Source organism: Callithrix jacchus, chromosome 5 (genome assembly GCF_049354715.1).
Source record: "Callithrix jacchus isolate 240 chromosome 5, calJac240_pri, whole genome shotgun sequence".
Lineage (NCBI taxonomy): Eukaryota > Metazoa > Chordata > Mammalia > Primates > Cebidae > Callithrix > Callithrix jacchus.
This window is the reverse complement of record NC_133506.1, coordinates 9789360-10034016: the sequence shown is the minus strand read 5'-3', so window position 1 is coordinate 10034016 and position 244657 is coordinate 9789360. Positions and strand designations below refer to the sequence as shown.

General features: G+C 45.1%; 2 protein-coding genes and 2 long non-coding RNA genes across 22 annotated transcripts; all 4 read right to left on the bottom strand.

Annotated features, from left to right (window-relative positions):
* Positions 1 to 23798: 23798 nt before the first annotated feature.
* On the bottom strand, positions 23799 to 58663 carry TGM6 (transglutaminase 6). The gene is made up of 13 exons (XM_078370942.1): positions 58645 to 58663; positions 58416 to 58589; positions 57619 to 57861; positions 56763 to 56881; positions 55359 to 55487; positions 53674 to 53851; positions 52975 to 53113; positions 50308 to 50411; positions 49985 to 50227; positions 42229 to 42570; positions 29382 to 29536; positions 28958 to 29091; positions 23799 to 27531 (listed from the first exon to the last, which is right to left on the bottom strand). Exons 1-13 carry the CDS (start codon positions 58661 to 58663, stop codon positions 27378 to 27380), a joined length of 2133 nt encoding a protein of 710 aa, XP_078227068.1. The 3' UTR covers positions 23799 to 27377.
* Positions 58664 to 67835: 9172 nt separating this feature from the next.
* On the bottom strand, positions 67836 to 68815 carry LOC144582828 (uncharacterized). The gene is made up of 3 exons (XR_013536272.1): positions 68581 to 68815; positions 68330 to 68398; positions 67836 to 68009 (listed from the first exon to the last, which is right to left on the bottom strand). It is a non-coding gene; the product is annotated as an uncharacterized LOC144582828 (long non-coding RNA).
* A 43265-nt stretch (positions 68816 to 112080) lies between these two features.
* Positions 112081 to 243766, bottom strand: TGM3 (transglutaminase 3). Of its 19 annotated transcripts, XM_017971902.4 has the most exons (13): positions 158748 to 158817; positions 145222 to 145395; positions 144636 to 144872; positions 143919 to 144037; positions 142015 to 142143; positions 137644 to 137821; positions 137404 to 137539; positions 127057 to 127160; positions 124698 to 124943; positions 120778 to 121086; positions 117556 to 117713; positions 113189 to 113322; positions 112081 to 112725 (listed from the first exon to the last, which is right to left on the bottom strand). In XM_017971902.4, the coding sequence occupies exons 1-13, from the start codon at positions 158752 to 158754 to the stop codon at positions 112578 to 112580; spliced, it is 2079 nt and encodes a 692-aa protein (XP_017827391.2). In that variant the 5' UTR covers positions 158755 to 158817; the 3' UTR covers positions 112081 to 112577. The 19 variants fall into 19 exon arrangements, 1 of the variants encoding a protein (XP_017827391.2); XR_013535070.1 differs by lacking the exons at positions 112081 to 112725; positions 113189 to 113322; positions 117556 to 117713; ... (8 more) ...; positions 145222 to 145395; positions 158748 to 158817 and adding exons at positions 189670 to 191652; positions 194516 to 194629; positions 198319 to 198447; ... (3 more) ...; positions 213821 to 214079; positions 243598 to 243766; XR_013535073.1 differs by lacking the exons at positions 112081 to 112725; positions 113189 to 113322; positions 117556 to 117713; ... (8 more) ...; positions 145222 to 145395; positions 158748 to 158817 and adding exons at positions 189670 to 191652; positions 205070 to 205160; positions 211575 to 211595; ... (2 more) ...; positions 213821 to 214079; positions 243598 to 243766.
* Positions 169189 to 174587, bottom strand: LOC144582827 (uncharacterized). Its single transcript, XR_013536271.1, has 2 exons — positions 173809 to 174587; positions 169189 to 173424 (listed from the first exon to the last, which is right to left on the bottom strand). It is a non-coding gene; the product is annotated as an uncharacterized LOC144582827 (long non-coding RNA).
* Positions 243767 to 244657: the final 891 nt, after the last annotated feature.

Genomic DNA, 244657 nt, shown 5'->3' with positions numbered 1-244657 from the left:
AAAAACAAAACAAAAAACCAGAGGCTCTAAAGGAAAACATGTATTCATGAATGGGGCGTTGCAATGTGAGTCCATGTGCTATAGTAAACTGTGTATTCAGAGAGGTAAAAGAAGACAGATAAAAGGAAAAACAAGGCTTATGTAATTGTCTTGGGATAACCATCTTTAACTCCAAGGATTGATAATAAGTCCGGGTGGCACCAGTCTGAGGTTGAACAAGTAGCTGCTGGGCGAATGTCCCTGCAGAAACATTTTTGTAAGGCTGCAATGGCCTTTGTGCAAGGCTGTGTTCTTACAATCCTTTGTAATAGTTTTTGTTATCATTTATGCAGGAGAATCCTCCGTTCATGGCCTTTTTGGGCTTTGTCAGGGTTTTAAAAAAAACATACAAGTGACTCCCTTTTGGTTCTGACAACTTTCACAATACATATAATGGAGTATTATATAGCCATGAAAGGAATGAAATATTGATACATGCTACCATGTAGATAAACCTTGAAAACACTGTGTTATGTGAAAAAAGCCAGATACAAAGAGCACTATTATATAATTGCTTCTTATGGCTATTTGCCACCCATAATAGGCCAATCTGTAGAGACAGAAAGCAGATTGGAGGTTTCCGGGGTGGGAGCCTCAGGGAAATGGATTGCCTACCTAATGGGAATAGGGTGGGAGCTAGTGGTTGCACAACATTGTGATTACACTGAAGTTGTTGAGTTGTAATTGTTAAAATGCTCAATCGTTGCCATGTGAATTTCATCTAAAAAAAAAAAGTTTCTTAACAGGAAAAGTTTGCTAAGGCTCTTTGTTGTGGAAAGGGTATTTCCAGCAGAGGAAAAGGCTGAACAGAGACGAAGTTTTGCTTCATCTTTTGGTCCAGGTTTAATAGAGTAAGAACATGAAGGAGGTGAGTTTGGTGGCAGCTTTTGGTAGAAGAGCCAATGGTTGGCTCAGTGTCACAGGAACCCCCAAGCAGCATGAACTGCAAAGCTAGCTAGCCTCGCCCTTCCCTGCCAGGTGTGATCCAAAAGGGTTTTATACTCCCAGCCTGTGCTAAAAGGCAGTACTCTTTTTTTTTTCTTTTTCTTTTTTGTTCGAGATGGAGTCTCTCTCTGCTGCGCAGGCTGGAATGCAGTGGCGTGATCTCAGCTCACTGCAAACTCCACCTCCTGGGCACAAGCGATTCTCCTGCCTCAGCCTCCCGAGTAGCTGGGATTACAGGCATGCTCTGCCACACCCACTAATTTTTGTATTTTTAATACAGATGGGGTTTCACCATGTTGGCCAGGCTGGCTTCGAACTCCTGATCTCAGGGGGGTCCGCCTGCCTTGGCCTCCCAAATTGCAATTGCAGGTGTGAGTCACCATGCCCTGCCAGTACTCTTATTTTTATTATGCTAATAATAAGTATAATCATGCAAAAGAAAAAAAAAAAAGCAGTCTCACATTGCCTAATGGTTAGCAAAGCAAAAATCCTGAAAACTATTCTTGAAAATCTACTCAAACTCTCTTGAAGTACAGCATATATGGTTCTGTGTATATGACCTTTCACAGAAAGATCGTAAGGCACGCTGGCTTTTGAGAATCACTGACAAAGAGAAAAAACAAAAGGAAAAGTCTGTAATCAGACATCTGGGTAGTCTGATCATTGTATCGTTAAGGTAACTCCCAAGTCTCTGGTGGTGAAAGAAGTTTGGATGGAGAATTGAATGTGCTCTCACCTATACAAACTCAATTCCAGTTTTCATAGTAAGCGTCTATAATCTTAGTTCATGTCAGTAAATTGGTAGGTATGTGGCTGCGAGGACTAAGTAATAGAGTAAAGGCACTAGGTTTGCTGTCGAATTTAAATTTGTATTCTGTCCAGGAACAGTGGCCATGCCTGTAATCCCAGCACTTTGGGAAGCCGAGGAGGGTGGATCACTTGAGTCCAGGAGTTCGAGACCAGCCTGGCCAACATGGTGAAAGCCAGTCTCTACTGAAAATACAAAAATTAGCTGGGCATGGTGGCACATACCTGTAATCCTAGCTACTTGGGAGGCTGAGGCACAAGAATCGCTTGAACCTGGGAGGGGGAGGTTGCAGTGAGCTGAGATTGTGTCAGTGCACTCCAGCCTGGGCTACAGAGCAAGACTGTTATTTGTTTATTTTTTTTAAAGAATTGTATTCTGCTTGGTCAGGCCCACATGAACTATTCCCTAGTTCACGTATTCTGCTTGTTTCTTTTAAAAACATAAACATGCTCATTAAAGAATGATGTGAAAAAAAAAAAAGAATGACGTGACCCAGCCCTCCAAATACTCAGTGGTAGCTTTTTGTCTACCTGGTGGGTTTCATCATCTTACTCTATGCTCAATTACCTATTTCTCTTAATATTAAAACATTACAACTATACTTTTCACAACATGCCTCAGAATTAATGATTCTCATTAAGAAACACATCTTTCTAGTTTGACAGCTGAAAAATGGTACATCATTGTTATATTGTTACGTTCTTTTTATTTTTAAGGAATAGTTTTACTTTTAATTTCATTTATTTTCCTCCTCCTCCTTCTTCTTCTCTTCCTCTTTCTTCTTCCTCCTCCTCCTCCTTCTCCTCCTTCCTCCTTCCTCTTTCCTCCTCCTCCTCCTCTTCCTCCTCCTCCTTTCCTCTTCCGGGGTTTCACTCTGTTACCCAGGCTGGAGTGCAGCAGTGCAATCTTAGCTCATTGCAGCCTTGAACTCCTAGGCTTCAGCGATTTTCCCACCTCAGCCTCCGGAGTAGCTAGGACTACAGGTGCACCCCACCAATGCCCAGTGAATCCTTCCTCCTTCCCTCCATCCTTCCTTCCTTCCATCCATCCTTCCTTCCTTCCTTTCCCCTCTCCTCTCCTCTCCTCCCCTCCCCTTTCCTCCCCTCCTTTTCTCTTTTCTCTCCTCTCCTTTTTTCCTTCCCTTTCCTTTCTTTTCTCTTTTTTTTGGTAGAGACAGGGTCTCACTTTGTTGCCCAGGACTTGTTTTTACTTTTAAACTAGCTATATCTTCTTTTATATATTGCCTCAAAAAAAAAAAAAACAAAAACCTTGTGATTTTTCCATGTCACTACACAAGTCTTTGGAATGATTACTAGTGGGTGTAATCTAACTTGGGCATTGCTGTTATTTTGGGAATTCAGATTATTTCCGATTTTTCATAATTGTAAATCAGACAATGCTGGATAATTTGTGTAAAAGTATTTTTTATTTGTAGTTTCTGAGTTTTTAGGAGCAACAATCATGATTCAAAGGCAGGGGCTGGAAAGACGGAAACTGTCATTTACTGAACCGAGGCGTGTGCATGACCTATCTCTGGGAGTCTGTATATAAGGAATTGGACAATTTGGTTGCCTGTGGAGAAAGGAACCAGATTTGAGAGGAGTAGAAAAGGAAGAGAGACTTTTCACTGAATACCATTTAGAACCATTTAAATATTGAACAATTAAGTGCTTAACCTAGTTAAAAAAAATTGCATTAAAAAAATTAAAACTATGATATTATGTGTACTTAAAAACCCCCCATCAAATCCACAAGGGGGCAGCATTGCTCTGCAGGGAGGAAGGGAGCCGCAAGCGCATGGGCTCAGCCTTAGCATGGTTGCTGGGATCGTGACTTAGATTTTTTTTCCTCCTCATTTTCTGTATTGTCCCTATTTTCTACTAAGGCCTATATAGAAATAAAGTACATCTTATTTAAAGAGAGAAGGAAGTGTCAAGCCCTGTCTTTCTTTAGTCGTGTAGCCATACCTCTGTATCTAAATTCCTAAATGGTACATAAAATGTTACATCATTGTTATATTGTTACATTCTTTTTATTTTTAAGGAAATAGTTTTTACTTTTCTTTCTTTTTTTTTTTTTGAGACGGAGTTTCGCTGTTGTCACCCAGGCTGGAGTGCAATGGCACGATCTTGGCTCACCGCAACCTCCGCCTCCTGGGTTCAAGCAATTCTCCTGCCTCAGCCACCCGAGTAGCTGGGACTACAGGCACGCACCACCATGCCCAGCTAATTTTTGTATTTTTAGTAGAGACGGGGTTTCACCTTGTTGACCAGGATGGTCTCGATCTCTTGACCTCGTGATCCACCTGCCACGGCCTCCCAAAGTGCTGGGATTATAGGCGTGAGCCACCGCGCCCGGCTACTTTTCTTTTTTTTTAAGAGACAGAGTCTCTGTCACTCAGGCTGGAGTGCAGTGGGGGTGGGGTGGGTCACATCTGTAATCCCAGCACTTTGGGAGACTGAGGCGGGTGGATCACTTGAGGTCAGGAGTTTGAGACCAGGCTGGCCAAAATGGCAAAACCCCATCTGTACTAAAAACACAAAAATTAGCCGGGCATGGTGGCACATGCCTGTAATCCCAGCTACTCAGGAGGCTGAGGCAGGAGAATCACCTGAACTCAGGAAGTGGAGGTTGCAGGGAGCTGAGATTGTGCACTCCAACCTGGGTGACAGAGCAGAGCAAGACTCCATCTCAAAAATAAAAAATAAAGTAAAAAATAAAATAAATATTGGTAGCGATGCTGAACAGCTAGCCCTCCAGTTGCATTATTCTAAGCTATTAATAACTGTATACTGATCCCTGTTCCCAACATCCTTGCCAATACAGTGTATTGTTACTTTGCTAGCTCTTGTTCACTCTGATAAAAAGTATCTCCTTGTTTTAACTTGTGTATAGTTAGTTATAAGGGAGGCTAAGTATGTTTTTATGCAGTAAACAAGCGGTATTTTTCTGTGAACCACTTCTCCCACTGTAACGAGGGCAGGGAATTTGTCAATGTTGTTCCCATTGCTCTGTGTCCACAATACATATTGACTGAATGAGTGATAAACAACTTTTCTGAGCTCCAGTTTCTTCAGCTATGAAATGGGGATGCGTCTTGTAGTTGCCTCATGGGAGGGTGGCATTGACTTTACTCCTCCATCCAAATGTGGCTTGGTCATTTGCCACTGAGGACTCTACACATGTACCAAGCGGTATGAAAAGATTGACGTCATGAGAATTTCCAGGGAGAGCAGGGCAGGCTCCCTAGCAGGTCCAAAATGGTTTGAGGGAGTGAGGCCTGGTATTGAAGGCTACACACAATGCTTCATGTAGGTTATGTCAGCAAATACTAGTTGACATGAAGGAAAGATTGCATCCCTGGGAGAAGGATTGATTGGTAAAGCTGAACATAAGCATATCCTGTGATCCAGCAATCCCATTCCTAGATACACATCCAACAGAAATACTGACATGAGTTCACAAAAAGACAGGTATGAGAATATGCATAGCAACTCGATTCATAATAGCTCCAAACTGGGAACTACCCAAATAGCACTGTATAATGGACAAATTATAGTGTTTCCAACAATGGAATATTACACCTCGAAGCGATAACACAGCGATGTGCATGAATATACTGCACAAAATGTCAAGTGACAGAAGCCAAAGGCCAAACACAAAAGCACACATACCATGCAATTCCACTCAGGTAAAGCACAAAAACTCATCTTTGCTTCTACAATTTAGGATAATGGTTACCTGGAAGGAGCACAAAGGGAGCTTCCAGGATGCTGATAATGTTCTATTTCTTCATCTGAGGGCTGGTTCCCTGGGTGGGTTTAGTTTGTGAAAAAATTCAGTGAGCTGCATATTTTGGATATACATACATTTCAATGTATATGTTAAGCCTCTATAAGAAATAAAAAGCAGAAGAAAGCAACAATGGACTAGTCTGAAGGTAGTGAGTTATCTCCCTTGATGGTTCACAGTCAAAGATTGAATTCCCTGGTCTACTTTTCCCCACTTCTCACTACTGCACTTGACCAGTCTTAATAAAAAAAGCTAAATTCCTCAATGGAGAAGAACCTAAAGGAAAAGTTGCCATCATGTTAACTGTGGTAGTGTTTAGGTGATGAGACTAAGGCTTGTGTTTTCCCTTCTCTTCCTGTAGGCTCTCATTAACCCACGGCATATTTAAATGCCTGCTATGTGCTAGGTACTGTTCTGTTCAACTCTCCTGGGTATAAGAGTGAAGAAAACAGAAGAGTTCCCTGTACCTGATAGTTCACATTCTAGAAAGGGAAAATGGACATAAATGATAAACATGTAAATAAACGACATCAACTGGTAATAATCGCTATGGAGAAAAGTAAACGGGGAGGGAGATGGAAAGTATGGTGAACTTGGATCTGTTTCACTAGGGTGGTCAGGAAAGGCTCTAGTGATAAAGAGCAGCTTGAGCAGAAACCTGTAGGAAATAAGGGAAAAGCTGTGCAGATATGGTTGGGAATTAAGAAAAATAATTCCAGGTAGAGGGTAGAGCAACGGCAAAGGAATTGAGGTGGGAGCTAGCTTTATTTTTCAGAGAACGTCAAGAAGGTCACAATGCCGGTTATCAATGTATTGCATCTCAGCTCCAAACCCATCCTTCAGCACCTGCTCTGTAGATCGGATAGTCTCAAAATAGTTTTTGTCAGCTGGCGCGATGTTGAGGTTGGCCAGTAGAGGGTGCTGGAGAGACACTGCAGAAAGACAGGCTTGCTTTCCTGGTTCTGGAGTGCTGTCTTCCTAGTTCTGCAGCCTGCCCTGCCTCCCCAGGGCCTGGCTCACAGCCTCAGTGATTTCTCCAGCACCAGGCTTCTGTAAGGAAGGCGGCTTTTGCAATGCACGGTGGCCATCCGCACCCAGCAACCAGCAGCTGCTTTTGGCACCTTCTGGGATGATTTTGTAACAGTACCTCTGGGGAGATGGCTCACCATGAGTGGCTTTCCCTGCTATGCCACAGGGCAGATTTCCAGCAGGTTACACCAGTGAGGCACCACAGTGGCTTCTTCGAGATCCACTGAACCACAGCATGCCCTGTCCGACGAAGCCTAGCCCTCAACCTTGTTGGCGTGAGGGGGAGCGTGCTCTTCCTTGCGCACTCTTGGGTTAGTAGATGCTCCTTAATTCTGCAATTCCTACATTCTCCGGCATTCTCTTCATTTCTTACTAGCTCACCCCTGGGAACATTGATTTATACAAATTGAGGCCATTCTTGTCACATCCAACTAAATCAGAGTTGAGGGGACAGAAGGAAAAATCACACTGGGCACATAGCACCTGCTCCAAGAATTACGTTTTCCACACACCCAGCTGCTAAATGTCTTGCTGTAACCCTAAGACCAGTGCTATCTGGTAGCTGCTAAAACAACCTGCCATACCTCTAAGACTGGTTTCACCTACAGCCGCCACTCGCCAATCAGAGCTTGCCAGCCCTCCAAAGCTCCTCTAATGCCAGTGAACTTTCTCAATACGTAACATTACTTTTTCCAATTCAACTCCCAACCTTCTCTGGGCTCTTTGAACATACTGAAGACTCTGGTCTGTATGTGTGCCCTGAGTTGCAATTCTTGTTTTCCCAACAGAACCTTTTAAATGTAGGGATTCGTCTCTGCATTTTTATTTTGACCTCAGCACCTTCCAATTCCTCCAACCCCTGTTACAGTAAATAATTCTGTATATTAAACCCCCGCCCCCACACACAAATGACTGCATGGTTTCTATCTTAGGAGTAGACCCTGACTGATACAGTCACTCTAGCTTTAAAGGCATAAGAGAATAAAGGGTAGCAGATGACGTCAGAGAGGAACTAGGGTTCCTGGAGGACATTTGGTTTCATTGAGTGAGAGGGGTCATCCATGGAGGAGATTTAAACGAAGGAATGATATGATGTGACTTAGGTTTTTTGAGAAGCTCCCTGTGGCTGCCTAGAAGGAGGAGAGGGAATAGAAAGGGAGGTAGGAGCAGAGCGATGAGACCAGTGAGGAGGCTATGGGTATATTATAAATGACAGATGATGGGGGCTTGGATCAGGGTGGGTTGGTGGTGGTGTTGAGAGACACATGGATTCTGGGTACCTGTTGAAGATCAAACTGGCAGGATTTGAAGTTGGATTTAATGAGATGAGGGAGAAAAATAGGGATAAAGAATAATTCAGTGGTTTTGACCCAGAAACATAAAATGATCGAGTTTTCATTGCCAGTAAGAGGGGACAAGAATCAGGAATACATTCCATTTTGGATGTATTAAATTACACATAACAAATTGAGGAACATTAATTTAAGAAAATCTACCAAAGGATGGAGCTTATTTGCTCAAGGTGCTTAAGCACAACCTCTGACTATGTTCACCGAAGGTGACTTCTAGGAAGTCAGACTTAATAATAAAAAGAATTAAAGAAAAGAGAGAGACACAGAGACATCAGCACTCACCAAGTGCTAGGGAAATAGTTTCCACAGAATTAATCCAGCCAAATCCAGGAAACAAAAAAACCAAATAACAGCGATAACAACCACCCCTCCTGGGGGAATCAGAATTCAGAGTTGCAATGTATTATGTAACATGTCCAGGTTTCCACAAAAAAGTAAGAGGCATGCAATTCTCTCTCTCCTATCTCTCTTCTCTCTTCTCTCTCTCTCTCTCTCTCACACACACACACACATATACACACGCACACCAGGAAAGTATGACTCAGATACAGAAAAGAGCAGTCAATACACAAATTCTTTGAGGGGATCCAGATGTTAGTCTTAGCAGACACAAGATTCAAAGCAGCTATTATAAAGACGTTGGCTTAACAAATCTACAGACATCCCCAACTCCCAGCAACAGCAGAATATACTCTTCGCAAGCATCCAGTGAACATTCTCAAGAATGGACAAGCTAGGCAACACAACACATCTCAATTAGTTTTTTTATATTTATATTTTTCAATCAGCTGCCTCAAGTTGAAAATTTTTTTTGTAGGGGGTGGTCTTGCTATGTTGATCATGCTAGTCTTGAACTTCTGAGCTCAAGTGATCCTCCTGTCTTGGCCTCCCAAAATGTTGGGATTGTAGGTGTGAGCCACTGCACCTGGCCTGTAATTTTTTAAATTAAATCTTTTATTTTAGATAACTATCAATTCACATCTTTGTAAGAAACAATAGAGGGATATACTTACATATTACCCAATTTATCCCAATGGTAACATCTTGCAAAACTATAGTAAATTGACACAACCAGGTTATATCCCAGCCGGGATACTGACATTGATACAGTCAAGATACAGAACATTTGCATCATAACAAGGATCTTTGTGTGGCTGTGCTGTCCTTTTATAACTGGGATCACTCACTCTCACTCCCACACCCTCCTTAACCTCGGGCAACCACTAATCTGTTCTCGAGGTCTATAATTTTGTTGTTTCTAGAATGTTACAGAAATGGAATCATACAGTATGTAACCTTTTAGGATTGACTTTTTTCACTCAGCATACTTGTACTGAAGTTCCTATCACTTTTTATTCTGCGGCATGGATGTACCACAGGTTAACTACTCACGGGTTGAATGACATCCAGGTTGCTTCATTTATTAAGCCACTATGAACATTCATGTACAGGTTTTTGTGGGAACACAAATTTCATTCCCCTGGGATGAATGAACAGGAGTGCAATTGCTGGGTTATATGTTAGCTGAGGGTTTAGTTGTTTTAAGAAAATGCCAAACTATTTTCAGAGTGGCTATAACATTTCACATTTACATCAGCAATAGATGAGTAATCAAGTTTCTCTGCATCCTTGCCAGGAAGGAAGGTGTTGTCACAATTTCTTTTCTCTTCTTTTTTTTTTAGTCATTCTGTTTTTATATGACGATATTTTATTCGTGGTTTTAATTTGCATTTTCCTAATGCCTAATAATATTGAACATTTTTTTCATGTGCTTATTTGCCATCTGCACATTCTATTCAATGAACAGTTTATGTCTTTGGCCATTTTCTTTTTCTTTTTTGAGACGGAGTCTCACTCTGTTGTCCAGGCTGAAGTGCAGTAGTGCGATCTCTGCTCATTGCAACCTCTGCCTCTTGGGTTCAAGTGATTTCTGGCTAATTTTTAGTAGAGACAGGGTTTCACCATGTTAGCCAGGCTGGTCTTGAACTCCTGACCTCAAGCGATCTGCTTGCCTCGGCCTCCCAAAGTGCTAGGATTGTAGGTGTGAGCCAACAGGCCTATTTTCTTAATTAGATTTTTTTTTTTTAACTGTCGTCTCTTGCTCTGAGCGTCTTTCGATGTGTTAATGGAATATTGGAACCTTTATTCATTGCTTTACCCTCAGCTTTTATTCCTTCATTTTGTTAAAAACTTTTGCATATTTTTATCAATAAGGGTTATTGGTTTATGGTTTTCTTTTTTGTGCTCTCTTTGACTATATTTAATATAAGGGTAATATTAACTTCATAAAATGAGATGGGAATGCCATCTCCCTCTCTTTTTCTGGAGGGGATTGTGTAGAATTGGTGTTAATTCTTCTTTAACATTTGTTAGAATTCTCTAGTGAAATATTCTAGGCCTGGAAGGTTTTTTTTGAAAGTTTAAAAATTAAAATTAAAACCTTAATAATAATAGGGCTATTTTAAATATCTATTTAATATTGAGTGACTTGCAGTAGCATATTTTTCAAGAAATTGATCCAGTTCTTCAAAGTTGTAGAATTTTCTCTTAATATTATTTTGATGTCTTTAGGGTCTGCAGTGCTATGCCCTGTTTCATTCCTGATATTGGTAATTTATATATTCTCTCAATTTTGGGGGGTCAGTCTTGCTAGAAGTTTATGAAAAAATTAACTCTTTGTTTTATTAATTTTCTCTATTGTTTTCCTCCCTCCCTTCCTCCCTCCTTTCTTTCTTTCTTTCTTTCTTTTGTTTTCTCTCTCTCTCTCTCTTTCTTTCTTTTTATCACTTACTCTGCCACTGGGCTGGAGTGCAGTGGTGTGATCTCCGCTCACTGCAACCTCCGCCTTCTGGGGGATTCAAGTAATTCTTCGTCCTTAGCCTCCCAAGTAGCTGGGATTACAGGCGCCCACCACCATGTCTGGCTAATTTTTGTACTTTTTGTGGAGATATGGTTTCACCATGTTGGCCAGTCTGGTCTTGAACTCTTGACTTCAAATGATCTGCTCTTCTCAGCCTCCCAAAGTGCTGGGATTACAGGCATGAGCCACTGCACTTGGCCTGCTTTTCTCTTTCTTATTTTATTGATTTTGAACGTTATTTCCTTTCTTATGCTTCCTTTGAGTTTTATTTGCCCTTCTTTATCTAGGTTCTGAATAAGATAGAAGTTTAGATTGTTGATTTGAGGCTTTTCATTTTTTCTGATGTAAATATTCAGTACTATGAATTTTCCTCTCAGTACTGTTTTAGTTGGGTTACACAAATTTTGATACGTGGTATCTTCCTTTTAATTCAATTCAATGCATCTTTTAATTTCCCTCGAGCCTATCTTTTTGATCCATGAATTACTTGGAAGTGTGTTGTTCAGTTTCCAACTGACTAATGTAAATGGTATTTTTTTCATTAAAAAACATATATATATTATTATTTTATATAATTATATATATTATTTTATATAATAAATATATATTATTATTTTATATAATAATATAGATATTATTTTATATAATAATATAGATATTATTATTTTATATAATAAATATATATATATATATATTTGGATATGGAATCTCACTCACTCTATCATCCAGGCTGGAGTGCAGTGGCATGATCTAGGCTCACTGTAACCTCCACCTCCTGGGTTCAGGCGATTCTCCTGCTTCAGCCTCCTGAACAGCTGGGATTACAGGTGTGCCCCACCATGCCCAGCTAATTTTTGTAGTTTTAGTATTTTCACCATTTTGGCCAGGCTGGTCTTGAACTCCTGACCTCATGTGATCTGCCCACCTTGGCCTCCAAAAGTGCTGGGATTACAAGTGTGAGCTGCTGTACCTGGCAATAAAATATAATTAAGATAAGAGTTTTTTTCCAAATCATATTTAGAGAGTTTGGCCATTATATTTTCAAAATTCTTTTTCTGACAAAAGTCATAAATATTTATTATTTATAGCATGTTGTTTTGCAATCAAGTAGGTTTTATTATCCTTTATTTCTACCTATGAGACTGCCATTGTATGTATGTCAGTATTCCTAATGTTCCACAGGTTTCTGAGGCTTTAATCACTTTATTCTTTTTCTCTCGGTTTCAAAGACTGGATAATTGCAATTTGATGCAGCACAGGAAGGCCTCAAAATTGGGGCTTAGCCTTGGAGGTTTCTTGGCTTCACCTAGGAAGGAATTCAAGAGCAAGCCAGTGGTGTTAGAGGGCAATCTTTTTTTTTTTTTAAAGACAGAGTCTCACTGTGGAGTGCAATGGTGTGATCTTGGCTCACTGCAACCTCCATTTCCCAGGTTCAAGTGATTCTCTGGCTTCAGGCTCTTAAGTAGCTGGGATTACCGGCACCTGTCATTGGACCTGGCTAATTATTTTTGAATTTTTGTAAGGACAGGGTTTCACCATGTTGGCCAGGCTGGTCTCAAACTCCTGACCTCAGGTGATCTGCCTGCCTCAGCCTCCCAACGTACTGGGATTACAGGCATGAGCAACTGTGCCTGGCCAGTTGGCAATCTCTTATTGAATGGTGCTGCTCCTTGAGGAGGAGGGCTAACTCATAGGCAGTGCACCCAGAGTCAGCAAGGTGTGGGACTGCATTTTACCTACTTAAAAACTACAGATTAAGGGCAGATTGATGCAAATTGAGGTGGTGGGCTACTTAGAACTTTGTAGGAAAGGGGTAGTAACTGCTGCATTGTTGCCATGGAATTTGTAAAGTGTCCTGACACTGGTGGAAGGGATTTATGCTAATGAGCAACGAGGGCAGCTAAGGATTCCTTTTGTCACCATCTGCTGGTTTCAGCCTCTTTCTTTACTTCATCCTGTCTGGACCAGATCCTATTTTGTTCAGCAGGGTTGTGACCTGCTGGTCTCTAACCTCAAATTAATCTGTTTTCAAGTTTGCTTATTCTTTCTTCTGTCAGCTCGAATCTGTTTTTGAGTCCTTCTATTAAAATTTTTATTTTACTTATTATACTTTTCAACTCCAGAAGTTCTGTTTAGTTCTTTCGTATGGTTTCTATCCATTTCTATCCATTATTGACATGCGTTATTTGGTGAGCCTTTTTCTCATACTTAAGAAAGTTTTTCTACACATAGCTTTTTAAAAAAATTTTAGTTCTTGGAACATATTTAAAACAGCTGATTTAAACTGTCTAGTAAATCCAATATCTGGACTTCCTCAGGAGCAGTTATTACTGAGTTCTTTTATTTTCTTGGGTATAAGCTATATTTTCTTATTCATTGTATATCTTGTATATTTTTTGAAAATTGGACATTGAAAATAATGTGGCAACTCTGGAAGCCAAAGTTCACTGTTCTCTGTTATTTCTGTTGTTTATTTAGTGACTTTCTTGTATTAATTCTTTAAGTATCGCCACTGGAGTCTCTGCTCAATTAGCTTGGTAGTCAGCTAATTATTGAACAGAGATTCTCTTAGATGTTTTGAACCAATAAGCTCCCCAGCCTTTATTGAGAAGCTCTTTGTATATGTTGGGGCATACCTTCCATTTTCAGGCGGGAAGTTTACAACTATTCCTTATTCTCCACTTCCTCCTTGTGTAGCACCTATGGTCAGCTAGAGGTGAAAATTTAGGGCTTCTTAAGTTATTCCTAGGCAGGTGTACAGGAATAACATAGGAAGCCATGGGCTGGTGCACAGTCCTGTGCATGCAAATGGCCTCCTAGATTTCCAAATGAATGTTGGAGTTTTTCAAAGTCCCCTATGGACATCTCATTTCTCATCTTTTTCTGTTAATAATTTTGGTCAGTTTTTTGTTTATTTGCCCCAACTTTAGGTAGTTTTAATGTTAAAAAATTTTTTTCTGCTGCTCGTTTTCAACAAACTCCTAGGGGAAAGAGTGTTTTTACCAAGCAAGCTCTGAGTCAGCTCAAAACAACAACAACAAAAAAACGCCCTAAAGTGAAAATTTTAGGGAACTACCAGACAGGTAACATAATAATAATTCACTGGGAATGATGTTTTGGAGGAGCTGAAAACCTGTTCAGCCCTTTCCAGTGTCTGCCGCGCTACTGATTTTCACCATAATTGCAGGGATGTTGGTTTCCAAGACAACCAAGGAAATAGGAAGTTAAAACACTCCAAATAGGCCGAGCAGGGAGGGTCATGCTGGTAATCCCAGCACACTGGGAGGCTGAGGCAGGTGGATCTCTTGAGTCTAGGAGTTTGGGACCAGCCTGGGCAACATGGTGGTACACAGTCTTTACAAAAAGTACAAAAGTTAGCTGGGCATGGTGGCATGTGCCTGTAGTACCAGCTGCTTAGAAGGCTGAGGTGGGAGGACCTCTTGAGCCAGGAAGGTGGAGGTTGCAGTGAGCTGAGTTTGGGCCACTGCGCTTTAGCCTGGGTGAGAGTGAGATCCCCCCCTCTCAGAAAACAAACAAACAAACAACAAAAAACCCACTACAAAGCTCTTACTATTCTAACTAATATTCATTTTTAAAAAATTGAATAAGCACTCCACAGATTGTTGCAAACCTTTGGTTAATTTACAGAGTTCGTTTTTGACAATTTTTGTCAATGTTTTTATTGCTTTAATGGAGGAGTGGAATTTGGAGGTTAGTACTCTGACATTCCTGATGACATCCTGGGAATGTGGACATTTTCATACCCCCCTTGCTCCTTCTTTTCCGGGCACAGTGGCAGGTGCCTGTAATCTCAGCTATTAGGGAGGCTGAGGCAGGAGAATTGCTTGAACCTGGGTGGCAGAGGTTGCAGTGAGAAGAGATTGTGAAACTCTGTCTCTAAATGAATGAATGAATGAATGAATAAAAGAGCTAAGCAGCCATTTGCTGACTAGAGGTTATACATGTACTCTGCACTCCCAGAATGCCCAACCTTTTAAACTTTGGAACACGCAGATCTCACCTGAACCAACCTATCAGAGGTCACCTGCCTTGACCAATCAGGGCTCAACTGTATTGACCAATGAAAACAAGGCAAGTTTGAATCCTTCATTTCCATAAATGGACCTAATTGGGAACCGGGGTGGGAACTTTTGCTATAACACCTGAGCCTTCTCTTTGTTCTCTGGAAAACATTTTCATTTTACATGAAGGGTGTGTCTTCCCAGTTTGCAAACTATTCACTGGAATAAAGTATCTTGCCTCCAAATTTATTTTCTAAGACATTTTGTTCACGTCATTTTTAAGTATTTAACCCATTTTGAGTTATCTGTCTGTTCTTTATTGATTTGTAGACATCTGTTGGATTTAAACTTTCATCCATTTTCTGTGTCACATATATTTTCTTTCATTTTATAGTTTTCCCTTTTACTTTCTTAGTGGTGTTTTTTTGATTAATGCAAGGTCTTAAATTTTAATGTAGTTCTGTTTACTAACATTTTCGTTTATGGTTAATGCTTTTTTGAGAGCACCATTTAATAAATCTTTCCTATTCTAAGGTAACAGTTTTTTTTTCTATGTTATCTTTACTGTCTTACCCTTCACAGTTAGATTTGCCATCCAGGTGGAATTTATTTTTGTGAATGCTGTGGGGTAGTGTTTCACAAAAGGACCTGATAGGTAAAGTGACCCCTGATTGTTCTGTGAAAGGACTGTACATGCAAAGTGACCCACAAATGCAGAATGAGCCAATAAACCAAAAAATGAGGCAGACAAATCTAGTTGGTGAGTAGGGGATGGTTTATGAGGGAACTTACGTACAGAAGCCTAGTCTTGGATAGCAGTGAGGCCGGTAGATTTCCCCACTGTTACTCCCTAAAATCAAAGCTTATATAACATAGGGAAAGAATGTATTGTTCTATAAAGGCAATGCAAAGCAACCCTGCAGAACAGGCAAGAATGCTGTGTGTGTCATAGCCTATGATTTGTGTGCTAACATCAAGGTTGCTTTGATTTAAAGGCAGAATTTATAGTGAGTACATGTTCTCACACTAAGAACAGTAAATAGGGTAGGAATCAGGAGGTATTCATGAGACTGGGGTTAATCAGAAATCAACAAGGTGGATTAGAATCCAAGATGGAGTCACGTTTGTCTCCACAGGTCAGGTCTGGATTTTAACTTTTTCCTTCCTTCCTTCCTTCCTTCCTTCCTTCCTTCCTTCCTTCCTTCCTTCCTTCCTTCCTTCCTTCCCTCCCTCCCTCCTTCCTTCCTACCTCTCTTTTTCTTTCTTTTTTGAGACAGTCTCATTCTGTCACCCAGGCTGGAGTGCAATAGCATGATCTCGGCTCGCTGCAACCTCTGCCTCCGGGGTTCAAGTGATTCTTCTATGTCAGCCTCCACAGAAGCTAGGATTACAGGTGCACACCACCACACCTGACTAATTTTTTTGTATTTTTGTAGAGACAGGGTTTCATCATGTTGGCTAGGCTGGTCTTGAACTCCTGACCTCAGGTGATTTGTCCACCTCGGCCTCCCAAAGTGCCGGGACTACAGGTGAGAGCCAATGTGCCCGGCCGGGTTTTAATTCTTTTCTATGGATATTCAACGGACTCAAGATCAATCATTTAAAAAACTGTCATTATATCTTTATTATAAATCAAATATCCATCCATGGGTCTATTTCTGGCCTCTATTTTGTTCCATTGGTCTTATCTTCCTCCTGTCATACCTCATCATATTAATCAACATAGCTTTATAATTAATCTTGATATGTAATAGGGAAAGTCTTCTCATTTTGTTCTTCTTTATAATACTCATCTATGTTTGGATTTTTGCATTTCCATATACATTTTAGGATAGACAGTGATTTTTATTGCAACTGCACTGCACCCATAGAGCAATCTGTAGTCTTCCAATTCATGAACCTGATATATTTCTTTAACCATATAGATCTTTCATTTTTCTCAGTAATATTCTATAGTTTTCTGGGTCGAGGCCTTACACATCTTTTGTTATATTCTTTTTTCCAAGTATTTCATGACTTTTGGTGCTATTGTAATGGTATCTTCTAACATTTATTTTAAAAAATTTCTTGCTGGTATCTAGAAATATGACTACTCTTTTCTACTAACCTTCTATCCAGTGATTTTACTAAATTCACTTATTAATCCTACTAACTCTCCTTAGATACTTTTGGATTTTTCTATAATTGTACACAATCATGTTGACTGTGAATAAAGACAATTTTAGTTCTTCTTTTCCAGTCCTTACGTTTTTAATTTCTGTCTCTTTATTGCACTGGAAGCTCCAGTACCTTGCCAGGTGGAAGTCATCATAATAATGAACATCTTTCCCTCATTCCCAGTCATCACTCCCACTTCCTGCCTTTGGGTACTCAAGAAATGTAAATCCTGGCTGGGCACAGTGCCTCATGCCCGTAATCCCAGCACTTTGAGAGGCTGAGGCGGGCAGATCACTTGAGGTCATGAGTTTGAGACTAGCCTGGCCAACATGGTGAAACCTCTTCTCTACCAAAAAATTAAAAAATTAGCTGGGCGTGGTGGCGTACGCCTGTAGTCCCAGTTACTCGGGAGGCTGAGGTGGGATAATCATTTGAACCCAGGAGGTGGCAGTTGCAGTGAGCTGAGATCGCATGCCTGCATCCTGTCTCAAAAAAAAAAAGAAGAGGAAGAACTGTAAATTCAGGTGCATTGCCATACCAACCTCTCATCTCTCCAGGCCAGTATAGCGCATGATCCCGCCACATGGCCTGGGGCCTAGAAATGGAGTTCAGCCCTTGCCTGGAGATTAAAAAGGCCTCAGTCTCCCCTAAGCATAACCTCCCTGGGTTCACACAGCTCAGGAGCTCAACCCATTCCCTGTGGGCACCTTGGCTGACAACTTCTCTGGAGAGAAGGGGGAGTAAAGGGCTGGTTTCTAGGCTGGGCTGTGTCATTTGACCTGGACTAGTGAGACAGGAATCTCATCCAGTCCTGGGGGCATCCTAAAACTTGAGGGATTATTGGGACTTCCTGTAATCCAGATAGGTTTCCTTGCTAATACTTTAAATTCCGCCAAGAGAGTCACTCCTGTGATCTGGATTAAGTATTTCCTTCTCCAGATAATGCCAATGCCTTTGAAAGAGGGAAGAAATGAAGTCAGTGTCACATAGTATGCAAGTGTCAAACAGGTGCTATAATACCAGCAACACACATGCACATACGTGCATAAACACACCCTGAATGGGTGTTCACCCTGCCTTAGTGACCGGGGAACTGCCCTTTTCTCATTCCAGAAAGACACTGGGAAAATCTCCCAGGCAAAGAAAAAAGAAACGTACGTTTTGGTGGTTGTGCACATGGGCTCTGGAGCTAGACTGCCTGAATTCACTGTCTGCTTTGCCATTACTAACTTATTAACCTACTCAACATTGCAGAGACTCAGCTTCCTCCTCTGTAGAATAGAGATAACAATACTGCCTATCTATATGGCACATGATGAGCTAGATAGATAGACAGGATTCTAGAACCTCACCCAGTTCTGGAGGCATCCTAAAATTTGAGGGATTATTGGGAAGTCCTATAATTCTGAAATCCTCATTAAATATTGTTATTAGACAATATTAACTCCCTGCCCCCCATGCCTATGTTTGATGCAAACCAATTTTACAAACAGCAATAGCCAACCTAGACTGCCACTGCTTTCCAGGATCTGTTCAATAGCCGACTTCAGCATGGCGATGGTTAATTTTAATGTGCCAATTTGACTGAGCCATGGGGTGCCCAGGCATTTGGTCAAACATTATTCTGGACACTTCTATGAGGGGTTCTTGGATGAGATGAAGATTTAAATTGCTAGACTTGAGTAAAGCAGATTGCCCTCTCTATGTGGGTGGGCCTAATCCAATCAATTGAAGGCCCGAAAGGGATAACAGGGTGACTTTCCTCTGTAAGAGGGAATTCCTCCTGCCTGACTGCCTTCCAACTCGGCGTTCCCCTGCCTTTGGGCTTGAAGTGAAACACTGGCTCTTCTTTGATCTCAAGTCTGCTGGCCTTTAGACTAAAACTACACCGTAGATTCTCCTGGTTCTTAGGGTTTCAGACTCAGATTGAGACTATGCCACCGACTCTCCTGGGTCTCCATCTTGCCAACTGCAGAGCTTGGGACTTATTAGCCTTCATAATGCCGTGAGCGAGTTCCTGGTAATCAGTCTCTTCTGTCTATATACACATCCTGTTAGTTTCGTTTCTCTGGAGAATCTAACACAAGAACCACCATCACTCACACCCCTCCTGTCCCTTGCTTGTTTCAACTTAAGAAACAGTCATAACCTCCTCTGCCTGGCCAATGAATAGGAGGCCAGAGATTTTCCTGAAGGGCATCCTTTTAGACCTGAAGAAACTAAGATGATGTGAATGAGAAGCTGTTGGAGGGGTCAGAGTCAAGGTACTGGCCTCTAAATCTCCTTCTTTGGTTACCATCTAGGCTTTGAAGGTCAGGGCAACTGACTGGCATCAAGAAGAGGATAATAAGCTGCAGGACACTGTGGGCACACTGGCTTCACTCTGTTCCTTAGATGCATCCGGCCCATCTCTACTTCAGTGCCTGTATGGGTCAGGGTTCTTTGTCACAGGCAAAAGAAACTGACTCTTGCTGGCTTAAGCAAAAGGGGATGAAGTGGAAATGAAGCACACATTGGAGAGGATGCTAAGAGACAGACAGAGCTAGGGAATACTGAAACCCATGAATTTCCAGAGGGTCAAGAGCAGGCAGCAAGAAACAGCATGGCAGATTGTATATTTCCAAAAATAGCTACAGCAATATTTCCGGTCCCATAAGCTCTTCTAGAATCTTTCCACTCCTTATGATGAGCTGGAGTCTATCTCCCTTCTCCTTGGAACTGGGAGGAACTGCCTTGATAAGTAGAATGTGGCAGGAGTAACACTAGGTGACTTTCAACACAAGGCCGTAAAGTCGAGATGGCTTTCTTCTGGTGCTCTTTCTCTCCAGATGTGCTTGGCCTCGCAACCCAGCTACCATGTTGTGATAGCTCAGGCCACGTGGAGGGATCATAGGTAGGTGTTCTAGCTGACAGCCACTGCTTAGGGCTCAGCCAACAGCCAGCATGAATCCCCAGCAAGGTGAGTTAATGAGCTTTCAGATGATTCCAGTCTCCAGTCTTTGAGCCACGCCAGCTGTTGCTGAGTTGACCAGAGATGAGCTGTCCCCACCAAGCCCCACCCAAATTGCAGATTCAAGAACAAAATAACTGTCGGTATTTTAAGCCTTCAGTTATCATTAACTTGTTACGCAGCCATTGGTAACTGGAACAGCAACCACATCAGCAGAAATCACCTGCCTGGAACACAGCCTAGGGCTGTACCACCACCACCACCTTCAGTGCCTTCTGAAGCTTCTCTCCATTCTGATCTCTTAAGATCCAAGTCCCAGGAGGGAGCATATGCACTGTCTGAGTCAAGGCGCCTGCTGTGGGCTGTGTCAAGGGCAGGCTGCAGAAGGATCTGTCTTCCTCAGCCCGAGGAAAAGAAAGGGGTGGTGGGAGATGGAAGCTAAGGGTCACCTCCACGCAAGACTGCGTGGGAAAGGTGATTCCCCATAAGTGTTACTGGAAGGGCCTCAAACTGATGCAGGTGACCTCTGCCTGGAAAACATGCAACCTCTGGGTCTTTGCACAGCGGGCTCTTCACATGCAATAGAGCATAGCAGCTGAGAGTGCAGTCTCTGCCGGCCTGAGTTCAAACATCAGGTCTGCATCTTACATGCTGTGCAATTGCATATAAAGTGGCTTCATTTCTCTCTGCCTCAGTTTCTTCATTTGGAAAGAGGAAAGAATAATAGCACCTACTTCCTTAAATTATTACGAAAATTAAATAAATATGTGTATGGCATTTGAAACAGTTCCTGGCAGGTAGGAAGCACATTCATTAAGTTAAATTTTAATCATTATTTGTATTGTAACTACTAACATTTCAACTCAAACATCTCTTCCTCAGAGAATATTTCTCTGGTACCTCCATCCAAAGTAGGACTATGTTGGCCAGAGGCAGTGGCTTATAACGGTAATCCCAGCAGTTTGGGAGGCCAAGACAGGCAGATCACTTGTGGACGGGAGTTCCAGACCAGCCTGGCCAATGTGGTGAAACCCTGTCTCTACTAAAAAGAAACAAAACAAAACAAAACAAAAATTAGCCAGGCATGGTGGCATCTGCCTGTGATCTTAGCTACTCAGGAGGCTGAGGCAGGAGAATTGCTTGAACCCGGGAGGTGGAGGTTACAGTGAAACAAGATCGCATCACTGCACTCCAGCCTGGGCAACAGAGCAAGATTCTGCCTAAAATAAATAAATAAAAATAAACAAACAAACAAACAAATAAATAAATGATAACGTAAGGCAACAGGGCTATCTGAACTCCACCGCTCACGGAGAGGTGGCTATTGCTTTTATTTTCTTTTTGGTACTTATTCACTACATTTAATTAGCTTATTTATTCATGAATTTGTGTACTTGTCTAGTTTTATTTCTCATTGTACTTTTCCTATCTTTTAAAATGTGATTGAACACCTGTCTCCAGCAGCTAGAGGATAATCCCTGTGAGTACAAGCCCAGGGGACATGTCACGTCACTGCTCTGTTTTTTGGGTTGGACAGAATGCAGGTGGGGGACACAGAGACACACGACTTAGACGCCCCTTAATGGAGGGCTTGTTCCCCGAATTACTGTGAGTGCCTCACACAGATGACCCTTAGCTGTAGTTGCTTCAGGGCTGGCCCCTGCTGTAGAGAGCTGTTTTGCACAAAGTCATGCCCCTTCCTGGGTGAATCGCTAGCAAAGGCAGGCATAGGAAGGCTCAGCGATCTTGGCCCAAACTGGACAACTCAGTTAGGCCATTCTAGCTCCAGAGCTGCCTGGGGTCAGGACAGGAAGTCCCTGGGCCTGTACCATGGCTCGATTCCTCTCTCTGCCCACTCATGCTCCCCATACCCTTGCGTGGGTATTGAACCTAGGTCACTCTTTGATCAACATCCTGCATCCTAAACTCCATCTCACAATCAGCTTCCTAGGAAACTCAGCCTGCAACAGATGAGCTTGAGGCATGTAGACAGCTGGCATCCACTGGAAGAATGAGGGGTCTGGAGCCACCGCAAGGGGAAATGGATCTGACACACATGGAGCCTCCCTGCGGGAAGGAGCGTCCTTATACGTGGAGTGGCAGATGGCCTCCTGTTCCAGGGAAGATGCTTACACGGTTCCTTTCACTTGTGGGAGATGCATAAGAGGAGAAAGGAACCTGCATGATGAGAGGAGGGGACCTTGGTCAGATGCTCCTTGACGATTGGGCCATGACTGTATATTCTCACTGTGTGACAGAGCTAAAGGATCCAGGGGTTCACCACGTTTCTCAAATATTCCTGCCCAAGTATCTCAAAGGGAAAGGAAGTTGCATGCAGAACCCTGGCTCAGGAACAGGCTGTCTTCATCCAGTGACCAGGGATATGGGGCACTCAGATCAGGCTGGAAATCCAAAGCTAAGGCCAGACCCCAGCTGGATCTGAGTGCCTGCCACTTAGTCCATTCCTAAAGAACGGAGGGTCCTGGGGATTTAACTCTGTCAGTCTTGGGTCAGAACTTTGTTTGAGGTTATAGCTTAGTCTGGGTCAGGGTTCACTTAGGATTGGAGCTCAGTCTGGGGTCAGGACTTAATCTGAAGTTGGGATGAGAGTTCAGTCTGGGGTCAGGACTGTCTGGGACTGGACCAGGGCTCTGCGTAGAGCCAGAGTCAAGACAGGATTTAGCTACGGTAGGATCCAGGGCTTAGTGTGAGGCCAAGGTTTAGGGTTCGTCTAGCATCAGGGTCATGACCTAGTCAGCCTCTGAGTCACGGCTGTCTCTGGGGTCACAAACACAAGCCGGGGCCTCATCTGAGTTTCAGTCTGGGGCTTGTTCAGGGCTTGGCCTTGGTTCATATTTGGGCTTGATCCTTGGCCAGGGTGTAACCTAGTGTCAGAGCTCAGTCCTGGAGCAAGATTTGAGGCAATGCATTATTCCACAGCAAGGTCAGCCAACTACGGCCTGTGAGCCAAGCTTGGCCTGCCACCTTTTATTCTGCCACAGAATAAAAACTTTATTCTGTAAAGTTTTTTTTTAATTTCTTTTACTTGCAGTGTTCTATCATGAGTAAATAAAGTTTTATTGCAACACATCCATGCTCATTTGTTTATGCACTATGTCTGGCAGTTTTCATGCTATAGCAGCAGAGTTGAGTAGTTGTAACAGAGACTCTATGGCCTGCAAAGTCTGAAATATTTACTACCTAGTCATTGACAGAAAGTTTGCCAACCGCTGTTATAAAGATTTGGAGGCCCCTCTGGTGTGTGAAAGCCCAGATCCCTGACCTAACTTGGTGTCAAGGGCCTCCGTGAAGTTTCAGATGGTGTTTAAGAGACAAGGGGGACTCAATGGAGGCAACGGTCCTGAGTCTCAGCAAAGGCCTGTTGCTGGTGTCCTTCTGAGTGCCCCATGGGCAGCCAGCTCTAAGGCTTTTCCCAGTCCTGAACTACATGTTCTGTCCTTCCTCTGTTGAGGGCATGGTCAGGGTATTGTCCTACCAGCTGAAAGGTATTCCCTACCTGCACGTTTTTCTTTGTAGTTTCCAAAACCACATTCCCTCTTACACTCTCCCTTGGACTTCTAAGCTGTCTTCTGTCAATTTCTCCCCCTCTCCCACCCACAAACAGAGCTTTCTCATTGGCTGTTGAGGCAGCTTCTGCTTTCCACTGGGGCTGGAATAATCAGTGAGGCCAGTTTTATCCCATTAAAGTGCTACTGAAAGGCGCCAAGGGCAAAAGCATTGTACTGTAAACAGGGTTACCTGGCAGGTGACCTCACCACCTTCAGCTACGTTCCCTCCCTAAACACCCACAAGGGGACTTCAAAAAGTTAATGGAAAATTAACATTAAAATATAAACATAAAAAACAAACTTTATTTCTCAACATGAGCTCTGTCAAGTTCAAGACATTTTTGTAAACAATAATACCTGCCGTTGAGTCCATCCCTAAAGAACTGAGGGTCTTGGGGATTTAACTGTGTCATCACAGTCTTTTCTCTTTTTTAACACAATTAACTGAAGTTAAATGGGCACCTTTTAAAGATTTTGTTTTTTAAGATTAGGAAATAGGCTGGGCACAGTGGCTCATGCCTGTAATCCCAGAACTTTGGGAGGCCGAGGCGGGAGGATCACTTGAGGTCAGGAGTTTGAGACCAGTCTGACCGACATGGTGAAACCCTGTCTCTACTTAAAATGCAAAAATTAGCTGGGTGTAGTGGCATACGCCTGTAATCCCAGCTACTCGGGAAGCTGAGGCAGGAGGATCACTTGAACCTGGCAGGCAGAAGTTGCAGTGAGCTGAGATGGCACCACTGCACTCCAGCCTGGGCAACAAAGCAAGACTCTATCAAAAAAAAAAAAAAAAAGAAAGAAAAAGAAAAAAGGTTAGGAAGCAAAAAAGAAGTCAGATGGAGCCAAATCAGGGCTGTGTGATAGATGCTTAATGAATTCCCATCAACACTCTCACAAAATTCCCTTTATTTGGTGAGAGGAATGAGCAGGAGCATTATTGTGGCAGAAAAGGACTCTCTGGTGAAGCTTTTCTGGGGCTTTTTCTGAAAGTTTCAGCTCACTTTATCAAAACTCTCACAATAGGTAGGTGTTGTTGCTCTGTGGTTCTCCACACGGCCAACAAGCAAAATGCCTTGAGCATCCCAAAAAACAGTTTCCATTATCTTTGTGCTTGACTGGTCCACATTTTTTTTTTTTTTTTTTTGACAGTCTCGCTCTGTTGCCCAAGCTGGAGTGCAGTGGTGCAATTTCGGTTCACTGCAAACTTCGCCTTCCGGGTTCAAGTGATTCTCCTGCCTTAGGCTTTGGAGCCGCTGGGATTACAGGTGCACACCACCACACCTGGCTAATTTTTGTATTTTTAGTAGAGACAGGGTTTCACCATGTTGGTCAGGCAGGTCTCGATCTCCTGACCTCAGGTGATCCACCTGCTTTGACCTCCCAAAGTGCTGGGATTACAGGCATGAGCCACCATGCCTGGCCGGCTGGTCCCCCGTGGCTTTGGCTGAACCACTTCCCCTTCTTGGTAGCCATGCTTTGATTGTGCTTTGTCTTCAGGACTGTATTGGTAAAGCATGTTCCAGCTCCTGTTACAATTCTTTAAAGAAATGGCTCAGGATCTTGATCCTCTGTTTACCATTTCCACCGAAAGCTCTGCTCTTGTCCGCAGCTCATCTGGGGGCAACAGTTTTGGCACCCATTGAATGAAACGTTTTCTCAACTTTAATTGTTCAGTCAGAATTGTGTAAGCTGAGCAAAGTGAGGTGCTGACTGTGGTTTGTGCTGTTAGTCACTTGCCTCTTCAATTAGGGCAATTTTCCTCACAAATCAATGTGGATGGTCTGCTGCTGAGTGCTTCATCCTCAACATGATCTCAAAATAACTTATCCATTTGTAAATTGCTGATTTCTTTGAGGCACCATCCCCATGAATGTTCTGTGAAGCCTCAGTGATTTCACCATTCTTCCATGCAAGCATCATCATCAGTGACACTGCTGATGTCTGTTTTTGCTTTAATTTTAGCAGAATTCGTGTTGCTCTGATAGGGACTTTTTAAATTGATGTCTTATCATTCTCAGGTGCTAAACTAGATGCTGCTCAGACATTCTATAACAAGGTAGTTTGAGTTTATTTTGGTGCAATAAACTTTTAAGATCCATGCATAGATTTTTCATAATACATATTTTCCAGGAACTTTTTGAAGACCCCTTATGCTTAGTCTGACAGGCCATTCTAGCTCCAGAGCTGCCTGGAGTCAAGACCTGGGCCTGCATGGTGGTTTGATTCCTCCCTCTTCCCACTCTGCTTCCCTCACTCCCTTCCATGGGTGTTGATCTCCAGCTCACTCCTTAATCAATATCCTGCACTCTAAACTCCATCTCAGAATCTTAAGGAAGACAGGCAGTTGGCATTCGCTGGAATGATGAGGTGTTTGAAGCCACCACAAGGGGAGACCCATCTTGGCTGACACATAGACCTTCCCTGCTGGAAGAAGCGTCCTTATCCTAGGAGTAATATTTTGTCTTCTGTTGTGTTTAGTCCCCAGTGCCCCTTTCCTGCTGCATAATCCTGTGGAAATGGGTTTGTGCCCAACTTCCCCTTTTATACGAGATCAGCATCAAAATCCTGGGGTTGAAAAGGCAGTCTGACAGCTGAGGCAGCCCACAGGCCTTACTCATTAAATGCCTCCATTCATCTGCTTCTCCAAATCCCATCCCCATGTGTTGAACCATCAGAGAAATGCCTTCACTGAGGGATGGCCAGGATCATCCATCAAACACTGTCCGTGTGTTTACCTGACCTTGTTTTTTGCAAAGACTCACTACATATTGTTCTCACTTAAATTCATCTTCAAGAGCCGTCTCATTGCAGATAAGCCTGTTTTATTGTTTTTGTTCAGATTACCTAAATTATGTGATGAATTATAATTCCTTTAGCTGACTAGAAGATTTCAGAGTTGAATTCCATGTCTCGTGCAGTTATCTTCAGGGCCTGGTGGTATCTACTGTGGTCCTTGTCCCAGGAGTCTGTGTCCTGCTTTGACTCAAAGTCTGTGATTTGCATAGTGTAAACTGCTGGGGATATTTTGCAAAGTCGGCAGTATTTTAAAGAACGAAGTCCACACTGGGGTAGCTAGGTTGCTTTGTGAGCTACTTAATGACCGTAACTAGGTCAGATTTGGGGCTACAGATTTTAGGGAATGCAATCCAGTTTGGACCCCTCCTTTATCTTCTTAGCTTCTCCCAGGTATCAGTTGCCCCTTAGATCCTCAGCCTGTGTCTTCATTGAGGGAAAATCTCTCTTTGCTTAAAATCTAATGCTTTTTAGGATCAGGACTTAGGAAGTGTAAATGGCACACACGTGGGCCTCAACTCTGCCTGTAGCTCACCGTGTGGCCTCAGCAAGTTTCCTTCTTCTCTGTAATGGCAGTGTTGAGGGATGGTTAGGTTCCAGCTCTGATACTTTTGGGTTCTCTGTCAGGACTATGAGGAGGATCCTTGGCTCTTGATGTGGCCAGGGTATTTGAGGAGCAAGGAGAGCCCAAGGGCCAGCCAGGGTGTTGGTGAGCTGAAAGAATGGAAGATGGCAGAGCTGAATGGGCCAGGGTTACTGTGATGCTTGGGTCTGTCAGCCTCCCAGCTCTGGAGATGATGAGATGAAGGTTGGAGACGCTCCCTAGGTTCTTACATCATCTATGCTTGTCCAAAAGTTTAAGGATTACTGAGTGCAACACCTCACTTTAGAGAAGAGTAAACTGAGGCCCAGAATGAGAAGGAATTTGCCTAAGTTTACAAAGTAGCACATAGGTTGAAGCAGGACTAACGGAGGACCCCTAGCTCCCATGTGGAAGAGACAAAGAATGGGCAGGAGGAGGACAAGGGCCCAAACCTCCCCTCTCAGACCATCATGATTCATCACTTTGTAGTGGCCACATGGATAATCACAAAGCCCTTAACGTCTGGGAAGTGAGGGCTTACAAGGTCCACCTGCAGCTGCCTTGCGCCACTCTTGGAGGGGGTGATGTCAAACTGGACTGAAGTTCTTTCCTGGGGCTCCAGGGTGGGCACGCTGAAGGAAAAGGAGGGGAGAAAGGCAGACCGTCAGTCCTCTTGCCATTCTGAGTCTGGCCTGCCAGTCCATGGCTCCCAGACTCCTCAGGATCAAGTTTACCTTGTGGCTTGACTTTCAAGCCTTACCAACATGTTTCCAGGTCAGGTGCATTAGCTCACTCCTGTAATTCCAAAATGTTAGGAGGCTGAGGCGGGTGAATCACCTGAGGTCAGGAGTTTGAGACCAGCCTGGCCAACATGTTGAAACCCGATCCCTACTAAAATACAAAAATTAGCCAGGTGTGGTGGTACACACCTGTAATCCCAGCTATTCAGGAAGCTGAGGCAGGAGAATTGCTTGAACCTAGGAGAAGGAGGTTGCAGTGAGCCGAGATCATGCCACTGCACTTCAGCCTGGGCAACAGAGTCTCACTCAAAAAAAAGAAAAAACAAAACAAAACAAACAAACAAAACCACGAATAACACGTTTCCGATTTAATTTTCTTTTCTACTACCCACACTCTTCCCACCAGCCGGGCTAGTTTTCTCTCTGTGCCCTAAACTTCCCTCCTCTAGGCTTTCATCTGCTTTGTTCCTCCCACCTAGGATGACTTCCTTATTCCAATTCACCCAAGGCCCAGATCAAGTTCTCTTCTTCCAGGAGACCTTCCCTGATGACACCAGCCTTTGAGACCTCTACTTGGCAAACTGTCCTTCCTCTTTGACACCTGAAAAATCTGTTTATTGTTTAAGGCTCAGCTCAAACATCAGCTCCACTGGGACTTCTTCCGGGCCCCATCCCACCCTCACTTAAGGGCTGCTTTTGCTCCCCCAGATCTTGGACAAGGTCTTTTCCACAAATCATTGTCCTCATGTGAAGGGCCATCTGTATCTGAGAGCCTTTCTCCAGGCAAAACTCCTCCTGTCCATCTTAGTGTTTCTAACAATTACACGTGGCCCAGAGCACAGGTCAGTATAATCAAGGACCATATGAGTAGCAAGTGAATGAATGATTGACAATGAATAAGTAAATAAAGGAATCCATGAATGAATGGGAACATGTGTGAATGAATGAGTGAAGGATACAGGTATGAATAAATGAATGAAAAATGAGCAAATGAGTGAATAAATGAGAAGCAAATTCAAGAATGAATGAATGAGAGATCAAATGAATGAGAGTGAATAAATAAATGGATAAATAAATGAAAATATGAATGAATGATATGAGTGAATGACTGAGTGAATGAGTTGTATGATTGAGTAAATGAATGATTAAATGAATGAAGAAATAAATAAGTGAATGAAGGCTGATGTGTATAGGCTGTGGGCTGGTCCCTGGGAGGTCCAGAATCTCTCCTGCACCGCCCATCCTTGGTAACTTCTCTCTAGCTCATCCATAAGGAAGGCAGCCCCATTCCCTGCCAAACCCCCAGGCTGGCACTTACTTGATGCTGAGCTGTCCCTGGAGAAGGCCGCTGCCCTCCACCATCAGCGCACAGTCCTTTACTCTCTCTAAGATCGGATTGACTACAGTCACTTCCACTGTAACCGCCACTCCCACCACGGCTGGGCCCAGAACCTGAAGGGACACACTCATGAGTCATCCCGCCTACCCCTCCTCCCTCCAGGAAACCAATGGTCCTGCCCGAGTTAGAGGATGCACCATTAGTCCTGTTCACCCCCACCTCCATATACCCCATTACCGAGTGCCACCATTGCACCCATCCCCTTATGTCCAATCCACTCCTCCCACCCTTTAGAGCTAAAGCTGGAGTTAAAGGCACAAAACCCCCAGCTTCTGACACCCTCTCCCAGCTCTGGGGTGGGGGTGCTGCTAGGAACAGCATGGTAGAAGCAGACTGAGGTCACCTTGATGGTGATGAAGTCCTCTAGAGTAATGTCCTTCTCTACCAGAAGCTTCTCTCCTTTGGTGACAAGGCACATGGCAGCCAACAGGATCTTCTTGTCCTCTGTTAGGTCTTCTTTATACTTAGAGTAAGATATTGCAATTGGGATTCTCTTCTCTGGAAGGGAAAGCAGAGGTGGGAATTAGGGCTTGATGTCTTTCTTCAATGGCACTGGGAAGAAGGAAGAGAATGCCCAACTAATAACTCCGTTCTCTGTGGTCCTTGTAAGAAACAAAGTGAAGAAATCAAGAAACCATTCTGAGACAGGCTTTATTCTCCTCAGTTCTCAGATGAAGAAACCTAATGCTCAGAGAGGGTATTTTCTTGTCCAAACTCATATAGGAAGTAAATCAAGAAATTAAGATGAGGTGGGATTTAGATTGAGGCCAGGGAGCTACCACAATACCAGATTATTTCTCCATGAGCTCCTGGAGAAGTTTCCAAACTTCCCCTAATTATTCAAGATGGAAGTCTCTCAACCCATCAGCCATTCATCCCACACATCACTGTTTATTAAGCACCTACTATGTGCTAGGTGCAGAGAACAGGAAGACCAAAGGCCTGCCTCAATCTTCCAATCCTGTGAGGCCAATTTCCCTCCACGGAGGCTCAGTCCTGGTCAACCCCACCAACTGTGAGAAGTCTTTACTGATACTTCCACCCAGTGCTCTCACACTCTCTGAACTCCTGTGGTCTTGGCCATCTCTATCTCCCTCACAAACACCCTGCCTATGTGCTTTTTTCTTGTAAGCATGGATTACCACAGGCCTCAGTCATATTTGTTTTTTTTTCTACTATGTATTCTTTCTTTTAGGTTCAATGTGCTCTTTCTGGTTTGCTCCCAGGCCCTCTTGTTCCCTGTTGTTCTACTGCCACTGCTTCCTTTATTTCGTTCTCTTCCTGACTCTGAAGGCATCTGAGTTTTTAACTAAAGGAAAAAGTCCTTAAAAGGCTCAACTTGGCTCATGTGCTCTGCTACCCCAGGGCATTGCATATCGTAGATTCTCCTGAATGCCAGTACGTTGACTTCTGTGTTCAAGTATGATTTTGTTTTATGGGCTCCCTTCGTTCAGTAGGTCAATACTATAAGAACCTTTACTACAATAAAAGTGATAAATAATAATTATAGACTGGGCGTGGTGGTTCATACCTGTAATCCCAACACTTCGGGAGGCCAAGGTGGATGGATCACCTGAGGTCAGGAGTTTGAGACCAACCTGACCAACATGGTGAAACCCTGTCTCTACTTAAAAAAAAAAATACAGCCGGGCGCGGTGGCTCACGCCTGTAATCCCTGCACTTTGGGAGGCCGAGGCGGGTGAATCACGAGGTCAAGAGATCGAGACCATCCTGGTCAACATGGTGAAACCCCGTCTCTACTAAAAATACAAAAAAATTAGCTGGGCACGGTGGCGCGTGCCTGTAGTCCCAGCTACTCAGGAGGCTGAGGCAGGAGAAATGCCTGAACCCAGGAGGCGGAGGTTGCGGTGAGCCGAGATCGCGCCATTGCACTCCAGCCAGGGTAACAAGAGCGAAACCCCGTCTCAAGAAAAAACAAAACAAAAAGAACCCCAGCTGGGCGTGGTGGTATGCACCTGTAATCTCAGCTACTCAGGAGGCTGAGGCAGGAGAATTGCTTGAACCCAGGAGGCAGAGGTTGTAGTGAGCCGAGATTGCACCACTGCACTCCGGTCTGGGTGACAGAGTGAGACTCTGTCTCAGAATAACAGCGATGATAACAACAGCAGTAATAATGATAAAAGCTAACGTTTACTAAGGAATTAAAGTGTGCTGCACTTGAAATTGCTTCCAAGGATTGACTCCTTTAATCCTTACAACAATTCCATGAGCAGGTATTATTATTTTTATTTATTTTTGAGATGGAGTCTTGCTCTGTTGCCCAGGCTGGAGTGCAGTGGTGCGATCTCGGCTCACTGCAACCTCTGCCTCCCAGGTTCAAGAGATTCTCCTGCCTCAGCCTCCCGAGTAGCTGGGACTACAGGCGTGTGCCACCATGCCCAGCTAAGTTTTGTATTTTTAGTAGAGATGGGGTTTCACCATGTTGGTCAGGCTGGTCTCGAACCCTCCTGACATCATGGTCTGCCTGCCTCGGCCTCCCAAAGTGCTGGGATTACAGGTGTGAGCCACTGCACCTGGGCTCAGGTATTATTATTTTTACCTGCAACTTTTGATAATAATATAAAAAAACACTGATAAAGACAGTGCCCAATACTTTACATACATTAAATCATGTATCATTTGCTCCTTGCATGGTGATAGACTACAGTTCTCCAGGTGTGGTCCTGGGAACAGTGGCATCAGTGTCACCTGGGAACTTGTTAGAAATGTAAATTCTCAGTCTCCAGGCTGAAGAACCACCATATGCCACCATATGATACTCATGAGCAGAGTTCTGGGCATCAGTTCAGACCCTGGGACAAAGGAGGAGAAAAGTAGACCATTAAAATGTTCAGATCAGGGCTTCTTGAAGTCTTCTGGCTCACAGACTCCACCAACAATCTAATAAAAGCTGGGACTCCTTTCCCTAGAACAATGGTTCTCAACAGCACCATCACTCAACTAGACATAACTGACATCTGTAGAAGATTGCATCCAACAACAGCAGGATACACATTCTTCTCAGTCTCACATGAAGCAGTCACCAAAATGGATCAAATTCTGTGGCACAAATGACACTTAACAAGCTTAAAGTAATAGAAATTATGCAACGTATGCCCCCAGAACACAATGAAATTAAACTGGAAATCAGTGACAGAAAGAGAGCTGAAAAATCTAAAAAACCTAGAGATTAAACAATACACTTCTAGAAGAGCACATGGGACAAAGAAGTCTCAAGAGAAATTTAAAAGCATTTTGAAGTAAATGAAAATGAACATATAACTTATCAAAATTTGTGGGCACATGCCTGCAGTCCCAGCTACTTGGGAGGATGAGGAGGGAGAATCACCTCAGCCCAGGAAGTTGAGGCTGCAATGAGCCATGATCATGCTACTGTACTCCAGCCTGAGTGACAGAATGAGACTCTGTGTAAAAAGCAAAGCAAACACCCCAACACACAAATTTGTAGGATGCAGCAAAAGTAGTGCATAGAGAAGTCTATGATATTCAATACATATGGTAGAAAAGAATAAAGATCTAAAACCAATAATCTAAGCTTCTGTTTCAGGAAACTATAAAAAGGAGAACTCCTGATAAGCAGAAGAAAAGAAATAATAAAACTTGAAGCAGAAATCAATTGAAAATCAGAGATCAATAGAGAAAATCAGCAAAACCAAAAGCTGGTTCTTTGAAAAGATCAATAAAGTCAATAAGCCTCTAGCAAGGCTAACTGAGAAAAAAGAGAGAAGGCACAAATTACTAACACGATAAATGCTAGAGAGGGCGTCTCTACAGAGCCCGTGGACATTAAGAAGATAGTAAAGGTAACAAGTTTGGGGAGTTAGGAAAAAAACAGATGGTGAGGGAATATTATGAAAAACTTTACACCTACAGATTTGATAACCTAGACGAAAGGGACCAGCTTCTGAAAGACAAAAATCAGCTAAAACTCACATAAGAAGAAACAGACAATCTGAAGAGGCCTACATCTATTAAAAAATGGAATCAGTACTTAATAACCTTCCAAACCAGAATGCATTAAGGCCAGATGGGTTCATTGGTGAATTATACCAAGCATTTAAGAAAAAAAAATTACAGCAATTCTCTACAATCTTTTCCAGAAAATAGAAGCAGAGACATACTTCTTAATTCATTCTGTGAGGCCAGCATTACCGCATTAGCTTAATGCCAGAATCAGCCAAAGACATTGCAAGAAAAGAAACTACAGATCAATATGAACATAAATATAAAAATTCTCAACAAAATACTGGTAAATTGAATCAACAATGTATAAAAAATTACATGCCATGATCAAGTGAGATTTATTCTAGGCATGTAAGGCTGGCTCAATATTAAAATCAATTATTATAGTCCATCAAATCAACAGGAAAAAAATAACATGATCATATCAATAGGCACAGAAAAAGAATTTGATAAAATCCAACACCCATTCCTGATAAAGCTCTCAGCAAACTAGGAATAGAGGAGAAATTTACTCAACTTGATAAAGAACATCTACAAAAACCCTACGGCAAATATTGTACTTCATGGTGAAAAGCCGGAAGCTTTTCCATGAAGAACAGGAACAAGGCAAGGATGTCCCGTTTTGCCATTCTTTTTCAACATCCTGTTGGAAGTCCTAGCTAGTGCAATAAGACAAAACAAGGAGATAAAATGTACACAGATAGGGAAGGAAGGAATGAAACGGTCTTTGTTCACAAATGATATAATTGCCTATGTAGAAGATCCAAAAGAATCATTAACAACAGCAAACAAAACCCTGGAACTAATGAGTGGTGATAGCAAGGTTACAGGGGACACGATCACTAACGTACAGGAGTCAGTCACTTTCCTATATACCAGCAATGAACAATTGGAAATTAAAATTAAAAACATAATACCATTTATGTTAGTACCATCAAAAGTGGAATATTTAGGCATTAATCTAACAAAATATGTACAAGATCTACATGAGAAGAACTGTAAAGCTCTGATGAAAGAAATCAAAGAACTAAATAAATGGAGAGATATTCCATGTACATGGATAGAAAGGCTCAATATTTTTCCTTTGCTTAAAAAGGCTCAGCTTTTCCTAACTTGATCTATAGATTTAATGCAATCTGAAGAAGTTATTTTCTGGATATTGACAAACTGATTCCAAACTTTATGTGTGAATGGGCGGCAGGAATGAAGAGAAGTTGGATAATGGGGACAAGATAGTTAGAAAGGATAAGTACTAACATTTCATAATAAAGCAGGAAAATGATAGTTGACAGTGATTTATGGTATGTTTCTAAATAGCTAGAATAAACAAATCATAATGTTTCCAATACACAAACAAGATACAGATAAATGTTTAAGGCGATGGATACCCAGTTACCCTGATTTGATTGTTACACATTTTCTATACATGTATGAAAATATCATGTGTACCCACAAAATACGTACTACTATGATATATCAATTAAAATTTTTTTAAAGGGCCATGACATAAAAAAAAGTTTACATCAAGAGGCAAAAGACCCAGAACAGGCGATACAATATTGAAGGAGAGGAACCAAGTTGGAGGACTGGCATTACCTGACTTCAAGATTTACTGCAAAGGTACAGTAATCAAGACAGTGTGGTATTGGTGAAAGAATCGCCAAGGACAGACATACTTTATTTTATTGTGCTTCGTTTTATTGTACTTTGCAGATACCGCATTTTTTACAAATTGAAGGTTTATGGAAACCCTGAGTCAGGCAATCTATAGGAGCCATTTTTCCAACAGCATGTGTTTGCTTCATGTCTCTGTCACATGTTGGAAATTCTTGCAATATTTCAAACTGTTTCATTATTATTGTATCTGTCATGGTGATCTATGATCAATCATTTTTTTTTTCCCTTAAGACAAGGTCTTGCTTTGTTACCCAGGCTGTAGGTGCAGTGGTGTGATCATAGCTCACTGTAAATCTCCAACTCCGGGTTCCAGCAATCCTCCTGCCTCAGCCTCTAAGTAGCTAAGACTATAGGAGCAAGCCATCACATCCAGCAGATATTTTTATTTTAATTTTTGTAGAGATGGGGTTTTGCTGTGTTGCCCAAGCTGGCCTCAAACTCCTAGGTTCAAGCAATTCTCTCACTGTGGCCTCCCAAAGTGATTGGGATGGGGATTACATATATGAGCCACTGTGCCCAGCCCTTGATCAGTGGTCTTTGATGCTACTATTGTAACTGTTTTCTGGCACCACAATCCATGCCTATAAGATGTTGAACTTAATTGGTAAATGTTGTGTGAGTTCTGACTGCTCCACTGACTGGCCATTTCCCCATCTCTCCCCCTTTGCTTGGGCCTCCCTATTCTTGGATACACACAATATTGAAACGACGCCAGTGAATATACCCACAATGGCCTCTAGGTGTTCAAGTTAATGAGAGTCGCATGTCTGCACGTCTTTCGCTTTAAATCAAAAGCTAGAAATGATTAAGCATAGTGAGGAAGGCACATAGAAAACCAAGATGGGCCAAAAGCTGGGCCTCCGTGCCAAACAGCAAGGTTGTGAATGCAAAGGGAAAGTTGTTGAAGGAAATTAAAAGTGCTACTCCAGTGACACAGGAATGATAAGAAAGCAAAATTGCCTTATTGTTAATATGGAGAAAGTTTTAGTGATCTGCATATAAGATCACACCGGCCATAACATTCCGTTAAGCCAAAGCCTAATCCAGAGCAAGACCCTAATTCTCTTCAATTCTATAAAGATTGAGAGGTTAGGAAGCTACGGAAAAAAAAGTGTGAAGCTAGCACGGGTTGGTTCATAAAGTTAAGGAAAGAAGCCATCTCTCGAACATGAAAGTGCAAGGTGAAGCAACAAGTGCTGGTGGAGAAGCAGAGACTCTAGCCAAGATCGTTGGTGATGACGGGTACATAATATATCAGATTTTTGACTGGGCCTGGTGGCTCATGCCCGTAATCCAGCACTTTGGGAGGCTGAGGAGGGCGGATCATGAGGTCAGGAGTTCAAGACCAGCCTGGCCAATATGGTAAAACCCTGTCTCTACTAAAAATACAAAAATCAACCAGGCGTGGTGGTGTGTGCCTGTAATCCCAGCTACTTGGGCGGCTGAGGCAGGAAAATTGCCTGAACCCAGGAGGTGAAGGTTGCAGTGAGATGAGATCATGCCACTGCACTCCAGCCTGGGCAACAGAGCTAGCCTTCTCAAAACAAACGAACAACCAAAAAACCCCCCAAAATCTAGATTTTCAATGTAGAAAAAATACCTTTATATTGTAAGAAGATGCTATCTAGGACTTTCATAGCTAGATAGAAGTCAATGCCTGGCTTCGAAGCTTCAAAGGACAGGCTGACTCTGCATTAAGGAGCTAATGCAGCTGGTGACTTTAAGTTGAAGCCAGTGCTCATTTATCATTTCCAAATCCCAGGACCCTTAAGAACTATGATAAATATACTCTGCTTGTGCTCTGTAAATGGAACAACAGAGCCAGGATGATAGCACATCTGTTTATGGCATGGTATATTGAATACTTTAGGCCAACTGTTGAAACCTACTGATAAGAAAAAAGATTCTTGTGAAAATATTACTGCTCATTGACAAGGCACCTAGTCACTCAATAACTCTGATGGGTTGGGGGCAGTGGCTCATGCCTGTAATCCCAGCACTTTGGGAGGCTGAGGTGGGTGAATCACAAGGTCAGGAGATCGAGACCATCCTGGCTAACACAGTGAAACCCCATCTCTAGTAAGAATACAAACAATTAGCTGGGCGTGGTCGTGGGTGGCTGTAGTCCCAGCTACTTGGGAGGCTGAGGCAGGAGAATCACTTGAACCTGGGAGGTGGAGGTTGCAGTGAGCTGAGATCACGCCATTGCACTCCAGGCAGGGTGACAGAGAGAGACCCCATCTCAAAAAGAAACAAACAAATAAACAAAAACTCTGATGGAGGTGTACAATGAGATTAACGTTATTTTCATGCCCGTTAACACAACATCCATTCTGCAGACCACGAATCGAGAAGTAATTTTAACTTTCAAGTTTTTTTATTTATTTAAAAAAGCCATAGCTGCAATATAGTGATTCCTCTAATGGATCTGGGTAAAGTCAATTGAAAACTTTCTGGGAAAGATTCGTCATTCTAGACACCATTAGTTTATTTGTGATTCACGGGAGGAGGCAAAAATATCATCATTAATAGGAGTTGGAAAGAAGTTGATTCCAACTCTTGTGGATGACTTAGAGGGATTCAAGATTTCAGAGGAGGAAGTCACTGTAGATGTGGTGGTAACAGCAAGAGAATTAGAGTGGAGCCTAAAGATATGACTGAATTGCTGCATCTGATGGGGAAACTTGAACAGATGAAGAGTTGCTTCTTACATATGAGCAAAGAAAGTGTTTTTTGAAGATGGAATCTACTCTCTGTGAAGTTGCTGTAAACATTGCTGAAATGGCAACAAAAGATTTTGAATATTACATAAACTTAGTTGATAAATCACAGCGTTTGAGAGGATTGACTCCAAGTTTGAAAGAAGTTCTACTGTGAGTAAAATGCTATCAAACACCATCACATACTACAGAGAAATCCTTCGTGAAAGCAAGAGTCACTCAATGTGGCAAACTTCATTGTCGTCATATTTTAAGAAATTGCCACAACCACCCCAACCTTCAGCAACCACTACCCTGATCAGTCAGCAGCCATCAACATTGAGGCAAGACCTTCCACCAGCAAAAAGACTAGGACTCAGTGAAGTTCAGATTGTTAGCATTTTTTTTTTTTTTTTTTTTTGAGAGAGAGGTTCTCCCTTTGTTGCCTGGGCTGGAGTGCCGTGGCAGGATTTCAGTCCACTGCAGCCTTGACCTCCTGAGCTCAGGTGATCCTTCCACCTCACTTCTGAGTAGCTGAGACAACAGGTGCACACCACCATGCCTGGTTAATTTTTTTTTGTAAAGATGGGGTTTCACCATGTTGTCCAGGCTGGTCTTGAGCTCTTGAGCTCAAGTGATCCTTCTGCCTCAGCCTCCCAAAGTGCTGGGATTACAGGTATGCACCACCTGTGCCTGGCCCCGATTGTTAGCAACTTTTTTTTAGCAACAAAGTATTTGGAAATTAAAACCAATACTTATTTTTAAAAGAAATAATGCTGCTGCACATTCATAGGCTGCAGTATAATGTAAACATAACTTTTATATGCACTGGGGGACCAAAACATTTGTGACTTGCTTTATTGTAATATTCCCGTTATTGTGATGATCTGGATCCAAACCTGCAGTATCTCTGAGGTATGCCTACAGATCAATAGAATAGAAGAGTGTCTAGAAATAGGCCTACACAAATACAGTCAATTGATTTTTGACAAAGTAGCAAGGAAATACAATGAAGAAAAGATAGTCAACAAATGGTGCCGAAGCAGCTAGATATCCACATGGAAAAACATCTAGACACAGTCCTTACATTCCTTACGAAATTTACGGAACTGAATCACTGACCTAAAGGTAAAATGCAAAAACAACATAACTTGAAGATAACGTAGGAGAAAATCTAGATGACCTAAGATTGGTAATATACATGTATGTATTTTTGTGCTTATTTGAGACTGAGTCTTGCTCTATTGCCCAGGTTGGAGGCAGGGGTGTGATATCAGCTCACTGCAACCTCCGTCTCCCAGGTACAAGTGATTCTCATGCCTCAGCCTCCTAAGTAGCTGGGATTACAGGCACCCACTACCATGCCCAGCTAATTTTTGTATTTTTAGTAGAGATGGGGTTTCACCATATTGGCCAGGCTGGTCTTGAACTCCGGACGCCTCAGCCTCCCAAAGTGTTGGGATTACAGGCATGAGCCACCACACCCGGCCGGTAATAATTTTTTTTTTAATATAACACCAAAGGCATGATCCATGAAAGAAAAAAATTGATGTTAGACTTTATTAAAACTAAAAACTCTGCTCTGCAAAAAACACTGTGAAGAGACTGAGAAGAGAGGACACAGACTGGGAGAAAACACTTGCAAAAGGTATCCGATAAAAGACTGTTATCCAAAGTACACAAAGACCTTTTAAAAACCAGCAACAAGAAAATGAAGAAACCCATTAAAACATGGGCGAAAGATCTGGACATCTCACCAAAGAAGAGATACAGGTGTCAAATAACTACACAAAAAGATGCTCAACCTCCTATGTCATTAGTGAATAGTAAATTTGGATGTACTATTACAAGCCTATTACAATGTTAATAATCCAAAACACACACCACCACCTGCTGGATAGGAGAGGGAACAACAGGAATTCTCATACATTGCTGGTGGGAATGCGAAAGGGTACAGCCACTTTGGAAGACTGTCTGTCAGTTTCTTACCAAACTAAACATGCTCTTACCATAAGATCCAGCAAGTGTGCTCCTTGGTATTTATATAAAGAATTAAAAACTCAATTCCACACAAAAACCTGCATAAGGATGTTTATAGCAGCTTTATTCGTAATTGCCAAAAGGAATCAACCACGATGTCCTTCAGTAGGTGAATGGATAAACTGTGTACATCTATATAATGGAATACTATTTTGCAGTAATAAGAAATGACCTATCAAGACACATAAACATGAGGGATCCTTAAATACATATTGCTAAGTGAAAGAAGCCAATCTGAAGAAGCTTAATTATACTGTATGATGTCGACTAGATGACATTATGGAACAGGCAAAAGTATAGAGACAGTAAAAAGATCAATGGTTACTGGGGGTTCAGGCAAGGGAGGGAGGAATGAAGAGGTAGAGAACAGAGATATTGGGGGGGGTGAAACTATTCTGTATGATAGTGTGATGTTAGATACATGTCATTATACATTTGTCAGAAGCCATAAAATGCACAACACAGTGTGAACCCTGATGTAAACTATGCATTTTAGTTAATAATACTGTGTCAATATTGGCTCATTAATTGTAACAAATGTACCACACTAAAGCAAGATGTTAGTAACAGAAGAACAGGAGAGGTGGTGGGCGGGGATATGGGAACTCTCCGTACTTTCCACTCAAAGTTTTCTGCAAACCTAAAACTACTTAAAAACCTATTAATTTAAAAAGTTATATATATATTAATACATTATGTTTTAATAGCCTATCATTTGGCCAAAGAATTTCACTTTTGTGATATATTCTAACAGGAGTCCAAAATCTAGCAGGAAAAAAATGAAGATTTTTTTATGAATCAGAATGTTTACTTCCTTGCCTGACACTCTGAAGATAAATTAAACAGAAGTTTAGTGTCATTTTTAATAGCAATAAGCTGATAACTACACAAAAGAAGAGAAAAGATAAGTCACCATATATTTATTTAAAGATCTATTAAATTCTATTTATTTAAACATCTATTAAAATGATGTTTATGAGGAGCTTATAAAAATATTTAAAATATAATATAATATGGAAAGAGCAGGGCACTAATGACTATTTGCAATACTTAACTAGAACTGTTTTTCAAAAAGCACACAGGCATTAAAAATTTGGAAGTAAAATACATTAACAGTTTGTAGGTGGGTGGTAGGATCATAGGTGACTTTTCTCTTTTGCGTTCCAAATCTTTATGAATATGTATTACTTTTAATATAAAAAAACTGCTAAAAGCCAGAGGGAAGTGTATGTTAATTAAAATTTTATAATGAAGTGTTATTTTGTGATTTAGACTCTGTGAAAAATAAATGTCAAAAAAAGCTAAAAAACTGTGACACCTCCTTTAGACGTCTTCACACCCTGTGAAAATTCACAAGCTTCACTTACCAGAAACTGGCCCAGAGCAACAACTTCTTTGTTTAATTAACTCCTTAGAGTTCAGAAAGTACGTGAAAGGAGAGTGAAGCAAAGGAGAGATAAAGATACAGAGATAGAGAGACCGAGACACAGAAAGAGAGGATAGATAGAGAGAGAGAGACACACAAAATAGCCAAAGGGACAGAGACAAAGACAGAGGGAAGGAGTGACAGAGGGAGAGGGAGATACAGGCAAAATGACAGACAAACTAGGAAAAAAGTTCAGGAATAAATCAAAGAGAATACATTTAATAAATCATCCATGAAGTGCTATGTGGTGAGGTGTGGTGGCTCACGCCTGTAATCCCAGCACTTTTTGAGGTGGGTGGATCACCTGAGGTCAGGAGTTGGAGACCAGCCTGGCCAACATGACGAAACCCCGTGTCTACTGAAAAGACAAAAATTAGCTGGGCGTGGTGGCATACACCTGTAGTCCCAGCTACTCAGGAGGCTGAATCAGGAGAATCACTTGAATCCAGGAGGTGGAGGTTGCACTGAGCAAAGATTGTGCCACTGCACTTCAGCCTGGGTGACAGAGTGAGACTCCATCTCAATAAAATAAATAAATAAATAAATAAATAATCCATGAAGTGCTTTGTGTTCAAGAATCACAAAAACACCCTTGATATATTTTTTAAGAAGCAATTGGAGTAAGGTCAGTTAGAAAATACAAAACTGCCAGGCGCCATGGTTCACGCCTGCTGTTCCAGCACTTTGGGAGACCGAGGTGGGCAGATCACTTGAGACCAGCCTGGGCAACATCGCGAAACCCCTTCTCTACTAAAAATACAAAAATTGCTAGGTCTGGTGGTGCACGCCTATAGTCCCATTTACTCAGGAGGCTGAGGCAAGAGAATCCCTTGAACCCGGGAGGTGGAGGTTGCAGTGAGCCAAGATCACACCACTTCATTCCAGCCTGGGTGACAGAGCGAGACTCCATCTCAAAACATGAAAACAAACCAAAACAAAGAAAACCATCTCTTACTGGTCCAGCTGTCTTCCAGAGAATGCCTGGAGCCAAATGCGCTCCAGATTTTTCTTTTGATTTTAGAAAAGTAATGCATGGCATATTACATATATGCTGAAATACCCCAGCATGTATTTATTTGGTGGGTAAATATTCATTCTAATTAAAAAAAAAACTATAAATCACATCTTCATCTGGTGGCAACCAGATGCATGTAAACTTGTATTCCTATTGTTTTGCCCCACCAAATCTCACTTTTCTTATCTATAACGTGGGGACAAGAGGCAAGGCACTGAGTACAATGCTCAGGAATGTCCCCTTCCTTCCTGGGGATGAACGAAGATCCTGGGAAATCCCCCTGACCTCCACAACCCTCCTGAAAAAGGAGGTGGCTTGGCCTGATACCACCAACCCAGGGTGCACTTACCTTCTTTCGGCCCCAGCCTCACGGTGTGGGATTCGTGCAGGATCTCTGCCACCGGCTTGCGGGTGTAGAGGATGGTGGCACCGCTCAGGTTGACTCTCACCCACTGGGCCCGGGAGGTGAGGTTGGCCAAGCACAGGGCCAGTCTCAGGTCGTGGCCCAGCATGGGAGGCTCTAGCACCTTGAACTTGCCAGTGATGCTGGGCTTGGTGGCAGGCTCCAGGAGGTCGTCACGCCGGAGACAGCGCCCCCCAGCCCTGCGGATCTGGGTTCTCCTTCCAGAGGCTTCCACGCTGAACAGCCTCTTCACTGCCTTGCTATACACCTGCCTCTCTTTCCGGGACCCTGCAGGGCATCACACAGTGTCAGTGGCAGGCACCTCCTTGCTCCTTTAATTTACCATGGCTTGTGGAAGTCAAACTGGCAGCTCAAGAGCCATGTGCACACCGCAGCCACATGCCTTGTGTGTGATTGTGTAAATAAAATTTTACATCAGTTGCCAACAACTTCAGATCAGGAAATTTCACATAAAAATGCAAATTTCCAGCTTCTCTGACAGCTGGGTCAAAAGCCTCATATAATAATGATAGCTAGCACTTTTGCAGATTTGCTATGTGTCAGGCACTATAGCACTTGGTGCTTTTTTTTCCTCTAGGAGGTCCTGCAGAGGTATTATTAACACCCATTTTTAACAGATAAGGAAGCCGAGACACAGAAGTAAAGTAACTCCTCAATCACACAGACTATGTGGTAAGTGAGGGAGCTGGGACTTGAACCAGGCAATAATGCTCCAAATTCCACTTATGCTCCCTTACCACTCCCTACGTGGCAATAATGGCCTTGAGGCAGGAGGCAGAACTTGACTCCGGAGTTGGGGCTCAAACTCAGGACCAGATTAAAGATGAATGGAAACAGGGAGGAGGCAAAAGCACTTCTCTATGAGACAAGCCCACCAGCACATGGCAACACACAGACGTTACCACCCCTTTTCAAGGCAATCACCTTGAAGTTACTATGCTTTTCCTAAAATTTTCTGCATAATCTTCCCCTTAATTTGCATGTAATTAAAACTGAGTCCAAATATGATTACAAAACTGTAGGGTATAACAATTTCATTCTTTTGTATATGGATATGCAGTGGTCCCACCACCATTTGTTGAAAAGACTATTCTTATTCTTTCTCCATTGAGAAACTGTCAGAGTGTTTTGTCTTCCATGTTGTCCAGCTAGTCTTGAATTCCTGGCCTCAAATGATCCTCCTGACTTGGCCTCCTAAAGTGCTGGGATTACAGACATGACCCACCGTGCCTGGCTGTAGTAAGTTTTGAATTTGGGAAGTATGAGCCCTCCAAATTCTTTTTCAAGACTGTTTTGGCTATTTGGGATACCCTTGCATTTCCAAGTGAAATTTATGATCAACTTGCTAATTTTGGGGAAAAAACTCAGCTGTAATTTTGATAGAAATTTTGTTGAATCTGTAGATCAATTTTGAAAGTATTGAAATTTTAACAATATAAACCCTTTCAATCCATGAAAATGGGATACCCTTTCATTTATTCAGATCTTTAATTTCTTTCAACAATGTTTTGTAGTTACAGTGTATGAGTCTTGTACTTCTTTTGCTAAATTTATTCCTAAGTATTTTATTCTTTTTAATGCTACTGCAAATGAATTTCTTTTCTTAATTTCACTTTTGGATTATTCATTGCTAGTGTCTAGAATATGATTAATTTTTATATATTGATCTTGTGTTCTGCAAACTTGCTGAACTTGTTTATCATTTCTAATGACTTTTTAATGAATTCCTTAGGATTTTATACATATAAGATTATGTTGTGTGCAAATAGAGATCGTTTTTTTTCTTTCCAATTTGGAAATTTCTCTATTTCAATTTCTTCTTTCCCTCCCTCCCTCTCTCTGTACCTCCATTCTTTTCTCTTCTTTTTATTTTAAAAGTTGTGATAAAATACACATAACATAAAACTTACCCTCGGAATCATTTTAGAGTGTACACTTTGGTGTCATCGAGTACATTCACATGGTTGTGTAACCATCACTACCATCTAGCCAGAACTCTTTGCATCCTGCAAAACTCAAACTCTGTACCTATTAAATAATCATGCCCATTTCCCCCAAATCTTAGCCCCTGGCAACCACCATTCTACTTTCTGTCTCTATGAGTTTGACTACTCAAGGTACTTCATAGATATGAGCGGCATCACAGAATATTTGTTCTTTTATGTCTGGCTTATTTCTCTTAGCATAATGTCCTCAAGTATCATCTGTGTTCTGGCATTTATTAGTTTTTTTTCCTTGATTTTTAAGGCTAAATAATATCCCATTGTATGTATATACCGTTTTGTTTATTCATTCATTCAATGATGGACATTTGGGTTGCTTTCACCTTTTGGCCAGTCCAGTAGGAAGACAATAAAGATTCAAGCAAATATCAAGTTGTGATACGTGTTTAGAAGGAAATCAATAGGTGTTAAGACCCCTTGTCAGGCCAAAGTTTGGAGTGAAGCCAGCAGGTCCTTCCCAGGCAAAGAAAGCATCTTGTGCCAAGTCCTTTAGTTATAAAAGAGCTGCTGGTGACCTTTCCCTCTTGCCGCTACCCAGACAAGCACTGCCCTCCCTGCTGCTGTTCCCTGATCATTCTGCACCTCGGCAGCCTGACCTCATCACATTGCATTGGGGTTGTCTGCTTTCCTGCGCTTCCTGTCCACCCTGCCATCTGGTACTTGGGGGTACTCACTAAATGCAAGAAGGGAGGGAGAGAGAAAGGCATAGTACAAAGGCAGAGAGCAGAATGGTTGGAGACAGACAGAGAATGTGGAAGAAGAGTGTCCTGGGCTGGTCACAGGGACTCTGCATCAACCTCTCAGTGGCTGTGGCCCCACAGCTACTGCGCTCACTGTTTCCTGCCTGCTTGGCCAGCCAGGCCCTGGGCAGCAGGTGCTTGGTCTTCCCACACAGGCTGTAGTCTTGCACTTCTTTTGTTAAATTTATTCCTGTAGTGGATTGAACACCGTCCCCCTTAACAATATACCCAAGTCCTAACCCCTGGTTACTGTGAATAGGATCTTTAAAGATGTAATTCAAGATCTTGGAATAAGATCATCCTGGATTTAGGGTAGGCTCTAAATCCAGTGACTTTGGTCCTTGTAAGAGAAAGGAGGTGGGAATTTGAAACACATAGGAGGAAAGAAGGCCATGTGAAGATGGAGCAGAGATTGGAGTGATGTGACTTCAAGCCGAGGAATGCCTGAGCCACACCAGAAGTTAGAAGAGTCAGGGAAAGAATCTCCCCTAGAGCCTTTGGATGGAGCATGGCCCAGCCAACGTCTTGATTTTGGACTTCTGGCCTCTAGACTCTGTGTGAGAGAATACATTTCTGATATTTTAAGCCACCAAGTTTGTAGTAACTTATTACGTCAGGCCCAGTAAACTAACACAGGCCCAGAGGCTGATGGCTGGACAGGTGCACCAGCCTTGCTTCCCTGCTGGCTGCTCGTACCAGCCAGACCAGCCGAGATCTAGGCTTTGTATTTCCTTTGCTTGGAAGGCTTGTCCTCTCTCTGCTTAGTCTCCAAGGCTGTCTTAGGAGTATGGGCAAACCACATTGTACCCAGGGGATCTGAATCTTTGTGCTGTAGTGTGTGTCCTGGTTCCACAGACAGAGCAAGGGCTCATCACCCAGAGAGGCACAAGCCCCCATCATTTCACCTGTAGAATATTGCTCATGCAAGTCAAGGATGTCTTAGCTTGCATGAGCGGTATTGTACAGGATGAGTCTGGAATCAGGCTCGACCCTGTCTTCCTGGAATGCCTTCCCAACCCTTCATCTCCTGGTTAAATCTTACTCCCTTCAGTGTTTCCTCTCATAGACTGCTTTTCCTGATACCTTCTGCCCTGGCCTATTTAGAGACTCCTCCTCTCTGCTCCTTTAGCCTCTGGACACCCTGGTACAGTGCCAGTCATTCCAAATTGTTCTGTGCTGTTAGCTCACCATGTGATGAGTTCTCTGGGGACTTCTCTTTGTCCCCTTGCCTCTGACTCATACCTGGCATTCAGGAAGCTCTGTACTTTGAGAACACATGAAAAATCCTAGCATGGTGTGTGGCACACTGAAGCCACTCAGCGAAGAGGGGCAGTCTAGCATAGTGGGAATGGCAGAGGCCCTGAGATTAGACTGCCTCATTAGAATGCCAGCTCTTCTTGGTTTTGAAAGTTTAGGGAAGTTACTTAATGAAGTTAACCTCCCTGTGCCTCAGTTTGATTATCCACAAAATGAGTTTGTTTTATTTTGTTATTTGAGGCAGAATCTCTCTCTGTAGCCCAGGCTGGAGTGTAGAGGTGCAATCTCGACTCACTGAAACCTCCACCTCCTGAGATCAAGTGTTTCTCTTGCGTCAGCCTCCTGAGCAGCTGGGACTATAGGCACCTGCCACCACGCCCAGCTAACTTTTGCATTTTTAGTAGAGATGGGGTTTTGCCATGTTGGCCAGGCTAATCTTGAACTCCCGACCTTAGGTGATCTTCCCACCTCTGCCTCCCAAAGTGCTGGGATTACAGGTGTGAACCACCATGCTGGCTCATAAAATGATTTTAAAATAAATATTAAATGAAATAATGCATGGACACTGCTTACCACTGTGCTTGGCAAGTTCTAGATACTGTTATTGTTACTTTTGTTAACCTAGATGTGAAATCACATAGCCCACAGTAGGTGGTCAGTGTTAAACAATAGACAATATTATAATTAAATAGTGGCGGTGCGGTGCAGAGTGAGAAGCATGGGCTCTGGGTTCTGCCGGAGAGTTCTCCCTCGCTAGCTATGCTCCCTGGCTGGGTCAGCTTGCCTCTCTGTGCCTCTGCCTTCTCTGTAAAGTAAACATTGTACCAGTGTCTCACTTAAAAGCTCATTCTAAGAGCTTTGTAAACATATGTCAAATAAAATAGCTACATAACGTGAAAATGGCCACATCAGGTGCTTAATAGGAGTGACTGCCATCACTGTCATCATGTAATAGGATGCTAATTTCTCCTGTGGCCATGGTTCAACCTTGGGACAAAAGACCCACAGACCTCATGTTCTTTTTTTTTTTTTTTGAGACAGCATCTCACTGTGTTGCCCTGGCTGGAGTGGAGTGCAGTGGCACAATCTTGTCTCACTGCAACCTCTGCTTCCCAGGACCAAGCGATCCTCCCACCAGAGCCTCCTGAGTAGCTGGGACTACAGGCACATGCCACCACACCTGGCTAATTCTTTTGCCTTCTTTGTAGAGATGGGGTTTTGCCATGATGCCCAGGCTAGACCACATTCTAAGTTGCAGAAGCTCTCAGCAGAAGGGACCCAGCCATCGATCTGCAGGTCTTATCAGAGAGGTAGCAGCTCAGAGAGGTCTCACTATGTACCCCCCTCATCCATAGCCCACCCCTAAGATAGTAAGAAGATGTCTAAAGTGGAAGATATGTTTGAGAGTCAAGAAAGTGCCATGCTTCCGGAGATAGGAGCTCAGGTATGAGTTGGGCGTATATGCAGGTGTCTAAAAGAATCAGTGTTAAGTTGGGGGTGGCTTCAGCAAGAAAGGGCTGGCTGGTCAAGATGGGGTGTGCCTACAGAAAGGGAAGTTGGTATTTCCCTCCCTGTGGGAGGTCTCCTTATCTCATCTTACTTACTAAGCCGCGTACTACCTCAGCAGGGAGAAGAGAACTGGAGGGAGACAGCCAGTGAAGACTGCTTCTCCTACCCACAAGTGTCAGGTTTCAGTTCCCAGCCTTGGAGTGGGAGACAGTGGAGGTGAGGGTCAGGGGGCCACAGCCTTGTAAAACCTCTGCAGAACTTGGGGACAACAATCACCATGCATCAGAAAGAAGCTGTGTTGAAATGGGCCAAATAGCACAAGAAATCAGCAGTGTCTGGAGGAACAGCACAGGAATCGGTCTGAATGGCAGCAGGTTGTGATGGAGTCACCATCTGTCCTCAGCAAGCATAGATAGGAAACTAGGGCAGCAGCACCCGCCCACTGAGCCGACACTGAATCCTCACCCAGTTAAGACAAAGGCACCTGCTCTCTTCTCTCCTCTTCTTCCTCCCCGCCATCCCCTAACAGTGCTCTTAGCATTGGTTTCACACTAGAGACCACCTGGGAGCTTTAAAAAGTCCTGATGGCAGAATCACATTCCATAGAGACTATGATTCAATTAGTCAGGGGTGCAATCTGGCCGGCTGTGGTAGATTAAAAATGGCCATAATGCCTTGGAACCTCCTACCGCTTGAATCTCGATTGGGCTCATGAATTGCTTTGACCATTAGAATATGGCAGAAATGACATGGTGCAAAGTCTGAGCCAGGCCTCTAGAAACCTCACAGCTTCATCTTTCACCTTCTGGGAATGTTACTGCTATTCAGAAAAACAAGGGCTGGCTTATTGAGATATGAGAGACCAAGGGAGACAGCCATCTCAGTAGTCTCATGGGACAAACATATGTGAGATCCCAGCCAACACCACCTGGAGGAGGTGAACCAACCCAGCTGAGCACAACCTAAATTGCTGACCCACAGAATTGACCAAATAAGTAATTGTTGTTTAAGACATATAACTGAAGCAGCTCCTTGGGTAATTTAAATGTGCAACCAGGGGCTGGGCGCAGTGGCTTATACCTGTAATCCCAGCACTTTGGGAGACTGAGGTGGGCAGATCACCTGAGGTCAGAAGTTCAAGGCCAGCCTGGCCAACATGGTGAAGCCCTGTTTCTACTAAAACAAAAATTAGCTGGGTTTGGTGGTGGGCATCTGTAATGCTAGCTACTCGGGAGGGTGAGGCAGGAGAGTCACTTGAACCCAGGGGGCGGAGGTTGCAGTGAGCCGAGAGCTCATCATTGCACTCCAGCCTGGGCAACAACAGCAAGACTCCATCTCAAAAAACAAAACAAAACAACAAAAAGTGCAAGCAGAGCTTCAAACCATGATGCCCGAGAGCAGAACAGGGAAGCGAGGAGGGGTTCGGAGCAGATGTGTCTCCTCTTTAGCAACCTTCCAGCGTCACCGCTCTAGCTTGTGCTCAGGGGATGGGAGGAGACAGGGTCTAATTCAAGATTGAGCTTGAAGTCATAATTACTTGGTAACATGGTTTTAGCAAGCAGAAATGGTTGAAAACCTGTTAATCAGATCACAACATTGCTAAGGAGCCTGTTACCCAGTGGAAAAGGGGAACTTCCAAGTATATAGTTGGAAGCAGCTGTAAGGAAAAATACAACTGTTCTGTTGTTGTGGCCTAACAAGTTCGGGATTGTCAGTGAACCAGTGGCCGTAGCTGGTATCATGGCACAGGTCCTGGCAGATGCTCAGCGGGAGGTGCTATTATTACAGTCTGAACCGGGCCTGTGCCATGCGTTTGTTCTAGGTGTTCCATAAATAATAACTGCCGCTATCATCATTATTACTACTAGCAGTGATTATTACTGTATGTGAATATACGTAATGCAATGCCTGGTATACGGCAAGTATTCAAGGAAGTGTAGCTGTTATTACATAAGGGAAATCTTCCAAGGAAGAAGAGGTACTTAGCGGAGGAAGCTATTCATACAGCCTAAATAAAGGCACTTGGCTCAGGGCACAGGGACAATGCCAGTGGAAGCTGCTGTCAGCGTCATACACATGGGCGGGGCCTGACCCCAGGCCACCTGCAGTGCGCTCTCTGCAGCAGCTGGGCCATCCTGGGGAAGGTAATAAAGGCTGCCATGTGGCCCTTACCTTCTGGATACTTGTAGAGGCCAGTGATGTCCACGCGCGAGTCGCTGCCTACTGCCTTGGTGCTGATGCATCTCCCGATCTTCTTCGTGTCCGAATACACACGCTCCCGGCTCTCATCCTCATGCCACAGCCAGGTGATGTAGTCGGCGTTGACCTCCGCAAACACAAAGGGACCATCATGGGCCAGGTGTATGTCGCCCTCACGGATGGCGGCGACTGAGGCTGGGCCGCACCGGAACACACCTGGGCAGGAGAGGTGGGTGTGAGCTGCCTGGGTAAGGAAAAGCAGGGGTCTGGAACCTCCCCCACCCAGTTGAGTGTACCTTCACTCTCCTCCTGAGGGGTGGCATCCAGAACCTGCCAACCATTGTAAGAGGGGCCGAGGTCCTGCCGGGCAAACCAGCTCTCATTCCAGACATGGAAATTCCTGCCACAGAGAGAGGATGGTGAAGTGGCCTTGAGTGAGGGCAAAGGAAGGGAAAATCCTACTGAGAGGCAGGCCCTGGGCCCCCTAATCTTCGGGAGAACTGTGGTTGCATCTTGTGAATCATTCATTCAACCACACTAATGAGCACACAGCATTCATAGATTTTTGCATATATGTGTATGTATATATGTGTATATAGATGTGTGTGTGTGTATTTATCAAGAACTTGTTACTCAAGGTACTGCAACTAAGACAGAAGATCTTTACTCTATGCTGCTTACATTCTTAAAAAGGACAGATGCAAGCAGCAATAAATGCCATGAAGAAAAAGAGGGGCTGGAGCCAGAGAACAGCCCCTATAGACGTGCTCTCGGCAAATGACATTGAAGGTGAGCCTTAAACGAGAAGGAATAAACTACAGGAAAAGTGAATGCAACAATATTCCAGGCAGAAGGAACAGCATGTGCAAAGGTCCTGAGATAAGAAAAAGCCTGGTGTATCCAAGGAGCAGAAAGTGTATCAGTGTCTCTGGGATGTGGCCAGCAGAGGGGGTAGGTCTGGCTCCACTTGTGCAGAGCTCTGTAGGCCCTGGTAAGGAATTCCAGCCTTATTTTTGATTCCCTGTGTTGAAGCTGAGAATGTGAGCAGGAAATGTGACATCACATGCTCAGGGTCTTGCAGAGAGAAACCTGATTCCTGGTTTGCCTGACTTGGCATCTGTACAGCCTGCCTCAGAGCTCCTCCTTTGCAGCTAACTGTCTTTGCTGGAGAAAGTCTCTTCATTAGCATTTGGGGATTAAAGGTGGGACCCTGACAACCTGGGTGGTGACAGAGTCCCCAGCATCAAAATGAAGTCGCTGTGCTTTCTGCATGAAGAGAAGAGAAGAATGTGAGTATTTTGTGCTTCCAGGGTGAGGAAATGAAAAGAACTAAAAAAGAGGGGAGGCAAAGGGGAGCAGAGATGGTCTGAGCTGGAGGCGAGCTCAGGAAGGGCTACCGGCACACACCTCTGGGGAACGAGGATACAAGGCTATGTCTCTGAGTTGTGCTCTTATTACCATCTCTCCTAATCTTTATTTTTATCTATTTATTTTTTGAGACAGTCTTGCTCTGTCACTTAGGCTGGAGTGCAAAGATGCAGTCTTGGCTCACTGCGACCTCCACCACCCAGGTTCAGGAGATTCTCATGTCTCAGCCTCCCCAGTTGCTGGGATTATAGGCGTGCACCACCACACCTGGCTAATTTTTTTTTTTTTTTTTGTATTTTTAGTAGAGATGGGGTTTCATCATGTTGGCCAGGCTAGTCTTGAACTCCTGACCTCAAGCGACCTGCCAGCCTTGGCCTTCCAAGTAGCTGGGACCACAGATGAGTTCCACTACGCCTGGCTAATTTTTGTATTTTTAGTAGAGACGGGGTTTCACTATGTTGGCCAGGATGGTCTCGATCTCTTGACCTAGTGATCTGCCCACCTTGGCCTCCCAAAGTGCTGGGATTACAGGCGTGAGCCACCGCACCCGGCCCAAAAGTTCTGGTCTGCAGAGCGTCTCTCTGACAGGAGACGTAGGAGACAGTGATAGCGTTGCCTTCAGGAGGAGGCCGGGGAGGCTGGGGAACTGGGAAGGAGGGAGATGTCACTGCAACCCGTTTTGTACCTTTTGAATGTTAAGCCACATTAACATATTTCCTATTACAGAAAATTAAATTAGAATGTATTTATTTATTTATTTATTTATTTTGAGACGGAGTCTCACTCTGTCGCCCAGGCTGTAGTGCAGTGGCGTGATCTTGGCTCACAGCAATCTCTGCCTCCGAAGGGCAAGCAATTCTCCTGCCTCAGCCTCCTGAGTAGCTGGGATTACAGGCCCTCACCACCACGCCTGGCTAATTTTTGTATTTTTAGTAGGAACAGGGTTTCACTATGTTTACCAGGATGGAGTGCAATGGTGTGATTTCAGCTCACTGCAACCTCCACCTCCTGGGTTCAAGCAATTCTCCTGCCTCAGCCTCCCAAATAGCTGGGATTACAGGCATGTGCCACCACACCTGGCTAATTTTTGTATTTTTAGTAGAGATGGGGTTTTGCCATGTTGGCCAGGCTGGTCTCGAACTCCTGACATCAGGTGATTCACCCACCTTGACCTTCCAAAGTGCTGGGATTACAGGCCTGAGCCACCACACCCAGCCTAGAATGAATTTTCAAAAGCTTTATGTGATGAATTTTGTTTTAACTGAGGAAGGAGGCTGTTTCCCACCCGAGACACACAGCATAGAGAACCTCAGCTGATACAGAAGCAGGTGCCTGGAAATCCTCCCCACCTCAGGAAGCCACAGATTCCCAGAGAGAGTAGAATCAGGCGTTCAAGGCAATCAAATCTTGAGGCCCCTCCTGCCCTCTGAGTCTACATCTACTGACCTCAGACCCTACATCTCAAAAGAGGGACCACCCTATCCGCAGGGTGCCTCTCACTCCCTTCAGAGTCAGCTTAGACTCAGGAGGGCAGACACCTTGCTCCACCTGCTGGGCTTCAGGAGCCTGGGGTTTGGGCTGGGAGCGGGACCCACCACATGCTGTCTTCTGTCAGGTCCTCCAGGGTCCGCCCGAAGAAGTCCACGTATTTGTCCACACTCAGGTTCTGGTCTGTGTCGTGGGCTGAGTTGAAGTTGGACACGACCCGTGTGGCTATCCCCAAGCACCTGAGGACTGCAGAGCAGAGGCTGGGAGGCTAAGAGCAGGCAGGACCTCAGCCCCTGAGAGAGGGGCCTGGCTTCCACAGCAGGTGCCCTGGCTCGTTTGTGGCCAAAGCCCTCTGCTACCCCATCTTTGTCTGTCTGTCTACTTTGGCAGGTTGCGGGCTGAGACTCCCATCTCCACTCTCAGAAATGCCACTATCTCCTGCACATTGTCTCAAGGACTTCGGGAGACGCTGCTGCCACCCCATGTCAGTAGACAAGCTCTGAGGCTGGCAAGACCTTGGAAGCCACTTAATAGAGTCCACTCATCTTCCTGAGGGGACTGGAGGCCAAGGGGCCACAGGACTCGCCCGAGGCATTCAATGAATGAGACAGGGGTAGGACTCCTTTAAAATGAAAGATCAGATGTCATGGAAATACATTCTCTGGCTTCACTCTTCATTAGCCAGACTTGATCTCCCTGTCAATGAAGACGGATTGTAGCATATGCAAATATATGTAAATATATTTAGATATTTACATATCTAAATGTAAGGAGGGGAGGGGAGGGGCCCTTCTCTCCCAGGGTACCTGTGCACATGACTCCGGCGAAGACCCAGCACTGGCCGTACTTGACTGGCTTGTGCCTGCCCTTGAACCACTTCTGCAGAATGGCCACGCTGCCGCGCCAGTGCAGTGGGCTGGTGCCGCCGCCGTACCTGCCCTGCCACTGTCCTTGCACCACACCTTGGTCATTGTTGCTGTTCACCTGGGCAGAGGAGGGCACGGGTCCACCACCAGGCAGGGCTTCCCACTTCAGGAACCGCATCATGGTGAAATCCTCTCCAACTTTGGACCACCAGCTCAATCAGGGTCACTCTTGTTTTTTAACTGTCTGAAAATTGGGGGCATCTGTTGTCTTAAAATACCTACTTCTTGGTAGCACTTGTCATTTTCAATTATCTTCCACTTGGATACTGTGCCATAAAAATCATTACAACTTTACAGCATTTTCTACATTGAATGATCTGTTTTGGGGGACTGCTGGCGTAATAATTATAGGGATGGCTAGCATTTATTAAATGCTTATAGTGTGCCAGACACTATGCCAAGAATTTCATGCACAATCTTTTAACCTGTTGAAGTTGACAATATAGGTTTCATTATTCTCCCTTTTTTTCAGATGAGAAAACTGAGCTTCAGAAGCATTCAGTGATCTGCCCAAATCACACAGCAAGTTAGTCCAAATGGTGATCTGTGAGTCTAGGGCTTGGACTCAGGAGCATGGAGTTTAGGACTTTCAGTGTCCTCAGGGCTGTGATGCTCTGCTGTTTGGGATTGTCACTCATGTTAATTCTCTGTGCTCCAGCTGCTCTCTGAGGTCTTGAGGAATTGAGAGTATAAACAGGAGAAATATAGCTTTGTGCAATTTTGGAATCTCAAATACCCACCCACTGACCTTAACACCTCCATATGGTAGAGGGAGGTGGTGGGTCTTCCAGACACCTTTTGGGAGGAAGCACCATGGCCTGAGACCTGTGATAGCTTAAAAATGGTCATGCCTCCCAAGGAGAGGTTGGTTTATGTCCCCTCCTCTTGAGTCTGGGCTGGGCTCTGACTGCTTTGACCACTGACTATGATAATCTGATAATTTGAAGTGTTGCTGTGCCAGTTTCCAGGCCTAGGCCTTATAAGACGGGGAGCTTCCACTTCCTCTTTCTTGGAAGAATTGCTTGGGGCAGGGAGGTGGGGATACAGGAGCCACCGCTATGCATGAGACTGCCATATTGTGAGGAAGCCCAAGCTAGCCACATGGAAAGAGCGGAAAGAGTGGAAAGAGTGATAACCGGTGGATCTCAGCTGCTCCAGCCACCCCAGTCCAGGGCCTGACATGAGGGTGGGGAAGCCATTCTGGGCATTTCAGTTCCAGGAGACATGACATGGACCGGAACCTAGGAACTGCCAACCACCAGAACCAAAACCCCAGACAGAGGTCCTGTCAAACCATCCCAGACATATGCAGCCATTCAGACACCCCCAGGAGAAGCATCTTGGAGCAGAGACAAACCATTCTCATGGTGCCCTGCCCAAATTCCTAATCTAGAAAATGGTAAGTATAATAAAGGGTTGTTTTACACCACTGAGATTTGGGGTGGTTCGTTATACAACAACAGCAAATTAAAACCAGGGGTGATGGGAAGAATCACAGGGGTGGCCCTGGGGTTGGCTGGGGGGATCCTTGAGGAAGTACATGCAGGGGTGGAGGGGCTTCTCACCATGGCGCTGATGACCCTGGTGACATAGATGGGATCATGGCGGCAGGACACGTCAGTGGCTGGGTTGTCTTGGTGACTGGGGCTTCGATCCAGGATGGAGAGGCAGATGTTCAGGATGTCCTCCTCAAACTGCTCCCCAGAGATGCTGTGCTTAGAGTCACCCACATTCCAGGTCCACCCATAGCCCTCACCCAGTCAGTCACCCCATCTGTGCAGGGCAGTTTGCTTCCCCCTCCAACCACTAGGGACATCACAGAGCACCCCTAGTCTCAGAAACCCTTCCTCAAAGAGTCACCTGGGGAATCGGAAGCTCAATCTTAATCGCGTATTTCCCCTGCTCAGCAACCTCCCCTGGCTCCCGACCACCCACAGTAAAGTCTGGGCTAAAATTGGTGGTTCTTGAGCCACGTCTGCCTCACTGATACGCTCCTTTGGTCTACACGATGTTTTCAAACACATCTGAATTACTTAACAACATTTAAAAGCTGGGGGATTTTTGCATACACGTTTAGGTTTCTGGTCTCTGATAATTTGGAAGGTCTGGCAACGAAAAGTGGGTGCTGAGTAGTGGCTACCCCCTTAGATGGACTCTCAACTCTTCACTGCATCTTCCCTGCCCAGCACCCGAATCCCAAATGCTTTAAACCCCTGGCCTGCAGGGCAGTGTGCGACTCCTCAGCCTGACAGTCCAGTCTAATCTTCCATCTGGCAGGGCACCTGGAGCTGGGGCAGACAGAACTCCTCTAGCAGTCTCAGGACCCCCTACTTCCCACCTCCATGCGGCTCTGCTGCTCATGCCCCTGCCTGGGCAGATCCAGCCTCACTGTGGAGACCCAACCCCAATGTCATGCAAGCCTCCACAGCGGCTGAGGTAGAGGTTCCTTTCACCCTCTTCTGGACTCCCTTTGCTTCCATTCCCATCATTCTGACTTTTTCCTTCCTCTATTGCATCTGGCATGGGAACTACTTATCTAAGCCAGTGGCTCTCAAAGCGTGGTCCCAGGCCAGCAGCAGAATCATCTGGGAACTGGTTAGAAATGCACATTCTCAGACCTTGCCTGAGACCTACTCAGTCAGCAGCTCTGGGGGTGGGGTCCATCCCTCCTAGGATTCTGATGTATGTTCGAGTTTGAAAACCACCAGTCAGAGTTACTTATTTTTCCACAACAATACCAACCTGTTCTGTGTCCAAACTCTGTCCAAAGCACCTCCCCTTCCCCAGGACCCTGGGCAGCCCCTGGCCCATTGAATAGTACAGGAATGAATGAATGAGGGGATTTTTCTCTAAGAGTGAGCCCCCCCCCTTGTCCCTGCTGAGAAGAGTGCATAGACAAAAGGACTCCACTCCCACCGACCTCCCCATGCCCCAGCCCGTGTCCCTGTCTGGCCTGTGCCCCTGGAGACCTGCCCGTAGTTCCAGCCCTGGGCTCGGATGTGCTTCTCCACGCCTCGGAAGATTATGCCGCTGTCATTGAGCACGTACTCCTGTCTCTCCTCCTCTGAGGCCAGAAATACATCGTCCTCTGAAAAGCAGTCATCAGGCCCAGTGTGGGCTGGGGCTCTGGCCCTGCCCGCCTGGGGAAGGGGCTGCATCAGGGCTCAGCAGCAGGACAGTGCCCGGAGACTGACTGGGGCAGAAGAGGGCAAGAGGGGGCTGGCGAGCTCCTGTGTTGCCTCCCTGCCGAAACCCATCCCTCCCGGCAAGTCTTTCTCTAAACAGGGACCAATCCCAACACAGCCCAAGACTGAGGAATTTTGGGGGTCCTGACACTTTTCGGTGGTCCTCCTTGATGTTAATAGTAACCCCATATTTCTTAAATATTAATAAGAATACTGATCTTGCCACCCCTTACTAAGGTCTTACGATGTAGCTCCTATGTTACATGCGTTAGCTCTATGGATTTTCACCATAGTCCTAAGAGGTAGGCACTGTAATTTTGCTCATATCACAGATGAGGAAATTGGTAGAGGGAGCAGCTTAACAGAGCTGGGACTAAACCAAGGCAGTCTGATTCCCAAGTCCTGGCTCTTACCCACCCCTGGGCCTCTCCTGCCCGCTGGCTCCTCCAGCACAGGCTTTGAAGCACTTGCTTGTAGGTTTCTCTGACCGTTGCCTACCTCTGCCTCTGCCAAGTTCTTGCCCAGCTCTTGGCATTCAGCTTCCTGTCCTTAACCCAGCTCCCAGGCCCCCTCCAAGGGCAGGCCTGCCTCTAAGGATGTCTTTTGGAAAAATCTCTACCTTGGACTTAGCCACTCCTACCTGCGCACCATGGGTTGAAAAGGAGAATAAACTCCCCCAGCCTCCGGTTGCTGTGTTTGCGGTGAGAGGAAAGCCTGGTGCTCAGCAGGTAGCGGCCAATGACAGCATTGGGAGGGCTGGTGAGACTGACGGTCAGAGTGTTCTCCATCTGAGCCTCCTTTGCTGCTGTCCAGCCCTCACCCCCATCCAACTCCGATGTCTGGAACACAGCTTTGGTGTGGAGGGCCTCAGAAGCCCGGGGTCCTGGAGGAGAGAAGAGGGACTCAGGAGACCCCGCCCCTGGGACACCCAGCTTTAGAGAAGTGAAAAAAGCTGCAGGCCTGGAAGCCCGACCTTTACCCCCTGAACTGGGAGGCTTTGGGAGAGTGTCCTGACCAAGAGCAGGAAGACCAGTAGCAGAGTGGGGGCCCACCTCGGCTGTCCCGACACGCCAGCCACTTCCAGGCCAAGGAGAAAGTGACAGCATCCTTTGAAACCAAGTCGGCCTATGGCAGGCCAGGAAAGGAAAGAAAAGCTTGGGCTTCAAAGTGCTTGATGATTTTTCATACCCTTCCAGAACCCTGGGTGTCTGGTACACAGAGGATTCCAGAGAGGTCATCCCATCCATCCCACTGTCTGCTGGCAGCACCTCCCAACCACCCCCAGAAAGGCGCGACCAGAAGTCTCCAGGGTTCAAAGCTCAGTCTACCTACAGGAACTTGCTTCCCCCAGAGCCTGAGCAAGGTCTCAGGTTATTGGGTCATAAGACAGGGTCCTCCTGCTGCAGACCAGCAGGGGGCGCGGGCGAGCCCAGTTACCTGTCTCCACCGTGAAGATCAGGGTCTCCTCGCAGTCCGGGTCTCTGCTCAGCTCCAGTGTGAGGCTGAATGACTGGCCCCTGCGAATCACCAGCTCAGGGCAGGGGTACTCCTGGGTGTGGTGGGCAGCGCCATTCCTCAACCGCTGCCAGTCCACCTTGGTGACTCTGATCCCTGAGTGGGGAGAGGGACAGGGAGATGAGGCCACGGGTTCATTTTTCTCACTCACTCTGGGCTTGTCCTCGCATTCACTCCCTGCCAGTCATTTGTTCATCCAGCTGCTATTTATCATACACTGGCGATTATTTTTGTTCTGTCATTAAGTTCTTTTGTTTATTTATTATTTATTGAGACAGGGTCTTGCTATATTGCCCAGGCTGGAGTGCAGTGGTGAGATCTCGGCTCACAGCACCCTTTGCCTCCCGGGTTCAAGCAATTCTTGTGCCTCAGCCTCCCGAGTAGCTGGGACTACAGGAACCCACCACCATGCCTGGGTAATTTTTTTTTTGTATAGTTTTGGAGAGACGGGATTTCACCATGTTGGCAAGGCTAGTCTTGAACTCCTGACCTCAGGTGATCCGCCTGCCTTGGCCTTCCAGAGTGCTGGGATTACAGGTGTGAGGCACCACAGCCGTCCTCTTGGTCATTAAGTTCTGTAAAATCACTGCAAAGGTTGAATTAATCAGAACTGACCCATTGCTCTTAGGGAAAATAAATACAGGTTTAGGTTCCTGTGAACCTCTGGTCCCAACTTATTGATCAATTGGTCAGTATATAACCTTGTTATATGTGTGTTTCCGTTTAAAGATACATTATTTTTAATGGGTGGGCATGTGGCTCATGCCTATAATTCTAATACTTTGGGAGGCCGAGGCTGGCAGATTGCCCAAGCTCAGGAGTTTGAGACCATCACCATGGTGAAACTCCATCTCTACCAAAATATAAAAACTTAGCTGGGCGTGGTAATGTACACCTGTAATCCCAGCAACTCGGGAGGCTGAGGCAGGAGAATCACTTGAACCCAGGAGGCAGAAGTTGCAGTGAGCCAAGATTGCTCCAGCCTGCGCCATAGAGTGAGACTTTCTCTCAAAAAAAAAAAAAAAAAAAGAAAGAAAGAAAACAGAGATACATCAATATATATTGTTAATTCCTTAATATTAAACTTGTGGCCAGTATTGCTATAATTCATGCTGGCATGTTTACCTAACACGTAGTTTCCATGTAAGGCACATCACAGCCTTCCTGCTCCTGGGAGCACAAGGCAGCACTTCAGTACTATGCTCAGGGGCCATTTTAAACAGAGAAATCACCAAAAAAATTTAAAAAGCACAAAAATGCAATAAACCTAGTTTTGAATGGACAGGGAAAGGATATTCGTTCGTAGTATGAGAGCTGAAGTGAGAAGGCAGAACATTGCCTGCTCAGCTTCAGCTGGGAATGTGCATGCCAGATCAGGCAACACAATTTTTCTGTACTCTGTACACGTCTCTGAACGGCCAAGTATTTATTTGGACTTAAAAATAAATATTAGCAACGCACAAATACAGAATCCACAAGTGTTGAGGATTGACTGTGTATTCTCTATGCCAGGCTGGTGTCTGGTGCTGAGCATGTACTGGAGAACAAGATAGATGTGGGCTTGCCACAATGCATGGTGCGGTGCGACTGCATGGCTCGATGGTCAGGAGCAGGTCCTCTGGGGGAAGCTGACATGGGTTCAGATTCTGACTTGGTCATCTACTACTGGCTGAGCCACCTTCCTTTTTTTTTTTTTTTTGAGACAGAGTGTTGCTGGAGTGCAGTGGCACGATCTTGGCTCACTGCAACTTCTGCCCCCCAGGCTCAAGTGATCATCCTCCCATCTCAGCCTCCCAAATAGCTGGGACTACAGGCACATAGCACCATACCCAGCTAATTTTTTGTTATTTTTGGTAGATAAAGGGTTTCACCGTGTTGCCCAGGCTGGTCTCAAACTCCTGAGCTCAAGCAATTCACCCTGGCCTCCCAAAGTGCTGGAATTACAGGCGTGAGTTACCATTCCTGGCCCACCTTTTTTTTTGGGACCCCTGGTTTAGGGGATTTTTTTTTTTTTTTCGAGACGGAGTTTTGCTCTTGTTACCCAGGCTGGAGTGCAATGGCGCGATCTTGGCTCACCGCAACCTCCGCCTCCTGGGTTCAGGCAATTCTCCTGCCTCAGCCTCCTGAGTAGCTGGGATTACAGGCATGCGCCACCATGCCCAGCTAATTTTTTGTATTTTTAGTAGAGACGGGGTTTCACCATGTTGACCAGGATGGTCTCGATCTTTTGATCTCGTGATCCACCTGCCTCGGCCTCCCAAAGTGCTGGGATTACAGGCTTGAGCCACCGCGCCCTGCCCCTGGCCCAGCTTTTTGACCTCTCTGCATCTTAGTTCCCTGCTCTGCAGAATGGGAATAAAAATGGCTGTGGCATGATTGTTAGGATAATGGCCCGTCATTTAGAGTGCCCAGAACATGAGAGCTCAATGCGTGTTACTTATGATGTTCCAGGGGTGACACCTAAGTGGGTGAGTCCACATAACTAATTCTTGCTTTGATACATGCTGCCAGGGAGAAGGACAGGAGCTGAAAGAACAGTAACAGAAGGCTTGGCCTGGTCTGAAGGGTGACAAGCAAGCTTCCTCAAGAAGGCAGAATTGAAACTGAATCTTAAACTGGATGGGTGTCTCCAGGAGAGAGTTGAGCGATGGATCTAGTCTCAATCTAAGATCCTCTTCCTCTATTCCGGGTTCATTCATTCAAGTTCTGGGCATCATGCTGGGTGCTACAGACCCAACAGTCCATCAAATACCTACTGGCCCTGACATCAAGCAGTTGATAGCCCAGTGGGGAAGACTGGCATTAAGCAGATAGATCTCAAACATTTAGGGGCAAGCTTTGAGATGAACCCTAAGGGACAGGCATGGGGAGTCCCGAGAGCACAGAACACCTAAACTCAAGTAGTTAGATTAACAGAACTATTTGCCAGAGTACTGCAAGCAACAGCGTAAAACTCTAGGATGTGTGCACCCTTGAATTCTAGGCAGCACCTACGGCGCTTGGCAGAGAGACAGGAGGGAGCACAGTGACTTCTAAATTTGAGAGAAAGCAGATGTGAGGAGAAGGCAATGAGGCTGGAGGGGCTCATAGGGGGCAGACCACCAACAGTTGGAGTGGGATGAGGAGTCTGCCTTTGACCCAGAACCTGCAGGCAGGCTCCCTCTTCAGGGCCTTTGCACCTGCTGTTCCCACTATGTGGATTGCTCTCCCTTCAGATTCCTGCAGAACCTGCTCTTCTGCCTCCTTCTTCAAGTCTTTGCTCAAATGTCACCTTTTCAGTGGGAACTTCCCTGACCACCCCTTTGTAAATTGCAAATCATCCCTACTATTATCCCCTCCTTCTCCACGATCTTCCTCCACGGCACTTACTGACATCTTACAATGTCTTTTATTTCTTTATTTTAATTGCCTACCTTCCCTTTCAAGAATATCAACTTCGTAAGGGCAGGGAGATTTGTCTGTTTTGCTCACTGAAGAATCTTTAGTGCCTGATACTTGGAAGGTGCTCAACAAATATTTCTTAAATGTATAAATGAATGAATGGGGAAACTGAGGGCAAGAGAAGTGAAATAACTTGCCACAGGGCACACAAACAAGCAAGGGCAGGAGTGGAGTCCATGGGCATCCTGGCTTTCAGCTGTTGACCACTGGGCCAGTGGTTATACTATTTTTATTGTGATTGACATAGAAATATTTTTACACGTTCCATACTCCATATGCCTGCAAACAAATATACGTGCACAGATATAAACTGACACACAAGTTTTGTTACCATCTGCCCTCATTATGAATGATGAATACTGAGATTTGTTTTCTTTTCTGTCAAAGTTCTCTAGCCAAAGGCCACTAGGAACATACCGGCACAAGGAACAGGAAGGGCACATCGCTCATGGTAGTGAGAAAGAATGCTCAGCGCAAAGAACCACGGGGCATCTCAGGAAGAGGGTATTAGAGAGGACTTACAGGATTGCAGCTTGTGTGAGGTGGTTTTGGGGAGAGTTCAAAGAAGCAGGGCTTTGCTCCGTATTGGAGACTGCTCTTGGAATGAGGCAAGTCTGTGTCTGAGTATCTTCATAGTCCTCATGTAGAAGGTGGGAAGAATGAATCGAGGCTAGAGTCGTAAGTGGTAAAGAGGCAGCCATTATTCATCCTGGCCCAGCCATGGGGGTGTTTAGTCATTTTTGCGGCTCAGACAATGTCCATGTTTCTGTCTGTGTTCACTCAGGATACGGGGTGGCCTTGTCACTGCAGTCACAGGATGGTGTCTGATCACTTCATCATGTCTTCTGCTAACATTTCAATAAGCATTTATATACTCAAGTATGTTTAGCAAAAAATGGATTTCCTTTTATTTACTCTTTATATTATAGTTAGAATGCAATTTTAAAAAAAGTGGTGTATAGAAGTAGGTAAGTTGTGTCAATTCAATTTCAGGTTGGTGAAGAGATGCTATCAAATATTTGTTTTATTGAGAGGGTATTGGGGACAAAATAATTGATATTTTACTTATCTATTGCTTCTTAACCAATCTGTTTAACCCAGAGTTTAGCTTGGAAAAGTGACAATCATATGTTATCTTCCATGGTTTCTGTGGGTCAGGAATTTGGGCAGAGCTTTGCCGGCCAGCTCTTAATTGGAGTTTCTCATGCAGTTGCTATCATACGTCAGCTGGGATCATACTCATCTGAAGGCTTGACTAGGCAGGTATATCCACTTTAAAGGTGACTAACTTAGATGGTTGGCAAATTGATGCTGAATACAGGTTAGGGACCTTGGTTCCTTTCCGTGTGGATCTCTCCATGGGAATGCTTGATGCCTTCTGGCGTAATGCTTAGTTTCCCTTGAGCAAATGATCTCAGAGACCATAGTGGAAGATGCAATGCTTTTTTTTTTTTTTTGAGACAGAGTTTCGCTCTTGTTACCCAGGCTGGAGTGCAATGGCGCCATCTTGGCTCACCGCAACCTCCGCCTCCTGGGTTCAAGCAGTTCTCCTGCCTCAGCCTCCCGAGTAGCTGGGACGATAGGCATGCACCACCATCCCCAGCTAATTTTTCTATTTTTAATAGAGACGGGGTTTCACCATGTTGATCAGGATGGTCCCGATCTCTTGACCTTGTGATCCACCCGCCTCGGCCTCCCAAAGTGCTGGGATTACAGGTGTGAGCCACCACGCCCGGCCGATGCAATAGTTTTTATAATCTAACCTTAGAAGTTACACACTGTCACCTCCACCTTATTCTATGGGTCAAGGCAGTTACAAAGTTCTACCCAGGTTCAAAGAGAAGAAAGATGCCCCATCTCTTGCTGAAAATGTACCAATGTCCCATTGTAAAAAGAACATTGAGCTGAGATCTCTACTGATATGACTACACTGTGAAATATAATCTGCCACAGTTGAGAACCACTGAAGTTATATCACTAAGTACTCCCCACCCAAGGACACTTGTCATGCGACTCCTGGCTGTGTTTTATTTGATGCCAAGCATACAGGAAGTGTTCAGTAATTGCTGGCTAGGCCATTGTATAGGTTTTGTTTAATAAAACTTCCTATGAACCAAGCACTTTTCCAAATATTTCATAAATATTAGCTCATTTAATCTTAATAAACCATATGAGGGAGGTATTCAATATCACTGACGAGAAAACTGAGACACAGAGTCACACAGCTCCTTTGTTTTTAGAAAAAAAGTCAGATGGGGTCTTGCTATGTTGATCAGGCTGGTTTCAAACCTTGGCCTCAAGCAACCCTCCCATCTTGGCTTCACAAATTGATGGAATTACAGACATGAGCCACTGTACCTGACCCAAAGTTATACAGCCTTCTAAGTGCTGGAGCCGGCAATCTGCCTCCTGAGTCTGCGGCTTGTCTATCCCCAGGCTCTGGTACCTTTATCTTTGACCCCATAGGAGTCAGAGCCTAGAAGTCCCAGACTCTAAAATTCAACACGAACTTCACCAGAGGCATCAGAACACTGGTTTGTCTGGGCCAGTGTCTGGACAGGGCTGGTCAAATGTTTGACGTTTTAAAGATTGCAGCATCTTTGTGAAAGCTTTTGTTTAACAGCATGTGGTAGACTGTTTTCCAAAGATGGTCACAATAATATCTCCCGTCCCACATACTCTCCTTTCAATATGATGTTGATACTCCTCTCATTGAGAAGCAGGGTATGTATTCTCACCCCCTGGACCTGGAAGACTGTGGCTAAGACAGAGTGACACGTTATGACTTCTAAGACTTGATCATAAAAGTTAATACAGCTTCTTCCTGGTTCCCTGGGGTTGCTTGTTCTTAGAATCCAGCCACCATGCAATGAAGAAACCCAAATGGCCCATGGAAAAGCTCACCTGGAGAGGAACCAAGGCTTCCAACCCACAGCCCGCTGAGCTCCCAGCTGACAGACAGCACTACTTGGAAGCCATGGGACTAAGCCATCTGGCAAGTGGGTCCTCCAGCCCCCTAGGCAAGCGGCCCAGCTGATGCAGACACAAGTTGTCCCTGCTGAGCTCTGCCCAAATTGCAGGTTCTTAAGCAGGAGGATGGTTGTTGTCTGAAGCCAAGTGCTGAGGCGGTTCACTACACAGCAATTGATGACTGAAACATGGAGAGAGAGCCCAGATTCTTGTCTATATCCCAACAGCCCCCCGACTGCTCTCCACCTGTGAGCTGTCTGGGCTGGTGCTGTGGTCTCAATACTCAGGCTTGAGACTCATGGAAAAGACTAGTTTTAGCTTAGCCTAGGCCGGAAGCCCCTGCTGGCATCATGATATGGGGCTAGTGACTGAACATGTGGGTAGGAATTCACATAGCTGACACGTGTCCCAAGCTTGGGAGCCCCTACAGACCCGGCTGTGGTGAGTGAGCAAAGATTGTGCAGGACCAGTGTTCACTAGTGACCCCGTGTGGCGTGAGCTGGAACAGCAGTGCCAGGGGGCTTTCCTGTTGTTCTGCCAATTGTCTCAATGGAAAATAGAACCAAAGCTTTCACATCAAGTTAACCCCAGTCGTTTTAGGGCAGGCACAAACCTTTGAAACTCCAAAACTTTGAACTCAGATGACCTTGGTTTAGTCAGAAAACTTTGAACTCAGATGACCTTGGTTTAGTCAGAAAACTTTGAACTCAGATGACCTTGGTTTAGTCAGAAAACCCTCTCCCCCAACCAGATACCTTGGACATAGAATTGTTAAGTCTAATAGCAGAGCTGAAAGAGCCATTCGGAGCCCAGGTCTCCATTTACTGACATGGAAACTGAGACCCCGAAATAGGAGGACAGTGACTTTTTGCCTGAGGACACACTGGATTTGTAACCCGCAATTCATGTTGCTACTTCCTAAGCAATCTATGCAGGGAGACGCCAGAACAGGATGCTATTTTTTTAGTGGATGAGTCAGAAGCAGGGAGTGAGGTTGTTGGGTGGTGATTATCTCAGCCCTGGCATGCCCCTGGGCTGGATACAAAGGGAGTTAGGGATTGGATGAGGGCTGCTGGATCCTGGGTCATGAGTTCAAGCCCCATGGATCCTGCAGTTTTCCCCTTCCGTGCCACAGCCCAAAGCAGCTCCCATCGTCTGAGGCATCTGCATCCTTATCACAGATGGGCAACTGGAGGTGGGATGAGTCAGAACTGCCATTATCATCATTATCCTCAAATCTCAGAGACCATCTTCTCACAACTTCCTGCCAAGGTGCAAATTCCCTTGGCTGAATTCTTGGTGGATACTTGACCATGGTCTCAGCTTGCCATACCTCTGAGAGGTAGCTCACCTACCGCCCAATGTTAGAAAGTCCTTCCCTTTGCTGAGCCAAGCTCTTTCTTCTTTCAACTTCTCCCCATTTGTCCCGATTCTGCTCCCCATTACCCCCATAGTACACACTTCTTCCTTTGCTCCTTGATGGCTTTGCAGAAACATTACCTAGAAATCCCAACCTCCCCAGCTCCCGGCAGCTCCCCTCCCCAACTCTACACTTGCCTCATAACCCAGGCTGTCACTGTTCGAGTCCCTGTGGAATCTGTCCCTAGAGCTGCTGCTTTGGTGATCTAAGTCGTCCACACCCATCAGCATCTCACCTCCATGACCTGCCATTTGTGGGGTGATGGCCACAAATAATGGGGTCCAAGATTCTTCAGGGGGAGCTACTGGTGATTACAGCTAAGTTCTGTCCTAACCAGTGTCCTTCCCAGCCTTCGTGGGCACAGTGAGACTGACAGGCATAGGGAGAGGCTCCTTTGTATAGGGCAGCCCAAGGCGAGGTGATGTGTGTGAGATGGTTTCCAGGCCCCTTGTCAAAATAAACCCAGTATCACCCCTTCCATGTGCTCAACTCAAATTTTGCTAAGATGAAGGCTTCGGACCCTAGTCTGTGATCAGGGATGCTGTGTTTCAGTTGTTTGCTTACATATCTCTCTCCCCCCTGGACCGAGAGCTCCACGAAGGCAAGGCCTGAGTTTCCTCCTCTTTGGGTTGCTAGAGCCTGGCTCAGGGCCCAGGACATAGTAGGTGCTCAGTGAACGTTGGTTGAATGAATGAATAAATTAATGAATGTCTTTCCCCATCTCTTGACTGGGGTATGGAAAGGGGAACTGATGCTCTGCAGCGTCCTGGGCCTGCCCTCGAGGATCAGCACCACACCCTGTCAGCTGCCCACACCCCGACGGTCCACACCCCACAATCCCTCTCTCAAGCTGTCACATTCCAAAGCCTGCCTTTCCTTCTTAATTTCTTTCCTTCCACAGAGTGAGAAACAGGAGGGTGTGTGTGGCCTCTGACAGGGGCAGGCAGACAAGCCACTGACCACCCACCCCCACCCACTGCCTCTCTGAGTCTGTTTCCTTCTCTGTGAAATGACCCGGGACTCTGATGGTTTGGCTAGTTTGTGGTTTGCTGAAGCAAGTGCCTCTGATTACCCCCAAGGACTCCTGTCAGTTCTCCTCCCTACAAGACTACCTCCAGCCGCCAGAGTGTGTTGATGTGAGGACTGTCACACAGCCCCTGAGTGGGAACCAGGGAGGGGAGGGGAGAGGCAGCATCTGCTCTCGGACCCCTCCAGTTAACAGTGCACCCAAGGCCCTGAGGACAGAATGAGCAGCCTGTTGTCAGCCCTGGGGCCTTCACCCTTGGGATACGCAGGATGAGCTCCCAGCCCAGGACTGAAGGCTCACCAACTCCAGGGCTGAGGCTTTTCCCCTTGTTGGCTGTGTGGCAAGTGAGTGAACTCTGAAACTCAGTCTCCTGGTGATAATGAGGGTGATGATCGTATCCACCTCCTCATGCCGGGAGAATTAAGCAAAATAATTCACATAGAGTATTTAGACCAGTACTGGGCACATACTAGGTTCTCAGGAAATGTGAGTGTTATTATCATTATTTACACAGGACCTCCTGGCTGCCATCCCAGTGTTCTGCCGATTCATGCCACCGCGAAGCATCTACTTGGCTGCGTGGCCCTGTATCAGTTATTGAGCCTCTCTGAGGATCCGAGTTCCTTCTCTGGAACGTGGCAATAATAGTGTCTTCCTTCTAGGGTTTTGAGGAGGATTAGATGAGGTAGTAATTATAAATATGTTAATGATAAAATGCATCACTGAAACCAGGGAATTCTGAGAGTGAAAGGAGAAGCCATTAATACACACGCTAGGGCAATGGGCTTTCACCAGGAAGAATGTCTCCCTGTTCATCGGGTACGTAGCCTGATGCTGGGTCCACAGTGATGAGCTCTACAGACAGGGATTTTTACATCGTTACCTCCTTCCCCGCATCTCCCCCAATCCCTTCGGTCCTCCCCTCCCAGATTCCTACATACACGGGTTTCATGCTGTTCTCCCCTCTTTGCCTCTCACCTAAGTGACTGCATGGCCCCAACAGCCTCCAAGTGTTTTTCAGCTCATCCTGTTCAATCCCTCCCATCACTATGGAGAAACTGAGGTTCAGAGAGGGCAAGGAGCTTTTCTGAATGTCAGCATGTCATTTTCCCTGCTCAAGCATCACGGAATTTACAACCATCCTGTTGGCATTCATGGTCCTTGATAGTCTGGCCTCTCCCGTCACTCCTGGCCCTCCGACCTCCCCTTCTCCCAGCTCACTTGCTTACCAGCTGGCCTCAGAGCTCCACCTAAGAAAGAGGAGGGTCTATGTGCAGAACATTGCCTCCTGCCCACTCAGCTCTTCACCCTCCCACCCGCAGGGCCAGCTCATAGCTCATCCATCTTCCTCCTCCTGCCCTTGGGTGATACCAGAGAGCTGAGTGATACAATCCTCCTGAGTTCTTTGTCCCAGCCCAGTTGGGTTGAGCCCTGGAAGCTCTGCTGAAGCCAGTAGCATCTCTCAGACTCTGGACTGAGCCTAATTGGTTTCTAATGGGCCCCATTATGACCCGATGCTCAGTATGCATCATGGGCACCTGAGCTCCATGGCTAAATGATTAATTGGGGAGTTGCCTGGGGCTTTTCTGGGGCCACCGTCCCATCTCCCTTTCCTTCCTGGTCTTTTTGGAAGCTGCTGGCCTCTCTCTCACCAGGAGGCAGTGACCCATCGACTCCAACCCAACGTCCCAGCCAGAGCCAGCCTTATGCAGAGTATTCCACTCAATTCTTGGACTCTCTGACCTGAAAGATGATTGTAATTTAATCATGGCAAAAGGGTCTCATCTTCTTTGCCAACCCTGATCCACTGGTACTTGAAGAAATGCATTAAGCATTCCGGGGCCACATCCAGGCTCTGGAGGGAAGAGCTCTGGGGTCAATGAGGAATGTCCACCATGGATGGAGTGAGGGAAGGGGGATAGGAGGAGCTCCAGGAGGACGAATACACTTTCCATCTGATGTCTCAGTCATTGGAGCACAGATCACATAGTAGGCATGGCCTACTGCTCAGGATCCGGAAGACCCAGGGAACTGAATCCAATCCAAAACATAATCTGTTCACATAGGCGTGACAAGTCCAATGCTGACATTTCACAAAAGGAGAAACGGAGCTTCAGAGAGAGGAATGGTCACCCAGCAAGTTAGTTACAGATCTAACAATGGGCATCATCAACTTTTTCCCTTCCTCAGCAATTAACCTTGACACTGTTAAGTCTAAGTCTGATAGATTATCAAATGCCTAGGGAAGAGGGATCATCTAGGTGAGCCTTGAAAAGCAGATCTTGGAGGAACAAAGGCAGTCGATCTCCTCTGTATCCGGGCCATCAGGAAGGCAGCCCCAGCTGTGGAAACAGGCAGTCTGGGCTGTGACCTGGGGTTGGCAAGGCCTAGTCTTCAGAGCAGACCTATCCTAGGAGCCTGAAAGGCTGAGCGTGGTCAGTAATGCTATTAACCGCCAGGGGGAGATATGAAGAGGAAGCTAGATTATGATGAGGAAATTAAAATACCTGCCTTTGAAAGTTAAAAAAATATAGTTGACACACTGGGGTAGGTTGTGGGGTGGGGAGGCAGGGGAGGGATAGAGCGGGGCAGGGAGACTGAGGAGGGAAAACACTAGGAGAAATGCTTGACGTAGGCGATGGGAGGGACGGAGACTGCAAATCACCACGGCATGTGTGTACCTATGCAGCACCCCTGCGGGATGTGCGCATGTGCCCCAGAGCTTCAAGCACAATACAAACAAATAGTTGATTCATAAAACTCTCACATAATGATGAACAATTAAAACTGGCAGGCGTAGACTCAGAAACGCCCCTTGAACACCTGTGAGTGTAGGACCCCCGGTTCTGCTGGCTTGCTCGTTACTGGACCCCAGCATCTAACAAGTTCTTGTGGAGGGAATTTGCTGCTCACTATATTGAGGTTGTAGGAGATACATTTTCTTTCTTTATTTTTTTTTGAGACAGGGTATAGCTCTGTTGCCCAGGCTGGAGTGCAGTGGTGTGATCTTGGCTCACTGTATCCTCAACTTCCTAAGCTCAAGCTATCTTCCTACCTCAGCCTCCCAAATAGCTGGGACTTCAGGTGCCCACCACGCCCAGATAAGTTTTGTATTTTCTTTTGTAGAGACAGGGTTTTGCCATGTTGCCCAGGCTTGTCTCCAACTCCTGAGCTCAAGAAATCCACCCACCTCAGCCTCCCAAAGTGCTGGGATTAGAGGCGTGAGCCACCATGCCCGACTCACATTTTCTGTGGTTTACAAGTCCCCACTTGAGAAGTGTGGTGAGGAAACAACACACATGGTCTCACCAACTCCTCACAGCAGGACTGTGAGATAATTTGCATTATAATCCCCATTGCACAGATCAGAAAACAGAGGTACCAAGGGCAAATTTTCTTCCTCAAGGTCATACAGCTCTTTTCACCTCAGCCAGAGCTGCTCTTGCCTTCGAGTGCTTGGAGTGGGAATCAGGCGAGGATGTAGCCTGTGGGCGCTCTCACTTCTTCCCATCCAGGCCACAGTCCCCAGCTATGCCCGGAAATGTCTCTGGGTCCATGGAATGTGCATGGAATGCGAGAAGATTTTATTTCTTCTGCCCCTGCCTTCCTGTGCCTGCCTCCTTCCGTCCTGCGAGGCACAGGGGTGAGACCTGGCCCCATCCTAGGAGACAGTGCTTGAGCCAGCCTCTGCTATGGACTTGCTGGGTGGTCTAGGGCTGGCTTTTTTCATCCTGGGCCTCAGGAGCACACATTGAAGAGTTCATGTGTTCATGGGGGACTGTCCAGCTATAAAATCCTGGACACAGGATTTTACAATGAAGGATCACACATCATCCCACAGATCCCTGTTTCTTGAAGCCCCCCTCATGAATCCTGGTTCCCCAAAGCCCCAGGCTCTGCCCACTCACCTGCCATGCGATGGCCAGCTGGACTCCCTCTTCCTCCACACAGTGGTGTGTGCACCGTCAGGACGGTGTGGCGTGTCACAGCAGGCAGCCAGACCAATTTTAACAAGGAAAACCTTGGGACACTCCTAGGCAGGAAAGTCAGAATTCAAAAGAGGAGGCGTGGCCCTCCACCCCAGCAGTGACAGCCACGAGACACAGAATCACCAGGTAATTGCTCTGGCGTGCACCTAGAGGGGTTTACCGTGGGAGTGGCTCTGGCCAAGAGACCTTGGAAACGTGGAGTTGGGAGCAGGACTGTGGAGAAATTGAGGCTCAGAAAGATCACAAGTCTAGCAAGAAACAGAATGGGGAAGGAGAGGGAGAGTGGGAGGGAACTAGGATTTATGGTTGGCCATTTTTAGCCCTCACAACAGCCCTCAGATGAGAAAACGGAGGCTCAGTGTGAGGACCCCAAGGTACATGGTTATATCCTGCAGAGCTAGGTCAGTCTGGGGCTCCCTTTCCCCTCCTGGGTGAGACCAGGAGAATCCTGGGTGAACAGCTCCTCTCGTTCTGCAGGCATCTAAAGAGGCAGAGGTCCATAATCCTCCTTCAGGGCCGCTAGACTCCCCTAGTGGACACTAGACTCTTGAGAGGAGGTAGAGAAGAAAAAGAGGAGGGCTGACTCTGACTCACAGGCCAGACCCATCTGCCCTGACTTTGTGAGTGGCCTCCAGCCAGGAGCTTCGAGACCTGGTCGCCATGGGTGTCCCATGACCTTGGGCAAGACCTCTCCCCTCCTGGTACCTTGGTGTTTCTACTTATAAGCTAAAGGGACTGGACTCAATTATTCTTCAGGGCCATTCCAGCTCAAAGTCTACGATTCTGGGCTTGAAGATGCTGGAATTCGAGGCATCTAAAGTATTTTTGTGTAATGAAATGGGGGGATTTTATTTTCATGGGAGCTGGTGGGGTAGATTTTTTTTGTGGAGAAATGCTTTGATGGATGACTTGGGGCTATCGGAGGCTGGATGTGGCCTGGGCCAGTGAGGAATGGGAAGGGGAAGGGGGTAAAATTGAGGGAAAGATGACGAGGAGGGGCAAGGAGACGACTGTGCTGAGCCCAGTGTGATGACACCACGCCATGGGATCAACCCAGTGTTCAGAAAACTGCATAAAACCCCCAAAGTGTTTGATATGGGTGGATTTCTTACAGAAGGTGGCAAAGAGGCTGAGTTCTGCTTCCTGGTTTCACACAGATCAAGCATCTTTAATGGGCTGTCTGCAGGCCCACGTAGCCTTATAATTACTGACATCTGGCACCAGGCCAGGGCAGCTCCTTCCTCAACACCCTACAGACTGCGGCCCTGCAGACCCTGGGCCCTGCTGAAGCTGCTTTTCTGCCCGTGCAGGGTCAGGCTCCTCCCCACTAATGATGGTCTTATTTGGGGCCCTTTTATCTTTCATCCTGGGTTTGCCTGGATGGGAGCTCCCAGAACACAAGGCATCAAAATCACTGCCCTCTCCTCCCCAAGACCCCAAATAATGATTCATACTCCGTTTTTGTTGTCGTTTATTTTGTTTTTGAGACAGTCTCACTCTGTCACACAAGCTGGAGTGCAGGGGCACAATCTCAGCTCACTGCAACCTCTGCCTCCCGGGTTCAAGCTATTCTCCTGCCTCAGCCTCCCAAGTAGCTGGGACTACAGGCGTGCGTGCCACACCCAGCTAATATTTTTTGTATTTGAAGTAGAGACGGTGTTTCACCCTGTTGGCCAGGCTGGTCTCAAACTCCTGACCTCAGGTGATCTGCCTGCCTTGACCTCCCAAAGTGCTGAGATTACAAGTGTGAGCCACCGCACCCGGCCCATAATTGGTTTAGAGGTGAGCATCACAGCCTGGTATTAGAGTCCTGGGTTCTGTTATCTCTGGGCCAAACTAGCGGTGTGACCTTCAGCAGATCACTAACCTTCTCTGGGCCTTAATGCCTTCATCTGTAAAATAAGGGTGTGAACTAGGTGTTACCGGTCCCACCCGGAAACATTCTCTGATTCTGATGATCAGGCTAGAAATGACAGGAGCCAAAGCCTTGGGCAGTTCAGGGCACCCCAATGCCAGGCATACAGTAGGTGCTTCACAAATTAAAATCTGTGCCCGGGGAATAATCAGATGCTTTAAAAGCAGTTTAATTGCTCTTCTGGCTATAAAGACAATACAGGCTCAGGTACAAAATTCAAGCAATACAGGGAAAGAAGGAAGCATACATGCATGTCGCCATATACACGTGACAATACATTCACATGAATTGCATCATAGATAGCAACTGTTTGGTAACCTGTCCTTTTTACTTGACCAATTATGGTGCTCCCTCTTCAAATCACAGAATATACCTCTGCATTGTCATTATTAATGTCATCTCTTGTGTGAATTTACATAATTTTATGAACCGTTCTTAAATTGATAGGAATTCATTTCCAGTTTTTTGCCCTTATAAAGAAATGTAATTTTTTGCATGTATTTTTGTGTGCTTCTATGATGGGGCAATTTCTGCAAAGTGGAATTGTTGAGGCGAACCCACTCTTCATGGTGGCAATTCCACGTGCAGAAATTTGTCTGGCAAATGGATCCAGAAGTGTGGAAAGATTTAAGTACAAGGATATTTATTGCAACATTGGTTCTAACAGAAAGAGTGAAAACTCTCCTGTCTTTATTAGTGGGATAAATTATGATCTATCCATGTAATCAAATACTATATAGCTATTTAAAGAGAGGAGGCAGATTGATACATGTCGATATTAAACAGTCTCCTAGGTACACTGTTAAGTTAAAAACAAAAAGTAAGGTGAAAATAAAAAGAAGTGGTAGAAACGAGAAGTCAGGGAGAAACCTAATTTTCAAACTCTTAGAAATGTTTGACTGTGGGTATATGTTACCTTTCAAAAACATTATTATTATTGTTCAAATAGCAAGCCAGGTGTGGTGGTGCACACCTGTAGTCCCAGCTGCTTGGGAGGCTGAGGTGGGAAGATACGGTGAGCCCAGTTTGGGTCCAGCCTGGGCAACATAGCAAGACTCCGTCCCTAAAGACAAATAAACAAGCAAAATTATGGCCTATTTTGCCAAATTTCCCTCTAGACACATACATATTCTCAAAGCAGTATTTTCATTCTGTGGCATCCCTGGTTCCAAAGGCCTTGTGGCTTCTCACTCCCACAGAGGTCCGCGGTTCAAACTCTTTGTGGTGACCTTCAACACCTTTTGCAATACAATCTTTGTTTGTTTGTTTTTTTGAGATGGAGTTTCGCTCTTGATTCCAGGCTGGAGTACAATGGCATGATCTCGGCTCACTGCAACCTCCGCCTTCCTGATTCAAACAGTTCTCCTGCCTCAGACTCCCGAGTAGCTGGGATTACAGGCACGTGCCACCATGCCCAGCTAAATTTTGTATTTTTAGTAGCGATGTGGCTTCACCATGTTGGCCAGGCTGGTCTCCAACTCCTGACCTAAAATGATCCGCCTGCCTCGGCCTCCCAAAGTGCTGGGATTACAGGCTGAGCCACTGCACTCAGCCAGCAGTACAATCTTAATTTGTCCCGAGTCTCTTTGTTTCTTTGCATGAATACTTGGCCTCACACAGGCTCAGCAGCACCTGTCACATCCCCAACCCCACCATGGCATGAAGATGCTGAACAAGTTACTTCCAGAAATCATGTTTTCTATCCTATGTGCTCAAGTAGGAGACCACAGCCAACAGTCAGATGCATGAATCTAGAGTTCAGCGGGTACCCGGCATGTAGCAGATGCTCAATGTATGAATGTTTAGACGGGTTACCTGCATTTAGATGGTTGCCTAAGATCTTGGCTCCGGAGTCAAACTGCCTTGGTCAAATTTCAGCTTCATCACTTAGTTCCCTACTGGCAAATAAGTTAACCTATCTGGGGCTCAGTTTTCTTATGTGCAACGCAGGGATAAAAGTAGTGCCTTCCTCATAGGATTGTTGTAGACATTAAATGTGAGTATATGTAAAGCACTTGGAACACGGCTGGGCACACAGCCAGCAAGTATGAGTTGGAACTATTTTTACTTTCTCTATTGCTTTACTTTTCTATACAAACCTCTATTATCTTTAAAGTTAGGGGAAAAAAATAAGAATTTCTCATTCATTTTGCCCCTTTTTCCTGTCCTAAAAACTGAATTCCAGCTCCGTGCTCTTCCAGGAAGCCTGACTGTCATAGTCTCCAGGGGTCTTGCCTGCTTGGAGCTCCTGGACACATCCGTCATCCATCCACCTGTCTGTCTGTCCATCTGCGCACCGCACACCGCAGTGGCTTGTTTGCTTCCCACCTCAGCCTCCTTGATGAGGACGTCTTGAGGGATTCAGGTCTCTCTGTCCTCCCATATACTCCCCAGCACCAAGCCTTAAATCCAATGAAGAGGAGGTCATGCTAAAGCACCCTGTCCGTTGACAGGGTTTCAGAGAAATAAGGGCCTCTTGGTGGGGAGTGAGGATGGAAGCGAGGCCTTCTCCAGGAAGCCAAGCAGCAGAGGCCTGGGCAGGGCCCCTCCCCTTTGATCAAAGACGAGCTATTCACATGCTTAAGACACCAGTAAAGTGTGAGTACCAAACAATTTTCTTTTTTTGAGACATGGTCTTGTTCTGTCTCCCAGGCTGGAGTGCAGCGGTGCGATCTTGGCTCACTGCAACCTCTGTTTCCTGGGTTTGAGTGAGTTGATTCTCTCGCCTCAGCCTCCTGAGTAGCTGGGATTACGGGAGTGCACCACCACGTCCAGCTAATTTTTTGTATTTTCAGTAGAGACGGAGTTTCGCTATGTTGGCCAGGTTGGTCTCAAACTCCTGGCCTCAAGTGATCTGCCTGAAGTGCTGGGATGACAGGCTTGAGCCACTGTGCCTGGCTTACATTCTAAAACATATTTTAACATTTAAAAAAATCAAAAGACTCACCTTGGGAAAATAAGAATTGTGTGGCATTCACTTGATCTCTTTTGCTTTTGTTTTAATTACATGGATTGGGAGGTCACCATGATTCTTTTCAGGACTCAGAGCATCTCCCTAGCCCTGCCTCAGAGCGTGTCAGAGGCGGAGCTGCGAATCTGTGAGGGCGTGGTTCTCCGGCAGCAGCCTTGGCATCCCCAGGGAGCTGGACAGAAATGTGGACTCTGGAGCTGAATCTGCATTTTAACAGTTCCTTGGGTGCTCTATACAGTGGTCCCCGAAGGGCTATCCAGGGTCCCCAAGACTTAGGGAATTTTTATAAGACGACTCTTAAGGTTTGTTTGTTTGTTTTTTGCCTATTTCATTCTCATCTTCTCCTGAATGTACTGTGGAATTTTCCAGAGGCTTCAGGATATATAATGTCTAAGAAATTGAATGCAAAGCAGCTAAGAGGATCCAGCTGTTCTCTATGAAGCCTTCCATTGAGTTAAAGACATTTGCCAAAGAAAATGTTTAGATCTAAAACAATGCCACTAACGCTTCTTTTTTGTTCTTGGAAAGTGCAGTTATTGTAGTTTCTAAGTGAATGAATGCATACATTTCGGTAAGTTTCTCAATGTTAACTTCCAAATCAGTAAATTTCTATGGCTATAACCCACGTAAACAAGTGCTCTTTGGGATTTCAATGGTTTTTAAAAGTGTAAAGGGGTCTTGAGCCCCAGCAGATTGAGAACTACTGGTCTAGAGTGCACATCCCCTCTAGGATTCGAGGTCTGTCCCTTCCGAGAAAACTGCAGATGACCCAAACCACAGGGGAGGGGGCCCGAGGCTGTGGCCTCCAGTAAAGATGAGGCTGCGGGCCAGAAAAGTCCAGAGCAGCTGTGCTCTGTGGGTGGCACCCTCAGCCTCTCTGCTGCTTGGAACCCCCATTTCCAGAGCCCCATGGGTCCAGCAACTACACACCTGGTACTGCCCAGGGGCGAATTCCAAGGTCCAAACAGCCAGCTGGGCACAGGATCCCCTGTGCACTCCAGCTGGGAATCACCTGTGTTGTTTTGGGAATTCATCCTCACAAGACAATGATGAGTCAGAACAACCTATCATAACTAGACCTGGACTGGTCGGGCGGCAGGCTGTCCCTTCCCCTCTCTGGGCCTCTGTTTACCTGGCTATAAAATGGAAGATGATACTGTTCCCTCCCACCCTTGGGCGAAGTCACTGGGCAACTAATAAAAGACTGTGAAGCTCTAACTCATCTCTATATCACCTCCTTCTGACGGTCATGCCTGTGGCCGGTGACGTAGGTGGCAGGCAGCTGCCATTCAAGCTCTTGCAGGGAGGTGCTCACCCAGTTGGAAGATAAGATGCTCTAATACTATCAGCAGACCTTGCTCTTGCCCAACTTGTGCGGGCCAGAGCTGTGCGGCACACCTGGAGGTAAGAGGTGGCCTCATCCCTGTCACCTGTGTCCAGTTGTGGCCCCATCTATCTGTCTTTCCATACATCACACATTCAGAGCCACCTACAAGAGGCTCTGAAGCTGCAAACTCACAACTCTGAGCTCACTGTGTTAATGCTTTGGATGCTCAGGGATCACCTCACTTTTGATCCCCTCTTCATTCATCCATTCGGGAGTCATTCATTCCTGTCAAAACGTATTCAGCAAATACTTCTTCATGCCCACCAGAGGGAGAATACTGTGGCACCTATTGAGATGTCAGTGGTTATAACACTTTTTCTATCAACATCTCGGTGTCATCTGATTCTAGATCCTCCCCTTGGTTCAGTTCGGCTCACGCATTCTGTGATGGGGATAGTGTTTTTGAAATATTTTCAGCCATATTTCTGGTAAATAATGTTGTCCTGGGACTCCCCACCCACTGAAGCCAAGAGTCTCTGTGCTTCAGGGAGAGGGCAGAGGAGACCAATTACAGTGGGTCATCATCCAGCACTGACTGCCCAATCAGATTTTTTGGTTTCTGTTTTGTTTTGCTTAGTTCTTCATAAGACAATGTTGTTTTTAAATCTAGGCTTTGTGAAGAAAGGGTTTAGTGAACTCTAAGTTTCCATTAACTATCAGGATCCAGGCTTAATGAATCATAGCTCATTGCAGCCTGGATATCCTGGGCTCAAGTGATCCTCCCACCTCAGCCTCCTGAGTAGCTGGGAGTACAGGCGCGTGCCATGATGCCTGGCTAATTTTTATTAAATTAATTAGTTAATTAATTAATTTTATAGAGGCAGGATCTTGCACTGTGTTGCCCAGGAGGGTCTCAGACTCTTGGCCTCAAGCGGTCCTCCTGCCCTGGTCTCCCCAGTTGTTGGTATTACAGGCATCAACCACTGCACCTGACCTAGATACACCATTTCAGGAAAGTCCTTTCCACCAGGGCACTGATGGGAGCCCACCTCTGCTGAGTGTGGGGAAGAGAAGTGAGATCAAGGGAGGAGAAGCAGGCGGATTCTGTACCTGATTTCACTTTTCTGGGCCAAATTTCCATAGTTTCAGGGAAAAGCCAAAATTAAAGGGCTTTTGCCAACTAACCTACGGTAGGAAAAAATTCAGAACAGTGGTTGCCTTTGGGGGTGGTTTAGAGACAGAGATTGGAAAGGGGCACGAGGGGAGTTTCTGGAGTGATCATTTGTTCTACATCCTGATTGGAATCTTGGTTATACTTATTAAAATGCAGCAAATGTACACTTTAGATTTGTATATCTCATTATATGTGAATTCAACATCAAGAAAAAAATAAAGAAATTTCAAACTCTAGTTAACCGTAGGCATGATGAAGTGTTTAAAGGAAGTGTACCAACGTCTGCAATTGACTTTGAAATGTGCCAAAAATTCCGTGGTTGGATGGATGTGTGGTGGATGAATAGACGGATGGATGAGTGATAAAATGAGCCTAGTAAAATGTTAATGGTAGAATCCTAGGTGAGCGGCATACAGTGTTTACTATTAAATTCTTTTAACTTTGCTCTGGGTTTGAAAATTTTCATAATAAAATAATAAAAAGGTTTTTGCTTCATATGGCATCATGTTGTCTAGCTGCCCAGTCCTTTTTATTGTTATTTATTTATTTATTTATTTTTAGAAATAAGGCCTACGCTATGTTTCCTAGGCTGGACTCAAACTCCTGGGCTCAAGAGATCCTTGATGTCAGCTTCCTGAGTAGCTGGGATCACAGGTGTATACCACTGCACACAGTGCAGACCCTTTTGAATACCTTTGCTGTATTTTGCAAATTTCCAACCTCAATCGTTCCACCATCCAAAGCCAGAACACAGAAAACTCAAAGCCCAGTCTCCCTGGCAGGAAGAATACAGGCCTGCTACAGGCACTCATCAGATTAAGCCCAGGCAAGCAAGACTCCAGCTCAGAAGTGTGCAATTGGATGGCATGGACTCCTTGCTGGAGCCAGGTCTGTTGGCATGGGTGGTGGCAGAGACCAGCTTCCATGGGGGTTATGGTTTACTAGTAGTTGCCTGATGAGTTCCTGCCCCAGAGGAGCATTGGCAGAGCAGGGGCAGGAGCACTGGTAGCAGCTTCTATTTCCTCGTCAAGCCGGTTCTGAGGTTCTGGATCTTATTCCTGGAAGCTGAGGGATCCTGATGATTCTGCGGTCCACCTTTATCCTTTTAATAAATGCAGTTTTGCAGAGAGAGGAGCTTGAGAGGCAGGCCTGAAACAAGCCTCCTGTCCATGGCAGGCAGGGATCCAGAAGTTTCCATATGGTCAAGGGAGGGGAATGGAGATGCTGAAAGGAGTTGTTGACCTGCAATAGCCTGGAGTTCAGACCGAAGCCATGGAAAGTGAAGACTTCTCAGCTGGAGGCATAGGGCAGGGACCACAGCCTCCAGTGCTGGGAGCCGGCACCGCATGCAGAAGGCCAGATGTGATCAGACACACATCAACTATCACTATCAAGGACCAGGACAAACCAGATAAGTCTATAAACAGAAATCATGTGGATCCCAACCTCCCTCATATAAGCCCCCATTCCAGGATCCCTAGGTGCAATCCTGGAGGAGAACAGAAGGAGGAGTCTGAGAGACTGAGCACTCAAGTGGCAGGGGCTGGATCATAATTGCAAGACCACTTGGACTGGAAGAGTCTAAGGTGTGATTGACCCAAGTTTAAAATGTGTTTTTCCTGGAACCCAATAGGACCAGGGCTCATAAATATTAGATCAGTGATTAAAAAAAAAGTCATATTTTCATTACCCATTGGAGAACTGCAGTGCTACCATTTACTGTGCACTTTCTACGTGTCAGGAGGTGCTCTAATTTGCATTTTACTTACTTCAAGGCAGCAATCTTGTTCCCACTTTGCAGAAGGGAAAACTGAGGCTCAGAAAGAATATACATACTTCTCAAGTTCACAAAGTTGATAATGAATGGAGTCAAAACTTGAACCCAGAGAGTCTGAGTTTACTATCTACCTTCTTAATCATGGTGCTAGCACTACCACGGGCAAGATGGACATGGCAGAAACACAAGGAGGTTGCCATGCTCCGGCTTTGCGGCTCCGGTTATCGCTGTGTTCAAGATTCTGCACTTCAACTGACCAACCGCCAAGCCTGTATCAGTGTCTATGCGGGCAAAGCACTGTGGAAGAGTAAGGAGTTGGACCCGATCGTGCTACCAGGCGTTACCTTGCTCAGAATCTTTTAAATAACTGACTGATTGATTGATCAATTCATTCATTCATTCAAGATGATAATGGTAGGGAGGAGGGAAGGATTAAAAATGAATAAGACACAGTTCCTAGCCTTGAAGGAACTCACTATCTGTAAGAAAGAAAAACAAATACACACAAGTGACAGCCCATGGTAGAAGTGGATGATTCCTAAGAAATATATAAACAAAGAGCTGGTTTAGCTCAGAGCTGGGAGAGGACATTTCCAGGAAAACTTTCATAGGAAACAGAATGAATGTAATTTAATTCTTTGGGAGAATGATGTTCTTCTTGTAAATCTTAAGTGCTTTTTAAGGAAATCAGTTGGGGATGGGCGTGGTTGCTCACACCTGTAATCCCAGCACTTTGGGAGGCCAAAGTGGATGGATTACCTGGGGTTAAAAGTTCGAGATCAGCCTGGCCAACATGGTGAAAACCCATCTCTACCAAAAATACAAAAAATTAGTTGGGTGTTGTGGCAGGTGCCTGCAATGCCAGCTACTTGGGAGGCTGAGACAGGAGAATTGCTTGAACCCAGGAGGCAGAAGTTGCAGTGAGCAAGATCATGCCACTGCACTTCAGCCTAAGCAACAAGAGTGAAACTCTGTCTCAAAATTAAAAAAAAAAAAAAAAAAAGGAAATCAGTTAGAAAAAGTATTCTTACAATCGAATTCCCAGGCTTTCCTGTGCTTAAAGAATGTTTCAGACTCTCAAGGGAGATGAACAAGGAAGAAAAAGATGAAATGGTTAGGCATGAGAATCTTCCAGCTCTGACTGTGTCCCAGCCAGTACAGCATGGCTCTTCCTCAGGCCGGTCACTCCAGAAAGCCAGGCATAAATACCACCCCCTAAAATATAAAAATGCCTTACCAAGAGCTTTGCAGAACAGAGGAGTAAAAGGGGCTTCCAGGTATAGATATTGGTGTGAATACCTGCAGTCAGTTCCTGAAATCTCACCAATATGGTAAGAAAGACTTTGGGAGAATCAAAGAGAAGGTAACAGCAGCAAAACCTTGAAAGCTGAAAAGCAGAGGGAAGACAGGCAAATAATGAGCAGATCTGGGAAAAAAGAACCCAAACCTATTTCTCAGCTGGCAGTGAGAAATCCAGGCAGTTGTGAAACCAACCCAATCTTCCTTTGCAGAAGTCTGAAAAGCTCTGGAATTTGACAGATGCCTCTCCATACATGGAGGTTGGGGTGGACGGGCTTGTGTAAGAAAATAAGAATTGGTTGAAATTTAGGAAGTGGCAGATCCCAGGTCCCCTCCACACTCTGTGAGCGGAATCACTGCCAGTTCCCTGGCCCAACAAAAGTCTGTGGTGGGAGTAAAAGAAGGCCACATGTGATCAGACACACATCAACTGTCACCAATCAAGGACCAGGCCAAACCAGACAAGTCTATAAACAGAGAGCATGTTGGTCTCAACCTCCCTCATATAAGCCCCCATTTGAGGCTCCCTAGATGCCTTCAGTGGAAGTAAAAGAGAGGGTCTCTGGGCTGAAGCACAGCAAACTCAGCTGAGGTCTGGGGTCTACACTAAAAATAAGGTATTGAAGGGACATTTATCTATTGGATGCTGAGACATGGCCCATCCACATTCATCACGTTCATGGTGCTCCACCATGATGCTGACAGCCAGGAGGAATTAGCTCCCATGATTCCATCAGCTTCAAAGGAAAGACTTAAAGATACTGACATGAGAGTTTCCTCAGCTCCACAGCCCTGTGCAGTAACCCTACAGGGACACCCTCTAGCACACACTCAGAACTTCAGTTTTGTATTTGTCTATTTGCTTGTTGATGTTTGAGAAAAGGTCTTACTCTGTTGCCCAGGCTGGAGTGCAGTGGCATCATCTCAGCTCACTGTCACCTTTACCTTCCTGGGCTCAAGTGATCCTTCCACCTCAGCTTCCTGAAGAGCTGGGATCACAGACACACACCATCACACTTGACTAATTTTAAAATTTTTTTGTAAAGATTGGGTTTCACTATGTTGCCCAAGCTGGTCTTAAATTTGGCCTCAAGTGATCCTCCTACCTCAGCTTCCCAAAGCTTTGGAATTACAGGCGTGAGCCACCACACCCAGCTCCAATCAGTTTTTTATCCCTTACTTTTAAATATGAGCAGAAAAAAATTGCCAGACATCTAAAGAAAACTTCTAACATGAATGAGAAAGGAAAAAAAAACAAACATACTAAAATAAGATGCTCAGAGGAAACAGCCTATTTAAGGAGAAGAACATTCGGGAAAATAAACTATTCTTGATGTTTTCAGAGCTGTGAAAAATATTGCAACCATAAAACAAGAGCAGTGATAAAAAAAGAAACATCTAAACCCCAAAAAAGCTCTAGAAATTTACAAATATGATAGTAGAAATAAAAAAATCTCAAAGTATACAGATAGGAGAATAAAGTTGAAAACATTGCTCAGCAAGTTGTCTAAAAAGAAAACCAAGAATGTCTGAGAGAGAAAAAGACAATCAGAAGGCCAATCCACAAGGCAGATATTAGGGCAATAGGAATTTTAGAAAGGATGAGAGACAGAGACAGAATAAGAGCCAGCGAGTGATGGGGTTGCGGTGTGGGGTGGGTTGCGGGGGAGGAGGGGCAGTGTGTCAGCAGAAAGAGAAATATTATCAATAAAATATTTTAAGCCAAATTTTCAGAACCAAAGGACATGACTTTTCAAATAAGGGGGTCACTGAATGTCAAACAGAATGGAGGATGGACGAAAATGAGCACTTGTCAAATCCTGTGAAATTACAGTCTACTAGAGACACAGAGAAGATCCTCTGGGCTTCCAGAGGAAAACAATAGATCAGGTACAAACATCTGAGAATTGAAGTGACTTCGATTTTCCTAACAATAACACTAGAATGCAGAAAATTCCAAGGGAAAATCACTTCCATTTTAGGATTCTATACCCAGCTAAACTATAGGCCAGACGTGAAGATAAAAAATATTTTTAGAGATGCAAGGTCTAAAAAGACCTTCATTTAAGGGCTCTTTCTTGAGCAGTTGCTGGAGGATATCCTGCAACATAAAGGAGTAAGCTTGGTAAGAAGAAAATATGTTTGTTACATGAAACAACAGAACCAACTTAGAAGGATACAGATTCCAGGGTGATGCTAAAGGGAGACCCAGGATGACAGCTGACAACTGGAGGATATCCTGCAACACATGAAGAGTAAGCCAGATGAGAAGAAAATATATTTGCTATATGGAACAATAGATCCAGCTTAGAAGGAGACCGATTCCAGGGTGATGCTGAAGGGAGGCCCCAGAACATCAGCTGAGAATTGGTCATAAAAACCAACCAGTCCAGAGCACAAGAGATCAGAAGACTCAAGCAAAACTTTCGCAGGATGTTAAATCTGATAGAATACCTGGTGTGTCTAAATGTCTTGAGAGGCTATTTTAAAAACTGATGAGTGTTTGGGATTGAAATGGTAGTGGGTATGTAGAAAACCAAACCAATATAAAGCCTAGACTTTGAATCGTTAACTCCAGGGAAGGGAAAACAAAATGTTGTTGAGGAAAGGAAAAGCAAACATGATTTTACTACTTGGATCAACTGTGAATTTACAAAGCTTAATAAGGTAAGCACCTGATAGTAATCCAGCCAATGTTATGACAGAGCAGTGTCAGGAGGATGGGCAATGGGAAGGCTATACTTGGTGTGATAGTGATGCAAATATGAGAGGAGTCAGCTCTTGTTTACCATAGGGACAGTTGTCACTATATTTCTGGCAAATCAAGAAGTAGCAATTATCTTCCTCAGAGCATGTTATTTAGAGGTGTAAAGATAAACGTAAAAATAATTAGGAAAAAAAGTTGAGTTTATTGTGTAATTTTGTGTAGCAAATTCCCACAAAGTTAGCAGCTTAAAAGAACATCTATGAAAAAAAGTCATTGTTTCTCAAAAGTTAAACAGAATTATCATAAAACCCAGAAATTCCACTTGCAAATACACATTCAAAAAAAGTAAAAATTCAAATAAGCACATGTACATGCATGCTTATAGCAATGCTATTTTCAATAGCTGAAGAGCAGAAACAACCCAAATGCCCATCATCAGATAGATGAAGAAATTGCGACATCTTCATGGAGTATTAGCTGAGAAGTGAAATGAAGTACTGATACATCTTACAACATAGATAAGCCTTGAAAACAATTGTACCACACCTCAAAAACATTGTACTGAGTGAAAGAAGACAGACAAAAATCATATATTGTCTGATTCCTTTTATATGAGATACCTGGAATAGGTAAAACCATACGGAAAGCCAGTGGTTGCCAGGGGCTGGATTGGAGGTGGGGAATGAGGAGTAATTGCTCTGTGGGTATAAGGCGCCCATCTAGGGTGATGAACATGTTTTAAAACCGTGTAGAGGTCATCATTTGCACAACATTGTGAATGTCCTAAATGCCACTGAATTGTTCACTTAAAAGTGGTTAATTTTATGTTATGTGAATTTCACCTCGATTAAAAAAGCATATCATCTAATTGCACAGTATTATTCTGGGTTAGTGTGTGCAGCCCTCCACTAACCTGATTAAGATAACCTACCATGAAGTAGCATTATAACTTTATTTACTTTTATTTATTCAGGAAATTCTATTCTTTTTCTTCAATTTAATTCCATTCAAAAAAATAGAGTAGACCGGGCTTGGTAGCTTATGCCTGTAATCCCAGAACTTTGGGAGGCTGAGGCAGATGGATCACAAGGTCAGAGATTGAGACCATCCTGGCTAATATGTCAAAACCCCATCTTTACTAAAAATACAAAAAAAAAAAAAAATTAGCTGAGCATGGCAGTGCATACCTGTAGTCCCAGCTACTCAGGAGGCTGAGGCAGGAGAGTAGCTTGAACCTGGGAGGCAGAGTTTGCAGTGAGCCGAGATTGTGCCATTGCACTCCAGTCTGGGTGACAGTGCCAGACTCCGTTTCAAAAACAAAAGAGCAGTACGCTCCTCTTTAAAAATTTTTTTTGATGGCGTTTTACTCTTGTTGCTGGGACTGGAGTGCAGTGGTGTGATCTCAGCTCACTGTGACCTCCACTTCCCGGGTTCAAGTGATTCTCCTGCCTCAGTCTGCCACGTAGCTGGGATTACAGGCACCTGCCACCACGCCTGGCTAATTTTTTGTATTTTTAGTAGAGACAGGGTTTCACTATGTTGACCACGCTGGTCTCAAACTCCTGACCTCAGGTGATCCACCTCCCTCAGCCTCTCAAAGTGCTGGGATTACAGGCCTGAGCCACTGCACCTGGCTGTTCCTCTTTAAAATACAAGGAAACAAACAAACAAACAAACAAACAAAAATACCCTAAGAGTGGAGGAAAGGATGTGCTTATTGGTGTCTTTTGAAAGTGTTCTGAGCCCTTTTAACTCGAGTTATCAACTAAATAGGACAAGTCTGTATTCTGCAGCATGAGGAAGACTATCCAGAAATCATGACCTTGTCTATGTGAAATAAGACTCTGTTTCTGAAAAACAAAAACAAAAACAACCTATGCATTTACTATTCCACAATTTTGGAAGGTCTGGGCTCTGTTTAATTGGATTCTCTGCTGATGTTCTCACATGACTGAAACCAGGCTGTCAACCAGGGCCACTTCTCATCTGAGGCTCGGGGTCCTCTTCCAAGCTCATGGAGATTGCTGGGAGAAACTGGAACCTGTAGGACTGAGGTCCTTGTTTTCTTGCTAGGTGTCAGCTAAGGACTGCTCTCAGGTCCTAGAAGCCATCCACCGTTACTTGCCAAGTGGCTTGTACAGACTTTCTTCCAGGCCAGCTGAATCAGGTCTATCTGATTTTCTCTTCTGCCAGACAGAAAACTCTTTGCTTTCAAAGGACTCACTATATCTGGCCTACCTAGAATACTCTCCCTTTGGCCATATAATGTAACATAGTCGCAGGAGTGATATCATACTCAGTTTCTAGCTGTGCTCAAACGGGAGGGCATTTTATAAGAGCAAGGGTCATTGGTGGCTGTTTTAGGGTTCTTGAGAAAAACAGAGCCAGTTGGTTTTATTTATTTATTAAAAGGAATTGTCTCATGTGATGATGGAGGCTGATCGGTGCTAAGATATGCAGGGGGAGCCAGCAAGCTGGAGACCCGGGAGAGCCAATGGTGTAGTTCTGGTCTGAAGGCCAGCAGGCTCAAGGATCAGGAAGAGCTGATGTTACCATTTGAGTCTGAAGGCAGGAAAAAGCTGATGTCCCAATTAGAAGTCAGGCAAGCAGGAGGAATTTCCTCTTATTCAGGGGACAGTCACCTTTTTTGTCTTGTTCTGGACTTCAACTGATTGGATGAGGGTCACTTACATTAGAGAGGGCCATCTGCTTTATTCAGTCTACCAATTTAAATGTGAATCTCACCCAAAACACCCTCACCGAAATACCCAGAACAATGTTTGACCAAATGTCTGGGAACTCCATGGTCCACTCAAGTTGCCGCATAACATTAACCATCATGGTGAGCATCTTAGAATTCTGCCTTGCACAAAAAGGGAAAGGAGTAGCCACTGGAGAAGGGGCAATTGGAGGAAAAGAAAAGGGGAGTGAGTGATGTTTTCCATACAAACCTTGTAGAGATATTTGACTCGTACTTAGACCTGGGCCATACACCATATCCTTCCCCACAGGGTCAGAAGCCTGTGGGGCCAAGAGGCCATGTCCACATTGGAGCCTGTGACCCTATTTGCTATCTAGAACATGTCAGGGACCACTGAATACCCTAATAAAACAGCTCTGAGCCTGCATCTAAATTGCGAACAGGTCTCTTTCCCAGGCCAGTCTTTTTGTTGGGAACGCTGCTGTGTGTACCTCCGGATCTGATGAATGGACCAGGGCAGCTATTTGTGATGGGTGCAGATAGCATTTGAACATGTTGACTGAGGTGTCTTTTTAAAATTAAACTTTCAATTTTGGGGTAATTGTAGATTCACATGCAGTTGTGAGAAATAACACAAAAAGATCCCAGGTTACTGTTTACCCAGTTTCTTCCAATGCTAACACCTTGTAAAACCACAGTACAATATCACATTGATATTAACATTGATACAACCCATCAACCTTATGCACATTTCCCTAGTTTTTACTCCTACTGATGTGTGTGTGTGTTTATTTGTACGCAAATATTATCACGTGTAGGTTTGTGTATCTACTACCACAGCCAATAAATAGGACAACCACATCACTAAAAGTATCTCTTATGTTCTTTTATAACCATGAAACCACGTCAGCCTCATCAACTTCTGTCCCACACTCCCTCTGTCCTACTGGCAACCACTAGGCTGTTCTTCAGTTCTATAATTTTTGTCATTTCAAGAATGTTATATAAATAGAAACACAGTATGTAACTTCTTAGGGTTAACTTTCTTTTTCCTACACAATGTAACTCCCATGGGATTCTTCCAACTGTTGTATGTATTAACAGTTTGTTCCAAATGCCGGCCAAGATGCAGAGAACCTGGATCAGTCATGCATGTTGGGTGAGAATATAAAATAATACAGCGTCTCTGGAAACAGTTTGGCAGTTTCTTACAAAACTAAGCATTGCAATTTCTGTGTGACTCAGCCACTTTCCTCTTTGGCATTTGACCTAGAGAGATGCAAACTTATGTTCACACTAAAACCTGTACGTGAATGTCCACAGCAACTTTATTTTTAATACTCCAAAGCTGAAAACTGCTAGTCCTTCAGTGGACGAATTGGTAAACCATGGTACATCTACACTGTGTACACAGTTACAGAGGAACAAACTATTTATATGCACAAGTCAGAGGCCGGTATTACCCTGATACCAAGACCAGAGAAAGGCAGTCAAACAAACAAACAATAAAAACTGGGGTAGTGCTCTCTTATATTTCCTGCAAAAACCTGAGCCACCTTCAGTTGCTATACTGGGGCTGGGGCTGGGTAACCTTCATCTGTTGGGTGTGAGTTGTACGATGCTTGGCTGCTGTGTTGTTTTTTCACTGGGATCTCTAACCAGTTCATCTTCTTCTTACCACCTCTCAGGGTTCTCCTTTGGTTGCCTCTTGAGTTATTTCTGGGGCTTATTGTTGTATTCAGTGGGGACAAGCGGGGCGATCAAGTCTATGATATCAGTTTAAACTGGGAGTCCTGAGGTGTCCTTTTATACTCTGAAGGGTGGTACAGAGCCACAGGTGGGAAGGAAGATAGAGATGATCTAGAGCCAGGGGCAGGGGACTTTTTCTACACTATTATTTATGAAACAAAATTAAAGCTGTCTAAAATTTACACTGGGTCTTCTAGGTCACTCTGAATATCTATGTTTGTCAAGGCTGGAGTAGAGACTGCATATTTTTTAGCAGCTTATTAGCATGACTTATTACTTTTAAATATTTGCATGCCAAATTCATAAGCCTCCATTTCTACTCTTGCCCCAGCCTGACAATTGCTAAGGGCAGGCCTGATAAGTGTGTAAGTCATTAATAAAAAGTAAAAATAAAACTGCTTTTTTTAAAAGGGAGAAAAACATTTTCTTATTTCACTTTTTAGTAAGCTGATTAGAAAAAGTGAACTTTGGGTCTAGACATGGTGACTCACACCTATAATCCCAGCACTTTGGGAGGCTGAGGTGAGAAGATCACTCGAGGCCAGGAGGTCAAGCAATGTGCAGCATAGTGAGACCCCATCTCTAAAATAAACTTTTTTTTTTTTAATTACACAGGTGTGGTGTGAGTGCTTGTAGTCCAAACTACTTGGCAGGCAGAGGCAAGAGGACTGCTAGAGCCCAGGAGTTCAAGGTACAGTGAGCTATGATGGTGCTACTGTACTCCAGCCTGGGCAACAGAGTGAGATCCTGTTTCTAAAGAGAGAGAAAAAAAGAAAGAATAAAACAAGAAAAAAGAAAGAAAAAGTGAATTTTATTTTTATTTCATTTTTTTCTTTGCATGTTTTTGAAAGATTCATGAGGAATATGGTGGGTGGTCCACTTGGAGAATGAGGCCTGGTGTCAGTTCAGAGCTGAGTCTGGCTTTCCATAAAAGATAGATATTATTGCTTAGTATGATGCTAAGAAAAGGGGCAGTTGACTTAAAGAAATCCCAGCACTTTGGTAGGCTGAGGCGGGTGGATCACGAGGTCAAGAGATCGAGACCATCCTGGTCAATATGGTGAAACCCCATCTCTACTAAAAATACAAAAAATTAGCTGGGCACGGTGGCGCGTGCCTGTAATCCCAGCTACTCAGGAGGCTGAGGTAGGAGAATTGCCTGAACCCAGGAGGCAGAGGTTGTGGTGAGCCGAGATCACGCCATTGCACTCCGGCCTTGGAAACAAGAGTGAAACGCTGTCTCAAAAAAAGAAAAAAGAAAAAAGAAATACATTAAGTAACAAAACCAAGATTCTAGGGCCATGGCAGAATAAGGAGCACCAAGAATCTGTCTCCTCACCTAAGCAACAATGGAACTGCCAGACTCTGTCTAATATACCTATTTTGAAACTCTGGAGTCTACTAAAGGCTTGTAAATTCCAGGGGAAGGTTTGGATGATAAATTGCAATTAATTTTAGTAAATTTTAGCTTTTTGTGCAGCAGCAGCTGCCCATTCTCCATGGTGGGAAGCTTTGCATGCATTCTGGGAACTGCTTAAAAGAGCCAGAGTGGGCAAAAGGAACCCTGTCCTCCAAATATTAGGAACCTGTGCTCTGATTGCTGATTGCTGCTTCTAATCACAGAGGTGCAGCCAAAGAGATGGGCAGTCATTATTGTCAGACCGCCCCCCTCATTACTGCAAGCCCCTCTCCCTCCAGCTGAAGCAAATTCCAGAATACTTAAAAGGGTGGGACATCTGACTTTCCCTTTGTTTTTCTCTTTTTATGCTTTTGGGGACCAGACATTAGACACTAGGACATTTAAAAGCAACTGCATTTGTGGAGGAAATTTTAAAATTACTACACATGCCCCCAAAAGGGGCAGGCTCAGAAAAGACCTGATATTACCTTAAGTTTATACTTTAGACTAATTTTCAGTACAGAGACAGTCTATAAGAAAAAATCAAAAGCCATAAAAAAAAACAAGAAACTGCAAGGGGGGAACTGGGTTTCCAGAGTTACAACATTGTTAGATTCAAATGTCCAGTTTTCAACAAAAAATTACAAGGCATACAAAGAAACATGAAAGTATGGCCCATTTAAATGAAAAAATAAATTAACAGAAACTGTTTCCCAAAAAGACTTGATTTACTAGACAAAGACTTTAGAATAACTGTCTTAAAGATACTCAAAGAACTAAAGAAAAATGTAGTGAAAATAAAGAACAAATGTATAAATAAAATGGAAATATCAATAAAGGAGCTAAAAACCAAAAGAGAAATCAATAAGAAACTCTGGAACTGAAAAGTACAAGAAAGGAAATAAAAAAAACTTGATAGAGGGACTCAAAAGCATATTTGAACAGGCAGATGAAAGAATCAGCAAATTTGAAGTCAGGACAATGGAAATTATTGAGTATAAGATACAGGAAAAAAAAAAAAAAAGATTTAAGAAAAGTAAACGGAACCTAACAAACCTGTGGGACACCATTAAGTGGGCCAACATAAGCATTGTAAGAATCCCAAAAGGATGATAGTGAGCGAAAGGAGTGGAGACAATATTTGAAGAAATAATGGCTGAAAACTCTCTAAATTTGATGAAGATATAAATATAAACATCCAAGCTCAATAAACTCCAAGTAGAATGAACTCAAAGAGACCTACACTAAGACACATTAAAATCAAACAGTCAAAAGTCAAAGAGAAAATTTTAAGAGCAGCAGAAGACAAACAACTCATCACATATGAGGGAATCTCAGTAAGATTAAAAGCAAATTTCTCGTAAAAAACTTTAGAGGCCCAAAGGCAGTGAGCTGATACACTAAAAGGGCTAAAACAACATAACTATCAACTAAGAATCTTGTATCCAGCAAAACTGTCCTTTGAAAGTGAGAGAGAAATTAAGACATTCCCAGATAAACAAAAGCTGAAGGAGTGCGTGTCTGCTGAACCTGTTCTAGGTGAAATAAAAGGATACTAGACAATAACTTAAAGCTGTTCAAAGAAATAACAATCTCGGTAAAGGTAAATACTTGGGCAAGTATAAAAGCTTGTATTATTGTAACAGTAGTTCATAACTCAATTTTTTTTGTTTTATACGTGATTTAAGAGACTAATTTTGTGACATTGACAACTGAAAGGGTGAGGATGGAACTGTAAAGAAGCAGAGCTTTTGTGTGTTATTGAAGTTAAGGTGGTATACATTCAAATTAGAGTCCTATGACTTTAGTTAAATGTAACCCCTATGGTCACACAAAGAAAATAGCTACGGGGGGGGTTCAGTTATATAAAGTATTTAGAGTATTCAGTTATATAAGGTATTTTAGAGACAGAAATTAAATGCTAAATTTCAGGGGTTCAGGGAAAAGGGGACTGGAGAGTTACTGTTTAATGAGTATAGAATTTTATTTTTGCATGATGAAAACAGTTCTTGATATGGATGACGGTGATAATTGTACAACACTATGAATGTATTTAATATCACTAAACTTTACATTTAAAAATGGTTCAAATACATTTTATGCCATGCATATTTTACCACAACAAAAAATGGAAAAAATTAAAAAACATTCGATTTTAGAGAGGAGATGGAAATGTTCTGCATCTTGATTTGGGTGGTATTTACATGGTGTGCACAATTATCAAAACTCATCAAATGTAGGAAGAATCAATATTGTTAAAATGGCCATAGTGCTTAAAGCAGTGTACAGATTCAGTGCTATTTCTATCAAACTACTGATGCCATTTTTTTTTTACAGAATTAAAAAAACTATTCTAAAACTTATATGGAGCCCAAACAGAGCCTGAATAGCCATGGCAATCCTAAGCGAAAGGAACAAAGCCAGAGGCATCACATTACTCGACTTCACTCTGTACTACCAGGCTACCAGTAACCAAAATAGCATGGCAGTAGTAAAAAACAGACACATAGACCAATGTAACAGAATAGAGAACCCAGAAATAAAGTCACACACCTACAACCATCTGATGTTTGACAAAGTCAACAAAAGCAATGGAGGAAGGACTCCTTATTCAATAAATGGTGCTGAGATAACAGGCTAGCCATGTGCAGAAGATTGAAACTGGACCCCTTCCTTACACCATATACAAAAACCAACTCAAGATGGATTAAAGACATACATATAAAACCTGAAACTACAAAAACCCTAGAAGAAAATCTAGGAAATACCATTCAAGACAAGGGCCCTGGCAAGGATCTCACGACAAAGAAGACAAAAGTAATTGCAACAAAAACAAAAACTGACAAATGGGATCTAATTAAATTAAAGAGCTTTTGCACAGCAAAAGAATCAATAGAATAAACAGATAACCTACAGGACAGAATAAAACATTTGCAAACTATGCATCTGACAAAGGTCTAATATCCAGAATCTATAAGGAACTTAAACAAATTAATAAGCAAAGAACAAACAACCCCATTAAAAAGTGGGCAAAGGACATGAAAAGACATTTCAAAAGAGGACTTAAGATTTGCATTCTATTGTACATTAATTATATCTCAATAAAAATATAAAAACATTAAAATGTTAAGTAAAGACAGAATAGTTCTCAGAGAATGGTGAAAACTGTGAGGATGGTCACAACTCACAGAAGTTTGGAATTCATAGATAACCTTGAGCCCATCCTCTCTGAGATTTCATGAAGCCTTATGCTTGTGAAGAAGCCCTTGCTGGTGACAACAGTAGGGTAATAGTAACAACCCCCTTGTTCGTGTTTTCAGCACATTCTAATTTACACCAAAATTTCAAATATATAATCTCATATGACTTTGCTCAAAGAGGCTGAAAAATATGTGTAATTATTGATGCCTATCTTGGGGAACTGCCCTCCAAAACATTCCAAAGGGGCTTGGCAAATGTTGGGTGGTGACTCTGTAGAACAAATAAAGCTTTTGCCTCCCTTGAGCAAACCCCATGGAATGCAGTGTCTGAGGTGCTGGCCAGACTTGGTATAGCTAATGTCAAGAGGATAGAACAAACCTGCCCACTGAGTTGGCTCATGTGTTAGGAAGCTGGCCCCTCCTACAGGTGCTAAGAGGATGTCAGCAAAAGGTACAGCAGGTACAACATGGGAGGGTCTTTGTCACCAAGTCTTTCATTCTTTTCTCTCACCCTCCATTCCTGCAGATATGCATATATTTAACAACAATCAGAAGTGTATAAAGTGAAAATAAAAGTTCCTTCATTCCAATATCACTAAAAGCAACACTTCAGAAGTCACCATGGTTAAGTTTTAAAACAATGATTCTTAAATTCTTTTTCTGCTCAAAGCATTTATCTTGAGTGATCTCATCCATGCCCATGACTTTCAATATCACCTGTAATTTATGTCTTTCAAATCTCTTATCTTCTGAGTCTCAGAAATCAATAGCCAATGTCTACTGGAGAAACTCTACAAGGATGTCCCTCAACCACCAAAAACAATTGTCCCAAATGATCTTTTCATCTTCCCTTAACCTGCTTTTATGGTGTCAGTTCTTGTCGTCCAACTCCAGCTGGAAGCCTGTGGTCCTCTTCTACTCTTCCTGCCTCTCAGCTCCTGCCTCCAGTCACCATGTCCTGTTTATCTTGTTTCTCTCACACATAAAGAATTTAAAATATTGTGTGAAGTCAACTTTTTCCTGAGTCCAGAGGGTTTCTCGGAGGTGAGAAGGAAAAGGCTAAGATCAATGAGAAGTGCAGGGAAAGGGAGCTTAGGGCAGTGATTGCTACACACATTCCACAGAGGAGCCTTCAAGTGTCTTGGGAGACATGTTGGGGGCAGGGTGAGAGGTGTCTTAGTGTGGGTTCCCTTGGAAGCAAACCCTAAGATAATCATGGGTGCATATAATTGATCTGGGGGAGTGAGTCAAGGAAGCAGAAGTGAAGGAGCATTAGGAGTGATACAGAGAAGGGAGGAATGTCGGTCAAGTGTCTGTGAATGAGTAGATCACTGTGGGTAACTGGGTCTCAATCCCACTGGGGACTGTCTGAGAAGCTGTATAGAATATACCCTAAAACTGTCCCTCTAGAGCTTAAGGCTGATAGTGGTCTCCATTGGTCGTGGGTCACTTCCAGAGGTTAACACCCCCACACTTCTGGAATGCACAAAAAATGGTTGAGCAATCTTCTGAAGCTCCTCTGAAAGCAAAGCAGAGACGCCATGGCATGCACTTGATATGGGACCCTGCAGTGGTACATGGAGGAAGACATGGTGTATCACAAATGTTTACTACAAGGGGAGGTGGAGTGAGCCCAGCTTCTGGCCCCAACATCCACTTAATCAGAGAACTTCCCCGACTGTTTCATGTACGTTAAAGTTTCATTAGTAATTTGATTTGAAGAAAGCATTTTGCAGCTGGAATCATTTGAAAGACATTGCTCTTTACAGTCCGATTTTAGCCTAATGGGTAGCTTCACTGTGTGTGCCCCTGCTTGACATATATGACTGTATATCCCTGATTCCCTGGCAGACACTGAAATTCCAGCATTAAAATCTCAAGCACTCATTCTATTCACATGGAATCTCTGTTAAGATGCACGTACCCCTGACAGGACCCTCTCTGAGCTGCCATTTACATTTAATGTAATTACTGATAAAATAGGATTTACATCTGCCATTTTGCTATTTGTTTTCCTTCTTGAGCCTTTGTTCTTTTATTCCTCTGTCACTGACTTATTTTATGTTGAATATTTTCTAGTGTACCATTTTAATTTCCTTGTTATTTATTTCACTATAATTTTAAAGTCATTTTCTTAGTGGTTGCCTTGGAGTTACAATTAGCACCTCAACTTTAAAAATAATCTAGTTTAGATACTAACAATGTCAATTGCACACATAAACTTTGTTCCAACAACACTCAATTTCCTTGCCCTTCCATTGTATAATTACTGTCATACAAATTACATTTTTATACATTATTGACACACAAACATAGTTTTATAATTATTGCTTCATGCTGTTGCCTTTTTTTTTTTCTTTGAGACAGAGTCTTGCTCTGTAGGCCAGGCTGGAGTGCAATGGGGCTATCTCAGCTCACTGCAACCTCCGTTTCCTGGGCTCAAGCAATTCTCCTGCCTCAGCCTCCGGAGTAGTTGGGATTACAGGCGTGTGCCACTATGCCAGGCTAATTTTTGTGTTTTTAGTAGAGATGGGGTTTCACCATGTTGGCCAGGCTGGTCTTTTAAAAATAATCGATTTTTTAAAAATTGTGGCAAAATATACATGACGTAAAATTTACCGTTTTAGCAATTTTGAGTGAACACTTCAGTGGCGTTAAGCACATTCACATTGCTGTTCAACCATCATCACCATCCATCTCCAGGACTGTCTCATCCTGCAAAACTGAAGCTCTGTACTTATTAAACAACAACTCCTCATTTCCCCCTACCCCAAGCCTCTGACAACCATGATTCTAGTTTTTGTCTCAATGAATTTGACTACTTTAATAACTTATGTGAGTGAAATTATACAGTATTTGTCCTTTTGTGACTGGCTTCTTAGCATGGTGTCCTCAAGTTCATCCATGTTGTAGCATGTGTCAGAATTTCTTTTTCTTTTAAGCCTGAATAATATTCTACTGTATGCACATGTCACATTTTGCTTATTGAATTCATCCATTGATGAGAACTTGGGTAATTTTGCTTTTCGGCTGGTTTTAATAATGCTGATTAAACATGGGAGTGCAAATATCTCTTTGAAACCCTGCTTTCAATTCATCTGGGTACATATCCAGAAGTGGAATTGCTGGGTCACACGGTAATTCTCCATTTAACTTTTGGAGGAATTGTCATACAGTTTTTCATAGTGGCTGTACTGTCTTACATCTCCACTGAGATAACACAGGTGCACAAAGATTCCAATTCCTCTACATTTTTGCCAACACTAATTATTTTCTGTTTTTTTTTCAATAGTAGCCATCCCAGTGAATGTTATTTTCTTAATTATTAGTCATGCTGAGCATCTTTTTATGTGCTTATTGGCCATTTGTATATCTTCTTTGGAGAAATACCTATTAAGTCTTTTGGTCATTTAAACATTTTGGATTGTTTTTTGTTCTTTAGTTTCAAGGATTCTTCATACATTCTGCATATTAATCCCTTATCAGAAATGTGATTTGCAAATATTTCCTCTCATTCTTTGGGTTGCCTTTTTACTCTGTTGATAGTGTTTGCAAAGGTTTTAATTTTGAGAAGTCCAATTTGTCTATTTTTTCTTTTGTTGCTTGTGCTTTTGGTGACATTGCCAAATCCAATGCCATGAAACATTTGCCCTCTGTCTTCATCTAAGGATTTTATCATTTTAGCTCTTACATTTAGGTCGTTGGTCCATTTTGAATTAGTTTTTGTATATGCTATTAGGTAAGGGTCCAACTTCATTCTTTCACATTGGGATATCCAGTTTTCTCAGCACCAGTTGTTCAAAAGACTGTCGTTTCTCCCTCACTGAATGGTTTGGGCACCCTTGCTGAAGACCATTTGACCATATACTTGAAGATTTATTTCTGGGCTCTCTATTCTATTTCTTTGAGTCCATATGTCTGTTGTTAATGCCAGTACCACACTGTTATGGTTACTGTTGCTTTGTAGTAAGTTTCAAAAAATCAAATAGGATAAAAAGAAGAGTTACAAAAAATAATGCATTTGTACTGTCTTTTATATTTCTGCAGTTAACTTTACCAATAATTTGTGTTTCTTTGTAACTTCCTAGCGTCTTCTCATTTTAGTCTGCAGATTCTTTTTCATATTTCTTGTGGGGCAGGTTGGCTAGTGATAAATTCTGCTTTTGTTTATTTGGGAATGTCTTAATTTCTCCTTTAATTTTGAATTAAAGGAGAATTGATTTGGATACAGAATTTTTGGTCGACAGTTTTGCTCTTTCAGCATTTTGAATATGTCATCCCACTAATCTTTGGCCTCTATGGTTTCTAATGAGAAGTCACCTTTTAACCTTATTGAAGATCCGTTATGTACAATGAGTCATTTCTTTCTTGATTTCCAGATTCTTTCTGCCTTTGAACCATTTGATAATAATGTGTTTAAGTGTGAATTTCCTTGATTTTCTCCTCTGTGGAGTTAAGTTTCTTGCTTTTGTAATATTTTTCATCAAATTTGGAAAAATTTTATCCATAATTTCTTCAAATATTATTTCCATTTCTTTCTCTGTCATCTCCTCTGAGACTCTCACTATATGGTGTGCTTGATGATGTCATGCAGGCTCATTTTTCTTTATTCCTTTTTTCTTCTTGTTTCTCAGATTGGATAATGTCAATTAACTTGTCTTCAAGATAATGGATTCTTTCTTCTGCCATCTGAAATCTGTTGCTGCACCTCTCTAGTCAAAATTTCCTTTTACTTATTTTATGAAAAGTCACTGTGCTTTTCAATTCTGGAATTTCCATTTGGCTCTTGTTTATAATTTCTATGTCTTTATTAATATTGTCTGGTTAGGCATCATCCCCATACTTTCCTTTAATTCTTTAGACATGCTTTCTCTAAGTTCTTTGAATCATATTTATAAATATGATTTTAAAGTCTTTGCCTAGTAGGTACAATATCTGGTTCCCTTTGGAGACAGTTTTTATTAATACTTAATTTCTCAGCATGGACATATTTTCCTGTTTCATGTATGTCTCATAATTTGTGTTGAAAACTGGACATTCTATATAATGCAACCTAGCAACTCTGGAAATCAGATTTCCACAGTTTTTTGCTGTGCTGCTGTGTTGTCTCTGTTCAGCTGGCTTACAGTCAGCTAATGATTGGCCAGAGAGATTCCCTTAAATTCCTTGATCAATAAGTGTTTTTATCCTTTGCTAAGGGGCTCTGTGTGTGTGTTGGAGCACACGTGCATCACTTGGCAGCTTGAAAATTCTGCTTTAGGCTTTGCTTCCTGCTTGCATAAGACCTCAAGGCCAAATATACGTGAAGTATTGAAGCTTTCTCTAGGCTTTCTTGGGGTTTCACACAAGCCTGATCACACAACAGCCTTCTAGATCCTCAGGAATACGTCAGATCTTTTCCATGTGGATATTTCACTCCCCAAGTCTTTCAGTTTTTGTCCAGGCTCTTGTTTGAGTAAATTGGTATCACTGCTCCAGGCAGCTGTGGTGTTAAACAGGTGCTGCTGATTGTTTCTGAAAGTTTCTGAAAAACACTTTGGGGCTAGGAATTTTCATCCATGGCGAACTTTAAGTCAGATCCTATAAAAATGACACCTTTCCAGGGAGCTGCAAGATGAATCACATAGTGACAATGTTCTGGGGATGGGACTACATGAGGAGCTTCAAAACTGGTCTGCCCCATCTAGTGGCTGCAAGTTACTGGTTTTTAAAGATACGGGTGATTGTGAGGCTTCTGGGTTATGAGGCTACAGAGAAGGGGAAGGGGTAGGGAAACTGGTCAAATTACAAAGTCACATATCCTAGTGTTTTTATTGAAATTTTGAGATTTTTCTCTAATAAATGCTCCTCAGATTATTATAAATTTGGTTAATTTTGAGTTCTATAAAATTGATTTTGACTATTTTTGTCACCATTTTTATTGCTTTCACAGAGGTCCTTATTCCTGAATTTCCATCTCCAGAATATGCATTTTATATATGTATGTATGTATGTATGTATTTTTTTAACGGAAAATTTCAAATACATACACACATAAAGGGAATAGGATAGTAAAGTTCCATGTACCCATCAAGACAGGTTCAACAAATTTTAACATATGACTGGTTTTGTTTCATTTTGTTTTAGCCTGTATCCCAAGGAAGTAGAGCCTTGAGTGAAGCTGTAGAGACTTTATGAAGGAGAGCTTCCCTAGAGAAAGAGCCAATACTAGGGTGTTACTAAGCTAGCCACTGCTAAGAGTGCAACTGATTGTGTCACGCTTTTTTTTTTTTATGAGATGGATTCTCACTGTGTCACCCAGGCTGGAGTGCAGTGGTGCAGTCTCATCTCACATCAAGCTCTGCCTCCCAGGTTCAAGTGATTCTTCTGCCTCAGCCTCCTGAGTAGCTGGGACTACAGACATATACCACCATACCTGGCTATTTTTTTTTTTTAAGTAGAGATGGGGTTTCACTATGTCGGCCAGGCCAGTCTTAAGCTCCTGACCTCAAACAATCCCCTGTCTCGACCTCTCAAAGTGCTGAGATTACAGGCATGAGCTTTTGTGCCTAGCCTCCCAACTGATTGTCTTTCAGAAGTCATTACAGGCTGTTTTAGGGCTGTGCACCTCTGTGAGAAAGGTGGAAGAATGTATCCATTGACCCCAATCTCTTTGATGAAAGGATCATCAAGCAGGGTATTAACTCCTCTGTACTTTTTCCAGTTTCAAGTGTGTGGTTGCTCAGGTGGCTCCTTGGCATCAGAAGGAAAGGCACAGAGAGGGAACAAGAGTCCCAAGTGCAGGTGCAAAGGGAGATGCTGTCAGGTGCCAACGCCAGTTCCTGCAGCAGCGACTGGCACAAGTGACGGGAGAGGCCAAGAGATTGGAGGGCCTGATACACATCTGTATGTTACCCCAGCTCCCTGTCCCCACCTCCTTCCATGTTGGATTAGGACCTACATTTTTAACAAGCTTCCCAGCTACTTTCAGTGTACTCTGGAGGGTGCTTATCTCACTCTTGAGGCATGTTGAAATCACTGAGTCCCTGAGTCTGGCATTCACTAGCTGATAAATTCTGGAGGCTGGTTGTAGTACCTAGGGCTCTCTCTGCTGGTTATAATTAAGATTTCAGCAAGGCTGTCCCCAGCCCTAGCATCCTTGAGTCTTAACGTTCCAGCCACAGCTATCCATGCCTACCCCCGTTGTTCTCCAGAAAAGGGGGCCTCTGCTCCGCTCTAGGCAGATCCTTAGATCCCTCAATCTAGGGATCTCCCTGGTGCCACAGACTCAGCCCTGATTAGACCACTTCTGACTAAAGAGAAATCCAAATCTCACCTCTTTCAAAAGTCCTCTCAATTACCTCCAGTCAGAATGAATCGTACTCTTAAATCCTGGTGCTGTGGGGTGTCAGTACACAACCACTTCGACAGAGATGATGCATTAGCCAATGCCTAGCCCTGCCAGCAATAATTTGCTGAGTACTTACTATCTGCCAGGTGCTAGTCTAAGTGTTCAACATATATTAACTCACTCATCATCACGAGTCTGTGAGGTGGGCACCATTATTACCTGTGTCGTACAAATGAGGAAACTGAGGTGCAGAGAGTTTAAGTGATTTCCCCAAAGTCACATAGCCAGTTAAGGGGCAGAGCAAGGATCCCTAGGCAGTCTGGTGCCATAAATATTATTTTTATTATGACTGTGCCCACTGAGGCACTGTTAGGGCCTTGACATCCACGATCAGGTTTAGCTTTGCAGATGAGAACTTGGGACTTTGAGAGGAAGAGGAAGACGTTGCAGCAGACCCGGGTCTGCCTGTGCCCTTGCTCACCAAGTCAGCCCAGTGGGCCTCCTGCATCAGGCGCATCTGCATGCCATAAAAATGCGTATTCTTTGTGAGTCTCAGCCAGTGAGCTTGGGAATGGATTGTGAGAACCTGCATTTTAATAAGCACCCCCAGTTGATCCTGATTCACACAAAAGTTTGAGAAACCTTACCACTCTGCCCATCCCTGCCCATTAGAGCACATTCTATCAGTCACCTTAGATAATAACTACTCGAGGCCTGATGTGGTGGCTCATGCCTGTAATCCCAGCATTTTGGGAGATCAAGATGGGTGGATCACAACATCAAGAGTTCAAGATCAGATGGTCAAGATGCTGAAACCCTGTCTACTAAAAATACAAAAATTAGCTGGGCGTGGTAGCATGCACCTGTAATTCCAGCTACTCAGGAGGCTGAGGCAGGAGAATCGCTTGAACCAGAGAAGCAGCGGTTGAGGTGAGCTGAGATCGTGCCACTGCACTCCAGCCTGGGGGACAGGATTCCGTCAAAAAAAAAAAAAAAAAAGATATAATAACTACTAGAGCATGGATCTCTTTTTCTTTATAATGGTTAAAAATGCTTCCAAAAAGGCTTTCTGTCTGCAAGTAAAGAATTTTTGACAACAGTGGCTTAAAATCCTAAAGATCTTTATTTGTTGAGTTCATTAAAATGTCTAGTAGTTGGCAGTCTCAAGACTGGTATAGCAGCTCAGCTGTGGCCCAAGGTTGTTCCTCCAGCCGCTGTGTTTCACTCTCCTTGACTCTCGGCTGTTCTCTGTGCTTGCTTGTTGCTTCATGGCCACAAGGTGGCTGCTGCAGATCCAGGTGTCTTATCCAAATAGTTACTTCCCTAGACTTTGCTGCAGCAGGGCACAGTCATGTGACAGGCTCAGCCTAGAAGATGTTCTCGCCGGGAATTTTTACTTGGGAACTGGTGTCAAGAAGAAGAGGGCAGAGTGGGGACTCCCTTTTGGGGACAATGGTGATGGTCCTGGTGGCCAAAATGGATTCTCTGGCCACCTCATCCTTAGGTCAAGCAATGATGTGCTTACCTGATGGGTTTTGTGGTGCAGCTTTGGCCATGGTGCTCGGCTTCACGGTCACTCTTTGCGCCCGTGTGTCTTCTAAGCCCGATTCCCTAACATTTCCAGCTAGTCTGTGAGTTTCCTGATGTCCTTTCAATATTTTCTCCTCTCGTTGGTGCAGCCAGGGAATGTCCATGGCTACAGAAGGACTTACCAGGCTTGACTCCTTCAGGTCTCAGCTGAACCACAATTCCATGGAAACGTCCCTGGGGCTCAGAGGAAAGTGGCCTATTATTCCCGAAACAAAACCTGTGTCTTTCCTTCCTCACACTTATTACAGCCTGTCAGCATTTTGTCTGATTACTTGCGCTCTGGCTCCCCTCTAGGATAGAAGCTCCATGGAGCCACGGACCTCTGCCTTCTTGTGTGGATAGCACAGAGCCTGACACACAATAGGTGTTCAGAATGGTTGTGGCTGAATAGAGGAATGGATACACGAATGGTTGAAGAAGCCTTGTTTTAAGACGGGGCTGACCTGGGAGTCCCCAGATGAGCAGATAAGCCCCTTGCTTCAGGTCACATTCCTTCCTCTAGAGTCGTAATGAAGACTCCAGTTCTGTTCTTTTGCCGTCGTTGACCACAAGAAGGCATCATGAAGAGAAAAGCCTATTCTTAAGTAGGGTCACAAGGGTTGTGCCTGCCCTGGTGGGAGGGTGCCTGCCACCCCAACAAACACACCCTAGCCAAGCATAACAGCGAAGAACAGTAAAATAATAATTAGATAAAGACTGTAATTGGCTCTAACGCTCGTGCATAATGCCAGTTAGACACTGATAACCCTGGAAATAACAGAGGGGACATGAATGATACCAGGGAGTTCTTCACCAGGCTGACCTGTGTCGGGGCTTATTCCAGTTGCTGTTGTCGCATAGCAAACCATCCCTAAACATAGTGGTGAAGAATGTCCATTTATTATTCTTATGGGTGAGGATTTCCGACAGGGCACAGTGGGGGTGGCTTGCCTCTGCTCCACACTGTCTGGGTCTCAGCTTGAAGACTTGAGGGCTAGGATAGCTCAGTGTCTGGCACTGACATTACCCGAGGGCTTATTTACTCACATGATTGGTGGTTGATTAGCTGATTTGTTGGCTGAAGGCCCACATAAGGCATTTCCATGTGATCTGAACTTCCTTATAACATGGTGGCTAAGTTCAAGGGTGAGCACTGGTGGGGTGGAGTGGAAGAGACAGAGAGAAAGAGAGACGGGGGGGGGAGAGAGAGAGAGAGAGAGAGAGAGAGAGAGAGAGAGAGAGAGAGAGAGAGAGACTGGAAGGACAGAAGCCATATTGCTATAACTGATCAGACATCACATAGGATCACTGCCACTGAATTCTACGAGTCAAGGCAGTCTCAAAAGACAACCCATATTCCAAGGGAGAAATTAGACTCCACCTTTTGATTGAGACAGGAAGAGCATGTAGAATTAGCAATACTATTGTGGTCACTTTGGGAAAATATAATCGCTTACAGCCTGCTTCCCCACCCACCCCACACTGTTCTAACCCACTAAATTGGGATTAATTCCAGCCAGTCAAGGTCAGATTCTTCCCAGTCCCTTCCACCTGCCTCTCAGCCTCATGTCACTTTGGTTCATTAACATATCTTCCATTCTCCTGTTTCTCCCCCTGGCTGAATTTGAGGAAATCCCAACGTTCTTCAAGGTCAGCTCTTATGAGAAGTCCTCCCTGATGGCTCTGGCCTCGCAGCTGGGCCTTAGGGCTTGTTTTCCCTCTGAAACCTGCTTTTCCTTCCAGGGCTGGTGTGGAGCTCTGAGCACCTTGGACCTTGACCAAAGAAGACGCAGCTTTGGCTTTCTGGGCTGAGGCCAGGATCTCAGCACAGTGATTAGGGAGTCTGACACAGAGAAGTGGCTGAAGAGGGGCCAGAGCGAGGAGGGAAGGAGCTTCCCACATCACAAGTCCCCAGGGTCCACCTGTTGGAGGAGGAGCAACAGATCTGTGCCCCATGATACCTGGAATTGCTGAGTTGCTCAGGTGGAAAAGTGCTGGTGTCAGCTGCATGCTTCCTTCCTTCACAGCCCACACCCAATCTCTCATCACGTCTTCTGGGCTCTGCCTTCTCCACTTCCCACCCACCCATTGCTACCATCCTGCACCATGCCACCCTCATCTCTTACCTGGTGGTTTTAACAACCTCCATGGACTCCTTGCAGCAGCCAGAGGGTTTCTTTTAGAACACAAGTCATATCCTGTCACTTCTTTGCTCAAAACCTTCCTAAGCTTCCATCTCAATCACAATAGAAGCCCAAGGCCTTACAACAGCTTACCTGGCCCCACAGGATCGGTGTTACCCTTACCCTCACCTGTTCACTGCAGGACCATTGGCTCCCTTGTCTTCCACACACACGCCAGGGGTACTCCCAGCTGGCTTTATTCCCCTGCCCCAGAACCTGCTCCTTCAGATGTTCACATGGCTCTCACTCATCATTCATGTTAAATTTCCACCCAAAAACCTGTCAGAGAGCCTTCCCTGCCCTGCCCAATCCCATCCCCGAAATGCCCCATCCTGACTTTTATTCATCAGTGTACTAATCATTACTTGAATTTATATTTTTTATTTGATATCCATCTTATCATCTATTTCCTCCTACCTTCTTCCACTTCCATCCCACTACCCACCCTCCTACCTCCTTGATGATAAACTTTCAGAAAGTACAAATCATCTGCACTGGACCCCCAGAACCTGGTCACAGGAGGGACTCATTAATCACCTGTGATTCAGTGAAATCTTGGCCATATAATTTAATGGCCTGGTGCCCTTGGGAGGTCATATGTTGCAGAATCAGATGAGTTGGGTTGTCAGTGTCAAACACAAAATACCAAAACCTCTTTATAGAGTTATCCTCCCTTCTGCTACATGCATTTCATGATTAAACAGAAGGCTGGTCCTTCAGTCTGAAGCACTGGTCATACATAAATACCTGTAATTCCCCCATGTACCAGTAGGAGGTGCCCTACTCTCATTCCTAAGGGTTAAGAAGTATTGAGAAGGGCATACTTCATACTTACAACAGGCATGTCCTCTGGGGGAGGGAGTGAAAAAGGAGTGGGGAAGGGGAAACTGTCTATTTTTTCACTCTCTTACAGGCTTACATATTTAAGGAATTTCTAAAATGTGAATATGTTTGTATAAAAAGTTTAATGCATCCATACACTTATAAATTTTTTAATAGAGAGCAAATTTGTGACAGAATGACCAGAAAGTCTGACTATATAAGTAATATTACTTAATTTTGGTCCAGATTGAACCCCCTTGGTTACATCTTCTGAGGCATACTAATAGTCTTTGCTTATTCTGTGAAAGTCAGAGGCACAGATCATCCAAGGCAGTGTGGGAGAATGATGGAGTTGCTACATAATCCTCCACTTTCATTGTGGTTTTGCATAGCACAACCGATTATGCTCTGAGGAGGGACAACACATTGAACTTACATTAAGGTCACTGAACATATAATGTATTGTAATGTGACATCAATAAATCATCTCATGCATATTGACCTGTGTTTCCACCTGTAGACTGGCAACCACTGACACATCAACAAATGATTGCGACAAAGTATGGTAAGTGATGATAAAGATATGTGAAGACTAGCATGAGAGCAAGGAATGGAGAGAATTTGCTTTAAACATCAGTTCCCCCATTGGTACCAGTGTGTAATAACGGCCACCTTTGAAGGCTGCTGGGAAGAGAAAGGGCATAATGTCAGGGAGATCCCCTGGTACTAACATTCATTGTAATGGGACATGTCGGATTTAGCTCTGTGAGGCTGGCTTCCACAGGCAAGTGTGATCAAGGTCAGGAGGAGGAGGTCTAGAGCCAGAAGTAGGACGGGTGAAGAGGCTGCTTCTGGGAATAGGGATGCTCATCAGCATAGGAATGAGAAAGCCAGTAAACTAAGCAGTTGCAGGAAAGGGGTTGGGAGGAGGCATCCAAGAATGCCTCCCTAGGGCTGGGTACCACAGCACAGACACACTTCTTTGTTTCTGCTTCATTTTCTTCTGTGTCTCTTTGTAAGCCTGTGATGGCATTTATCACTGGATACCTGTTTAGAATTTGTGTAGGTAGAACTGCATAACATACAGATTAGGCATTAGAGCCAGTATACCCGGGTATGCATCCCAGCTCTGCCATTTACTATCTTATCATCTAAGTAACTCTCAAAATCTCTGCTTCCTAATTTGTAAAATGGGGATAATATCAGTACTTTCCTCAAAGGATTGTTGGAAGGATTAAGCAAATACTTGTAATAGCCTTAGAACAGTGACTAGCATATTGTACACTCTCAATGAATGTTAGATATTAAAATTCAATCAGTCACTTCATTCATTCATTTCCAATTTTGTTTACTTTTTGGCTCTTTTATGAATTCTTATCGGTGCTTAATGTACACCAGGCACTATGCTAAGTGTGGAGAATGTAGGGCTAGAGAAGACATGGCTTTTGCTCATGACAAGTTCATAGTCTAGGACAGGAGAGAGACGTAGGCCAGATGACTTTAAGCCAAAGTGGTCTAAAAAGACATGTGCCAAAGTGCTTCAAAAAGACAATGGAAGGGAAAGCATAGAGAAAGACAAGACCAAGTATGCTTGGATGCAGCCATGTGGGAGGGAGACGGAGAGGTTCTGCAGAAGAGGGAACACTGGCGTTGAGTGCTGGAGAGTGAATAAACAAATATGGGGATAATATAATAATAAATAATAACAGACCACATGAAACTATAGTGACAAAACAACAACCAGTTCTGTGGCTGGCAATTTGTGTTAGGCTCAGCTGGAGAGTTTTCTACTGAACTTCACCCCAAATGCAAATTTTAAAATAGATACGGAGAAACTCTGGATATCTGTTTCTTCCTCAATAGGTTTTGATAGTTTGTGTCTTTCAAGAAATTTGTTCATTTTATCTAAGTCGTCAATTTTTTTTTTTTTTTTTTTGAGACAGGGTCTGGCTCTGTTACCCAGGTTAGAGTGCAATGGCCCGGTCTCAGCTCACTGCAACTTCTGCCTCCTGGGCTCAAACCATTGTCTCACCTCAGCCTCCTGAGTAGATGGGATTACAGGTGTGAACCATCATACCCAGCTAATTTTTGTATTTTTAGTAGAGATGGGGTTTCATCATGTTGGTCATGCTGGTCTTGAACTTGTGACCTTGTGATCTGCCTGCCTCAGCCTCCCAAAGTGCTGGGATTACAGGTGTGAGCCACCGTGCCTGGACTTTGCCTTCTTTTTCTATTAATTGAGTATTCTTTACTATTACATGGTGTTTACTTTGTTGGTTTTTTACTGATAACTGGGTCTTCTTGTTTGTTTGTTTGTTTTTAGATGGAGTCTCATTCTGTTGTCCAGGCTGGAGTACAGTGGTATGACCTCAGCTCACCACAACCTTCACCTTTTGGGTTTGAGACATTCTTCTGCCTCAGCCTCCTGAGTAGCTGGGATTACAGGCATGCGCCACCAGGCTCAGCTAATTTTTGTATTTTTAGTAGAGACAGGGTTTTGCCATGTTGGCCAGGCTGGTCTCAAACTCCTGACCTCAGGTGATCCACCTGGTTCAGCCTCCCGAGGTGTTGGGATTACAGGTGTGAGCCGCCATGCCCAGCCTGTTTTCTTTTCTTTTTCTTTTTTGAGACAGGATCTCACTCTGTCACCCAGGCTGGAGTGCAGTGGCACCATCTTGGCTCGCTGCAACCTCTGCTTCCTGAGTTCAAGTGATTCCCCTGCCTCAGCCTCCTGAGTAGCTGGGACTACTACAGGCGTGCCACCATGTCTAGCTAATTTGTTTGTATTATTTGTTTTTTTAGGAGAGATGAGGTTTCAGCATTTTGGCCAGTCTGGTCTTCAACTTCTGATCTCAAGTGATCCACCCATCTCAGCCTCCCAAGGTGTTAGGAGGACAGGTATGAGCCACTGCGCTGGCCTTCTTTTCTTTTCCTAGTTTCTTTAGGTTTATAGTATATATCTTGAACTTGTCACAGTCTATGTTCAATTAATATTTTATTACTTCATGTAGTATATAAGAAATTTACATCAGTGTATTTTTATTTTCCCCTTCTGGCTTTTGTTATTATTTTCATACATTTGATTTCTACGATGATGCTATTATTTTTGCTTTAAATGTAGAGGATGAATTTCTTAGTGATGTTGGGGCGGGCTTACAAGGATGGGAGAAATGACTGTGGCCATCTTTGCAAACACTCTGCCACATACAGTATTTATTGAGCCTCTATTATGCACAAGGCATATTAAATCTTCATGAGAGAGGTACTATTATTACCCTCATTGTATAAAACAGAAAAACTATGGAAAGAGGGGTTAGGTAGTACAATCAAGCTTATGAAGCTGGGGAGTGATGGAGCTGAGCTGTGAATGGAGGCAAATGGAGAAGCAAGCGCAGTAGTGGGTCTATACCTTCTCTGAATGATGCATTCTGATGTGCTTTGGATGTATGTCTCCTCCAATTCTCATGTTGAAATGTGATCCCAGTGTTGGAGGCAGGGCCTGGTAGGAGGTGTTTGGTTATAAGGGTGGATGGCTCTGTCGCTATTCATTTCTGATGGCCTTAGTGAGTGGTGGGTGTGTCCTCTGGGCCCTCTGAGGGAACATAATCCTTTGGAAGATGTCTTCTGGCCCCTTGTAGTATGGCAACTCCAGCATGCCCATTTCCCTGAGCCTTTTAATCCTTTCCTCTATCATGCAGCATGGAAGTTCAGCCATTTCAACTGTACTTAGCATAAGCCATCACTTCTTCCAGATGTTTGGAGCCACTGAGCCAGTTTGCGTCAGCTCTCAGGATCCTCACCTGGGTGTTAAATCTTATATCACAAATGAATGGCCCCAAGTAAATAAATTCTTCATTGTTTAGGCTTATGTTACAGCTTCCTTGATTAAGCATCCTGAAATCCACTCCCAGAGATCTCCCACGACCCTGCTGTCACATGACGGCTAGTTTCTCCGATCCTTTGGACTACGGTCCCTTTATTTCTTTATCAGACATGGCACATCCCCAGCTGAGTTATGCTGCAGCTTAACATGACTTATCATCCTCGGGGCCAAGAGAAGAGGCAGAAATACATCCTGAGTAGGACTCCTATTGCAGGGGAGAGATGTTTTTCACTGTCTTTCCATATGGGGCAGAAGGTGAGAAGAGAAGTTACTGGATCTTAATAGGAAGGAGATCAGGCATGCCTATGGGCTCTGAGGGTCCAGAGGAGACTTGGAGTCAAAATCTTTGAGGGCATCCACCCAGATGTACCCAGTCCATATTGCCTGGGATAATATGGGATGAGGATGGGGTTCATGGCAGCTGGATGGTGAGTGATTCACCCCCAAATCCCTAATTTACTGACTGCTTTTTTTCTTAAGAGATGGGGTCTCACTGTGTCATCCAACCTGAAGTGCAGTGACACAATCATAGCTCACTGCAGCCTCGAACTCCTGGGCTCAAATGATTCTCCTGCCTCAGCCTCCTGAGTTGCTGGGACCACAGGTGCGAGCCACCTCGCTTGACCTGACTGCTTTCTCAAGCCAGTCCTAGCATCAATTAGGAGTGATATCCTAGTGTCAACTAGGAATCCTTCAGGAAATAGACACTGAGATGGAGTTGGGAGTTTAAGAGATTTATTGAGGGATAAGGCCTTTGAAAGATAAAAAGGGAAGAAAACAAGTTTGGGCAGGGGAGAGACTCCGACTGCAATGCAGATCTGACAATGTCTCAACCAACCCAACAGAATGCTCTGGAGCAAAAACTGCCCACTAGAGGAGTCCGATGTTGGACAGAAGCCACCAGGCCTTGGTTCCCCTACTGGCTCAGTAACTGTCTGGGACTGCCAGGAAGAAAATGGCCTCATCTCAAAAGCTGAGATTGAGCCCAAAGGTGTTAACGGCTGGAAGCTATCAACTAATTGAACTGCAGCTGAACAAGTTCTTTCCTGGTGGGACAAATGAGTGACACCCACTCATGGCTAACGTAAGAATGGACCAGGCTTCTTCACACAGCAATCTCAATGTAGTGTTCCAAGAGGGTGAAGACAGATGCACACAGCCCTCTTACGGCCTAACCTTTGGAATTCACATAATCCACCAGACTACGTCACAGATCCACCTTCAAAGCAGTAGCTGGCAAAAGGGAAGGGGATTGCTGTGATGGGCTTAGGCCAATCAGAATTTCTCCTCTGAGGCTGGCCGCATTGGTTTTGGGCCCCATACAAAACCAGGCTTCAATTAGCAAGAAAGGAGGAATGCCTGTTGGCCACCAAAAGTGTCTGACACATTAGCATAGTGGCTTTGGCTCTAAAGGTAGACAGAAGGGTTTGACCCCAATTTCTCCACTTCATGGCTCTGTGCTCTTGCACCAATTACTCGGCATCTCCCAGCTTTAGTTTCTTCAGTGGTAACGTGGGAGGCAGCAGCAACTATCCCATAGGTGTGCTGGGAGGATTAAATGAGATGCTCAGTTAGAGCACTTGGCTCAGGGTTTGGTCCATGGTAGCCATTCTCAAGAGGCAGTGACTAATGCGTCCTGAGTTTCATGATCCCCTCAAGTGTGTAAAACTAAAATTAATAAAATTGACAACTAAGCCCAGTATTTGGCAGGGCAAGGAGGTGCAAGCGTCCTGTGGTCAGCATATCCCAGGAAAGAAACTGCCCAAGCTATCATGAAAGCACACTCCTTCCAGGGCAGTCGGAGGCAGCGGGGTGCACCTTCAGGGTCGGAACCTGAGACCACGTTGCCTGTGTCCTCAGCAAGCAGTGCAGAAAGCCTGCATTTTAACGCCGGCGACACAGAGAGTGTCACTGGCTGTGTTACACCAGCACCAGTGAAACAGACAATCGTCACTTTTCTTCTCCTCTCTCTGCTCCAACTCTGAGGAGTCAAGCAGCTCCCCACTTCCAGGAAGGAAGGGAAAGAAGGTGAGAGATGGACAGTGCCTCCTTTGCAGGCGTGAGTAAGGCCTGTGCTGCACACGGGAGAGAAGCTTTGAGCTGAGTGCGAGGTTGAGGTTTCTATTTAGATTCAACTGGTCTTCTAAGTTCAGAAAATGATGTAGAGTTGTCACAGCACAAGCGACAGGAAAGCTAATGGGATCTGCTTGAGGTTATTTTAAGGGACAAAGGCTGAGGAACCATCAGAATGTGTATAAAGGCAGAGAAGGCTCAGGTTAACAGTCCTGTCGCTGGTGGAAGCACACATTCGCTCCTGGCTGCTAGAGCAGTGTGGAGCCCCGTATGTGCAGAGGCTGGGCCACCCCTGGAGCCTGCTCTGGCAGAGGATTCTAGCAAAAACTGAAGTCCATTCTCACTGTGATGCATGTGGAAAGGCTGAAAATCTTGCCCAGCTACACAGAGAATGTTTGAAGCCTTCTGTGACCAGGAGCTACCTCCCAAGGCAGCCGTATCTATTTTTGGACATCACGTTAGAAAGTTTTCCTAAACTGGCTTGAAATGTTTCCCTATTTTTGCACCTAGAGCCTTGCAGATCAAGCCCACTCCCTTTGGACATTGAAACACAGAGAACATGGCCTCCTCAAGTTTATTCCTTGCTCCAGAAGGTCACGGCCACAGCCCATCTCTCCTTCACCACCATTGGTGCAACGGCAGACAGGTCGAGTCGGTGCCATGTGATCACACTTATTTAACATTTATTTTGAGTTAGGGTGTGGGTGATGTAGCGGGTGCCTAACCATCTCCTGCCCTCTGTGGTGGCCTGAGAGAGGAGCAGGGATGCCCCATGCAGGCTGGGGATCAACAAACGGTCTAGACCACCTTCTTTCCTGCATTCCGTTTGGAGAGTCCCTGGGTCAGGGGCCAGTCCATCCTGCAGCACTGAAGGGCATGAGGGATGAGCAGGGCTGTGGGGCTCACAGAGCAGGCAGCCCTGGGGAGAAGCGGCTAGAGAACGTGCAAAAGTGATCGAGTCACGGGTCAGGGTGGACCCAGCCCCGACCTGGGGGAGAGGGGAGGTGGGATGTGCTGGAGCCTGGTGGTCCATGTCTGGCAGCCTTGGAAGATGGAGAGGGTTTCCCGGGCTGGACAGCATGGGCAGGGGGTTCGTTCCATGGTGAGCCCTCCCTGCTCCGTGTTAACCAAGTTTGTACGGGAGGCCACCAGGGCCCTTCACTCCGCTACGTCAATGGACAGCATGGCCTTGATTGCATGGAATTTATTGCAGGAGAAGTCGGCGAGCAGCTGCTTGGTGCCACTCCGGGTGGGCAGGATCTCAAAACGGACCCGGGACCGCTCCTTGGGACGCAGGGTTGGCACACTGATGGGGAGGGCACGGATCAGTGTCAATGGGAGACAGATGGACCTCGCACTGGACAGGCCTTCTGCAGCCACCTGTCCTGCTCTGGTGGGGGCTGGGCAAGGCCACTGCTTCTTTAGCTCCCTTTAGCTGTCTCCCTGGGTTATGGGGCCCCTCCAGCCCTGGGACACTTCAGCAGGGGAAGCAGGAGAGGGTCCCATGATCTCCCAGATATGAAGATAAGAACTGAAGGTCAGTTCTTAGCTCTGGTGACCTGGACTTCCCAGGAGTTCAAGTTTGTTTGGTGAACCCCCAAACCAAATGCAAAGGCAGATTCTAGAGTTCCAAGACCCCCAAAAGAGTAAAGAACTCAAGGTCACAGGGAGCTCTGTCTGTCCCACCCTGGGACCCGGGGATCTGGAGGCATCCCCCAACCACATCCCCTCCCACCATCCCCGCATCACCACTTGGGCCCAGGACTCACTCAATCTTCAGGTTACCCAACAGCAGGCCGCTTCCCTCCACCATCAGCACGCAGTCCCGCACCGGCTCATCCAGGGGATTGGAGAAGAGCATCTGCACATTGACAGGTTTCCGCACACGAGCCTCGCTCAGCACCTACGGAGGAGAGGGGCTGCCGAATCAGGACCCCAGCTGCTCAGCCCCTGCCTGCACCTTGGTGAGGGCTGGGCAGGGTGACTTAGTGAAGGGGGTGATGCCACTGAAGATGAAGGAAGGGGAGATCATTTATGTAGCCCTCCTGGTGTCAGGCACATTGTGCCGGATGCCCCCTGCCTCCCAATACACAGGGTGATCCTAGGACGTTATCCCGTGCTATGGATGAGAACCCCAGCTTCGAGGGAGATGGAGTCCACTGCAGTGGCCAACAGCACTGTGACTTCCCTGCCCCGACTCCAGTCCAGCCCTTGCTTCCCAGCACAGCCCAATCCCACTGTGGGCACTGTGAGGGTCAGGACGTTTTTCATGCTAAATATAATTTTTGTAGGGATAGGGTCTTGCTATGTCGTCCAGGCTGGTCTCGAACTCCTGGCCTTAAGTGATCCTCCTGCCTTGGCCTCCCAAAGCCCTGGGATTACAGATGTGAGTCACTGTGCCCAGCCACATGCGGGATTTAATATTACTTTCCTTGGTTCTTAGGCAGAAAAGTCATCGCTTTGAGCCTCAGCATCCTCATCTGATAAAGAAGTACAATCATCTCCCCTCCCAGAAGGGGCCATATGATCAGGGATGGGGAAGAAAGCATTTTGGAAATAAAAATGGAAATTGTGTGGCTACTGGATTTCTTTTCTTCTTCTTTTGATGACTGGGGGTTGCTGGCCTTTTTTTTTTTTTTTTTTCAGTTGGGTTTTTGTTTTTCTTGTCACCAATCCTCAGAGTGACCATTTTACAGTGACAGAGCTAAAGTTCAGGCTGACTCAATAACCTGGACAATTCACACACTAGGAAGCAGCAGAGCCCAGCTGGATCTAAAGCCCAGCTCTTTCTGATAGGCTCTGCAATACCTCCCAGTAATTTGTGAATAATTGAAGCATTTTAGACATAATGCTCTGCATTATCATTTCTTCCATGAAACTTACATAAGTGTATGACATAATTCGAAGAGTGAGGCATAATTTTGTGCTATTGGGTTACAACAAACCTATACAGATGTTGCCACATTTTTCATGTTGATATTTAATTTGAGATTTCCACGCACTTTTTTCTTTCTTTCACGCTGCTTACCACTCTCTCCTATTGACTCAAATCTGTAAATGTACCCAGAGGAGAGGATAAAAGCCACCAAAAACCTGAGTTTGATTGTCACAGATGATGGATCAATTGGGAGGACATCAGCCTTTGGAAACAATGTTAAGATATTTTTCTGGCCTCGTTTCGTAGTGTAAGGTCCTCAATGCTACTTATCAGTCAATACCAGGTTAGATAATGGGGTTTTACCCAAATTCTTACCTTTTCATACAGATCACCTTCTCCAGTTTAAAAACCTGTGCTCTGCTCTGAGTGAGCTGTGCATTGATCCATTCAACAGACAGAAGAATGCCTTGATCTTTTGAAGGCTTAGGTGGAGGAAAGAATGTGCCCACGAGAAGAAAGATCAGGAGTCATTTACAAAGATTAAATTTTTAAAGAGTTCATGATGGCATATTTCTAGCCTGTGTATATTCTGATTTCCTTTCTAAAGATATTTTATTATCTTTAAAGATAAGTAGACCTCACTTGGCTAATTCTTTTGTATTTTTAGTAGAGATGGGGTTTTGAGATGTTGGCCAGGCTGGTCTCGAACTTCTAGGCCTCAGGTGATCCACCCGTCTTGGCCTCCCAAAGTGCTGGGATTACAGGAGTGAGCCACCGCGCCCAGCCAAAAACTAACTTCTTTTAAACACTGATCATTTTAATACAGAATGTTTTTACAACAGAACTGGCAGCCACCCAGTGTCATTTTCCAGCCTCAGGAGTTGGAATGGGCACTCTGCTGTCCACCATGTCTAGAGAGATGGAGAGTGTTTCTCAGAAATGCCTTGTGAAGCAGGAGAGGCTGCCATATGCAGGGCACAAGCACAGACTGACAGTGACCTCTCCTCTGTGCAGGGAAGAATGCAAGCCCACAGCCAAGGGACAGGCTCTGTTCCAATCCAGCCCGAGGAAGGGGCTGTTTCTTTGCCACAAATATTGGTTACCCACTAAGACACTGTGCCATGGGAGACAGTGATGAACTCAGAACAGAGGTAACACCTGCCCTCGTGGAGTTTATGGTTGGATAGAGGTTCACAACCAAATAATCGCACAAAGAAAGATAATATTCCAGCTGGGAGAAACGCCTTGAAGGAAAAGGACAGCAGGTTCTCAGGGTGTATAACTGAGACCAGACCTAATTTGGGAGCTCAGGAAAGGCCTCCCTGAGGAAAGGACACCCTGCAAGGGAAGTAACTTACTGTCCCAATGACAGAGTTGGAGCAACTGAGACTCGGATTAAGGGACCTGCTCAGTGTTACTACTAATCAACGGAGGGGTTTAGATTCAATGCCAGATCCATTTGGTTACAGGGTCCAAGGCCTGAACAACCACCCCTCTCTCCTGCTCCCAGACTGGCTGCCCGGTCCCTGGCTCTCTAGCCTCTGAGGTAGGGACCAACTTCCTCATTCTGAAGCACAGTCCAAACTAACCAGGACAGTGGAAGGATGCAATTGCAGGCCAGCTATGGGAGAACCAGGCCCCGTATCAGAGGTAGCACCCTAGATCCCCCTGTAGCCAGGCTACAGCTTAGGGAGGGGTGGGCCAGGGCAGCCATGAATATCTGGCTTTTCCCGGTTTCTGGGGCTTGGGAAGCCCGTGGCATTGTGATGGTTCAGGGAAAGGCAATTTCTATCTAGACAGCTGGGGCAGATGCTTGGTAAGCAAATGAGAGAGGGCAGGGCCTGGCCCATGAGGCTCTTGGTTGGGCCTCAAGGGAAAACCTCATGATCTCTGTCCATTTTTCTGTCTCCTTGTCCAGCCTTTTGCATTTCAGACCTATACTGCCTGGCTTCAGCACCCTCCACCCTGGGCTGGAGAGATCAGGCATGGGGGCTGCTGGGTGAGGGACAGGCTTGGATTTAGCACAGGTGCTCCTGCCAGTGCTGAGGAAGGGACAGAGTGGCATGAGGGGCCTCCCACAGACCTGCAAGCCCCCATGCCTGGGCTTCTGAAAAAGAGCCTGGGGGTGAAAGCTGCAAACAAAAGGAAGCCCTCTGAGCAGAGAAAGAGTGATCCTTGTTCTCAGCCACTTTGAAGATCCTGTTGCTGGCTAGTGATGTACCAGGGTGCCTTGGAGGGGCATGGACTGGGAGTCCCAGGATGCCTTGAAGGGGCATGGGCTGAGAGTCCCAGGATGCCTTGGAGGGGCATGGACTGGGAGTCCCAGGCTGCCTTGGAGAGGCATGGGCTGAGAGTCCCAGGATGCCTTGGAGGGGCATGGACTGGGAGTCCCAGGGCGCCTTGGAGGGGCATGGGCTGAGAGTCCCAGGATGCCTTGAAGGGGCATGGGCTGGGAGTCCCAGGGCGCCTTAGAGGAGCATGTGCTGGGAGTCCCAGGGCACCTTGGAGGGGCATGGGCTGGGAGTCCCAGGGCACCTTGGAGGGGTATGGGCTGAGTCCCAGGGGGACTTAGAGGGGCATGGGCTGAGTCCCAGGACGCCTTGGAGGGCATGGGCTGGGAGTCCCAGGGCCTGAGGTATAGTGTTGGCTCTGGCAGAAGCCAGCTCTTCCCTTCTCTCTGGACCTTGGTTTACTCATGTGAAACGAGAGCACAGGAGCATGTGACAAGGCTCCTAAGAGTCCACAATTCTGTAACTCCAGGGTCTAGACAGCAGAGAGATGATGTGGCTCATGCCTGTTTCTGCTCTGGTCCATGAACAGGGGGCTGGGCTGTGGCCCTGACATGTCAGCTTGCTGTGCCCAGGACCCACAGCTGTGCCTCTCTGTGGTTCCCAAGCCTGGCATAACCCAAAACACAGCAGATGCTCAGTAGCTGAGTGAGAGGGGAATGAGCTGAAAAGAGTCCCTCCAGCCCCCTCCCCAGCTGATGCCCCCAGTGATTCTAAACTAGAACCTGAGAAGCAGCCAGGCAAATGCATGCGTTTATCTCACCAGACGGGGAGCAGGAACACGGGCCTGAGTGGGAGTTCTTGGCTGGTCTAATTGGCAGAGGCTGGGCCTGAGCCGGACCCAGTTCTCTGTCCCTCCCAGCAAGTAAAAAACTCTCCTTTGCAGTCTGGGAGAGCTGTGGCTCACAGGGACAGTGGGGATCATGGGAGCTGGGCTGGCTGGGGGGCAGCACCCCTTCCCTCCCATTACCTCCAGGGTCAGGGTGGGGTTGTCCAGGATGACATCCCGCTCCACCACCACCTCAGGCTCGTCCGGGACCTTGCACACGGCTGTGATCCGGATCATGTTGTCTGACTTCAGGTACTTCTCATACTGCGCGTACGAGATCTTCACGGGATACTCTGCCTCTGGAAGGAGAAGTGAGGGGATCGGAGTGCGGGGAGTGGGGATGGCTTGTGAACCTTCCTCAGAACTGATGCCAAGCCACCGCAGGGCGAGCTGGTGGGAGGATCTGCAGCCCCGGGCTGGACTGAGCCCTCCTTGGGCCAGGTGCTGTGAGAAGCATCCCCCTGGTCAGGGTGGGCTCCAGAGCAGGGGCCAAGGAGACCCCAGGACTCTCTCTGGCTGGGCAGATTCCCAGGAGGATGAGCTCACAGGGGATAAAGATACTGCTGCTTCCTCCCCACCCTGAAAAGTGTTGGAGGGCAAGTGTCCTTTTTTTTTATTTTTTAAATTATTTGTAGAGATGGGGTCTCCCTATGTTGTCCAGGCTGGTCTCAGACTCCTGGACTCAAGTGATCCTCCCACCTTGGCCTCCAAGGTGGGATTATAGGCATGAGCACTGTGCCCGGCCATAGGTGTCCTTTTGAGGGGCAGGGAAAGAATACAAATGCCACCTGATTGCCTAACAACAGTAGCAATCATGACAGTAACACAAATAATAAGTAGGAAGGGAAGCCGGGGTACTGGCCAAACACTTAGGATCCTCCCAGTTGTCTAATAGCCCGGGGTTCTATTGCCACTGCGTCCCCTTCATGCCTCAGGTCTCTCCTGCTTCTAAATTATCCACACACCAGCCAGACAAAGCCGTAGAAAGCTGTTTTGTGTTTTTTTTTTTTGAGACAGAGTCTCTCACTGTCACCTGGGCTGGAGTGCAGTGGTGCGATCTCCACTGCAACCTTGGCCTCCCAGGTTCAAGCGATTCTCCTGCCTCAGCCTCTCAAGTAGCTGGGATTACAGGCACCTGCCACCATGCTCAGATTTTTTTTTGTATTTTTAGTAGAGATAGGGTTTCACTATGTTGGCCAGGCTGGTGTCAAACTCCTGACCTCGTGATCTGCCTGCCTCAGGCACCCAAAGTGCTGGGATTGCAGGTGTGAGCCACCCCGCCCGGCCTAGAAATCTGTTTTGTTTTGCTTTGTTTTGTTTTTTCTTCTAAATCACTCTTCTTCTGTGTCACATATCACTTCAAAAATCTTCTGTGGCTCCTTGTTGCCTTAGATACAGTTCGGACCCCTCAGCCTGGCCCTGCGTCACCTGTCCCTTAAAAGAATCTTCCTCAGTTCTTGTTCTGCAGACAAAACAGGCACCTTTAGTCCCCATATTTTGACTCACAGCATTCCCCCAGATAGAAATTCCTCCGCTGGCTTTTCTCCATGCATCTGGCTCCTTCCCCATGCTTTAAGTCCTCTCTTCTGACCCTGTGAGCCACAGGGCCCCCTCCTCTGATGGGCTTAGGTGCTCTCCTCCCTCAGGCTGTCATGCTGGGTGGCTTGGGGTTGCCCCAGAACCCACAGTGTCACATACTCTTTTAGGTAAGACTCTGCAGAAGAAGCTGCCTCTGCTTTTAGCACTGGAGGAATTTGCCATCACTGCCCCACATGTGGAGAGGGCAGGCCCTTGCATCAGCTGGTCCCAGCCTCACCATCAGTGACCACTGAGGTTCAGAAAGGGAGGGAAACTTTGCCAGGGTCATCCAGCAATGACTTGGCAGACAACCAGACTCTAAGACCACTGTATACCTGCCTCCTCTCTCTTTTCCAATCAGTTCTGCAAAAGGATTTTTAAAACAATTTCCATCCTGTGAATTTTTTTTTTTTTGATTTCCAAAAGTTGTTCTTTTGGCCAGGCATGGTGGCTCATGCCTGTAATCCCAGCACTTTGGGAAGCCAAGGTGGGAAAATTGCTTGAGGCCAGGAGTTTGAAATCAACCTGGGTAACATAGTGAGACCCCATCTCTACAAAAAACTTGAAAAATCGGCTGGGCGTGGTGGCATGCCTGTAGTCCTAGCTACTTGAGACTATAGCTACTTGGGAGGCTGAGGCAGAAGGATTGCTTGAACCTGGAGTTTGAGGCTGCAGCGAGCTATGATCAATCACTTCAGCTTCAGCCTGGGAGACAGAGCAAGACTCTGCCTAAAAAAAAAAAAAAAAAAAAGAAGCTCTTTGTTTGAGTTTCTAAGGTCAATAACAGCCAGGCAGTTGCTTCTGATATTGAAAAGATTTCTCTTAAAATTCTGCCAGAAGACAGATGGTTAGGGGATACTACCTTCTGACAGGTATGACACCTCTCAGTTTCTTTGGAGACAGAATCCTTTCAAGATGGGCTGTATAATTAATCAGTTTCTATTAGTCCCTTATGTGAAGCGAATAACCACCCCACCCTTGTTAATCTGGTTTGTAAGTCCAAACTTTTCATAAGAGCTTGAAGGATTTTACCAGTGTGGGCACACCTGCATTCTAATCCTTCCACAGACAGCCTTTATCTGCTCCACCTTGTTCTCTTCCCATCCCTGCTACCCAAGGGCAAGGAGTCATGGTTCCTCCCAAATGCTCAGACCTCTAAGAAAGCCTGTCACTGTTGTCAGGATTCCAGAAAATCTACCCACCCCGTGGCAGCTGTGGGGGAGTCCTGGGCCAAGGTTTAGGGCCCCGTGGTCATTGCCACCTTCCCAAGGTGAAACTTGAAGAGTGATTTGTTGTGGGGTGGGGTGAGGTGGGTAACAGCAATGCAACCTAGAAAACAGAGGATGGCTCTGGACTCAGTATCAGAAAACCTAGGACCAAGACCTATGACACTTTATCTCTGAAGCAAGTAACAAATATCTCCCAGCTTCCCTTTCTGCCTCTGTAAGATGGATTGAAAATCTGCCTTTTTTTTTAAGAAGGTCAAACTGTGTGAGTTGGTGTATACCTGTAAGGGATATTGTGCCATAGTTAAGAACTGCCAAAGCCTCCCTCCTTCCTCCCTTGGGGTGTAATAGGATTTTGGTTGGCACCACCCTGACATTTGGTTGGCATCACTCTGCTCACAGAGACAGCAACTTCCAAAGCATTAAGTCGTGGCTTAACCACAGGGGCTGATGGCTGCTCCATTCTTAGCTAACCTGGAGCCCCGCAGACACCCTGCAGCCCCAGAAGGCCATTGGCTACCTTGAATTCATGGATCCCTCCAACTGAGGGATGCTTTACCTTCCTCAGGGTCTAGGGACATTGTGGCAGAGTCTTTCCACACTTCATGTACAAGTGTGCCGTTGTAGACGATGGTCCAGGCTGTCATGTTCACTGTCACTCTCTTCCTATCGCTGCTCAGGTTTTTGAGCTGTAGGACCAGGTTGACTTCTTTGCCCACTTCCAGCGAGCCAGTGACCTTGAACTTCCCACTGATGCTGGGCTCCTGTTCCTCTGTTTCCGAACCCGTTGAAGACGTTGCGCCAAATGATGCGTTGGGTTTAAGTTTCCCCAAAGCCTTTTGGAACACTCCTCTTTCCTCCTCAGAGCCTGTGTGGTGGGAAAAGACAGAAACACCCCAGAGATGTGGAGGCAACCTGGGGAGAGGACAGTGCTGGCTTAGGTGGCCTAGTCCTGGACAGGTGGCCTAGGACTTGTGCTGGCTCTGCAGTTGCCTGAGCAGGCATTTGACCTCTGCAGGTCTCCTGCTCACCCATCTTAACCTGAGACTCGCAGACCAGCTGGTCTTTGGTGCTTTTCCAATCTGCTCTCAATTCCCCGGAATCTGTAGAAAGGTTTTATCAGCGCCTACACACAATTACTATGTGGTTTGATCATTTGCTTGTGTTAATTAGGTTAGATTTCATTTTTTTTTTCTGGTAAAAGGTCTCTTGTGAGACTTAAAGAACAAACAGATAATTTCAAAGTAAGTCCCAAGAACTAAGCTGAAAAAGATTAGAGTATATTCATAAGCCAAAAAACAAGGTGATGATTTAGAACTGACCTCATTGTAAACTATATTCTTCTGGCTTGTTTCTAAAGGTGCCTTGAGAGTCAAGGAGTGACATTTTGATGTGTGCCAGTTGACAAGGACTTCCCATGGCCAACATGTTTCCAAGTTATGACTAGTTGAAATTGTCAAGAGATTCCAGGCGTCAAAGCTGCAAGCTCTAGATGAAAGGATGGGTTTTCCGACCCTGACTCAGGCTATGGGCACTGCTGAGTGTGACGGCATAAGTGGCCCACAGAGAATGACAGGGATGTACCCAAAAATGACTCTCAGCGCACACAGAACTGAGTAACTGACTGCAAGCCTCTGAGCCAGGGCTGACTGAGCAGTTCACAAAAGGCTTGACCTGAAGATAGATCTAGGAGAAGGTGCTGACCTTCCAGGAACCCAGGCAGAAGTGCACAAGGAAGACTGACCATGTTTACTCTGCAGACCACACTTACGTTCTCCCACTTTCCCCAACAACCTGTGAAATGCTTAAGGCACCAGATGGCTTTTTTTTTTTTTTTTTTTGTAGCAGGGTGTCACTCTGTCACCCAAGCTGAAGTGCAGTGGGCATGATCTCAGCTCACTACAATCTCCACCTTCCACATTCAAGAGATTCTCCTGCCTCAGCCTCCCAAGTAGCTGGGATTATAGGCACCCACCACCACGCCCAGCTAATTTTTGTATTTTTTGTAGAGATGTGGTTTCATGATGTTGGCCAGGCTGGTCTTGAACTCCTAACCTCAGGTGATCCTCTCACCTCAGCCTCTCAAAGTGCTGAGATAACAGGTGTGAGCCACTGCACCAGGCCCCGACGACTTACTATAAGCACTTTATGATACAGCAACCCCCTTCCTATAAATTACATGTGACTTGCAGAGAATTCAGAGGCCAGTTTATCCATGCCCATCAAGTTAAGACCCGAAGAAGAGACACAACTTGTCCAGACCACTCTGAGATGGACTGGGCCACTCATCTGCAGAGGCAGAGAGGGGGCCAGTTCCTTGGTGTCTGGACCCCTGGTCTAAGTTTCCTCCCACACACCCTGCTAAAAAGGAGGCAGGCAGCCAGATTACCTAAGCTGCTAGTTCCGGGTGGGCTGGGTTCCTTTTGATGCCTTCCCATTCTCTAGTCCAGTTGTAAGTCCACACCCAGAGCTGAAGGCAGTGCACGGATCTGAGCCTTCCGTGCCTGGGACCTCGAAGCCGGTGTGTTTGCACAATGAGTCTCGGAGCCTCGATGCCTATATAGGTCACCTGCTGGGCTTACTCAAGACTAAGCTTCCTCCTGCTGTTTTCTCCCTTTGCTGTTGTTATTGCATCAATACTTAGCAACCTATTTTATTGGCTTTTCCTCCCTGGGGCCCTCAGAGAGAAGCTAGAATCATTAGGTAAGAAGATCTGGGCAGCATCAGGCAGGGTGATCTGTCCTGTCACGTTCAGGGCTGGGGCATTGCCAGGAGTCCTCCAGAGACCCCCTTCCCCCACCCCCACAATGGACCTGCTCGTTCTCCATAGTTTAGGAGGTTTGGCTGGGACGGTCAGAGATCAGGTAAGGAACCCCACAGGATCATACAGCCGTGCAAGTGTGCCTGCAAAATAGTCACCTTGGGAGGTTATTGTTCCTTCAAGGCTACAGATGTTCAAATTGATAAAGATTAGCACTGCTATTTATCAAGTCTTGACTATATGCCAGGCATTGCACTTGGTACTTTGTGTACATTGGCTCATTTAAATCCCACTGAGGACAGGCTTGCTCTTCTCATTCTTCAGAGAGGAAACAAGGGCTCAGCAATCAGAGGAAACTTGCTTGAGGTCACACAGTAATGGCTGGTAGGGCTGGAGTTCACCTTGTGCCCCAGAGTTTTTGCTCCCTGGGCCCCTATGCTTGTTTCTACGTCATAACATTGTTGAAAATACTTGTCCTACATCTCCACCCTCCACACCCTTGGCCCATCTGCAGTGTCCTCTGGTGCATCCCCAAGGCCCAGCATGAAGCAGATACTCAGTCGGGGCTCAGAACATGTTTATTGACTGAGCGAAGGTATATCTGACCTCAGTCCTGGGGATGACCTGCAGAGGAAGACTGGGGCCAGATTGAGGTCACCAACCTCATCAACCTAAAATTGTGCCTCTGAATGTTCACAAATACCAGCACTGGAGGGGCACCCACCTGGACTTGAAGTGAGACCCCATCTCCTGCATTCAGCTTTCCTCTTTTGTAAACTCAGCCAATAGCAATAGCCAACAGTCACTTAGAGATTCAGGGCTTACTTTAGGGGGTACTGTGTGCACCTTTGTGAGAATGCTTTTCTTGACCCCTCAAAATTAACTGTGAGGATCAATGGAATGAAGCATTTCAAAGCATTTTCGAAAGAGTGAAATGTTGACCCCATTAAGGAGTGACTGTGGCCTGCAAGAGCAAGCACTAAATTATTTTTGGCTGTTTCTAAAAGTGAACTTCAACTTCAAATACAGAACTTTTGTCACCATTGAAAATCCTCAAAGAGATGCACTGCTGGTTTCAAAAGCAACTCTGGGCAGTGAATATAATTGAGTCGAGGCAGCCTAGCAGCAACTGGCCTTCCAAGGTGACTTTAGGGGACCAGCAACATATGGCTGCCTGAGATTTCAAGGCTCGTGCATTCATACCATGTAATCACACCTCACCTGGCCTCTCAGGAGACCTCCAAACGTGCACAGTGCGAGCCCACAACTCTGGGTTTCTTTGTCCATTTCTTTGTTCAGATGGTTTTCTGCCTGAGTTTGTCAGAGGCTAGGGGCGCAGACTGATGGAGAAATCGCTCCTAAAGCCCTTGGGGGCCTTTCAAGGGGGCTGTGTCTCTCCCTATGATGTCCAATCATGGTGCTGTCGCCCCAGCTGTGCAGCTGAGACAGGGACACAGCTGGAGATGGGCTGAGTTGACAACCACCTGTGCCCTGCAGCAAACTTCCACTGGCCCAGCAGCTGCCCATGATGGTTTTGCACCTGCTGGAAACAGTCCTGGAAGGTGGTTGTTAGGTGCTAGGGAGCAATTCTATCATTCAGGGAGAACTGGCTGCCAGTGTGGGGCAAGAGGAGGCCTTTTCTCCTCTCCACCCTCAGAGCCATCCTCCTTCCACTGAGCCAGCCCCTCACAGTACCACCCCGTCAGTGCCCCTCCTACCTTCTGGGTACTTGTACTTGTCTGTGATGTCCATGCGAGCGTTGCTGCCCACCGCCTTGGTGCTGATATACCTTCCAATGCTGCGACTGTCCACAGAATTCTTCCTCTGTGTGCCGGTGTTGCTATCAAACAGCCAGGTGATGCGGTCGGCATTAACCTCCGCGAAGATAAAGGGCATGTCGAAGCTCAGGTTCACGTCACCCTCTCGAATGCCAATGACAGAAGCGGGGCCGCACTGGAACACTCCTGGAGGCCAAGATGCAGAGGCTCAATATATGCCAAGGCCACAGCCTGCCCAGCGCCCAATTCCCAAGGGCCTTCCAGGACCACTGCAAACCCCTGCCTCTGCCCCTCCCAAATTCCTTCACCCCTGACTATGTCGCCCTCATCTGGCATTCCGCAGAGACCTCCTGGGCTATTATTCTCTTGCTGGTTGAACTCACACTCTCCCTAAGACCACACATCCCACATTCCACAGGCACCTAATCCATGCTGACCCACTGTCCTTGGTCAAGAGGAAAGTCTCGCCATCTTGTGTTCAAGGTGGATGCCTTACTTTTTCTTTTTTTTTTTTTTTTTTCTGAAATGGAGTCTTGCTCTGTTGCCAGGCTGGAGTGCAGTGGCACAATCCTGGCTCACTGCAACCTCTGCCTCCCAGGTTCAAGTGATTCTCTTGCCTCAGCCTCCCGAGTAGCTGGAACTACAGGCGCATGCCACCATGCCCAGTTAATTTTTGTAATTATAGTGGAGATGGGGTTTCACCATGTTGGCCAGGATGGTATCGATCTCTGCTTGTGATCTGCCTGCCTGGGTGGCTGCCTTTTTTCTACCCCTGCAACTCATTCGTGCCTAGAAGCCCATCACCTTCTTATTCCTGGAAGACTTCCCCGAACAGGCAGCCTACAGGGGCCTCTTGTTCCTCTGAGCTCTCAAGCCTGACCATTTCTTCCCTCCCCTTAGAATTCAGCATAGGAAGCTTAGATAGGTAGGTAGATAGATGGATAGGTAGGTAGTCAGTGCCTTTCAATTTTTTTCTCCACAATCCCTAGAAAGAACTACATTTGACATCTTGGCACACATATGATATAGAAAGAAAAGTTTCATGGGACAGTGGTCCTTAGTCTAACTATATCTAATGAACCTGGATAGTTTATGTTCCTTTCCCCCTTTCCATTCCATTCCATTTTTCTTTCCTAAAATGATGGCCACAACCCACTAACTAGATTTTATAACTACTAATGGGTTGCAATGAAAAGTCTGGAAAATAGTGGCCTAGCAAACATCTCAGTTACCTCCAAGCCCCCAAATCTAGTAACATACACTGATTCTGGTAGAGGAGCTAGGGGTTGGGGGTGGAGTAAGACTTAATTTTCACTGTTAGTTCTTTAGAATAGTTTAAATTATTTTCAACTATGTGCATGTATTACTTTATAAATCGCTAATTGCTTTTTTTTTTTTTTTGAGACACAGTCTTGCTCTGTCTCCCAGGCCAGAGTGCAACAATGGGATCTCGGCTAACTGTAACCTCCGTCTCCTGGGTTCAAGTGATTCTCCCACCTCAGCCTCCCAAGTAGCTGGGACTACAGGTGTGTGCCACCATGCCTGGCTAATTTTGTATTTTTAGTAGAGATCGGGTATCACCATGTTGCTCAGGCTGGTCTCGAACTCCTGACCTCAAGTAATCCACCCACCTTGGCCTCCCAAAGTGCTGGAATTACAGGCACGAGCCACCATGCCCAGCCCCATAAATCACTTTTTAATGTTTCAAGAAACAACTGAAAAAGAGAGTAACAGACAAGACATATTCTAGAGGTCAGAGGAGGGAAGAGAAAAGACTCCTGGAGAGTCTGGGACCCAATCCCTGATGGGGCAGGAGACAGAGAAAGGCCAGAGGAGGAAGCAGAGGCCCGGGATGGGGATGGCAGAGGCAGCCTGTCTAGGGGGGAGCTTGGCATGGCAGAAAGAGCTGCTGTGGGTGGCGACCAGTGGAGAATGTGGACTAAACCCCAAGGGCAACAGGGAACTGCAAATTTTCTGTGCTGGGAGGCAGAGGCTGCTACAGTTGGTGCAGGAAAATCATTACTGGAAGAGGAAGGCTCCTCTCTCTGCTCGCCTGGCCTGTGCCAAGGCTCTTTGCAGCAACAGTGGCCATTGTGGCTGCAGGGCAGGCACTCACTTAAACAGCCGCCCAAGCCAAACAAAATTAGCAGGGGAGATCTATTTTTAAAACTGTTTTTGTTTTAATCCTGTCACGCATTCCAGAGAGGGAGAGGGCTTTGGAATTACTACCCTATGCTGCTATCCAAGGCTGTAAATAATTGTGAGGCTCACAACTTAGAACCACACCCAGAGAAGTTACCTTGGCTCCTTTCCTGCGGGGTAGCGTCCAACACCTGCCATCCACCGTACGAGGGGCCCAGGTCAGACCTCACAAACCAGCTTTCATTCCAGACGTGGAAATTCCTGCAGACAGAACCAGAGACTGCAGTGCTTGCCCAAGACCCACACAGCAGGTGAGCAGCAAGACAACACATTTTTACACCTACGTGCATTGAGTGAGTTTACCCTGTGACAGCTGTTATGCTAAGCCCTGGTGAGCACGGTCCTGGAAATCCTCACAGCACTGTGAAATGGGTACTATTTTTATGCCCGCATGGCAGGGTCAAAATCTGGACCCATGTATGCCTAACTCCGAAGTCAAAGCCTTGACCAGCATGCACCTTTCTAAAGAGCAGAACAAATCTAAATTGGAGCCAGCTACCTAGGGGCAAACCCGCATAGCTTTCTCCCTGCGCCTGGTGGGGTATGCTTCTGTGCTCTATGTAGGCTGAAATAAATGGGGTTGCAGCAGGACTAACTGGCCTACCTAAGAGCCACACAGTCTTTTGGCTGGGGTTTGTATGGAAGAATGACATCCGCCAGTCCTCAAATATTCTTTGTCTTGTGTCTCAATTTGTAAGCCTCAGTCACCACAAGGCACAGCGAGGTAGCCAAAGTCTTATTCTGTTTCCCAGTTCTGCCCTCCTCTCTCCTTCTTTCTACTCCTATGGAAACCACACTGGTCTTGGTACTTTTCAGATCAACATGAAGAAAATACAAGTCCGATATAAATCCAAGTTCTAATCAACATGGAAAAAAAAATTCTATACTCATGAGGTGGAAAAGATAGTTCTAAGCAAACTGCGCACTGCAGAAGCCATAAAGGAAGAGACTCACATATTTGAGCATCTAAAAATATTGAAGTTACATGTAAACAAAAAAACAAACAAGAAACCTGTAGTTCTGTTTCTGGTATGGAGGATAAGCTCAAAACAGAAGAATCCTTTTGCATATAATGAGAAACTGTGGAAAAAAAATGAAAAACTAGAAAATACAACTGAGCATGATCAAAGCACGAAGATTTTGAAGAGGAATCAGAACGCAGAGGGAGCTGCACTTTTTATGAGTTTGCTCTAAGGAAAGGCCACAGTTGGGGCAAAGTGCATGGAACAGGAACTCAATGGGCAGCCCACAGCCTTCTGACCTGAGGAAGCAGGAACAGAGCCTGGGCCAACCTGGGTTGCTGCAGAGTGAGGGCGGATTTCTGCCCAAACCTCTGGGTCACCCTCAATCATGCATGTATGAGGCAGACCGCAAAGCGTTCAGTTGGAGATAAGAACACTGAACCGAAAGCAGAGCCACTGACTGCCTACCATAGGGGAGAAACAGTTTGCACGTTGAGTCACCCAAGGTACACGCTAAAACAAGATAACAGAATTCAGACAAATCGAATGTCTGGGGTATGAGCCAAAATTATTCAACAAACAAAGAGCCAGGACAATGTGACTTATCCTCAAGGGAAAAGACAGTCCACAGAGACCAACCATAAAATAATCCAGATGTTGGAATTGTCAGACAAAGACTAAAGCAGCTACTGGAGCTAGGCTTAATGAAATAAAGGAAAATATGCAATGAAAAGAGAGAAACTTTTGGCAGAGAAATAGAAAATATGAAGAAAGAACCAAATGGAAAACTTTAACTGGAAAAAAGACCAATATCTGAAATTAAATGATGTAACAAATAAACTTATTAGCAGAATAGAGATGACAGAGGAAAGAGTCAATAAATTTGAAGATAGATGACTAGAAATTATCTAATTCAAAGGCCAAGTGAGACAAATGATTGAAAAAAATAACACAGAAATATATGCAACATACATGCTAGATATTTACTGTATCATTATTATAATGTACTTACAAATCAATAAGCAAAAGCATACTTTCTTTGAACTAAGTGCTGAAAAAATAAGAAATAGAAAAAGAAAAACATGCCTATAAATAGCAATGAGAAGTCAATTTTTATAAGAAATACAAATAACCACCAAACATGCGAAAATAGTTTTAACCTCAGTACTATTAAAAGAAAATTAAAATGACAAAGAGGTAACATGACAGAGATACATAGATTACACCTATTAGACTGACGGAGATTAAAGCATAGGGTGATACTCATTGTTGCACTCATTTCCAGGTGGGAAAACAAGCACTGTCATACTCCACTGGTGGGAGTTTAAATTGGTATGACCTTCATGGAAAGCAATTTGGCAAGCAATATAAAAACCTCTAAAAATCTGCATACCCACTAAGCCAGTAAGTCCAGATCTAGGAATTTCTCCTATGGAAAAACTCGTGTAAGTGCACATAGGCACATAGATGTATATCTAAAGGTGTCCACCGAGGCATTGTTCGTAATAGCAAAAATGTTGGAGCAAAAGTTCATCAATAAGAGAATTGGCAGATGAATAGTGGTAGAGCCATGCAATGGGATATCAAACATTTGTCAAAAAGAACAAGCAAAATCAATCTAGTACTTACAGGGAGAGATGACTAAGATATCATGACATAAGAAAATCAGTGTGGCCGAACATCGTATGTTCTCTCTCATAAGTGGGGGCTAAGCTATGAGGATGTAAAGGCATAAGAGTGACACAATGCACTTTGGGGACTCAGAAAGAAAGAGCGGGAAGGGGGTGAGGGATAAAAGACTACAAATTGGGTGCACCAAAATCCCACAGATCACCGCTAAAGAACTTCCTCATGTAACCAAATACCACCGGTTCCCCCAAAACCTATGAAAACAAAAAAGGAAAAAGAAAAAAAACCTATGTGTATATATGTAGATGTACGATAAATCCTCCATCTATTAAAAATTATACATAAGACGTTGGAGAATGTTAGTCTCCAATAATTCTATTTTCTTAGCTATCCACCATTAACAGTTTGGTGTATGAATTATGAAAATAGTGCATAGAAACTAAGTTTTATGTTACTTATTTCTGTAATGTTTTTATTTTCTGTCATGTGAATTACTCATTACTTCTGTAATTAGAATATACATATAATATGAATGACCATCGCTAACACAGTGTTAACACAGAAAGTTGTGCTCTGTGTTATTGCATATAGTAATTTATTTAATCCTTACAACACCCTAAAAAGCAGAAATAATTATTCTTCCCCATTCAACAACTCCAGAAACTGAGGTTCAGAGAAGTTAAGTGACTTGCGAAGGTATTTCAGTGAGTAAGCAGAGTGGGATTTGAATCCAGGCAGATGGGTTAAAGAAGGGGAATAGTTAACAGTAGGTTCCATTTTATGTAACCTGATTTTACATAGGTTCCATTCTATATCACAGAATATGATGCAATTGAAATGATGTTATTTTTTAAGATTTTGTAATGACATGGGGAATGCTCATGATATAATGTTTTGCAAAAAACACATGACTAAAACTAATGGCGAAGTGGCTGGTTTTGAGGTGTGGGAAAAAGTGGGATGTATCTATTATATGTTCTGTCTTCTACTCATGCCTTGTAAAACGTATCATCCCAATTCCACAAATAACAATAACTCACAGAGAAAAGATGAATGGAAAACTACCGAGTTTTAAAAATATGAGAATAAGATCGTAAATGATTTTTATTATGTATCCTGAAATTTTCTACACTATTTTTAAAAGGAATCATAGAAATGGTCTCCAGGACCCAGCAAGAGTCTTTTTGAACAGGCTTTTAGGATCAGTTAGAGCTCACCAAGGAGAAGGCAGGGGAAGAAGTGTGGGAAGATGATTCTAGGTGGGTCAAATAGGCAGGGGAGAGATGAGAAAGTGAATGGGAAAACCACGTTTCACATTCAATTTGATCCTGGCAGAGTATCCCAGGGGAAGGGCAAGTAGGTAAAAAAAAAAAAAAAAAAAAAAAAAAAATTGATAAGTAGTTGTACTTTAATTCTTGCTTGCAAGGCAGGAATTTAAGCCAGCGCAGATAACAACTACATCCTGGATCCTCCCTCAAGCAAAAGCCAGCCACTTTAGTTACACGTAAATATTTGGGATGTGCATCTTTCTAATGCCCAGTGGCGCCATGTGGAAACTCCGGTGTGAGTTTCTGGTTGTGTGTCACGCTCTCTCCCCCTGCAACCTCGGGCTCCACTCCTTTCCTGAAGGTTTCAGGAGCAGGAGCTCAGGAGAGGACAGGCTGTGGTCATAAGAACTACCTGAGGCATTTATTAAAAAGTGCAGATTCCTGCTGCTCTCATCTTTCTCCGCCCAAATTAATTCTGATGGGATCTTTGACATTTATAAACCACTGCTCTAGAGATACCAACTGAGCTATGCTTACCTTTGAATTCACAGAAATAGGAGATCCTGCCTAGAAAGTGGCCCCAAGCCCCACCCTTCTGTGGGTAAACTCCCATTTGTCCTCCCAAATTCTGTTCAGATACTACCTCTGCCAAAAGCCTTTCCTGACACGCCGAGAGAATGCCAACCATACCTCTGTGCTATCTGTGAATCTTGGAAATAATTCACTGATTTTGTTGCCACTCCATAATTGCCAAGCTATTTATACAGCTATAAACTCCTGTATTCAGTCTCTAAGGCCCAGTTAGAAAACAAAACAAACAAAACCCCCTCCGGCACAGTCCCTGCGTCTTGTTCCTCCTGGTGCCCAGAGTCCAGTGCAGGTGTGCATGGAATCACGTCTGCTGAATTATTACTGGGCTGAAATCACTCTCCTTCACTTCCTAAGGGCCTGGGAGCCAGCCCAGGATTAGTGGAGGCAGGTATTCAGAGGCAGAGGCCGTGGAGAGATTGTATGAGGAGCCAGTGGCTTGGCTGAGGTGTGGGTGCTGACAGCTCTTCTCTGAAAGGACTGCCCAACTCTACCTCCCCGGCAGGGCTGGGCAGTCTCTAGGTGCCTTCTACCTCAAAGTTCTGCAAAGTTTACAGGTAGAGTCAGATCTATGACTCTAGAAATTGGGGGATCAAGTCAAATGAATGAAGAAAAGCCAGAAAAGCCAAGATAACCTTGCCTGAATTGTTCCAAATCATTCGGCTGCTGCTCAGTGGCTGAACAGGCTCCAGAGACCTCCTTTGCAGTGGCCCAGAAGGAGGACATCTCCAAGAAGCATCCCAAACTGAGCTCCCTGAAAAGTGTCCTCACTCCGAAGACAGGGAAATCTCTGGAGCTGTGTGCCTCCTAAGCGAAACCATTGGCATGAGCGGAGTGGCTTAGAAAAAAGTTTTCTCCACTGGCTGCCATGAATGTGATTAAAAGACCTAGAAAAAGGCACTGCAGTCCCCTGATCTGGCCCTTTGTTTTAAAAGTGGAAAATTGAGGTGTAGCAAAGGCGAGAACTTACATCATGTTATACACTTAGAATGTCTAAATGTCTCCGGTGTTTATCTGTAGACAAGTTTCTTCTCTCAGGCTTTTGTTTTCTCATCCATAAAGTAACGTGGGGATGGTAATCACAATGTCTGCGTCATTCGTGAAGATGAAATGCAAGCACTTAGAACAGTACCTGGCACACAACAATTGCTCAACAAATTATCAGTTGCTGCTGTTATTATTACTAAGCACTTCTAGTGCTTCATTGCCCTTGATTCTCATTCTGTTACTCTAGGCAAATCTGGACAAGGTTCTAAAGCTTTCAACACTTTTTGGTAACATAGAAAGATTCAGATCATAGGTTTTCTGTCCAAACTCCTGTTGCCCTTATATTAATGGTTCAATCATTTCACTCCAGGCAGAAACTGGCTCCCGGTTTAGCTCTCCCCTGCATAGGATTTAATGGGGAAGGAACAGTAGGGCTCCCTTGGGAGGGCTAACTCTCTTACAGAAAGGGGAGTGGGCTGAAGTGGCAGAGAATTAAAAAAATTTAAGCTGGCAAAGGACTTAAGGGATCATCTGGTTCTAGGCCAACCCTTATGTTTCACATATGAAGAAACTTGGGATCAGAAGGATGAAGTGTCTTGCAAAAGCTGCACAGCAATTTGGCAGTAGGGCTGAAGCTGTGCTTGGGACTCCCTGTCTTCATTCCCCAATGGCATGAGGGCTGGAGGGAATGGAGTAGGGAGTAACTGTCAGTTCCCTTGGCTTTCTGAGAAGGTTCGGAAAAGGGGAGGGGAGGAGAGGGGTGACAAGACCCTCAGGAACAATGGGAGCTTCTGCACCTGGCACCCTCCCATGAGGCCACAGAAATGACCACGAAGTCACTCTAGAATGTCTTCATCAGCTCCTACTTGTCCCAAAGGTGATGTTAAGCTGATGGGGGAGGGGTGGGCAGTGTGAATCAGTAACCAAGAGACCTGCGTTCTAATTCTAAATTTAGCTTAAAATCCCCACTTTCCTGCTTCCAGGATGCCTTCCTTGAGGATTTCCTAGGAGTTCCCAATTCCCTTTCTGAATCACTTCCCTGCACATCACCCACCATGCTTGTTGCTAATTAGCCTCTACTAGTAGCTTCCCCACCCCCTGTCTCCTAACAGCACCGTAAACCTTTCAATGGAGGAGCTGAGACTTAAGCTTTCCAGGTCCTTGCAGTTCCTAGTGTACAGGATAATCACAGAAGGGATATGCCAAGGGGACCCCCAACTTGTCTGACCGACGGTCTCCTTTTGTAGAAGAAATTAAGGTTAGGAATGGCATGGATCCAATGATCAGAGCTAGTTGCAATGGGATTTTGGACACAAGAACAAAGCAAAGCCCAGGGAAAAGAAAAGACACTCATTTATGAGAAGCTGGAAGACAGTCCGGCCACAGGGAAGCAATGTCATTCCAGAGAAAGTTCTGTACGTGCAGACCAAGAAAGAAACTCCTTAAATAAGCTTTCTCTCCCCCAATAAAACCCCGAAATCCATTGACCTGGGGCGCGTTACATAAACCTCACTCTCCTTCAGAAGGGAAGGGATGCTTTTATTACTCAATTGGGTTGTTGTATGGAGTTGTTATTTATTTGTTTTAACAGCCTTTTCCATTATTATCTATTTTCCTTTCACTTTATACCCTTAGTTACATTAAGCACAATTCAGAAAACTTAGATGTACTTATTCTGGGAATGATAAGTAATAAAAATATTTTACATAGACTATCTCAAAATGGAACATTGGAAAATAAGATGGCATCTGTCTTACAATTATCTAGCCATATACATGCATGTGAGCAATTATGCGTGTGTGTAGCCTTCGAAATGGATTAAAACAATAGATAAATAGGTACTTTATATAGACACATAGATATCAGTGCATATAGATATAGACATCCTTGTCAATTGCCATCCGGTAATAACTTGGTATACGATATAACCTTAAACAGTTATAATAATATCTGTTTTATATCTACATAATATCTATCTATGCAGTTATAGATATGTCTACACATTTTATATAACCTATTGCTAGCAGCATCTGTCATAAAATTATGTGTGTGTGTGTGTGTGTTCATGCCCATGTGCATTGATAGTGTGCACATAGCATATTTATGGCTAGGGATGTAAATGCCCAAATATATATAAAACGTTTTGGACAGGGACAGTGGTTCACGCCTGTAATCCTGGAACTTTGGAAAGCTGAGGCGGGTGGATCACCTGAGGTCAGGGGTTCGAGACCAACCTGACCAACATGGTGAAAGCCCATCTCTACTAAAAGACAAAAATTAGCTGTGTGTGGTGGTGCATGCCTGTAATCTCAGCTACTCGGGAAGCTGAGGTAGGAGAATTGCTTGAATCCAGGAGATGGAGGTAGCAGTGAGCCAAGATCGTGCCATTGCATTCCAGCCTGGATAACAAGAATAAAACTCTGTCTTAAAAAAAAACAAAAAAAAGTTTTCAGAATCCAGAATAAACTCTAAGCTTTTCATTCTGACAACTAAGGCATATAATAAGTATATATATATATATGCTAAGAGAAGATGTGTTGCTTTTCTTATTCTCTTTAAGAAGTGCTGGTCACGGCAATCAGGCAAGAAAAAGAGATAAAGTGTCTTCAATTAGAAAAAGAGGAAGTCAAATTGTCTCTATTTGCAGATGACATGATTGTATATTTAGAAGAGCCCATTGTCTCAGCCTGAAATTTCCTTAAGCTGAGAAGCAACTTCAGCAAAGTCTCAGGATACAAAATCAACGTGCAAAAATCACAAGCATTTCTATACACCAGTAATAGACAAACAGAGAGTCAAATCATGAGTGAACTCCCATTCACAATTACTACAAAGAGAATAAAATACCTAGGAATACAACTAACAAGGGATGTGAAGGACCTCCTCAAGGAGAACTACAAACCACTGCTCAAGGAAATAAGAGAGGACACAAACAGATGGAGAAACATTCCATGCTCACGAATAGGAAGAATAAATATCCTGAAAATTGCCATACTGACCAAAGTAATTTATAGATTCCATGCTATCCCCATCAAGCTACCATTGACTTTCTTCATAGAATTGGAAAAAACCACCTTAAACTTCATATGAAACCAAATGAGAGCCTGCATAGCCAAGACAATCCTAAGTAAAAAATAAAAAATAAAAAAAGCTGGAGGCATCATGCTACCTGACTTCAAACTATAGTACAAGGCTATAGTAACAAAACAGCATGGTACTGGTACCAAAACAGAGATATAGACCAATGGAACAGAACAGAGGCCTCAGAAATAATGCCATACATCTACAACCATCTGACCCTTGACAAACCTGACAAAAACAAGCAATGGGGAAGGGATTCCCTATTTAATAAATAGTGTTGGGAAAACTGGCTAGCCATATGCTGAAAGCTGAAACTGGATCCCTTTTTTACACCTTATACAAAAATTAACTCCGGATGAATTAAAGATCTAAACATAAGACCTAACACCTTAAAAACTCTAGAAGAAAACCTAGACAATACCATTCAAGACATAGGCATGGACAAGGACTTCATGACTAAAACACCAAAAGCAATAGGAACAAAAGCCAAAATAGACAAATGGGATCTAATTATACTCCGGAGCTTCTGCACAGCAAAAGAAACTATCATTAGAGTGAACTGGCAACCAACAGAATAGGAAAAAATTTCTGCAATCTACCCATCTGACAAAGGACTAATATCCAGAATCTATAAAGAACTTAAACAAATTTACAAGAAAAAAAAACCCCATTGAAAAGTGGGAGAAGGATATGAACAGACACTTCTCAAAAGAAGACATTTATACAGCCAACAAACATATGAAAAAATGCTCATCATCACTGGCCATTAGAGAAATGCAAATCAAAACCACATGGAGATACTACCACACACCAGGTAGAATGGAGATCATTAAAAAATTAGGAGACAGCAGATGCTGGAGAGGATGTGGAGAAATAGGAACACTTTTATACTGTTGGTGGGAATGTAAATTAGTTCAACCATTGTGGAAGACAGTGTGGTGATTCTTCAAGAATCTAGAACTAGAAATACCATTTGACCCTGCAATCTCATTACTGGATATATACCCAAAGAATTATAAATCATTCTTTTATAAAGACACATGCACATGTATGTTTATTGTGGCATAGTTCACAATAGCAAAGACCTGGAACCAACCCAAATGCCCATCAATGATAGACTGGATAAAGAAAACGTGGCACATATACACCATGGAATACTATACAGTCATAAAAAAGGATGAGTTAATGTCCTCTGCAGGGACATGGATAAAGCTGGAAGCCATCCTTCTCAGCAAACTGACACAAGAACAGAAAACCAAACACCACATGTTCTCAATCATAGTAGGTGTTGAACAATGAGAACACATGGACACAGGGAGGGGAATATCACACATTGGGGCCTATCCGGGGTGGGGGGCTAGGGAAGGGAGAGCAGGGGCTGAGGGGAGATAGGGGAGGGACAGCATTAGGAGAAATACCTAGTGTAGATGACAGGGTGATGGATGCAGCAAACCACCATGGCACATGTATACCTGTGTAACAAATCTGCACGTTCTGCACATGTACCCCAGAACTTAAAGTCTAATAAAAAAGAGAAAGTTTATAAATAATTTGGATTATCTGAAATGAAACAAATGTATATTTCTTACTGAAAAAGTGACAGTTTCAACTTTTATCTTCTAAAGTAGTGTAAGGTCTAATGGATCCCATGAATTTAGAGTGAATTTAGGAGCCCTGTCTTTCACTAGGAACAGACCCTTTCTCTGACGGTAGCAAGAGAGGACTAGCAGACTGCAGAGCACCAAGGAGAGGTGTCTCAGGTGCTGCTAAGTCTGTAATCAGTGTTGCCATCATTTCCATTCTATGCCCTGTGCTGACATGTTACTTGCCTTGCAACTCCTGTTTGGAACTGGGTCCCAGGAGAATGGTGAGAGTGAGAAGGCACTCAAATGTGGTGCTCAAGGTTCAGGGAAAAGGTGAGATACTTACCACATGCTATCGCTACCCTTGTCCAGGGGGTTTCCCATGGGGTCGTAGTACACGTCCACACTGAGATTTCGGTCTGTGTCATGAGCTGAGTTGAAGTTGGTGATCACCCGGGAAGGAATCCCCAAAGACCGCAGCGCTGCAAGTCAAGGTGTGCGTGAGGACTCAGGTGGTGGAGGTGGTACCTTGGTATATCCCATTGCCACCCACTGACCCAGCCAAGGCACGCCATACCCAAAATACCTGTGTTGAGGGTCCCAGCAAAGACCCAGCACTGGCCAAATCGGACTGGCCTGAAGCCAGATTTTTTCCAATCCTTGAGGATCTCCACGCTGCCATTCCAGTTCCTGGGGTCCCGGCCACCCGTATAATTGCCGCTCCAATTTCCAGTAAGCACACCATTGTCATCGTTGCTATTGATCTGGGCAGAAACCACCCCCCAAATGAGTCAGCACTAATGCCTTTCCTAGGAAGGGTGACATGCAGAATTAAAGGACAAGGTGGGGAGTTGAGGAAAGAAGGCAAGGACTGTGATTGAACTTTTCTTTGTCTTTCTAGGTGACTTGGGGAAGATCATTGTAACACTTATTCCCTATGGGTATGGAGTGGTTTACGAGTTTAGAGGTGCTTTCCCAAACAGGCTGTGTTTGACTGTCCTTGATCCATATATCATTCCCGCGCAGCAGGCTGATATGGGAAACAGACAGGCAGCTTGTCTGTGGCAAGGCAGGGGCACAAATCCAGCTTGCAGAGGACTTCTGGCAGGAAGTAATGGCTATCACTGTCATATGTATGCCTGGGAGTCCATGGTTTGAAATCTTTTTTTGGTGTATTGTCTTATAAAGGGTCACTTTATTTATTTATTTTTGTTAGTTTTTGATATGGAGTCTCTCTCTGTCGCCCAGGCTGGAGTCCAGTGGCGTGATCTCGGCTCACTGCAACCTCCGCCTCCTGGGTTCAAACAATTCTCCCGGTTTGGCCTCCAGAGTAACTGGGATTACAGGCGTGCGCCATCATGCCCAGCTAGTTTTTGTATTTTTGGTAGAGACAGAGTTTCACCATGTTGGTCAGGCTGACCTCAAGTGATCCACCCACATCAGCTCCCAAAGCATTGGGATTACAAGCGTGAGCCCCTGCACACGGCCAAAAAGATCACTTTAGAACTTCAGCAACTAACTTCTTCTTGGAAAGAATAAAGATAGAGTGTTTCTTTTCTTTCATTCCTTCAGCTACTCGTTCATTTGTTAGTTTACTCATTCATTCATTCATTCATTCATTCGTTTAAGGCACGGTTCTAGTGTAAGTGACACAACCAAGAGGCAGCCTGAAAAGATCGCTGGATGAGAAATCAAGAGACTTGAGTTCCATTGTCTTTTAGGGACATACCTGGAAATATTTACAGGTGAAATGATGACAAATGTGTACTGTCTAAGCTTTCTCAAATTATCTGTGAAAGAGAGGGCCGGAGATGAAATGACACTGGCCCTGAAGGGGTAATTGTTGAAGTTTGCGATGGGTACACAGGAGTTCATTATGCTTTTCTCTCTACTTTTATATAGGTCTGAACTTTTCCATAATAAAAGTTAAAAGAGAAAGAGAGAAGGAGACACCGAGGTTACAAACCCCACCTGGACACTTGCCAACTTGATGATTGCACAAAGGTCCATTCACCTCTCTGGGCCTTAGTTCTTCACCTTCCAACAGGGAAGGGAATTAATTTTCAAGGGAAAGTTAGGACAAAGGCCCTCTGAGGTGTCTTCCGCAGTCAAGGTTCAGGGTGTATGAAATGGATCCTGGTCCAGCCTCTCATTGCAGTGGTTTATCTCAACTGTGGAATGAGAGGCTGGACCAGGATCTCTGATGGCTCCTCCAGCCTGTGAGTCCCACCCCTTCTCCTTGGAGTGCCTGTAAGTGGTAAGGCCTATGAGAATGGACAGTGTGGACACAGAAGGATCCTTGCCCAGGACAGGCCATGTCCAGCCTTGCCAGCCCCTCAGTGCAGTGGTGAGTTCTGCACCCCTTCCGGGAGGGCCTGGGCTGTCATGGCAGAGTCAGGCAAGACAGGGCCTCCTTCGAGATGGAAGGTTGTGCAGCCCTTCCCCATCTCCTGAGTCACTGGTGCTCCAGCCTCCAAAGTGGCAATCAGCACCATCATCTCTGGCGGAAAGATGAGCATTTCAAAGCTCTGCACAGGCCATAATTAGCTCATGGCCCAGCCCAACTGGGAGGTCTGAAAAGAGCATCAGGGAGGTGCAGCTGAGGAAATTGGCTCCACGATAAAGTGGTTTGGCCCTGGGGTACGAGTGAGTCAGCGGCTGCAGGAGCCACCAGCCTCACCCACTGTCTCCTGGGCCAAAGAGGCTCAGCTTTCTAAGTGACCAGGGCTTTAACCCCAGCTCTTCCAGGTCATTTGGTTTCAAGGTTCTGCTCCAGGCTCACTTCCTCTCCATACCCTCCCTCGGCTACTCTGGTCCTCATTCATCTCCTTAGAGCCTCTAAGTTCCCCGGGCCTTACTCCTTTCCTGCCAGGCTCGGCCTAAGACTCAGCTCTTTCCAAAATCCCTCTCAGATGCACACCAGATTTTTATCATGCAGCTGAGAAGTTGTTCACATTTCTAACCAAGTAACTAGCTCATTAGCACGAACATACCCAGCTCAAAAGTCAAGAGATCAAGAAATGCCTAAACCGTGAACCATATAAATAAATAAACAAAGGTTACAGCATATCTGGGAATTATTTAGTTTAAGAGGGTTAAAGAACTCACTTTGACTTTTAGCCTTTTTTTTTTTTGAGACAGGCTTTTGCTCTGCCACCCAGGTTGGAGTGCAGTGGTGCAATCATAGCTCACTGCAGCCTGCAACTCACGGGCTCATGTGATCCTCCCACCTCAGCCTCCCAAGTAGCTGGGATTACAATGCCTGGCTCCTTTGTGTGTGTGAGAGTGTGTGTGTGTGTGTGTGTGTGTGTAGATGAGGTCTCGCTGTTGTCCAGGCTGATCTCAAACTCCTGGGCTCAAGTGATCCTCTGCCTCAGGCTCCCGAAGTCCTGGGATTACAGGTGTGAACCACTGTGCCTGATCATGACTTCCAGCTTTTTAACTTCCCACTTTTGTGCAGGTTGATCTAGGTTTAGATATTTTGCATGACTATTTTTGGAAACAGGCTCTTCCTCTATAACCCAGGCCTGAGTGCAGTGGTGCCATCACAGCTGACTGTAACCTCAAGCTCCTAGGCTCAAGCAGTCCTCCTGCCTCAGCTTCTGAGTAGCTGGGACTACAGGTATGTGCCACCATGCTTGGCTAATTTTTGTCTATTTGAGATAGGGTCTCACTCTGTCACCCAGGCTGGAGCACAGTGGCATGATCTTGGCTCACCACAACCTCTACCTCCTGGACTCAAGTTATCCTTTCACCTCAGCCTCCCAGGTAGCTGGGACTACAGGCACATACTACCATGCCCTACTAATTATTTTTTATTTTTATTTTTTTGTAGAGACAAGGTTTTGCTATGTTGTCCAGGCTGGTCTCGAACTCATGGGCTTAAGTTATCCACCCACCAAAGTGCTAGGATTACTGGTGTAAACCACTGTGTCTGCCTATGCCTGGCTAGTTTTTTTAAAAAAAATTCTGTAGAAATGAGGTTTCACTATGTTTCCTGGGCTGGCAGCAAACTCCTAGGCTCAAGCCATCTTCCTGCCTCCATCTCCCAAAGCACTGGGATTAGAGCCATGCCCAGCCTGGATGGAGACATTATCTACACAATGAGTATAGAATCATAGATTCCTCCTAGGGGATATAGCTTGTGTGTGTGTGTGTGTGTGTGTGTGTGTGTGTGTATGTGTGTATGTGTGAGAGTGTGTGTGAGAGTGTGTATGACTATGTGTGTGTGTGGTGTGTGAGAGAGAGTGTGTGTGAGAGTGTGTATGACTATGTGTGTGTGTGGTGTGTGAGAGAGAGTGTGTGTGAGAGTGTGTATGACTATGTGTGTGTGTGTGGTGTGTGAGAGAGAGAGAGTGTGTGTGTGTGTGTGTGTGTGTGTGTTGTAGGGGCATAGGCCTTTTGTATGGAGGCTTGTTCTGGTCTGACTTGCACGCCTTGTGCCTTGAGCAAGCCATTTCAGCTCTCCAAGCTTGTTTCCCCATTTAGATCATGAATGAGGCGCCCACCATCTGACACTCTGGGCTGTGTAAGAGATGGATTAGGCAAAGGGTCACCACCTCCAGTTCAACAGGGGCCTTGCTTCCTTTCCCAGGAGGCTCAGTGATGGAGCAGAGGCCTAGCTTTGCATCCTCCCCTCCTCCCATCCTTGGGAGGCACCCAAAGAGCAAGTTCCCTTTTCCTCTGAGAAAGGCTTTACAATGTGGAAAGGGCTTTGAAGCCGGCTGGACCTGCGTCCGGCTCCGCCTCTGCCACATACTCACTTTGGCCTCAGGCAAGCCCTGTAACTTTGAGGGCCTCATGCTCGAAGTTGGTAAAATGTGGATGGTTCTAACCACCAGCTGTAACTGGTGAGGCTTTGAATGAGATGACATCTGAAAAGAGTGTGCGTGCCTAACCCATAGGTGGTGTTCAGTACATGATGACAACTAGCTGTGATCATTTTCATGTTACTCACCATGGCACTTAGCACCCGGCCAACGTATTTGGGGTCATTTCTGTGGGCCACGTCAGTGGCAGCGTCACGGCGGTAATTCAGACTCCTATCCAAGATTGAGAGGCAGATGCTCAGAATGTCTTCTTCAAACTGTTTAGAAAGAGACCATACATTGCAAGGAAAGAAATGACAAGGAGAACTGGCTCAAGAATGAAACTACACTGGTGAGAACCACAGAACGGTCAGATCCTTTGACTCTGTGGCCTCTGGAACCCAGAGCTACTGAGGATAGTCACCATGCCCAGCCCTTAACCCTGCAAACTCATCCAGAGCACTCACTATGCCCAGGACCCCGGGTGCTTCCTCAAAGGCAGCTTTTGAAAAAAGAGAGAGAGAGAGAGAGAGAGAGGAAGAGAAAGATAATAAATTTAAAAATTATAAGAAAGAAAAAAGCATATGACCTTGTGCAGACTCTTCCTAAAGTGAATGCGTGGGAGGCAGCCAGGGCTAGCCGGCTCCCCGGCTGCCACAACCTCAGGAGTGAGTCGTTTAGCCTGTCTTGCCTCGATTTCTCCATCTGTATAATCAGGCCAAACTCATCTCAGAGTTTCCTTCTAGCTCTGCTTACAAGCCTTTTTTTGGAGGGGGGGGGACAGAGTCTTGCTCTGTTGCCCAGGCTAAAGTGCAGTGGTGCCATCTAGGCTCATTGCGACCTCTGCCTCCTGGGTTCAAGTGATTTTCCTGCCTCAGCCTCCTGAGTAGCTGGGATAACAGACACGCGCCATCACTCCGGGCTAATTTTTGTATTTTTAGAAGAGACAGGGTATCGCCATATTGGCCATGCTAGTCTTGAACTCCCGACCTCAGATGATCCACCCACCTCAGCCTCCCGACGTGCTGAGATAACGGGTGGGCCACGGCACCCGGCCTGCCTGTGATTTTGAGCATGTTATTGAGACGTCTGGAGAACCTAGTATCCAAAGAAAACCTCTTGCTAAAGTCTATCTATTTGAAGACATTGTCACAAAATAAGGCTTAATTGAAGTCAGTGCTTCCCAAACTGAGAAGGCTGGGCTCCTCTTGCCTTAGGTCTTTGCATTTGCTTTTCCTTCTGCTTGATGCTCTTTCCCAAGATCTCCGTCTGGTGCCCTTGTCTCCTTCAGGTTCCTGATCAAAGGCTCCTCTCTGAGTGAGGCCCTCCCCGACCATACCATCAAAGAACTGGCCTGTCTCCCACTCATAGGTGCACTCTGTGCCCTATCCTCTTTTTTCCTTCCTCTCAGTGAAGGAGATAGCCGACTTCCTCTGGTTGACTGCAGACAGGGTCTGCAGATGGTCCAAGCGTACATCCTTCTGATATCCAAGGCACCCGGCCGGAGGTGCCTTATTCTAATGCCTTTGTCTGGTGGATAAAATAAAAGATGGAGGGCATCCCTGAAAGTTGTCTAAACTGACTAAACCTGAGAACTCTGTAGACTCAAATGGGAATCACTGTAATAAAGGACCAAGCGGCTATGGCTTGGAAAGGCTGAACGAACACACTAAGGAAGTTTCCCCACATTTTCCCATGGAATGAAAAACAGAAGCTACATGACTGCCCCCAGTGTCTCTAGTGGGCCTTATATTTATTTGTGCACCATGGTACCAATACTGCTTCATCACATCCATTGAGTTACGTGTGTGTTCTGTCTTGCCTACTAGATTGCAACCCCCTCAACAACGGATCTGTCTTATCTTCTGTATCGTTAGTGTGGATCCCAGGGTTTGGCACATAATAGGTGGTTAATAAAAGTCTTCTGAAGGCATGAACAAATTGAAGTGCAGGCAGATGGACCGATGTGGGACTTCCCATTGATCTGTGGGGCAAGACGCTGAGCTTCTTGGGTAACAGGGACATTACCCTCAGCCTCCTATGACCCTTTTACCTGTCCAAAGTTCCAGCCAATCATGCTAATTCGGTTTGTGCTTCCCACATAGATGATGCCGGCATCTTCCTGAACGTACTCTTCTCTCTCAGCATGGTTACCCATAAAGACACTATCCACTGTTTGATACAAAAAGCAGACATCAGGGACTAGAATTCTAGGAGGACTGTAGGGATAATTCCTCCGCTCCTCCCACTCCTGCACTGGCCAGGGATTTGGAGCAAGGCCCACCATTAGCCCTCCCCACCTGACCCTTTGGGCTATAATTCTTCCAACTCCAATTGTGGGAACCATAAGCTGGAAAGAGAAGCTAGGATGACCCGAGGGTCTGAAAATGAGAGCACAAGGATGAGACACCTGCTCTTTCTGGCAGAAAGCTATCTCCGTGCTGCGGAATTATACTGTGGTATTGGCCCTTAGAAGGCACCATGCTATGCAGTTTGTAAAAGCTCAATGTGATCTCCACAATATTCCCAGAAGAAACAGCAGGATGTCCATTTAATGGTGAGGACTTAGGATCTTGGAGAGATTGAGGGACTGCCCAGACCCAGACAGCTGCTTACATGTCACAGCTCCTCATTTCCAGCTTCTGTGCCCTTTCCACAGCCCATGGACTTTTCCTAACCAAACTTGAGCCTGTGAAGATCATTTTCCCCACCTCCTTTCTCTTTTCTAGCTTAGGCCAGGGCCGAGAGTGTGGGTGGTTAGACAACCTACCATTCAGCCAGGGGTTAAAAAGCAGGATGAACTTCCCAAGGTTCACAGAGGAGACGCCGCCCTGGGAGATCTGGAGGGCCATTGTGTACCGTCCTATGGGTGCGCTGGCGGGACTGGAGATGTTGATGGTCACAGTATTGCCGTTGCTGGCCTGGAGCACTGCACTCCAGCCTCCGCTACTGCCATTGGAGAGTGGAAACACCGCCTTCGTCATGGCCGACTCTGAGGGGTAAGGCCCTGTCAAAGAAGACAGAAGTTAAGAGAAACTGACAAGCACTGGTCAGACTGTGGAGAGACCAGATTCCAATACAACCCCCATGTGGGGGACATGAGCCAATGTAGCACCATGTTCTAGCACCGGAAGTAACCGGAACAAACATACAGGCCAGATCCCCCTTGATTTGAGGATGATGACTCTCAGGCTCAGAGATGGACAGCAACTTGCCCAAGGCCACACTGAATCAATGACAGAGCAGGGCTAGAGCCCAGTGCTCAGTGGTCCCAGTGGGGTCCCCATCACTCCTTGAATGCACAAGGGCCACACAGGTATGTGTGTGTTTGGGCAGGGAGGGGAACACGCAGGTACCTGTGGAGACAATGAACTCTAGTCTTTCTCTCGAGCCAAGGCCTTTGTTCATGACCATTAAGACCTCGAAGTTTTGGCCTCTCCGCAAGATGAGCTCCTGGCTGGAGAACTTGTCTGTGTGATGCGCTTGCCGGTTGAAGGCCGTCTGCCAGTTGATACTCTGGAGTTCTAGAGCTGTGACAGAGAGGAGAACCTGAAGTCCTAGGAAGTGAGGAATGGTGGTGTGGGGGAAGGGTGTAAGTTACCAAAGATGGGCTGTGGGGTGAGGCTCGTTAAGGGCAGAGCCAAATTACCAGAATCACATTAAAATCCAAAGACCTTGACCTTGCATAGGAAGAACATCACAACCTATTCCCAGTTAATCTTTCAAGACTCAGTTATGCCAGCTCCCAGGATGCAAGATTATAGAATATGCTCTGCCCTTTCAGACAGCTGAACCTCTGTGCATCCTGTTCCCACGGCTGAGAGTGTCTTTCCCTCTCCGTCTGCCGACTGTCACGCACCCTTAAGGAAGAGGCCAAATGTTCAGCAGAGCTCCATCCAATCAATGAGGAGAATTAGGTCACCAGAGCACATACATTCTGTTTGCTTTCAGCATTTCTCATTGCTTTGTGGATAGGGGCTCCAATAGAATGGAAGGGAGGGGCTGGGCATGGTGCCTCATGCTTGTAATCCCAGCTCTTTGGGTGGCTGAGTCTGGCGGATCACCTGAGGTCAGGAGTTCAAGACCAGCCTGGTCAACATGCTGAAACCCCGTCTCTATTAAAATACAAAAACTTAGCTGGGCGTGGTGAGAGACGCCTGTAATCACTTGAATTGGGGAGGTGGAGGTTGCAGTGAGCCAAGGTCATGCCATTGCACTCTAGCCTGGGCGACAAGAGCAAAACTCTGTCTCAAAAAAATAAATAAATAAAACTGAAAGGAGGATACTTGTCTTACACCCATCACCCTGGTTTGGCTTCTTAGTTGTCCCTTTGTGTGTTTCCAGACACCAAGCACGTTTTGCCTCTCCAGCATCTGGCAAGTGTTTACTTTTGCATCCTTTACCTTCTCTGTCTTTGCAGTGCCTTGACGTTGGCCTCGACCTCTGAGGCTAGGGAGGCTGGCGGAGACTCTGAGTAGTGTTTCTAGGCCTAGAGATTGGGGAATCCTTGACCCAGAGGAGACTTGCAAGAGATGTTTATAGGAGCAGGTCAAAGGCCATGAAATACCTAGATAACACCTGAGGACAAACATCTCAAAATCCACCCTCCGGATTTCTTCTCACGTGGCTCTGAGATGATGGAGCTAAACTGAGAAGGGTTTATGAGAGATGCCACAGTTACAAGGAATTCGCTGATATCAACTTTTTGGGAAATCTTCCTGTGAGTTTTGTTTGAGAGGTTACGTCACCCATTCCTCTGCAAACCAAACTGGCCTCTGTCTTTGCAAAGAGGCCACAGCTCTGATGAGAGTGTGAGGGCGCATTCCAGTGCCAGACACGGCTCTTTTTTATACGTGTCCACCTCTCTGCATCAGAACATACCTTCTTAATCTTTTATTCTGTTTTATTTTTGAGTCAGGGTCTGGGTCTCTTGCCCCAGGCTGGAATGCAGTGGTGTGGTCTCAGCTCACTGCAACTTCTGCCTCCTGGGCTCAAGAGATTCTCCCACTTCAGTCTCCCGACTACAGGTGCGAGCCACCACACCCAGCTAACTTCTGTATTTTTTGTAGAGACAGGGTTTTGTCATGTTGCCCAAGCTGGTCTCGAACTCCTGGGCTCAAGAAATCAGCAGACCTTGGCCTCCCAGAGTGCTGGGATCACAGGCCTGAGCCACTGTACCCAGCCCCCTCTTGATCTTTATATTCTGATGCCTAGCACACTGCTTGACTGTATTAGGATAATTGGATAAATAAATGAATGAAGGAATAAATGAACAAACAAAGACTAATGTCATGAGATGACCATCATAACAGCAGCTCACAATTTAGTCTACCAGGAAAAGTGAATATAAAGTACTTATTTGATAAAAATATTAGAACAACTGTTATTCATAGGACATTGTGTGAGGCACAATGCTGAGAGTGTAGATGTGTATGAAGTGTGGTTGTAACTCTCCAGGAGCTTTGGCAGTGGATAAGACGAGCAGAAGTGATCGTGAATGATGGAATGGGGTAAATCAAGGAAAGGCGTAGGAGAGACGCAGGCGAGGAAAAAAACTCACTTTCAGTTGTAGGGATCAGGAAAAGTTACATTGAAAATGCTGGCCTTGAAAGGAGGGAGAATTTTGTCAGGTGCCCATAGAGCAGCCTGCACTCTAGACAGTGGGAAGGAGAGGCCCAAAGGTGCAAGAGAAGGAGTAATGTAATTTATCTAGAGTGGGGTCCCTACATGGAAAAGGGAGAAAGGCGAGTGGGGGCCAGGGCCGGACTGGGGAGGGGCTCCCACTCTAGAGCACTGGAGATAGGGCAAGAGGGTCACCACAGGTACCCTCTCCAGTGAAATGTAGACTCCCTGGGATGGTGAGCCATCCTGCCATTGAAGAGGGGCTCAAGAGTTGAGCTTACTTCCAGCTCAGGGTGCTGAAATTCATTCATTCAAACATCCACTCATTCATTCATTTAACAAATATTCATTGATAGTGAATATTTATCGGTGATATCAGTTTATCAATGGATATTTAACAAAGATCCATTGATAATAAATTAGTAGGTTTTTACACAAATTCGGGGAAACTGAGACATCGGTCCAATCCACAAGGATCTGATAAATGAAGGAAAGAAGTAAGGGAGTACAGAAAGGACAGCAGGAGCAGGGGGGAAATGAGCATTCCTGCACCAGAATAGCCAACAGAGACAGTCCAGAACTCAGACACGGGCAAACACTGTGTACAGCTGGGTTGATACATGCCAGATCTCTCTAGCGAAACGGCCCCAACTTTCTAGCCCCACCTTCTGCCAACCTTGCTCACTACTTTCTGTGCATCCCAGCCAGTTGTGATTTCGTAGAGCTTTACTTGCTTTAGAAAAAGAAAGGCTAACAGTGGCTCATACTGTAATCCCAGTATTTGGGAGGCCGAGACGGATAGGTCACTTGACGTCAGGATTCAAGACCAGGCTGGCCAACATGGCAAAACTCTATCTCTACTAAAAATTAAAAAATTAGCCTGATATGATGGCACATGCCTGTAATCCCAGCTACTCAGGAGGTTGAGGCAGGAGAATCACTTGAACCTGAGAAGCAGAGGTTGCAGTGAGTCAGGATCATGCCACTGCACTCCAGCCTCGGTGACAGAGTGAGACTCCATCCCAAAATAAAAAAATAAAAGAAAAAGAAAAAAGAAGAGCTCTCAAATAAGAACCTCTGGGAATATGTTTTTTAAAAAGGGGAGGCTCTATGGAACATGTGGTTTCAGACCACTTGAGCTTTCCTAGAGGTTCTTCACCCCACTTCCAAACCCCAAAGGATGCATGTCCTTTTCCAGGTAAAGCACGCTCTAGACCATGAGTTTTTGAAAGCAGAAAGTCTAACTCGAGGTGGCTCTTTGTCCAGCACAGGTGTAAGGAAAGAGGGGCGGGGCACTCAGCATCTCTTGCTGGCACCTGCCTCACCCAACAGTCCCACACCCTTCTTGGCTCCACCAAAGCTTATGCATTGTTTACTGTGGCTGTGTCAATAGTAAAGGCCTCTTCCATTAATCCCAGAGATCAATGTCTTGTCCCTAGAGAGGATGACAAAGAAAAGCCTGAGCTCCAGGGTGCCTCCCAAGAAAAGAGGCACCTGCAGAAGAGAGATGAGGGGCACTTCACATGCCCCACTAAGTCAGACCTGGGGTGACTGTGGTGGTGATGATCATGGTATTACTGGGCATTTGTGTGCCAGCCATCTTTCAAAGTGTTTACATGCATTAGCTCATTAACTCCATGAGGCAGGCACTTGTAACTGTCCTGTTTTACAGGCAAGGAAGCCAAGGTGTAGAGAAACCAAGTACCTTGGTCGTGGTCACCCCACTCCACAGTGGAGGACTGCAGGCTCCAGAGCCTGCATCATTATCTCTGCCTTTTCTGACACCAAGTATGAGCCCCCACAGCGCCAAGGAGCTTTGCTAACTGTTAGGGTGGCTGTGGGATGTGCCAGACTGCTTTGAGCTGGAGGAGGAGGAAAACTGGGGCTCACTTTTTTTCATCCACCTTCTTTATGTCAACTGCTATGCGCAGTCTACAGAGCACGTTATATATGTCGTCAATGAAATCTTACAACGAGAAACCAAGGCTCAAAGAGACCAGGTAGTTTATCTGAGGTCACTTACCTGGTAATTGGCAGAGCTAGGATTCTGAACCTAGGTGTGGCATAATGAGAAATACGTATTTGATTTCTGCTTTTTCTTGGCACCAAGTTCCTGAAGCCCTTGGAATCTTCAAAGTGATGAGTGACTTTTTGTATTCTAATGAGATAACTGGTACTGGAGGCTCCTGGATAGCCTCAGGATGGGAGCTGGTTGCCAAGGGAACAAACCAGTGATTAGGGGGTTAGGACTTTCAGCCTCATGCCGCTATCCACCTCCACAGAGGGCAGAGGGGCTGGAGATTGATTCCAGCACCATTGACCGATTTAATCAATCATGCCTATAAATGAAGCATGATTTCATCAATCATTCCTATAAATGAAGCCTTCATAAAAACCCAAACCCCAAAGGATAGAGTCTGAGGAGCTTTCAGGTTAAACACGCGGAAGTGCTGGGAGGGCATGGGGACTCTGCGCCCCTCCCACACCCGGTCCCAGGCATCTTTTCCATCTGGCTGCTTCTGAGTTGTATCCTTTGATCACAAGCTGGTCATCTGTTTTCCTGAGTTCTGTGAGCTGTTCTTGCACATCTCCAGACCTGAGAAGGGGCTGGTGGGAACTCCCGATTTAAATCTGGTCGGTCAGAAGCACAGCTGACAACTTCTGAAGCAATAGCATCTGAAGCGGGGGGCAGTCTTGTGGGACTGAGGGGTGTGTGCACACCCTGCAGGCTGTGTGCTAACTCCAAACAGTGTGAGAATTCAGTTGAATTGTAGGACACCTGGTGGGTGTCCACTGAGAATCGCTTGGTATGAGAACAAACCCCACACATTTGGCAGCTGGGAAGTATTGAGAGTAGCCTGGAAGAAAAAATGGTGTTTCCTTTTCACCAGGTCTTACTGACCCTACCCTGTGACCGTGGTCCTGAAACCTCCTTCCAGAAGAGGGTCTCATGCAGAATTCTGAGTCCAGAAGGTGCCCTAAGTGGTGAGGGGCCCTCATGCTGCATCGTCCATCTGCTAGCATTTGGATACTGACAGAGGGGAGAGAATGAGCTCCTGGAAGGAAAACATCTCTTCCAAAAGAGCCATCTTCAGGGGAGCTGGACAAAGGGGACAGCCTGCTCTGCAACCCGAGTAGGGCATGCCAGCTGAGAGCATGCTCATCAAGTTTCTGATGTGGTTCTGAAACCTCTCTCCCCTCACCAGCTGCCTCCCTCAGGTGTCGTCCTATCCCTGAACCATAAGATGGCTCTGCCAGTCCCCAAATCAAGTATCCAATGATCCTGGCCCCCCAACCCCAATGCGCTTGACATAACACTAATCACAGCCAACTCTGTCAGAATGTGTAGGAAAGGAGAGGGGGAGAAGGTCCCCAACTGTCTAAGGTTCTCAAGTTTACAGCTTCATGTGCACTTACAGGCCTCAGGGCTGTCTTCTGTACCAGTCTGGGTGAAGGGAGGAGAAGAAGAGAGGAGTGCCATGATTCCTGTAACTGACTCACCAACTTACACACTTAAAAGAAATCAGTGGGAAAAGAAACCTTAGAGACAAATCACATACTCCTCACCCTTATTCCAGACGTGAGCACACAGAGGCCGGAGAGGTGGTTTGCCCACAGTGTGACATCTCTAAACTCTGATGCCAGTGCTCACCTTATAATTCCATGCCACCTCCCTGAGTTACTGCTTAACTCCTGGGGCAATTTCTCAGGTTTTTTTTCCTGAGAACATAGGTGCCAGCAGCAATCCTAATGTGGTGGACTGCCAGATAAATATCTATCCTGATGTTCAATTGCTCCTCTTTCCTGGTAATGAAATCCCCCATATGTATAGGCACTACTTTCCCAGGCTCCACTCTGGCTCAGTGGCCATGAGGGTAAGTTCAGGTCAAAAACTTAGAGGCAGAAGTTACAGATGTTAATTTCCAGGAAATATCTCTTTTAAAAAATTTAGGTAGAATTCACATAACATAAAAAAATCACCATTTAAATCACCATTTCAACCACTTCAAAATGTACAATTCAGTGGTGTTTAGTACATTCACAATGTGCAACCACCTCCATTATCTAATGCCAGAGCTTAGATTCATCACTCCCTAAAGAATCCCCCAATCCATTAGCAGGAACTCCCCATTTCTTCCTATCCCTAGCCCCTGACAAACCCAACTTTTTCTGTCTCTATGGATTTGCCTATTCTGGGCATTTTATTTATTTATTTATTTTTGAGACAGAGTCTCCCTCTGTTGCCCAGGCTGGAGTGTGATGTCATGATCTCGGCTCACTGCAACCTGCACCTCCCGGGTTCAAGTGATTCTCCTGTCTCAGCCTCCCAAGTAGCTGGGATTACAGGCATGCATCACCACGCCTGGCTAATTTTTTATATTTTTAGTAGAGATGGAGTTTCACCGTGTTGGCCAGGCTGGTATTGAACTCCCAGCTTCAAATAATCCACCCACCCTGGCCTCCCAAAGTGCTGGGATTACAGGTGTGAGCCACCTTGCCCGGCCCTATTCTGGGCATTTCATATATGAACAAGTGGGATCACACAATATGTGGCCTTTGGGTCTGAGTTATTTTACTTAGTGCAATGTTTTCAGGGCTTAGTCATGTTGGAGGACACATCAGTAGGTCATTCTTTTCTTATGGCTGAATGATAGTCTGTTAAATCAATATTCCGCGGTTCATTGATGCATTCATCAGCTGATGGACATCTGGGTCCGCCCGACCTTTCAGCTACTGTGAGTAGTGCTGCTATGAACGTGTACATGCAAATGTTTGTTTGAATACCTGTTTTCAATTTTTCTTTCTAGAAACCTCTTTGTAAAAACAGTGGGCAAATGCCCTTTGCCTGTTTTCTACCTCTTGTTCCATCCTGCTGCCTGGAGTGTGGGTGTGACATGGACAAGGCTCTAGCAGCCATCTCAGACCATGCAGGGCCGTACGTACCCTAGCGATGGTGGGGCAGAGACTGGACAGAGCTGGGTCCTGAGAATGGTGCCACCTCCCAGTCACTTGGCCTGCCCAGAACTGCCTGCATCCAGGTCGCTCATGTAAGGAAGAAGGACACTTCTGTCTTATTTTTCGAAGCCATTGTTTTGGGGGATTCACTGTCAATCACAGCCAAACATAATCGCAAGTATGTTAATGTAACCCCTGCCCATTTATTCTGTGGTCCCTCTTTGGCAGGGGCCATGTGAAAAGCATAGAGAAACACTCTGGACTGTGAAAGGGAAGTTGCTAGTCAGCTGTCCCAATTCTTACTAGCCTGGCTCTGTAATCAAATCACCTGCAGCAGGCAGGTGAGAATGACTTGGTCACCGGGTGTGTGATGGAGCTCTCATCTCCTATTCCAGGGAGGACCACCCCACAGAGGGGATTACAGGGGGCCCAACATGGAGTGATGCTACTCCAGTGGCTGGTACTATCCCTAGCCTCCACCCAGACTCTACTTCCCACATATTTTCTCTAGACCTAGATGCATTTTTATCTTACAAAAGTCTAGAGTTTAATGAGGGCTGATAGAAATGCTAAAACATGGCTGGGCCTGTAATCCCAGCATTTTGAGAGGCCAAGGCAGGTAGATCACCTGAGGTCAGGAGTTCAAGACCAGCCTGGCCAACATGGTGAAACCGCATCTCTATTAAAAATACAAAAATTAGCCGGGCCTGGTGATGCATGCCTTTAGTTTCAGTTACTTGGAGGCTGAGGCAGGAGAATCACTTGAACCCAGGAGGTGAAGTTCACAGTGAGCCGAGATTGCGCCACTATACTCCTGCCTGGGTGACAGAGAGATTCTGTCTCAAAAAAAAAAATTCTAAAAGATATCTAGCTGAGTGGTTTTTGAACTCTATTGAGAGAGGCCAAATCAAGAAATCTATCTAATAGTCTTTACACACGTAGATCTAATAGTCTTTACACACGTAGATCTAATAGTCTTTACACACGTAGATCTGGAACTGACACAAGGTTTCACAGGGCTAATGCTTACTATGTATCAGTGTAATCTGATATTTTCTCTTCTGCTTTTTGTTTTTTCTCAATGGCTGCTTATAGTTCACTAAACTCATTTCACAACTTGCTAATGGATGGCAACTGGCAGCTTGAAAAACAGTGATGTAATCTCATATGCCCACATGACAGGTCAGAAAGCTGAGGCCCTGAAAGGGGAAGCCATCTGCAGAGGTCACAGAGTTGAAGCAGATCTTCGCCCGGAAGCCAGGTCTCGGATCCTGGTCACTGACAGGCTGTGAGTCATCCCACTTCCCACCCCCAGACACCGGGAACATCTTCAGCTCCCGACTGGCCCCTCCTCTGACTCCAAGGACACGGGTGCTTTCCTGCTCCGCACCCACCCTCTCTCCTTTCTCGCTTTCTAGCCTGTGCCATTTCCTTCTAGCTTCCCCCACAAATCCTGACATTTTCAAGCTCTGGGCAGCAGAGGTGGTGCAATTTCTTGGCATTCAGGCAGAGTAAGGGACTGGTGAGGACGAAGAGGAATGAGCCCTGGACTGGTGCCTGGACCTGTGAGAGGGCCGGGGCAAGGGTCTCAGTGTCTCCAAAGTGCACTTTTCTCACCTGTAGAAGAGGGATAGTGAGACCTGAACATCTTTCCTCTTAGGGTTATTGTTGAGATTCAACATGTACCCATCAGTAGCCCCCAGAGACTGGGGGAAACGAATGCCTCCAGATTCCATATATAATGGCAAAACAATCCAAGAGCAGAAGAGGGGTTGAGCTTTTAATGGGCTGTTATTGAGGACCTCTTATGTGTCAGACACTGAGCTAAGCATTTCACCTCCATTATATCTTTTAATAGTCACAAAAACCCTATGATATTGCTATCCCCATTTCACGGATGAGGGATTCGGAAGTCTGGTCAGGTGAAGTCACCTACCCAATATCACATGCTCAGGTAGAGGCTGGACTCAAGCCCAGACTTAAAGTCAATTTTCCCTGACCCCAAGCTGCCACCCTGCAGCAGCCAAGGCAGCAATGACTTAGACACAGGTCCTGGAGGGGCCGTCCACAGCCTACTCCCTGCCTACACACCCTGTGGTCAGGGCAAAAGGAGAGGACGGAAAGACTTTTCTTTCTAAGAGAGAGTTTAGAATCTCTGAGACCAGAGGCTCTCAACCCTAACTGCACAGAAGAATCACCTGGAGAATGTCCTATTGGTCTGAGACCATCCCAGGCAAATTCAATTAGAATCTTTGGTTAGGGATGACGCTGGCATTTTCTTTCTATTTTTATTGCTGTTGTTGTTGAGACAGAGTCTCTCTCCATTGCCCAGGCTGGAGCGCAGTGGTGTGATTTCAGCTTACTGCAACCTCAGCCTCCCGGGTTCAAGTGATTCTCCTGCCTCACTGCAACCTCAGCCTCCCGGGTTCAAGCGATTCTCCTGCCTCACTGCAACCTCAGCCTCCCGAGTAGCTGGGACTACAGGGGCACGCCACCATGCTCCACTAAGTTTAGTATTTTTAGTAGATGAGGTGTCACCATGTTAGCCAGGCTGTTCTCGAACTCCTGACCTCAGGTGATCTGGTGCCTTGGCCTCCCAATGTGCTGGGATTATAGGCGTGAGCCACCGCACCTGGTCAGCATTTTCTTTAAAGCTCTCCTGGCGATTCTAATGGGTGGCAAGAACTGAGACTCACTTCCTTAGGCCTATTTATCATCTACACTTATCAAAACTCCTTTACATGAATTATCTGACCAGAGCCACCCCGCAGCTACAGGAAGGAGGCAGGGGAGGAGTCGCTGTCCTCTTTTTACAAATAAGGAAAATCAGGCTGAGGGAAGGGAAGGCTGACTCTTTCTGACTGCATCTCTCAGCTTCTACCAAGACCCTGGGGCCTTGAGCCCTCCACTGCTAAGCGAGGTTTCCTGACTTCAGCATACACCCCAGCCCGGCATGTGGGCCCTGGGGAGGAGAATGATTGCCCCATCTGCAGAGCGTGGCCCTGCGGGGTGGAGCCAGCATGAAGTTATTTGAGATGAACAAGAGGAGTGCACAGGCATGAGGACCTTGGACTTTGGAACGGATGAATGGGGATGGGGAGGACTTGTGCTGGGAGGTGCTTAATGGAGAGGGTCCCCTGGGAATCGCCCCTGATTAGAAAATGTAATTCAGCTCATAGGGTTTGTCTTAAATTCCCCAAGACAAGGAGAAAACAGGCTCATGAAAGAAGTTTCCAGGCAGTCATAAGCACCTATCAGGTAGATATCACAATAACCCCCTTTTGGAGATGAGGAAACTGAGACGCACACATTAAGCAACCTGCCCAAGACTCGTCATCTCATAAAGGGTAGAGTGGAGACTCGATCCTGAGAGCAGCTCTGAACCTGCACTCGTAACCCGCCAGCTATCCTGCAAGGATTCCTAGAGGAACAAACGCTGAAATATGGGCAGCTGTCATTCTCGGTGGAATGAAGCTGCTCATGGGTCTGTCTCTAAGGAATAGGAAGTACCCATTGTCCCAGGTGGAAGAAGGCCACAGGGCCGGGCAAGAAAGGAGGCGGCTGGTCCTCATTTCAAACATCGAGCAGCTGCAGTCACAAGACTCTGAGCCCAGAGGGGAGGTCTCCTTTTCAGGCAGAGTAGATACTGCCTCGGCCCCAGCGCCAGGCACGAAAATGTGAGGAGAGCCCAGAAAGCACCTAGACGACTTACAGAAGAGAAGGAGGCCAGAGCCTAAGAGCAACTCCTGACCACTTCCGTGGGAGGAAGGGCGACTGCTGTCCCAGCTCCAGGGAGAATGGTTTTGTGGCAGACCCGGAGGCCGGGAATGTTACAGGTCCTTTGGAGGTGGAGGAAGTGAGGCCTTGAGATGGGAAGTCCCTGAAGCCAAGGCCAGTGCTCTACCCAGAAAAGTAATTGGTGAGAAAGCTCACTGTCCCAGAGGGACAGAGTCATTAGTCCCCAAAACAGAGGTTCCGGTCTTTTGCAGGCAGAGGTCTGGGGTTCAGGTGTGTACCCTGAGTATTCCGCCTGTAACCCAGGGATTCCAAGTGGCTTTGGGGATGGGAAAGCTTGCTTCCCCTCCACCCTGGGGCCCTTGTCTGTGCTTACAAGCTGCTCTCCCGTCCACTCTGGGGATGCCAGGCCGCATGACACAGATCACTGCCAGGCCTTCCTCCACTACCTTCATTCCTAGCCACTGCCCAGGCTGCCTTCTCCACCAAGGGGCAGAATAATGGAACCCCTTCTGATTCCAAGGACTAGGAGCTGGACACAGTTCTTCTCAAAGCAGTACACATGTGATCCTTATAGTCCCCTGGGGTCACACCTGCTCACACGGACATTTATTTTCCTGTTCCCACTCCCCAGAACACGCCTTACCCTGCAAAACCACTCCAGACCAAGTCCAACTCATCGTCCGTGACCCAGTGCCATTCATTTCTCAGTCTTCCCTATCCCAAATTCCAGATGGGATTAACCTCCTTCTCTTTTGCTCCCTGTAGCACTTGGCTTGTATTTGTCATGGTGCTTCCTAACTGTCTGCCTTGCATGCTACTTACCTACAAAACTGGTTTTACCAAGAAATATCAGACTAAAAGCTACCGAGGGCAGAAACCACATCTCATTGACCTCCATATTTCCCACTGTGCTGGCACAGCTCTTCTCCCGTAGGTGTCCAGTGAATAAATTCATCCATCCAAGAAACACTGACTGGGCACCACCTGGCTGAGTGACCAGGAGCTGAGCTAGGATTTGGATGTGGGACAAATTTAAGGGACTGGATGTATTCACCTGTCTTTCCTCCACCTTTTCAAAATTGATTTTCTCCCAACCAGCCTCATTCTGTTGTGACCTTAGAACATCTCTGGTTGTTGACAGAGGCATGCCATCATGGCTCACAGTGGGCAGGCCATTCCTGGGAGTCCAGGGGAGGTCCTGCACAGGGATGGAAGTGCACATTCCTGGGGGCTGGACACATGCCTGTCCACTCCCTGTCCCTGGTTTCTTTTTGTGGAGAAAGAGGTCAGTACTGGAAGGAACCTCAAAGTGCATCCATGTCAAGCCTTTCATCTTGCAAACCTGAGGCTCAGAGGTGGCGGAGAACACATAAGCATTTGGTCACAAAGCTCAAATGAGAAGACAGGTTCAGAATTGCTTTTCTATGTTCCAGATGTTACATGCACCCATGTAGGAGCTCAGCTCTGGCAGCAGGATATGGAAGGGCACTGCTGAGACCTAGCTGGGCTCTGATGAATTCACTATATGTAAAGCTCCACCCCTTCCTGGGCCTCAGCCTCCTCCTGGAGGGAGGGAGGTGGGCTAGATGACAGCTCACCTCCCTTCTTGCTGAAGTCTGTAGGGTCCAGAGCGCCTCTTCTTAGCATCCCGGCCATGCTGTACATTATAGGAAGGAATAGGAGCCAGGGGAGGGGGCCCAATTTGCTGTCACCTGTCCCAGTTTTTGTGGCTTCCGAAGTAGCCAGCATTGGCCTTTCGCCTCTGGCTCAGTGATTTCTTTGGCAAATCTTCTAGCAGCTCTAACCGCCATTCACAATATTTTACAGGTTTGACTCATATCTTGTTTGGGTTTGGCGTCCCCGTCAACCCACTAGGCTGAGCACACAGGCAGATAATAATTAGCATTCTGCTTAGCAGCGGTGCCGATTAACAAAGGCCCAAATCCTCGACAGTAACCGCAGAGCCGGGGAACCTGCACTTCCTGTTGTTCTTTGGAACTAACCCCTGTTCCCTGGTGCTCTCCTAAGGACCAGGACATCTTCTGGCACACCTGCTCCTGCTACGGGGAAGCTTTAGCTCATCAAGTCACTTACGCAGAGCCTGGCTGGCGCTTCTGGATGTGTAGTTTACTTAGGAGCATTTTAGCGATGCTGACGGTTTCTTTCAAAGAAAGAAACTTTTCAAGAACTTACTTACATGCTGCCACGCTCGCTCCCCGGTAGTTCTGAGATGTGCCTTGGCTTTATAGGTGGTGACAGATGTGTAAAAGAAACACAAACAAGGCAAAGCTTGTCTTCTGCCTAAGGAGATGCGACCTCCAGCTGCACTGAACACCCTGCCCATTACTCAGAGCTATGGTCCCACCGTGCTCTACCCCAGGAATATGCTAGAGGGACCCAACCACCACTGAGAAAGAGCCGCCTCTTGCTAAAATCCTGAAATATGAAGTCCGGCCTTCAGAGCCCCCAGGCAGGCAGCTGTCTGGATACTCTGGCTTTGCAGGCTGGCCCAGGGGAAGCAAGGTCTTCCAGGAAGCACCTGATGGAGAAGGCGCCATGCACTCACCAGCCATGTTTCGCTTTCCTCCGCCTCTTCTCAGGCTCCCCTGGGGATGGCACGGGCAGTGCTGAGAGACAGGCTGCCAAGGATTGCCTTACCATTTATAGAAGCTCTCCTACACACCCCAATTAGAATTCTAATGAGGTGGGCGAGGCACCAGGTCATTCCTGTAGTGCCTGTAAACGTTTCACTTACGACAGACTTGTCACCCAATGGAAGAACATCATGTTTGTACAAGACCAGCTTGGGGAGAAGGGGGCAGATAATCAAGAAACTCAAATAGTTCGTTTTTATACTTTCATAAAATGATGGACTAGTTCCTGGATTGTAGGGATTAAGAAATGATGACATGCCTTTCTCGCTGATCCTGGGATGTTCTCTCTGAATCAAAGCAGAACCAGAACCAGACAACTGTGAAGTCCTTTCTCATGATACACATATATCAGCATCTTCTGCTTGCACAGGGAAGTGAGACGCACCACAGCTCATTTGTTTAGGGCTGTAGTATGGCAGAAGCCATTTGATTTGGAATTAGAAGCCACTGGTTCTGATGCTGGCCCAGCCCTGGGCTGTCTCCAACTCCTGAAGCCTGGAAGCCTTGTTTGAGGTTGGAGATAACCACTCCCACCCCTCTCAAGTCACAAAGCTGTGGACACAATCTCATGAGCTGGTGTACACGGGAGGTGTATGCATGTGTACTGGGATGGATTCAACTGAGATTGCACCCAGAATCGAATGTCAGTTTGAGTCCAGATTCGGGGAAGAATTGTTTTTAATGAGGCAGCAGGAGCAGCCTCTAACCTTATGCTTCTGCCAGTTCTTTCTCAGGCTGCAAGGTAAGTCACTGACCCTCACTGGGCCCACCTTGACATCGGCTTAAAGGAAGAGTGTGCAGTGGGGAGAAGCGCTGACATTCTACATGCTTTTGCTTCCTTGATTGTTTCTAAGGGGCTATGTTTTTCCAAAGTTCCTACTATTGATATTTACAAATATCAAGGTTTCCAATGGATAAAAGAGCGAGCATATTTTTTTTTAAGTAATGCTTCAAGGATTTGTGAGAGAACAGAAATGTCCCAAGGCTCCCCCCAGCATTGCAGTGGGGAAGGAAGACTGAGCACCATGGGGACAAGGTTGGCTCTTTAGGGAGAAGTGAGAATGTTTGTTCTTGAGAAAGATAAGACCGAATAGACAGGTGGCTTGGAAAATTGAAAAAGAGAAATTCATGCCCTTTCTCCATCCTTTAGGCCCCTGCAGCCTTTTGTACATCTCAGGACCTCTAGCACCAGATGTATCCACTGCATTGGAACTATCTGTTTATATCTGTCCCCATCTCCAGACTGGGCTCCTTGAAGGCTCAGGTTGCATATTATTCAAATCTTCTTCTCAGAACCTAGCACAGGGCATGACACATGGCTGGAACACACACATTCTTGAATAAGTGAGTCAATATCACTCTAAAGATAGGAATAATAACTACCGATTTAGTGCTTACTAGTAACAACTAATCGATTTCGCGTTTACTGTGGGCAGGCACTGGCTAAACACTTTACATATATTACCTTTTCTCATCTTCACAGCAGCCCTATGCAAAGGGGCTATTATTTTGCCATCTCACGGGGGACAGGGATATTAACCTGAGTCTATCCAACTACAAGATTCATACCCATATGTAAATGGCTCCAGAGCCCGTTTGCTTAATCTCAGAGGTCGGTGCCTAAATCAGTCAGCCTTTCCCGGGACTCTGGTGGCTCTAAGACAGCTGGCTGTGCACCCATCCCATGCCAGGCAGAATAAGATGCACTGTAGGCTCTGGCAGAGGACTAAGGAAAGAGCAGAGGGTAGAGAGGGACATGGAAAGAGCCCTGGACCTGACAGGAGAATCATGTGTGGTCTCGGCCCCTACCATAGGCACTAGCTGTGACTCTGGGCAAGGACTCATGGCACCAAGTTCATCCTGCCAGAAAGCTGAAGGACGGCTCCATGAACGGCACGGGATGAATGGATGTGAAAGTGCCCTGCATGCTTCTGAATGTGGTCTAAAGGAAAGGAGGGTTTTGCTTGTTATTGTTGTGGTTGTTGCTGTTGGCCTGGGAGCCAAGGAAAATCAGACCTTGGGCATTCCTTTCAATGACCTGATAAGGAAAGCTGCAGAGGTGACAGGGAGGAACCTGAAGACACACAGTCTTGGCTCTGCCAAGTCTCCTCACCTATCAAAGCCTCTGTTTCCTCCACTGTAAAACTGAGTGGAATTGCTTTGAGAATCAAAGGAGATGATGAGTGTAAGAGGCTCCGCACAGTGTAGGTCAGGGCTCAGTGTAAGAAGTTACTGTTGATAATATTATATTATTAGCCTGGCCGGGCACGGTGGCTCACATCTGTAATCCCAGCACTTTGGGAGGCTGAGGCAGGCGGATCACTTGAGGTCAGAAGTTTGAGACCAGCATAGGCAACACGGTAAAATGCTGTCTCTACTAAAATAACAAAAATTAGCTTGGCATGGTGGTGAGTGCCTATAATCCCAGCTACCAAGGAGGCTGAGGCAGGAGAATTGCTTGAATCTGGGAGGTGGAGGTTGCAGTGAGCCGAGACTGTGCCATGCACTCCAGCCTGGGTGAAAGAGTGAGACTCTGCCTTTAAAAAAAAAGTATATTAATAACCTCAAAGGCCCTGAGTGTCACAGGTTTTGCAAGGGGTCCCACAGGTTTGACCACTGACCACCTGGTCTTCTCTAGAAGGGTCTGTAGCTGGTCAGTCTTGATCCCAGAGTAATGTAGTAAAAATGAGCCTTGATTTGGAGTCAAAAGACCTGGATTCACAGCCAGGCTTTGGAACGTGTCCACTGTGTGACATTGGCTGAGTTCTTTGACTTCTCTGGCCCTCAGTATCCTTATTGGCATGATCCACACACCTTCCAGAGCTGCCACGAGGCTGAGAGCCAGGTGACCCTGCGAGTATGATGCTCCTCTGTAGACAGGCTGGTGTCACACAACCAGCTTCCCTTCTTCCCTCCACAGCTCTTCCAGCTGGGCTGACTGTAGTCTTTGCAACTGACCAGCAGTAGGGCCCTGACAGAATTCTGCCCTGACTTAATGTTGAGTACTGGAGGATTGCGCCATGGCCGCAGTCACAGCCCCAACCTGCAGGCAGACTGTAATTTGCAGCTGTGTCACAATTTCAGCTAAATGATTTTCAATTCATAGGTGGAGCCACCCAGCTACACACAGGATGAAATTCCTGCTTGGCCACACTCTGAGCCTCAGACAGCAGTGAAGACGAAGCATGCAGATGTGGGCTTTTAAAACAGCAACTAATTGATCACTTGCCTTTTCTCTCCCTCTAATTAAAGGATGAAGATTTCACAACATGTGTTGAGACACAGAATCTTCTGAGAAGTCATCCAGCCCTTTCTAGCATGACACATGTCTCTTGACAACTCCTAGGATGGGGTATTTTTGTTTTTTTGAGATAGAGTTTTATACCTGTTGCCCAGGCTGGAGTGCAATGGTGTGATCTTGGCTCACTGCAACCTCCATCTCCTGGGTTCAAGTGATTCTCCTGCCTCAGCCTCCCAAATTCCTGGGATTACAGGCTCCCGCCACCACACCTGGCTAATTTTTGTATTTTTAGTAGAGATGGGGTTTCACCATGTTGGCCAGGCTAGTCTCAAACTCCTGACCTCAGATGATCCACCCTCCTCTGCCTTCCAAAGTGCTGGGATTACAGACATGAGCCACTGAGCCCAGCTGGATTTACACTTCTCAAAGCAGCCCATACTTGTACTTGGGAAGCTCTGGCTAAACATTAATTTCTAGGGTGGTTTTGCTTAAAGCCTATCTTCCTCCCACTTCATATGATCTCCAGGAAGGCCGGGATTTTGTCTGTATCAGTCACTGTTCCCTCCCAGTACTTTGCAGGTGGGCTCTTAAGAGACCGAGGTTTTGGCCAGGTACAGGGGCTCACCCTGTCATCCCAACACTTTGGGAGGCCAAGGGGAGAGCATCATTTGTGGCCAGGAGATTGAGACTAGCCTAGGCACCATAGTAAGACCTCATCTTTACAAAACAAACAAACAAACAAATGAATAAAAAAAAACTTGGGTTAAAGTGCACTGAAAGGACCAGAAAGCTCTTCCTTATCTGAACTGAGCATTTATTTCCCTACAGCTTTCACTCGCCCACTGTCACTGCTCCCCCAGACATACACAGAGACCACATAGAGCATAGCTGTGGTCTTCCTTCGTCCAACAGTGATTGTGTTCTACCCCAAATCTGGCAAATACTCCCTCCCTCCCAAAAGTCTTCTCTTTTCTAGGTCAAACATTCAGCTTCTTCAGCCGTTCCTGGTGAGTCAGGGTTTTGGAAGCCGCCATGTTGTCCTCACCATCTGTTGTCCCTTGGATGGTGGCATGTCCTTCCTCTGGGAAGGGAGCTTCAGTGGCTCCTCATGGCCTAATGGAGCCTCAATTCCTTAGTTTGGCAGTCGAGGCCTTTCAGAATATGTTCAATCTTAATTCCATTATTTTCTACTTTTTTTTTTTTGAGACAATCTTGCTCTGTTGCCTAGGTTGGAGTGCAGTGGTGCGATCTCGGCTCACTGCAACCTCCGCCTCCTGGGTTCAACCAATTCTCCAGCCTCAGCCTCCCAAGTAGCTGAGACTACAGGCACCCACCACCACACCAATTTTTGTATTTTTAGTAGAGAAGGGGTTTCACCATGTTGACCAGGCTGGTCTCGAACTCCTGACCTCAGGTGATCAGCCTGCCTCGGCCTCCCAAAGTGCTGGGATTACAGGTGTGAGGCACTGTGCCTGGCCACTTTCTACTACTCTTTCATAAACCCCCCTACTCAGTGAAACATGTCTAATTCTTTCTCCTGGAGCCCAACATGATGCTCCCTCACTCTATACCTGTTTGTAAAATGTGCCTGTCTGGGACAGCCACCCTATTCCTCATGTATGCAGGTCTCGTTATCACCAAGTCCCAAAGCAAAGCTCCACTCCTTTTGAGCATCCCAGTGTGTTGTTTTGGAAAGAGGAGTTGTAACAAAACAAGCAAACCCAGGTTTAAGTCTCAGGGACACAGCCCAGCTGTCTGAACCACCTTATTGCGCCAGGCACTCAATCTTTCTGAGCCTAAGATTTCTCTTCCGAGAAATGGGCATGGTGATACCTGCCCTGCTCACCCTGTACAGTGTCATGTGGAATTATGAGATGACACAGGTAAAAGCCCCATGTAAATGACAAAATGCATTGACTTCTTACCTCCAAGCCTTTCAAACATGCCCTGTGCCGTTTGTCATGTGTCTAACTCTATTAGTGGCATTAAGAACACCCTCAGAGTACAGGGTGCTCCAGGAGGTACCCGTGTCCATGTGGTGAGCCACCATTCCTGAAGCCATGCTCTGTGCTAAGAGCTCCACATTGGTCAATGTGAAGCCTCCCTAGGGGATAGGTATTAGCATGCTATTTTGTACATAAGGAACCAGAGGCTTAGGGTGGGTGTGGTGGCTGATGCTTGTAATCCCAGCACTTTGAAAGGCCAAGGCGGGTGGATCACAAGGTCAGGAGTTCAAGACCAGCCTGACCAACATGGTGAAACCCTGTCTCTACTAAAAATACAAAAATTAGCCAGGCATGGTGGTGTGTGCCTGCAGTCCTAGCTATTCAGGAGGCTGAGGCAGGAGAATCTCTTGAACCCGGGAGGAGGAGGTTGTGGTGAACCGAGATCAGGCCATTACACTCCAGCCTGGGTGACAGAGCGAGACTCCATCCCCCACCTCCATAAAAACAAAAACAAAAACCAACCAGAGGCATAGAGAGGCTAAGAAACTTGTAACACAGCCTACAAGTGGCCACAACAGGATCTGAAGCCAATTCTTTCTGACTGCAGAGGCCCTGGTCTTAACTACTGTGCCTCACTATCTCTGATGAATCCTTCAATTCAGTGAAACCTGAGCCTCTGGGAGGCTCACAATTGGGTTTTTTGTTTAGGAGTCTGTTGTTACTGATCCTGGTGATGATGATATTCATAATTCAGGGCTGAACAGGGAGGCAGGGCCCTCGGGGACTAATATCAAAGCCTCAACTTTAATGTGTTTATGCCCAAATTTTCCACGTAAGCCCAAACAAATAAAACAAAATAAAACCTTGAAGGAAGACTAGATGTCTACAAGTCCCTTATAAATCACAGCAGTGCTCGTTTCATTGAATGCCTGCTGGTATGAGGCACTGTGTACGTGAACAGACACCCAGCCCTTGACAGACAAGAAGCAAGTGAGCTTAAAAGACAAACTGATAATATCTAAAAATAGATGCACATCAATTGTGGAAAGAATTCAGAGGAGAGATTGATGGTGATTATGGAGATAAGGAAGGGCTGTTTATTCAGTAGGAGGCATTTCAGGTAAATAGGCAAGAAAAAGATCACAGAGGCATCCCAGGCAGGAGGAAGAGTGACGGAGGGGTTGATGCAGCCCTTCCCGGGGAAAGACTGACAGTGAGTTTATCTGGAGTACTTGGTGCCGGGGGACAGCAGAAAAAAAAGCTACATAGGTCTGGCTCCACCTTTAAACATGCAGGGGACACTCAAGTTTCAGGAACCAGGAAGGTAAAGCTGTGTACAGCCCTTGCTCATCACCTGTCTAAGGCCTCTGAATGGAAGGCTTGGCTTGACTGCCAAGTTATCACTAGACCATTTGTGAGCATGCCGCAGAAAAACCAGAGAGAAGACAAACCACAGTCTACTGTCAATGGTCTCTGAGGCCGCAGCCTGGAGAGCCAAGTTGTGGTTTGCATAAGAGTACATCAGAGGGCTGTGTTCGGAGGCTCACGCCTATGATCCCAGCACTTTGGGAGGCTGAAGGGGGTGGACTACTTGAGGCCAAGAGTTCAAGACCAGCCTGGCCAATGTGCTGAAACCCCATCTCTACTAAAAATACAAAAATTAGCTGGGCGTGGTGGCGCACGCCTGTAATCCCAGCTACTCGGGAGGCTGAGTTATGAGAATCACTTGAACCCAGGAAATGGAGGTTGCAGTGAGCCAGGATCACACTGCTGCACTCCAGCCTGGGCAACAGAGTGAGACTCTGTGTCAAAAAAAAAAAAGAGTACATCAGAGAACAGCAATGACCACGGGTTTTCTTTGTGATTGTGTAAATTCTCAGAAAGGAAATGAACCAGAGAGCTCATCCAACCCAACCTCTTTGTCTGACCAGTGAGGAAACCAAGGTCTGCAAAGAAATAATTTGCCGAAGTTCACAGAACAACTGACCTGGGTCCCAGAGCCGGAAGACAGTGTAGGGTCATTTTGTCCAACTTCCTCCTTTTAACCATGAAAACACGCATGTCCGAATGGACTGGAATGAGAATGCAGGCTTTCCAGCTCTTTGAGTCCGGTTCTTTCCGCTATGTCGTTTTAGTCACTTCCTTTCTTTCATTTGAGAAACACATTCTAGAAAATCCCATGGGGCCTGGCATATAAGGGTACGGACATATTTTTAACAGGATCGATAACAGCAGGTGTTATTGTTAACACAGGTAAACATTTGTACAATAAGCACAAAACTCACTTTGTAGGTGCCATCTTATCTGATCTCTACAAGTCTCTCAGGGAGCAGATATGAGCAGACCTGCCATTTTACAGGGGAGAAAATATACGCCCAGATAGGTTGTCAGCTCTTTAAAGACAGGGTCTTATTTTATTGATACTTGTTTGGAAAAAGAAAAAGAAAGCTTACTTTTCCTTCTTCTTATGTCACTTGTGCATATGCATTATAGAGACTAGGGAATACAACAAAACAAAATCATGGCATGTAAACCATCTGTGTTTTGTTGCATGGCCTGGTAGGCGTTTGAAGTTTATAGGCTCAAATCTAGACTTTTGGGTTCCAAATTTCCTGGTCTTTCTCCTTTGCCTCATGTTAAACACCAACAATAATGAATTTTAGTTGTTGGGAGATGATTAAACCACTTGTGATACATGCTTTATAGTAACTTGTACACATCGTACTTTGCTTTATTTTTGCCATAAGAAATAGTATAAACCACTTGAGTATAAACTTGAGTAAATAAAGAATATAAACTCTTTATTAAGAAATCAAAAAGTTTGGGAAGGGGTGAAGGGCTGCCCAGGGGAGTGCGGTGAATGGGGAAGGCAGAGCTGGGAGTCTCGTGGCCTCAGGACCCCTCTGTAACCCACGCTCTGTGGCTCACTCACAGGTAGATTCAGAACAAAGCACTTTCTGTCTAGGCCACATTCTCAGTTTACCAAAGTGATAAAAGAACTGAAGGCCGAGCATGGTGGCTGGCCAGGCACAGTGGTTCACGCCGGTAACCCCAGCACTTTGGGAGGTTGAGGCAGGAGGTCATTTGAGGTCAGGAGTTTGAGACCAGCCTGGCCAACACGGTGAAACCCCGTTTCTACTAAAAATGCAAAAATTGACTGAGCATGGTGGTGTGTGCCTGTAGTCCCAGCTACTCCAGAGGCTGAGGCACAAGAATCGCTTGAACCCAGGGACGGAGGCTGCAGTGAGCCAAGATCGCATTTCCACACTCCAGTTTGGGCGACAGAGTGAGACTCTGTCTCAAAACAAACAAACAAGCAAACAAAAAACCTGGAAAGTGTAAATTTACCAATGCATATATTAGGATGATCTATAATGTTTGTTAAAGAAGTATTTTGAAAAATGTAAGCAGTCAATAATAGAAAATGTATTTAATTGTGACAGCTCCACACATAATCTATGCAGATACTTAAAAAAGGTATAGATATCTTAATTGACATTGAAAGATGTTCACAATATCTTTGTACAAGAAATTGTATGTATAAATGAAGATGTTCAAACAAATATATATTGATGTGACACACATACACACCTCTCCACAGGAAAAAATATGAAAGGCTATTTACTAGAATATGAACAGTGGTCTATGTGGTGTGATTAAGACATAAGTTTTATTTGATTCTGTATGCAATTCTATATTTTGTCTCAATTTTTTAGGATGGGCACACATTTTTATAATCAGAGAAGCAACGTATTTCCATTTTTAAAAACATGATCATATTAACACAGAAAATGTTAATAATGTGTTGTAATATAAAAAGTAGATTTAAAAAGTTTATTTGTAGTATGATCCAATTTTGATATATCTTTATGGCAAATATAGGAATTTTAAAAGCCTAGAATGTTGTACAACAAAATACAAAAGGTTTGTATTCCTTGATTTTGTTCTGCTGTATTTTCTAATGATTTACAATAAATATGCGTAAATTATGGAACAAGAAAGAAAAGTAAATTTTCTCTTTCTTTTTCTAAAGAATTATTAATAAAACAAGGCTTATGCCAAAAATAAATATATAAAATAAGATCAATATGGTCTTGTCTTTAAAGAGTTCACAATGAAAGACAGGAGATGAAAGCAAAATATGGTATAACTAAAATATGCAAGAAGGCTCAGTAGATTCACCTACTGAATTGATAAAATATTAATGAAAGAGACATTTGGGACAGGACTTAAAAGATAGATATGAATAAAATTTGGAGGAAACTGGGCACAGTGACTCACGCCTATAATCCCAACACTTTGGGAGGCCAAGGTGGGAGGACTGTTTGAGTCCAGTAGTTCGAGACTGGCCTGAGTAACATAGCAAGACCCTGTCTCTGCAAATAATTAAAAAAGTTAGCCAGGGATGGGCGCAGTGGCTCATGATCGTAATCCCAGCACTTTTGGAGGCCAAGATGGGCGGATCACTTGACATCAGGAGTTCAAGACCAACCTGGCCAACATGGTGAAACCCCATCTCTACTAAAAATACAAAAATCAGCCAGGTGTGGTTGTGCACACCTGTAATCCCAGCTACTCGAGAGGCTGAGGTGAGAGAAATGCTTGAACCCAGAAGGCAGAAGTTGCAGTGAGCCGAGGTCATGCCACTGCACTTCAGCCTGGGCTGTGAAAGACTCCCTCTCAAAAAAAAAAATTAGCCAGGCATGGTGGCATGAGCCTGTGGTCCCAGCACTTGGGAGACTGAAGCAGGAAGACTGCTTGAGTCCAGGAGTTCAAGGCTGCACTAAGCTATGATAGTGACACTGCACTCCAGCCTAGGCGATAGAGCGAGACCTCATCTCTAAAAAGGAAATTGGAGGAAAGGGGATTCGCATCAGATAAAAGGCAGGAAGCAGCAATGTGAGTATGTCCAGGGAGCAGCACACACAAAGGGGCTTGGTGGCACATCGCCACCTCCTTGATTCTCTTCCTGCCACACCTACCTAGTGTCATGCTTAGTCACCAAGCTCTTCCATATCTTTTCTTTTCAAATAAGGCAGCTATGAAAAAAGTGCAACGTGCGCATTTTCCATTCTAATTTGATCTTATTACATACTGAATTAGGTAAATAAAAATGGACGCAGCACTAGAGGGCTTTGGTGAGTTATTTAATAGTTTGAGAATGTATTGGCTATTGGCTGAATTTAATTAGAAATTTTGATCTTCACCAAAAGGATCCAACACTAAAGTCTCTTCAATTCTCAAGGACAAAGTCAGAATTTCCCATTCAGTAGACTAGATTTAGATCTTCGTTTCATGCATCCATAAAGAGAGCTGTACATTTCAGAGGCTCAAGCCTTGTCCCAGCATAACATGGGCCTTCACAGCAAGGAAATAAATAGCTTTAAACTGGAAGGGTGACTTCAAATGACGCTCCCACCCTCTCTACTGGAAGAGAGTGTGGACAACAACAGGAAGTGGAGGACGTTCTGGGAAACATCTCTGGTCACCTCTCTGGAACGTCAAAGTCCAGAGAGGTCATGCCACTACACTCCAGCCTGGGCTGTGACAGCAAGACTCCATTTCAAGAAAAATTAGCCAGGCGTGGTGGTGTGAGCCTGTGGTCCCAGCTACTGAGAGGCTGAGGCAGGAAGACTGCTTGAGTCCAGGAGTTCCAGACTGCACTAAGCTCTGATAGTGACCCTGCACTCCAGCCTAGGCAGTAGGGTGAGACCTCATCTCTAAAAAAGAAATTGGAGGGAAGGGCATTTGCATCAGAGAAAAGGCAGGAAGCAGCAACTTTCCACTTGTTTGGAAAGTCCAAACAAGATTTGCTCTTAGAGATATGGCGATGTTTATAGAATTTGTACACAGAAAACACGAGATGAAATGGAATTATTCATTCATGGACTAGGTGATAGCATCACTTGAGCTCAGGAGTTGGAGGCTGCAGTGAGCTATGATCATGCCACTATACTCCAGCTTGGGTAACAAAATGAGACCCTGTCTATAAAACAAAACAAAACAAAAACACCTTTCATTAGACATGTATTATCAGGGAATATGGCCACCTCCATGCATTTTCTGATCCTTACAGAGATCTCCGAACAAGATGATCTTAGTGTGATTCACACATCCGCCCTCCTTGTACTTTTAAGTCTTAGAATTCTAGATTTAAACTCTCATCAAGAGCCTTGAAAAAAATAGTCTCCTACATATAAAGGTTTAAAAGAAGATGTTAACAGTGGTTTTCTTCGGGAAAGGAACCTATTGGCTTGATGGCTAAGGAAACAAAGACACTGACTCTTCACCATATACCCACTGATTTTTTTTTTAGATAGGATCTGGCTCTGTCACCCAGGCTGGAGTACAGTGGCATGATCTCAGCTTACTGCAACCTGCACCTTCTGGGCTTAAGCCATCCTCCCACCTCAGCCTCCCAAGTAGCTGGGACTACAGGTTCATGCCACCATGCCCAGCTGACTTGGGTATTTTTGGTTTCATCATGTGGCCCAGGCTGGTCTACAACTCCTGGACTCAAGTGACCTGCCCAACTTGGCCTCCCAAAGTGCTGGGATTGCAGGTTTGAGCCACTGCACCCGGCCCCCATTGATGTTTTATTACTGAATATTAAGGAATTTCGTTTGACTGCATGTCACAGAGACCTGAGGAATGGTGACAAGCAAACGAGTTTTATTATTTTTGCTAAATGGAGTTGGGCAGACTGTCCAGAGCTGGTACAATGTTCTGAGGGACCCAGACTCCTTCCTGCTCCACTTTTAGATTGTTGCCCGCACCTGGCCTCAAGCTTGTGGACAGCTCTCCCTGCAGGCAGGACCCCTGTGCTTCAGGCAAGAAGGCAGAAGGGCAAAGAGCTCTGCCAGCCAGTTACGGCCCCTTTAAGTAGTTCCTGGGAGTCCATGGAGGTACTTCTGCTTCCATCTCAGTTCTACTCAGAACTGAGTGATGCTGCTCCCCCTAGCTGCAAGGGAGGCTGGGAATAGGGTTTTCCTACAGGGCGTGTTGCCATCCCATGCAAGACTGGGGCTCTGTTAGGAAGAAAGGAGAGAATGGATGTGGACTTGGTAATCTGCAGTGTCTGGCATCACGTATTTTCTTTTCCAAAAAAAAAAGCCCTATATGTACATCTCAGTCAAAAAAAGTTCTGAGCTACTGGGTGTGAGTGTGGTGGCTCACACCTGTAATTACAGCACTTTGTGGGGCTGAGGCAGGTGGATTACTTGAGGCCAGGAGTTCACAACCAGCCTAGCCAACATAGTGAAACCTATCTCTACGAAAAATACAAAAAAGTAGCCAGGCTTGATTGCACAATCCTGTGATCCCAACTTGGGAGGCTGAGGCATGAGAATCACTTAAACCTGGGAGGTGGAGGTTGGAGTGAGCTGAGATCATACCACTGCACTCCAGCCTGGGCAACAGAATGAGACTTTGTTGTTGTTGTTGTTGTTTTTTAAAAAAGCCCTGAGTAAAATGTCATAATATGAGAGGTGACCAGGAATTGTGGAGTGGGAAACCAGCAGATTCCCCCAGCAAAGCAACCATCTACCTGGTGAAAATGATGAAGAATAACCATTTCAAGACTCTGGAAATTGTTCTAGGGCTATACCACAAATAGAAAATCGTTTATCTAAGATATCTGCTAAGTCTCGGTGGGAGCAGCAAGAGCCTGTGACATTTGAGTAGCATTCCTGTCCCATCCCCTCTCCACCCAGCTCTGTGCAGTGACAGCTCCACTCCAGGCAGGGGACTCTTTCTGGACGCTCATTCATTCATGTCCTGTAAGAGCTGGGTCCTGATCCAACAGAGCCAGGGTGTAGAGGTATTTATTCCCGCGGCTTTTGTTTTTATTTTGTTTTGTTTTGAATGGCTGGACTGACTTTAAGAGAGAACAGCTTTGGTCTTCCAGGGCAATAAAGCCCAGACTCCCCAGTATGACAGAAAGCAAATAATGGCCTAAAAATGGCGATTTCCAGGTTCGGGTACTCACTGCTTTCTTGGGCAAGTCACTTCCCCTCTCTGGGTTTCCATGTCCTCAAGAGAAAAAAAAAAAGCCCACTTAGGAAACAGGAAGACGTCTCAGGACTGTCTCAAAGATTCATGATCTGACTGTCATTCTCGCAACATTTCTTTCCTGGGTTTGTGTTTTCTCTCCTCCTCTAAGTGCCTCTCATTCTCACTCTCTTGTCTCCTGAAAAGCTCTGGAAAATGTATTGGAGGTGGGGATTTGGTAGAGGCAGTTAGAGCTTCTGATACCTTCATTATCTCAGAGGACTTAACGGCAAGAGGGTCCTAATAGGACAGTCAAGAGTTGGTCTGGGAGGAAACGGAGGTAAGGAGACCAGCTGGGCCAACATGGCAAAACCCCATCTCTACTAAAAATTCAAAAAGTAGCCAGGCGTAGTGGTGTGCGTCTATAATCCCAGCTACTTGGGAGGCTGAGGGAGGAGAATTGCTTGAATCCGGGGGATGGAGGTTGCAGTGAGCCGAGATCGTACCACTTCACTCCAGCCTGGGCGAAAGAGTAAAACTCCATCTCCAAATAAAGAAATAAATAAATCAACTTACCTAACTACTTTAGCCTTGCACTAATCAACAACATCCATAAAAGGATTTGGCATGTCAATTATTTTTCTAATGCCTGTGAAACTAAACACAGACTATTAGAATTAAAAATGTCTTCCCCCATATCTGGGTCACACATGCCACACTGGAATTTCCTAAGGATAACTTAGTCCGTCCCTGCAACTCCTCTCTGAGCAGAAATTATCTTCCTCGTCCTACACACGAGGAAACTAGGCTTCAGAGGGGTTAAGTAACTGGCCTAAGGTAACAAAACTAGCAAAGGCAGAGTAAGACTTAAAACCACTGTTGTCTCCAAGACCAGTATTCTTTATTTTTATTTTTTTGAAACAGAGTCTCACTCTGTTGCGAAGGCTGGATTGCAGAGGTGTGATCTCAGCTCACTGCAATCTCCATCTCCCATGTTCAAGTGATTTACTGCCTCAGCCTCCAGAGTAGGTGGGATTACAGGCGCCCGCCAACACACCCAGCTAATTTTTTTGTGTTTTTAGTAGAGACGGGGTTTTACCGTGTTGGCCAGGCCGGTCTCGAACTCCTGGCCTTAACTGATACGCTCACCTCGGCTTCTTGAAGTGTTGGGATTACAGGCGTGAGCCACCTCACCCTGCTCCTACATTCTTTCTTTCAATATTGCCCTAAAGTGGAGAGAAGGGAAAAAAGAAAGTAATAGGAAAATGAGATGAGTCCATTTGAGAGGTTGATGGCATTTGATCCAGCCCACTGGTTTAGTGCCTGCTACAAGCCAAGCCCCAGCTTGCATTCTCGCCTCCCTGGCAGATGTCTTGCTTCCTCCACCACAATCAAGTCATGTCTCGTGTAAACCTGGAGATGGATTTGTGTTTGTCAAGTGATGACTTTGCTCCAAGGGCAGATCCCCCCACCGTGGCTCTCCTGGTGCCAAGGCTTCTAGGAGCCTTTCTAAGTCCTGCCCTTTTGGATTCCTAACCCTGCCTTCTCACTCACCATCCCTGGGAGCCTGCCTTTGTGCTAGCTTCTTGCCCAGGAGATAGGCCAAGGCTTTGACCTCACATTGGGGCTTGGGCTTTTTATTTTAGGTAGTGGATTGATGAGAGTGGGCATTCGTTTTGAAAGCATCCTTTTATCTTCTCTTGTCACTAACGGCATCTAGTTCCCTAGCACAGAGAAGACCCACTTGCTTGGCAAAGAGGGAAAGATTCTCTGCCACCTCCCCCCTGGCCCTTTCACCTTGGTCTCCCTGCCAAACGGCCTGCTGGGGTGTGGTCCGTGAAACTGAGAGAGTACAGTTAGGGCCGTGTGAGGATCTGGACTCAGCCTGCCTCCCTGCTGCATTCTCTTCCTGCCAACAGCCCGATCTGGTGGTAGAGGTAAGGAGTGGAAGTAGAGCATTAGAAGTGATAGAGCGAAGGAATTAATGTTTATTATGAGCCTACTGTTTGTCAAACACTGTTCTTGGTACTTCATATCCGTTACCTCATCTAACACTCTCAGCAACCTACAACCGTAACAAACAGGTATTATTAGGCTCATCTTACGGATTAGTAAATCCAAGTCTGGAAATCTAAATAAATTGCTTAAGGCCACACAGCTACTAAAAGACAGAGCCAAGCCTTAAGCCCAGTACTGATTCCACCACTGGAAAAAAGTCCACACTGTTCTCACTACAGCAGGCTACCTCCTCTCTCAGTGAAATATAGTTACAAGGGCACCTAGGAATTACCCAGTTCAGGCAGGGCACAGTGGCTCACGTCTGTAATCTCAGTACTTTGGGAAGCTGAGGCGGGGGGATCACTTGAGGTCAGCAGTTTGAGACCAGCCTAGCCAACATGGTGAAACCTCTTCTCTACTAAAAATACAAAAAATTAGCTGGGCGTAGTGGCGCATGCCTGTAATCCCAGCTACTTGGGAGCCTGAGGCAGGAGAATCGCTTGAATCTGGGAGGCTGAGGTTTCAGTGAGCTGAGATGGCGCCACTGCATTCCAGCCTGGGTGACAAAGCAAGACTCTGTTTACAAAAAAAGAAAAAGAAAAAGAAAAAAAGAAATAAAGAAAAAGAGAAAGAGAAAAAGAAAGAAAGAAAGAAAGAAAGAAAGAAAGAAAGAAAAAGAAAGAAAGAAAGAAAGAAAGAAAGAAAGAAAGAAAGAAAGAAAGAAATTCTCTAGTTCAGTATTCCCAGGTTGTATGGTTCAGAACACTAGTCTAGTTCCTCAGATATAAGGAGAAGGAGGCCAAAAAATTTTGGAGAAACTTGATCTAAATAAAATTAGACAGATTTCTTTACTGGAGGCCTTCTCAGAGCCTTTAATATTCAAATGTGGATATGATCTCCAAGAAGGTGCTACAGTATGTCACAGCACCCCAATTAGCGAGGGAGACTGTTTTGACTGCAAAATATCCAAGACACTAGTGCTTTACAGAACAGTTTGGAAAACTCTTATCTGTCAGACTCCCTTATTTTACATATAAAAAAGGAGGTAGGAGACCTGCCCAGGTGCTATGACAAACTATAGCACAATATTTCCAAATGTACCACAACCCACTCCCGTCTGGCCTTCCTGTCTCAGTAGACAGGCTCTGCCCATTTCATCAGTTAATAAAGAATGCGGTAAATACCTGCCAGGTGTGGGGATAAACAAGATATCATAACAAGATACAGTGGAGAGGTCCCCACCTAGCAGTATGGTGGTGGCGTTGGTAAGACTGAGGCTGCACGTGGGACTGTACCCGAACTAGGCTTAAGGGGGTGGGGAAGCCTCCCTTGGGAACTCTCTGCTCCTGTGAGGGGCCAGCATGTTTTCTGAGTCCTGAAATACCCTCCCCCTCACCCACACATCCATCATAAACAGCAGAGCTGCTTTGGGACTAGTCCCATCCTCAAAACTCTTCTTTCTCTTGTGAAGTAAAAGAAGCAATTGGCATAAATACAGATTCCTTTCTAATTCACTAACACTGGATGAGATCTCTCTGCAGCATAAACTAAACAGATTCCTGGGGTACCTGACCACAGAGCAACGCAGAATGTCTGTGCAGAAAGAGATCTCAGCGACCAGCTAACCCAGACCATGTTACAAATAGGGGAAGCGATGCCGGAAGGGTTTGCTGTGGCCTTGCGGCATGTCCAGTGCGGTGTGCCTGATCTCCTGCTAACCCACAGTTTCTGCACTGTGTGGCATGTAAGTGCTCTGAAGTGGAAAGTCAAAATGTAGTGTTTGTGAGCCTGCATCCCATCCGAGGGAAATAGGTGGAGAAGCGGAAATACCCACGTCCTGTGCCCTTCTGCTAGGAGCCCGCACAGTAGATCCCAGAAAAGCAAGACTGGCTGCCCCAGATTCCAGGAGGCGGGTACTGGGTCCTTGTGTAGCTAGCCTCTGTGTGTACATCACGTTGTGCCCTTGGTGGGTCACTCCTTTTCTCTGGGCCTGTCTCTTCACCTATAAGAAGGAGGAGGTTGCAAAGTTCTGTGGATGCTCCAGGGAGGAGCTTGAAGTCAAAGACCAAAGCACTGCTGACACCACACATCCTCCCGACGCCCCTGCTCTGCTGTCACAACCTTTTAGCCCCCGGCCATTTCCTGGGCACATTTTCTCTCTGGAGGTCACAGAACCTGCATTCAGGAGACTCAAGGCCCAGGATGGGTGGGCCTAGCTGCTGGCAGACTGTAAATTACAAAAACTTGCTGGGGCAAGAGAGGGCCTGATGCGGCTGCTCCAAGAGCTTCCAAGAGGGAGCACGAGCCTGCCCTGAGGGATTCTGGAGAGCGCGGTCCCTCACCCACTGCTGAGCCCACAGCTGCAGCATGGACCAGGCCCAGGCCCCGAAGCTGCGATGCGGAGGTGTGGAATGGTGCTGCCTGTTGCCTTGACAACCCAGCACATGGGCCCTAGCAGTTCTCCAGCGTCCATCCCTGAGAGCAGAGACCAACCGTCCTTCCATCCTGCACTTCCTTCTCATTAGTGGGCATTTTTCTGAGGGCAGAGGTAGATGTTAAATAACAATCCTAGAGGAGGTGCCCTCTGCAGTTCACACTATCTTGAGTCCAACTTTCAGTCCAGAAACTTGGCCAGAAGGATGGCCAGCACAATGACAGATCTGGAAACCCCATGCTTCTGGGAATGCTTTAAGCGACTACCCTCTGGCTGGAGATGTGCAGCTGCAGGGGGTGGGAGCAGCATGGTTATGGTCTTCTGTGATTGACAAAATTGAGAGTGAAGAGGGATTAGTTTGATTTGGAATGGGCTCCCAGGGAGAAGTACCTGGGAGGAGGTTTGGACTCAACATAAGGACAACACCTTCTAGAACCCAGATAAAGGGAAATAGTACTTCAAGGGATAATGATTTGTCTACCACCCTAGAAGGACAAACGGAAGCTTAATGACAGTGACAGAAAAGTTTTGGAGACAATTGGCAGACTGGCCAGAGTCGGGAGTGTTATACAAGATGGTTCCTTAACATCCTCTTCGGTGAGGCATGGTGGCTGATGTCAGTAATCTCAGCATTTTGGGAGGTCAAGGGAGGCAGATTGGTTAAGCTCAAGAGTTTGAGACCAGGCTGGTACAGTGGCTCATACCTGTAATCCCAGCACTTTGGGAGGCTGAGGTGTGCAGATCACAAGGTCAAGAGATTGAGACCATCCTGGCCAACATGATGAAATCTCGTCTCTACTAAAAATACAAAAATTAGCCGGGTGTGATGGCACGTCCCTGTGGTCTCAGCTACTCGGGAGGCTGAGGCAGAAGAATCGCTTGAACCCAGGAGGCGGGGTTGCAGTGAGCTGAGATTGTGCCTCTGTACTTCAGCCTGGCAACAGAGCAAGACTCCCTCTCAAAAAAAAAAATCAGCTGGGCGCAGTGGCCTGTGCCTGTAGTCCCAGCTACTCGGGAGGCTGAGGCAGGAGAATAGCTTGAATAGCTTGAACCTGGAAGGCAGAGATTGCTGTGAGCTGAGATCGCACCATGGCACTTCAGCCTGGGTGCAGAGCGAGACTCTGTATTAAAAAAAAAAAAGAAAAAGAAAAGAAATACATCAGCTAACATTTTGAAACTATTGGCTGGGCACAGTGGCTCACACCTGTAATCCCAGCACTTTGGGAGGCTGAGATGGGTGGATCATGAGGTCAGGAGTTTGAGACCAGCCTGGCCAACAAGGTGAAACCCTGTCTCTACTAAAAATACAAAAAATTAGTTGGGAGTGGTGGCAGGCACCTGTAATACCAGCTACTTCGGAGTCTGAAGCAGGAGAATTGCTTGAACCTGGGCAGCAGAGGTTGCAGTGAATGGAGATTGAACCACAGCACTCTAGCCCTGGCAACAGTTTGAGACTCCATCTTTTTTTTTTTTTTTTTAAGACAGAGTCTTGCTCTATTGCCAGGTGCCAGGCTGGAGTGCAGTGGTGCGATCTCAGCTCACTGCAACCTTCGCCTCTCAGGTTCAAGCAATTCTCTTGCCTCAGCCTCCCGAGTAGCTGGGACTACAGGCACAGGCCACCACGCCCAGCTAATTTTTGTATTTTTAGTAGAGACAGGGTTTCACCATGTTGGCCAGGATTGTCTCGATCTTTTGACCTCGTGATCCTCCCACCTCTGCCTCCCAAAGTGGTGGGATTACAGGCATGCGCCACTGCGCACGGCCTCCATCTCAAAAAAAAAAAAAAAGTTTGAGATCAGCCTGGGCAAAAAGTGAGACATTTTTTCTACAAAAAATACAAAAATTAGCCAGGCATGGTGGCACATACCTGTGATCCTGACTACTGGAGAGGCTGAGGTGGGAGGATGACTTGAGCCTGGAAGGCAGAGGTTGCACTGAGCCGGGATCAGCCCACTGCTGTCTAGCCTGGGTGACAGAGCTAGGCCGTCTCAAAAAAAGATCCTGTTCAGTGGGAGGCTTGAACCCTGGAAAATGCCTAATAAGAAGATGCTTGGCATTTCAGGCACAGGATGTCCAGAAGTGCCTTCCTTCATGCACTCTTCCAAACACCTCTGGATTTATAAATCCCCGTCCTTTCCCTCACCACTGACTCCATCATCCCTACTTTAGGCTTTAGTCATAAACATCCTTGAAACCATTTCTTGATATTCTCATTTCTCTCTTCAGTGTCGAGATTCCTGGAGAATAAAGAAGCTCTCTTCTCTGTTGAGACATCTGGCTCCTAGGCTGGGATTTCAATACCAGGTGCTGTTTGGGGGTTTTTCAGTCTATAATGTTTTCCACTTTCCCTGCCAAGCTGGCATTATTTTACACTTGTGATTGGTGGCTCACAGATTAATCCTTCTGCTTTGATTTCTTGATGAGAAAATTAGAAATTTGGCTACTATTCACTGCCATCTTTATTCTGCCTTGGGCAGTTTGGGGAGTGGAATGCTAATCTGGTGTTTTTCCATCTCTTCCAGAGAAAGTGAATAATGATTTAATTTATGGCAAGAGAAATGATCTGTGAGACCTGAGATACCCCCAAATCCCTATTTACTGAGACACTGAGTCAGGGCAAGTGTGACTATTTCCCCTAGTAATATTCTGTGGTGCCTGTCCAAATACATGGGAGCATAATCAGGCTTGAACTCTGAAAATATGGGTTTCAATCATGCTTCCCTCACAGGGATAAACCACTCAGCCTCTTTGGGCCTTTGTTTTTTAATCTGCAAAATGGAGATTGATCCATTCATTTACTCAGCAAATACCTGATTTCCTATAATGAACCAAGCACCGTGTGCAAGACTGTTCTCTAACGGGTGGAACTGCTGCATGCATGAATGAAGTTACGTTTGTAAAAAAGCTTTGCGAACTATGAAGTGCAGTGTGCGGAGAAGGGATTGTAATATAGAAGATGGGATCAAGAAGGTTTTTTCACTTCTAATAAAACTCATTGTGTCCAGTAGTAGGAAAGTATTTCTGAGCAAAGATCCCATTCCTTTTGTGTCTGATGGTACTGGAAATAGACAAGAACAGCCATTTTTTCTTCCCCCTGTCCTGTCCGTACTGAGAAGTCTACATATTTGTGAAACACTGGAGTCCTGCCTTCTTCTCCGTTTGAGTTCTCCGCTGTTAGCTGAAATTCTGTTTTAACTGTTAGGACCTCTCTAGACAAAGAAGCTCCATACATGTCCTAAGTTGGATAAGCCATCAGGGTCATTTTTCTGTACTGGAGAAGCTTAGGAAGGCAGCAAGATATGGAGTGGCAAACAAAAGCAAACAAAAATTCTCAGAAATTTCTTAACTAAAAGTAGATCTACCATTCAATCTGGCAATTCCACTACTGGGTATCTATCCAAAGGAAAAGAAGTCATTATATCAGAAAGACACCTGCACGGATATGTTTATTGCAGCACAATTCAAAATTGTAAAAATATGAATCAACCTAAGTGTTCATCAACCAATGAGTGGATAGAGAAAAGGTGGTACATATACACCACAGAATGCTACTCAGCACAAAAAAGAATGCAATAATGTCTTTTGCAGCAACGTGAATAGAGCTGGAGGCCATTATTCTAAGTGAAGGAACTCAGGAATGGAAGACCAGATACTGCACGTTCTCACTTATAAGTGGGAGCTAAGCTATGAGGATGCAGAGGCATACAGAGTGAGATAATGGGCTTGGTGACTCTAAAGGAGAGGGGAGAAGGACAAAAAAGGACATATTAGGTACAATGTACACTACTCAGGTAACAGGGGCATGAAAATCTCAGACTTCACCACTATAAAATTCATCCATGTAACCAAAAACCATTTATACTCCAAAGCTATTGAAAAAAAAAAAACATCATGGGGGTCTCGTCCTTCGGCTCTGGATCCCCTTCCTCTGTCTCTGTACGAGGGAGCTTCTTCCTTCTGCCTTTCCAGTTCTTTCTTGTCTATGAAACTCCCTGCTCCTTAAAACAACAACAAAACCACACACACACACACACACACACACACACACACACACACACACACCAAAAAACCAAAACACTCATATAGACATCTTTACAATTCATTACTCCCATAACTTTCACCTAGTAACTTAACTGATGAGCTTCCATCTCCCTCTCTGTAAAATGAGGATTATAACATATAGTGTACTCACCACGCAAAGCTGTTGTAAAGCTTCAATAAGACAGTGTTGGGAAAACACATTTCAAATTGAAAAGACTGCATACCAATGTCAGGGGTCTGTTTGGTGCTTACCACCGAACTTGCATTAGCAAGCATCATGTCTACGTGTCCCCATGCATCCAGATTACTAATACTGGCCTGGGCTGCAACCACCGTGATGGTATCTGATTTTATTATCATTATCTATTTAAAGAGTTTCCAGCACTTCTGAAACAAATGACTTGAAAAGTCATTCTCCTTCTCAATACCTATGTAGAATCATTTTCCAGGCACAGAAGTTGAAAAGTGATTTTACCTGATAGCCCAGCTGCATGGCAAATATTGCCCAATTCCTAGGATGGGTAACTCTATTTACTTTTCCTATTTAAGCTATAGTCATTTCAAAGTCATGGCCACCTACAAGTTTACAGATGTGACTTTATTTCCAAGCCTAATGACAGTACTAAGCCCCAGCACCACTCCTTGCAACATCTGCTGGATGTCTTCCCACAGTTAAATCTACTGATAGGCAGGAATGATAACTTAGTATGTATAATGCACCTGGAATTTATGACTTGTTTTATTAGTTCTCCCTTAGACCCTCCTTAGAAGGATGGCCAATAAGACACTGGTGAAGAAATCGGGTCCCAGGTGATACCATGAGCATGACGAATCACTGTTTCCATGGATAAAACTTGTGTGATTAATTCCTCTGCTAAAATTCTACAAAGTTGGTTGGTTTTGACATTGATAATAAAGGGGGCTGGGTGCAGTGGCTTACACCTGTAATCTCAGCACTTTGGGAGACCAAGGTGGCAGGCTGGCTTGAGCCCAGGAGTTTGAGGTTACAGTGAGCTATAATCATGCCACTGCACTCCTGTCTGGGCAACAGTGAGGCCCTATCTCAAAATAAAACAATGATAATGGGATCATGAAAGCTTTGTCCATGGAATCAATGAAAGCAATTGATGCTTCTGGCCTTTCAAAACGCCACTGTTAATGATTTCTAGAGGCATTTTCCTCTAGCTGGTATACACATTGCTCTCCTTCATAGACACCAATCTTCACTTTCTCCAAGGTGGAACAGGGAGTTTGGGGCTCTGAGAAGGGAAAGTCATGAAGTGAGCTGGCTGCAGAGCCAAGACCACAGCACTTGCCACAAAGTTGGTGGCCAAGAAATGCTTGATGAATGAACAACTGCATGAACTCCAATCTGGAACTCACTTTTCTCCCCTGACTATCCTCTACAAGAAGCCACTTAGACTCCTGCCATGTTTTCTCTTTGGGGATGAAGTGGCTTTCCCCAAGCCTAACAAAGTTCTAGTGCTGGACTGTCCAATAAATCAGCCATGAGCCATGTGTGGCCGTGAAACACTTGAGATGCAGCTGATCCAGATTAGGATGAGCTGTAAGTCAATCTCAAATTCTGAGGGCTTACTGTGAAAAAAAAAAGGAAATTATCTCATTATAACTCTTATATTGATGACATGTTAAAATGGCAATTTGTTTAGATTAACTGGGTTAAATAAAATCTAATAATATAATTAAAACTAATTGTTCCTGATTCTTTTTACTTTTTTTTTTTTTTTTTTGAGATGGAGTTTCGCTCTTGTAACCCAGGCTGGAGTGCAATGGCGCGATCTTGGCTCACCGCAACCTCCGCCTCCTGGGTTCAGGCAATTCTCCTGCCTCAGCCTCTTGAGTAGCTGGGATTACAGGCACACGCCACTATGGATTCTTTTTACTTTTTAAGAGTAGCTACTAGAACATTTTAAATCCAATTTACAGCTTTCATTTATGGTTTTCATTTTTCTTCTCTTGGAAAGCACTGTAATCTAGTCTATAGATGTTTTCGAAAAAGAATTACACATCGAATGTTAACCTTTCAATAAAAATAACTTCTTCAGCCTAGCCAGGAACCTAGGAAACACAGGTAAGGGTGAGAGTTTTCTTTTCAACACAAAAGAAACATTTTTCTCTACCTTCATCCTTTCCCTAAATTTTCCACCGGACCCTCCTCAATCGCATGCTGAAAAGCTGGGACACTCGCTAAGGTATTGGTAGCGGACTGGCAGCTGGCTGGCCAACCCAGGACATGGGATGCCTAATCAGAACAGCCACCATCCCCATCCCAACTGCCACAGGCACAGACCTCCCATGTGAACAGGGGAAGTGTTTTCAGCATACTTTTGGTAAATGAATTTTAATAAAAATAATTGCTATAATAGCTGACGTTTATATAGCACTTGGCAAATTTGTAAAAATACTTTCCCATATATCACCTCATTTTTTTTTTTGAGACAGGTTCTTATTCTGCCACTTCGGCTAGAGTACAGTGGCCTGATCTCAACTCACTGCAACCTCTTCCTCCCGGGCTCAAGTGATTCTTCAGGTTCAGCCTCCTGAGTAGATGGGATCATGGCTAATTTTTTGTATGTTTGGTAGAGATAGGGCTTCGCCATGTTAGCCACGCTGGTCCTAAACTCCTGACCTCAGGTGATCCACCTGCCTCGGCCTCCCAAAGTGCTGGGATTACAGGCATGATCCATGGCACCTGGCCATGTTTGTTTCTAATCAACATATTTAAGGTTATAAATTTCCCCCGATATTATTTTTGTAGCACCCATGGGATTTTATATTTCCAGGATGTATAATAGTATCAAAACCTATTTCATTAATGATATTTCATGAATACTTTCATTATTGTTCAGTTCTAAATATTTTATAATTTCCATTGGGTTTTCTCTCTAACCCACGGATTATTTATAAGGATGATGTTTACTTTTTAAAACTTTTGGCTGTGCGCGGTGGCTCAAGCCTGTAATCCCAGCACTTTGGGAGGCCGAGGCGGGTGGATCACGAGGTCAAGACATCGAGACCATCCTGGTCAACATGGTGAAACCCTGTCTCTACTAAAAATACGAACTATTAGCTGGACGTGGTGGCATGTGCCTGTAATCCCAGCTACTCGGGAGGCTGAGGCAGGAGAATTGCCTGAACCCAGGAAGCAGAGGTTGTGGTGAGCTGAGATCATGCCATTGCACTCCAGCCTGGGTAACAAGAGCAAAACTCTGTCTCAAAAAAAAACAAAAAACTTTTATCCATTTTTAATAGATAATGTGTACATATAAAACAAAATTCAGGAAATGAACAAATATATACAGAAAAAAGTCTCTCAAAAGCTACATGTCAATACGTTCATGTGCATTTGATTATGGTTCAGGGAACTTTGTTGTCATTTGTTAAAAACCAAATGTACAAGGTAGGTTTGGAAATCAAAGATAAGGCCTGATGGGGTGCGGTGGCCCATACCTATAATCCCAGCACTTTGAGAGGCCGAGGCAGGCCAATTGCTTGAGCTCAGGAGTTTGAAATCAGCCTGGGTAACATGGTGAAACCCTGTCTCTACAAAAAAGACAAAAATTAAGTAGGTGTGGGGCTGCACAACCAGCTACTCAGAAGGCTGAAGTGAGAGGATCACTTAGCCTGGGAAGTCAAGGCTGCAGTGAGCCTAGATCGCACCACTGCACTCCAGTCTGGGCAAGAGTGAGACCTGTCTCAAAATAAATAAATAAATAAATAAATAAAAATACAAGGCTTACAAAGAGAAAGGAAATGACATAGGTCCTTAGGAAATCCTGGCCACCTGAGAACTCTGTTGGTGGTTTTCCCTTTCATCCCAAATTTGCAGCCATGATTTTTCTCCTTGTACTAGAGCAATCTCTATTTTAGCTACAAGGAAACTTCTAAAACTATCTGATTTTTCTAAAAGCCAGTTCACAGACCAATATTCTGAATTAGGACACATCCTTCACAAGTCTCCACAATCTACTCTGATTCAACAGAAATAAATTACCTTGAACACACGTGCCCTTCTACCTGGGAGCTACTGTATCTGTTAGAATCCACTAGCACTGCTTAAGCTTAAAAGTAGATCATTAGATCTAATGTGATGGCTTCCAAGTTAGAGTCAAGTGGTCAGATGGGCCCGGTGGCTCATCCCTCTAATCTGAGCGCCATGGGAGGCTGAGACAGGCAGAAAGCTTGAGCTCAGGGGTTCAAGATCAGCCTGAGAAACATGGTGAAACCTTGTCTCTACAAAAAATACAAAAATTAGCCAGGTGTGGTGGCATGTGTCTGTAGTCCCAGCCACTCAGGAGGCTGAGGTGGAAGGATCTGTTGAGCCCAGGAGGTTGAGGCTGCAGTGAGCTGTGAGAGTGCCACTGCACTCCAGCCTGGACAACAGAACAAGACCCTGGCTCAAAAAAAAAAAAAAAAAAAAAAATAGAGTCAAGTGGCCACAGGAGAAGCTCGCTAAAATGACATGATTGTAATTATCCATTGCCAAACTACAACAATTGTCATGAATATTCCTGTGTTGTGATAGTGAAACAGCTGGGATTAAGCAGGGAGTGGACAAGGTACATGATAACAATAACCCCTCCCTTAAGTCTGTTTATAGCAGGCAGATGTGGTAAAAGAAAGCCCTACTTTGGGAGACTATTTATTAATCCATTTTTCACTTTAATCCAGAAAGTCTTTTAAAATGCTGAGTCCTTGCTTAGCCATCAAGTGTATGACTGATGAAGTCAATCTCTCTAGACCTGGGCTTCCTCTTTCATAAAATGGAGAAAGTTCCATCTATTTCCCAAGTTTCTAGAGAGACTCAGAGAGAACGCAGATAGAGATATCAGCGAGAAAGAATATTCCTTCAATAACCACCGTGTTTGTCAAATGAGGGCCTCTGATTCTCTTGCTGTAATGATGAGGAAAGTTTTCCATCCTGGCCCCTAGACACTCAGTTCCTTGAATGAAAATAATCTATGAACTTTCTAGCCGGCATCATATCCACATCAAATGAAATAATGGACGGATTAGGGTGTTGAACTGTATAAAACTGTAATGATATCGCCACCTCTCTCCTTTCACATCCACACACCCCTTTCTTCCTGGATAATTCAACGCTATCCTTCACAACTCAGTGCTATCTCCCCCAGGAACCCTTCCTGGGGTGCCCAGCCTTAGCTTTCAGGACCCTCCCTGGGTTCCCAGAGCCTCTCACACTACACTGTGATTTGCGCATTTGCCACCTCCTTTGGTCTGGAGGCCAAAGGGCAAAGTGTGCATCTTTCCTGTTAGCATCCCATGGCGGGTTGTGGTTTCTGGCACAGGGCAGGCATGTAGTAAGTGCTTGTTGACAGATACTGATGAACGTGAAGGCATTTTAAGAGCAGAAGGCTCTAAGGCTGGGCGTGGTGGCTCATACCTATAATTCTAGCACTTTGGGAGGCTGAGGTGGGCAGATTGTTTCAGCCCAGGAGTTCGAGACTAGCTCTAGCAACACAGCACAACTCCATCTCTACTAAAAATACAAAACAATTTAGCTGGGCATGGTGGCATGTGCCTGTACTCCCAGCTACCCAGGAGGCCGAGGCCGGAGGATCACTTGAGCCTGAGATGTGGAGGTTGCAATGAACAGAGATTGCATCACTGCACTCCAGCCTGAGCGGCACAGTGAGACCCTGTCTCAAAAATAAATAAATAAATAAGAGGAGAGGGCTCTATGTCATGAAGTGTGGCTTTCACAGAGTCTTCCCCTATCTCTCGTTTGTTTGTTTATTTTCAGAGACAAGGGTCTTGCTCTGTTGCCCAGGCTGTGATTCAATGCCATGATCATAGTTCACCGTAGCCTCCAATTCCTGGGCTCAAGCAATCCCCCTATCTCAGCTTCCTGAGTAGCCAGGACTATAGGTGCTCACCATCATGCCTTGCTAATCTTTTATTATTTTTGTAGAGATGGGGTCTCAATGTGTTACCCGGTCCAGTCTTGAACTTGTGGGTCAAAAGATCCTCCCACCTCGGCTTCCCAAAGTGCTGGGATTACAGGTGTGAGCCACTGTGCCTGACCCCTCCCTCATGTCTTGACCAGATGTATTCTCGCCTTTATTTTCTGCCGTCTTCTCTCCCATGACTTGTAGCAAGGAGCTTCACCCTCTGGGCCTGATGAGCTCAGCACTGCACTTCTGAGGTTGTGAGGAGTCGAGAGATGGGAGGTGCTTTGAAGGGACTGGAGGAGACGGGCTCACAGATGGAAAAGGCCAGAACTCGTGCTTCTTTCCCCACCTACTTATTTCCTGTGGCACCAGGAACATATTGTAGAGACTGAGTCAGGATTAGTTCTCAGCTGAGCGTGTGCTTCCCTCCCTGCTCTGGAATATCTGGTTCTTCCCTGGGCTGATTTCTCCTCCACAGAGGCTCCCAGTCATTCTCACTGGCTTCCTGTGGGTAATACACACCTTGGCGATCTCCCAGCATCCTTCAAGACAGTGGTTCTCAAACCTCACTCCACACTGGGATCGCTGGTGCACATTTCAGGAGACTTCTCTGCAGCCCTGCTCTGAGAATTCTGATTTGATCAATGTGTCATGGGGCCCATGACTGCCCCAACTTACATAGGCCACAGCTGGGACCACTTTAGAGGAGGCTAACATATCACTTAGAAATCAAACCAAGTGGCCTTCAGAATGCCTCTAGCCTATACCATAATTAAGCACGTTCCCTGCTCCCCAGACATGTAGATCTTAGCAACCGGGGCTGAAATTGTTAGATGTCAAATGACCCAACCTCTCCATTCAAGGATTGGGAAACTGAGGCCCAGAGAAGGTATGTCACCTGGCAGGACCAGGACTTGAACCCAAGTCTCCTAACCCAGGTGAGTGCTTCCTTCATTAACCCAGGCTGCCTTTCGGGATAGTGCAGAGCTTTGTGGGATCGGGTAGGGGAGATTCTTAACATTTCTTTCAAATGAACTGCTAAAGCTCAGAATAAATGTACATGAACCATTGCAGACGCCCGTGGCTCCAGAAAGCACCTCAGCCAAAGCTGTTCATGGGTATTGTCCAGACAGTTATAAACAGGAAAATGCTGGAATTGGTGGAATTAGGAAGGTGTCAATCAAGGCTAGTGTTGAGCCCCAGCTCTACCATTTATGAGCTGATCAACCTGAAATAAATACTTCTGTGAGCTTCTATTATCTCATCTGGACAACTGAGTGGGTGGTGGCACTCTGATGATGACATGGCCCAAGACAAAAACTGGGAGTCATCCTGGATCCCTCTAGCTCCCCATCCCTCAGAGCCAACAGTCACTAAGTCCTGATGGTTTCTAACTCTAAATCAGTTTCTTCAGGGCATCCATTTCTCTGTTTCTCCCGACACTGTCCTAGCTAGCTGCTATTCTCACTGCTGTGAAGCACTGCCGTTCCCAGCTCACCTCCTTCCTTCTAGTCCTGCCCCCTCCAGCCCACCCTCCACACCAAAACCAAAGTTTCCTTTAAAATTGGGACATCTGGCTAGGTGTTGTGGTTCACACCTGCAATCTGAGCATTTTGGGAGGCTGAGGCAGTAGGATCACTTGAGGCCAGGAGTTTGAGACCAGACTGGGCAACATATTGAGACCCCATCTCTCTGAAAATAAAAAATAAAAAATTAATCAGGTGTGGTGATGCATGCCTATAGTCCTATCTACTCAGGAGGCTGAGAACAGAGGATCAATTGAGCCCCAGAGGTTGAGGCTGGAGTGAGCCACTGCAATCCAGCCTGAGCAACAGAGAGACCCTGTCTTTAAAAAATAAAAATAAAAAAAGGCCAGGAGCGGTGGCTCATCCTGTAATCTCAGCACTTTGGAAGGTGGAGGTGGGTGGATTACCTGAGGTCAGGAGTTCGAGACCAGCCTGGCCAACATGGTGAAACACCGTCTCTACTAAAAATTAGCCAGGCATGGTAGTGGGCTCCTGTAATCCCAGCTACTCAGAAGAGTGAGACAAGATAATCTTTTGAACCCAGGAGGTGGAGGTTGCAGTGAGCCAAGATAATGCCGTTGCACTCCAGCCTGGGTGACAAGAGTGAAACTCTGTCAGAAAGAAAGAAAAAGAAGAAAAAAGAAAGACAGAAAGAAAAAGAAAGAAAGAAGAAGAAGGAAGGAAGGGAAGGAAGGAAGGAAGGAAGGAAGGAAGGAAGGAAGGAAGGAAGGAAGGAAGGAAGGAAGGAAGAATAAGGACATCTCATCCTGTCATCCCTGTCACTTAAAACCTTCCAATGGCCTCCACCTTGAATCTCCTTCTTAGGTGAAATGCAAACATCTGACCAGGTGCTCTGGAGTCTGGGACCTGCCTACTCCTCTGGCCCCATTTCCCATCTTTCCTACCCACCCACCTGTATCCTCACATCCCATTCTCTGCTCACTTGAAGGCCTGAAAGCTTCTTCAGGAAGTCCTCCCTGACTTTCCCCAGTCTGAGGCAGGACCCGCCTCAGGGCTCCCAAAGCATTCTGAACTTCTATTATAACCACAAAATGCATCATAACCGCCTCCTTACCTGACTCTCCCCCATAACAAGCACTACAGGGCAGGGACCACCTTGATCTTGAACTTGATCTGCACTGTGCCCCCCAGGCCAAGTACTGTGCCAGGCAAAATGGTTGGCACTTTCTTTGAAAAAATGACCGATCCTTTAAAACGATGTGATAATGATTTAATAAGATAATTACACAGAGGAAACGAGGAAGCACACACACAAACCCTGCACAGTGTCTCATATGCCTAAGTGATCAATAATCTGCTTTTCCTCATCCCTGTTTCCCTTGCAGTTCCTATATTTCACGATCTGGTTTCTAGTTCAAGTTTTGCTTCTAACCAGTTATTTGGCTTCACTGGTTCTGTATTTCCTTTCCATTAATTTGGCAATATGAGCCAGGCACACAGTGGCTCATGCCTGTACTCCCAGCACTCTGGGAGGCTGAGATGGGAGGACTGCTTTAGCCCAGGAGTTTGAGACCAGCCTGAGCAATATAGTGAAACCCCATCTCTATTAAAAAAATTATACATAAAAAAACTTGACAATATGGTCCTTACGAGCTAAAAATATGTATATTTAAGAGTCTGTAAGCCTTTCCCCCTTTCTCTTTCCTTGTTGTTGGGAACAGACGCTCAATTCCACAAAGAAAAATTAGCACCAAGACAAAGGATCTTTCAGCAACGCAATTTTTACTTCCTGGACTGCAGGAAAGGTACCCTCGCTAGCCATCGTGCCATGAGAGTACAATTAACAAAGGAAAGCACACAAATGTATCCCTTATGCATTTGAGGGTCGCGTCCTTACTGCTGTGTCTGATCTCCGGTGATGGAGGCAGACCTCACAATCTAAACTAAACCCTGTTGGCTAACAACTTAAAACTTTTCTAAACAGATAAAAGCAGTGGAAAGCTGGGACATGGCTGTGAGCACAGCCAGCACAGATCTCTTGGTTAAAGTACAAGGACATAGAATGTACTATATGCCTGTAAGCATGGCATGTTTAACAGCTACATAGGGCTTAACAAAGTTATTAGCACACTTACAATTTATTCTTTAACAAGAAAGGAAACTTTAAAAAGGAACGTTCCTACTTCCCACAATTCCTTCCTCTCCCTCTAAGAATCAGGAAACAGAAAGGACTTAGCCCTTCCATAGCTCTTCCTCAGGCTTTCTCAGTCTGTCATGGGGACCACTTAACAGGCTGAGAGAAAATATTTTATTCTATTCACATTTCCAAGTCCAAAGAAATTCCTTCTGCGGTCAGGACTGCTCCCTTAAAGGGCATACGAATGTATAACTCCTGGATCTTGGTGTGTGACAGCCCTGGCGACTTCAAGTACTTCTGTGTTCCAAGGCTGAGTCCTGCCCAAGTGGTGACAGGACACGTTTTGCCCACACCCTGTGCCTTGCCAGTCTGCAGTCACTTCGCGTGCAGGGAGGGCCTGGGGTGGAGGAGTAAGGGCAGGGCAGGACAGACCGACTGCAAGGGAAGCTGAGGAAAGATGTGTGCACACGCCCTTGCTGCTACTGTCCTGCTGCTGTGGCTACCAGGTGGGGACCTGAGCCCCCAGGGCAAGAAGCAGGAAGGAAGAAGCAGGCAGGAGACCTTGGCCTTCCCATGCCATGGCATTCTTACTCTTTCAGTTGCTCTTCATTCCTCCACTGTAGCTTAACTTAAGAGCTCCAAGACTGCCCAGAGCAGCTCTTGAGTCTACACTGGAACCACGAAGCGACACAGAAGCAGGAAATGAGTTAGCCACCAACTCTGGGCATGGCAGGGAGAGTAGCTGTCACATCCTTGAGCATCCTACCAAGAAAGTACATTCCAGGGTCTCTTTATCTACAAAGACTCTTGGGCCCTCGGTCTTATTTTCGAATGTGTACTACTGCAAAACAAAGACATCTGTAAATTCAATATGAATATGCCTGTCAATTGCTTCATGAAACACAGAGTTTCTCAGGTCCTTTCTCCTTAGAAGCAACACAACTCAATTTGAACTTTTACTGAACAACTAATTTATATAAGACTTCCTCTCACCATCCCCAACAAAAAGAAACGAGCCAAGCCTGTGTTCCCAGGAGTTTTCCACATCTCTCAGGAGCCAAGACCTGTATACATACAGTCTAAGAGAGAATCGGTAAATGCTACAACCCAGTCCAGGACAGAAATAAGAGGAAAGGATTGACTCTGGCTGGAAAGATCCAAAAAGTTTCAGGAAAGAGACTGCATCCGAGATGGACCCTGAAGGAAGAGCAAAATTTTGATAGTCAACGTTGTCTCACTGGCTCTATTGATTGAGGCGGGGTTAGCTTGACTTAGGAAAAAACTCTTTGGGTTCCAGTAAAGTGTGTTTTTAGTCTCTGCTGCTGTTTTTGGATAGCTTGTTATAAGGATCCAGTAAGGCTGGGTGGCCCTGTCTCTCTGGGCCTCAGTTTCCCTCTCTTGGTGTGTGAGGTTGAACTCAGCTGTATGCCTGGCTCCTCCTCCTCTATGTTTTGTTCTCATTAGAATCAGAAATGCAACGCAAAGCTAAAGACACAGGATGTGCCCTGCGAAAACATTTATTATCAGGGTATTCGCAGCTCTCCAAGGCTCCTCCTAGGATGTTAATCCTAGATGTTATTTCATCATCTCCTACGTCTCCAAGACATTTTTCTGAAAAGAGAAAAAAAGAAATAATAAAGAATTTGTAGGCCAGGTACTGTAGCTCATGTCTGTAATCCCAGCACTTTAAGAGGCCAAGGTGGGCAGATGGCTTGAGCTCAGGAGTTTAAGACAAGATTAGGCAACAAGGTGAGCCCTCCCTCCTCCACCATCTCTACAAAACACACAAAAATTATCTGGGTGTGGTGGTGCATGCCTGTGGTCCCAGCTACTCAGGAGGCTGAGGTGAGAGGATGGCTTGAGCCTGAGAGGCAGAGGTTGTAGTGAGCTGAGATCACGCCACTGCCTGCCAGCCTGGGCAACAGAGCAAGACCCAATCTCAAAAAAAAAAACCTGTGCATTTGTACCTGAAAAAGTTGTTACAAAAATCATGACTACATTATCATGTTGGGAAAATTAGAAGTTTAAAAGCAGATCAAAAAAGGCAGACGACCCAACAGAAAAATGCAAAAAAAAAACCTTGAACAAGCCCTTCATAAGGATATTCAAATAACAAATAAGCATATAAAAATTAATCATGATTAATGATCATTAATCGTCAGGAAATGAAAATTAAAACCACAATGTAATAACAGACCTACCCAAATGTATGGCTACAATGAAAAGAACAGACAATAGCAAGTGTCAGCAAGGACATGTGGCAAATAAAATTCCCATACGTTTCTTGTAGGTGTGTGAAACAGAACAACTGCTTTGAAAAAATGTTTTGGAACATTTAATAAAATCGACATATGCATACCCATGGCCCAGCAATTCTACTCCCAGTTGTATACCCAACAGAATTACATAAAAATCACCAAAAGACAGGTACAAGAATGTTCATAGCAATACTTTTCATAATAGCCAAAGACTGGAAACAATCCACATTTCCATCAACATAAGAATGGATGAAAAAATTGCTGTTTATTTATGGAACTAGAATACCACACAATGATGAGTAAATTTAATGGATATTTAAAATTAAAAGAGAGGCCAGGCACAGTGGTTCACACCTGTAATCCCAGCACTTTGGGAGACCAAGGTGGGCAGATCACCTGACGTCAGGAGTTCGACACGCTGAAACCCCATCTCTACTAAAAATATAAAAATTAGCTTGGCGTGGTGGCACACTCCTACTCAGGAGGCTGAGGCAGGAGAATTGCTTGAACCCAAGAGGCGGAGGTTGCAGTGAACCGAGATTGTGCCACTGCACCCCAGCCTGGGCAACAAAGCAAGACTCCATCTTGCTCTGTTGAAATGAGAAAAAGAGAGAGATGAACAAACTTGTACAGCAACATGGATGAATTTCACATAGACTATAATGAAAAAAGAAGCCAAACAACCACAAAAAAAGAAGATGCTACATGATCCATTCAAGTGAAGTTCAAGAACAGGTAGAGCAAATTATGGCGTTTGAAGTCACAATAGCAGTTACCCTTGTGAGATTATCCCCAAAGGGTTGACAAGAATTGCCTGCCAGGCTCTGGACAGAAAGAAATATAGTTACAATTAGGCATTAATCAGGCTACACTTAGGCCCACTTTCTTGTTTCTAAAGGTCACACACTGACCATGTGCATCTTTATTGCTCCTATTGACAGGAATTCTGGACTGCTTAAGAATCATTTCGCATTGCATCCCTATCGTTCCTATCAACCGGATCCCTGGCATTAGAATCATATGGCTTTTGTTTGAGGATCACTTAAGATGCTTTTCAGACCCTGAATTCTAGCAACCTGTTTGAAGACCCCTGCAGACGAATGGGATCAGCAAGACGATGGTTTCTTCATCTCCCTGCCCCCTGGCTTGACCCTGCACTCCTCCATCAATTGGCAGCCTCCAAACTTTGGCCCGCTCCCAAACCCTTAAAAATTATAACTCCTTGGCTGGGCACGATGGCTCAGACCTGCAATCCCAGCACTTTGGGAGGCTGAGGCCAGTGGATCAAGAGGTCAGGAGTTCAAGACCATCCTGGCCAACATGGTGAAACCCTGTCTCTACTAAAGATACAAAAATTAGCGCAGGTTGGTGGCTGGTGCCTGTAATCCCAGGTACTTGAGAGGTTGAGGCAAGAATTGCCTGAACCTGGGAGGCAGAGGTTGTAGTGAGCTGAAATCGCGCCATTGCCTCCAACCTGGGAGACAGAGTGAGACTCCATCTCAAAAAAAAAAATCATAACTCCTTAAAGAGAGGAGGACGTTGAGGTTTCCTCCCGTCTCCTTATTTGGTGACCCAATGATTAAACCTCTTTCTCTGCTGCAACCCAGTGTCTCGGTGTAGATTGACTCACTGTGTGCATCTGGCAATGAGCCTACTATAATTACACCTGGGGAGATGAATTAACAACTGGAAGGGGACACAAGGAGGGACTTCAGGGATCTGGTTTTCTTTTTTTTAATCAAGTTGATAGTTACCCAATATGTTCACTTTGCGTAAATTTATTGAGTTGTAAACTAATGATTATGCACTTTTCTGAATGTGTGTTATACTTCAATAAAATCTACATTAAAAAAAAAAGTCAGAACCTATTTTGGCTCCACAGCTACATTTCAAATAATAGGAAAACAATTTATGGCAGGAGACAGCGAAGGGGTGTTCCTATTCTCTCATTCTCTCTGTCGAGATACAAATCATATTACTTATTCCACTATTAATTACAAATGATAAAATTCACCAATTTCAAGCACAGAATTCAATGAGTTTTAAGAAATATGTAGCAGGCCAGACACAGTGGTTAACACCTGTAATCCCAGCATTTCAGGCAGATCGCTTGAGGCCAGGAGTTTGAGACCAGCCTAGCCAACATGGCAAAGCTCCATCTCTACTAAAAATACACACACACACACACACAATTAGCCGGGCATGGTGGCACACACCTGTAGTCACAGCTTCTCATTCCGAGAATTGCTTGAACCTGAGAGGTGGAGGATGCAGTGAGCTGAGATCAGGCCACTGCACTCCAACCTGGGTGACAGAACAAGACCCTCTCTCTAAAAAAAATAAATAAATAAATAAATAAATAAATAAATAAATATATATATAGTAATGTAGTAGTATATCCCCCACCACACTGATGACATACAGTATTTCCATTACTCTAAAGAGTTCCCTCGTTCTCTATAGCCAATCCTCTCCCCAACTCATGGCCACCACTGATCTGCTTTAGAAATTTCACTATAGTTTTGTCTTCCTTAGAATTTCATATAAACGGAGTCATAGAATCTTATCTTTTAAATTATTTTATTTAAACACCACAATGTATGGTCACAATTAGGTTGAACTGAGTGTGTCACAAGGCATTTGTCATCTATCACCACCCTATCCACCTTGGCAAAATGCACAGGCTCTTTAGTGAATATCCTATTTTAAAGCAAAATTGTCTGGTGGGAAGCTGCGTATTCCTAGTACCAAAGAAAGATTACAAAAGGGACATGGTGTATCCTGTGCAGCCCCAGAAGACAGAGCAAAGACCGCAAGGCCATAGCACATTAGGCCAGCTGCAGTTAATGGAAGGGCGGTTCCTCCAACAGCTGGAGTTTATCACCCCCTAGAATGTGCTACACCCACAGTAAGTCAGTTCCTTGTCCATAGTGGGCAAACAGAAAGGTGAGATGTCTAACTATCAAGATGTCAGAGAAGGGACCTAGGCGGGACACTCGACTCAGTGGTTTCTGATGTCTATTCCAAATCTAATATCACTTTGTAGTTAGTTGAACTCTAAAGCAAATCACAATTTTTTTTTGAGAGTGTCTTGCTGTGTTGCCTAGGCAGGAGAGCAGTGGGGCAATCTCGGCTCACTGCAACCTCCACTTCTGGGTTCAAGTGATTCACCCCTCTCAGCCTCCCAGGTAGCTAGAATTACAGGTGCCTGCCACCACCCCTGGTTAATGTTTTGCATTTTAATAGAGACCAGGTTTCACCATGTTGGCCAGGCTGGTCTTGAACTCCTGACCTCAAGTGATCCACCCACCTCAGCCTCCCAAAAGTGCTGAGATTACAGGCGTGAGCCACCGCACCCAGCCGCAAATCACAAATTTTTACCTCAAGTAGAATAAAGCGAAAAACCATGTTGGTCAAAGCATATACTTTGCAGCTACACTAGAACAGAAAGGAATGTAACTGGAGATGTGAGAAGCTATGAAAAGGCAGCAAAAGCACATGGAACCCAGCTAGAACAACAGAAGATAATGAACCGAATTTTTTTTTCATCAATTTTATAAACAGCTTCTAGGCTCTGAAATTAAAAAGGACATAGAAGAGATGTTTTTTCTTAATTTTTAAAAATATCATCCTCAGACTCAGCAGATGAAAGAGATGTTTCTTGAGGCAACTTCTCAGTGTTCACTAGACTCTAACCTCCTCTCTCCAGTTAACTCAGTGTGTCTGGCGAACCCCATCCACTTCGATATAATTCAGTGAACAGTAGCTGGACCTGGAAGGTGCTCAGTGAGGCATTGCACAGACTAGGGCGTAAAGAAGCTATAGTACCTACCTTTGAAGTAAAATAAGCATGTGCACAACCTCAGCCCAAAGCCAGGGTAGATGGCTGTCAAGGAGGAAAGGCGCAAGCTCTCACAAGGGCAGAAGAGAGGCCACGATGGCCAGAGGACTTAAGGCTTGAAGGAGAATGTGCTGCTGGACCCTAAAGAACAGTCTGGGTTGGGTACAGTAGTTCGAGTCTGTAATTCTAGCACTTGGGGAGCCCAAGGCAAGAGGATCACTTGAGCCCAGGAGTTTGAGACCAGCTGGGGCAACATAGCGAGACCCTGTCTCTACAAAAATAAAAAAAGTAGTGCCCCATGTGGCGGTGTGTGCTTGTAGTCTCAGCTACTTGGGAGGCTGAGGTGGATCGTTTAAGCCCAGGAGTTCAAGGCTCAGTGACCAATGATTGCACCACTGAACTCCAGCCTGGGAAACAGCAAGACACTATCTCTAAACAAAAAGAACAAGCTGATGGTCCCTAATGAGATGCAACAGCATGGCTTACTTTGGAGAATTTTCTAAAAGCCAGATCATTTGTTTGTCTTTTCTTAAAAAAAAAAAAATGTCTTAAGAATAATAAATGCACTTAACTAGAGATTACTAGGAAATGTTGGCTTTCACCCATTTTCTTCAAGGGGCACTAGGATTTACTGAAAATAACACAAGAACAAAATGAGGCTGGGTAATCACACCTGTGATCCCAGCACTTTGGGAGGCTGAAGCGGGTGGATCACCTGAGGTCAGGAGTTCGAGACCAGCCTGGACAACATGGTGAAACCCCATCTCTACTAAAAATTTAAAAATTAGCTGGGAGTGGTAGCAGACACCTGTAATCCCAGCTACTTGTGAGGTTGAGGCAGGAGAATCGCTTGAACTCAGAAGGCAGAGGTTGCAGTGAGCCGTGATTGTGCCACTGCACTCCAGCCTGGGCAACGGAGAGTCTGTCTCAAAAACAAAAACAAAACAGAACAAAATGAACTGGGACTCCAGATAAATGGGTTCTATTTCTAAGCCTATGAAACTTTAGTTAGCCAGACCTTGGTTCCATCATCTGAAAAATAAGAGATTATACTAAATCAGTGGTTTTCACTTGTGCTGCATGGAACCTCAAGAGTACGGAGAAGCAGGGTGATGACTCCAGACCCACTAGGCTCACAGTGGCTCAATTTCTGAGTCTTAGTTGGGCGTCTAAGTAAGGCTGCATTTTGAATAAAGAATTTTGCTACTTTAAAAAGTTAAAATAGGCTGGATGTAGTGGCTCATGCTTATAATCCCAACACTTCGAGAGGCTGAGGCAGGGGGATTGCATGAGCCCAGGAGTTTGAGACCAGTCTGGGCAACATAGCCAGATCCCATCTCTGAAAAAAGAAAAGAGAGAGAGAGAAAAAGAAATGAAAGAAAGAAAGAAAGAAAGAAAGGAAGAAAGAAAGAAAGATAGATAGATAGATGAAACATAGTGTTTGTGGCCAAGTGCAGAGGCTCATGCCTATAATCCCAGCACACTCTGGGACACCAAGGCAGGTGGATCACCTGAGCCCAGGAGTTCAAGACCAGACTGGCTAACATGGTAAAATTCCATCTCTACTAAAAAATACAAACGTTAGCTGGGCATTGTGGCGAATATAATCCCAGCTACTTGGGAGGCTGAGGCTGAAGAATCATTTGAACCTGTGAGGCGGAGGTTGCAGTGAGCCAAGATTGTGCCTCTGTACTCCAGCCTCAGCGATAGAGCAAGAGTCTGTCTCAAAAAACAAAAACAAAAACATGCGGTATGCTAAGTACGTTGGTGGCAATGTCTTGCATCCAGAGTCTGGAACGAGGTATTGATCTCCTCAAAGTACAAGTTCAGAACATTCCATGATTTTGGGTATTTATTTTTAATTCTTATGACATTATCACACAACGATTTGTTTTCTCCATCATTTTTTAAAAACCCTCAATATTTTCTTTTCCTTTTCAGTGTCACTCTTTTTTAATGTTATTTTTTTCTTTTCTTCTCTATTTTCCCATTCATTTTCCTTTCTTTTTAGATATAAAAAGGCCAGGTGTGGTGGTGCATGCCTGTAATTCTAGCAGTTTGGGAGGCTGAGGTGGGTGGATCCGTTGAGGCTAACAGTTCGAGACGAGCCTGGCCAACATGGTGAAACCCTTTCTCTACTAAAAATACAAAAAATACAAAAGGCATGATGGTGCACACCTGCAATCCTAGCTACTCGGGATGACTGAGGCACAAGAACCCAGGAGGCAGAGGTTGGAGTGAGCCGAGATCACGCCTCTGCCCTCCAGCCTGGATGACAGAGCGAGACCATGGCGATTCATCAAGGATCTAGAGGAAACAGAAATACCATTTCACCCAGCATGGGTATATACCTAGTAATTATACCAATTACTAGACCAATTACTAGGTATATACCCAAAAGATTATAAATCATTCTATTAGAAAGACACATGCACACGTATGTTTATTGCACACTGTTCACAATAGCAAAGACTTGGAACGAACCCAAATGCCCATCAATGACAGACTGGTTAAAGAAAATGTGGCACATATACACCATGGAATACCATGCAGCCGTAAAAAAGGATGAGTTCATGTCCTTTGCAGGGACATGGATGAAGCTGGAAACCATCATTCTCAGCAAACTGACACAAGAACAGAAAATCAAACACCGCATGTTCTCACTCATAAGTGGGTGTTAAACAATGAGAACCCACAGACACAGGGAGGGGAACATCATACAATCAGGCCTATTGGCACGTGGGAGCCTAGGGGAGGGATAGCAGGGGGAGGGATAGCATTAGGAGAAATACATAATGTAGATGATGGGGTGATGGATGCAGCAAACCACCATGGCACGTGCATACCTATGTAATAAACCCGCACATTCTGTACGTGTACCCAAGAACTTAAAATTAAAAAAGATACGTGTGTAGAACAGAGTTAACATAGATGTGTGTAGAAAAGAACGAACTTGCCACACTGGAGACTGTTACCCTTAGTCCTGCTGGTAAGGATGGCCCTGGGCTGATGTCTGGGAACTTAAGGTTTTGGAAGGGTTTCCGCCATTCTCTAAGTGACAACAGTGACGCACTGTGCTAAACGGTTTGTACAAACAATGTAGTTTATTCTGAACACCCACATTCCTTCTGGGAGTCTGGAATTTTTAGTGCTAGGTAGAGGTTCCTACCTGACAGATCAGATCAAAGCCTTGGAAAACCCAGGCTCAGACACATTTCTCTGGCAGGCAACATTTTACAGATGTTGTCACAGTTTGTTGCTGGAGGAATTAAGCGTGTCCTTACGTGTCTCCACCGGGAGAAAACTGGAAGTTTGCACGTGGTTTCCTCCCGACTTGGGCCCATGCAGCTTCTCTGTTTCCTGATTTTGCTTTGTAACCTTTGACTGTCACAAATCGTAACTGCGAGTCCGATGACATGCTGAGCCCTGGGAATCCTCCTAGTGAGCCGCTGAACCTGGGGTGGTCCTGGGGACCCTGGCACAGAGCATCATAAGTGGACCTCACTAGAAGGACCTTGGCTCTGAAATATGGTGAAAGTGCCATTTGAGAAAAGGAAGGATGAAAGAGCAGAAAATCTGTGGGTATGAACAATGTGAACCCCAGCTGAATTACCGGCCATTCCAAGAGGTAAATGTTACCGGTAACATTTGAAAATGATCGCTCCAATCCCAGAAAGAACTGGCTTGCTGGACACCCTGGCTGCTTTTGGCAGTGCTGGCTAACGCGACAGAACAAAGCTCAGCCTGCTCGATGTCTTTGATTTTGTTCTATCCTCCAGGTGGGAGGAATAAGGGCCCCAGCCATCCCAAAAGGTGAGCTTTGGGCCAAAGATGTTAAAAATGTACATCACTCTCTTCTCCAAGTGGGAGGAAAAACAATCAGTTCCCATGAGCAACACTTAGATACAGCAGAGCAGAAGCAGCTAGGGTTGTGGGCGGTTGCAGCCATTTCTATACGCCTTTCCCTTCTTGCATGCCAGCCAGAGCTCCTGGCAGCTGTAAACGCTGAATTTACTGCTAAGAGTTTGAGTAAATATGCAATGAGAGAAAAGTTTTATTGTTTTTAATGGCTTTGTATTTGTGGCTATTGCATCTGATTGTATGATAAGAATGGGTGAAAAGTGTTATAGGCTTTGTAATTTCATAAACACTAGCATGATCATCCCAATTGGGAAAAGCTGCAAAAGGAATTATATATTGATGGGGTGTCCCCCACTGGTGAGCAAATTACATCAATTTATTTATTTATTTATTGAGACGGAGCCTTGCTCTGTCGCCCAGGCTGGAGTGCAGTAGCACGATTTTGGCTCACTACAACCTCTGCCTCCCTGGTTCAAGCGATTCTCCTGCCTCAGCCTCCTGAGTAGCTGGGATTACAGGCACATGCCACCACACTCAGGTAATTTTTATATTTTTAGTAGAGACGTGGTTTCACCTTGTTGGTCAGGCTGGTCTCGAACTCCTCACCTTGTGATCCATCTGCCGTGGCCTCCCAAAGTGCTGGGATTACAGGCGTGAGCCACCGTGCCCAGCTGCAAATTAAACTCAAAAGAGTTTAAATTTATTAGAAATAGAGTAAGTCTCCATAGTGAGGATTTTTACTACCATGTCTGCCAATCAGAGCCTCTAGGAAAAGGCAATCAATATGAAAAGAGCCATTCACCAGATAAAAACACCTTTTGGGATTTTAAAAAGCAGGCTTTAATTGCTAATGAGCTCCTATAAATCATATCAGGTTGTGATCTGATAATTTTCCAGCCTGCTGTGGGTCAACTTGGACTGTAAGAGTGGCCTGGAGACAGAGGGTTTAGGAAAGCCTGGCACACCACTGGGACTTGGAACAGCCATTTGGCCCTCCCATGTTGCCTTTTTTGCAGTCAAATAAATACCCTTGGGTTTTTTGGAATCTTGCTTTGTCTACCCCTAATTGCCTGGGCTCCATGGAGCTGAAATCTGATGCGGTCTGCCATTGGCTAGTTCAGCCTCTGCTCTAGCTGTGCTGAGATGAAAGCAGGTACAGGCTTGACTTGGACTCTGGGATTGCTATAGATACGGGACATCTCTTTGGGGCCCTAAACTATGAGAACCTTCTGGCTGAACAGTCTGGATCCCATACAAATGTCCACAGAAAAGGGCTTATGCTATGATGGGACCATCTGAAATTAGGTGGCAGATAGGCCTCTGTATTTCTGATAGAGACCACTCGAGATTACTGCTGAAAGCTGCAGGTGGGGGAGGGCACCTCTCAGGGACCATGGCCCCTTCCCTCACTCCTGACAGGTCGACCTTGACCCCCTCTTGGAGATGCCTCACTGCTGCTGATCGTTGTAGATGCCTCTCTGTCCTGGGACACACACCTTAGTGAGGTACTCTGGTTACTAACTGCAGCTGTGCTCAGTAGGTAAGTGATTTTTTTTCCAGGCTGCTCAGGATAAAAGGGATGGGAGGTTATATAAACCCATTTTGAAAATTTTTGAAAATTCAGGATTTCATCCTTGACCCATTCCAGAACATGATGTACCTTTCTGGTTAAGTTATATAAAAATGCTTTTTGATGAGAATGCTTTTGTCCCTCTTGCATACAACCCTTCCAGGTGAGAGGTCTGGATGACAGCAGGGGACGGTTTTTAAAATGTAAAGTTATGCTGGTTGAATGTGGCACACCGCACACCGATTCTGAAACAACAGAGAGGACAGAAACCCTAGTACCCTGGGAGGTGCAGGCGAGCGGGAGGGCCTTAGTGTCCTTTCTTTCTGAAAGGAAACCTCCCTGTACTGTCTTTCCCAGTTCCGGGAGAGCTCTGAACTCTGACACGCTGAGCAGCAGGGGGTGCCCCGACACCTCCACTTCCTGCATAGAACACCCCCAGAGGTCCTGCACACTCAGGAGGCAGGCGAACTCCTGTCACAGACAAGCAACTGACAGCCTCGGGCAGTCCCTGTGAAACCAAGGACTGAACTAAATTAATTGGATGAAGCTGGAAGCCCAGGGTGGGATTCCTGTGAAGGAAGGTCACACTGGGGGCCTTGTCAACCTGTTCCGCTAATATATGCAGCTTGGGGTGCCCCAGTAATTGTCAACTCCTTGTTTCCAGGGGTACAACATGTGCCTTCTGGGGCTGGACTTCCTGTGTGTGTATTCTCCTGTGACAGCACTGCCTTAGCCCTGGAAGAGATTCAGGTCATCTTCAGCTTACGAGACATAGCTGCACTGTGCCTGAATTGCTGCCTTGGGTCAGGTAAAAAAGGTTCATAAAAAGACTTTAAAGTTTACCTTTAAAGATCTTTATGGCTGATGAGATTTGTTTTAACTGGCTAAGTACAGGGCCCCTAAAAGGCATATAACTGACATGATCAGTACCACAGGTTGGTCTCATCTTGCTGATGGGTCGTAGTGATAATTTCACTATAAAGATGCCTTGTCCAGAAAAAAGCTGGCATAGCAGGCCTGAGACTGCCATTCTTAGAAAAACCTGCTTATGAGTTTGGCTTTTTTTTTTTAGTTTTGGAGTGCATGGTGTGATCTTGGCTGACTGCAACCTCCACCTCCCAGGCTCAAGCAATCCTCCCACCTCTGCCTCCAGAGTAGTTGGAACTACAGGTGTGCACCACCACGTCCAGCTAATTTTTGTATTTTTTGTAGAGATGCGGTTTTGCCATGTTGCCCAGGCTGGTCTCAAACTCCTGTGCTTAAGAGATCTACTGGTCTTGGCCTCCCCAAATGCCAGGATTACAGGTGTGAGTAACTACACCCTGACAAATTTGGCTTTTGATTGGCATTTGGGAACATAAATTTGTGGAGGGTTCTCACCATTCCCCAAGGGATCGGAGTGGCTCACTGCACTAAACCATTTGTACAAACAACGTGGTTTATGCTGAACACCTGTTTTCTTTCTGGAAATCTGGAATTTTTGTACATGGTAGGCAGAGGGTGCCCATGTGACCATCCCCCAGAAGAAACCTTGGGCACTGAGTCTCTGATGAGTTTCCCTGGTAGACAATATTTGACATGTGTGGTCACAATTTGCTGCTGGAGGAATTAAGCATGTCCTGTGTGACTTTACCAGGAGAAGACTTCTAAAAGCTTGGGCCTGCTTTCCTCTGTCTTTGCCCCATCCCCGTCTCTCTTTATGGATTTTGCTTTGTACCTGTTCCCTGTAATAAGTCACAGCTGTGGTTGGGCACAGTGGTTCACACCTGTAATCCCAGCTCTTTGGGAAGCCAAGGCAGGTGGATCACCTGAAGTCAGGAGTTCGAGAACAGCCTAGCCAACATGGTGAAACCTCGTCTTTACTAAAAATACAAAAATTAGCTGGCATGGCAGCATACACCTGTAGTTCCAGCTATTTGGGAGGCTGAGGCAAGAGAATTGCTTGAACCTGGGAGGTGGAGGTTGCAGTGAGCCAACATCACAGCACTGCACTCTGAAAAAAAAAGCCAAACTCATGAGCAGGTTTATCTAAGAACGGCAGTCTCAAGCCCGCTATGACAACTCTTTTCTGGACAAGGCATCTTTACAGCAAAATTATCACTAGGACCCATCACACACACACACGCACACACACGTGAGACTTCATCTCTCACACACACACACAAATCACAGCTGTGAGTACAACTATATACTGAGTCTTGCGACATCTCCTAGTGAAGCAGTGAATCTGGGGGTGGCCTTGGAGATCCCAACATAGTATGAAAAGAAGGAAAAACAGACACAAGAGATGTATAGGAAGAGAGAAGAAGGAAGAAGATAGTATAACACAGAAGGTGGAGGGGAGGGGACCAAGAAGGAAATGGGGTAAAAGTCAAAACAGCGGGAGAACTGCACTTGCTGCTTCTGGGCCGACATGCTAACGTGAATTCAAAGGCTCACCAAATCATTCAGAAGACAATCCTCAGACATCCCAGCATAACACAGGCGCCCCAGCGAAACAGAATTCCCAACACTCCCAGCTCTGCTAGGAAACATGCGCAAAAATCATCACAGTCCTTTACAGATGTGCGAGGCTTGAGAGCTCTTATCCATTTTATGGAACTTTGGCACCACTCTGTGAGGCAGGCGGGACAGGGACTCATAGGGCATTTAGAGGCTTCCTGCTCCGAGAGGCCAAATTCATTGCCCCATCCGACTGTACTTCTTTGATAAACTCCCGAGATCTGCCCTGTGGGCTGGTTTACTATGCACATCTGCCTTTTCCACTAGACTTGATTTCCTTGAGGAGGCATGGTCTGAGTTTTTTTTTTTTTTTCTTGTCTTGTCTTTCTTTGGATCTTTTCTTTTCTTTCTTTCCTTTTTTTTTTTTGAGATGGAGTTTCACTCTTGTCGCCCAGGATGGAGTACATTGGTGCCATCTCGGCTCACTGCAACCTCCGCCTCGCAGGCTCACGTGATTCTCATGCCTCAGCCTCCTGAGTAGCTGGGATTATAGGCACCCACTACCATGCCCAGCTAATTTTTGTATTTTTAGTAGAGACGGGGTTTCACCATGTTGGCCAGGCTGGTCTCAAACTCTTGACCTCAAGTGATCTACTTACCTTGGCCTCCCAAAGTGCTGGGATTACAGGTGTGAGCCACCTCGCCCAGCCAAGTTCATTGTTTCTAGTGATAAATTCATTGTGGGAAAATAATAAAAATAAAACAAAAGTCACATGGAATCCCTATTCTAGTCAACTCTGTATTCTATTCGGATTCAAGAATAACCTGGCATGCAGTAGGCATTCAATCAATACTTGTCAATCTGTTGTTAGTTAAGTTTCTAGTTATGAGGACACCTTCATCAAGGGATTATCAGGAGAATTATACAAGAACGGACATAAGTAAACTTTGCAAACTACAAAGCATTTTGTAGATCGAAGTTAGCCATTATAATCATGCATCCTCAACTTAACATTCATTTAAGAAAATCTTTGAGCTGGGTGCAGTGACTTATACCTGTAATCCCAGCACTGTGGAAGGCTGCGGTGGGAGGATCACTTGAACCCAGGAGTTTGAGGCCAGCCTGGGCAACATGCAAGACCCCTGTCTTTACAAAAAAAAAAATTATATTAGCTGGGTGTGGTGGCATGTACCTATAGTCCCAGCTACTTCAGAGGCTGAGGCGGGAGGATCACTTGAGTCCAGGAGTTCAAGACTGCTGTGAGCCATGATCATGCCACTGCACTACAGAATGAGACCCTGTCTCGAAATAGAGAGAGAGAGAGAGAGAGAGAGAGAGAGAGAGAGAGAGAGAGAGAAGAAAGAAAGAAAGAAAGAAAGAAAGATGCATGCTAAAAAGAAGTGTCACACCTGGATGAGACTGTTGATTCTAGTCAATGCCTCATCTTAGAGGTTGAAGTTGCTGACTTCAATATTTTGTTTTTGTGGTCTCTTGAGGGAAAGATGTTTCGATGTTGGTTTCAGAAGGAGGGGGAGGAGAGAGGAGGAGAGGGGAAGGGAGGGAAGGGGAGAAGGGAGGAGAGGAGAGGGGAGAAGGGAGGAGAAATGAGGGGAGGGGAGGGGAGGAGAAGGGAAGAGAGGGGAGAAGAAAGAGGGGAGGAGAGGGGAGGAGAGGGGAGGAGAGGGGAGGAGAGGGGAGGAGAGGGGAGGAGAGGAGGGAGGGAGGGAGGGAAGAAGGAAGGAAGGAAGGAAGGAAGGAAGGAAGGAAGGAAGGAAGGAAGGAAGGAAGGAAGGAAGGAAGGAAAATTTTGAGAAGGTGACTGCATTTTCCAAGTGAGCTGATGAGCCACTGCTTGTGGGGGGATGTCTTGATTCTCCCATTTGTAGATAAGAAAACTGAGGCTCCGAGAGTTTAAAAGATTTACCTAAGGTCACATAAATACGTTTGTTATCTATGTTACCTGTGGTTTCCCGTCAGACATTAGATTTGACTTTATAATTTATTCTCACTAAATTTCCAAGTAAAGTTGTAACAGGTTTTAAGATAATATCTTTTTCTCTTCTCCTTCCCTTTTTTTTTTTTTTTTTTTTTAGAGCAAGACAACCGCCTATTCCAGGAAATTCTCTTTCCCTTTTTGCTTTTACTTATCAAAACTGTCAGAAATCAACACCCCAAAAAAGGCATACTGTCTCTTCACGGAGAGGTGGGAAGAACATGAATATTGGAATGAGACAGACTCGGGTTTGAATCAAGGCTCTGCTTCTTTTTAGCCAGGCAACTTTGGGCAAAGAACTTAATTTCCACGAGACTTACACATTTGCAAAGTAAGGGCAATGATATCTATTAATACCTTCTAAAGTCATGAAAATGCAGGATAGATGTGCAGTGCCTAGCTCTGTGTTTGGCCCTTGTAGACGCTTTATAAATGACAGCCGAGTACTGCTGCTGTTACTGTCATTACTATTATGAGTAAGTTGTAACAGGAGGAGAACGAATCGCAAATTTTGTGGGATTTTTGTTGTTGTTGTTTCTCTTAATTGAGACAGAGTCTTGCTCTCAGGCTGGAGTGCAGTGGCGTGATCTTGGCTCACTGCAACCTCTGCCTCCCGGGTTCAGGTAAGAATCACAAATTTTGGCTGTGTTACCCCTAGTGAAACCGGTCTGGCAGGTCACTGGTGAAAACCAGTATAGAAAGGTCTTTCCCTCAAGAAACCACAAAAACAAAATATTGAAGTCAGCAACTTCCACCTCTGAGATGAGGCGTTGAGTAGAATCAAGTCTCATCCAGGTGTGACATTTGTTTTTAGCATCAGCTTCACTGCCTGTGACTCACTAAGCTTGGATACCAGGGATAGGAATGACTGTATTTGTCATAGCATCTCATGAATGAATGTGGATGGTAAGGACAAAGGGGCTGAGAACCAAGCCCTGTATTGGGGTGGGGAAGGGAAAATTAAAACTTCAATGAAGAGAATGAGGAATGATCAAACAATGTAGAGGGGCAAAACCTGCCAGCTTGTGATCGAGTCATGATGACACCTCTTTTTTTTGAGACGGAGTTTCACTCTTGTTGCCCAGGCTGGAGTGCAATGGTGTGATCTCAGCTCACTGCAACCTCCGTCTCCCAGGTTCAAATGATTCTCCTGCTTCAGCCTCCTGAGTAACTCGGATTACAGGCATGTGCCACCATGCCCAACGAATTTTGTACTTTTAGTAGAGACGGGGTTTCTCCATGTTGGTCAGGCTGGTCTCGAACTCCTGACCTCAGGTGATCAGCCCGCCTTGGCCTCCCAAAGTGCTGAGATCACAGATGTGAGTCCCTGAGCCCGGCCGATGATATCTTCTTAATTCAGTTATGTCTAAAAGAAACCCAATACTAGGGGTCAGTCTTCAGTAGATAAGAAATGTGGGGAAAAAATAATAACCAGGAAAGGCACAGGGTCAGTGAGCTGGGAGGGAGCTCAAGGCCACCAGTGTGTCAATTTTTACACTGTGGCCCCAAGTCTTCAGAGATGCTTTGGAGACACCACAGATCATGAAGTATTATTCCTTGCCAAGGGGATGGCTTGCTGTTTCAGGAAGCTATTCAAGCTTTTGTTCTGTTTTTGTTCTAGTTGTAAAGAATTTAAACACTAGCTGGGTGTGGTGGCACGCTCCTGTAGTTGCAGCTACTCAAGAGGCTGAGGCAGGAGAATCGCTTAAATCGGGAGATAGAGGTTGCAGTGAGATTGTGCCACTGCACTTCAGCCTGGGCAACTCAAGAAAAAAAAAAGAGTTTAAACACCAGTGTTATATGGCCAATGCTTGTCTTTTACAGTCGTACAGGTAAGAACCTAGAGTCCAGAGACGACAATTAATTAACTTGCTCAAAGTAGCACAAGGGAAGGCTTGAGTCTTCAACACGTAGGTCTTGCTCAATCCCCAAACAGGAACATGAGACAGATACACTGGCTATTCATTCCAGTTTACAAATGATGCCAGATGTGAGGCTCTACCTTCCCTAAACTTAAAGGAATTCTTTTCTTTTTTTCTGGAGACAGGGTCTCACTCTGTTTCCCAGGTTGAGCGTGGTGGCAGAATCACAGCTCACTGCAGCCTCAACCTCCTCCTGCCTCAGCCTCCTGAGTAGCCGGGACTACACAGGCATGTACCACCACGCCCAGCTAATTATTTATTTTATTTTATTATTTTTTTTAATTTTTATTTTTGAGATAGAGTTTCGCTGTTGTTACCCAGACTGGAGTGCAATGGCACGATCTCGGCTCACTGCAACCTCTGCCTTCTGGGTTCAAGCAATTCTCCTGCCTCAGCCTCCTGAGTATCTGGGACTACAGGTGTGCACCACCATGCCCAGCTAATTTTTGTATTTTTAGTAGAGATGGGGTTTCACCTTGTTGACCAGGATGGTCTCGATCTCTTGACCTCGTGATCAACCCGCCTCGGCCTCCCAAAGTGCTGGGATTATAGGTGTGAGCCACCATGCCTGGCCCTAACTTTTTATTTTTTGTAGAGACAGGGTCTCTCTATGTTGCCCAAGCTGGTCTCAAACTCCAGAAGCGATTCTCCCTCCTCAGGCTCCCAACATGCTGAAACTACAGGCATAAGCCACTGCGCCAGGCCCCTAAAGGACATCATAATGAGAGCCCTTCTCTTGTCATTAGGAGGTGAGGGTCAGTAGGGCTTCAATGTCTGGGCAGTGGAGGGCTCCTGCTTCCTGAAATGTGACCTCTTAAAATAGCACTTGTTTACTTCTACCAGGGTTGACCTCTCATCTCCAGCCTCCTGATCCATGCTGGTCCAGCCCACTTCCCTGCTACTTTCCAGCTCTCACCTTTCTGCCCCTCTGGGCTTGGCTTGGGCCCATAAACTATAGGATTGAATGAGAAGTGCCTGAACTTCTCCATTCCCTGTTTTAGTGGCTATCATTGGGTCCGAATGGAATTCCCTAACGCAGCAAATTGATTACATTCACGAGTCCTCAAGTTCTTAAAACTGGAAGAAAACTTTGACACCATTTCATTGAGTTCCTGAATCTTGGAGATGAAGAAACTGAGGTCCATGTGATTCACACACAGTCACATGGTAACATCAGGATTCATGTTTCGTAATTCTATATCCAGCACCCTTTGCAATAGCCACACCATCATTCTCCCATTTCATTCAAAACATGCTTATAGAGGCAGGGTGTCGTGATTTATGCCAGTAATCCCAGCACTTCGGAAGGCTGAGGCAGGTGGATTACCTGAGGTCAGAAGTTCGAGACCAGCCTGGCCAACATGGGAAAAACCTGTTTCTACTAAAAATAACAAAAATAAGCTGGACATGGTGGCAGGTTCTTGTTATCCTAGCTACTCAGGAGGCTGAGGCAGGAGAATCACTTGAAACTGGGAGGTGGAGGTTGCAGTGAGCCTGTAGTAACAGCTACTTGGGAGGCTGAGGTGGGAGGATGGCTTGAGCCCAGGAGGTCGAGGCTGCAGTGAGTCATAATTATGCCACTGCACTCCAGCCTGAATGACAGAGAAAGACCTCTGTCTCGGAAGGAAGGAAGGAAAGAAGGAAGGAAGGAAGGAAGGAAGGAAGGAAGGAAGGAAGGAAGGAAGGGAGGGAGGGAGGGAGGGAGGGAGGGAGGGAGGAAGGGAGGGAGGAAGGAAGGAAGGGAGGAAGGAAGGAAGGTGGGTGGGAGGGAGGGAAGGAAGGAAGAAAGGAAGGAAAGAAGGAAGGAAGGAAGGAAAGAAGGAAGGAAGGAAGGAAGGAAAGAAGGAAGGAAGGAAGGAAAGAAGGAAGGAAGGAAAGAAGGAAGGAAGGAAGGAAGGAAAGAAGGAAGGAAGGAAGGAAGGAAAGAAGGAAGGAAGGAAGGAAGGGAGGGAGGAAGGGAGGGAGGGAGGGAGGGAGGAAAGAAGGAAGGAAGGAAGGAAGGAAAGAAGGAAGGAAGAAAGGAAGGAAGGGAGGGAAGGAGGAAGGGCAGGAGAGAGAAAGAGTGAAAGAAAGAAAGAAGAAAGGAAAGAACGAACGAACGAACGAGACGGAAAGAAGAGTGAACAGATGGAAAGAAGCCGGTTCCTGGACGGACTCATCCTGACTTGCCAAGCCAGCCCTAGACTGCCTTCCCCGCGCTTCTTGTTGCATGAGAATCCCTCTTTGGTTCAGCCAAATAGCAGCACTTCTCTTACATGCAGCTGAATACAATCGTGAATGGCTCACGGGCCTTGAAAAAGTCTTAGGATTTCAACAAAGAGAGGCCTCTATTTGTTGAAATCCCAAGACTTTTTCAAGCCAGCAAACGCTCAGGACTGGAAAAGCTGGGGCAGTTTCTTGACAAAGCAGGAGGAGCATACAGAGAGGTCAGAAGAGAAGTTGAGATAGGGAGAGAAGACCAGAGGGGCACAGAGGATGGACGTGGATTTCATTCTGAAAGCAAGGAGGAATTGCCAGGGGAGGTGAGCAGTGCCGTTCTGGGGGAGTCGACACTAGTTCCTTGGCACTGAGTGAGCCTTGGGCCCCCGGATAAGCAGGCAGGGCAGGTACTGGGGAGCCTATTTGGGGAGAGTGGGTGGCCTATTTCATTCCAGTCTGCTGTGCTTGTATTACATTCCTGTTAGCTTAGTATCCACACGGAACACCAGGAACCGCAGTACTGCTAACTGTTTGGCATTCTGAAGGCCCTGCTCTCACTGTGTCACTTTCCTCCCACTGGCAATTACCAGACTGGCAAACCGCAGCTGCCGGCCGAACCTAGCCCTCTGGCTTCCAAAGTGCGCCCTGCTTTGACTGCAGCATGTTGTAAGCCATAGACATCTTCGCCAAGAAATGATGAGGGAAGGAAGCTATGAGGAAACAGATGTATATAAAAATAAGACATGGTCTTGGGTCGTTGATAGGAAAATGGAAGCAGAAAAAACATCCAACCTGGAATGGCCTTGAACTTGTTCAAGGCCCCACAGGCAGCTACATGGAAGAAAGCGTTTCCTTGTTTCGTCTTTGTGTGTATGGATTCTCTGATTTGGTTACTTGAGCCTCAGAGGCAGGGGATGCAGTGGAAAAATACAATATTGTTCCCAGTCTGCCCCTGACTAGCTGTTTGAGCTCACAGAACAAAACAAAACACTACCGCTCTCTAGACTTTAATCTCCCCACCTACCCACCTAGACACTGAAAGGTTTGGACCAGAGAAATACAAGTCTCATCCTTCTCAAAAATGTTCCAGCCCCCAGCTCCCTGTGCGGCGAGCAGGGTCCCAGCTCTCTGCCCATCAGACATACCAGGCCTCGTGTTGTATGTGTCTGAATCTGTCCTGAGTCCCCAGTTAGTTCCTCGAGGGCAAGAATCCTGTTTGCTCCACAGTCAGTACACATAGCAGAAACTCAATAAAACTTGACTGAATGGATTCGTGAGCTGCACAATTGTTTCTTGAGAAGGGCTTCGGGAGGGGAATAGAGATGCTATCAGGGCCTGAGACCCCAGCAGGAAATGGCATGTAAGTGACACCCAGGCTCTAAGCAAATCAGCTGGAAGAGGGAATGAAGCTAAGTTAGTGGAATTTTTCAACAACTACAGACTTACCTCAGTAGATGTTTTCATTATCTGTGAAAAAAAAAAAAAAGGTGCTCTGGTCAAAAAGGTTAAGAAATTTACTAACCAAAAGGCTCTGAGATATCTGTTTACTTTTAACCTAAATTTCCCAAAGCTAGGGAACCTGTGTTTGGAAAACGCCCATACAGCATGAATGCAGTTTGAGAAACACTGGTTTAGTGTAAATGGTTTCTACAGTGAACTTTTCATTTACAAACCGTGTTGGGGATGTGAAAAGCCCCTCTAGGACCAAATATCATTGGTCACTGCATAATGAAATGGACAGACAGACAGAAGAATTCAGATTGTTATTATAATTATTATCTCACTCAGTTAACATCTATTCAACAGCAACCGACTGTCTAGTATGTATCCAACACAAGGGGTATAAAGATAAATAAGACAGGGTCCTCTCTCTGCAAAACAGCACCTCCCTAAAGGGGAGAAGAAAAGTACAGACTAGTGTGCTGAGTACCATGGGAAGGCAGAAGAGGCTACCTGAGAGAATTGTGGAAACTAGACTTTGAATAATAAAAATAATAACACCTTCCTCAAGTGCTAACCATGTACCAACACTGTTCTAAGCACTTTACATATATTACCCACTTAACCCTCACAACAGTCTTACCAGTTACTTTTAGTACCTACATTTTACAAATGAGATCGAGCCTCAGAGAGGCTGAGTAACTTGCCTGAGATCACACAGCTAGAGACATGGCATGGTCAGGAATCAAACCCAGAGAGTCCGGCTCCAAAGTCCATACTTTTCAGCAGTAGGCTGTAATAATTACTGCCTTTTTGGGATGAGTAGTATACCCGATGGAGAAGGACAGAAGCCTTCCAGGCAAAGGGAATAGGAAAAATAGCAAGTAGTTCTATGTGCATCAAACATGGACCCTCAAATCTATACCAGGAAGTTCTGGTTGTATCCTGTGGACTTGGGTGCTCAGGCAAGAAAGGAAATCATGAGTCTTTAGAGGAATCTGGAAGTATAGCTTGAAAAAACTCCACAAATTTCTTTTGACGTCTCCCACCACCATCTGAAAAATTCATGAGAATTCTATATTTGACACCATAAAAGAATTGTGTTGACTCCATATAAAACATTTTAACCACTTACCAGTTCAATTAACATTTTTTCACAGAACTCCAGGAACACATGCCATTATTTCTCTTGAGACCTCGGGTATCCCTGGCAACCTGCTCGCAGCGGGACTCCCCAGCTGGAGGCCTAGCTGTAAACAGCAGGAAGTCATTTAAGATGCCTGAGCCCGGGATGGAACCAGCGCATTTGGGTTTTCAAAAGGTGACTCTCCAGAATAGCAGGAATCTAGGAATAACTTAAATATCCATCAAGAGAAAACTAGTTAAGTAAATGACATCCATGCCACTAGAATACTACAGTGCTCTAATAGAATGAGAGACCAGCATGTACAGCTGAGAAAAGCTCTCTAAGGTAACATATTCAATGGAAACAGCCATGGCTCATGCCTATAATCCCAGCACTTTGGGAGGCTGAGGCAGGTGGATCACAAAGTCAGGAGATCAAGACCAACCTGGCCAACATGGTGAAACCCTGTCTCTACTAAAAATACAAAAATTAGCTGGGCATGATGGTGTGTGCCTGGAACCCCAGCTACTTGGGAGGCTGAGGCAGGAGAATCACTTGAACACAGGAGGCAGAGGTTGCAGTGGGCCGAGATCATTCTACTGTACTCCAGCCTGGTGACAGACAGAGACTCTGTCTCAAAAAAAAGAAAAGAGGCCGGGCGTGGTGGCTCACCCCTGTAATCCCAGCACTTTGGGAGGCCGAGGCGGGTGGATCACGAGGTCAAGAGATCGAGACCATCCTGGTCAACATGGTGTAACCCCGTCTCTACTAAAAATACAAAAAATTAGCTGGGCATGGTGGTGCGTGCCTGTAATCCCAGCTACTCAGGAGGCTGAGGCAGGAGAATTGCCTGAACCCAGGAGGTGGAGGTTGCAGTGAGCCGAGATCGCGCCATTGCACTCCAGCCTGGGTAACAAGAGCGAAACTCCATCTCAAAAAAAAAAAGAAAAAGAAAAGAGCCAAGTGCAGACCAGTGAGTACAGTAGATTCCCACTTCTGTGTGAGGTATGGAAAGCATGTGTGCTTTAAGGATATGCTTTTATATGCAGAGAAAACTTTTAGAAGGAGAGAAGACAAATGTCAACAGGTAAGGCTCTCTGGAGAGGGGAACCATGAGAGAACTTACTTTTTTTTTTTCTGAGATGGAGCTCACTTTGTCACCCAGGCTGCAGTGCAGTGGTGTGATCTTGACTCATTGCAACTTCCACCTCCTTGTTCAAGTGATCCTCTTGCCTCAGCCTTCCAAGTAGCTGGGACTCCAGGGACCTGCCACCACTCCCAGCTAATTTTTGTGTTTTTAGTAGAGATAGAGTTCTGCCATGTTGGCCAGGCTGGTCTTGAACTCCTGGCCTCAGATGATCTGCCTGCCTCGACCTCCCAAATTGCTGGAATTAGAAATATTGCATATCTTTCAGTACTATTTGAATTTCTACCATGTGCATGTATTACTTTTTTAAATAAAAGAAATAGTTTAGTGAATCTCAGAAAGTTAAAAAATAAGTTTTAAGAAAAAGAAAAACTGAAAAAAAAAAACAACTGTTAGCAGTATATCATGGATGATAAATGGGGAAGGAAGAGTGATTCTAGTTGTCCCTTAGTATGTACAGGGAGAGGGTGAGGGGAGGAGTTGGTTCCAGGGCTCCTGTGGGTATCAAAATCCATGGACGCTCAAGTCCCTTATGTAAAATAGCGTGGGATTTGCATACAACCTCACACAGCCTCCCCTCTGCTTTAAATCATCTCTAGATCACATACAATCCTTAATACAATGTAAACTATGTAAATAGTTGCTATACAATACTTTAAAAATTTGTATAATTTTTTATTATTGTATTGTTATTTTAAAATTTTTCTTTTTTAAAAAATACTTTTCTAGTCTAGTGCCAGATTTCAAAGGAAATGCTTCCAGTTTTTGCCCATTCAGATGTCCTCTCTCACCACTCCTATTCAATATAGTATTGGAAGTTATAGCCAGAGCAATCAGGCAAGAAAAAGAAATACAGGGTATTCAATTAGGAAAAGAGGGAGTCAAATTGTCTCTGTTTGCAGACGACATGATTGTATATTTAGAAGAGCCCATCGTCTCAGCCCAAATCTCCTTAAACTGATAAGCAACTTCAGCAAAGTCTTAGGATACAAAATCAATGTGCAGAAATCACAAGCATTCCTATATACCAATAACAGACTAAAAGAAAACCAAATCAAGAGTGAACTGCCATTCACAATTGCTACAAAGAGAATAAAATACCTAGGAATACAACTAACAAAAGATGTAAAGGACCTCTTCAAGGAGAACTATGAACCACTGCTCAAGGAAATGAGAGAGGACATAAACACATGGAAAAACATTCCATGCTCATGGTTAGGAAGAATCAATATGGTGAAAATGGCCATAATTTACAGATTCAACACTACCCCCATCAAGCTACCTATGGCCCTCTTCACAGAACTGGAAAGAACCACCTTAAACTTCATATGGAACCAAAAGAGAGCCTGCATAGCCAAGACAATCCTAAGCAAAAAGAACAAAACTGGAGGCATCATGCTACCTCACTTCAAACTATACTACAAGGCTACAGTAATCAAAACAGCTTGGCACTGCTACCAAAACAGAGATATAGACCAATGGAACAGAACAGAGGCCTTGGAGGCAACATCACACATCTACAACCATCTGATCTTTGACAAACCTCACAAGAACAAGCAATGGGGAAAGGAGTCCCTGTTTAATAAATGGTGTTGGGATAAGTGGATAGCCATGTGCAGAAAACAGAAACTGGACCCCTTCCTGACACCTTACACTAAAATTAACTCCAGATGGATTAAAGATTTAAACATAAGACCAAACACCATAAAAATCCTAAAAGAAAACCCAGGCAAAAGCATTCAGGACATAGGCATAGGCAAGGACTTCATGGCCAGTGCCATGACCAAAAGCACTGGCAACAAAAGCCAAACTAGACAAATGGGACCTAATCAAACTCCAGAGCTTCTGTACAGCAAAAGAGACAGTCATTAGAGTGAATCAGCAACCAACAGAATGGGAAAAAATGTTTGCAGTTTACCCATCTGACAAAGGGCTAATATCCAGATCTACAAAGAACTAAAACAGATTTACAAGAAAAAGCAAATAAACCCATTCAAAAGTGGGCAAAGGACATGAACAGACACTTTTCAAAAGAAGACATATATGAGGCCAACAATCATATGAAAAAATGCTCATCGTCACTGGTCATCAGAGAGATGCAAATCAAACCCACATTGAGATACCATCTCAAGTCAGTTAGAATGGCAATCATTAAAAAATCTGGAGACAACAGATGCTGGAGAGAATGTGGAGAAATAAGAACACTTTTACAATGTTGATGGGAGTGTAAATTAGTTCAACCGTTGTGGAAGACAGTGTGGCTATTCCTCAAGGACCTAGAAATAGAAATTCCATTTGACCCAGCAATCCCATTACTGCGTATATATATCCAAAGGATTATAAATCATTCTATTATAAAGAGACACGCACATGTATGTTCACTGAGGCACTGTTTACAATAGCAAAGACCTGGAACCAACCCAAATGCCCATCAATGATAGACTGGACAAGGAAAATGTGGCACATATACACCATGGAATACTATGCAGCCATAAAAAAAATGAGTTCGTGTCCTTTGTAGGGACATGAATGAATCTGGAAACCATCATTCTCAGCAAACTGACACAAGTACACAAAATGAAACACCACATGTTCTCACTGATAGGTGGGTGTTGAACAATGAGAACACATGGACACAGAGATGGGAGCATCACAAACTGGGGTCTGTTGGGGGGGACTAGGGGAGGGACAGTGAGGGGTAGGGAGGTTGGGGAGGGATAACATGGGGAGAAATGCCAGATATGTGACAGGGGGATGGAAGCAGCAAACCACATTGCCATGTATGTACTTATGCAACAAACCTGCATGATCTGCACATGTACCCCAGAATCTAAAGTACAATTAAAAAAATTAAACTTTTCTATTAAAAATGTTTTTTTCTAACTCAACATAGATGTATTATTATTTCTTATGTTTTATTTTTCAAATATTTTTAATCCAAAATTGGTTGAATCTGCGAGTGTGGAAGTTTCAGATACAGAGGGCCAATTATATACAGAAAAACCCATTACAGGCCTGGCACCTTGGCTCACACCTGTAATTCCAGCACTTTGGGAGGCTGAGGCAGGCAGATCAGCTGAGGTCAGGATTTCGAGACCAGCCTGGCCAACATGGTGAAAACCCGTCTCTACTAAAAATGCGAAAAAATTAGCCAGGCAGGCACCTATAATCCCAGCTACTCAGGAGGCTGAGGCAGGAGAATCTCTTGAACCTGGGAGGTGGAGCTTGCGGTAAGCTCGAAATCACGCCATTGCACTCCAGCCTGGGCAAGAGGAGCAAAACTCAAAAAAAAAAAAAAAAAAAAAGAGAGAGAAAGATCCATTGCAAAGCCACTGTCCTACAGCAAGATGACAAAACTGAACAAAGGAAGTGGCAGTAGGCATAAGGAAGAAGATGGAGAGATACTTAAGCAGTAGAAACGCTAGGACTTGGCAACTAGTTAGGTCGCGGGGGTTATAACAGAGGTAGACGTTAAGAATAACTTCAGCAATAGGAGAGATGGGGGAGCTGTTCACTAGGAACATGTGTGCAAAAGAAACAGCCAGAATGTGGGGCGGATAATGAGTTCCGTTTTGGACGTGCTAGGTTTGAGGTATCTTGGGACATCCAGATAGACATGACCTATTAGAAAAGTGAGTGTAAGATTTTTGATAATAAGCAATTCCATTTACCTTATTGATGGCAATTTACTAAGTTCTAACAATGAAGAATGAAATGAGATTACTTTTCTGTGTAGTAAAGCATTCACACAGTGGGCCTGAGACTGCTATCCTGAGAAAGGCCTGCCTCGAGAGGTTGGCCCTGGGCTGACCTCTGCGAACTTGCCTGATAAAACAGTTCCCTGCACTGCTATGAAACTAAATGATAAGGGCGGCTCACTAGGCCTAGGCCATATTTGTGCAAACAATATGCATTATACTGAATACCAGTTTTCATTCTGGAAGTCTGCAGTTTTTGTACATGGTAGGCAGAGGGTGTCCGTGAGGCCAACCCCCGTGTAGGGACCTTGGGCACTGACTGTCTGATGAGTTTCTCTGGTAAACAACATTTTTTTTTTTTTGAGTTGGAGTCTCCCTCTGTCATCCAGGCTGACATGCAGTGGCACATCTCAGCTCACTGCAGCCTCTGCCTCAGAGTTCAAGTGATTCTCTTGCCTCAGCCTCCCAAGTAGCTGGGATTATAGTTGTGTGCCACCACACCAGGCTAATCTTTGTATTTTTAGTAGAGATGGGGTTTCACCATGTTGGCTAGGCTGGTCTTGAACTCCTGACCTCAGGTGATTGGCCTGCCTTGGTCTCCCAAAGTGCTGGGATTATAGGTATGAGCCACTGTACCAGGCCTGGTAGATGGTATTTGTTGTATGTTGTCATAATTTGTTGCTGGAGGAATTCAGCATATCCTTGTGACTCTACTGGGAGAGGACCGTGGAAGTCCTGGTTTTCTCTGGACTCCCCCACATACGTTTCCCCTTCATTGATTTCGCTTTGTACCCTTTCCCTGTAATAAATCTTGCCCACAAGTATAATAACTCCTTCTAGCAAATTACCAAACCTGGCAGTGGTCTTGGAGACCCTTAACACGCCTTCCTTCAGGTGGGGTAAGGTGAGAGATACACTCAAAATCTCTATCTGCATGGCCTCTGTTCTCCTCGCTATCCACCAATGTCTTTGTCACAGTTCCTAATGAACATATAACTTAAATGTTCATTTTTTAAAAGCCCAGAGTTTCTCATAAAAAAGGTGTGATGCAGTGGCTCACACCTGTTTCAAAAAAAACGCCAGGCATGGTGGCTTATACCTGTAATCCCAGCACTTTGGGAGGCCGAGGTGGGTTGATCACGAGATCAGGAGTTCAAGACCAGCCTGACCAACCTGGTGAAATCCCATCTCTACTAAAAATATAAAAATTAGCCAGGCATGGTGGCAGGCACCTGTAATCCCAGATACTCAGGAATCTTAGGCAGGAGAATTGCTTGAACCCGGGAGGCGGAGGTTTCAGTGAGCTGATACCACGCCACTGCATTCCAGCCTGGGTGACATGAGTGAAACTCCGTCTCAAAAAAAAAAAAAAAAAAGGTGTGGTACAAGTGAGGGATGCACCTGCAGCTATGCCTGTCCATGACATGGGTCTTACTGACTCTGGAGCGTGCCTCAAAGGAAGCTGCTCATTTCTGAGCTTTGTCAAAACGCTTGGTGATGACTGCACGGGCCTCTAAGTGCCTACTAATTCCGACAGTCTACGCCTCTGTGATTGTTCCATACTGGAATGGTTTGGGATTCTCCTGAGACAAACCCCAACCGAGGCAACAAAGGCTGATGGACACAAATCCTGTAAAAGGAGACGCAGGAAGAATTTTCCACCCCTGCCCAGAGTCCAAACTGGCCCCAATTAACATATGATGAATGAACAGTGATGTACTTTTGATCTTTATAATTCCCAAGCTGTCTAGCTCAGGAAACTGCTCATTTTCCCAGCCAGGCCCTGGCTCCAGGGGGTCTCAGTCATGAAGGTGTGTCTCAGGGAGGATCTTCTAGGATAAGCAGTGGTTCCTCATGCTGGCTCTGCTCTGAAAACTATCAAAGTCTCAGAATACTAAGTGATGCTTCTTTGAGAGGCGTGGGAGTTGGATGGTCTTTTTGTGTTATAAGTCAGAAGCTCTGTTGCAGCCCCACCTTCTAAGGCCACATCACGAGCTGGAGTAAAAGATGAGGCCTCGCAGGCCTTTCACGTTCACCTTCGTCATCCAAGGGACCGACCTTCTTCCTGGAGCTTTCACAGTAGTTGTGTCTTTCTTTTTATTCTCTCTGACTATGCCTCACTCCTCCCAGGAAAATAAAACGACCTGACTCAGCTACAGATGGGAGAGCTCATTGGGCTATGAAGGGTTCGCCGAGAATGCTACTCACGCATAGTTTGATGCCTGCGTGGATAAGCTGGTCATTGATTTTCCCATATAATTATAGAGACCATCTAAGTCTTTGTCCTAGGCTTTTCTTAGAGAATCCTTAGTCTTAATTATCTCATATAGTTATCTGAGTTTAGCTTTGCCTATAATCTGGGTCTTTCTCTTGGTGGGTTACTAAGAAATCTCTACTTTCTTCTTATTCTATTTCCACTCAGACTAGAATAGTCCTGCTATATTCCATTACCTTGCAGAAACACCCTTAGTTCTGAGTCATTAAAATCCAGAAAGATTCGGTTTCAGATATCACCTGTGGACTTCAGAAGGCTACATAATGTCTCTGAACTTTTTGCTCTCCTCACCTGTGAAATAGGGGGCTATGAGAAATAAATGCAAGAATTAATGTTGGCTGGGCACAGTGGCTCACACCTGTAATCCCAGCACTTTGGGAGGCTGAGGCGAGCAGATCACAAGGTCAAGAGATCGAGACCATCCTGGCAAACATGGTGAAACTCCATCGCTACTAAAAATACAAAAATTAGCTGGGCATGGTGGCACACCCCTGTAGTACTAGCTACTTGGGAGGCTGAGGCAGGAGAATTGCTTGAACCTGGGAGGCAGAGGTTGCAGTGAGCCAAGATCCTGCCATTGCACTCCAGCTTGGCACCTGGCAACTGAGCAAAACTCTGTCTCAAAAAAAAAAAAAAAAAAAAGAATTAATGTCCCACACTTGGCCTCATGCCTTACACACAGGAATCACTGAATACAAAGGAGCCACTTCATTATATTACTTGCCACAGGTAAGCCTTTATAAGCCTCCAGTTCTCTTTAATCTTGGAAGCTAAGGTTTTAGAGGACCCCACATTGACAAAAGCATTGGCTTTTTCTTCCAGTTTTTTCTCTTTTCTTTGATAGCTTGCTATATATTTTCTCTTTTCATATTTCCTTATAGATAATTCTCTGAGACACCTGAGTTCTGTTGGCACTTGTATCCTTGGCTTAGAGATCCTTTTTTTTTTTGAGACAGAGCCTTGCTCTGCTGCCCAGGCTGGAGTGCAGTGGCGGATCTCAGCTCACTGCAACCTCCACCTCCTGGGTTCAAGCAATTCTCCTGCCTCAACCAACCAAGTAGATAAATTACAGGCATCTGCCACATGCCCAGCTAATTTTTATATTTTTAATAGAGATGGGATTCACCATGTTGGCCAGGTTGGTCTCGAACTCCTGACCTCAAGTGATCCATCCGCCTTGGGGTCCCAAAGTGCTGGGATTACAGGCATGAGCCACTGCACCTGGCTGCAAACTTTGTTATAAGTACACACTCTGTACTTCCTTCTTACCCATCCATTCTTAACAATACCATCTTAAGTCAATCAGCATATGCTCAGAGAGAACTTAACAAGACTACAGGCAATATTTTCATGTCAAATAGGACAAGTTAATTTTTTTCTTCACGTGAATCACTAGGAATTAATGATAAATGAGGGCTTCCAGACCAAAAAAAAAAAAAAAATTGTTTCCTGGTTTAGTTTGAGTTTTGTAATGCCTTTAACAAGAGTGTATGGTGGATTGAGATAACTAAACAACCAGTTTTCTTCTGTGGACATATGCTGCACACATTCTAGATGCTTTTTTCCTCCTGAGGTTCTGTTTAAGCCTCACCCCTGTGGCAAGAATAACAACAATTATGGCACATTTTTCTACATGTGTGGGTTTCTGCACTCTGCAGAGAAAAAATAAGTGTGAAACTCCTATCACAAATCTAGCCAGAATACCTCCAAGGAAAGGCAAAAGAGAGTTCTTAAGTGTTAGAGTCTGCTGGGCGTGGTGGCTCACGCCTGTAATCCCAGCACTTTGGGAGGCTGAGGTGGGTTGATCACCTGAGGTCAGGAACACAAGACCAGCCTGGCCAACATGGTGAAACGCTGTCTCTACTAAAAATACAAAAATTAGCTGGGTGTGGTGGTGGGCGCCTGTAATCCCAGCTACTTGGGAGGCTGAGGCAGGAGAATCACTTGAACCTGGCAGGTGGAGGCTGCAGTGAGCTGAGATTGTGCCACTGCACTCCAGCCTGGGCAACAGAGAGAGACTCTGCCAAAAAATTAAAAAAAAATTTTCTTTGAGACAAGAAACAGGTTTGGCCATCAGGAAAATACAAATAGAAACCACTAGGAGGTATCACTTCACACCCACTAGGACAGCTATCACCAAAAAGACAAATAATACCAAGGACTGGCAAGGTTGTGGAGAAATCAGAGCCTTCCTGCAATGCTGGTGGGAATGTAAAATGGTGCAGTTGATTTGGAAAACAGTTTGGCAGTTCCTCAAAAGTTTAAACATAGAGTTACCATATGTTTCAGCAATTTCACTCCTAGGTATATACCCAAGAGAAATGTCCGCATATGTCCACAGAAAACCTTGTACATGCATATTCATAGTAGCATTATTCATAATAGTCAAAAAGTATAAATAACTCAGATGTCCAGCAGCTGATGAATAAATACGTCAAATGAAATGTATCCATATAGTAGAACATTATTCAGCAATAAAAAGGAGTGAAATATTGATACATGCTATAACACAAATGAATTTTGAAAACATTGTATGAAGTGAAAGGAGCCAGATGCAAAAGACCACATGGTGTATTGTTCCTTTTATAGGAAATACACAGAATCGGCAAATCCACAGAGATGAAGTGGATCTCTGGTTACTGGTGGTTACTCATCAATATAGAGTTTCTCTTCCATGCAAGGAAAATGTCCTAAACTCAGCTGTGGTAATGGCTGTTCAACTGCGAATGGACTAAAAAAACCATGGAATTGTATGCTTTTATTGGGTGAGTTGTACAGTATATGAATTATATCTCTAAAAAGTTGTTATATTAAAAAGAAATAAAAAGGCCAGGTACAGTGGCTCACCCCTGTAATCTTAGCACTCTGGGAGACCAAGACAGGCAGATCACTTGAGATCAGGAGCTTGAGACCAGCCTGGCCAATATGGTGAAACCCTGCCTCTACTATAAATACAAAACATAGCTGGGTGTGGTGGTACACACCTGTAATCCCAGCTACTTGGGAGGCTGAGGCAGGAGTCTGAACCTCGGAGGTGAAGATTGCAGTAAGCCAAGATCACACCACTGCACTCCAGCCTGGGCGACAGAGTGAGATTTCACCTCAAAATAAATAAATAAATACATAAATAAGCAGTACAAGTCTTATATTGATGATAAAGACCCAAGATCAAAAGATAGTTTGTATAACTGCGAGCCCTAGGCTAGTAACAGCATGAAACTGGTAATACGTGCTGTAAGGAAGGCACTCTAAGAAAATCTAAAACAGATAAAAGTGGATCATCTAAAAAGACACTTCAATACCACCTTGCCTAGGCTGCTATAAATTATTCTGCAAATCAATCTGGATTGTTCAGGAATAATATTTATAAGTTAAAAGCTAAATCTGTATCCAATGCTATTTAGCAACCACACCAGGTAAAGGTGTTATTGGCCCATTGTGTGTACTCCACACCCTGTGAACAACCCATAGGTCATTCTAATCCCTGCCTAGGAGTCGTTTATAGTATCTGATTTAGCACTCTGCCTGTAACATGGCAACTAAAATCAGCTTAGCCATCTGTCTCAAATGTTCTCAGTTCACCTCTTCCTGTGAGTAAGTAGCAAAAGTAAAAAATGGTGTTCCTATATTCAGTAATAACCAACTGAAAAAATATAATAAATAAGGCTTTACTGACAATGGCAACAAAGAATACCAAAGGCGTGAGACCCACATACGGGAACTATAAAATTGTACCGAAGAACATAAAACAGAAGGCCCGAATAAAAGGAACAATATTCCATGTTCCATGGGAAATTTGGTGCTGAAAGAAATCAATCCTCTCCAAATTATTCCAGGGGTTCGATATAAATCCAATGAAAATTCTAGTGGAAGCATGAATGTGTGAGTGTGTTGTGTGTGTGAGCATGTGTGGGCATGCATGCACACGTGTGTAGACAAGCATGTTTGCAGGGGTTGAGGGCGAAATTTGGACAAGTTAATTCTCCAGTTTTCTTGAATGAGAGTATAGCCAAGTGTTTTTTGGAAAACAAAAACAGTGAGAGTGAAATGAAGAAAGATCTTACACAGATTTAGAGGAACTTAATAGAGTCCAGAAATATGCCCTTGTATTTATGAGGAATTTGTAATTGGTATTGGGGTAACTAGCTAGTGTAAGAGGCCATGGCCTGGCCTGCCACCGAAGAGGCCCCAGGCTGGAAATCTCTATTGCATGGAAAGCCTTATATTAAACTGAAAAGCTCTAGGCTTATAGTACAGCTTAAAATCTGTTAACAAGAATCCAGACATCAAGACATCTAGAAATCAAGTGTAGATCACAGGGCAGTTATGGAATAGCAACACTGTCATGTGAGGCAGGAGCTACTGCATTAATGACAAGACTCCCATAATCCTGACTTTGAAAACTCAAGCAGAGGAGATACAGTAGCTTCCTCTAATTCAGTCCTGGCTGTCTAATTTCTGCCAGGTGAGACTGAGTGATAGGTGTGCCATAGGGAGCTGCGACATCTTCCCATTAAGATACCCTTTACTTGAGCTAAGTGAATGCTTGTCACCACTACCTACATGTTAAGTGTCTTGATTTCTGCAGCCCCAGAAACTAACAGGGGTGGCCAGGCATGGTTGCTCACACCTGTAATCCTAGCACTGGGAGGCCAACGAGGGAGGATTGCTTAAGCCCAGGAGTTCAAGACCAGTGTGAGAAACCCAGTGAGACCCTGCCTTTAAAAAGAAAAAAAATAATAATAATAAATTAACAGAGGTCTTGACCTCCTACAACTCTCCATTGGGAAAAGTGAAAAATTAAATCTCTCTCTCACTCTAGTTTTTAAAATATATTTTTTCTGTAATTAGGGCTAAAGATGAACTCTCCCTCACTCTAGACACAAAAATTAATTCCAAATAAATTAACTTTCTGATGCAACAATTCAACTTGCAGGAATCTCATCTACTGAATACTCATAAACAGTGGATCAAAATATGTAAAATAATATTCACCACAGTAATGTTTCTATTGGCCAAAAGAGTAGAAAATAATAATGATAATAATCTATGTTGAGGACTTACTATGGCTTTGATTGAAGCTCTTTTTTTTTTTTTTGAGACGGAGTTTCGCTCTTATTACCCAGGCTGGAGTGCAATGGCGTGATCTCGGCTCACGGCAACCTCCGCCTCCTGGGTTCAGGCAATTCTCCTGCCTCAGCCTCCTGAGTAGCTGGAATTACAGGCACGCGCCACCATGCCCAGCTAATTTTTTGATTTTTTAGTAGAGATGGGGTTTCACCATGTTGACCAGGATGGTCTCGATCTCTTGACCTCGTGATCCACCCGCCTCGGCCTCCCAAAGTGCTGGGATTACAGGTGATTGAAGCTCTTTACACAGAGTTCCTCACTTGAACTTCACAATAACCCAATGACAGGTGGTATGATTATTTCTGTTACAGGCTGGGAAACAGTAGTACAGAGAGGTGATGATACTACCCAAGGTCATGTGGCTGGGATTGCACTCCGAATGTCTGGCTCCAAAGCTCACCCTCTTAACCAGTACTCTTCACTGCCTCAATCCAAACGTTCGTTCCTCATTCATTCATTCAAAAAATATTAATTGAGTTCTGTCATGCTCTAGGCACTGGGATAAGCACTGGAGACACCATGAACAAAAGTAGATATGGCCGGGCATGGTGGCTCATGCCTGTAATCCCAGCATTTTGGGAGGCTGTGGCGGGTGGATCACCTGAAGTCAGGAGTTCGAGACCAGCCTGGCCAACATGGTGAAACCCCATTTCTACTAAAAATGCAAAAATCATCCAGGCGTGGTGGCAGGTACCTGTAATCCCAGCTACTCGGGAGGCTGAGGCAGGAGAATCTCTTGAACCAGGAGGTGGAGGTTGCAGTGAGCTGAGATCACGCACTCCAGCCTGGATGACTGTGAGACTCCATTTCAAAAAAAAAAGAAATAGATACGGTCCCTTCTGTCATTAAGCTTACAGTCTAATGGGAGAACAAGACATACAACAATGCATACTTATAACCTGTGATGAGTGCAAGGAAGAAGGTGCTTTGCTATGAGACAGTTTAATATGTCACATGATGAAATCCAGGGTTTGGGGAAGGTTTCCTTGAAGATGCCACATCAGAGCTGAGATCTGATGGAGAAGTAGGTATGAGTATGTATGTGAGAGTGTGAAATGCATCAGTGAAGGGAACGGCTTGTATAACGACCCTGTTGCAGAAGGAAATGTGGTGTAATCACCTACACCAGTCACCACAAGCACGATTTTAGGGCCCTGGCTTCTAAGAAATCTATGCATGCCATCCTTTTTGCAACCTCCAAGCCAGAGTACTAGAGCTTGGGAGGGTGAAGGATTACAGCAGTTTGGGCCATGCCTCTAGGGGATGGGAGAGAAGGAGGAACAGATATATTTCAGTTGCTGGGCTGGGACTTAGCATTCTGCGTGCAAACAGTACTTTGAGTAATGCACACCTGCAGGATGGAATAAGTCTGTTCCAGTCTAGAGAAAGGCCACTGTAGACCAGGCCTTCAGAGAGGTTCCCCTCCAAAAAAGAGAGACAAAGGCAGATGGGAACAAATAAATGATCAGAGATAGAACTCAGTTCCAAAGGTACCATGCCATGGTAACAGTGGGAGGTCCTGTCTGCTTCCAAAAGTCAGACAAAATCACACATCTACCTGCCCTCGACTGGAAAACAAGGTTCCCAGACTCGATTCCCTGTTCACTCCATACACACTTAGTAGGAGCAAGGCACAGGACTGCATGCTGCAGGCAATAGAAAGAAATGCTGTATGTACTTCTGTATCTCATAGTGCTACAGAAAGGGGTCCTGATCTAGACCCCAAGAGAGGGTTCTTAGAACTCGTGCAAGAAAGAATTTGGTGCGAGTCCATAAAGTAAAGGCAAGTATGCTAACCTGCCCTGTGTTAGCCAGACAGGATCCATTTCACTGAGAGCCAGACAGACTCCATCTTGACCTCCGCCTCACCCCTCCTGCCACTCTTCCCTTAAGTGCATACCTGAGTCTTGCTACTGTGCTGGGTCGTGCTGTACTTAGAATTATAGAAACATATAACCTTTGTAACCATAGCCTGCTTGGCAAGCCCGCTTGCTGTTGTGAATGCTCCCCCTTGACTGATTATATGACAAGTATCGAATAACCACCACCCCCCCCAACCAGCAATCATGAGAACCTCCTGCCTCCTAAGTTACCAGCCCCCTTATCTAACTTGCTTGTTCTGCTTCTGTAAACTCTGCTCCAACTAGGCTCCCCTACCTAAATCAAGCTATAAAAGATAAGCCCCTTCCTCGGGGCCAAGAGAATTTTGAGCATTAGCTGTTTTTCGGTCGCTGGCTAAAAATAAAGGACTCATAATTTGAAACTCAGAGCGTGGCGCTGTTCCATCTAACTCCCCTGGGCATAACACTGTTTATTAAGAAAGTAAAGGAATAAAGAATGGCTACTCTGTAGGCAGAGCAGCGGCGTGGGCTGCTACACTGATTATAGTTATTAATTGATTATATGCTAAACAAGGGGTGGATTATTCATGAGTTCTCCAGGAAACGGGTAGGCAATTCCCAGAACTGAGGGTTCCTCCCCATTTTAGACCATAGAGGATAACTTCCTGATGTTGCCGTGGCATTTGTAAACTGTCATGGTGCTGGTGGGAGTGTCTTTTAGCATGCTAATGCTTTATAATTAGCATATAATGAGAAGTGAATATGATCAGAGGTCACTTTTGTGGGCATCTTGGTTTTGGTGGGTTTTGGCAGGCTTCTTTACTGCAATCTGTTTTATCAGCAAAGTCTTTGTCACCTGTATCTTGTGCCGACTTCCTATCTCATTCCGTGACTTAGAATGCCTGACCTCTGGGAATGCAGCTTAATACATCTCAACCTTATTTTACCCCCCTATTCAAGATGGAGTCACTCTGGTTCAAATGCCTCTGAAAACAGGGCCTCGAATTCTTTTTGAATAATGAGCCAGTATAAATGAATAAACGTTAATAGGAAAAACAAGGCATACACACATAAAAAGATCAAATTCTGCCTAAAAATACATTGTGAACAGGCCATATTAAAAAAAACCAACCAAAATACCATAAATAATAAAAGGACTGGAAAGAAATACTCTGTAAAAAGTATAAATTATGCTTTGCCTCTCAAATGTGGAATATATAGGGCTCTTTATTATTCATTTTTGAGACAGAGCCTCGCTTTGTTACCCAGGCTGGAGTGCAGTGGCACCATCTTGGCTCACTGCAGCCTCTGCCTCCCAAGTTCAAACGATTTTCCTGTCTCAGCCTTCTAAGTAGCTGGGATTACAGGCACGTGCTACCACACCCAGTTGATTTTTGTATTTTAAGTAGAGACAGGGTTTCACTACATTGGCCAGGCTGGTCTCAAACTCCTGACCTCAGGTGATCCATCTGCCTCAGCCACCCAAAGTGCTGGGATTACAGGTGTGGCCACAACACCCAGTCCACAGACTTCATTTTTTATGGCAAGATAATAAATTTTATTTAGATCCATTAATTAATGAACTCAATAGACATTCATTGAGTGTTCTAGGCAGTAGGGGTTCAATAGTGTGTTTGGCATCTTAAGGACTAGCATGGGCAGTGTGGCTGAGGCAGAGGAAGGGAGGACGGGAGCAGCAGGGAGTCTGGAGGGTAGAAGGATCATTAAGGCCCTTGCAAAGCATGAAAAGATTTTGGGTTTTATTCTAAATGGAATTAACTAAACCACTAAGCAAGGGATAAATGCGGCTGGGTGTGTGGTAGCTCATGCCTGTAATCCCAGCACTTCGGGAAGATTGCTTGAGCCTAGGAATTAGAGTCCAGCCCGGGCAACAAAGTGAGATCCTCGTATCTATGAAAAATAAAAGCCAGCGTGGCAGCTCATGCCTGTAATCCCAGCACTTTGGGAGGCCAAGGTGGGTGGATCACCTGAGTTTGGGAGTTCAAAGCCAGCCTGACCAATATGGAGAAACCTCATCTTTACTAAAAATATAAAATTAGCGAGGCGTGGTGGTGCCTGCCAGTTACCCCAGCTACTCAGGAGGCTGAGGCAGGAGAACTGCTTGAACCCAGGAGGCGGAGATTGCGGTGAACCGAGATCACACCATTGCACTTCAGCCTGGGCAACCAGAGAGAAACTTCGTCTCAAAAAAAAAAAAAAATTATCTGGACAGTGGTGGCATATGCCTGTAGTCCCAGCTACACAGGAGGTTGAGGCAGAAGGGTCGCCTGAGCCTAGGAGGTCAAGCCTGCAGTGAGTCATGATTGTGCCACTGTACACTAGTGTGGGTGGCAGAGCAAGACCTTGTCTCAAAAAAAGGAGGGGAGGTGAAAGTTCAAATGCTCTTGCAGGAAAGAGAGCAAAACAGTATAAAATTACATGGCTCAGACATTGCAGTTAGGACTTCAAAGGAGGGTGAGGACGCTGGGCAGGAGCAGTTAGTTAGTTAGTTAGTGAAGGCTTCAAAGGAGCAGGAAAATGCTGGCTAGACCTGAAAGATGACCTCTCAGGCAGATGAGGAAGGTCATGCAGGCAGAGCATATGCCACAGCCCTTTCCTTAACAAGATCAAGACCTAAAGCCTACCCTTGGAGGTAAGTATGTTAAAGGAAGGAAGCTCCGTGTTGATAATAAACAACAAGACTTTTCATTTGAGATAAAAATATATTAAAAATAAAAAAGGATGCCTGGGAATTGTGAACGTGTCTGCTATCCCCGCATTTGCTCTCATAAGAACCCAGAGTTTGTTAAGCGTCCTGGCTCTTAGGAATCTTCACACTAGGTAAGATGTGATTTGTTTCTAATATCTAATGTAAAAGAGAAAAAAAAAGAATATTCATGCTAGGGAGGAAAAGGAAATCCCAGTAGAGAGCTATGCAGAACTTTTGTGCTTTTCTGAACCTATGGGACAAGAAGAAGAGCTTTCAGTTCTTTTTTTTTTCCTTGCTTTTCTGCTTTCTTGTTACTCTTTTAAGTGGGACCTGCCTAGCCATCATATACAGGCTTTTCACTGAACACAACACTACACAACACAACACAAGATGTGTGTTCTGAAAAGACAAGTAGGCCGTGGCTCCCTCAGGTCATTATAGCAGGGTACAATTTTAGAGTACTTCAGGGACAGACAAAGTGCCAGGCGCCACATCAAGTCAACCGTGAGGGTCACTCAACAAGCAATTACAGCACAAGGGGCCAGAGAAGCAGGGAAGGGGAGGAGGCCAGGGCAGCCTTACAAAAGTAACTGAAGAATTCTTGCTTTTTGTCCTCCCACCAAACAGAAGGCAGCGTGGGCCCAGCATTACTGATCCCCAGCCTAGCAACAGAAAGCAGCTCAGTGGGCTCATTCCTCCCTCAGATCTAACAAGAGCCTCGCCAACAACACCAGGTGAGCCTGGCAGTACTCAAGGTACAGAGGGGGAGACATGCTTCAAAAAAAAAAAAGACAGCCAAGGGAAGCGCTCTTCTTTCCTGCTGGGCCTGAGACTTCCATACCTCAACAGGAGATACTAGGGCAGTGGGGTGGCACTAGTGGGAGGGACTCAGCCACAACAAGCAGCCCAGCCCAGGAAGCCTCTCTATCCCCATAGGCCTGAAACTCCATTCCCCCAACCCAGAGACATAGGATTAGCCACATGGCACCAATAAAAGAGATTCTGCCAAAAGCGCATGGCCTAAGAAGCCTGTTTGTCTCCACAGACCTGAGACTCCACTCATCAACGGAGAGGTATCTAGTGCCCTGGTCTGGGGAAATACCTTCTGCCACCTTAGGCAGCACCAGCAGAGACCTGTGAGAGCCCCAGCAGTGCCAGATACACCAAACAGACCCAAATAACATTGTAAGCTTCCAAAAATGAAACTGTCATGGAAACCACAGTCCATGAAAGTGGGCCAGGACCTGTGTGCTAAATGTAAACACAGTGAATGCCTACTAAAATAAAATATTTAAATAGGACCCTGAATATCCTAACATAACAGACAAAGTGTCTGAGATACAATTTTAAAAATCATCTGTTATACCAAGAACCAGAAAAATCACAACTTGGGTGAGAAAGAACAACCAATCAACTGATCCCAACCAAGATGAATTAGATGTCAGAATTATCTGAGAGGATTTTAAAGCAGTTGTCATAAAAATGTTTTAAAAATCAATTACCAATTCTCTTAAAAGAAATTTAAAAAAACAGAAAATCTCAGCAATAAATAGAAGTTATTAAAAAACACCAATGAAAAGTACAGAACTAAAGTTACAATAATAGAAATAAAAATCTCACCAGATAATCTCAATATTAGAGAGGAGATGACAGAATAGAATCAGTGAACTTCAGGACAGACAAAATAATTTAACCAATGTGAAAATACAGAAAATAGACTGAAAACAGAATGAACGAAGCTTCCAAGGCTTGTGAGACTATAACAAAAAAGCCAATATTTGTATCACTGAAGTCCCAGAAGGAGAGGAGAATAAAGGGTCTAAAATAGTATTTGAATAAATAATGGCTGAAAACTTTCCAAATTTGGCAAACACAAATCTACAGACTCAAAAACTGAGAAAACCCCAAAGAGAAACCCAAAGAAATCCATACCACAACCCATGATAATTAAATTTCTGAAAACTAGAGACAAACAAAACATGTTAAAAGCAGCCAGGGAGGAACTGTGCCCACTTACAGGGGAACCCAGTCTGAATGACGGCAGATTTCTCATCTGAAACCACGGAGGCCGGTTGGAAATGGCACAACATTGTTCAAGTGCTGAAAGTAAAGAACTGTCAATCATGAATTCAATATCTGGCAAAATTATCCTTCATGAAAGGGAAAATAAAACCATTCTCAGACAAAGGAAAGCTAAAAGAATTTGACACTTGCAGATATACCCTTAAAGACTGGCTAAAGAAAGTTCTTCAAATAAAAAGGAAATCATATAAGAAAAGGAATCTTGGAGCATCAAGAAGGAAGAAAGAGCAGTGGAAACAATCAGAAATATGTGTACATACACTAGACAATTCTCATCATGAGTTTTACAAATCATATTCAATGATTATAACAAAAAATAAAACCCTATCTGATATCATGCCAATTATATTTAGAATCATGGAAGGAAAATAAACCTAAATGAAAGTAAGATTTCCACACTTCACTCAGAATGGTTAAGTCACAGATGTATAGTGTGATACTGACAGCAACCTCTAAAAGGATACCAAGAGATACACTTGAAAGCCTTGCAAATAAATCAAGATGAATTTCTAAAAGGTGCTCAAGAAACCCAAAGAAAGACAAGAAAAACAGAGGAATAAGAACTAGAGGGGAAAAAAACAGAAAACAAATAATAAAACTACATACCTAAGAGCTAACATATTAGTACTTATCTTAAGTGTAACTTGTCTAGATACAACAATTAAAAGACAGAGAGAATTTGAAAAAGATCCAAATATAGGCTGCTTATATGAGACTCATTTGAAATTCAATAACATAGGTAGGATGAAAGTAAAAGAATATAATATAATTTTTAAAAATCAGGAGTAACTACATTTATATGAAATGATAAGGTAGATTCAGAGCAAAAAAATTTACTAGAGACAAAGAAGAACATTACATAATGATAAAAGAACAATTTAAGAGGAAGACATAACAATTCTAAATGTGTATGCACCAAACAACAGCAAAAATGAAAGCAAAAAATGATGAGTTGAAAGGAGAAATAGATAAACCCACAATTACAGCTGGGGACTCCAACATCCCCCTCTCAGCAACTGATATGGTTTGGATTTGTGTCCCCACCCAAATCTCATGTTTAATTGAGGACGGGCCTAGTGGGAGGTGATCGAATCATGGGGCGATTTCCCCCTTGCTGTTTTCATGATAGTGAGTTCTCATGAGATCTGATTGTTTAGAAGTGTGTGGCACTTCCCCCTTTGTTCTCTTGCTCCATGTCTCCTGCTCCACCATGTGAGGATTGTGCCTGCTTCTCCTTCGCAAATTATAAGTTTTTTGAGGCCTCCCAAGCTCCCCCTTGCTTCTTGCCAAGCCTGGGGAACTGTGAGTCAACTAAACCTCTCTTCTTCATAAATTGCCTAGTTTCAGGTAGTTCTTTATAGCAGTGTGAGAATGGACTAATACAGCAGCCAATAAATAACTAGATGGAAGATCAGCAATGACAGAGAAGAGCTGAACAACATGATGTTGATTTTAGGGCACACTTTTCATCCTTTGGGAGAAAAAAAAAAGAGATTCATATCTTGAGAAAATCCCTTGAGGACCTCACCATATCCCTACCTGCTGAGAGCACAGACAAGCAGAGTACAGGCTACATTTTAGAATCAGCACAAAAACTTCATATATATAAGTATCATACACAGGTCCTCAAGGTTGGAGGAAGCCTTAAAGGTCATTAGCCCAATGCTGACCCCAATGCAGGTATTTATTTATTAAGTTATTGCCTCCACCAAACAATCTACCTCTGTAATGTCCAACTAAGGGCAAGAAAAGGCAGCTTTCCCCTTTATAAGCCATTGTAACTGATGCTCAGTACCAGTGAGGAAAAAAGAATTGAGACTATGGCTTTAGCCCATACTCCAACAGGCCTCCTGACAGAAAGCTTGCTGCGTCCCATTCTTTCTTTGGTTGATAGAAAGTTTTTTCTTATAAAATGAGAAAAATGTTTCCTACAATGTTGTTAGGAAGCTCATTACTACAGTCTCAAGAAGACAACAATATGGGCTGGGCGTGGTGGCTCACGCCTGTAATCCCAGCACTTTGGGAGGCTGAGATGGGTGGATTACCTGAGGTCAGGAGTTCAAGACCAGCCTGGCCAACAGGGTGAAACCCCTCTCTACTAAAAATACAAAAATTAGCTGGGTGTGGTGGTGTGCGACTGTAGTCTTAGCTGCTCGAGAGGCTGAGAGAGGAGAGTTGCTTGACCCTGGGAGGTGGAGGTTGCAGTGAGCCAAGATCACGCCACTGTATTCCAGCCTGGGCAACAGAGCGAGACTTTGTCTCAAAAAAAAAAAAGATGAAAATGTATATAAAATATTTATGCCCTCTCAACCAGCAAATCAGAAATGCACACTAAGATGGAATACAGATGTAATCATTACCTATCACCAACAAAACTTAATTAAACCTAAATGTCCAACAAAAGACGACTGGTTGAATTAGACTGCAGCATACCCATAGGATGAAATACCATCCAATCACAATAATTACAAATCCAATTTTAAAAGAATACTTAGAGGCAGAGCACAGTGGCTCACGCCTGTAATCCCAACATTTTGGGAGGTCAAGGCAGGATTGTTTGAGCCCAGGAGTGAAAGACCAGCCTGGGCAACATGGAGAAACCCCATCTCTACAAGAAATACAAAAATTATCTGTGTATGGTGGCACATGCCTATAATCCTAGCTATTTGGGAGGTTGAGGTGGGAGGATCACTTGAGCCTGGGAGGTCAAGACTACAGTGAGCCATAATTGTGCCACTCGAAAAAAAAAAGTACTTAATGACATGGGGAAAGGTTCATAATATATTTTAAAGTAAAGAAAATAAACAGGTTATGTTACATATACTTGTATATATATATATATATATATATATATATATATATATATATATACAAGTATAGACAAAATTAATAAAATAAAATAAAATATACTTTAATATACTATTAACAGGGACTATCACTAACATTAGAGAGATATCTATTCAGTGCTTTTGTTTTCCTCATTTTTAAATAAAAATTTCACATCTGTAATCAGAAAACAACACAGTTTTCTTTTTGTTGTTGTTTTTCCTTTTCAGGCTAGAGTGCGGTGGCTCGATCATGGCTCACTGCAACCTCAACCTCCTAGGCTCAAGCAATCCTCTAGCTTCAGCCTACTAAGTAGCTGGGACTACAAGTGTGTGCTATGATGCCCAGCTAATTTTTACTTTTTTATAGAGATGGGGATGTCACTTTGTTGCCCAGGCTGGATTCAAACTCCTGGGCTCAAGTGATCTTTCCACCTGGGTCTCCCAAAGTGCTCAGATTACAGGCATGAGCCACCACACTCGGCCTCTATTTTGATTTTGACTTAAGAATTTTACTCTTCCTCATGACAGCAATTGGCCTACCTCTCGCTGTCCCTTTCCTCCCATCCATCCTTCAGGAGTCTGCTGGGGCTCTGAAAGTTTGAATTCCACTGCTCTCACCTTGACTGACCCCAGGACGCTCCTGTCTCTCTAATTATTACTTTAGCAGGAATACAACCCACAATCCCCTTTCTTCTTTCTCTTCAGCAGGCTAAGACAGGATGGCATTTTCTAAAATCAGTTGGGAGAATGAAAAGGAAATAATTAGAGAGAATACTAGCAGCAACAAAAGGGCTGTGGCAAGACATTATCAGCTTGCTCACCCAACGTGCCGCCTACCCCTGTGCTGGCTAATATGGCAGTCATCAGTCACATGGGGCTTCTGAGCACTGGAAATGTAGCTGGTCCAAACTGAGATGTGCTGTATGTACAACATATGTCTCAGATTTTGAAAACTTTATTCTTTTTTTTTTTTTTATGAGACAGAGTCTCGCTCTGTCACCCAGCCTGGAATGCAGTGGTGCAATCTCAGCTCACTGCAATCTTTACCTCCTGGATTCAACTGAGTCTCCTGCCTCAGCCTCCCAAGTAGCTGGGACTGCAATGGTGCAATCTCAGCTCACTGCAACCTCCACTTCCAGGTTTAAGCTATTCTCCTGCCTCAGCCTCCCGAGTAGCTGAGTACTTGGAGTCACCATGCTGTATATGTGCCTGTACAAGTGTGTGTGCCACCACGCTTGGCTAATTTTTGTATTTTTAGTAGAGACAGGGTCACCATGTTGGTCAGGCTGGTCTCGAACTTCTGACTTCTCAGGTGATCTGCCTCCCTCGACCTCCTAAAGTGCTGAAATTACAGGCATGAGCCACCGTGCCTGGCTGAAAACTTTATTTTAAAGAAGAGTGTAAAATATCTCTTAATAATTTTTATATTGATTACATGCTGAAATGATTTTGGATATATTGGGTTAAATAAAATAAATGTTTAAATATTGATTCACCTAGGTTTCTTTTTTTACCTTTTAAAAACTGTGGCTCCTAGAACATTGAAAATTATATATGTGGCTCTCATATTTCCATTGGACAGTGTTGTCCTACCCCTTTCTCCCTTGCCTGCCTCTCCCAGAGAGGTTACAAAACTAAATACTCATTTTCCTGTCTCTCTTTCAGCTAGGGATGGTCATAGTGACGTATTTCTGGCCAAGTGGAAGGCTGCTGGGGTGGGGATTAGGATGGGATTCTGGGAAAGTTTTGGCTTTCCTCATTTAAAAAAAGACACACACAGTCCACCTATTAGAATGAGTAAAATCTGGAACATTGATGACACCAAACACAGGTAAGGACTTGGAGCAGCAGACACTCCCATTCATTGCTGGTGGGAATGCAGAGTGGTAGTGATTTTGGAAGACAGTTTGGCAGTTTCTAACAAAACTAAACATACTCTTACAATCTCACTCCCTGGTATTGACCTGAAAGAACTCAAAACTTATGTCTAAATAAAAACCTGCACACAGATGTTTACATCAGCTCTATTCATAATTGTCAAAACATGGAAGCAACTAAGATGTCCTTCAGTAGATAACTGAATAAACTACGGTACATCTAGATAGTGGAATATTATTCAGTGCTCAAAAGAAATGGGTTATCAAGCCACAGAAATACATGGCTTGACATGTATTGTATATTACAATATGCATATTACTAAATGAAGGAAAAAAATCAGAAAAGGCTGCCTACGATATGATTCCCATTATATGACATCTTGGAAAAGGCAAAACTATGGAGATGGTGAAAGGATCAGTCTTTTCACTGGGGCAGGGGAAGGGAGGGATGAATAGGTGAAGCATTGAAGAGGATTTTTAGGGCCGTGAAACTACTCTGTTTGAGACTATAATGGTGAATGCATGTCATCACAGGTTTATCCAAACCCACAGAACATACAACATCAAGAGTGAGCCCTACTGTAACCCGTGAACGTGGGGTGACTGTGATGTGTTAATACAAGCCCATCAGTTGTAACAAATGCACCACTCGAGTCAGGGATTTGATAACGAAGAGGCGATGGGTGTGGGGCAGTAGGAGGTTTATGAGAAATCTCTGTCCCTTCCACTCAATTTTGTTGTGAATCTAAGAAAAAAAATCTAAAACTAATTAAGTAAATAAAGTCTTAAAAGAGAAGAAAATTGTTAAAAAAAAAAAAGACAAAGACCCAGCTGCACTGCCCCTTCCTCCCTCTCCCATTTCTTCCTGTCCTGAACGAAGGCTTAATGCCCGGAGTGGAGGCAGGCAATTAGTGGCCATGACGACAAAAGCCAGCCTGCCAAGGGAGAGGAGATGCGAGGCCTGAATTCTTGCTGGCAACGTTTAGCAACTGAACCAAGACCAATTCACATCTCTTGTCATGTGAGAAAAATAAATCCCTCCTCTTCTGAAGGCACTTTAGGTGGTTTTCTGTTTCTTGCAGCTGTACATATTCCTAAATGACAGAACAGACAAGTCTCCATAGGACAGGCCTCTGGCCCTAAGCCAATACACAAGTAGCCTCTGTAGCCGCCACAAGCTTCCCAGGCGCCTCCTCTAGGCTCCCCTGCTTTGACTCCTCCGGCTCCAGCAAGGTGCTCTCCTTCGTTCATGCCCACACAGGAACTATCTCATCTCCTAGTAGGTCAAGACCCAAAAGGCCCAGTTTTAAAACTTCTGACCCCCCTAGGCTGTTTCAGGTTTTGGGGAATGGTGGTGGTGGGGTATGCTGACCTCATCTCCAGGTCACACGCCTTCAAGGGGAAACAGTCAACACCATCAAGATCTGCAGGATAATCCCTTATACAGAAACCACAAAGTATATATCATTGGAACCAGCAAACACACAGTAGCAGGAAGGGTGCTCCCTCTCAGGGCCCTTCAGTCATCAGAGGTCACACTCAAGCTCCACCAGAGGCTTCTCCCCACTCCATCAGCTGTCCCTGCTCAGCATGCAGTGCCCAGGGCCATTCCCAACAGCCTCTTCTGTGTAGACTCCAGTTTGTCCAATTCTCCTTTGAAGGTGCTCCTGGGAGAAAAGTCTGCTAATTTGCATGACACAAACCCTTCTCACAGCACGGAACCACCAAGACATCAAAATGCACCACCCGCAGCCCCGTGCTTCTGGTCACAGCTGCCTGAACCTGAAGTGCAGCCAAACAGAAATGAGATTTTTGTGGATGCTAACAGGCACTGTGCCTCCTTAGCACCAGGGATCATTTGCTCTAGTTCTAGATCCAGCTTGTGTGACCGTGGGCAAGTGACTGTTATGAGAAAACCTCTGCTAAAACACCCTGCTGATCTCAGACCTTCTGACACCACCATAGAGTGGTTCCTCCTCCATCATGAAAAGCAGTTGAGTTGGCAAACTGTAGTGGTGACAAATGCCTGGGGTTACTGTCTCAGCAAACAGTGCCTTTCATCCAGGTGCACTGGCCCAAGCCTTGGAGTCATTGTTGATCCCTCTCTCTCTCCCACCCAACATGGAACTCTTCAGCAGAATGTATAAGGTCTACCTTCAAAATGCATCCCAAGTCCAAGTGTTTCTCACCTTTCTTTACCATGCCAGTCCAGGCTACTCTCACCTCACACCTGGACCCTTCTAAAAGCCTCCTTGGTCTTTGCTTCCACTCTCACTCCCTAAGTTCTATTCTCTACCCAGTAGCTGCAATGACCCTATTAATCAAGTTCTGTCATTTCTCTGCTTTCACCTCTCCAATGTCCTCCTATCTCCAAAGTAAAATCTAGAATCCTTTCCATGGCTCCAAGGTCCTAGTAGTCTAGACCCCAACCTCTCATCTACCTTCACTGGTTCTATCATTCCCTCCTCTCCAGCTGCTCTGGCATCCTACCTCAGAGACTCTGTACAGCTATTTCCTCTGCTTAGAACGTTCTTCCACCATTTATCAGTCCTCACTTCCTTCAGCCCTCTGTTCGTGTGACATCCTGAGAGGCTCTGCATGGCACATATTTTACTGTCTGTCTCCTACTAGAATGTAATCTCTTTGATAGCAGGATCTTTATTTTGTTTATTGCTCTATCCCCAGCACCCTAGCAGAGTGTCTGAAAATGTGCTGAATGAATGAATAAATGAAAAAATACTGCAAATGCATAATTAGCTTGCTTGAAGTCTGATGATGGTGTTGACTTGCTTTCAGAGTCTCTACTGAGGAATAAAAAGAAATTTGCTCCTCAGTGTTCCAGAGATGTCGCAGGGCTCACTTTGTTTGAACCAGAGGTAGGATGCCCAAAGCTCTACCTGTTCAGGTAGTTCTCCCCAGAAGCAGCTCCTGGCAGGATGAGGGAGTCCTATGAATTCTAAAACCCCCACAGAACAGTATTTACAAAGTACTAAATCAGAGGTTTCTAAAGGCTTCTCTAATCCAAAACTCACAGTGAATGGATCAGAAGAAGCAAAAAGACTTGCCCTGGTCTGTCCTTCCCCTACAGCTGCTACACTTCTCTGAAGAGTAGACACAGAGAGACAGAAGAAGGAACCTGATGCCCTGTGACATTATCGCCCTGACAGAGTTGCAGTGCTAAATTCTGATTGAGCCCTGCTGTTTCAGAAGTGTAATGTCAAGCAGTGCACTTATGAGATGAAGAAACTGCATCAAGGAAGCCAGCTCATCTGTGGGGAATTGAGAACACACTGCCTGACGTCAGCATGACACCCAACTCCTATCTTAGCACAGGCTACGGATATTATGCTGCTGTCAGCTCCATTACGGAAACAATACAGAAATCTGCAGCAGACATTACTCCCAGCTTCTGGACTGTGAATCAATGACACCAGTGCTTCAGGAGCCACACTGGAAGGCTAGACAAAGTCATCAAACTTGAGGATTCAACAAGGTAATGGGACTGAATATGGTTTCTGGCATAGAGCTGCTATTAGTCAGGGCAACGTGAAATTCACTGCTACTAGAGCTTCCTGGGTGGATTCACTCATTCATTCAACAAACATTTGCTGGCAATAAGAGATCTGCCAGGCAATAAAGAGAAGGAAAAACGCTACAAAAAATTACCCTGCCTTTTGTAAACTAACAATATAATAACCATGATGACAATGCTAAAAAGAGCAGCCAGCTGGGTGTGGTGGCACAGGCCTGTAATCCCAACACTTTGGGAGGCTGGGGCAGGAGGATGGCTTGAGGCCAGGAGTTTGGGACCAGCCTGGGCAACACAGTAAGACCCTGTCTTTATTTATATATATTTTTTTAAAAGAGCAGCAACTCTTTTTTTTTTTTTTTTTTTTTTGAGCACTTGTCCTACCAGGTACTGCTGGATTCTTTAAGTGCAATGTCTCATACTATCATCACAACAGCCCTGGGTATTATTGTCCTTGTTTTGAAGATGTAGAAACTGAGGCTCAGACATTGATTCAGAGTCAGAGCAGGGCTTCAATCCCCTCTGACTATCAAAGCCAATGCCCATAACTAACTTCTAGGAAACATTGCTTACTCTAACCTAGTACAGTAACCTAAGTAGGATAAATAGGGACCTCACCCTCTGGTGAATGAAGGGAGGGTTTCTAAAAACAAAAGGAAAGCTAGGTGTGGTGGTTTATGTCAGTAATGCCAGCACTTTGGGAGGCCAGGGAAGGAAGACCCCTTGAGCCCAGGAGTTCAAGACCAGCCTGGCTACATAGGGACACCCCACCCGTTCCCACAAAAAATGAAAATAAAATTAGCTGGGCATGGTTGTGTGCAGCTGTGGTCGCAGCAACTAGGGAGGTTGAGGTGGGAGGATCACTTGAGCCCTAGAGGACGAGGCTGCAGTGAGCTGTGATTGTGCCATTGCACTCCAGCCTGGGAGACAGGGAGAGACCCCGTCTCAAAAAACCAACCAACCAACAACAACAAAAAAGAACAAAGGGCGAGGCACGGTGGCTCACACCTGTAATCCCAGCCCTTCAGGAAGCAGCCAAGGCAGGCAGATTTGAGATTAAGAGTTCAAGTCCAGCCTGGCCAACATGATAAAACCCCATCTCTACTAAAAATACAAAAACTTTGCTGGGCATGGTGGTGCATGCCTGTAACTACTTGGCAGGCTGAAACACAAGAAACGCTTGAGCGGGGGAGTAAGAGATTGCAGGTTGCAGTGAGCCAAGATTGCACCACTGCACTCCAGCCTGGGCAGCTGAGTGAGATTGTGTCAGGAAAAAAAAAAAAAAAGGAGAAGAATATGGTGAATACAATGTTCTTGCCCCTGCTGGTGGAAGAAGTCAGTCCCGGAGCCCAAGTCTGGAAATCCATAACAGACTGCAAACAACAACGAATGTAGGTGCCAACATACACCTTATTTCCACCTGAGAAATAAGGAGGCCTTAGCGGGGAAAGTTCATCTTCCCAGACTTTGTAGTGGGGTGGAGTGGTAGAACCATTCTCATTTGACCCCCATACATCTTGGCATGTCTACTTATTAGAAATTAAAGTGGCCGGGCACAGTGGCTCATGCCTGCAATCCCAGCACTTTGGGAAGCTGAGATGGGTGGATTATGAGGTCAGGAGTTCGAGACCAGCCTGACCAGCATAGTGAAATCCCCTCTCTACTAAAACTACAAAAATCAGCCAGCCATGGTGGTGCACATGTGTAGTCCCAGCTACCCAGGAGGCTGAGTAGCTTGAACCCAGGAGGTTCAAGCAAGGAGGCTGAACCTCCTGGGAGGTTGCAGTGAGCCAAGATTGTGCCACTGCACTCCAAGCAAGACTCCATCTCAAATTAAAACAAAGAAATAAAGTATAAATTATGACGCTTACTCTCCGTTCTCAGAATCCCATAGCTTCTCAGCTGTAACTTCCTCAAAGCAACTGCCACGTTCTCTTACTACCCTGGAGAGTTGCTGACAGGTGCTAATTTATGTTTACTAACTACATTACCTTACAGGAAAGGCCAGACATGCATAATAGATAATACCAATCACGCTTTGTTGAAAGAGGCAGATGGATGAGGAAACAGTGACCTGCCCAAGTAGCATAACCAAGACCAAAATCCACTTGACTCACAGCCCAGTGATCTTTTAAGGACATGATCCTACCTCTTCTATAGAACCATGTAAAAGGCTGAAAAATGTTGGGAAACGAAAGGAGAAATGCACACAAATGTTTCTGCAATCCAGTCAGAGGCTAAAAGTCCTTGAAGCAGGACAAGTACAATCCTTTCCAATCTCACAAAGCAAACATGATAATGGTTGTCAAAAAATAAAAAGGACAAGAAATTTAGTTTAAAATCTTAATTGGCTTGTATTTGCATTCTACAACCAGGCAATGCTTCATTCTATAAAATAGAATGAGTGCTCTGATGAGCTGAGCAGAGGAGGCTGGCTTTGTAGACAGAAAAGGGCTGAAGAAAGCAGAAACACAGAACAGAAAGCCAATTGATTGTTTCAAAGTTATTTTTCTTGTAAAGGTTAAAGAGAAGAGGGCTTCCTCATCACGCCAGCTAAAACTGGTTTATTTGGGGATTTGGCTACATTAACCGTCTCTCTCTCTCCTGATTTCTAGGAATGTCAAATAAGCAACTTAGTTTCAGCTTGGTGGCATGGAACTTCAGCATAAGTGACTCCATGTTTGGTTGATCTGTTGGTCATAGCACAAGAGCTCAGTCCAAACCAACAGCCTCTTATAAATTTTATTTAACGTAGTGATAACAATAATATGACCACGGTAATAACAGAGACAGCTTACTATGTGCCTGGCACCATTCTAGGGACTTTACAATTTTTTTTTTTTTTTTTGATACAGTCTCACTCCATCACCAGGCACCAGGCTGGAGTGCAGTAGCACGACCTCGGCTCACTGCAACCTCCGCCTCCTGGGTTCAAGCAATTCTCCTGCCTCAGCCTCCCAAGTAGCTGGGATTACAGGCGCGGGCCACCACGCCCAGCTACTTTTTTTGTATTTTGAGTGGAGACCGGGGTTTCACCATGTTGGCCAGGATGTTCTCAATCTCTTGACCTCGTGATCCACCCGCCTCGGCTTCCCAAAGCACTGGGATTTCAAGCGTGAGGCACCGGCCCGGCCTACAATTTTTCTTTTTTTTTTAATGTCCTAAGTTCTTGAAGGCAAGGGACTTTACTCATATTAATTCTTGTAATTATTATAACAATATTAAGTGGGTTCTATTATTATCCCCACTTTTTAATGAGGCAAGGGTTAAGCAGAGATGTCAACTAACTTGCCCCAAGTCATCGCAGAGCAAGTAACGTGTATTGAGCACTTCCCATGTGCTAGAAACTAAGTCCAGAAATTGTATTAAGAACAATTAACTCCTTCAATACTCAAAGCAACCCTAAGATACCTGCTATCATTATCACCACTTTCAGAAGGAGCCAGCGGGGCTCAAGGCAGCCTGAGCCCAGAGCCCGCGCACTTAGCTGCATGGCTAAGGGCAGGGCGAACTGATCCAGGCTGGGCGCGCGTGGGGCGGGGGCTGGGTAGACATCTGTTCGCTCTAGTCCTCCGCAAGGGCCATACTGGAATCAGCTGTGAGTGTGGCCAAGGTCCTCGGCTTTTCCAGATCTGGCGCCCCAGCCCGGGAACCCCGTGCTAGGAAGCCTCTGCGCATCGCGGGCCTCTACTGCCCCCTGCCGCCGCCCGGGCCCTACTGGGAGAGCTTGCCCGGAGCAGAGGCGCACGGCCGCTAAGCCCCCGGCAGCTCCCACTCACGACCAACCTGAAACCCCTCAGAGGAAACGGAAGCCGCCTCCGGGCACTTTCAGCTCTCCTCTCTCAGCCCTCAGGGCCCTGCGTCCTCCCGTCGCCATCATCACTTCTCGTAGACGGGCGGATAGAGCCCAGCGGCTCCCCACCCACCCGGCTCGCCGCCCGCGCTCCCAGCGCCCGAGTTGCCATGGTGAAGGACGCGGGAGAAGGGCCAGAAGGGGCGCAGATCCCAGGGAGGGCGCAGAGGGGGCCACGCGGGTCCTGCCTCCATCTGGGCCCCCGCACTTCCGGTCTCCTGGGCGTGGGGAACGCCCCTTGCGGATTTAGCTGAGGGCTTAGGGTCTCTGACAGGAAGGGAAGCGGGGGCTAGAGGACGCAGAGACTCTCTGCTCGAAGTCCAAGGCTGTAACGCAGCTCGGGTCCTCATTTTCTCGGCGTCAGTGCTACGCTGCCCGCGGTTGCCATGGTGACGCGGGCTGCCGAGAAGGGCAAGGTCCCGAGTCGCGTGCAGTTGCTCCTCGCCATCGCCACTCTCCTCCTCCAAGCTGTGGGTAGGAGACGCCAAAAGAGACACACCAGGGCGCGACCCACACTCTCAGGATTGCCGGGGTAGGGGCTGCTTCAGGCATTGGTACAGTTCCTGGGCCCCCCGTGACCGCACCCTCCTGGCCTCTTACACCGCGGGGTGGGTTTGCACGACGGTGGGCCGAGCCCTGTCGCTCAGCGACACTATGACTTTTTCAAGGCCGCCTAGCTTTGGGTACAGTGAATGTCTCATACTGAATTTTAATCAGTTTCCTACTTGAGGACATTAATATTTTTTCAATCTTTTGTTACTACAAGCAATTCTAGAGTAGTGTGGTGATATCCCTGTACTTACATGCACACGTGAAACTTTCGCTGTTGAATAAATTTCCAGAAATAAAATTTCTATGTCAAAGGCCAAATGCAATTTTAATTTTCATGAATATGACTAAATTGCTCTTCAAAGACACTAGCAAATTTACATCTCCACCAAAACTGGAGTCCGATAATTTTTTTTTAATTTTATCTGTTTATTGCATTTTAGG

Bases quoted from the DNA above. Each gene is read 5' to 3' on its own strand.
- TGM6 (XM_078370942.1), bottom strand. The intron at 55,488-56,762 runs GTCTCCAGGGGC...TCTGGGGAGCAG, and splicing joins AGGGCTGGAACTACGGGCAG to TTTGAGGAGGACATCCTGAA. The intron at 53,852-55,358 runs GTGAGAAGCCCC...TCCTCTGCCCAG, and splicing joins CCAGGGTCATCAGCGCCATG to GTGAACAGCAACAATGACCA.
- TGM3 (XM_017971902.4), bottom strand. The intron at 144,873-145,221 runs GTACCTGCGTGT...CTTCTTTGACAG, and splicing joins AGAGTTCATTGTCTCCACAG to GGCCTTACCCCTCAGAGTCG. The intron at 137,540-137,643 runs GTATTTTGGGTA...CTTGACTTGCAG, and splicing joins TGCTGGGACCCTCAACACAG to CGCTGCGGTCTTTGGGGATT.